The 288,358-nt window shown below is 38.6% G+C and overlaps 1 non-coding gene and 1 pseudogene across 1 annotated transcript; one reads left to right on the top strand and one right to left on the bottom strand.

Moving 5' to 3' along the window:
- Positions 1 to 99,331: 99,331 nt before the first annotated feature.
- Positions 99,332 to 99,436, top strand: LOC127206783 (U6 spliceosomal RNA). Its single transcript, XR_007832876.1, has one exon. It is a non-coding gene; the product is annotated as a U6 spliceosomal RNA (small nuclear RNA).
- Positions 99,437 to 127,414: 27,978 nt separating this feature from the next.
- LOC127206419 (60S ribosomal protein L7a-like) lies at positions 127,415 to 268,581 on the bottom strand (annotated as a pseudogene).
- Positions 268,582 to 288,358: the final 19,777 nt, after the last annotated feature.

Raw genomic sequence — 288,358 nt, 5'->3', positions numbered from 1 at the left:
AGTCTTTCTGCTTCTGGGTTAACTCACTCAGTATGATCATTTCTAGTTCCATCCATTTGTCCACAAATTTTGGGAATTGCTTGAGTAGTTTGAGTAGTATTCCATAGTGTAAATGTACCACAGTTTCTTTATCTGTTGTTCAACTGAGGGACATTTAGGCTGTTTCCAGGCTCTGGCTATTATGAATAAGGCTGCTATGAATGTGGTTGAACATATGTCCTTCTTGTGTGATAGAGCATTTTCTGGGTATATTCCAAGGAGTGGAGTAGCTTGGGTCTTGAGGTAGCCCTATTCCCAGTTTTCTGAGAAATCACCAGATAGATTTCCAAAGTGGTTGTACAAGTTTGCATTCCTACCAGCAATGAAGAAGTGTTCCTCTTTCTCCACATCCTCACCAGCATGTGGTGTCATTTGAATTTTTGATCTTAGCCATTCTGAATTGTAGATGTTGGGCTTCAGGCCTGGGACATGCAGCTAATGTGCCTTTTGAACCAAGACAGACCTGCCCTCCACATTCTCACAGCATCCCTTGGTTCCTGCCTGCTGCAGGGCAGTGGCTTACATACCCTGCCCTCTAACCTGAACTCTCCACCCTACAGGCAGGCATCCCCTCTTCCAGAAGCTTTTCATGATATAATCCAGTAATCACTATTTCCTGTGTTTCAACCATTAATTTTTTTTTTTCATTTTAAACACATATTCAAGCTCTGTTACCTGGATTTCTGGCTTTGTATAATTTAACTTTGTGTAACAACCTTACTCACAAGCCTTATCCATCATCCCCCAAAGTCTCGGTGGCTTAACAGCAAACATTTTATCTTTGTCTGTCAGCTCTCAGCTAGAACAGGCGTGGTTTATCATAATATGATGGCACGCCTTGTCTTTTTTCTCTGCTGCAGGAGAACACCTGCCTTTTACTTTTCTCTTAAGATATACTCCAAGGTCCTTGTCAGATGTGGCTGCCCAAAATTACACTTCCAGGATCCAAAAGCATGGACTAAAGAGACTTTTTCCTTATCAATTATCCATTCTCAGGAATTTTGTCTCAGCAACAGAAAGTGGACTAGAGTAAACGGCGAAAGATACATGCCATACAGTCAGCACAAACTGCAAACATGCATTCTAAGGCAGGGCTATCTAAAACACACTATTTTCAAACAACTCTTTTATGTTTTAAACAGACTTGATTGGTCAGAAGTTTAGACAGGATTCCATAGTCTATTCCTTAGGTCTTCATTTTCTTTAGGAAAACTTGAAGCCTAGGAACGGCTTGGTAGAATATGGGGTCACAATCATAAGAAAGTATTCCTGTGTGGAACTACTTGAAGTCTGTAGAGTCTATGGGAGGTGGAGCTTGGCCAACAGGAAGGTAACCAGATGCAGGCCTTAAATACCTGCGCTGTCTCTAGCCTGCTTTACCTTCTTCCCATCTCCTGTCACATGGACTGCTGCTGCCTCCAACACCCCAGCATGTTTCCACCCTGCCTTCCCTGCCAACCTGGACTAAAACTTCTCAAACCATGCCTTCTCTTTCTTAAATTGTGAAATATTTTGTCATGCAATGAAAAAGTTACTAGTAAAGACAATTCATCTGTTCACATTGGGAAGCAATGACTAAAAAGGATTCAAACACTACTGGTACTGAATGGAGGAGCCTACTCATGACTCCCCACAGGGTTTAGCTTATAAGGCACTTGGCAACCACAGAGTACTCAGACTCCTCAGGGTACTGACCCTAAGCTCAGAACTCCAAGACAAAGCTGCGTTATGTTTCATGTCAACATGGAAGGCATAGGACATCAATTTCTCCCTACTTAGTTAAGACAAACACAAGTCATCCCAGGTTCATGGAGAAAGTAGCTTCCTTTGCTTGAAAACAGAATGTTGAAGTCACCAGGCAGTGGGTAATATATTAAGGCAGCTGTCTTAGACCAATGAAATGTTACAAGATCTGTCAGGACCGGGCATTTTAGCCCTCATTGATTCACATTCCCCATCCATGCAAAATACACTCACCTTCCCCTCAAGCCTTTATCATGTTATCAGCCTGAAGCCCAATGACTCATTACCTCAATCAGATCCAGGTGTAGCTCCGGCTGCATGGTCTGATTCTCCGTGTTCTGCTCCTACGTGCTAATCTCATGATGAGTGAGCTAAAAGAGCTTCTTTGTCAGGCTGCTAGGGGGATGATGACTTCCAGAGTTTGGGTGGCACTCATTTTTGACAGAGGAGCTTTGGAGGGGATGATTGATTTCCTCAGAAAGGATTTCATTTGTTTTAAAGGGTCTATGAAGTATCAGTGTTCATTTCTCTGGTGTAGTAAGAGGCTAAGCATCGTGGTAGAGAGCTAAGTTCAGCTGCTTTGGAGGCTGAGACAGGAAGATAGTGGGTACATAGCAAGATCCCATGCCAACCATAAAGGGTAAGGTCTCATCTCCACAAGGGTTACACTGAAACCTCCTTGGTTTTATCTTTATGGTACTGAGACAGTTATAAGCCTTCTCTGTTTCTTAGGAGAAACTGCTTCGACCAGTTGTAGAAAACACAACCAACCATAGGATAGATGCCAGGAGGCCCTTTACTGTGTAGGATGTCAAAGTAAATAATGCACCATGCCTCCCGACAAAGTTATCCACTTGCTTCTTGATCAGATATTTATAGAGGATCTTCTGCTTCCCAGGTCCAATTCTAGGCCCTAGATGTAAGGTGGTGGGCAAACAGATAAATATCTTCCCTTCGTTATACACTACATTTTCACCAGGGAGATAGACAAAAACTAAGCAGAGAGCATAGGATATCATGTGGTAGTAAGTGCAGGGGGGAGGGAAGCAGAGATCTGAAGGGAGAAAATATACGGGGTGAATTACAAGTTTGCGTAGCCTTACTAGACTTTATTGACAGGACCTGAGCAAAGGTCCCAATCAAGTTAAGATAAAGAACACCTCTGGGCATTGACACATTTGCTCAGTGAGAAATGGATATAGAAAAAGTATTTTAAAATTCCCGAGCTTTTCCCTAATAAACTATTTTCCTTATGCTGAAATCACCAAGTCAAAAGCCAGCCATATAAATGACATTTATAAAGACCTCATACCCAGTTGAACGTCCAAATAAAGCTGTTAGAAGTTCTTGAAGATAATTAAAGGCATACTTTCATCTTCAGTTGGTCTTTCTTTGGAATGTTGTAGTCATCCTCGTGAACAACCCCTGAGTTCTCTGAACACTGGTCCTAGAGATCAGTCCACTTGACTTTGCTGGCTGCAGTACGAATGCCCTTCCCACTGCCCTGCACATGACTGCCTCAAGGCTTCTTTCCTTAACTCTCCCCTCTAGGAAATAGTGTCTAGTCTCGCCAGCCCAGAATATTCTTTAGAATTGCCTTTGTTCCCAACTCATTTCACTAGGGGTGCTTCCTTCCTGATTAGACTATAGAGTCTGTTAAGGGCAGGATGTCTCACACTGAAAAGGAGTACATCACAGGTACCACCAAATGTGCAATTTGATAAAAGTAGCATTGCAGTTTTGAGTCAAAAATCATAGATTTAAATCAAGTATGAGCTTAGGTTTTCCCAGACATTATACAAGATTGAGCAAATACACAAGCTTTCCAAGTGTTACTTTAAGCATTTGTGATGAGTCAAATATGATCCAATTGCCAGAATCATGGGGAGGGCAGGATAAAGTGCTGCTGCCACTGTTATGTTCATGCCTCTGAGGATACAATTGAGCCATATGCTGGACCATTGTCCCCGACATCGGTAATACTGCTTACCTAGCATCACACCAAACGGGACAGCTCAGGGGTTGTCCAGGGACCTTTGTCTCATTCTAGCAGCTGCCAACAGCGTCCATGTAGCTAATGTGTCCATATCGGTCTCATTCTTCCAAATAGCTAGAGTTCTTAAGATGTAAAAAAAAAAAAAAAAAAAAGAAAGAAAGAAAACAAAAGCCTCTAAGGTGGAAATGCTGAAAGGGACTGTTCTTTTTTAATTGCAGTGATTACTCTTATCTGTCAGTCAGGCTGCTCCGAATCCCCCTGCAAAGGATAGCCAAGTGCACGCATCCTAGGCAAAAGCAGGCGTGGTGAAGAAGAGTGTTTTTGCTCACAACACTTTTTGTTAATTAGTGGTTTTACAATAGGGCTTCCCAGTATCATTTGTCATTTACAGTGATTGTCAACATACTTATTGAGCGCCTACCAAATGTTGTGTTTCAGTCGTGATTTAAAAGGCAGCCATTGCTCCCGGGCAAGTTTGCAGCTATCTCTCTTCAAGTTCTTACATTAGCTCAAAGTTCTTATGTGCACCTAGAAATGCTAATAAGTGAGAGAGAAATCAAAAGGCAAGATGAGACAAACAAGAGACAATCAAGGAGAGTCCCCAGCGTGTGCCTGAAGAGCATGTTTATCTAGAGACTTCTCCATGGAATTTTGATTTTACAAAAAGGGGTTTAGTTATGTGACTCAGTCCTACCAGTCACAGGATTCCTTCCTAAAAATGTATTGTTGCTTATATCTCCCTAGACAGATGACGCCTGTGGCATTTAGGATGCATAAGGATGCATGTAAGTGTTTTAAATTTTTATTGTTGTTGGTTTCCGTATGTGCGCGTGCAGATGATTGCAGCTGCCTAGAAAGGGCAGAAGCATCAAATCTACTTGGATCTGGAGGCACAGAGAGTTGTGAGTTCTCTGCTGCGGATCCTCTCAGAGAGCAGTGCAAGCTCTTAATCCCTGAGCCTTCTCTCCAGCTCCACACAAATGCATTTCTAAGAATAGAAACAGAAGCCTAGAGTCATGAGAGAAGTAGCAAGAAACAAATGCAAAATAGGCTGATGCCCATCCTAAAAATGCCCAGAGCTATGGAAGGAAGCTGGCACATGGCAGGTAAATATTTTCTGAAGTGATGAATGTATGGAGGGACGAATAAGTTAACTTAAGGCATTCGATACTACAATTATGAAAATTGGGCAAAACACAAATCTTCATTTTTTTTTTAATGTTTTTTTTTCCTTTTTTTTTTTATTAATTTATTCTTGTTACATCTCAATGTTTATCCCATCCCTTGTATCCTCCCATTCCTCCCCCCCCATTTTCCCATTATTCCCCTCCCCTATGACTGTTCTTGAGGGGGATTACGTCCCCCTATATATTCTCATAGGGTATCAAGTCTCTTCTTGGCTACTTGCTGTCCTTCCTCTGAGTGCCACCAGGTCTCCCCCTCCAGGGGACATGGTCAAATGTGAGGCACCAGAGTACGTGAGAAAGTCGTATCACACTCTCCACTCAACTGTGGAGAATATTCTGACCATTGGCTAGATCTGGGAAGGGGTTTAAAGTTTACCTCCTGTATTGTCCTTGGCTGGTGCCTTAGTTTGAGCGGGACCCCTGCCCGAAATTTGTGGATAAATGGATTGAGCTAGAAATGATCATAATGAGTGAGTTAACCCAGAAGCAGAAAGACTCAAATGGTATATACTCACTTATATCTGCATACTAGCCCAAGGGGCATGTCCCACGAAAGCCTTCACTTACCAGGAAACTGGGACAGAGGGGAAGGCATCCTATTGGGACTCTAAATGAGAGACACATGGGAGAACAGCAAAATAAAAGGATCCAGAGGGTCCTAGAAATCTACAAGTAGAACAAATCTTCATTTTTGCCCATGGAAATAAAGACTGTCCCTTTAGTTGCTTAGTGACAGTGTATAAATATTCCTCTCTGCTCAACTCTTGTTGATGACAGGACACGGGAGGTAGTTTCTAAGTCTAAAATAAGATGCTTCGATAATTATGGCTTCTAATTTTTTAATTATTTGCTTTACTTCTAACTATGACTATATTTGTGCATGTATGTTTGTGGGTATGTGCACACGTGTGAAGGTGCTCTAGGAGCCTAGTGGTTAGTGTCAGGTCGCCCAGAACTGTAAGTACACAATTGTGAGGCACCTGACATAGGTGTAAAACACCAAACTGGGATCCTCTACAGGAGCAATACTCACTCCTAACCATTTCGCGGTCTCTCTGCCTTGACTTTTAATTTTTTGTGAGTTCTTTTTATCAGTGATTCAATTCTGAACTATCAGGAATTTGTTTTTAATAAGGATTATGTTGGAACTCGTTTGTTTCATGCATTAATTAGTTAAATATTCACAACAATATTCCCATGAGTTTTCTTGTGTCCGTGTGTGTGTGTGTGTGTGTGTGTGTGTGTGTGTGTGTGTGTGAGTGTGTGTGTGTAGGAAACCTGGGCTCTGCATAGATTAGCAGCATGGCCGATAGCCTTGGTGGGCACAACAGAGTTCGTCCCAGCTCCTATGCCTGTGGCTGTCATCTGTTATTCTAGAAAGCCCATCTCCTTAGACAGCATCACTAAGAAAGAGGCACTAATTTACCTCCTTAGAGCTATGCTGGTCACCAATACTGTAGGGCTGGGCACAGGGTCAGAGTAGGTAATGCCACCAAGCATGAAACAAGACAAAGATAAATAGCATGTGTCAGTGTGCTCAAAAGTCAGCCATAGGCAAGAGCAAGAGCAAGGATAGCAGTGTAAAGGGAACAAAGAGCGCGGGGTTTTACGGGGTGGGAGAATGAGAGAAATGTGAAATTCTTGGACAGTGGCCAGGACTCGGGAAATATATAGAAATGGAAAGGGTCAGGACAATAGCGGGCTGGAGAGCAGAGCACATTATGGTGTCCGTCAACCTTAATCACTGAAGCAGATCCCCCCTCATGGGAGGTTTTTTTTTTTCCCACCACTGTATGTACCAGGAGCAACACTGCATCGCAGGCCTAGACACAGCATGAAGAGGCTGAATTGGCAGCTCCGAGCCCAGAAGGCAGAGAAACACTGCCAGCAGCTGGGGAGCAGCGCCTGACACCTTAGCATGCCTTCTGAGCTCTCAGGGCTTCCTCTATCTCTTCTGTCCCCTTTGCAAGAGGAAATTGGTTCTGCAACATATATCGCAGCTTCCCAGGTGGAAGAGTGCAATTATGCATTGCTGGAGTTCACCATAGATGACAGGTTCCCCTCCCCCCACCACACTCCCATCAGGAATATGTAACTTGTAACGACCATATACTGGTCTCATATGCAGGACTCTTCTCTGTGCCCTTCTCCCCTTCATCCCTTGTACCAACTCACTATTGCCACAGATCTACTTTTGAATGTTACATCACTAGGACATGCATGACAATGTGCTGGCTAGAGGAAATGAAAACATCCTGCCTCTGAGGAGCTCACAGTCTACATGGCACAGTAATCATAGCTGGCAGATATGGAATACTTGAGATAGGCAAATGTTATTCTATTTATTAACTCATTTAATTGTCACAACCATGTTACAAAGTAGGAGTCTTGCCCACAATTTAAAGAGGAGAAACTGGCATAAATGGGAGCTGAAGAAATCACTCAAAGCTACACAGCTAGTAAGTAAAAACTTAGAATTCAAAAGAAAGCTCTATGACTCCAAAACCTGATTCCCAAAGACAGCGATGCACTGGCTTAGTGTGAGTACACAAGCTACTGATCACAAATATAAGGGCAGTGCTCAGGAAATATAGATGGGATCAGACCGTCCTGTGAAAGAGTGAATGAGGGAAGCTCTGTCGACTGTCACAGGACTCTGACTATACTTTCCAGTTTATCTGGGCTTAAAGTTATTCACAGAAAAAACAAGGTCCACTTCCAGGAATTATTATAAAGAAAAATGCTGCACATAAAGTTCATGGTTTATTATCCAGAGAGAGCATAGGAGACACTTAAGAAAAGCTGGCTGTAAATCTTCATTCTGAGACTCTGGTATTGATACAAGAATATATAGAAGAAACAGCTCAAACATTGACATAGACTTTCTTATTTAGGACCACAGAACACAAGCAAACATAGAAAACAGGAATCTAGCAAAACTCAGAAGCTTCTGTAGAGCAAAATCAACAATCAACAGAATCAACAGGCAACTTCTAGACTAGAGAAACGTGTATTCAAATGACAAGTCCAGAGGTGACATCCAGAATCTATGAGGAATGGAAAAAATAAAAGACGTTACAAGAAGATAAAAATAAGAAGGGGTCTAAAGAACTAAACAGACATGTCTCAAAAGAGTACATCCATGAGACCAGCAAACTCATGAAAAAAACCCTCCAAAATAGATAGGCATCAGAAGAATGTAAATCAAAATTATAATAAGAGATCATGTAACCTGAATTGGAATGGTCACTATGAGAAAGTAAAAGTGGTAATAAATTCTGACAAGAAAGTAAAAAAATAGGTCTACTTAGACCTACCACTGTGAATTACTACAGCTAAAAGAGAAGGCAGGGTTTGCAAGGACTGTTTTATTCTGTTTTGTTTGAAAGACTTTATTATTTATGTATATGTGTGCTCTATCTGCATTTATACCTCCAGGCCAGAAGAGGGCATCAGATCCCAGTATAGATGCTTGTGAGCCATCATGTGGTGCTAGGAATTGAACTCAGGACCTCTGGAAAAGCAGACAGTGCTCTTAATGGCTGAGGGAGATGAAAGGACCCAGAGAGTTCAGGAACCCCACAAGGAGACCATCAAGCCTGGAGGATCTGGACCCAGAGGAGCCTGCACAAACTGTTGCACCAATCAAGGACAGTGCATGCAGTAAACCTAGAACCACCTGCCCCCCCCCCCGTTTAGATCTAACCAATGGACAGCTCTTTCTCCACAGTTGTGGGGAGAGTGAGGACTGCTTCTGACATGAGCTCTGGTGGCCTTGGTCATAGGGCTAGGGGAATAGGGCAGAAAAGGGAGGGCAGTTGGAAGATACAAGTGAGGTGATAACTAACAATGGGGATATAAAATCAATAAGTTATAATAAAGAAAATAAAGAAACCCCCTCCAAAAAAGAAAAGACAGTATGGAGAATATTTGAAAAACAAAACAGAACTCCCAAAGGCCCAATCAAAAGGAAACAGAGTTTGTTCCCTCCTCCCATCTCTCTCTCTCTCTCTCTCTCTCTCTCTCTCTCTCTCTCTCTCTCTCTCTCTCTCTCCTCTCTCTCTCTCTCTCTCTCTCTCTCTCTCTCTCTCTCCTCTCTAATTTGAAGTAAGGTCTCATTACAGAAACCAGTTAGATCTGGAAATCACTATAGCCCAGGCCTGACTAGAACTAATTATGTTGTTTCAGTCTCCCTAGTGCTAGGATTATAGGCATCCACTAACTCCAGATGTAGGAAGTGAAATATTTGGAGCAAAGAGAGTATTTTCACTCCCCTGTTTAGACTGTGCACAGTAGTCAAATATGGAATCATATGGAATCGTTTCCATTTCTTGTCAACAGTATGGGGATAATAGTGTGGAATATTTACACAGTGGACTCCTGTTATTTTCAGGAACCTTGATGGGACCAAAAATAACTTTTACTTTGAGAGAAATGCCTGACACAAAAGGACAAACATCACATATCTTGCTTAGCTGGTAAAAGTAAGTCACCCTTGTAAGAACATGGAATGGAAGAGGGTTTATTAGAGGCCAGCGAAAGAGAGGAGGTTTTTTTGTTTATTTGTTTGTTTGTTTTAATGTGAGATGAGTTTTTCAGGATTGGAACTGATGCTGGGGGAAGAAGACAAGGGCTGGATAGAGATGGGTAGAGCACATGATGAACGCACAGAAGAAAGGATCAAGAGAAACTTCACCTATTGTTATTTTTATATAATTAATAGCTATTTTTAAAAAGACAAAATAAGGATTCTTGGAAGTAGTAAGAACAATATTGTAAAGTTTGGCAGAGGAAGTGACATTTGAATTGTACCCAGAATAACCATCAAATACTTTCTAGATAGACTAATCAGGCAGCAAACTGTCTCTATCATTTTCTCATTTTGGAAGCTGCTAACCTGCACTTCCTGTCTATTCAGGTAATTAATTTTATTCCTTCTCAAGTCTCTGATAGGGTTGAAGACCAGATAGTTTATTTTTACAATGAAGCTTAGTTGTTTAGATATTAAGATATTTTTAGGGCTATATAGATGTTTCAGGTTGATAATGATGAAAATGATAGATATTGATTTACATTCAGAATTTTAGACTCACCAAAATAGTAAAGATGTTTTCTTCAAGGCTGCCAAATACAAACAGCCAGAACCTTATGAATGTAACATTTATATAATTCCTGATAGTTTTGTGGTTCTTCTTGCTGTGTGTAGTTTATTATATGTGTGTGTGTGTGTGTGTGTGTGTGTGCATGCATGTGTGTGTTTGTATGTAATAATATAAGTGTAGTGTAAAATTTTTTTTAAATGAAATTGCTATAAAATGGGGGGAAAGGAGAAACAGAATGTGTTTAACATGTTTGGAAAGTAAATGCTGTTTTTTTATAGAGTTGATTCACTGTGTGTGTATGTCTCTATGTCTCTCTCTCTCTCTGTCTCTCTCTCTGTCTCTCTCTCTCTGTCTCTCCCTGGCTCCTCTCTCTGTCTCTCTCTCTGTCCTCTCCTCTGTCTTTCTCTCGTCCTCGTCTCTGTCTCTCTCTCCTCTCTCTCTCTCTCTCTCTCTCTTCTCGTCTCTCTCTCTCTCTCTCTCTCTCTCGCTCCCTCCATCTCTCTCTCTCTCTCTCTCTCTCTCTCTCTCTCTCCCCCGTGTGCCGTCTGTGTGTGTTGGAAGAGAATGACCAGAGATGGCACAATAAATATCAGAAAAAATGGATCACAACATCCTTATAGAACATTAAACACTAAAGCAGTTCTCCTTATCCCAGTTTTGTGATTCGTGGTCTTTAGGGGAATATTGCCTTTGCTTACTTCCAAATACATTAAAGCACAAGAGCACTGCACTGCCATACAGCACAAAACGTTCTACTGCTGGTGAGCACTCTGTTTACCCTGTGCTGTATGTGAGCTCTCCTCTGTCTACAGCACGTGGGAGATGAAGAATGAATATGGTTCAAACACCCCTTGGGTAACTCATGGAAACCTCTGCCTTTACTGATGTCCCTATTTGGGGCCCAGATTATAATATTTTAAAAAGTGTCTTACCATCATTTGGGTAAGTACATGCTTTCAAGTTGTTAAAATCAGTTCTTCCTGTGAAGTAATTAGGAGCATACATATAAATACATATTTACAAATGTATATGACAAGATTCTTATTTCTACAACTATGAGACATACCAGTTTGAAATGTGCTTCTACTTCCCAAAGTTAAAAGTACACTAGTAAGTAAGTAAATCCTTTGTCAATAAATTCTTTCCTGGGAGTGGCGCTAAACATGCAATAAAGAAATAAAAACCTAGTGCTTTGCTTCCTCTGGTCTTTAACCAGAGAGATGACTTGACCCTCAGTGATTCTGTGCTTTTGCCTCTAACTGGATGAGAAACCACACCTACCTGTGCTGACAAATGTTTGCCATGATTCCTTCAGAATCATTATTTTATCACTCCTGTTTACTCACATGGCTTGGGACATACTAACTTATCACATATAAATAATTGCAGGCAACTGATTACTTAGCATTCCATCTGTAACACTGTGGTGATGACTTTAATGAAAATTTAAAAAATCATCTTACTCTCACTATTCAAAGGAATGTGAGGGGGTATAGTACCATTCTGTGGTGAAGAACATTACTCCATATGTCTTTCTTGGTCCTTTTGCCATGGTTTGCAAGCTACAAATTGATTATTTTAATTTTTTTCCTTAGAAACCTATCAGACTTACTCCTTAATCAACCTTACCTGCCATTTTACTTCAGACATAATTAGTACTAGTCTTATATTTGGGCATATTGGTAAACACCAACTAGTTCCCAATATTTAAATATTTATTTTGCCAGAATTACACAGAGAAATAATTTCCTCTTCTTGTTATAAAATGAAAATGTAACATTTCAAATGCTTTAGCTAACATCAATGCCTGTATGACTTGGTTGGATATTTATTCAAAGTAAAATAACATTTTTATCATCATGTTTAATTTTTATTTCCAACAGTTCTATTGGCTGATGGTTTGGGAAAATTATGTGCAACTTAACTTTAACTTTTAGGTGTCTATCTCAGATTACTAAAATCAAATGTGTTCTGCCTACTGCATTTCTCACATTCATCCATGGTTTCTGTTTTAAATTGTGGACAACCCATTGACCTGTAAAATTAATTGATAGATCCAAATTGTCTTTGAAACATGACACAATCATCCTGGAGAGGCTTAAATTTTTACAGAGTATTTTTGGGGAGTGCTTTAGAATATTGTTGGCCTTCTTAAAGTCAATCAAGAACCACCATTTGTTTTTCATTTGTAAAGCAACCATAGTATGCTTTTGAATTTTTTTATAATACCTCCATGGAATTCAGTTAGTTCTCCCATAATTTTACTTATACTCAAAGCATGAGTTTTTAATGATTTGTGTAATTAGAAAAAATAGAGATTTACTTAGACTGTTTTTTAAATTTTTTTTATTAATTTATTCTTGTTACATCTCAATGGTTATCCCATCCCTTGTATCCTCCCATTCTTCCCTCCCTCCCATTTTCCCCTTATTCCCCTCCCCTATGACTGTTCCTGAGGGGGATTACCTCCCCCTGTATATGCTCATAGGGTATCAAGTTTCTTCTTGGTAACCTGCTGTCCTTCCTCTGAGTGCCACCAGGCCTCCTCCTCCAGGGGACATGGTCAAATGTGAGGCACGTGAGAAAGTCATATCCCACTCTCCACTCAACTGTGGAGAATGTTCTGACCATTGGCTAGATCTGGACTATTTTTGTTTTAAACAATTAATAGATGTTTTTCCTATCTCTCTTCCCTAGTTAGGGACAGATAAAACACTGTGACCAAAAGGAACTCCAAGAAGAAAGGATTTACTTAATCTTAACAATTTTTAGGTAACCCTCCATCACTAGGGAAAGTCAGGGCAGGAACTCTAGGCAGGATCCTGGAGACAGGAAGTAAGGGAGAATCCCTGGAGAAGTGATGCTTATTAACTTGCTCCTTGTGGCTTGCCCAGCCTGCTTTCTTATACCGCCTGCCCAGGGATGGCCTAACCCACAGTGAGCTGGGTCCTCCAATGTCCATAATTATTAATAATGAAAATTCTCCACAGACTTACCTACAAGCAACCTGATAGATGTACTTACTTAGTTGGGGTTCTTCTTTCTAGATTTGTCTAGGCTTAAGATGTCCTCCTGCGATGTACACATTAAAATAGCTAATCACCAGTAGCATCTAAATGGTTGTTCATTTGGAAATGTCTTTTTCATTGTTACCAAGACATTCTCAAGACAGTGCTTGAGTCACATGCTTTTTGAAGTTATTTTTGTTACATATGAATTTTACTTAACTCAAACCTCTTATTTCTGAAGAAATTCTCCCCATTACAAATGTTGCAGTTTGGCATGGTGATTTTCCCACACCCCATTCTCCCTACAAATGGAGTAGGCTATTAATCATACCTCATTATCTGCTGTGTGAGTAAATATAAAAATATAGCTGTCAGTGGTAGAAAACTTATCACAAGGAAGAGAGCCTATAAAAAGCCTACACACAGGGAGTTCAGCAGACAGGAAGAACTTCCACCAAGTCCTTGTGGAGATTCTAGAGTAAAAAGTCTGTCCTGAGAAGCCCATCTCTAGGCTGAGTCATTTGAAAATACAGACATGTCCTTTTCTTTTTCTCTAAAATCATCCACAGTACAAAAAGCCAAAGCATTCCTGAGCAGTTGCTGAGCATACACTCTGCAAACTTAAGGATGAATATATCTGCTTAAGTGCTGTCATTATTTCAATTTAGAATTAAAGCTATTTATCTCCTTACCTTGTTATTTGTATGTATGTGTATGAACATGTGTGGAGGGCAGTGGCAGCTTCTGAGAGTTCATTCTCTCCTACCTTGGAGTCAGGAGACAGAACTACTCAAAGACTGGTCCTCAGACTTGTGTGGTGAAGATTTTTGCTTTCTAGGACATCTGTCTACTTTCAGTCTTAATGTATACAGCATAAGTCATAGAAGTCTATTACGGACAAGTCTGTAACTATGCCAATGACACAGAAGTATGGTGAGTCACATGCAAGCAATGGCTTTTGCCTTTAAGCATAGCTGCTACTACCCCTTGAGAGAATGAGGGAGAATGAGTACAGAGATTTTCACAAGGACACTTGAGATAGAATATCACTGAGAGTTGGAGGGAGAGTAGGGGATGGACATGACCAAAGCACACTGTACATGGATGAAAACCTCAAAAAAATTTTTTTAAAAACTAAAAGAGGAGAATGAAAAGCCAATAATTTTCAGAGAAATTAGTGAACAAAGTTTCACAAAGAATATGTTTTTATGGTTTTAAAGATTCACTGACAATGAGACAGGTTAACTCCTGGCAACACCTAACCTACTTCAAAGAGAATGATGAACATCAAACAACCTCCTTATGGAGATGGCTTCAAACATGCCAAACAAGCCACTGGGGAAAATGTCCTCATTTCTACAACAGACAGAATTCTGCCTAAAAAAGGACAAACTTGGACACAGGCAAAGTCGACAGCTAAACTCTGCCAAGACAGGGTAAGCAAGTCCTCAATAGTTCCTGCCTCACAAATATGTTTGTCAGATATAGTGGGCCAGAAGGTTGAAGAAGATGCTCCAACATTATAGAGAGTTTTGGGAGACTATTCAGGTAGCAAACTGTCTCTGTTATCTTCTCATTTGGAAAGCTACTAACCTGCACTCCTGGCATACTCAGGTAATCAATTGTATTCCTTCTCAAGTCTCTGATGGAGGTGAAGACCAGGTAGTTTGGTTTTACAATGAAGCTTAGTTGTTTAAGGGTTAAGATGCTTTTAGGTCTAGATAGATGTCTTAAACTGATAATGATAAGATGTGATGGAGATTTATCTACATTCAGAATTTTAGACACACCAAGATAGGAAAGATGATTTCTTCACTGCTGTCAAATACAAATAGCCAAAACACTAAGACTGTGACATTTATATAATTCCTAACTGTGCCATGGTTCTTCTTGCTATAGGTAGTTTATTGTTATATGTATAATAATATAAATGTATATGTAAAAAATAAAAATGTTTAATTAATAAAAAAAGAAAAGAATAGAATGGTCATCAATGTGATCAGCATCAAGAAAATTAAATGTGAAAATGCTAAAATTAAATATTCATATGCTCTACTTCTAGGCTTTGAATAGATACTCTGGTATACAATGGAGAATCAATCTAAGGTAGTTATTGAAGAAATGCATAAGATGAAATGTATATGTATCACATAAACCATTTCTGATACAACTAAACAAATCACCATTTCATCTACATCAAAGTCTTTGCCCAAGTGTCTTCAGTATGTGTTCTGAAAAACACGTTCTGTTAAAAATCTATCATCTACCTATCTATTTATCTGTCTGCCTGTCTTTCTGTCTGTGTGCCTATCTATCTATTGTGTACCTATCAATCTATTATCTACCTCTCTATCCATCAACCATCTACTTATGTATTATAAACCTGTTAGTCATATATCTACCTATCACATATGTATCATTTATCTATCATATATATATAATTTATCATCTATGTATCTACACTATAAGAATATAGATACTGGAAAAAATCTAATAATAGGTCCTGACTTCAATAAAAATTTTGCTTTACACAATATTCCAAACAAAATTTGCTTTCATAGAAGTAAAGTTGGCCTTACTAGTGGAGGATCATAGTGAATTTATTGTACCAATGAGTTTTTTTTATGCAACCATGTCATGGCATTTAAAAAACAAGACAGGTAGTAATCGTGCATTCAAGCAATCAGGAAACACAGAATAATGAGGTAGAATGAGCATAAGCACACAGCGTCTGAAGCTTACCAGGCCTGGGTTTATCACCGTACTTTCAGCTACTTTACCCTGGATACTTCCGTAACCTGCCTGTAACACAGGCTTCCCCTTAAAATTGAAGATCATTATACTAGTTTTGAAATGTGGTTGTTAAAATTTCCCACATAATGCAGAACCTACCACACAATGGGAGTTCAGTCAATGATAACCATACACGGGACTGATTTTTATCGTGACACATCTCCTGAGGTGATTTGTTAGAATGACATGTAAAAATTTCAGATTAAAGTGCATTGAAAAAAAAGTGAAATAGTGAATCCTCTTTGACAAGCCTAAGAGGTATACCCTTTGACCACAATCAAGGTCAAACTAACATACTATCCAATAGTATATAAAATATAAATAATTGAAGCACGTGTACAATCGGTTCTAGGTATGTTTGCTTTGACATACTGTATTTCTTCTCTTTCATCCCAGCCTTGGCTCTGATGATGTACACCACAGAAAGATCTACTTGTGCAGGTGCTTTCCCTAGGCCCTTGAGTCAGCTGTTCACATTGGAATATATCTAATGCCAGACTCTGGTAGGAGGCCCAAGGTGAGAGATGAGAAGAGATTTGGCAGAGCAAGGATAGAAGCTAAATTATTTCCTGAATCTATAATCCCTTTCTTTCTCTGTTTGACTGCTTTTTCAGCAATAGCCATATCTTTTCATAGTTCTAGCACCATAGCCTGAGGCTCCCCAGATGCTTTTCTGGTTTGAATATGAAATTTCTATGACAGCTCCTCTATTCAGTGGCTGGTCCTCAGCTGACTGTGCAATTTTACCAAATCCTAAACTAGAAAATGACCATAATTTGTCATAGTTTCCCAAGAAAAGTTTAGGAAACCTAACCCTAAGTGGTTTGGAGCCATTGAATATGTAGATCTGTAGTCAACAATGAGCCAATATTGAAAATGAGCTATCACTGAGCTCCTGGATTTATACATCTAATATCTTAAGAAACATTTTCAAAGTGCAACAATGGTGTTACTTACCAAAGTAAGCCCCCCAAAACGAGAAAAGTAGCTGATTAATTTAATTTAATGTCTACTTTGAGTACAAACATTACAAAATACCATCTTTATGGTGGCAATTCACAGTGACATATTCAGGTGTCATCCTATTTCTATTCTGAAAGCTGAAGCTTAAATACTGATGAATACCCTCGGGGTCACAGATGTGAGGAGATCCCAATGAAATCAATAGTAGATTGGATGGGCTTGCATAAATCTTCCTGGCACATAGACTATGTAAAATGCTATGATCAAATAAGTTATATGTTAGTAAGAGCAGAGCACAGTTATGAAGCAATGAAGACTATGCCAGAATGATGAGCATATTTTGACTGTCTACACATAGAAAGTAGTTGATCTTCTAGTTATCTTTCTTGGTCCTATGACAAGACTACTTTTTGCTGTTTGTCCAGTGCAGGTGCTCAGGGAAGCTGAACATTTTTTGTTGGTTTTTGTTTGTTTGTTTGTTTGTTTGTTTTGTTTTGTTTTGTCTCCTAGACACTGTTACCCTGTGTAGCCTTGGCTGACCTGGACTTGCTTTGTAGACCAGGCTGGCCTTGAACTCACAACAATCTGCCTGTCTCTGCCTCCCTGAGCTGTGCGGAAGCTGAACATTTTAGCTCATTTCTGTGTACCATGGTGAGGAAAGGACAGTAAGAATCATCTTTGATCTCTGGCAGTTAACATGGACTTGAAGGAGACAAAACTTGTATAATTCCTTTTCAGTGTGTGACAGGAACCGAATTAAGAACAACAACCAATCCCCTCTGCCCCCGCCCAGAAATCGAAAACATATTTGGAATCCAAAACCTATTTTAGCAAAACATTTTACAACCTCTTAACATTCACTTTTATCCTTAACATTCATTTTATCCTTTAAAAATATTCAATATTTCTAAGAGAAGAAATCACACAGTGAATTTAATTCCTATGTATTTCTGTATAGGAAACACACTTCCAAATGTTCTGCACATAATGCCTTGCTTAATATAATGAATGCTCCCTGTGGTCGCTGAATAAGAATAGTCCCCATAGCCTTATATATTTGAGTTTGAATGCTTAGTAATAAGCAAGTGGCATTACTTGGGATGCATTAGGAGGTGTGACCTTGTTGCTGAAGGTATGGCTTTGTTGGAGGAAGTATGCCTATGGGTGTGGGGTTTGGGGTCTACAGAAGCTCAAGTTAGGCCCAGTAGCTCTCAGTTTTCTTGCTGCTTGTGGATCCAGATGTCGAACTCTCAGCCACTTCTCCAGCAGCATGTCCACTTGCATGCTACCACCTCCCTGCCATGGTGACAATGGACTAAACCTCAGAAACTGTAAGCAAGTCCCTACTAAATACTTTCCCTAACAAAAAGTTGCCATGGTCATGATGTCTCTTCACAGCAATAGAACACTTACTCAGACACCCTCTGAGAAATAATAATTTGATGCCCTGTTTTGCAAGAAGGAAGCTGAGGAAAGGAAAGGCCAAATAAATAATTAATGTGACATCCCCCACATCATAAATGACAGAACTGTGATTCACACTGAGGCAGCACTCACAGTTGGTAGCACATGCCTATAACCCCAGCTACTCAGGAGCTAAGACTAGAAGAGAAATGTAGATTTGAAGGCTTTGACATAGTGAGAGACCCTATGTGAAAATAAAAAAGGATCTAGGACAGCAGCTTTTGGTAGGATGCTTAAATAGTATGAATGAAGCCCCAAATTCTGTAATATCAGACAAGAGCCACACACACAATATGAACACAGGCTTGAGGTCTCAGTTCAGAACCTTGAGGCCTCACTGTCTCTCTACAGACAACGTGAAGTGCTTGCCATGTACAAAGTAGGACAGGGGTGTGCCTCAATTTCCCCGAGTGGCTTGGAAGTTAAGCTAAGATGATAGGTTTGCTTTGGGAATAGGCAGCTTTCAATATGAAATTGAAAACATTTTTTTTTTTTTTGGTTTTAATGTATACCTAAGAATTTGAAACACATACATTACAGAAAATGCCTTGCTTCCAACAATCTGGGTCCTATCTTGTACAGTAGAATAAGACAGAGTCCTGAAATATGAAGGTTTTCTATTGGCCTTGAGGTCTGATTGGAAGAGTGACCTCTCTAAGTCAGACCCCCCATGCTCACTTTTTCTGTTTTGTTATTCCTTTCCACTGCTGTGTTATTATCCACCATGTCTTAACTTGCTAAAGTCTTATTTTACTTCCTACCGATATACTGTACATAGTTACAGAAATAGAACTATTGTTTATTGTTATTGTTTATTCTGAAATAAACTTAACCAAAGATGATGAAGAGAACAAGACAACAATGAACGCTTTAGAGAACATAATGACAATGCTTATAGATCTATTCATATGTAAATGCACAGTGTGTGTGTGTGTGTGTGTGTGTGTGTGTGTGTGTGTGTGTGTGTGCCCATAGTGTATCCGACATGAATATTTTAGCTTCTGGTGATTTTGTTTTTGTTTTTTGTTTCTTTGTTTTTTGTTTTTTTTTACAAAGAGAAGCATAAAGAAATTCTGCCTATTCCCAAGGACAGAGGTCATTATTTGACCTCAAGATAACAGAGCATTGTTTATAAACATTTCCATCTTTCTAAAGTAAGCAATCGTTTTATTCTACTTTTTCATTATGTAAGGAAGGAAAGTGTTAGGCACTATCAAGCAAAGTATGGATTTTTATGCTGAGATTTCTGTAAATTTACATTTCAGGAAACGCCCTTAGGAGGTTTCAACTACTTCTTTTGAAAAGTTCTGGGGGACCATTTCAGTGGTGTGCCTCCAGCCTCGTGCTCTGACCTGATTGCCACAGCTTCCATTCAGGCACGGGCATCTATGAAAAGACACATTGGAGCTCCTCCAGTGCTGAGAGTGGGTCTCTAAGGGATTTCACTGAATTATTAATAATGAATAACTTAAACATACAATTTCAAGTAGATGAATACTGCTAATGGTTTAATATCTGATGATTTTCAAACTTACAATGTTTCTAAAATGACATTGCTAACTTTCTAGACAAGGTATACATCTATGGTTAAAATGAAATTTGTCGCTAAAGTAAAAGAAAATCAACATGTGGTATCACAACTAAAAATATTAATTATCTATAAAATTTGATGTTTGCTATATAATTTTAGATAGGAATTTAAAATCAAATGTGCCTGATTTTTTGTGAAATGGGCATATATAGTAGAGTTTTTATACGTAAATGACAAGTTGAAATAACAGCTAGTAGTTAGTTGGTTATATCATGATAGTACATATGTGGATGCTGAGCCATCACAGTACATAAAAAAAGTGTCTTCTCTATACATTATTTCTAGTTGACTTGAGGGTAACTCATGATATAGACTATAAGTGTCCAGATATAATTGATAGCAAATATAATTGATAACAAGACAATATTATCTTAAACACTGAAACTAAAAGTTAGATTTTTACATTAAAAAGACACTGTATGGTATTGATAACTTGAGACCAGGATTATAGATTATAGAATCAACATGACTTCTATGTATTATAAAGCAAAACAGCTTTTCTTCGTTGTTTGTTTTAATCTAGATTCCTCATATTACCTTACGGTTCTTTAGTTATTGTCTGACCATTAGTTTAGAAGCTGTTTACTGATTGTCTTGTATATAACAGATACTTGCTTGGGTGGAAGGACTTAAAATCAGTCACAGAGCAAGTAAGACCTCACTCCATGGGGAAAGATGGAACTGAAGTCCCTTGGAAGTCCTAGTCATACCTGAGACACCTGGTACCACTTGGGGACTGGAAACCTTGTAACTCCTGTTACAAGCTCTTTAAAAGCTTCTGGGTTACTACACTGATGCACTGGGCCAGAAAATGAAGCCATCCTATATGCCTTCCTCACTTAAGCTTTTTTTTCTGTGGCATAACGTCAGCATGCAGCCCCAACTACCTGAATCCTGTGGAGAAGCTGAGCAAATTTCTCCAACCTATTGGACTAGTCAGGAGATGCTCCCAGTTTTTCCATTGTTTCAGGAAGCAACTGGACAGCCATATACACCTAACATCTGTCCCAGATACTAGCCAGGCAGTCTGCACAGAGCCACTTGGCCCTGAGGATTCAGAGGAAGAAAATGAGTAAAAGTGCGCATGCATTTACAACTACAGGGAATAACTGAACAGCCTTTTCTAAGTGCCTCAGTGGTCTACTCTTTAGGGAGCAACCAGGCAGCCATACCTATTCTTCTGTGATCTCAAGAAGCAGCTAAGCACCCTGCTTTGAGAAGGTTAGTTTACTGAGGTCCACAGAAACAGAAACTCAGACCACCACCCTACATTTGGCCCCCCAAAGCAGCTAAACAGCCAAAGTTTGGCTCTTATAAGCTCCATAAAGCCATCTATGTAAGCCCTAAAGAATGTCATGTACTCTACTGAAGACTTCTTATGTGTCTCAGCTTCTTTGTGGACAAGGGCACTGCTCCATTATTAGACATGGCATGTTACACTAACCTGGCCCAGTGGATGGTGCTGCAATCACACAATCCAGGGAAATTTGAAGGTAAGCCCCACCCATAGCTGGACATAACATACCTTGAGCTCTAATGATTTTGCTTTCAGTTGGGAGCTACATCCCAGGCACTGATGTAATTCCAGAGAGGCAGAGCCTAAGCAATCATAACACTTGTATAGACACAACCAATATTGAGCATAAATAAAGCTACATAGATGCTATGCTGAAATGCTTACTTGGATCCAAAGGCAGTCACACATCCACCAAGCATTACAAGATGTGTATCCAGGTTCTTTCACTGAGAAAAAAAAAAAACAAACAAACAAACAGAAACTTTTGACAAAACTCAGAGAGAAACTTTATCTATCAGGTACAAAAATACAAATATAAAAACATTAGAATAGTGAAAAGAAAAAGAATGCAATAACTCCTTAGCAGTAAGACACAAAGAAAATTAAATAAATGAGTTGACTGACAAGAACTCAAAAGAGTTATTTTAAGAATACAAAACAATTCAGTGGAATTGGGGAGACAATTTGAAGTATGAATGAAAATTCAGCAAAGAGATAAAAATCTTTAAAGGGGCCAATCATAAATTGTAGAGCTTAAGAACTCAACAGTAATATACAATATGCCACATATACAATATATATAATCTAGAACCTTGAAAACAAAATTATTTAATAGAAGAAATAATTTCAAAACTTGAAGATAAATGCTTTTAGGTAATCAAATGAAAGTTCAATAAAGAGAGAGAAGACAGGATAAGATGAAGAGAAGCAAAACGAGAGGAGGAGTATGGATAGGAGGAGGAAAAGGGAGGAGAAAAGGAAAATCTAAATTCAAGAAGTAAACAAACATTTTCACGGCTTATGGGGGACCATTACATAAGCAAATGTTTGCATTATAGACAGTTCAGAAGGAGAAAAGCAGGGGAAAGAAATAGAAAACCCATTCAAGACAATAATTCCTAAAATGTTTCACATCTTGGAACATATTTGGAGACAACAAGGCATTAATACATTCAACTAACAAGATTCCCATCTGAATCATATCCAACTCAAATTGTCAAGATCATCAGGCAAAGCATATTCAAAAAACAGCAAGGAACAAGTGTGAAGTCTCCTTACTGGCTTATTAACAAACTTCTCTAAAGAAACTACATAGCTCCAAGGAGAATGAAATGATATAGTCAAAATCATGAGAAAAAGGATAACTAAAATATTATATCCAGTGTGGCTATCCTCCAAAAATTAAGGTTAAGTATTTTTCCAAAACAAACAAAAAGCAGGCAATTCACTAGTGTCAGATTTCTCCTGAAAGAGGGGCATATAAGAGATTCATGTATCAAGAGTCAGGAAAACAATGAAAGCACAAAAAGGAAATAAAGAGGGAAAAAGAGAAAGAAACAATATTACTTTTGTGACCTTAAACAAGAGTAGCTTACGCGCTGTGATTTTTAAAAACATACTATTTTCAAGTATTCTCTGAGAATGTCATGCATACATTGCATACAATGTATCTTGTTCATATTCACCCCATTTTTCTCTCTAACTCACTAACTCCTTTAAGGTCGACTTCTATAATTCCAAACCCCTTTCCAATTGTACGTCCTTTTTAAAATAACCCACTGGGTCTGTTTGTGCTGCCCCTATTCATGAGGGAGGCCATTCACTGGAGGTCTATCAACCTACCAGATTGCCCCACTCTTAAAAGAAACTGTTCTCCTTGCCCCAGGAACAACTAACCTGTAGTAGCTCTTCAACTATGGGAAGAACTTCCTGAATCCTTCTGGACTACAAGCTGGAATGCTGACTGTTTCTGCAGGCAGTCACAGCTGTTACAAGTTGGTGACTACTGTGGTTCTGGTCCTACACGGTCACCCCAATTGTTGCCTGACCTCTGGGTTTTAACAATCTTTCACCTACTCTTTTGCCGTGGTCCCTGAGAACGGGGAGAGGGGGGAAACATGGCATACAGAAAATAGAAACCATAAAGATGTGCAACAAAAGAATAATACAGGAACAAAGAATATATCTAAAAAGCAGGAAAACGAAAAAGAAAAGAAAGCATTCCCCAGTTAAAAGCAACAGAATGGCTGAGTAGAGTAAAAACCTAAGTCCAATAAGATAACATCTACAAAAACAAACAAACAAAACAAAACAAACAAAAACCACCTGACCAGAAAGTAAAGGGATGGAAAAGCTATGATACACAGATGGAACTTCAAAGTGAAAGCAACAACAAAGATGAATTTTAAAGCAAAATATACAAAAAGATACAAAGGATTCCTATGACATGAGAGAGATCAAATTAACATCAGAAACTGATAATTATAGTTTTACACTAATTACATAAAGATAATAAATTACCTCTAAGATAACAGAGCCTCATACAAAAACACTTAGAAATGTCAACATCCCACTCTTATCAATGAACAAGTATTCCAGGCAAAAATCAATCAGGAAGTAATACTAGAGAGAACAGGTAGATTTAGCATGCATTTAAAGAACCTTTCATTCAGAATCTAAAGAATAAACCGTCTCAGTGCATCGCAATACTACCCAGAATGGACCACAGGTTCACCTACAAAAGAAGTCTCACCAGATTAAAAATAAATGGAAATCAAGCATATATCTTCTTTGAACACAGAATAGTAAAATTAGAAATGAAAAAAGAAATATTAAAATCATATACATAGTTAGAAATCAAACATTAATCATTTTTAATAACTAGTAGATCAATGAAAAAGACAAATGAAGAGTTAAAAAAAAAAAAAAAAAAAAAAAAAAAAGCTCTGAAGCCAATGGAAATGAAATCACAACAGTCTAACTTGAGGCATATAATATTATCAGTAAAATTTATTGCAATGAGTACTTACATAAAAATCTGAAATACCTTATGAAAATGGAAAAATATAATTCAAGAACCAGGGAAAGCAAGAAATAAAACCCAAAATTAATAGAAGGAAATATATAACATAGACAAAGCAGAAATAAATGAAATTAGTATGTGGGTGTATGTGTGTTACCAGTGAAACAATGAGTTATTGTTTCTTTATGAATAAAGGTAAGTAAAATTAACAAAGTACAGGCTAAATCAACTAATAAAAGAAGAGAGAACAAAATTAACAAAATTAGAGCATAAGAGAAGAAATCAAAACTAATAGTAGAGACCTACTACAGATTATTAAGGACCATTATAGAAGATTGTAATAAACTTGGGGAGCATAGAAGAGATGTACACATTTCTGCACACAGACAAGCTACCAAAATTGAATAATGAGGATGTCAAAATGTGAATGAACCAATAGCAACTTATGCGAGACAATCACTAATGGAACATTTCTCCAGAAATAGTAGCCAAAAAGTAGATAGCTCCACTGATAATTTTTACAAAACTTTAAAAAGCCTAATATGAATTCTTGGTGAACAACTATAAAGTGTTGACAGTATGTCATGCTCTGAGGTCAGCATTCACTCACACCTAAACCAGAGAAGGACACAAAACAACAGATAGACAACTAAAAATCAATATCACTGATGAACAAGATGCAAAAATTCTCAACAAAATCTAGGAAAGTGATCATAATAACAAATAGGAATACATGCCAAGGTCCAATGTGTCTTATCTCAGAAATGCAATGACGGTTCAACACCCACACATCAATTAATATGAAACATTGCATCAGTAGAATAGAAAATAACAATTTTGATTATCTTATATATGCAAAAAAGATAGTCTATTTATAGCTACATAGTAAATACCTATCGTTATACCCACAAATAAGTGTAGTCCTCACCCCACATCAAGAAAATTTCTCTTTGCAACAGATGGAGACAATTACAGAAAATGGCAACCAATCAAAATGCAGAGTTATGGCACCCAGTCCCAATGACTACATCTACACTTCAATCCCCACACCTAAGACACACGGAAGATGTCTCTTCATTGCAGAAGAAATAGTAAAAAGATTGTAAGAGCCAAAAGATTGGGTGTTTGCTATGAGATTGTGTCTCCTAGGAATGTCAGAAGAGTTAGACCCATAAATACCTCTCATGGTTAAAAAAAAATACTATAAAAGTAGAGTATGGGAAAAAAATAGAGTGTGGAAGAAATTTACCCCAACACACTAATGGATATGTATGACAACCTCATAGCTTCTACATTATAAACTAAGGAAAACCAAATTTTTTGCTTTAAGACAGTTGGTTCTCAAACTGTGGGTCAAGACTACTTTGAGGGGTGGAATGACTCTTTCACAGGGTCACTTAAGACCATGGAAAACACAGATATTTACATTATGATTCATAGCAATAACAAAATTACAGTTATGAAGCAGCAACAAAACAATTTTATGGTTAGGGCTCACGCAGGAGTAGGAAGGTTGAGCCCCACTGTCCTAAGAAGTCGCAGCTCATATTTAATATAGTATTGGGAGTTCAGACCAAGAAATAAAATAAGAAAAAGAAATGAAAGACATCTAAATATAAAAGGAATGAGCCAAATTATTTCTGTTTAAGAAATTATGACTTTACATATAGAAAATCTATCTCCACCCCCTATAAAAATGTTGAAAGTGATAAATTCAATGAAGTTACAGGCTACAAACCATCATAAAATAAGGAGCAGTTTGTACTTCTTTAATAACTTGCTAAGAAAGAAATCAGTAACAGCTGTAAAAATATGCATGATAAAAATTTTAGCCAAGGAAGTTAATGACCTCTGCAAAGAAAATAACAAAAACACTGATAAGATCAGTTGAAAAAGATACACCCAAAAATGGATAGAAATCTTATGTTATGCTTTTGGACTTGAAAATTTTATATGAAGACATTAAAAATAGCAAAAAGAGTTCTGAACAAAATGAACAACACTGGAGACATTACAATGACAGACACTAAAATATACATAGCATTACCAAAGAAAGTAGAGAGCTGGGCTGGAGAATGGTTCAGCCGTTAAAAGCGGGGCTCACAATAAAAAATATGGGAAAGTTGAGTGATAGAAGCCAAAACATAGGTGAATTAGCTGAATTGACTTTTCCCCCAATAGAATATATGAATTAACAAGAATATGAACAAAATGTTTATCATTGGAGAAATGCAAATCAAACTCCCTCAAGATATTATATTACCCCTATTAGAATGGATGTTACAAGAAAAAAATGTAAAGGCCAGCAAGGATGATTAAAAAAAACAAAACAAAAAACCCAAAACCTCTCATATACTGTTGATGGGAATGAACATAAATTAGAACATAAGGGAAAACATTAGAAACATTGTGGAATATAATAGATTATCCTTATTAAGCTATAATAAAAAGCTATATGATCTACCAATCCCACTACTGGGTATAGAGTCAAAGGGGATGGCATTGTCAGGCAAGCTGTATTTGCATGCTGGCTGCAGAATATTTAAAATAACCAATATATCTAATCAACCTATATGTAAATGAATGGATGAGTAAATGTAGAATAAATACATAATGGAGTGAAAACAATGCAAAGAATGGAGGTCTGTGACTTGTAGCATTACTGAAGACATTAAAAAGTTATAACTCAGGCACAAAAGGACAAATGTCACATGTTCTCTCCTACGCGTGGGTACTAAGGCTGATTTCATAGAGACTAAAATAATACTTACCAGCAGCTGGTAAGTATGGTAAAGGGAGAGAGGGTGTTGTTAGTTCATTTTCAGTTAGCAGGTCGATATGGGGAATGCTTTCTCATACTTTATATCACATTATAATTACTATGTTTCTTAGCAGTTAACTGAAAATTTCAAAATAGGTAGTAGAGGAAAAATTGAAGGTTCTCAATGCTAGAAAAGAGTTATCCTTATGTCAGTTATGTCCCCATGACATAGACAGGCATGAGCTGAGCTGTGCTTGCTTCTGTCATGCCTCTGTTACTAAAACTGTTTCCAGAAGTAACTTGAGAAGGGATTCATTTTAGCTTGAGGTTTCAGAGGCTTGTCGTTGACGATGGCGAGGAGAGGCGCAGTGGCAATATTGAAGGGGAATCATTCTCTTCAGCAGTGCAGCCATTGATAAGCTGCTTCCATCTCATACAAACAACCCCAAATTAAACTAACAGGGATATTTATATATAACAAATAAATATATTACTACAAATGTATTATAAATTATATACTATAAATATATAAGTGTAACATACATAGAGATACTACTTAGTTTCAGAAAGAGATCATTACATCATTCTTGACTACATCAATAATATCATACTTAGCACACTGACAGCTGTTGGATGAGAGTAGGTTGTAATTTAATATTTAACGTTTCCCTTTCTTCATAACTAATATGTATATTTGTACATACAATTTTTACTAATTCATTTTCAGATTCTTTCTTATGTTGGCTGCAGATATAAGTGCCCTGTGATTGAAGAGTTAGGCACCAACTATGAAAGAATAGTTTATCTTTTCTGTACTGTCACAAAGAATATATTCAAATTTATTGGAACAACGCAGAGACTTTGATTTGCAATCAGCTACTAATAATTAGCTTAATGTTCTGTGTTGCTAACTATTGCAGTCAGGTTTTGTGAATTAATCATGCACAGATTGTATAGCCATCAGGGCCTCCAAGACTGTTCTATGTCATTTTCTTCACCCCTTTAGTTTTCACCTGCCAGTGTACATGTAAACACTAAACCAAGTATCCACACCACACACTCTACAGATGCTGCTTAGTGTTTCCTTCCTTGTCGTAAAGCTTTCTGAGAATTTTCCTGGAACTACGTTAAGTTTTAACAAGATCTACAACACTAGCTTCCACTTAATTATTTTTTTTTCACTATTCAGTCTGGTAATACAAAAATCAGATGCAAACTTTCTCTGCAAAAATGATAAATACCATTTTATAAATACAAAGATCCTACAAGGTTCAGAATAATCACAAGGAAAATCAGTCTTCCAAGTCCATAATGGAAACAATTTCAACTTCTTTCAATTATTTTAACCATACTTTTTGGCATTTTTATTCATCTACCTACATACACCTATTTCTTTTTTTTTTTTTCTTTTAAATCATCTATGGAGTTGCTACTCCAGAGGAGAAAAACATGTCTTCATGTTAACTCTAGATGTCCCCTTATGTATACCATGCACATGAATATGTGCACACAAATGCACATACACATTTTCTCTCATCCTAACCTCTCGTTATATATGAAACAACTTAGTAAGATGAACACTTTTCACAGCAAATAGACACAGAAGTCACAATAGTTTATTTGTATAGTACTGGTCGTGTTATTTTCATTTCCTTCCTATTGCTTCTGTATTAAAGACTGTTGTAGTCTAGACTTTTCTTCCTGTTGGTTTGCCCCCATGCTTGTGTAAAGACAATTTGTAGTAATGTAGAAAAAGAAATCAAAACTGCAGATTTCTAAAGATCCTGCATGCCTAATACTGTCCCTATAACACACACAGTGTGACTGGCTCATCAGGACGCTGTGCCTTGTCTCGCAGAGTCACCTCAGAACTTCGTTTATCCACGTTATGCTTTGTTTTAATTTGTGCTTTCTAAGGCCACATAGCAGTTGAAACCAAGGCTGACCTGACAAGTCACTCTGTCCTCCTGTATCATCTCCAGTGCTGGGATTACAGGCCTCAGCTTCAGCCCCCACAAGTTTCTTTGTTTTCAGGATGAGCTTTGGAAAATCTTGTGTGTTTTTTGGTCTCTAGGTTTGTTTTATATTCTTTAAAAAGCTGTGGTCTTTGGGGGGACCCCTAAGGAGGCTGAGCTGTGCTTGACAGTACTATTCAGCCTCAAACCCGCTCTTTAAATTATGGGAAGTATTTACAAATAACTTGTTCAATCATTTTATATATTTGAGTTTTCTTTCCTATCCTTTCTCTTAAGTCTACATTTTAAAGTATAAACTTTTCACAGAGCTCTCCTAATTTCATTATCATTCTGTCTATTGTATCTTTCCTTAATTTAATCTCCTAGAGAAATGCTTTGTCCCTGACATTATTTCCCACAACATTACTGTGTTCATTTTTTTTTCAGCCTCAATTCTTATTTAAAATTTGGAGATGCTTCACCAATTATATGAAGACATAACTTTGAATTGTTTAAAGGATTTCTTTTTTTTTTTCTGACTTCTTCAGTGTTTCGTCAAAGCCCTTTTACTGTGTGTTTATTTGGCTGTACAATCATATGTACAGGATATTGCTTGATTGCTTTGTGCATGGACTTATTTACTGTGGATCATGTTAGCAGAGGATCTGCTGTGTTTAATGGCTCTGGGATTCTTTCTTCTCAAAAGAAACCTACATTTTCTGATCTGAGAGATATGGGCCTAGACACCAGGATTATAAGATTCAAATGGGTTTTGAGAGTCTCACCCAATTTTTATCAAAGATTTTTTTTCATCCAAATGAACTATTTTCACCATGGCATTCTCCGTCTTCACTTCTGTCTTTGTTTGTTTGTTTGTTTGTTTGTTTGCTTTGGATTCACAAGAATTTGAGAGAATGTGATATAGCCCAGCTTCCTGAAATGGGAATGTAAAATGTATCTCAGCCTTCATGGCAGGGACAAGAGATCCACAAAGGAGCACAGTATCTGTGAGAAGAGCCAGGACTGACTTATCTACCAGTGGTGGAGATATTGTCCCAAGGCAGTCAGCACCTCTAGCTTTTAGAGCAGTGTGCTTGAAGGTCGAAGCATCAACATTGGAAGGTCTCTACCAGCAGCAAGGCCAGGCTGACTACCCTGCCCTCTACCCTGAACTCTCCTGGCCAGAGGTGGGGCTTCCCCTCTCCCTGAGTCTCTTCACTATATAATCCAGAAGTCTGGATTGCCCTCTCTTCTCTCCTTCCTCTCCTCTATCCCTTCCTCCTTCCTCTTCTTCCTCTCCTTTCTCTCTCTGCATGCCTGCCCCTCTCTCTCTGTGTCCCAGTCCCCAGCTGCTCCCAATAAACCTGCGTTTGTATATTATAACTTCATTTCGCCATTAGCTCATTTTGCTATAACCTGCCAAACATCAGATCATAACAGCTCATTTTAGAGCTTCATGGTGAAAATGTGGAGGTCAGATGACAACTGGCAGGAACTGCTTTTCTCCTTCTACCGTGTGGGTTCCAGGAGTAGGACTGGGGTGGTCACTTTCTGTGGGAAGCTGAGCCCTCTTGCTTGCTGAGCCATCTTACAGGCACCAATGCCTATGTTTGAGGTTATTTAAAAAAAAAATAATTAGGTTGAATTCTCTTCTCATTTTGATAGTATGAAGAATGCCTAGTCCAATCACATTTAATTCTCACTAATTTTGCAATTCATGATGATAACTATAATGATGACTATAAACAGCAAAAAGCAGGTCAAAAAGATTAGCTGCTAATTCCTTCCTTGAATCCATCCAAAAACTTATTAGTTACAATAGCTAACATTTCTCAAATGCTTGCTATATTATAGGCTAGGCTTTAAGTGATTTATACATACCACTATATTAATTCATTGAAACTATTAAAACTAAGCAATGAAGTGGTTTTAGAACCCAGACATCAAACTCCAGATTCCAGTTTCTTTATCAAGAACCTATTATATCTCTGAATTTGACTGGTACAGTTGAAAGAGTTCGAAGATGAGCGCTTCCGGCTCTCCCACCGTGGGAACACTGAGGCCCATCTTCAACATCCATCCCTGGACAGTTCTCGCTCAGCTTCGGTGAGCTGTCACTTTGGAAATTCAGCCTGCTGTTCTCCGTGGTCAGGCTGAGCCAGCATCAGCTCAGAGTGGGATCAAAGCAAGGTGCAAGGGGGTTTCCAGGCAACTGCAGCAGTAGCCTTGACCCAAAAGCCTCAAGGCTCCTCTTCTTTCCCTGGTTTCCTCGTACAAATCCTTCCTGTCCCTCTCAAACGTCTTCTTACTTCACAAGATAAAAGAAGAATTAAAGCCTGTTTTCCCAAGGCCAGAAATAAGCTACCTTTACACTGTTGATATTCTCTTATTGTTTCCTTAAATTCCCACCCCTCCAGTTCTTACGGAGATGAAGGCTGTACGCTTTCAGAAAGTAAATTAAAATCGTGTTCTCTTCTGTGTACTTGTCATTCTGGAAAAACGTGAGCGTCCCTTGGAGAGAAAAATAAATAAATAAAACAAAACAAAAACTATTTTTTGAGAAGCCAGGGTCAAGAGTTCCTTTCTTACTTCTCCTCTCACTCCCCCTTCACTGGGTGCCCCCTGCAGCTGCAGCAGCAGCAGCAGCAGCAGCAGCAGCAGCAGGCGACTGTCGCCTAAGTCAAGTACCAAAGACAAGGAGTTCCTCATTCCCTCGTGCTGTTTTCCGTGCAGGTAGAATGAAAAATCAAATCCTTTCCTGTCTCTGCATCACCTTACTTTCTGAACGTGGCATTAACTTCCACAAAAGAGCCTGGTGGCAAAGGGGGAGATTAGCTAGATAGGCTCTAACAGCTGGGCTCCAGGAGACTGAAGTGAAATGGAGGAGGGGCCCTCTCAGGTCCTGAGTCTGGTAGTTCTATCAACACAGCAGCGCGGCAGCAGATGAAAAGCTTCCAGAGGTGGGGGCAGGGGAGAGCGCAGATTGTGACCGTCTCCTGCCTGTTGCCTAGAAGCGGTGGTTGCTGCAAACAATCTAAAGACTGCACCTAGATTTTCAAATTTGCCTTTCTATTGCAGAGCTCCGCTTCTTTTAAAAATATGCGGCCATTTTACGAGGTCATCATCATCGCACACGCAGTGTGTGCGTATGTCACAGTACCTTCACTCCACCACATGTAATTGCTTAAAGTGGTCAACTATTGTTTAACAAAACCTTGTTAATGTTAGGACATTAATCCTGGGGCTTAAAAAACAAAACAAAACAAACACCTTATCATGGATAGTCTATAGGAGGCACTCATTTTTGTGAGAACCTACAGAAAATTTAAATGTTTATTGTTTGTTTATGGTGCAATTTTGATGATTTTTTTAACATTAGGTTTCTCAGGTACGCTGTGATGGACAACAATTATTTGGTATTATAAGTTAGTGGAATAAGTGGTAGGGGCAATGTTACAGATTTTTTGGGGGGTTGAAATGAACTACTAAATACTACGTGTATGCAAGTTGGTCTCACACACACATTCACAAAAGGAGGAAGGGAGGAAAAGGGGGAGGGGAAAGAAAGGAGAGGAACATGTAAGAAAAGGGCACATTGGTAATAGTGGAAGATTTTAATTACCTCAATATAGAACAGGATTACATCAAGTGGAGGAAATAAGGCTGGGTCTGATGCCAAGCTGATTTCCAATTTAATGTGTACATCACCAGAAAAGGAAGGAAAGAATGCTAGGTTTAAGATTAAATAATACTTGGAACTAAAAAGAAAGAGGATATAGGAAGCAGTGATTAAATCCCATTAAGCATATGATTTAATCTCAAATAGAAGCTGGAGGTACTTAGAGTCAACATGGAAATTTGGGAAAACAGGAAAGTAAACTATAGCATATAATCATTAATTCAGAAAAAAAGACAAACCAGAGAATTAAGGTTGGGGTAAATAGCAGGGAAGTGTTTTTGTTTTGTTTTGTTTTGTTTTATAACCCAGCATCAGTCCTAATGCCAGTCTTACCAATAAGTGGTAAATGTGTTTAGCATTTTACATCAAAGTAGAAAATGAACGCTTCTAGAATGACGCAGCAAAGAAAAGGCTCTTTTTCCCTTCTCATGATTCAAATTTCTTAAAGGACTAGATAATAAAATCTTCTCTACTTGGAAGGGGACTCTAAAACTAACTGGGTGTAGAAAGGGAAGCAAAGAAGCGAGGAGATTTGAGGGCAAACTTATGTATGACATTAAAAGCCCACAATCCAGCAAGGCAGCGATGGGGCCATTAAGGGGATGAGGGGAAGTCAGTGACAGATGAGTCTGCCTCGCTGAAAGCCTGAATGAATCCTCTGCCCGTGTATTTACAGAAGCAACTGAAGGTCACATCCTGAAGACTGGGATACATCTTCTTGAGGGGAAAGTGAAATGTTAAAAGGATTTTATGATGGGGGAAAAAGCAGGTAGTTGGGCAATTAGAACTATTAGACGTTGACAGGGCACAAGACCCAGGTTAAGTAAGTCAGAGAAATGAGAGGGAAGTGCAAAGGAAACAGGAAATGTCTTCTGCAGCATTTCTTTATAGCTTGCTCAAGGGGCTGCAGAATCAGTGTTAGTTGTTAGTAGCTGCTTCAGCACAGGGTATTGAAAAGGAATCCCAAGAACCTTTCGAAATCTGCTTAGCAATAATCTGAATCATGCAGGGGAAGCAAATAGCACTGGCCCTTGTTTGCCACCTAGACTCATGCACAATCTTGGTAACAGTTAACTTTAGCTTTAGAATTAAAAACGATTGAGCATGTACGAGCAAAGCTACAGCAGTGAGCATGGAAGTTGGTGAGTATTGCTAAAGTTCTTATTACAGACTGCTCCTCAAACACTTGCTGTATTAAATGAGGCAGGAAAATAAACAAGAGTAAACCAGAACTGCTCGTAGACTAAAATATATACATAATATATACAGACTAATATAAATAATATGATTATATTGCATATAAAATATATATATGCAAGTGAAATTAAAAGGAACATCGTTCCAGATCATGGTCTGATTTTTATTCTCATTATAGTCATCACCATCGCCACCATCACCACCATCACCACCACCACCACCATCATCACCATCATCTTCATTATTACCATCGCCACCATCGCCACCATCACCACCATCATCACCATCATCACCATCACCACCATCATCACCATCACCACCATTGCCACCATCACCACCATTACCACCATTACCACCATCACCACCATCATCACCATCGCCACCATCACCACCATCACCACCATTATCACCATCACCACCATTATCACCATCACCACCATTACCACCATCATCACCATCACCACCATCACTACCATCACCACCATCATCACCATTGCCACCATCATCACCATTGCCACCATCGCCATTATCACCACCATCATCACCATCGCCACCATCACCACCATCACCACCATCACCACCATCACCACCATCACCATCACCACCATCACTACCATCACCACCATCATCACCATTGCCACCATCATCACCATTGCCACCATCGCCATTATCACCACCATCACCACCATCGCCACCATCACCACCATCACCACCATCGCCACCATCGCCACCATCACCATCACCACCATCGCCACCATCGCCACCATCACCACCATCGCCACCATCGCCACCATCGCCACCATCATCACCATCATCACCATCACCACTATCGCCACCATTGCCACCATTGCCACCATCGCCACCATCACCACCATCGCCACATCAGCAGCAGCATCTTCACCACCCCTACCAGACTGCATGTACTAAACATGCACAATGATGAAACTATAGGCTGAGAGGGGGGTGAGAACATCTGCTCTTGTCTCCAGGTCTAGATTTCACACTGACTCACCTTAATGGCTTTTTCATTGTTCTCTGAAAACCTATCATGGAGCCAAATCACTATTTTTTTTTAAATTTTTTAATTTATTCTTATTACATCTCAATGGTTATCCCATCCCTTGTATCCTCCCATTCCTCCCTCCCTCCCATTTTCCCCCTACTCCCCTCCCCTATGACTGTGACTGAGGGGGACTTCCTCCTCTTTTATATGCTCATAGGGTATCAAGTCTCTTCTTGGTAACCTGCTATCCTTCCTCTGAGTGCCACCAGGTCTCCCCCTCCAGGGGACGTGGTCAAATATGAGGCACTAGAGTACGTGTGAAAGTCAGACCCCACTCTCCACTCAACTATGGAGAATGTCCTGTCCATTGGCTAGATCTGGTTAGGGGTTCGAAGTTTATGGCCTATATTGTCCTTGGCTGGTGCCATAGTTTGAGCGGGACCCCTGGGCCCAAATCTGCTTATCATAATGTTCTTCTTGTAGGTTTCTAGGACACTCTGGATCCTTTTACTTTGCTATTCTCCCATGCTACTCTCATCTAGAGTCCCATTATTTTTACATTGACTGACTGGTTTTTGTTGTGGCTGTCTGTAGGTGCACCTGTGCACATGGTCTGGCCATGTGTATGAAGATCAAAGTACAATTTGCAGGAGTCAGTTCTCCTTCTACCTTGTGAGTTCCAGGGATCAAACTCACGTCACCAGGCTTGGCTGCAAGCATCTTTACCCATAAAGTTGTCTCGCTGTAGGCTTAGATTTTTAAACCCTGCTTTATTTAGGGCTCTTAAACACTTCAGCCTCACTTCTAACCCACTGACCAGAGGAAGAGTAGAAAGAATGTTAATAGGAAAAAGAAGTGTGGACCTGTTTAGATGCAGTTCCTTTGGCCAATACCACCCTGCATTGTCAGGATACCAGCAGCCCAGTCCAATGGCCAACACCAAACAGCAACAGGAATCCATAGTGGTGGCCAGATCGCACAGAAACAGCAAGGCTCCACGGAATCCGCAGGAGTCAGAAGAAGTGGCTAGAATTAGCCTGAGTACCAGGAGAAGGTCTCTGTGATGTTTCTTTCAGTAAAGTGAAGAGCAGTGAAGAGTTGCACAGTGTAGCAGCGTTGCAATGCAAAAAGTGTTGTTCCACCGTCCATGGGATTCTATTTATACCTTCCAAACAGCACATGCCCATTCACAAGACATCTTCCTGAAAAACATCATGTGACACAACTGAGTCTTCAAAGAAATCGAAACTTCCAGTTCATTTCACTAGCTTTATTGTTATTATTATTTTTTAATTTTTATTTATTTTATTAATTAAAAAATAACCATTATTAAATGATTACTTAGAATAAGTAACTACTTCAACTTCCAAGCTCCAGCTATGTTTCTCTAAAAGAAAAAAAATGTAAGTACTAACTAAGCTGTGGAGCTAATCCTTGAAGAATATACCACATTATTTGGTGATTTCTAGTCACTTAAGAATTGCTCATTTTCCTTGCCCTGCTCCTTCTTGTCTCCTACAAATGTGCCCTGAATTTCCTAGAACAGATTATAAGGTTTAATGTTAGAACATGTAAACATGCCATGACTGGCTTCAAGAAATCTTGATTCATTTGGTCCCCATATATAGTGTGGCAGAAGCTAAAGTGCCCAGAAGTCCACGTGATATAGGAAGCCCCATGGAGGAACATCACAGCCATGGGCAAGTCAAGGAGAAGGTGATCTATAGAAAGCAGTGAAGATTTCCAGGTGAAGGAGAAATGAGAAAGATATTTAAACATAAGAAATCTATCTCCAAAAGCAGAGAAGAGAGGCCAGGTAGTGAACTGCAAAACAACATGACCGGGTCATTTTCGTCAGTGTGGATTTTCATGTCTCTTTTCTACCAACCTTAGCACGGTTACTGCATTTATAGATGGATTTGTTTCTAAGACCTTGTTGAGAATTAAAGAACAAAGCAGGACATAGAAGCAAGTGAGCAAAAAGCTGGCAATTTAGAAAAAGGATGTAATTAGATTGTTCTACATTTATTTAGCTTTTGAATAATTACCAGAACTAATATGATTCAAAGAATGGAAATTTTGTTGCTTGTGAAAAAATAAGATATAAAATAAAATTAAACAGGGGAGTAAGAGGAAAGCAGGAGGGAGGGAGGAATGGGAGGATACAAGGGATGGGATAACTATTGAGATGTAATATGAATGAATTAATAAAAAAATACAAAATAAAAATAAAACAAAGAGAGTGGTCAACCGTGACCTTATTTGATCCATTTAGCTCAGTGAACACAAAAGGGAAAACACGTAGTTCATGCAAGAAAGTGGAAAGTCCTGTGACAAGTACATCCTGTAACCCCGTGGAATGAAAAAGAACACAATGGAAAATACAGACGGGGACACCCCAGAAGGCAATTACAGGAAGGCCACTCAAAATTCAGTAATTTAAAGCCAAGGCATCACAAAAGAAATCATGACAGATTTTGCAAATGTCCTAAAAAAAAAAAAAAAAAAAAAAAAAAAACTACTCAGTTCTAATTCTACAGCCACAAGGAGATTCAGTGGAGCTCTAGTTGGCTGCTCTGTCCCCATGCTTATTGAAGAGCCCTGTCCTGGAAACTGCCCTGGCTGGTTCACCTTTGAGTTGCTTTCTTATTTACTAATAACTCTGAACATACCAAGCAGGATTCTTCCCACAAAGGAATGCTTTTCAAGTATCTCAAAATCTATTCTTTTATTATCTTCTCCACAGTTCTTGCTAGTTTTTTCTCAGTTTTATTTATTTATTTTTAAATGAAGCATCAAACCCCTCTGAACTTTTTTGGAAGAAATTTCTCTAATAATTATTTATTCATAGGAGACGATATGCCAGCTTTATCTGGATTGTCTCCTATTACGTCATCACTAATTAGAGCAGAAAAGTCTGTATTCCTAAAAGAGAGGACTCTTAAAATCTCCCAGAGAGAAGGAGGGTGTTTGCCCAGGAAATGTGATAGGGACATGGAAAGAGACGGCCGAGGCCTTGAAGAGGCTCTGTAAACTAGTAATATGAATGAGCATCTTATGTTTTATTGGCCATGGTACTAGACGAGGACTTGGGCACAATAAAGAGGTTTTCAGCCTTGAGCTTCAGCTGATGAGATATTTATGTTTGTAACTCAGCATATGGAAAAAAATGAATCCATCTACTTAATTCTGAAAGCAGGCCCTCTACTGAAATGAAATTTTATTTTTGCATGCTACCTACTGTTTCTACTATTTATGTGAATAATTTTAAGTCCAGAGTGGATTATACCAAAATCACTAAATTTTGTTAAGGTATCTATTCATTACGAACTTGTCATTTGCAATTAGATATATAATCTATGAGTCACTTTAACCCTCAAAGAAGTAATGAAAAATTTGTAAGTATATATGTATGCATATATGTATGAATATATATATATATGCATATATATAAAAGTAACTTCAGCAAATCAGACTACTGGGCCAAGAAATGGCTTTGAATTGCCTAAAGATGTTTGACAAATCAATAAAAATTCAGTTCTACTTATTTCCAATATAGAATTAACAATAAAATCTCTACTCTCAATCAGTTGATTTATAATCTTAATGTAAGTACCAATAAATAGTATTAAAGTAATCATCTATATATAGCAGGGCCATATTCTCTAGCTGGGGGCTGGAGATATTGTTTTGCCTTTTTATGTAACCTCTAATCACATTCCAATGAACAAGTAGATGCTCATAAAAGAAATAGAAATTTTATGTTCAGAAATAAATATTTGGGGCTAGAGAGTTGGTTCATCAGAGTGCCTCCTGCTCATCCAGAGGACCCAAGTTCAGTTCCCAGCACTCAGGTTGGCTTGCTCACAATCACCAGTAACTCGAGTTACAGGGAATCCAGCACCCAATTCTGACCATTGTGGACATCTTCCCACATGTGACACACTCAAACACAGACACAGATGCATGAATGAAAATAAAAACTTATAAATGAGGAGTTTTCATTGAGTGCTAACCCTAAGAACATATTACTTAGCTTTGAAAGCTAACAGGGCAGTGTAAGCTAATGGTCCCTAATAGTTTCTCCACTGACATGTATGGAGTCTTAAACACATGAAGTTCTTTGTTTCAAAGAGATTATTCATTTACTTCACGGCAGTTAGCATTAGGACCACATCTTCCAATGTCAAGCCTAATGACGTTAAGGTCTGAGGATCTAGATAGAGTTTACTTGTTTGTTTCATAGTATTTGAAAGTTTCTGTAGCTGTAACAAATGTCAGAACCAAAAGCAACTTGGGGAAGGAGGGATTTATTTGCCTTAGGCCCCCAGGTTCCTGTTTGTCATTAAAGGCAGTTAAAGCTCTAGGAGGAAGGCTGCTCTTAGTCTTGTTCCCTGGCTCATCCTCAGATAACTTTCTTACATAGCCTAGGACCAACTTGCCTACTTTGGAGCCACCAATAGTGGGATGGGCCCTCCCACATCAATTACCAATCACGACAGTTTCTAACAGACGTGACCACAGGCCAGTCTGTTGTGGGGCAACTCCTTAGTTTAGGATCCTAAGTTCCACATGACTTTAGGCTTTGTGTCAAGTTGACAACAAAACTAACCATTGCAGCTGTCTTCTTTTAAAGAGGAATTGCTGTGTTTATCTCTTTTTTATTATATTTCTTTTTTAAATATACATTTATATTATTACACATAAATAAAATAAACTATGTACAGGAAGAACCACGAAACAGTCAGGAATTATATAAATGATACATGCTTAGTGTTTTGGCTATTTGTATCTGGCAAACTTGAAGAAAACATCTGTCCTTTCTTGGTGAGTATAAAATTCTGAATATAAATCAATATCCATCATCTCTCATCTTTATCAACTTAAAACATCTATATAGACCTAGAAACATCTTAAAAACTAAACAACTAAGCTTAATTGTAAGACTAAACTATCTGGTCTTCAACTCCATCAGAGACTTGAGAAGGAATAAAACTTAATTACCTGAGTAAACCAGAAATGCAGGTTAGCAGCTTCCAAAATGAAACAATGAGAGAGACAGTTTGCTACTTGAATAGTCACCCAAAACTCTCTATAATGTTGGAGATCATCTTCAGCCTTCTGGCCCAGTATATCTGACAGACATATTTGTGGGGCAGGAACTATTGAGGACTTGCTTACCCTATCTTGGCAGAGTTTGGCTGTCGACTCTGCCTGCATCCAAGCGAGCTCACTTTTAGGCAAAATTCTTTCTATGGCAAAAAACAAGGACATTTTTCCCAGTGGCTTGTTTGCCATGTTTGAAGTCATCTCCATAAGGAGGTTCTTCGATGCTCATCATCTTCTTTGAGGTAGGCTGAGTGTTGCCAGGAATTAACCTGTCATGTTGTCAAAGAATCTTTAAAATAATAAAAACATCTTTCAGTGCCATATTCTACATGTCCCTGAGGCTTTTGAAGACCTATTTGAAGATCTAACTATTTTACCTTATATATCTACAGAATGATATCTATCTGTTAAACCTAGAACATATATTCTTGTGATAAAAATAGACTAATTATTGATATGGCCATGATTTGATCAACTAACATTGAGTTTTTATAACTTACTTATCGTAAACAGCCTGCATTAGCTTATCTCTTTAAAGTCTTATTTTCCCACTTTCACCTAGCTACCTGCAGATTTCATCATCTAACTTTTCCTTACAGTGGAATAAAATAAAAGTCCACTGTACATATTTACCACATGAATAAGGAAACCTCCACACAGAAAGATAAATGCTGCAAATTGCTCTTCATATGTGTATCCCATCTTTAAATCCTCTAATTCTGTGTGTTCAACTTGAAGCACCTGTAGAAGCCAGAAAACTAGAACTAGACCATGGTGGAGGCGACTTAAAAGAAGAGAGATGGGAGAACATGAGAAATAGGAAAGTCAAGAAGGGAAATATTGAGAATAGAAAGACTTAAGCAAAGAAGCTGCAGGGAGATGAGGGAAATGATGCGTTGTAAGTGAGGATGGTTGACAAACATGAAGGGCATGTAAGTAAGCCCCATGGAAACGTGGTGATTTGCATTAAAATGTACCTCATAGCTGGGTGCACTACTTGAGGAGACAGAGGCAGGTGGATCGCTGTGAGTTCAAGCAATCTACAAAGAGAGTACAGGACAGCCAAGGGTATTCACAAAGAAACCCTGTTTATAAAAACAAAACAAAACCAAAACAAAAAGTACCTCATAGTCTCTGGCATTTGAAATCTTGGTCTTCAGTTGGTGATGCTGTTTGGGGATGCCCTTAAAAAGAAGTTTGCCACTGAAGGTGGGCTTTGAGATATTAAGGACTCAAGCTACTTCTAGTTCACTATTTTCGTGTAGCAGGCTTGCCCTGACATGCCACAATAGGCAAGGAGAGGGTTCCTGGATGCAGGCACCAAACTGAAATCTGACTAAACTACATAGCAACAGCACAATAGACCAGCCAATCAGACGGGACCTAACCAGAGAGACACATAGACACAGGGCTGAAACAGGAAAAACTTCAACCTATGGGATGCTGAGAGGAGGGTTTATCAATGGCATCCCCTTTCTGAAATACAGGGATGCTTTGCATCAGAACTCCCAGGGTTTGTGATCTACCCATTCCCTGCCCCTGGGTCCCATGGAGTACATAGAGGGGTGAGGCAACATTTATGCTTTGTGCTTATGGTTCAACATGTGTGCCATCGTTTTCTGGCTCCTGCTACTATGTTTTCACTCTGCCACCATGACCTCTAACTCTCTGGTCCATATGCCGAAATAAATTATTTTCTAATATTTACCTTGGTCATGGTATTTAACCACAGCAGCAAAAAGTAAACAGTGCCTGGTACTAGAACTTCACGGCATTGCTGTGAAGAATATATGGTATGGTTGCTCTTTTTCTTATGTTTGTTTGTTTGTTTGTTTGTTTGTGAAGAATATAAACGACTTTGGAACTTCGGACTAGAAAAGTAGCTGAACGCAGTTGGCAGAGCTTAATGTTCTATTCTAATAGTGGCCTGGAAGACGATCCAGAGAACATGGACCATGAAGGCCCACCCACCTCAAGAGGTCGCGGAGAAAACTACATTAGTGACTGGGCTAGAAACCATTCCCACAAAATTTGGGCCAAGAACACAACTGCTTTCTGCCTATGTACTAAGAACTTGCTTGAGGCTAAGTGGAAAGTAATGAACTAATTTACTGTCTTCCTTGTAATTACTGCTTACTCTGCCTCTTCTTTAGCTATTCATACCTGTCCTGGCACCACTATGATGCTAAGGGACTATTTCATCATGCATGTAGCCCAGCACATACATGGTTATGTGACACATGATCATTTTCTTTCTGTTTATAAAATTGCCTACTTTCAAATTACCTGTATTCAAGTTGACAGTTTCTTTGATGCTGAAATTCTCAGTGAATTTTCTAGGTACACAACTATACTATTTTAAGTCCAGGCTTTCTGTTTTGTTGTCTCAGTGGTTTCTATATATTTTTTTTTAGCTTTACATTATGTATCCATTCATTTCCTAATTTTATTTTGTCTCTATCTGTGTTTTTATATCTCATCCCATTTCTTGCTTCTTTAAGGTGATAGTTTTAATTTTTTTTGCCAATCAATAGATCTCCATTTCTTTGGATTAGGTGCCTTTTGTTGATGACTCTTTGCCCCCACTTTTAACTTTAATGTAGCCTGGGTGAGGTATATATGTTAAAGTAGCAGACACCTCTCTCCTCTCATTCTTTATAGAAGAGTTTCATGAAGTACAAAATTTCCCCATTGAATATGATTGTCTCTGGGTTTTAAGTCAGCAGGGGTTAAAGTCAGGTTACTTGCCTGCTGTGGGGCTGCAGCGGTGTTCTTTGCCCAAATGACCTTCAAGTTCTTAACCTCTGCCAAGGCTTTATAACCTTCCTGTATGCCAAAAGTTGAAGTGCTGTGGCAGATGCAGTGGCTGCTGCCAAGCAATAGAAATGGACTTGGGCTAACTTAAACAAAAAGGCATATCATAAAAATCACTGCTAAAGCCATGGTAGTAAACTTGTAAAATAGGTCAGGGAAAAGAAAGGTTACTAGTGTTCAAAATCCCATCCGCAACCATCTCAGAAAGCTAGTCTAATGAGCACACTGTTGCCACACCACTGGTGTCTAACCTCCTAGCATGTGCTGTCTTCATCTCTGCAAAGAAGCTTTGGCGTTATTGTTTCTCCACTAGGTTTCTGTCCCTGGAAACACATGCTTGTTCCCTGATGCTCACTGATTCTGCTTTGCTGCTAAGATACCCACTTGGGTTACCAGCACCGTATTTCAGGCTCAGGGTTTCTATGTGAGATTGATTGAGGAAATGTAGAGAGGAACGAACATCTCTGTCTCTGCCATTCCTTCCCCCTCCTTTAAGATTCACAGCTCAGAGGAGTTCAAATGTGTGACAGCCAAAGAAATATACCAAATATAATAAGTAAAGGAAAAAGCAGAAGTTATCTGAGTTGCTACCACAGAAAGCAAGATGCTAGAAAACAAAATGAAAGAAGGTTTAGTTCTAGATCTGGGTAAGACAAGTTACTTTCCTCAAAATAAAATTAGGATGAAATGAAATTGTTGATGAAGAAACTGGAAATTCTCTACCCTTGCTAGAATGTAAGTGAATGCAACACAGACATTAGAAAAGAGTTCTATAGCTGGATTTTCAGTTTAACCAATTCCTTTATAATTGTAGTCAGTTGGCATCAAGCATCTGCCTCACACTGCGTTTTCTTTGTGCCCACTGAATTCTAGGCTGTGCTCAGGTTGCAAATGTTTTTAGCGTTTCAGGACAGCCTGAGTGCATCACATTCATAAACATACTCTGTCAGCTTAGTAAACCCCCATAGGAACACAGAGCTGAAAAAATAGCACGATTGGATGTCTGCCATGAAATAGAAATGATTGCAAAGCTGATGCAAAGAATAAAAATCTTAAAAATGTAATCATATATATTTCTGTTCTATGTATACTTGCATATAAAATTGATCTAAATAGATACCATGACATGAGATTTATATTGCATGTGATATATATCGGTGTGTGTGTGTGTGTGTGTGTGTGTGTGTGTGTGTGTGTGTGTGTGTTTGTGCTCTTGGACATGTATATATGCACTTTGAAGAGGAAAGGTGCTAGAATGACAAATCTTTAAACAGGTAGTATTGATTACAAATGATAATATTTATTTTATAATAGAGCATACTTCAGACTTTTAGATAAAATTGAAACTTGCTAACATAATTACTTATGCCTCTGAATTTATTAGAAATAATGGTGGTCTATTATACAATCATGCTGCTATTTGATATTGTGTTAACTGTTAAAATGTAAGATCTAATTTATCCTTTGTGAACTATTACTTGGTTGTGGCTTTTTGAGTCAGTCTCATGTAGACCAAGCTGGCTACAAGCTCACTATGCAGCCAAGAATAACTTTGAACTTTAAAATATTTTACTTTACTTATTTTTAATTTCCTATCATTTTGTTTTAAAGTTTTATTATTTATGTGTATGCGTGTTTTTCCTGCATGTATGTCTGTATAGCCTATGTGTACATGGCATCCAGCAAGGCCAGGAAGAGGGCATTGGGTCTCCTGGAAATGGAGTTGTAGATAGTTGTGAGCCACCATGTGGGAACTAGGAATCGAGCCTGGGTCCCCTGCAAGAGCTGGCAGTGCTCTTAACATCTGAGCCAACTCTCCAGTCCCAGCTTGGGACTTCTGACCCTCTTGCTTCAACCTCCCAATGATGAGATTACAGAAGTATGGAATGATGCTCACTGTGTTGCAGACTTAATCATGGTAGACCGTCTACGCTGGTTATTCCTGTGCTGCAGCATGAATGCTGTCCAATGTTGTGAAAGCGTGTGGGAAGAGCATACAGAATATAACAGAAACCTATCTGATTCCAGCACCCCCTGTTTTTGGTCATTTCGCACTATGATGACTTTGCCTTGGCCTTTTTTGCTATTGATTGCAGCCACCAATCGTTGCTCTGCTTCTTAAAGTGTAATTTTAGTACGTGCTTGGGGCATTTATGCTGTCTAACTGCTTGCATGCAATAGTCAGTAAACATTCAGTTTTACAATCTTGGATACCTTTCCTACAGAGAACAGTGCAGCAAGCTTCCCTTTAGTGCTGAAGGAGCATCTGGGCTCCAGATCCTTGTGGTCAGAAATCCCTCATGCTCAGTATCATCATCTGACCATGCAGATGCCACACCTCAGGAGGCTGTTCGAGTACGAGCGTGGGTGTCAAGACTCCACAGCAACATCCCAAGCTTTAGCAACACCACATGAGTTTCCACAGACAAGTAGCAATTGTCTTTGGTTTACAGTGAGTCAGGTCTAAGGCTGTAGACCAACTGTAAGGCAGAGTACACATACAGTGCATGCTCTCCCCTACCCAATGTGAAAAAGGCTCTGTTGGACCCATGGCAAGTGGCTCTTCGCCACACAAATGCCTCTGGAAGAGCGCTCTGTTCTACCTTACCCTGACTGAAGAGCTTCCTGCCACTGGTGGTGCTAAAGTTTTCATGCCTAGAAATATGTATTTATTCATGGAGGAGCTTCAGCACTTGAAACCATGTGCCAGCTATTCTGAGCACTGCTTTCTTTATCGAGGTAACTAGAAGCTAAATGAATAATCAGGAAGGTATGTTCTAAATTTGGAATAATGGCAAATATAATTACATATTATTATGGAAATTTCCACTCAAGTCATGGAAAAGACCCATGAATTATCCCTGTCCACTACAGAGAGCCTTCCTTATAACTGTAATATACAAAATCCTTCTTCTTCTTTATAGAGATGCTAGATACTGCCAATCCAGTCACAAAACTGTTCTCATATTCATCAGAAGATTTGCCCAGGAAATGAAGGGTGTAATGGTGAAAGGGGAGTCAGAACATTGAACACTTGACAGAGGCTGCCTGGTGGCCAGGACCACCAGGAGATGCTGTGCAAAATACCCATGCACATACACATGTGTGAACATGCAATGCTCACACACATGCACATGCATGCACACATATACACATACACATGAACACACACAAATGCACATATACACATATATATGAAAGAAATTATGGTCAGTGAGTTAGGAATCACTACAGACAGACTCAGAATGAATGGTTTTACAAGGACTTGAATTTTTCTTCAATGCCCATTCATGTTCAATCTTCTTAGCAATACTTCTTTTTTTTTAATTTAGTATTTTATTTTATTTTTTATTTTTTTATTATTATTAATTTATTCTTGTTACATCTCAAGGTTTATCCCATCCCTTGTATCCTCCCATTCTTCCCTCCCTCCCATTTTCCCCTTATTCCCCTCCCCTATGACTGTTCCTGAGGGGGATTACCTCCCCCTGTATATGCTCCTAGGGTATCAAGTCTCTTCTTGGTAACCCTCTGAGTGCCACCAGGTCTCCCCCTCCAGGAGAGATTATAGTTAATACACAATGGGGCAAAAATGCTCCCAAATATATCTCACAACAGTGGGGTGGCAATGATATTATTAATGTAGTTCCCCTGTCATCTAGTCATCTGGAAAACAAAAATATTATATGGAATTTTCCTTTAACAGGTAAAAATGTTACTGTCTGCCAAAATAGGAAACTTTTATTCAGTCTATACTCTTCATAAATAAAAAATTGAGTTATTTAAGTAGAATATCTTAACTTATGGTAGTAATAAGGTGGTGAGAGCTGGAATCTTATGAGTTGATGACAGCATTTAATTTCAGGAGCCAGGTGAATATAATTGCTTTAAATTCAGTAAGGTCGAGGGGCAGAAGAGAGAATAAGGAGGGCCAGGATAGCACTGGCCTTTAGCATCTACTAAAATTACTCTAGAACATGTTTATAGAAAAAAAAAGAGCCTCTGAACATATTGCTTACTATGTAATAACTTGTTTCTATATTAATGAATGAGTAGAAGCTGAGGATCAGTTCTGCCAGAGGAAGTCACAATCCCTCTATAAGTTTGCGGGCCTATACTAGTACTATAGGACTAACATGCCAACTAAATGGAAGGCAAGACCTCTCTGAGGAAGAACTCTGAGACACTTCATACAATCAGAACGTTTCTTCTTTTTTATCTTAAAAGGACCTGTGATCATTGACTCAAATTTCCACAAACAGGGGAAGAGCCAAACTTAGTCCATGCATTTCAGAATGACTCATGGGTGAGAGCAGAAAGTTGACACAGTTATTCCATGTCGCCTTGTCAAGAATATCAGTCTGTGATGGCTGTGAGAAACTATACCTCTAAACAGTGGCTTCTTTCATGTCTGTTCATTGACTTTGAGTGGAAAGAAAGCTGGACTGAAGTCAGTTTCATGAGTAATTTAGCTTTCTGATCAGGATAAAATGAACCCGAGTCTAAGGCATTAGACCTGAGGAAAAGGCATTAAAAGAATGAAGTAAATTTCAGGTCAGGTAAAGAACACCAAGTATTATCATGACTCTTCATGATAGGTACCCACTGAAGAAGTGGCAGCAATGAACTGACCCTAACTAGCAACTGTGATCAATTTAAGAAAACAAGACTGATGCTACATGCCAGGAATGGGAGAGTATATATCTGACGCCAGAGCCTTTGATTGCAGCCTTTGTAAATACATTCATGTCCCATTATGATGTGAGAAGGTAACCAAAACGCTAACTCTTTATATATGAGGGGCTGAGTTTTACCACCAGGCCAGCAGGTAGACCAGGGTGATGAAGATGGTGAGGGTCTGTTGTAGACCTAAGGTAAACCTTGAAGTGAAAAACGTAGCTATTCTTTTAACTTTTCATGTGTGATTTTTGAGAAAATCATTCCTGGACAGATGACCTGCATAAGACCCCTCACTTGCATAAATTTAACTGAAGCAACCTGAGTGATTTAGAGAATGGATGATGCAAAGGTCTGGTGACACATCCTCTACTAGCAACCACTTCCGTTCCAGAGCTGCTGTGAGAATTGGACTTTAACAACTCTCAGAAGTTCCTTTAGTCAAAGAAAAGCTGCCATCTCCTATATCCATGTTTCTCACTGGTGAGGGCAGAACTAAGCTAACGAGAACCTTGTATTATTTAATTTAAAAGCAAGACCTTCAACAAGTCAGTTTGACCTAAATTCAGTCATATGTAAGGGCACTGTTGCATATGACTGGCATGGTTATTAGAATATATATATATATATATATATATATATATATATATATATATATATATATATATATATATATATATATATATATACACCAGAGAAACACAGGCACTCTGGAAAGGCCCTATAAGGGGACAGAGAGCACCTACAAGGAAAAGCCCTTTGAAGAATACAGCCATTGGTAAGGTGAGGAGGAACTATTCAGAGGAACCCAAGCCATCCACACATTGATGTTACTCCCAGCCTCTAGAACTTTGAGAAAATAAATGTAGTTGCTTGAACATCAAAGTACATGGTACTCTCTTATAGCACCCCTGAGAACTAGTAATTTTTTTTAATGTTTACCACATTAAGACTGATTATTATGAGTACAGATCTGTTTAACAAATATTTTCATTGAATGTCGTCACCATGCTGAAGGTTGAAGATACAGAGATAAATAAGAAATGGCACTTACCTGGGATCCTTATAGTCATCTTAGGGAACACGTACCCTGACTGCCCCAGTGGAGGGCCATGCTTGGAAAATAGCTGTAACCCTTGACTCATGAAACATTCTCTAAGAGGAGACTAGGAAGAGAATCAAAAATAGAATAATTGAATTTCACTTTTAGTAATAAAAAAAAAAAAAGTAAGAAGAGTCCTTGTTAGATACAGTATGCAGGTTCCTTTTGATGAAGAAAGCACAACATGGGAGTGGCATAGGACAGGCAGGATGCATGAGTTACACAGCAAATAGAGCAGCAGCTGACACTTCATTGTTCAGTCCCCCATGGTGTGTTGGTGTCATTTGTGAGGTGTTATGTCAATTCTTACTAATACTATTTGCATGAGATGATTTGTGAATGATTCTCCCACTGACATAAATTCCAGAGTAAAGAAGCCATAGCTTTCTCCCTGAACCAATGTCTTTTGTGTTACAAGACTGTGGCTTTGCTTGAAGAGGTCTGGCCTTTGTCATTGACTCTTGCAAAGTATGCTCTAAATGCCTGAGACTTTCTGATAGTTGGTGGTGTATTTATTACTCACGATGGGATCTTCTGACACACTTGAAAATTGATGCAAACAGCCACACTTTATGGATTATACCATGAGGTGACTTGAGGTAGACTCCAGGATCCCATATTTGCCCAGCCTCCAAGAAGTGAGGATGAACTCTCAGTAATGTTGCAACCTTGTGTCTGTGTTATGAAATGGTAATAAAATTCTGGATGTGAAAGCTATGGGAGCTTGTGAAGTCAGTAATGTTCTCAGAATGCTTTCACGGGCATAGACACGAAAAGCAAAGCATCCTAAGAGCAACAAAAAGTTGAGATTGTCTCCCTCCAGATCCTATGCTATGCTTTTCTGCCTTTGAGCCGTTCTATTTGTACCCTGTAATAGCCCTTAATGGAATGCAGTAGATCTCTGGGTGTCCTATGCATTCTGTAAGAAGTTTTCAACTTGAGGGTGACTGAGAAAGGGGGTTCCTAAATCCTCAGCTATAGTCACAGGTGAGGGTGGCCTTGTGCAGAATCTTTCTTCTAACTGTGTGCTTGGTCTTAACTTCTGGACTATGATTCCATCTTCACAGTTGGCAAAACTGTGGGTTTTTTCTTGTTTGGAAAAGAAGAAGACAAGTATTATAGTATGCCAAAATAGTCCTGAGTCGTGTCTCAGCATGTCAATCATCCTGTGTGTCCTGTTGAAGAAAGACATGTGAGGACAGATGTAGTAGGTGAAGTTATCAAGTTAGGTACTGAGCACCACAGTAGTGCTTGTTTTATACATTACTTGAAGTAGACAACCTCATATTCTGTCAAAAATATACAACCTGGAAAAATCCTTATCGTTTTCTCTATGAACAGTTTTGAAAAGAACCACAACTATCTTAGTTAAATGAGGTTCACCTCCTTACTTAGTCTCTTATTCTCATTTTTTAAATGTAAGGATGAAAGTATAATAAAGCACAATTCAAAGAATTATTAACTCAGTAGAAAATGTGTGAAGGTGACTTATAGACTGTAAAATATTAACATTAATAAATAGGAAAGGCGGTCTTTCTTTTCTTCCATAAAATTATTCAGCTCACTATCAGTGTATTCTGGAGAAGCAGAATCCATAGGGCATACAGACACACAGATAAAAGATTAAGCAATGAGTTACTGTAAGGAGCTGACTTACATGGTTATGGGAGTGGAGATATTTCATGATGTCCAATGCAAGCCAGCGATTCCAGAAATGGATATGACAGATCCAAGGCCAAGACCACAGCCTGAGAATCAACAAAGCCAATGATGTGACACCAGTCTAAGTGACATAATTAAATGACTGGGAACCTCAACATCCTAGGGCTGGGGATACAGATGTCCCAGCTCAAACAGAACAGATTCACCCATTCTCTGTTCTGCTGTCACATATAGCTCCCAAATGGATAATGTTTCAAATACAGATGAGTATTAATAATGAGCATTGATCATTAGGTTTATTCGCCAAGTCAAACATCATAGTTTTGGTCAAAACATGCTCTACAGTGACAGATCTATACATCCATATATATCTGTCTGTCTGTCTGTCTGTCTGTCTACATACCTATCATCTTCTATTCATATATCTATCCATACGTCATAATTTCCTATAACCTAAGGGAGTGAAATTTTATGCCTCTGGTATGCATATGTGTCTTATACGTATATGTGTATGTGGTATATATATGTTTGTGTGTGTGAATTTGTGTATGTGTATAAGTGGTTATATGCATGTCTATGTATGTGCTTGTGTTTAGTGTAGCCTAAAGGAGCAAAAGAAATATAAAAAAATTTCAATCAAGTATTTTCCAATTACTTTTTATTAAAAATATTAATAAACTACATTCACATAATAATTACATAACATCACACATCATTGGTTGACTTTTAAATTAATGTAAAGAACGAAATTGATAAAATCTGTTTCTTGTTTTTTATTTCACTCATAAAAACAAAACAGTTGCATTTTGAAGGAAATACAGGCTGTGGTGGAGTCTGTAAATGATGATAATTGATTCTAAGTAGAAAATAAGTTTCTTTTTTTACTTAGAAATTCTTACATTCATATGCTCTCTTGAGATACATTTTTCCTACTGTGTTCACTTCTTTTTCTCTCAATTCAAACAGCTGAGACACTGATTATTGCTGTGGGGAATGTACATGGCAGAGAAGAAAGCAGAGAAAGCAGATTCCTGAAAAATATTTCTTGGCTTTTATTTCCCAAACCTAGGTCTGCAAGGGCAGGAAAGGGGGTGGCAGGAGGGTCACGGGCACAGGCAAATGTCTTTCAGAACTTCAAAGAGAAACATTTCTTTCAAACTAAAAAGAGATCCTATGAAAGGAGGGGGGGTGACAAGGGAGGTGACTGCCCTGGGATGTCTAGGGCTGGGGGGATCCTTCACGGTGCAGTCTCATAAGCAGCCAGGCCAGGAAGGGGAACACTCGCAGGTGGCCTGGGTCTTTGTTACACTCTCCTGAGGTTCCTCTTCTTCAGTCATCATTCAGAAACAGCAGGAGTGAGAGCTGAATAGAAAGAGCCAACTGGGGAGAGTGGGAATCTGTATGGTAACATGTAAAAACTGACACTGGATATGGATCCCATCCACATCCCCAGCCACATCCCCAGGGCTCTGTGGTACAGCACCCAGGTATGAACTTGCATGTTTGGCACAACCGTAGTGAAGCTTCACAACTACTATGAAACAGGATGAAGGATTAAGATTTTAAGCATTTTTAATTGCTTTGAAATGCAGTATTTTATTATAGTATATCTGGGTTATGTTACTATAACAATTAAAAGGCTCAACATAAAAAAGAGTCAAAAGTGAATGATATGGTAACAATTTAATGTATAGCTATCATCAGAAAGACTATGAAGCCATGAATATCAAAACTAACATATTTAGAACTCCAAGTATTTTCCAGACCAAATTCTTAAAAGCAAAGTCATTGATTAACTTCAAATTTTCCTAATTTTTTTCTGCCATGAATTCTTCACTAATATATAATACATACATACATACATACATACATACATGATATCAAATAAGGGAAGCAATAAGAAAAGGTGAAACAGCCAAAGACACAAAGAACACACAATGTAGATGCCACTTGACTTAGGAAATATCAGACAACAGCTTAAATGCTGAATCAAGGAGAGATTATTATTTTGTGCTTATATGTGCAATTGTGCATAGACATATTTTACAACAGATTTTTTCATTCAGTTAGTTGAAATCATCTTCCCATGACTTTTCAACACTAAAAAAAGAAGACAAATTCCTCCTCTTTTCCAGAAAACATCGGAAAAGTCATAGTCAGGCTGTTAATCCTATGACCTAGAATTTTGTTTCTTTTTTAACTAAAAATTCAAAAGAAAAAGAAAGATTATAATAGAAGGCAATTTTTCAAACTGCTTTGAATACTAATCTTAGATGAGCTATCTCTTGTTCACTTCTGTTGATGGACTATTCTGCAGCCATCTTTACTTTATTGAACCCCAGATAATTTCCATGTCTTATATTATGGTCTGGGAATAGAAAACTTTAAAAAAAAAAAAATCAGAATGTCTTTTATCAAACTCAAGTTTAGGTAATCAGCATTATTATGCAAACAATTAATTGTATAGACTTGGAATCATCTGGCAAATGATGTAGCAGAAATATGTTCAGAGTTCTGAGGGACTAAAGGGGACAGTGTGTCTGTTCAGGAGGCAGGAAGGCAAAGGAACATCAGACGTGTTTTCATAAATATCTTAATGTCTGGGTTGTTTCCTTGATAGACACATCATTGGTGTTCAGTTGTGCTTGGAGGAGAAAATGTCCCAGTCTTGAAAATCTACATAAGCAAAGAGACAAAGTGATAAAGCTAAAGTATTCCTCTTTGGGAATGTCAAAGACATGGCATTTATGTGGGACAGCGAACACAAGTAGGCAAGGTGGATGGAGCGACACAAAAGAAGCTAGCAATGGCACGGAAGTGGTTCCTAACTAAAGGGTTTTTTTAAAAAAAAAAATATTTTCATTGTGTTTCTCTATGTTGAGAGTGAATAAGTCAACTTTCAAGTAAGAATGTTGTATTAGGTAAAAAGCAAACAGTCCCTGTTGAATTGACACTTTAAGACGTCTGGGAACATAGATACAAATTTTTCTTTTATCTTTAACTTTAATGCAGAAAAATCACAAACCTGAAGCTTTGCCGACCAGAGTATTAGCCTGAGCTTCAAACTCTTCAACTAGTAAAATAGAAACCAAATGATGTGGGCCGGTCAGACATGTCCAGTGGCAAGAAAAAACTGCAAGACAATGCGTGTGTTTAGTGTGATTCAGTCATTAACCTGCATGCATCAAGTTTAATAAAAGGAGATGAGACTGAGAACCTAGGGCAGGTGAACTGCTGCCTGTCCATTGCCAGTCCATCCCCCCTCCCACCGCGTGTGTAGTGTATGTGTCAGTGTACTCACCTGTTCTGGCAAGTTGGGACTCAGAACCATGGATGAGAAGGATGCAGTGTTTCTTACTCCCTCCACTACTTTTTTTGTTATCTTTAGCTATTTTTTAAGTAGCCAAAACTATAATTCATAAATAAATAACTAATTCATAAAATTATAATTTTAGAAAATTTTAAAGAAATTTTGTATCACCCATGTGCTATGTCACCACCCGAACTGTCATTGCTTCAGACACCGTTATTGAAAGCGTTTTCAGAAGACCATCTTGAATGTCTGCCTTTCCCTTTCATCTTACGTTACTATAGTGGTTTTATTCACAGATACACTCATAAACATGGATGTCCATGTGCACCTATATATACCAAACCATGTCTCTGTATATCTTCGTTTCATCACACATGTATCCCCTCTGTCCATACTGCTGTGCAACTTCGGTGAAAACAAAGGTCTTGCCTTTTTATGTATATATGATTTTAGAGATCCAGTCTTCCTACACATCCCTGACTGACCTGGGCTGACCTGTACATCTCAGGTTAGCTCAAACTCACTCAATACTTAGGCACCAGGGTACCATGCGTTGCCATCGTGTCCGGTGAAGTGTTGGGTCTTGTACTTGTGTCTGCTCACGGGCCTTCTGAAACCACAATAAATGCACTTAACATTCAGACTATGCGCCATGACTTATAATTGGATTCTTCTGCCCTTTCCTTTTCATCTCTTTTAACAAGTACAGTTAACGATAAGTAGACGTACAACACAACTCCTGAAGCTTGGACTCAGGGATCACTGCAGAAAAGGATGTGAAGAAATATGCAAGAGCCAGAGGAGCAGGAACTTTGCTGGGAGACTGCATCTTCTAGAAGTGTTGAAGAATCTCATTGACATGGCTGCCTAAACAAGATCTGCATAGAGATGACACCAATAGACATGCTAGCATGGAAGGGCAAATCTTATGGACCTCAACCCTGGACAATGAACTACAGGCAAATAAGAAATGCTGAGAGCAGGAGAGGTAGTCTTCCTTAGTAAGGAGCCCCTCTGGGTGGTTATGGAATCTTGAATGTCAGCCCTGAGATCATATACATACAGTGGCATTATGAGGATTCACTTAGTTGTTTTACACACACACACACACACACACACACACACACACACACACACATACACACACACGCATACACACACACACATACACACACATACACACACACACATACACACACACACACACACACACACACACACACACACACACACACACACACACACACACACACACACATACACACACACACACACACACACACACACACACACACACACACACACACAAAATCTCTCTCTCTCTCTCTCTTTCTCTCTCGGAGAAGAGGCAATGAGTTTGAAAGGGGATGTCCTTGGAAGGAGTTGCAAGAGGTACAGGAAGAGAAAAATCGTGCTATATTTTAATTTCAAAAATAAAAAATAGCTAAAAAGTTGATGTAGTATATGTCTGTCTGGGAAACGTTGCTTTCTAATGCTTTTGTTATTTCTTCCCCTGAATAAATACTGGAATTTAGAGGCTGAGAGAGATACTCGGTTAAGAATACAAAAAGTATATACAGGTACATTGTTTACTTTCTCTCCCTTACCTGAAACGGCATTACTTCACTTATTTATGCACATGTCAACTGGAAGTTCACATAACAGGAAAAGGGTCTCATTGAAACTTGCAAACCTGCAGAAATTCCCACGATACCCAGCACGTGTGCTGTGCCTGGTCTGGTTTAGCATGTTATTAACTGGCTTTACCATTTCAAAGTGCTGTGAAATAGTTTATAAGTCACTTTTCACAAAAATCTTCAGGTGAAATGAAGAGAGCTACTTTTTGGCTACTTTAAAAAAAAATAGCTAAAGATAACAAAAAAAGCAGTGGAGGGAGTAAGAAAGACTGCATCCTTCTCTTCCGTGGTTCTGAGTCCCAACTTGCCAGAACAGATGTGCACATTGACACATACACTACACACAGGGGAAAAAATGGACAGGCAATGGGCAGGCAGCAGTTCACCTGCCCTAGGTTCTCAGTCTCATCTCCTTTTACTAAACTTCATGCATGCAGATTAATGACTGAATCACACTAAACACACGCATTGTCTTGCAGTTTTTTCTTGCCACTGGACATGTCTGACCGGCCCACACCATTTGGTTTCTATTTGACTAGTCAATGACAGTTGAAGAGTTTGAAGCTCAGGCTAATACTCTGGTCTGATCTTTTTCTACTTAGTGAACTCTGTCACTGCTGAGTCACTTGAGGGAAGCGTATTCATGCCTTACATTCACCAGCAAGCGCTGTGGCAGGTTGACATAGTGGGTTTTATGCTTTGCTTCTTGTAATGCATGGTACTTTATTCTTTTATAACTTCAGGTTGAGAAGAGTTCACTTTTGATGCCCTTGTCTTCAGATGTGCAATGTGTCTTACTCTGAACAATGCGACATAGTTCTTTCAACTTAAGGAGGGTCTTGAATTGTCACGACAAGAATAGCTCCTTTCCCACCATGCACTGGGCCTCAGCTTATGACACACCTGTTTATATGTTCCATTCAACCCAGAGATATGCAGGTATAAGCTGGATTCTCCAAAGAGATGATCAAATGTATGAATTAAAATTTCACTGGTTGTTACAGACATTAAGGTTTATATTGACTTATGATACTGAGAAAAGTGTTTGCAACAATGGCTGAATAATATAGATACCAAGTAATAATATAGATACCAAATAGGCATCATGAGACTTAAAGCCAAACAGAATTTTAAGTTGATAAGGAAGATCATCTGATAGATATATTTATTATATATAAACTTATCTATATGAATCATAAAAGTATTCAGAGTATTTGAAAGACTGCTAAGTCATTTGGAAACCAAGTATTCCCAGTCTTTGTCTGGCCTTGGCTCTGGAGACAATTTAACTTAAATTTGCCCAAGGGACAATGAAGGCTGAGAACACCAAATTTTTGTTGAAAACCAAACCTGAAAATAGCCATAGCCCATGTCTTATTGATCAATCCTGACCTTTTTCAATTACACAGTACTTACTCCTTTAGCTCTGCCATGATGCAGAAAAGGATGAAACCTGTGTATATTAAGAGATCCATGTTGAATGTGCATCACAATCCTGATAAGTTACTAAGTGAAAGGGAAAAGCAGAGCTTCAAAGAGTCACCCACCACAGCATGTACTCCTCTACAGGAGTGTGGGAAGTTTAGATAGAACATTATAGGACACTTCTGCACAAGGCTAGCTTTGGTTTGGAGAGAGGGTTTTATGTCACAGAGAAAAGGAGTTTGTCCAAGGATAGATAGGAGGGCCAAGAAGAAGTTAAAATTATCCTAACCATGGTCCCTCATTCTAAGAGAACATGAGACCACAACTAGATACATACAAGTAAGAAAACTGAACCAAGTAAATTAATACAACTCGGCAATGAATCTTCTGGAATTTTCCAGAAGATGCAAATGAGCTGTTATGCTTTCTTCCTTTGGGCCTTTAAGTGCCTTCCCAACCATGCTGTAATTTTGACTGGCTTTGTTTTGTGCAGGTCTTATGCAGGCAGCCCTAGTTGCTGTGAGTTCATGAGTACACAGTGGTCCTACAATGTCCAGGAGATGCAGCTTCATTCCATTCTCCCCTACCTCTGCATCTTACCATCTTTCTGCCTGCTCATCTGTGATGTTCTCTGAGCCTTGGAAGGAGGCTATGTAATGTAGATGTACTCATATTTACTCTCTGTGTTTCAAGCACTTATGAGTTTCTGCATTGATGGCTACCCACTGCACAAAGAAGTTTCTCTGGTGAAGACTGACAGCTGCACTAATCTATGGGTATAAGAACATGTATGTAGAAGGTAGCTTGGCACTATGTATCTTGAGCAATGTAATAGTGCTAGGTTCACGCCTGGAGCCTATGAGCTTCCTACTCATGGGTTCTTGGCCCTATTAACAATGCCATTCATGAGTGTCCTCCTATGGAGTGGGCCTTAAGTTTAATCAGGAATCACTTGGCTACTCTGGTAACATGCATCCTACTATTACACCGTTGTCATATGCTTGGCTTGTCACTGTGGCTTGCAGGGTTCATAGATGGGTGAGATTATTGATTATTCCCCCCACCCACTGACCTATATAGCACCACCTTCCAGTATTATGACAACAGGGAGGCTGGTTTCTCATGAAAACCAGCTTCAGTTTTCTGTGTCCTGGAACCAAAGTGTATAGTGTCTTCAGCAATAGGGTCTTAGGTCAACGTCCCCATGAGCAAGCGAGAGCAGTAGTAATCCCCTGAATTGTTTTGAAGGTTTCTGGAATACCTCTAACTACCCAGATTCTAACACAACCACTTAATACTTTGGAATATAACATTTTAAAGTATTTTTTTTTCTTTCTTCTTCTATTTAATCTCATTCTCTATATCCAAGTTTGAAAACTTCCTACGAGAAGTCTTCCTTTAAATCGACTCATTTAACGTATGGCTCACATACCTCTGAACAGTCCTTTGTTACCCATATTTTCTTTGCATGTGCCAGGTTCCTTTACATTTCTCATATTCAAGCCACAAAAGGCTCTACGATTTTACCCCTAGTCTTATTTCACATTAATGCTTTATGAGTCATAATTAGACTAAAGTTAGTCACTGAATTCATTCTTCCTCATTTTTCTTGGTGTGTGTGATGTATCTATGTGGGTGTGCTCATGTGTGTGAGTGCAAGTATGCATGTGCCAGGTGCACATGTGAAGGTCAAAGGACAACTTTCATTGCTGGTCCTTGTTTGGGACAGGGTTTCTTTGTTGTTTCTGTGTTTACTAGGATGTCTGGACTGATATTCTGAGGGCTCTGCTGTCTCTACCTCCTATCTTCCCATAGGAGCCCACACTGTCATACCTAGCATTCCATAGATTATGGACAAATTCAGGTCCTCATTCTTACATGGCAAGCACTACCCACTGGACCATTTCTCCAGCCCTTTCCAGCCATCCTAATATACATAATACCAGCAATTTGGCAGGACTTAGCTCATTCCCTTTCCCCTTTATTAGTTTTTCCCACAACTAGAAATAATTCCCGTTACAGAATTCAATTGTACTTTGAGGTGCCTCTGTGGATTGAATATTTTGACTAATTAAGTGTATCTCCCCTATGAGATACTAAGTCCCTAAGGGTAGGCCTTTGTCTAATTAACATTCAATATCTCAGAGAAAATATTCCAGTGCCACTAGGGTAGAATGATTCAGTAAATATATCTTTAACCTTCATATTTACCAGCTTATTGGAGGGATAAGTGCTCATGCTGCATGAAAAGCGGTGCTGGTTGGTTCTTGTTTTGTAGGTGGCGCTGGAGACTGAGCATAGGTCTTGCACATGTGAGGCATTGACCTTTATTTTCTTAGTTAAAAAAAAAAATGAAGACACAGTGGTTAAACATCATATGTAAAGTCAGTGAATTCCAGGCTGAACTTTGACGTTTATACTGAAAAAGACCTCTGCCTGACCTCCAGTCCTATACATCTAATTACTTCCTGTACATTTTTAATTCAGTATTTAGAGCACATGCCTCATGACATATATTACATTACTGTCCCGTGTGATCATTCTCTTTAGTTGTATACATTATGCCTTTGTATCAAGAGTACTAGATGTGTTTAGTGACTGATCTCTTACCCCAACATTAACTCATTCTGTTTGTTCTAGATCATTATTTCTAACTCACATTCTAGGACACTGGAGCCATTCTACTCCTTTAAAATTGTCAGCACCACCCTACTGATTACAAATAAGCCACATTTTCATCATTAACAGGTAAACAATCTATATGGTGGCTTCAATCCTTCTGCCAAATAGCTTTCTCCTAATACTTACTGACTTACAGCCTCTAAGCCCCAGCTAAGGGATCTCCTTATCACATTTGAATACTCTATGCATATTTTTCTGATTTTCAGAAACTCTACACTAGGGTCTGCTTCAGTAAAACACATTGTCTGTTCCTATCAATGGCTAAAGTAGCCATTACAGTAAACTAAGCATAATTATAACTCACTAGCCAGCAGCTTTTACTGTATTGTCCATATTTTATTTCCCCAGAAATTTCAAATTTCTCAGACCACCCCATCTTTGTTTAAACAAGACTAATTTTTCATATCCTCTACCTGAAAAAAACACATATATGTTCATCCATATACTCTGATGTAGCATCTAGAGGGATTTCTATACTGAGGTTGGTTTTTAACAGAGACTTTCACCTGGGAGTCACGTTTTCTCATCATGCTGTTGTCTTTTTTCTCATTCCTCTGAATAGATTTCTTATTTTTATGTAGCTTATGTCTAATCAAACTTCAGATTTCTATGAGAAATGTTTCCTGTGGAGAAGGGCCCAGACTCCCAGTGTCTAGGCATGCTTCTCCCTTAGAAAGATTTCCTAAAGTCACAACAAAGGCCACTCAAACAAGGGGGTCAAAATGGCTCCTTACCTGGCAGTTTCTCAAGGACATAGACTGCCCATCACTTTTCAGCAGGACCTAGACAGTCTGGCACATACTAAGTATTTAAAGATGTTGGATAAGCCAAAAGATGGAGAGAAGGAGATAATGAGGAAGAGGGAAAGAAAAAGGAAGATTATTTTTCTTTCTTCCCCAAAGAGAATGTTGAAAGAGTATAATAGTTCTTGTGACATGAACACTCCTTTTCTATCCCAAATTTGTATTGTACTTGAAATCATATCAATGAGCTATTTTCCTCTTGTCAGAGCAATAATCTATTTAAAAAGCCAAATCATCATAAAATCTATTTGAGGAAAAATTGATGGAACAAATCCAGGAAGTAAATTTACTCAAATTCCCATTCTGTTTCTTTTTGTTCTTCTTTAATTAGGAAAATAACTTTATTTCAGCTGGGGAGCTCCAATGGGACTCAGGGAGCAGGTAGTGGTGGGAGGACGCGCATTTGATTTTCAAATGGCCATTTGAACCACTTGCTTATGCTTCACATGCTTGAACTGAAATCGGAGATGAAAAAAAAAATCCAAATCTCAGTCTAAAACAATGAAAACAGCAGACCATAGATGAAAAGAACAGACAAGAGACAGGAGAGAAGAAACAGAAGAGGCTAAACTCTGTATGTTGCCCGTGGGCATGATGGGAGAAAAAAGACTATTGGGTCTAAGCATCGTCCTGTGCTGAGAAGGACAGAGAGGCTTCCTGCTGTAAATTCATGAGCTCTAAATGAAAGCATTGCATCCTTACCAAAACAACTATTCACCCTCTGCCTAAAGGAGTCAAAGATCAGGTGCTAGTGGACAGCATAAAGCAACAGGCACTGCAAATAACTCTTACATAATGCCTCTTTCTGTTTTTTGTTTGTTTGTTTTGTTTTGTTTTTGTTTTTGTTTTATTTTTTAGAGCATATTTTAAAAAACATGTTTTAAAGGTTGAGGGGATTGCTTGGGGCTAAGAGTGCTTGCTCTGCCCATGAAGGCCTGAGTTCAAGTCCACCCACACTTACATTAAAAAGCTGGCTAAGATTGTGTGTGCCTGTAACCCCAACTTTTAGGGATGGAGACAAGCAGATCCTTCGAGTTCACTGTCCCGCTGGTCTAGCCAAAACTGAAAACATCTGGCTCAGTGAGATACCCTATCCAAAGACAACAGACTTAGCATACAGCTCTATGGGAAGACATCCGACACAATGCTGTGGCCTCTGAATGCATGCACATAAGTGTTCACACTAGCACATCCGCACGCATGTAACACATGTGCACACAAACACAAACACATTTTTTACATTTAAAATTAATTTTAAAGCACGCTCAAACTTTAAAGAAAGGGGAATAAAAGCAACTGAAAAACAAACAAAAAGAGGGAGAGGGGATGACTGGTCTGCACCCACATCTTTAAGGACAGGGCTCTTGGTGTGTTCTCACTTCCTACTGCTGCCTTCCGTGAAATGGGTAAATGTCAATGAATAAAGCCTCGAGACAAGATCAGCCAATCCCTGTCCACTAGGCTTCTTGTTCAAACCAATTCTGTAGGAACAAGTGTCCAGTGCATGAGGAAGATAGACAGATGACTGCCTGAATGTATTGCCGGCCTGGATAGCCCAACGGGCCTGCTGCTACATTTATTGCTGACAATGTAATTAACTGGCTCACTCCTTGTTTTTAAATTGTTCACCATCAATGGACAGTTGGACTAGGGGATTGCACTATTCATGCCTTTGACAGGAGCCAGCTCTATAGGTCCCACACAGCTGCAGGGGCCTTTGCGACATGATCCTGTTGCCGTTACACAGACATCCATGCTTTGCTTTCTCTCTCCTGAGGTCATTTAACAGGCTTCCTTGTTCCCAGGAAATACATAGCATTCTGGTTTTTTTTTTTTTTTTTTTTTTTTTATTGCTTCTTTGGCTAAAGGATAATACAATAGGTAAGAATTATTTTCAGTGTCCTTTTCCAGTGACACTTTCTTAAATATAGTCTAAATTTTAATGACTATTGTGAAAAAAATATTTCAATAACTCAAGCAGAACTGCCCAACTTGAAAATAAGAAGGGATTCATGGAAAGCTGTTTGAACTCACTTCTGGGCCTAGAGATGTGAATAATTTTAATTCTATGGGCTGGACCATGATTTTTCACTTTCTCTACAACATAAGCATAAGTTGACTAAACTTGCAAAATATTTTACACCATAGAAGGCTTTGTAATGGTTAGTATGTTCGCCAGGCGTCCACACAAAGCTGTGTTCATAAGCCACATGCTTATTTCCGGCCTCAAGCCCCTCCTGACCTACACAGCAGAGTCACTGTTTCCAGCCTGTACTTCTACTTGACTTAGTAATGTAGGGAAAGTGACAAAACTTTTTCTCTTTAGGGTTTAACCTCCCAAATCAGAAGAAATAAACACATTAGATGTCTCAAGTTGTAGAATGTGTCACAAATGAAAATCTGATGTATTTCTCAAATGACTAAAACTCTCAAAATTAAATATAAGGGACATGCAGTAAAACTTAGAATGCAAGTAATTCCTGACCTTCTTACTGTCATAAGTATCAGTGGCCATGACAGCTAACTTATGAAAAATTCCCTTGCATTTTCCATCTTCTGCTCTGTTCATTCTCCATTCTGTATTCCCAGGCAGACATACAGATCACAGGAAACTGGGTTAAATATTGATCTTCCCCCTGACACTGAATGAACTTTTGTAATAAACACCCTCACTGTGTCAGCCAGCAGCCTGTTTACACGCTGAGGCCAGTAGCAATACTCCACCTTCTAGATGCTTTTGTATCCAGAAGAAAAACTACCTGGAAGACCAGAATCAGGCATGAGACCTCTGCCATGCCTTTCAACTTGGTGTTTCAGACTAGCTTTTCCCTTTTCTCCACATCCTCAAAGCATTTGATGAAATAAAATTTCCTTTTTCAGTTCACTTGTTAATCAGCTCTTCCTTCTTGCTGAAATATAATGAATCCATGCCTGTGAAACCCTGGAGTCAGGACTCTGAGCTATGACCTCCAAACCCTCCAACATCTGAACATGAGGGCAAATTCTTCAGTGTGATAAAGAATAAGTGCAGAAAAAACTAGCATTGCTTGTGTTCTGTGACTACAGGAAAGTGGTCTGTGTTCATGAGAAAGTGATTTGAAGATCTACACCTTTGGGGAGAAGAAAAAAAATCAACCTATCTGTTGTTTATTCATGACACAATTAACTACATAGGATATCTCAAAGAGCATGCATACAATTTTGTAATTAGTATGGTATCTTTGTAATTAGTAATAAGGAGAAGATAAGTTCACAAGATAATTGCATGGCCAATGGAAAAAAGTCATTTGCTTTCCCTTAGCAACAGTGAATGAATGTCTGGAAAACCATATATGCAGATAGACAGATAGATGGATAGATGGATAAATCAATATGTACACACAAACATGTATACATATGTGCACATATTATTATGAACATAGATACATAAAAAGTATGAATATAGGAAGATCAACAATGCTTCTTTACTTATAGGGGAATGACTGATGCTTATATTTCTTAACTGTGATATTTTAGATCCAAAGAACCCTGTTTGTAAACTTAAAGCTACATATGCTCTTATTGAGCTATTATAAATAAAGAGAGAATCGATAACATGTATATGACTTATCAGGCAAAGTAAGTTCCATTGTGAACAGGAAGTGGCATGTTCTCAAGACTAACTTTTGGTGTTGCCTGGCAACCACATTCACAATCAGCTGTGATGCTTTTTGTGCACTTAGGAAATGCAGCAATTAGCTCTCAGTGCTGGTGCCACAAATCGATATCATATACAACTTTTAGTTCTGCCCTACAGAAAAATGACTTGGTTGAGGCGGAATTTCAAGGCACAAGTCCAGGGGGCAGCTTAGGTCTGACATTATCTTCTAATGTGACTGTATTTAATATGCTTTCATCCGGAATGAACAAGTCATTTGCACAGTAGAAGTTTGCATGACTTCAGGGCTTAAGCAATAGACTTCAGCCTATTTTATCATATAATTTCAGAATTATGTGACTCCCACCCCAAAATAATAACCCTCGTTCTATTTAAATACCATCCAGCTGGACTAATTATTACCTGCTTCTCAAATCTGAGCTCTTGAACCTTATTGCTGTCCTAGTGATTCCAGCCAATTTAAATAATTATCATCATAAGCGCCTGCTTTCTCAATGCTTTTCTTTAGCCATTTTACTTTTTAAAACTTAAAATTACATAGAAAATGATAACTTCATGGTATGAAACAAGAACTATCTACAATTGTCATAAAACACACATATGTGCACACACACAAACATGTATGTACATATATATCAAGTCAGGCTAGGTTTTCAAAACACATGACTAATAATCAAATATCTTCCTGGTTTTAATGCTTATGTACACATCAGGAACTTTGTCTCAAAACTAGTTTCACCTAAATGTTCACACTGAGTCAATGTGCTTGCTCCAGGACAACTATCTTTTGATGCCTGGTTTAACTTTCTATAACAGCAAGCAATCAAACTTTTGATTCCATCAATAATGTTTGTACAGTTCTAATGTATTGTGCAAAATAGTCATGTGATCCAGAAATGTAAGTTGTGATTTCTTCTGTGTACCCCTCACACCGTGTGTTTGCTGGCAATGACATCTAATGTGCATTGTCTTATCTTATCTACTCTGGTGAAATGCATGTGTTCACAAAAGCACCAGGGGTTTCGCAGTGTGGAGATACCAGAGTAACAAAACAGCACATGAAAATAGTTTCCTTATAAAAAGATGTTATACCTATGATGTTTTTCATAGAAATCTGTCAAAAACAACAAAAATCCAGTTCACATTTTTTAGCATAAATTCTAACATGTAATGAACATTATAATGATTAAACTTTTGTGCTTGTATGATTAGATCCCACATACACATAAGAGGTCCTATTATTGATTAATGGTAAAGCAGTTAAACGCCATTTATCACTAGAAAAAAATAAAGTTAACCATGATGTGTAATGTATAAAGAGGCTCAAGTTGGAAGAAGCAAACTAGGTGAGTTATAAGCCAACTCGATCATTCTGCGTAAGAAATGTGCATTATAGATGTTAAAAATATCAGCAAATCTGTGACTCATATCATCCTTGCATAGATCTGCCTTTGGACTTCAAATCTCCTTCCTGACTGCTCATGCACATCCGAATGTCACTGAGAAACAATGGTATTTTTATGAGCTTATGGACAGCAAAAGGAACATGTTTATTGTGTTTTATGAAAAGAAAGGAAATGAAGTCGCCTAACACTTCCAATTCCTTCATATTCTCCAGAGATAATTATTCACTTTTATTACTCTTATCAGTCGACCCAATTGTGTTTCTGTTTAGCCCAGTTTTTTCACTTGATTTTACATTCTTGATCTTATCTTTACTTATTTATTTCAAACTTTTATAGATCCTTCATTGCTCTGCACTTAAAAGATTGTAAGAACTTATGGAAAGTCAAAACCAAGTGTGTCTAGTTGTTAGACAATTTAATGTAATACAGTTTTTAGCTGTTATCTGTATTATTAAATCTTAACTAATCCTTTAGGATTAAAGTTCTCTGAAAAATGCAAATGTCCAAACTTAACTTTTTTTTTCTGTGATTCTTCTTTTGGGGAATACATATTTTATACTTGTGTGGTAATTTGCTATGAAGCAAAACATTCTATTGTGAAGGAAATCTCATTAAGGAACAGGATGTCCTAAGGGAGTTGCAGCATTCCACCCTCCAGGGAAGTTCATTAAAACTCAAGAAGTAAACAACTCAGTAACTTTAAGAAGTTCCTAAAACTGATCAAATTCACTAGGTCTTTTCCCTTCCAAGTATATATAAACAACCAGGACTGCTAAAAGACACCTTCAGACTATCCAAGCAGTCCCAAAGGGGGCAAATAACCTGAACACCTTAAAAGACACTTGGACTACCTGAGCTGCCTTAGATACACCCCAACATTTTTATCTGTCTGTAAGCTGTGCAATAACCTCCTGGTTTCTAGCCTTGGTGAGCCATCACCCATACTAGGGTGGGATTTTGGTGTTGCAGTTGCCTTTGAGTAATTTCTGCACCTGAAGATAGCCACTAGCTCATATTTTTGTAAGTGACTTTAGGAAAATTCATTGGTTCACTCAGTTGGACTTTGGTAGAATTCTTATTTTGGTCTATCATCAGATAGAAATCCCCAGAAAGAGAGGCATGGTGTTATACAAAACATACAGCATGGACATACCTCACAATAAAAGGAGAAAGTGGATAATCCTTTTAAATAAGGATACAAGACTTCTCTCTTGTCTCCTCAGATAGAAGGCACTGGCTGTTCCATAAAACTTAATCCACAGCTATCCTCCTACTCTGAACACAAAATACTAAGATCATAATATGCCCATATTTTGCTTTCAAGTTGCAAGTTTTTCTATTTTATAGTTTCAGAGATATTCAGCATAACTGTGTAGAACTTCTGGAACTTTGGCATAAAGCTTCTTTAAAAATGACTCTCTAGCCTATTATAAGTTTTAGGAGAATATCCATGGAAAAATAGGAAGTATCTGTTAGAAATCACTTGTGAAAAGGGGTAAACAGCATTCTCAGGATGTTCAAAAATCGCCAGTTTCTAACCAAACAACAATAATCTTCACAGTAATTACAATTTCCACACTATGACTTTTTTTTTTAATATTTAAGATTTTATCATTAAGGGGAGATTGTTATTTTATTATAATTTTCTGTCTACCCTATAAGAAAGAACAAGAGTTGCCTGAATCTAAGGTGTCTCTGTTTTGGGCCAACCTTGTTTGAATAAATCTGGAATTAGTAACTGACAGGTGGGCTTCTCTTTTTTACCAGAGGCCTGCACATGGGCAGATTAAGTGTTGCCCATATCTGTCCCAACAACCTCTGATTAGGCTAAGGAGTGTAAGCTAAGCCAGATATTACACAAAGATGTACATTAACCTGAAAATAGGCTTGAAAGTTTGAGAGCCAAAGCCCTAGACCTTGTGGAACATGGCCGAATAAGTAGTGTATTTATACTAGGTGACTTATTTCCTTGGTTTATGACTCTTGACCTAAGAGCAGAGGTTTTCTTAACAGAGAGTCAGCCCAAGATACTTTAAGAGCTGGCACACAGCTTTTCAGGTCAAAGAGTTACTGTGGAAAGTCTACTTGATTCACACAATAGGATAAAATGAATAAAAAATATCATTATCCCCACTAATTAAGACTCACACCAGATAGTCCATATAGAAGTAGAAAAACTGTGCTGAAAAAACAAGATAAAGAAAATAACATTAGCAAGTCAGAGAAGGAAAACTATCATTCTATGTCCTGAAAAAATGTTTCAAGAATTCTAGGCTATAGATGTCTATCAACCAATGAGGAGATAATGAAATTATTGTGTGTGTATAAGATGGAACTTTATCCAGTTGTAAAAAAAAAAAAAAAACCTGAAATTATGTGTAGAAAAATGGGTGGGACTGGTAAAAGTCATATTGAGTGAGATAACCCAAGCACAGGTAAAGAAATAACTACATGTTCTCTCTCATATATACATCCTGACTTTGAATTCTTAGATTACTGTTTGATATGAGTGTTTATAAAGAACAGAAAGCCAGAGAGAAGCCATAAGAAGTGAGAGGTGGTATAAAAACAGGGCTTGAATAAATGGAGATAGCTGGGCATGGTGCCAGGTGCCTGTAATCCCAGAACTCAGAGAGGCAGAGGCAGGTGGATCTCTGAGTTTGAGGCCAGCTGAGTCTACAAAGTGAGTCCAAAACACCCAGAGCTACTCAGAGAAACTCTGTCTCGAAAACAAAACAAACAACAACAAAAGAAGTGGGGAGGCCATGCGTGGTGGCGCACGCCTTTAATCCCAGCACTCGGGAGGCAGAGGCAGGTGGATCGCTGTGAGTTCGAGGCCAGCCTGGTCTACAAAGTGAGTCCAGGACAGCCAAGACTACACAGAGAGACCCTGTCTCGAAAAACCAAAAAAAAACAAAAAAACAAAAAACAAAAAACAAAAAAAACAAAAAGAAGTGGGGATGACATAACATAAACAATACGAAAGTAAAGTGGGTAAAATAATCGGGGTACGAAGGCTTGAGAGAGGATGTAGATGAGGGGACAGGGGAGAAGGTCAGTCAAAGATATGTGAAAAATACCTATGAAAACCTATGCTGTAATTCTATTAAAATCATAGTTTAGAATTTAAAAAAAAAAAAAAAAACAAAAAACAAAACAAAACAAAAAAAAAAAACCAGCTTTAGACGGAGGCAGTGTGCATGGGAGGTGATTTTTCTTTCCCAAAAGCCCAAAGTTATTTAACAAAAATTCAAGTGGCAGAAGCGAGATACTGTCCTGTGAGTTGTTACCTAGGGTGGCCAAAGAGGCCCTCAAACATTATAGGTTATTGCCAGTGCTTCTGGCTACTCAACAAAAATAGATTGTAACACTCTGTTGCTGAAAACATTACACACTTGGATTGCAGTACATTGAGAAACCAAGCTGCTGTAAGATCCCTCCCTGCTTGCCAGCTTTCATGGCATTGAACAAACTATGTAAGCAGATGGAGAAGAAAGGTCATCAACAGTCCTACCTACCTGTAGACTCCATTAAATACTGAACAGTCTCTGGTAAAATATGCCCACTAGTACTCGTTACTATTAAGGGGACAACAAATTGTATTTTGGTTGCATTTGAGGCCAATTCCATAGAAAGGAACTCATGTCTGCTACTGTAAACTTGGTCAAAAGCCCTTAGCTGGGCAGGCCAGAGACCCCAGGGGAGAATTTGCTACTATTGTCTTATTAAATAGACATGCCGAACTGCCTTCTAAATGCTTATGTATATACCCATAGATTAGTCCGTCTCCACCAAGAAGATTATTTTTGCAGCAGGCAATGGTTAGTGCAGACGCTCAATAAATGACTTCTGAAACTTGACCCTAAATGGAACTTCTGTATCACCCTCTCCAAGGCTGAGGAACCATTGTGGGGAAGAGGGTAGAATTAATATAAGAGCCTGAATTTGGGGAGGAATTCTATAAAAACAATGTGCTCTTTATATAGTACAGCTGTTAAACCACGAATTCACTGTAGCTGTGCTTACCTGCACATGATTACAGTTTCATCAAGTGTGGGCGATGAGCTCATGAGGCCTCACCCTTCCCTGAGAGCAAAGAACAAAGGGAAGTAGAGTCCCAAGCTGAAACGTCTTAGAAAAGTGAAGTGAGCTGGTTTGCTGGCGAGCTGGGCTGGAAGACACCAGGAATATGGTAGATTTGGGGCAAGATGGTAGGATGATGGGTAAAAGCAGATGGTGAGGGTTCAGGCATGCCAGGAGAGTAAGGGATTTTGGAGTCAAAACCAGTCCTCCTAAAACAACAGATTTACTAAGCATCCCATTTTTCTGATTTGGCCTAGCAGTTTATTTGGGTGAAACCTGTATCAATGGGCAATCATTTCCTCTGTGGTTGAGGGTGAGATTCTGGAAACCCTTACCTCACAGGCTTAGCTAAAGCCCACTAAATACACCTACCCTACCAATTTACTGCCAGCTTATTCCTTGGTTTGAACAGCATTATTTGTTAAATTGTGTATGCAGTCAAGGGAAAGTGACAAGAAAGGGGAACACTGCAAACTTCTCCATTTTTTGCCATTTTCTCAGAGCTTTCTAAATCCCCAAAACTGCCACCTTCAACCAAGTATGGTGTAATATGTATAAACATATGGAACTATAGCAGCTACCCGAGAGGGTAACAGTAAAGAAATGTACAATTTCTAAGTTGCTGAGAAAACAGTAACTTTTACAGCATTGTCATTGTTGACTGAGTCATGCATGTACTATGGAAAATGTGTCAGTAAGTAGTCTAGTGCCTACTTCTATCCCTAACACGGCCTCATTAATTCCAGGAGGTCCTATAAAGAACCGAAGCACTTTCTTCGGAGCCTTGTTTTCCCACTCATTAACCACAGTTACCTGACCAGAAGACGGCCTTTTTTTTTTTTTTTTTTATGTTTAATCACATGATGTCACTGCCTTTCCTAAGCATAGCTCAGAGTATGACAAGAACCCAGTCTAAACTGTCTACAAACTAAGCAAGTCTTGCCTGTGTAAACAGGGAGTTTTGATATAAATGGGGCTGAGACCTGGTGGCACTCAGAGGAAGGATAGCAGGCTACCAAGAAGAGACTTGATACCCTATGAGCATATACTGGGGGAGGAAGTCCCCCTCAGTCACAGTCATAGGGGAGGGGAGTAAGGGGAAAATGGGAGGGAGGGAAGAATGGGAGGATACAAGGGATGGGATAACCATTGAGATGTAACAAGAATAAATTAATAAAAAAATTAAAAAAAAATAAACGGGGCTGAAAATGTACCTGCAGGAAGTAACCACTGACAAATTCCTATAGCTTAAAGCCATCTCTTTGTTCACTGAATTAAACTATGACAAAAAGGGACCCCATGAACTCTAATAGTCTAAGCATATTATACTAGAATGTCAATATTTCAAAGCTGATGCATTCCATAGTCCAAGTACCAATCCCCCCAACTGGGAAGAAGAGTAAAGATGCCCATGGCAGCTGTGAACTTGAACTTTTGTAGTCCCTGAACTGCACTTTTAAAAACACAATCTTGATTCATCCTGATAAGCAGGCACAGGGGTGGCCCGCACAGAGAGCAAAGCTTTGAAGTCAGATATGATCATTGCCAATAAATCTACTCTGGCAACTTAACTTCTAATATAACCCCCAAAGGCAGGTGATATATTTAGATGTAAATAGAACCAGATTCATAGATAGATCTAGAGATACAGTCACTACTGCATTAGTAAGAAAGTGTACATCCTGCTCATTTGAGTGGGGCAAGTAAATTAATATGAAAATATACAATAAGATCACAAAGTATTAGGACATATTTCTTGGGCTAGAAATAAAGGTGCTTTGAAAAATGTATTATATTTTAACAATCAGCTTGCAGCTGTGGAGTGGCTGTTAGGATTCAGTTTTGGCACTAAACAGTTACTTCATAGCAATTTCTTGGTTGGTTTCTGGCATCTGACTGCGCCATGGTTCCTTGGGCTCCCTTATGGCCACAGCAAAGATATAGTATCTGATATCTACATTCATTTTTTAAAAAGATTTATTTATGTATATGAGCGTTCTACTTGCGTATGTGCTTACATGAGAGAAGAGGACATGAGATTCTGTTACAGATGGTTGTGAGGCACTATGTGGTTGCTTGGAATTGAACTCAGGACCTCTGGAGGAGCAGCCAGTGCTCCTAACCACTGAGCCACCTCTCTAGCCCCATACATCCACCTTTTGAAAAACTACATGAGAACAACCAGAGAAGAGAAATAACCAGGATCCACATCTTTATCCCTCTTATCATTACTTACCTGACTTGGCAGGACCAGCTTGAATTCCTATTTGTCTATCACAATGCCACCATTTAACTCTGCACTGTGTACAAAACCACTGAGTATGACTCGGACTGTCTCTCTTCCCTGGATTCTTGTAGTCTCCAGGCCCCCCTAACCTGCTAATAACCAGTGCTCTTGTTAGCATTTTCTCAGAGCTTTCTGACTACCTAATACTGAGTTTGATCTTCTCCTAGGTAACATCTTTTTATGAAACTCCCTCAAATGGTAGGTAGCTGTTTTATCTTCAACATTTCATAAATTGAGAGAGGATAGGTAATCTATCCGGTGAAAATAAAGGCTTCTAGTATCTAAATTTATATATAATTGCTTGGCACTAGGGACTTCTCTGGATCAATTTTCACATCACTATAATGTACATATGTCCTGTGCCTATTTTCCTGCTGTATTTGTGGTTCTGGGAAGATAAGTGCTCACAAACAATGCCACAGCCTAGTTTTTAACCATAGTCCATTGTGATTCATCATTTATTGAATGGACCATTCATTAGATTGTTGCCTTTTCTTCATTCCTGGTCCTTTTGCCACTCTTAGTAACTTTATATGGTGGCATAGAAAATGTGCCAATATCAAATGTTCTCATTTCCTTGATGTCATCTCTTCCCACCATCTGCTTTCCTAAACACACAGCAGAGTTTGTCATTTGCAGTAATGGCTTCATTACCCAACTCTCACTTTCAAATACCACTCCCCCAGTTTGGTCACAAGCACCTATCTGGCCTTTAAAAATACTTCTACTCTTCTAATTAATTGTTCTACCACAGCATGGCATTTCATTCTTCAAGGAGCATTGTGTCTCACTGCTACCCACTCCCTTATATACACTGCAGCTCCTTTCCCTTTATTCCCCAGTCTTTCTTTCCTCGTAGAATTCCAGTCCCTGTTTAGTTCTGAACCCCATTTCCCAACTGGGTCCTTTGGTTTGGTGATGTTTAATTTCTTGAGTTCTTTATATATTTGGATATTAGACCTTTGTCAGATGCAGGGTTGGTGAAGATCTTTTCCCAGTCTGTAGGCTATTGCTTTGTTCTGTTGACAGTGTCCCCTGCCTTACAGAAGCTTCTCAGCCTCATGAGGTCCCATTTATTAATTGTTGACCTTAAGGCCTAGGCTGTTGGTGTTCTATTCAGGAAGTTGTCTCCTGTGCCAATGTGTTCCAGGCTCTTCCCCACTTTTTCATCTAACCAATTTAGTGTCTCTGATTTTATGTTGAGGTCTTTAATCCACTTGCACTTGAGTTTTGTTCATGGTGACAAATATGGGTCCAATTGCATTTTTCTACATGTAGACATCCAGTTAGACCAGCACCATTTGTTGAAGATGCTATCCTTTTTCCATTGAATAGAGTTGGCTTCTTTGTCAAAAATCAATAGACCATATATGTGTGGATTCATTTCTGGGTATTTGATTAGATTCCATTGATCAACCAGCCTGTTGCTGTGCTAGTACCATGCTGTTTTAATTACTGTTGCTCTACAGTACAGCTTGAGATCGGGTATGAAAATTCCTCCAGAGGATCTTTTATTGTATAGGATTGTTTTTTGAATGTCTGAGAAACACTTAAAGAAAAGCTCAAGGTCTTTAGTCATCAGAGAAATGCAAATCAAAACGACTGACTTTGGCATGAGCTCTGGTGCTCCATATTTGACCACCTCCCCTTGGTGGTGAGGCCTGGTGGCACTCAAAGAAAGAATAAGCTGACTACCAAGATAAGACTTGATAGCCTACGACCACATAGAGGGGGAGGAGGTCACCCTTAGTCATAGATGTAGGGGAGGGGAGTAGGGTGAAAGCAGGGGGGTGGAAGAATGGGAGGATACAAGTGATGGGATAACAATTGAGTTTTAATCTGAATAAATTAATAAAATTAAAAATTAAAAAAATAATTCCAGTCCCAAGTGAATCTAGCTCTTTACCTAAAGTTTCAACTTTGTGCAAGCATCCCGGAGAAAATATGTAGCTACAGTCATTAAATTTATGAAAGCTATTTTCTGTGCCCCTTACAACTCTATTTTAGTGGTCAGTTAACTCTTCTGCATGTCCAAAAAGACCATTTCAATTTCTTGTCTCTCAACAGACATGAAGAATCCCTTATTTTCCATCACCTATTTAATTCTACATAGGTGACAATTCTTGTCTCTTATTGACTGAGTACACAGACCCCATGAAAAGAAGCCATCCCCACTCAAAAAAAGAGTAAACACGTTACCAAGATGAAACTTGATAGCCTATGACCATATAGTCGGAGAGGAGGTCCTCCTTCATCTTAGACCTAGGGGAGGGGAATAGGGTGAAAACGGGAGGAAGGGAGGAAAGGGAGGATACAAATGATGGGATAACAATTTAGTTGTAATCTGAATAAATCAATTAAATAAAAAATAAAAATTAAAAAAAGAAAAAAGAAAAGAAGCCATGCCCATTTCCCAACTTTAAAGCTCAAAACTAACTACAGTTATGCTCATGTATTCTGCTTTTTTTTTTTTTTTTCCTGCAGCAAAGATCAGTTTATCTCACTGCCAGATGTTTTATTGTGTTATGTATTACACAATATGATTACTCCTGAGGACCATTTAGAGGTCCAATTATATATGACAAAATTTTTACAAATTCATCTACACCCAAAGTTTTCAAGTATCCCAATGCCACTTGTATCACTTTTCCATCCAATGGTATATTTTAGTAGTATTTTCTCCAAAGGTAGTTGTTCCCTCATCAACATGATTGATTGCAAAAATAAGTAATAGATAGTAGCATCTTTACTTTCTTATTGGATTTGCAAAATGAATTCAACATTTTGCAGCATATTGAACATTTAAATTATTAAGCACATGCATAGTCCAAATGCACAGGCAAAGTAGGCCATGTATAATACAGAGGGCAAACTACATGCCAATGTCTGATGTCTCTAATGACATTCCAATAGGATGAGAAGAAAGCTATTTACACAAACCACCCAAGACAAAAAGGAAAAAAAGCAGTTAAACTAATATCCCTTTACACTTCAAGATGTAAAGGGTTATTAAACAAAATTCTATTATTTTGTCTTATGGACAGTTTGATATCACTTTTGATAATTTCTTTCAAATTCTCACCCTATTCTTAAAACGAACTCATTTGTTGAGTTCTAGCTAGGGTGTTGATGGGTATTTAATTTTCACATCAGCTTTACAGTTTACCATGCAAGACTAGCCCTTGCCAAAAGTCAATCATCCTCACCGGTGAGTGTGCCCAAAAGGCTGACACTTTGGTCAGCTTGGCTGGAAATCTTCATGTTAAATATTTCCTCTTTTCTCCTTTCTACTTCTCATTTCCAAAAAGTGGGACTGGAGACTCAGAGCTTGCTGTTCACAGGAAGAACACATGAATGCCACAATTCACTAGGAGAGAGGGGATATTCACATAGCACAAATATGCACACACGCAAAATGAATCTCAGATGACAATTTGACACAGTTGGTACTAGGTGCTGAATGAATACATACCAAACAAGCAAACAAAACTGTGCAAATTACTTGTATCTGATGAACTAACAAACTTCTTTTTTTTTTAACACATTTTTATTGAAAAATAAAATAATTCATATTACATCTCATTTTCTATCCCATCCCCTACATCCTCCCATTCCTCCCTCCCTCCCACTTTCACCCCAATCCTCTTCCCTATGACTGTGACTGAGGGGGACCTCCTGCCCCTGAATATGGTGCTAGGGTATCAAGTCTCCTCTTGGTAGTCCACTATCCTTTCTCTGAGTGCCATTGGGCCTCCCCCACAAAGGGTCATGGCCAAATATGGGGCACCAGAGATCCTGTGAAAGTCAGTCCCCAGTCTCCACTTAACTGTGGAGAATGTTCTGTCCCTTGGCTAGATCTGGGTAGGGGTTTGATGATGACTGCACGTTTTGTCCTTGGTTGGTGCCTTTGATCACGCAGAACCCCTGGGCTCAGATCCACCCATCATAATGTTCCTCTTGTAGATTTCTAGGGCCTTCTGGATCCACCTACTTCCCTATCCCCTATATTTTTCTCACCTAGAGTCTCAATAGGATGTTCTCACCTCTATCCCACTTTCCTGGTAGGTGCAGACGTTCATGGGACCTGCCACTTGGGCTAGTGTCCAGTTATAAGTAAGTATATACCATTTGAGTCTCTCTGCTTCTGGGTTAGCTCACTCATTATGATCATTTCTAGTTCAATCCATTTGTCCACAAATTTCGGGAATTCCTTGTTTTTAATAGCTGAGTAGTATTCCATAGTGTATATGTACCACAGTTTCTTTATCCATTCTACTACTGAGGGACACTTAGGCTGTTTCCATGTTCCGGAGATTATGAATAAGGCTTTTATGAACATGGTTGAGCAAATTTTCTTGTTGTGTGCTGGAGCATCTTCTGGGTATATTCCAAGGAGTGGAATAGCTGGGTCTTGAGGAAGCCCTATTCCCATATTTCTGTGATAGTACCAGATAGCTTTCCAAAGTGGCTGTACTAGTTTGCATTCCCACCAGCAATGAAGGAGTGTTCCTCTCTCTCCACATCCTCGCCAGCATGTGTTGCCACGTGAATGTTTGATTTTAGCCATTCTGATGGGTGTAAGATGGAATCTCAGAGTACTAACAAACTTCTTTATTCTTCAAAATGTCTCGCACACAATTTTAAATCTTCCATTAATCTTTTAACCTACATCTTGACACCATCATTCTCGTGGGGATTTCTATAATGCATTCTTGGCAAGACTCTGATACTCCAGTTCTTGTTGTAGTTCACTGGTAAAATCTACCTCCCCAGGCATTACTTCTGTTACCTTCTGCTCAAAAAACAGTGTAAATCTGCTCACTTCAAACCTTGCACAATAGTAAACTACTCCCTTGGCTTTAAGATATGTCAAATTCTAGGCATACCCTGAAAACCTGCCATTCTTTCCCATGAAATTCTGACTCCTTTATCCAAAACAATCACTGTCCTTACAGACATCTGGATTCCTGTTGCCTCTGAACCTCCCAAACACTGTTTTTGTCTCACTAAAGAAAAATTCTTCTGAACATACTAAATTTCAATCTCTCCTTCAAGGCTAAGAGCCATTTTCTTCATTTTAACTTCCCTATCCCTTCCTCTTTGTTTCTCCCACCCCCTCTATGCTCCCAAGGCATGCCACAGGTAGAGCAGCTCAAAAGTTTACCCACGAATTTTGGGTCCTGCATTGACAAAGCCCCAGTAACAAAAGATGTTTTCTATATCCTATGTTTTCTGTGTATATGTACAGTGATGAGAAGCAACAGGAATTTATTAAACATCCAGAAGATTGTAAGTTATATTTTGATAACTTATATTTTCTTTTAGAACAGTATTCTTCTTAATTCTTTGAGAATTCCCTGTACGCAACTTCTTCCATTACCCTCTACTTCCTTCCTGCCTCCCTTCCCACCTTCTACTCCCTAACCATTCAACTTTGAGTTTTCTTTCTTCTCTCCAACTCCATAGTGCCTAGTTTGTATTGCCTAATTATTAGTCTTCAGAGTGGAGCACATTTAGATAAGTTAAAATAAAAAATATGTGCCTATTTTAAAAATAGTACTATAGAACACTACATAAGGGCATAGAGCAAAATAGGTTTACAGCTTTAATTTAAAGGATCTTTCTGGGTTTCTCAAAAGAATCCAATGGGCACTCAAAATGACCGCTTACCCCTTCCCATCATATTTCTCCTATATTGAGAATCTTGGCCATAGCCTAGATTCAGCATTAAGAGCAAAGCGAAGAAAAGGGTTATGAAACCTGAAAAGCAGAGAATGCCCTGTGCGAAATCTCTTGATTTACTCTGTGCGTTAGACAAAGCCAGACAGGTCAGGTTTCTGCCATCACCATGCTGAGCACAGGCTCTGGAACGTAAGTACTCAATAAATTCTTGTTGAGTCACTGAGGTTTTGATGATAACTCGCGGAAGATTCCATGTCTGAAATATGCACACAGCATCTCCAGCATTAGATCTGAGTGTTTTCCAAGGAGATTCCTCAGGGTAATGGTGATAATAACAGTACGGGAGGCTGGTGTCTGAATTACCAATTTTTTAGATTTTATTGTTATGAAGAGCAGCAGGCCATGAGCCTGGTGAAGGCAGTTCTGGTGATTTCTTTTGTGTGGCAAAAAATGAAAAGACAAAACAAAATATTTTCAGAGATAGAAGCAGTTTGAGAAGCCATTAAATCTGTCCCATTCACCCTTCAGATGGAAGCACAGGCCCATGCAAACATCACTCAGGACACACAGAGAAAGCAAGGTTGGTGCCCCTCTCTCTTTAGGAAGTAGCTACCTTGCCTACATGTAAATGCTAAGAGATGACAAAACCTGGGGCTGCACAGAACTTTCAGATACGACTCATGATTCTTTGCTTCAGCACTCCCACTAGTTGCTAAACAGATGCCTGTAACACAATGCCTTAAAAAATTAGAGTGTTTCTTGGTGTTTTGCATCAAATCACAATTTGCCTTGTCACAGATCCACAGCATTAATCTTGGCCTTGAATTACCAAGCAGTAAACACTGCACAATTCCCTCTTCCCTGGGACAGGCATCCTAAACAACTCACATGGTCCTTAGAGGCTTTCCATTAGCTGCTTCCTTCTGTGGCGTAGTGCCCCCTTGTTTTGACAAGACTCTTTGGATTAGAAGTTTGCCCTTGAATCTCTTAAAAGGCTTTCAGCTGAAGGTAAGAGGAAAGCAGCCTCAAGTTGGCTTAAAGTTGGGCTGGAAACTCCTCAGAGCCATTTAGACAGTTCAGTCGGGGTTCTGGCTGTGGTTTGCTCTTCTCTGCCTCTACCTCTATGTTAACTTTCCCTCCAGACTGACTCCCCTCCTAGTCCTTGGATGGCTGCCAGCAGCAATTAGTGCTGCCTGATGCCTCATTCAGCAAGAGAGGCAGGTTGCCTCCCATTAACTGCTGGGGGGAAAAACAGTGAGATTTACATCAATTGGCTACGTCTGAACCAATCCCTAAAACCAGAGGCATGCCATACACTGATAAGCTTAGGTCTGGGCTAATTGAACCAATTAGAGTCCAAAGGAAGATGGATTTTTTTCCTGTTTCCTTGGCCTTTGCTGCTCACAGTTTCCACTTGAAGTTAAGGTCAAATGAGGTCCATGTATGAATTATTTATTGCCCATATTAAGGTAGATGGTATGGCGTTGGGGAAAGAGTTCGTATGGAGCAGTAGGGAGTCTTACCAATGGTCAATCCCTGTGATGTATTAGAAATCATTCATTCTTATTAGCATTTTATTCATATTGGCCATGGTCCTCTATTGAGGCATTTACTATGTGCTGACTTTTGGAGAGAGAGAGAGAGAGAGAGAGAGAGAGAGAGAGAGAGAGAGAGAGAGAGAGAGAGAGAGAGAGAGAGAGAGAGAGTACACTTTGAGTTTGTACTTAACTCTGTTTCCAATTCTGCTTTTATTTCTTTCATATTAACTTTTGAAACCCAAACATATTATTATATAACAGATTATAAAAGTAGATCATATCTGCTGTTTAATCTCAATGGTCTATTTTTCATGCTTTGGTCTAGCTACTAAAATTCTTCTGAATTCTGTTTCTATCAGTGTAACTGTTTACTCTTTCCAGACTGATGTCTCCTCGCCCATATTAGATTATAAAATGTAACTGAAACAAGGCTGAGGACAAAGCCATGAGACACACTAGAAGAAGTGTCCCTGTCAGCAAACATCAAATTAGTAATTGCAAGCCCAGCTGTACTCTGCCAGCCTCTATCAGCCGGTCCCGTTTCTACCCTTCTCCACAAGGACACGTGAGTAATTTCATAAAAATCCTTACCTAGACACAAATATTACCTCTCAACCTTCTGAAATTTCCCAGGCTACTCAACCTACAGAAAATTAAATAAGGCTAATTTAGTAGCAATGCTTTTAGTGCACTTAGACTGGATCCGGGAGGTAGACCCATTATTTCCTAAGCGCTCTCAATTTCTTGTTAGAGTAATCTATTCTAGAATGTATTAAAGATCAACATTGCTGATCTAATAGTTTCCAGAACTTAACCATTTTACCCTCTGAGAGAAGCGGGGATTATTCACTCAGATCACAACTCCTGACAAAACTGTGCTCCTCTGTGATTCTGCAGTTACTGCCAATCATTCATGATAACATCTGTAAGTCCATTGGACCCCTCTGAATGTAAGTCAGGTATGGCTGTAAACTTGAATGCATTTAAGATGCATAGATGGCGTCTTATGTCTTCTTTTTATTTTTTTATTTTTTCGTGGACTTCACATCTGATTATGTCCTCCGTTTCATTCTGTCTTGATGATAACTTTGCCATAGTGGCAAGGACAGATGTAAAATAGAAGTGACTGATTCTTCTTTCTACCTGTGATGGTTACTATTGGTTGTCAACAGGATCTTCAGTTACCTAGGAGACCAACCTTTGAGTATTTCTGCAAAGTCAGACTGGGTTAATTGGAGTGGGAAATGGCCTGGGACCCTAACTGAGTAAGAGTGAAGGCTGGCTGAGCGTGAGCATCTATTGCTCTCTGTTTCATGAGTATGTGGACCACAAGATCAGCTGCCTCAGGCTTCACTACATGCCCTCCTCACCATGTTGCACTGCACCCTCAAGCCATTAGCCAAATAAACCACTCTTTTCTTTAGCAACTTTTGTAAGGTATGTTGTCATGGCAACGAGAAACGTAACTGACACTCTTCCTCCATGTGGCCTTCCATTATCTTTACTGAGCAGCGGGGTGATCCACTGCATTGACATTTATCCTGTATGGTAGCAATTGTGCTTCTACACCTTTGTACGAGTCTTTCTGTACATTGGGAACACTTTCACCCTTTTTGTATTCAATGTTTATTCATATATCAAACCTTAGAGATAGACTCTAAGAAGCCTTCATTAGCACTTTGGTTTTTCCATTAATTAATTAATGTACTTTATATCCCAATCACTGCTTCCTCTCCCTCCTATCCTCCTGTCCCTCCCTCTCACATCACCTCCCCATTCCCCTTTTCTTTCTCCTCAAAGAAGGGAAGACTTCCTATTGATATCAACCCCCCCCCTTGGCATATCATGTTGCATTAAAACTAGGTGTAACTTCTTCTATTAAGGCTAGGCAAAGCACCAGTTAAGGTAAAGAGATCTCAGGTAGGCAACAGAGTCAGAGACAGACCCTACTCTAACTGCTAGGGGTCCCACATGAAGACCAAGCTGCACATCTGTTACATATGTGTAGGGGTCTATCCCATGCGTGCTCTTAGGTTGATGGCTCAGTCTCTATGAGCCCCTATGAGGTCTGCAGATTTTCTTGTAGTGGTCTTTACCTCTCTGGCTTCTTCAATCCTTCTTCCCCCCTCTTCTACAAGATTCCTTGAGCTCCATCTAATGTTTCACTGTAGGTCTCTGCATCTGTTGCCATTAGCTCCTTGGTGAACCTCTCAGATGTTTATAAAAGTATCTTTTATTACCTGAGGTAATAATTGTTCTTCCAGAGGCTTACTGCCTCCATCTGCTAACATAGGCCCTATCCTGGAAGCTTCTAGCCTCCATATAATCTAATCTAGGCCTAGATGTTTTCAGCCTCTGAGATTTACTGCTGAAAGTCTCACCATGTCCACTTCTTTCTGGTCTCTGGCTGGCTGGTTCAACTCAGCTAGGAGTCTTAGCTATGGTCACCCTCATAGATTCCTAGAAGTTTCCATTGTCCTAGGTTTCTAGATTCTCCCAGAGATGCCCCCCCCCTGTTCTTTCTGCTAGTTCTCTCCCTCTGTCTCCCTACACTTAATCTCTCCTGCTCCTTTCTCTATCCCCTCTCTCACTCAGTTCCCTCCATCTATCCACCCACAATGTCTATTTTATTGTCCTTTCTCAGTAAGATTCAAGCATCCCCCCTTGGGCCTTCCTTGTTAGTTATCTTCTTTGAGTCTGTGGATTGTAGCATGGTTATCCTGTACTTTATGACTAATATTCACTTATAAGTGAGTAGTACAGACTATTTTTGTCTTTTTGGGTCTGGGTTCCCTCACTCAGGATAATGTTGCAGCTATACCACTCCTGGGTATATAACCAAAAGATGCTCCACCACACCACAAGGACTCTTGGTCTACTATGTTCATAGCAGCGTTATTCATAATAGTCAGAAACTAGAAACAACCTCAACCAGAGAATGGATAAAGAAAATACAATACATTTACACAATGGAATATTACTCTGCTATTAACAACAATGACATCATGAACTTTGCAGGCAAATGGATGGAACTAGAAAAGTACTCTTAAGTTCTTATCTTACTCTTCCTGATAGCCTTTAATGGGGGGTTTAGCATTGTGTTGTGTCTGCCTGGTTAGCATTCTGCATGCCCCATTTGGCTGCTAGCAGCTGGAGGGTAGATATGTTTTCTTATGCTTCTCTGCAGAGATATTCATGGTGGTTGACACCACACAGTAGCTTAATTGATATTAATAATCCTTGAGTGATTTGAATGTACACATAAATTTAGAATGTTTCCAGCTCATATATACACTTAATCCAAAGATTCTTTTACTAATGCCAGAGAACATGTTTCCCTAGGGATCAAACCTTAATCTGTAGTAATGAGTTCTCTGTAACTTTTCCCAGTAAAAAATGATCCAAGATGTTCACTTTTAGTGGAGCTCATGTGTCTGTCTCTTTCCTGTTGTCTCAGAGCAGAGCACTGAATTGCTCTGTAATGAAAATAATCTCTTTCATGATTACAACTGCTTTCAAAACTGTCTTGTCTGGAACTTAAAACTCACTCAAATTCCTGTCCTTGCCGCTCTGGATATTTTTTCATCACTTTCTGCACACTTTTTCATCACTTTGCTCTCTCTTAATGTAGTCTTGGATGATAGCAGTAAGCGGTATCAATGTTGTGTCCCGAATGCTGTCCTGTCCTGAGATAGCCTCTGCCAGAGCAGCCAATTATTCTTTTTTATTATTTTTTTAAATTTTTTACATATGCCTTTATATTATTACACACATATACAATAAACTACCGGCAGCGAGAAGAACCATGACATAATCAAGGGTTATATAAATAATACATTCTCAGTGTTTTGGTTATTTGTATTTGACAGCCTTGAAGAAAACATCTTCCCTATCTTGGTGCATCTAAATTTCTGAATGTAAATCAATCCCCATCACATCTTGTCGTTATCAACTTAAAATATCTATCTAGACCTAAAAACATCTTAACCCCTAAACAACTAAGCCTCATTGTAAAACTAAACTATCGGATCTTCAACTCCATCAGAGACTTGAGAAGGAATAAAATTGATTATCTGAGTACACTGAGAGCGCATGTTAGTAGCTTCCCAAAAAGAAGATGACAGAGACAGTTTGCTACCCAAACTCTATAACATTGTAGCATCATCTTCAGCCCTCAATGGTTCTTGACTCATGAAGATGATGCCAATTATTTCTTAATTCTGGCTCTTAAGTTGCTTTTGTTCATGGTCCTTTATCATTTCAATAGAAAAGTAACTGATACAGTTCCCATCCCTGTTCCTGATGTCCTTGACACTCTTTGAAACTAAATTGTCACTGTCTACATTTCTCTCTACATTCTTGTTTTCTCATCTCCCAGAATGCCTTGCAAAACTATGCTTACAGAATTCTAGAGCTTTCTAGCCAGAATTTCCAAAGTTACCCGCATTCTTCCCACAATCTAATTGCAAAAGCCAACCATGTGCTCAGGTACATCACAGCATGGACCCTACCTCTCCATACCAACTCTGTCTATGGGTTCATTTCTTTGTCACTGGTCAAAATACCTGATAGAAGCAACTTAGGAAAAAAGAGGCTACTTTGGGTCAGTGCAGTCCATTTTGGCTGGGAAGTTACAAGACAGAAGCTTGAGGCAGCTGGTTGTGTTGTACTCACAGACAGCAAACACAGAGCAAAGAAAGTTGATGCTCAGTTCACTGTCCCCTTCTATTTGGTCAGTCTAGTAGTGATGCTATGCAGATTTAGGGTGTGTCTTCTTATCTCCAAGGCCAATGCCTCTCAGACGGGCACAGAGGTCTATTTCCATTCTGATTCTAAAGCTTACCAAGCTGACAAACACCACAGCTCAAAATAATATTTATTTTGAAGCATAAAAAAACTAATAATATACATATGTATTTGATCAGAAAACACACTTGTTATAATTCTTTTTCAAGGGATGGGTAGTATATTACTATACATGAAAACCAAAGTGACATCAATTTTGCAAAGGAAAAATTTTAAACAAATTTACTCATTTGGGATGTGCTTAATGAATTCATTTCAAGCATTAAGACTAGTATTAAAAACCCGAAGCATGCTTAACTCAAATGCACTTGGTAAATTGTACATATTCTTTAGTTTTCCTGCTAAACTAAGGGCTTTTCCCACTGATATACTTTTCTTCAACAGTGAGCATCCTTAATGTATTCTCTTTGCCACCTGTTCGGTTGTTTATTAAAATTTTAAAACTAGTGGTAGCTTTAAAATTAAACAAAGCCACATAATGATATTTCAGATTTGTAAGTGTGCTTTGGAATGAATAAATCATGGAAATATTTTCAGGATACTAAAAGAATAGAGTCTTAAGTTTTTCATCTACACAGGGATGAGATGACCCTGGTCTCCTCTAATGTTAAAACCTTGAATTGCTCCCAGATGATTTTTAAACAGGTGATCACTTAAAAGTGCCACTGTTTCCTTCTCTTCTGCACTGGCTATGTGGTAATTGTCTTGATTACTGCCCAGATTAAATGCACTGTGCTATGGCAATTTTTCCCAACTATTTTGGGCTATGTTGACATAATTGATGACAAACTTTCCTGGCCACAGTTTGAAATTGAACTAATCAGTCAAAGAGCATTTTATAAGTAACTGCAGCTGACTAGGGTACAGGGATATCTGTTCTCCTGATTAGGAATTATTAGGAGAAAATTTGTTGCTGATTGATACAGCCGAAAGCTGCAGCACGAATAATTCTGTAGCATTCTGTAATCAAATGTAATGACAGATTCTATGACAGAAGACTTCAAAAACAAATCATCTTTAATTTTTAAATGTATTATTAATATGTTTATATTTTAATTTGTATGCATAATACAAAGAAACAATTTGGGCATTATAATGCAACAGTAGCATAGTACTAGGTGGTGATGAGGTGGCTCAGTATTTAGGAGTGCTTGCAGAGGACATGGGGTTGGTTCTCATCACCCATGTGGAACAGATTCTAACTGCCAATAAGTCTGACTTCAGGATCATGCAATGCCTCTGAAATCTGAGGCCACCTCCAGGCATCTGGTGCATATGCATACTCAGGCACATGCACACAAAACACTATAAATAAATAATATTTTAAAATTATAAAATCTATTGTTTGATACCATATTCTCAAAATAAATATATGTCATACTTACAATGAATTATATGCTTATATGCTATAGTAATTTTTATGTTATTTGAGTAGAACTAATAAATTCTTCCTTCAAGTGTTAAGGCACCATGGATTATTTGTACAAACTGAAGTAAATCACCAAATCTCTAGGTTGAAATTTTTTCTTTAAGAATTCAGACACACACGCAGAGCACAATAGTGTACATACCTGTAATCGCAACACTTGTAAGACTGAAACAGAAAGTCAGCAAGTTGTAGGCCAGCAGAACCACACAGAAAGTTCTAGATCAGAATGGAGTACCTAGCAAGACTGTCACAAAATAACAGCAAAAAATGAAGACTCACAAAAATTGTAATTTACAAAGATTTTAATAAATAGTCATTGAATTATTTTCAATACATCAGTAAACTAGGTTAAACTTTGTACTGAACAACAATAAAAACTCATTAGGTAAATGTAGCTTCTTATACATGAAAACAATTCAATAGTGAATGAATCAGGGAACGGGAAAATCACTGAAAAATGAATGAAAGAGCAAAGAAACTACTAGTTAAGTCAGAATATTTGGTCTGCACTAACATATTGTAAAGTCTGGTTTTCTTGCTAATATTTTTATCCATTTCGATGACAGCCTTTAACTATGTAAGAGAAAATTAACAGTTACTTCTTAAGTGCAATTTCAAACTACAGTATTTTTATTCCTTGAAGTAGGTCACAGGTACTAACAAAAATGATCCTTAGAAGCTGCTATGATTTGAATGTGAGATGTACCTCATAGGCTTGTGTGTCTTAACATTTGGTCTCCAGCTCTTTATGTTGCTGGAGTTTGTGGAACTGTGGGAATTAAGGCCTAGCTGGAGGAAGTAGGTTTATTGAGAACAACAGGCTTTAAGGCAATATTCAAAGAACTGTAGAACATACCTGCAGACAGCTCCTACATGGAAACTTTGGAATAAATTAACAGTTGGGAGTTTTGCAGGGCAAGGAAACAGAACAATTGTAGTCTTGCATCTGTTGGCATTGGTCAAGGGTTACTCAAAGAGGGAGTACATTCCCAGGGTACTTTCGATTCCTGCATAAGTGGTCCAAAGATCTCTATAGACAATGTAGCATTCCACAAAAGGGGTCAGTGCCAACTTTAGAGTTTTCAGTTAAAATTGCTCTTCAAATTCTATTACACTTGTATCTCATTCCTTCTTTTGCCTGGCCGTACCAACATTTCCATTGTACTCTCAAATGTTTAAGGAAATATCTTTAAGGTTTAGAAGTTTGGGGTAATTGTGTCTTCAACATTCCCGGATGTTTTCCTAAAGCTTTCTGGAAAGGTTTCAATATAAAGGATGATTGTTGCATGATCTTCCATGTCTCCCAATTTTTGGTTTTTCTCATCCCCTTTGCTTCAAAGATTGTGATGACTGTTTTTCTGAATTCTGTTCCCTATTTCTCAAATTCTGTTACCTAATTGCGCTTACACGCTATTTAAAGCCATCCATTGAACTGCTTGTTTTAGTCTTTCTTTCAAATATTTTTTCCCACTTATGTTTTCTAACACTTTTTTGGTCATGCTGAAGATCAAAGCCAGGACCCTGTATGTGTTTAATATGTTCTACCATCATGCTTTGTCTCATTCTTTCTACAGCGGATCCTTTAAGAATAGCAATACTTCCTGTCTTTGTTTAAGCATTTAGTTATAATTATATTAAGTATCTCTATGTTATCTGATGTAAAGTAAACAAACACCCTTCAAGTTTTAGATTTTCTGACTTTATAGTGTGAAATAAACCCCTTTCTTTTTTTTCACCTTTTATTTATTTTTAATTATATTGTACCCATTACATTCCAATTGTACTCCTCTCACTTTTATCTTTCTGTTCCCACCCTTCCTCCTTCTTCTGCCCTAAATCACCTCCCCTAGATCTGACAGGTGGGGTCTTCCTCCCATGCCTTCTGACCACACACAACCTATCAGGTCTCATCTGGGTAGCCAGCATCCTGCTTCTGCTGTGTTCCCACAGGACCTCACCACCAAGAATCAGTGTTCAAGTCTCAGGCACCAGAGTTCATTGCAGAGGCACTCCCCCACTCTCCTGGCCCCCTTCTCCATCTGGAGAATGAGCTGTCCATCAGCTATAACTGAACAGGAGGTCTAGGTTCTCTGCTTGCAATGTCCTTGGTTGGTATATCAGTTTGTACCAGCCCCCCTGTGTCCAGATCTACCAACCTTGATAGTCTCCTTGTGGAGCTCTTAACTCTTTTTTGTGCTTACCTTTCCATGATAAGCACCTCTGCCTTGATCCTTTGGGCCTCTTTTTTTTATCTCCTTACTTCTAGGGAAAATGAGGATGATGACATGGGAAGTTCTGGGATATCAGACAAAATGTGTGGAAGCTCATTTTGCTCAACTACCTGTGTTGGAGTGACATTCTGCTTTTTTCCACCATTGTCACTGATACTGGGCTGGCTCCACATTTTTATTTCTTCCCAGCCATAAGTAAGAGTCCATATGAAATAATGTGAAGAAAATCAAGAATTTCAATTTGTAATATCTTTTCCAACCTCGCATGCCCTTACTTCTACTTCTTTTCATTCATGAGTGCCGGCTAGGTTAGATTTCCCCCAACGTTGTCAGCATTTAATATTCATTTCTTGGAATCAACCATACCAATACTTTTATCTAACCTCCAGAATCATATCCATTAAAGACACAGGGCAAACCCATTAATTTGTCAAAAGATGGAAAGCAGTTTTCCACTCCTCTCCTCTTACCTTTCTTGCAATCATATTGCTGTTGGACCTCCCATGAACTACTTGTGTTACACAAGGCCATAAACACTTCCACAGTGCCATCGGCAAATGTATATTCCTTGGTCCCTGGCTTTTGAGAAGTGTGGTTATTTACATAGATCTCCAAGGAACACTAAAGGTATCAAGTTACGACTAAAAAAATAGTTCTAAGCTTAATAATAAAATTCAGTGATCACTCAGGAGGAAGTAGGAAAGAAGTATGCCAGGACTCACCCAACACATCCCAAACAGGAGTAACTCTATGCAGAGAGGGATGTTCAACAGGGCCCTTGATTCTACAGTATCATGACCAGGAAAGGACAACCCTAGAAGTCCCCATGATCATTTCTAGTTGTCTAGAGTGTATTTGTGACACTCGCTTCAGTGGTTTAAAATGGCTTCTACCTCAGGTACCATTCTTTTAACTACAAATGAAGCATCCTTGTACAGGGACAAATCCTTTGTACCAGGTGTTGCTTCATATATCCACTAACACCCATTTAAGATCACCCCTGAAACATTTACCTTTGTAGTCCCAAGGTGATGGCAGTGTGGAGTGCGATGCCAATAGTCATTAACACCAAGAACTGTTGTAACTTATCTCACACATTCAGATGCCTACCAGTTTACAATGAGTTCCTTCTCCTTTATCCTTGTGACAGTGCTTCTTCTAGCTCTTCAGTACTCCCATACCATCTGTTTGACCACTGCAAAAAGAAATTCTTTGAGGATTAAATGAACACTTTGGTGAAGACTTCTGGGGAATTTTCAGAGAAGATACATCATAATAGGTGGCTACATCAAGCAGAGGAGGTCTGAAGGAAAGTCTTTTTAACAAAATTGAGAGGCAGAGTTTCCCATAGGATTTGCAAATAACAGCCTCCCTCCCCCTCGCCTTCCCCAAAACTAAAGGCATGGCTGTAGGTACACAGAGGTCAGCCCAGGTGATGGCCTCCACACAAGGCCAACCTGAAAGGAAATTGTCAAGTAAATGAAGTGCCCCTGGCTGGAGCAAGGCCTTTCCTTCACCTGTCTTCCTTGAATTCCTTCTCAGCCTTTCAATATTTTGAAGCTTTCTCCTCTGCCAACACAAATTCATTTAATCGGGGTAGCCAATCAATAAATAATTTGTAAGACTGAAGTGCCAGATGCTAGAGTTATCAAGACTCATAATTCAGAAGGTGTGCTCTTGCAACTCAGCATCTAATGGGGAGAAAGATATAAACTAAACGCAACCCAACATGAAGAATACAAAATCTGGAGTTAGAAACGATGTCATCTTAATCAACGAGGACTGTTAGCACTCTGTCTTAGCTCAGGCAAAGTTTGAATTAGAAAAAGCATGGAACCAAGCCTTGAACCATTAGGTGTGAGAGATGAGATCACAGGGAGGGAGTTTAATGAGAGTAAACTAAAAATGCACAAAAGCAGGAAATAAATATATTCATATCAATGTGTGAAACTTCTATGACAAAGGATATGCACTTCGACCCCAGGAATATTTAGGGCCAGATAAATAGATATATTATTTGATTTTGTAGGGAGAACAAGTAGAAACATAGGCAATATTATTCAACTTTTATTTAAATATAGACTCCTGTCCTGTTTTCATGTCAAGATTTACAACCCAAATCTCTATAGCTAGCCATCACCTATTTATCTTTCACATACACACAGGTACACATATCACAAATGTCACCTAAAACAGACTATGTGGCATATGTCATTCTTAATGCATAAAGAATGTCTACCCAGGATATTTCTGTAATGTTTCTTTGAGCAAAACATCCTAAACTGTTTGTCTACCTTGGGTCCTAGCCAGATATTTTAGAGTTAGATAAAAGCCACAAGGAGTTTGTGGGGGAGGAGACATGCTTCTGTCACAGACCTAGGGGAGGGGAATAGGGTAAAAGAGGGAGGAAGGGAAGAATGGAGGATACAAGTGAGGGACAACAATTGAGATGTAATCTAAATAAATTCATTTTTAAAAAGTCATAAGGAGTTAGAGTAAAAATTTACTGAGCAGCCTTTAAATAGCAGGTCTGAGTGAACACCCAGAGTAAACCCAAAGGATTCTCAGAGTTAAGGTCTATGTCACTTTCTCATTTTGGCTCAGTCCTATAGCCACACTCTTGACATCCAGCAATCCATAAATACTTTCTCTTAAGAGTCCTATTCTAGTTTAAATGTTTACCAATTAATAGCAGACATACCACTTCATTCATTTACATTTTTTTCTGTCAGACACACAGGGCTTATAGTATATTCCATGGGTTTTTTTCCCCCTTTAGCTCCATTTATGTTTCACCATCTCTTCAGAGTACCACAAATTTCATGAAGATTCTGTTAAAGCATCATTACTGACTGGATCATTATTGAGCCTGTGAGGTCTGAACTCTGATGTCAAAACTAAAGAGAATCACTGGAGGCTGAGAAGTTGAAGATGCTGTGAGGAGCCATGGGCAGAGAAGACACATTTTATTCACCAGCACACAGGCCACTAGGCATACAAATACCTGCAGGCACCCAGACATACCTTGGTACATAGGAGCTGCACACAGGTAGACACCACACACATGTAGACCAGCACACAAAGTGCATGCAAGTTCTCACAGAGGCCTACAGGCAATTAGTCATCAGGGAAATGCAAATCAAACAACTCTGAGATTCCATCTTACACCCATCAGAATGGCTAAGATCAAAAATTCAAGCGACACCACATGCTGGCGAGGATGTGGGAGAGAGGAACACTCCTTCATTGCTGGTGGGACTGCAAACTAGTACAGCCACTTTGGAAATCTATCTGGTGCTATCTCAGAAAAATGGGAATAGGGCTTCCTGAAGACCCAGCTATTCCACTCCTTGGAATATACCCAGAAGATGCTCCAGCACACAACAAGAAAATTTGCTCAACCATTTCATAGCAGCCTTATTCATAATAGCCAGAACATGGAAACAGCCTAAGTGTCCCTCAGTAGAAGAGTGGATAAAGAAACTGTGGTACATATACACTATGGAATACTACTCAGCTATTAAAAACAAGGAATTCCCGAAATTTGTGGATAAATGGATTGAGCTAGAAATGATCATAATGAGTGAGTTAACCCAGAAGCAGAAAGAATCAAATGGTATACTCACTTATATCGCATACTAGCCCAAGGGGCATGTCCCACGAAAGCCTTCACTTACCAGGAAACTGGGACAGAGGGGAAGGCATCCTATTGGGACTCTAAATGAGAGACGCATGGGAGAACAGCAAAATAAAAGGATCCAGAGGGTCCTAGAAATCTACAAGTAGAACAATATGATAGGCAGATTTGGGCCCAGGGGTCCCGCGCAAACTAAGGCACCGCCAAGGACAATACAGGAGGTAAACTTTAAACCCCTTCCCAGATCTAGCCAATGGTCTGAATATTCTCCACAGTTGAGTGGAGAATGTGATACGACTTTCTCACATACTCTGGTGCCTCACATTTGACCATGTCCCTGGAGGGGGAGACCTGGTGGCACTCAGAGGAAGGACAGCAAGTAGCCAAGAAGAGACTTGATACCCTATGAGAATATATAGGGGGACGTAATCCCCCTCAGGAACAGTCATAGGGGAGGGGATAATGGAAAATGGGGGGGGGAAAAGTAAAGGTACTTGCCTCTGAGGTCAAGACTATATTTGTACAAAATCCACACAAAAGAGGCAGTCTGCCAAAATACTTAGAAGCAGATTATATCACTGTTTACTTTCGGTTTCTAAGTCTTTTTTTCCCCCACCCCCACTCCACCCTCTTTCTTTTTTCCTGATTCTTAGCACTCAGGATGTCTAGGGTTAGTCATCTTGGTCCACATCAGATATCTGTACCAGTACTACATGGTCTAAACATAAACTGTATAGATAGCCTTACATTTCCTGCATTCCCCTTATCCCTGGCCAATAATGAGAGAAAGAAAGAAAGAAAGAAAGAAAGAAAGAAAGAAAGAAAGAAAGAAAGAAAGAAGAAAAAAGGTGCAGTTGTAAAGGATTTAGTGTCAACCTGGAATGGTAAGTTCTCCTGCAACCCAGCCAGTTGTATTCACCATCTCATGCTGACAGAAATTTTGTCAACTCACGCATTGGAGACAAAACAAGATAAAGACAGCTCATTAGCAACTATGAAGAATTTATTTTCCCTAATGAGTAAGTTTACATCATATCATTGGACAGAGCAACACAGTATTTAAAAGTTCACACAAATCAAATTTGATTTATAGTTTGCCAAACTACCAAAAAGTGAATTCCATTTTATTACATTACTAGAATTCAAAGTAGTATGAATTCTGGGCTAGATTTTGGACAAATTAGAGCATAGGTGGGTGGACTTAGACTCTGAGTCTTGTTATCATCTACATTGGCTTTCTTTGATGTCAGAACTGTCATGATTAATACTCTTTTCCACACAGGTCATTTAAAGTTACAGTTTTAGCAGGACCCCTGGGCCCAAATCTGCCTATCATATTGTTCTACTTGTAGGTTTCTAGGACCCTCTGCATCCTTTTATTTTGTTGTTCTCCCATGCGTCTCTCATTTAGAGTCCCAATAGGATGCCTTCCCCTCTGTCCCAGTTTTCTGGTAAATGAAGGCTTTTGTGGGACATGCCCCTTGGGCTAGTATGCAGATATAAGTGAGTATATACCATTTGATTCTTTCTGCTTCTGGGTTAACTCACTCATTATGATCATTTCTAGCTCAATCCATTTATCCACAAATTTCGGGAATTCCTTGTTTTTAATAGCTGAGTAGTATTCCATAGTGTATATGTACCACAGTTTCTTTATCCACTCTTCTACTGAGGGACACTTAGGCTGTTTCCATGTTCTGGCTATTATGAATAAGGCTGCTATGAACATCAGGAGGTAAACTTTAAACCCTTCCCAGATCTAGCCAATGGTCAGAATATTCTCCACAGTTGAGTGGAGAGTGTGATATGACTTTCTCACGTACTCTGGTGCCTCACATTTGACCATGTCCCCTGGAGGGGGAGACCTTGTGGCACTCAGAGGAAGGACAGCAAGTAGCCAAGAAGAGACTTGATACCCTATGAGAATATATAGGGGGAGGTAATCCCCCTCAGAAACAGTCATAGGGGAGGGGAATAATGGGAAATGGGGGGGGGGAGGAATGGGAGGATACAAGGGATGGGATAAACATTGAGATGTAACAAGAATTAATTAATAATAAAAAAAAGATATAAAAAAATAAAATAAAAAATAATAAAGTTACAGTTTTAAACAAATAAATCTCATGCATTAAGACATGAATTAGGGTGTTCTCCTCAGTCTCCAGGACCCTAAACTATAAATCTAAGCTGTAATCACCCCCATACCTTCACAGATGCCTACTCTGCCCTATGTCTCCAGATCATCACAGAAATGTCCCTACCCAAAGTTTATCTTTTCTCTGTAGGTCCTCTGCAGAGAGAAGAGACCTACAGACACCAAATAGAGTAGACCAGAAAAAAAAAATCATCCTGTCACATAATAATCAAAACACAAAATGTACAGAACAAAGGAAAAATATTAGAAGCAGCAATGGAAAAGGGCCAAATAACATACAATAGCAAACCTATCAGAATCACACCTGACTTTTCAGCAGAGATGATAAAATCCAGAAGGACTTTGCAGAGGTCTTGCAAACCCAAAGAGACCACAGATGCCTGCCCTGACTACTATACCCAGCAAAATCCAACATCTGTTCGTGTTTAAAGTCTTGGAGAGATCATGGATACAAGGCACATAGCTAAACATAATAAAGGCTATATACAGCAAGCCGATAGCAAACATCTAACTAAATTGAGAGAAACTCAAAGAAATTCCACTACAATCAGGGCTAGACAATGCTACCCACTCTTGCCATGTTTCTTGAACATAGTACTTGAAGTTCTAGCTAGAGCAATAAAATAACAAAAGGAGATCAAGGGGATACACACTGGAAAGGAAGACGTCAGATTATTGCTATTTGTAGATGATATGATAGTATACAGAAATGACCCCCAAAATTCGACCAGAGAACTCCTATAGCTGATAAACACATTCAGAAAAGTAGCTGGATACAAGATTAAATTCTAAAAATTCAGTACTCCTCTCACACAAAACTAAAGTCAAAGTGGATTAAAGACCTCAACATAAAACTAGACAAACTAAATCTATTAGAAGAAAAAGCGGGGAAGAGCCTTGAACTCATTGGCACAGGAGACTAGTTCCTGAAAAGAACACCAATAGCTCAGGCTCTAAGATCAACAGTTAATAATTGGGACCTCATGAAACTGAAAAGCTTCTGTAAGGAAAAGGTCATTGTCAACAGAACAGAATAACAGTCTAGAGACTGGGAAAAGCTCTCCACCAACCCTACGTCTGTCAAAGGGCTAACATCCAAAATATATTTTTAAAAACTCTAGAAATTAAACACCGCCAAACCAAGTAACTCAATTAGAAAATGGGATGCAGAGCTAAACAGAGAATTCTCAAGAGAAACATTGAATGGCTGAGAAATACTTAAAGATATGCTTATTTGAAAAATGATGAATATCCAAAATATATAAAGAACTTAAGAAGTTGAACACCACCAAACCAAATAACCCAATTTAAAAAATGAGGTTCAGAGCTAAACACAGAATTCTCAACACAGGAATATCGAATGGCTGAGAAATACTTAAAGAAATGTTCAGCATCTTTAGTCATCTGAAAAAATCAAAACAAATCTTCAACACAAAATTTACCCTGCCTACAACATCTGTAGGGATAAAGATAGAGCAGATAGAGCAGAGATTGAGGGAATGCCCAACCAATGCCTGCCAAACCTGAGACCTACCCCATGGGAGAGAGCCAATACCTGACAGTATTAACAATACTCTACTATGCTCATAGACCAGAGTCTAGCATAGCTGTCCTCTGAAGGACTACACGCCACAGCAGATCCAAACAGATGTGGAGACTGAAAGCTAAAACTTGGGTGAAGTGTAGGTACTCCTGTAGAAAAGTTGGGGCATACATAGATGGATCTGGAGGTAATAGGATGTCCACAAGAAAGCCAACTAACCAGGGCCCACAGGGGCTTGCAGAGACTGAAGCATCAAGCAAGGACTATGCATAGACTGGACCTAGGCCTCCTGCACAGATGTAGCAGGTGGGCAGGTCAGGCATCATGGGGGACCCCTAGTAAAGAGAGCAGAGGCTGTCTCTGACATGGACTCTGAAGCCTGCTATTTGATTACTCCCTCTGGTGGGGCTACCTCTCCAGGACACAGGAGAAGACAATATCCTTAGTTGTGATGGGACTTGATAAAATTGGGGGGGGGGGGAAGGTTGCTCCCCTTTTTGAAGGAATAGAAGATGGGGAAGAGGGGAGAAGGGAGGGAAGGTTGGACTGGGAGAAGCGGAGGGAGGGGGCTATGTTCAGGATGTAAAGTGAATAAGTAAGTATTAAAAAAATGAACTAGGGTGTGGTAATGGAGGTAAGATGATATAGCAATATCTCTTGCTGTTCTGTGAAAATTAATTTTCTTTATTAAGGCTTAAAAGTTCTCTACTCTTTCACCAAAAGAACACACCTTTATGGCAGTATTCCTCAGGAGAGGTGAACAAATATCTACTAACCCCAAATACAGAACTGACAACAGAACAAATTCAGCATATCCCAAAGTGCAACTTTGCAAGCCAATGAGTTTATTAGGGTTTCTCATAGGAGTATGGGTACAGGTTTACTTAGAGGAGCAGCAATGACTCACCAAAACTATACCCCAATATAGGTGACAGCTCATTAAAGCTGAAAATCAGGAGTGCACTGCACAACCTACAGGCAGTTCAGTTGTTTGAAGGCTCTTTTCCATGCAGCTCGGTTGGTCTGAGAATATCATCAGTCCTTACTATTTATAGATGCTTGAGAAGACCGTCTAATACATCTGGTTAGTTTTAGGAACTTGTTGAAGCTAATGAGTTGTTTAGTTTCTGAGTTTTAGTGAGCTTTTTCTACAGGATGGAATGTTTCACCTCCTTTTAGAACAGTGGTTCTCAACCTGTAGGTTGCAACCTCTTTCGAGGTAGTATGTCAGATATTTACATTATGAGTCATAACAATGGCAAATTTATAGTTATGAAGTAACAACAAAATAATTATATAGTTGGGGGTCACCACCACATGAAGAACTATATTAAGACTCATGTGTTTCTACTCTGAGTTACTGTACCCATATAACTCAATTATGACACAAGGTTTACTTCCAACGCTTTGAAAGTTCTATCAAGCTGTTTAGGAGAAATAAGTTGTACAAATTAAGTGTTAGTAGATTAAATCATGGTCATGTCAATTGCTAGTCTACTTTTATCACAAAAATATACATCTTAGATACAGCAGATAGATATGACTCTATAGAAAGACAAAGTCTTCAAAAACCCCAGAGACATGCAGAATATGGCATTTTAAAAAGTTTTTTTTAATTACTTTAGAGATTCATTGACAATGAGATAGGTTAACTCCTGGCAAGACTCAGCCTACCTCAAAGAAGATATGAGCATCAAAGAACCTCCTTATGGAGATGGCTTCAAATGTGGCAAACCACCCACTGGGTAAAAGGTCCTAATTTCTACCACAGACAGAATTCTGCCAAAAAAAAAAAAAAAAAAAAAAAAAAAAAAAAAAAGCAAGGGGCAAGCTTGGATGCAGGTAGAGTTGACGGCCAAACTCTGCCAAGACAGGGTAAGCAAGTCCTCAATAGTTCCTGCCTCACAAATATGTCTGTCAGATATATTGGGCCAGAAGGCTGAAGAAGATGCTTCAATGTTATAGAGAGTGTTGGGTGACTATTCAGGTAGAAAAGTGTCTGTCATCTTTTCGTTTAGAAAGCTACTAACCTGCACTCCTGGCATACTCAGATAAGCAAGCTTACTCCTTCTCAACTCTCTGAGGGAGTTGAAGACAAAGTAGCTTAGTTTTACAATGAAGCTTAGTTGTTTAGGAGTTAAGATGTTTTTAGGACTAGATAGGTGTTCTACGTTGATAATGACAATATGTGATGGAGATTGATTTATGTTCAGAAATTTAGATGCACCAAGATAGGAAAGATGTCGTCTTCAAGGCTGTCAAATACAAATAGCCAAAACACTAAGAATGTAACATTTATATAATTCCTGATTGTGTCATGGTTCTTCTTGCCATAGGTAATATATTGTATATATGTGTAATAATATAAATGTATCTGTACAAAAATAAAATAATTTAAAAAAAGAGTCACAGCATTAGGAAGATTGAAACCACTGTTTTTGAATATCCTTGTTTTAATGAGCTGCCCTTCATAATGAAATGCTTTATCTCAGAGTAAATTGCTAAACAACACAGTCACCATCCCTTTATTTATTGCCCCTGCCTGTCTGTGGCCATTGAATAATCAATGGTATTATTGCCCTGAGTACCACAAAGTGGACAACAATAGATACTTCTGCTCTAGTGTCTGCACCAACCCAAGTTATAATATATTCCAGAGCAAACCAAGGGTTCAGAGCTTCTTGTACTAAAAATGTAAAGACTCTGGAACTGTCTATTTCAGGGAAGATAAATGCATATACAAATGAAGGCTTTTCACCATTAACAACAAATGTTTAAAATGGTGACATTTCTGAGCTTCCTTTGTCTCTTTTCTTCATAATACAAAAATTTTAAAAATTGCCATTGGTCTATTTTTCTAATTCCCCAGTTGAATCTTTTCTTCTAGTTCTGATACATTTCAGATTTTCCCTGATGACATTTAAAGGAAGACAAGATCTTTCATTTCAATTGTACCCTTCAAAACATTCTGCAATTACAGGAAACTGGCCTCTCAGATAACAAACAAATATATACCACTTCTAGACATTATACAAAGACTTAAGAACAATTAAGAGACTTCATGAAACTAGGGAATGTATCAGTGCATCCCAGAGACTGAAACAGCAACTACTTAGTAGATTATCTTCCTGAATAGGTCAGTAGCTCCAGAGCTTTATAATGTCTACTATTTAACCCATGTCTTTTCAAGGACTACATAGGACTTTCTTCCTTATGTATCATACCTGTTTACTTACAAATATGTTATGTGATTAAAACAGAAACCATGAGAATGTAGAAAACAAGTCACAGAAAAAAATCACATAGAATACCACCAGCAGAACTAATTATTATAAACATTACATGTATCCTTCCAATTTTTGAAGCATATTTTTTTAATTATACATTTTACACATTAACTTAAACCTGGCTGCTTTTCACTTAAGAACATATGGTGTATACGTCCCACATTAGCAAGTATCAGTCTGTAAAATCATTTAATGGATAATTAGAATTTTATCATATGCCCATCCTTAATTATTTGTACACATTATACAAATAGAGTAGGCACATGTGTCTTACTGGTATGGTCTTCCTATGTACAAGATAAGCAATGCTTTGCATTTAGTAGATGGTTAACTATTGTATGACTGTTGTAAATAATGAACACATTCATTATTTAAACAAAGAAGGAAAAACTAGTAACTTGCTGACTGATATAAAACTTTACTAATTTAACATTGATGTTTTCTGTCATCAAAAGTTCATTCCAAAATTATTTCTTTAGGATGTGCTATCTGATTATCTGACTATAATATCTAGAATTGTGCCACTCATGTTAATGCAAATTTCAAAATATTTCCCCCTAATAAGGTCTTAATTGAGTTAAAAGTTGATAAATATGGATGTGTAATCCCATAGGGATGCAGCATTCCACAGTGTAGGGTACTTACCAGTATCCATAACAACCATGATTCCTTAAATATATTTTAATTTCAACATTCTTTGGAGTTGTTGGTGGTTTATTATGACAAAATGAAGACAACTTAAAGGAAGACTATTGATAAACCATATTTATAACTAAGCTGGTGGAAAAACTGGCTTTCTGCTCTTCTTCTATAACATGCTTGTGTGTTTTTTTTTTTTTTTAATTGTTGTGTAAACTGACAAAGAGGTGCAAGATGCTGTTTCTGTGCTTTCCAATGGAGGAAAAGTCTTTGTCAAGCATTTGAAGCCAAGGAACATTACCTGCCTGCTCAAAACTACTGACATTAGAAAAGCCAAGGAATTTGAATGAAATCAGTCAGCCAGAAACCAAGACTATAAAAATCAGAATAATTTCTAATCAGTAGAATTTTAGCAATATTTTCCTTCCTTTGTTAACACAACACAGCAGGATATATCTGAATGTATTCAGAATCACTCCTGTATTCAATGCAGCAATACTATTTTTACGTGCACAGACGAAGCTGGATCTTCTAATCAGGACTAATGAATATTCCAAGTTACTGCATAACTGCTAGTAAAGTCAAAATATCAGAAACAAGGATAGCCTAAACTGTAAGAATCAGCTGGTGAAATTACATTCTCTATTGTGAGAGTTAACACGATTATAAAAAAAAAAGATTTAAAAAATAGAAATGATCACAATAGGCTTAAGAAATTAAGAACATGTTCACAGAGGGAAAAGTAATCAATTACACTTGAAACTATTTCAGATGATGGCAAAAACCATATATTCACTAGGATGAAATAAACAATATAGCATAGAAATTAGAAAAAATAGTGAAAACAAATTCTATTCTTTTGAAAAATCAATAATATTTAAAAACTTCTAACCAAAGTGGCAAAGAAAGGAGAGAAAGAGATCATCGTGCATGCTTAGGCACACATACTAAAGTTAGAATGATACAGAGAAGATTAACATGGCCCTTGTGCAAGGAAGAGAGACCATCAAATTGCAATTATAAGAAATGAAAGGGAAAAGTCAGTGGAAATGCTGAAGACCTCAACATTGTAAGAGAAAGAGAAATACTAGGTCCGTACACTCAAAACGCTGCTGAGGATGTCGGGGTGCAGCTCAGTCAGTAAAGGGCTTGCTACACAAGCAAGCACAAGAACTAAGTTCAGCTCCCTAGCACTCCTGTGTGAAGCTTGGTGTGGTGGCATGCGGCTGGAACCCAAGTCCCGTGGAAGCAGAGGCAGAAGGGGCCTCTAGGCCTCACTAGCCACTAATCTTCCCAATCAGTGAGCCCCAGGCTCAGTGAGAGACAGTGTCTCACAAATTAATGCATACTCAAACAGCAAGGTTCCCTAGGTGGTGCAAGAGTGGCTTCTTCTCTTAAGAAAAGGCGGACTAAAACAAAGGGAAGGGAAAGAGGATTCTATTGTGGATAGGAGTGAATGAAAAAGAGAAAGACAGCCTTGTGAATCAGTTAAAACATTTTAAGTGGTGATTTTAATGAAACCGGAAGATAAAACAAGTAGCATTTCTTTTAGTTTTCCTATGTGAAATTAGAGGTAATTAGCACCTGCATTCACAATAAAGCTAAGTGTGGTGGTATGTACATGTAACTCAGGAGGCCTAGGCAGAGGGGTGGTGAGTTAGATAACCTCTGCTAAATAGACCTTATGTTAAATGTTCTGCTACCAACAACAACAAAATACACATGAAGTAATATTATGTAGAAATTATGAATGATCTTCTGAGTCATTGGTAAACATTTATTTCCCCTGAAGTTGAAAATTTAGCTGTAAAGATTTTATGAAAAATTGGCTTTGAGAGAAAAAAATAATCACCCAAATTTACTGCTAAATGCAGTCATTTGTTGTTGTAAACTTTATTAATACTTTGTCTATATTAATAAGAAAATTTCAAAACTACCTTGGTTTTGTTTTTATATGAAAATTTATTTTTAGCTACTAGGAAACAAGACTGTTGTTGACAATGGCATTATTACCATTAGAGTCTTAAGATAGAAACTTCCCTTTGTATAAGCTCTTGCCTGCCCCTCCTGCCGCCGTAGTTAACGGTGAGTAATTTGCAAGACTACATCTCACAGTCTCTCCTGGGATCATGGTAGGTCCAAATGGGCTCTGACAAAGGATGAGAAAGGACTATCCTGTGCCCCTTCTTTCTGCTGTACTTCTGGCCAGCTAAAAGCCGAGGAGCCAGTGCACAAGAGGGAAGAAGGCACGATAGCACTGTCTGCAGATGCTAGAAACCAGGATTCATCACTCATAATCATGCCTGGCCACAGCTCAGGTTTCCATCCTGTAGTACAATCCAGAAATAAACAACTATGCTTCGAAGTTACTAAGATTTGGGGACGGCTTTTCAGCCAGCTAGCATTAATTACTGCCCCCACCCCCAAATAACAGATGAATCATTGAACAGTTTTCTGCTGATGTTAATGATTTTTAACTGTTGGGTTTGGTAGTTTGAGGGGCATTTTGTGCAGTTTGCTCTCTTCGGGATTTTAGCAAGATTTAGCATTAGTTTGTTTTTATATTAAAATGACAAATTTCCTTTTCCTCACCATCATTAACTACCTTCTAACCAAGGACTATGTGTGCTGCATATTTGATCTTATGGATCAGTCCTTTTAAACTCCATCAGCACTCATGTTGGAAATGTGTTGCTTCCTTCAATTCACAGATAAGTATAACAGTATTCCTGTGTGCTCATCAAGGTCACATTTACAAAGCAGAAGGGACATTTTACTTTTGTAAAGCATTCAAAGATTGCATAAAAAGAATTAGAGCTACTCTGGTATTTGAGTGTATTTTTATGTAGTGTGTGTGTGTGTGTGTGTGTGTGTGTGTGTGTGTGTGTAAATACCATGACATGTACATGAAGGTCAGAGTTCAACTTACAATATCTATTTCTCTCTTCCAGGTCTAGGCTCCAGGCATTGAACTCAGGTCATCAGTGTTGTATGATAAGCATTTTTGCCCACTGAGCCATCTCACAGATTTTTTTAAATTATAAAACACATTGTAGATGATCCAACTTTGATTTAATAAATGTTAAGACATTTAGGTAAGGATATAGAGCTGGCAGGCAGTAGAACATGTTAGCACCATGATGTACTGAATTATCCACTGCATTTTTATAGACAACAGTGTTTTATAGTGATGTTCATCACAGGGCTTCCAATACCCATGCACAGTCCATTCTCAAAGGCAGCATTCAGCCTACCACCAGCATCAACTGGCATTGCTATCACCTCTTCCCTATTTGATCTAGCTTACTAGTCAAAGGGGAGCCCCTAGAAGAAGTACTGAAAATCCGTACATATATTGGCTATGAATCCATACTGAGACTTGTTATGTACAGGTAACAAAGTTATGCTCTGAAATCTGAACAACGAATCATGGAGAACTGTAACTGATTAGCAGAGGCATCTAAAATTAAGCACATGCAAAGAAAGAGGAAGATTATAGTTAGGACTGTAAAGGAAACAGAGAAACCAAAACTATAGAAGAGTCTGGTGCCCACAAATAAACAAGATTGCACAAAAGGAAGATGCTAAAAGAAGCAGGTTGCTAGTCTCCTGAGATCCTAATAACTATCTAGACTCAGTCTAGAACTGAGTCCATCAATAAACCCTACATCCTACTAACTTACAAGGGAGTTCCCTTTATCTTATAACGGCCTCTCTGAGCACAGTGGTTTTATAACTGAAAAAAAAGTGAATATGATAGCTAATTACAAAAGTAGATCCTTCAACCTAATGTTGGTAAAATAATATAAAATTCTAAGTGTGGATACATCACAAAATTAAATATTAAATTAACTATTAAAATTTTATAAAGGATGTAAAAATACAAACAAAATTGAAGGACATACAAATTGAGAGTGAATACTTACTAAATTATATCACAAAAGGTAAATAACCTTACAGTATAAAAAGACTATACATATTGATAAGAACAATAACAACCCTTCAGTAAGAGAATATGCAAGGGAAAGAGATATTCACAAAAGTTCCCAAAAGAAAAGAAGAGAAAAATCTGATTAACATGAAAACATGTTTAACCAACAGTAATCAAGGACATGAGAAATGAATTATGAGATATACTTTTTGCCTATCAAATAGGCAAACACTTATACAACATGAATAATATTCTGATAGTGGTAAGAAGTTTAACAATGATACATTGCCAGTGTATTTATAAATTGATAGGCTCAACCTAGAAATCTGTCAGGCAATACTATCTATAGGCTTCAGAATGCCTTTGAATATTGGCCAAGAAGTCCTATGTAATATAACCTTAACTAACAGAAGTGAAAACACAGATTTACACCGATATGTGTAAGACTTTATCACAATTATTTTTTTTATGTGCTGTCTTTCATATGTATTCCAAGGCTCAACATAGTTATTAACCTAGGAGCCTAACAAAGGAAAAGGCTTTTGAGAGCTGCCTGATGTGGGTCAGTGGGTAAAGCACTTGTCATACAAGCATGAGGTTGAATGCCCACAACGTATGTAAAAACTAAATGCTGTAGTGAATCTCGAACTCCAAGCACCCTAGAAGAGACAGGAAATGCCTAGGCCAGCTAGCCAGTCACATAGCAGCAACCATCAAAGTGACCAGGTTCAAACAAGGTGGAAATTGAGGACCAGTACCTAAGGTTGCCCTCTGAGCTCTACAACCGTACTGTGGCACATCTTTACTCACACTTACATGTAACAACATACACACACACACACACACACACACACACACACACACACACACGATTGTTTTAAAGACTTCAATAAAAATTATTTCTGAATGAACAAAGGGACAAAGGAAAATGTTATCAAGCATTATCTAAAGTAAAAATTAGAAAAAATATGATGAATAATTTAGCTATAGTTCACTAATAAAATTAGATATGTTTAAAAAAACATTTAAGCAATGTCTATTCCTTGTTTCTTCAGGGCTTTTTATCATGATGAGCATTGTCAAGAGCTTTTCCTGCTACTGAAACAGTCATTTGATAGCTGCCTTTAGATCTGTTTATTGCTATATTTTACTTACTGATTTGTATATTGAACCAATCTTGTATCCCTGTGATCTACCATTGTGTTTTAATGAGTTTTTTGAGTTTTGTTTGTTTTGAGAGCCATGGTCTCACTATACAGCCTAGGCTGCCCAAGAACTCAAAATGTGGCTGAGTCTGGCCATCCCACTGAAAGGTTTGAAAGAAGACATGAACATTTTCCTTGAAAACATAAATGCCATAAAATTAAATGTATTTTTTTTTCTGATCAGCAAAGCCTTCTATCACCGAGTTACATTCTGAACTCCAGTTATGTAAATTTTTTGTGTGTACTTAATCTATTTTGCTGAATTCCAGCTTCACAGAATTAGTTTAGTAATTCTCTTTCTGTTTTCAGAATGGTTCTCAGAGCACTGGTGTTAGCTCTTCCTTAAAGGTCTGGAAGAATTTTGAATTGGCTTGTTCTTGTCCTTCTGTCTTGAGGTATACCATAATGTTACCTATTTGATGTCTCCTTATGGCTTTACTATTAAGCACTCATAGCTCTAAACTCTCCTTTTAGAGTTATCTTTGATAAACACCAAGGGTTCTTGTAAGTTGTGGTTTCATTTTCATTTGATTCTGGGAATTTTAAATTTTCCTCTCTAATTTCTTTAATAACTTATTAGAATGTACTCATCATTCAATCTCTATGTATTTGTATGATTTCTATTGCTATGATTTGTATTGATTTTCAGTTTTGTTCCACTGTAGTCTGATAAGCTACTGAGCTTATTTTGACTCACTGTTTCAGTTCAAGTTCCTTTGGGAATTTCTTTCTTCAGAATTCCAGTGCTTTTGCTGATGTTCTCACCACATTAACTTTTTCATCTTTGCAGCTGACTTTCTTTTCTGGGTCTTTGAATCCTTGGTTCATTTATCTGTTATTATTATTATTATTATTATTATTATTATCATCATCATCATCATCATCATCATCATCATCATCATCATCTGTGAAATTTTTACATACAAAGCTTTAAGTTCTTTATTTAGCATTTAACCATTTCAGAATCTTTGTGGTCAGCAATTGAGGAGTTATGATTTTTTTAGGTTTGCCATTGTATTGCCTTGCTTTGTCTTGCTTCTGTGTAACAAATGATACATGTGAACCCAGTATGGTGGCATACACACACTTTTAATCTCAGCTCTTGGGAGCAAAGGAAGGCAGAGCTCTATGAGTTCAAGGCCAGCCTGGTCTACAAAGTGAGTTCCAAGACAGCCAAGGCTATGTAGAGAGACTTTATTTCAAAAAGGCAAAACAAAACCAAAAAAATGATACATGTTTGTTGTGGTGTCTTCTGGTTTTATTCTAATGTTCATCCCATGCTTCTGGGTTTGTTTCCTAGTGCAGTGAAAAGGGAACATCAGTGTCTGTAACAGCAGCACCATACTGAACAAAATATAGGAGTTCACTTCAAAGTGATTAAAAACCACTATTATCTACCAGGGTCCATAGTAGAAAATATGGCAAGATAGTTTTAAATATGCTACAAAACCAATTGGAAATGGTTTAAGACATAAGTGTAAATAGAAAACAAGTGAAATATCAGAAGGGGAAACAAAAAGGGGGATACACAAGGGAAGGTAAGTTAAACAAAAGCTATGGGAAATGTTACAAAGAAGAGAGTAATGCTTAAATGCCCTCTTCCATCCTCTGCGGGCACCAGACACACTCATAGTGCACATACATACATGCAGACAAAATACACAATGCATAAATATATAAGTTAATCTCTTTAAAAAACATCTCTTAGAAGCATCTTTAAGAGGAAGAATGGGGAACTGTTGGGAATAAAGAGAAGTTTTAGGCCACTGTTTTTCTTGATCCTCTAAAGTTGAGTCTGTCAGTTGGATGGGAGATGAGTGAAATGAATTTATAGATTATTTTCTTTCCCTTCCTTTCTCTGAGGCTGAGCCTGTATTAGATAAGTGTCAGGTGTCTGTCAGAACAGCCTGAACTTCTGTAGCTTCATTCATGTACCATAGCCTTTTCTAGAAACACACAGCTTTCAGCCTGCAGCCTGGGAAGACACTCTTATAGTCTGGAGGCTTCCATGTTTGTACTGCCTGAGGTTTTTGCCAGAGGTCCATCCCACATATGATGTGGGTAAGGTGTGTTAACAAACTTTGCCCATCTATCATTCTATTCTATACTCCTGCAACGCGCTGCATTTTAAATATCCTGATGGAGGAATGAGGCTGCAAATGCTGGGTCATCAGCTGCAATAACAGAACTCTCTAGCAGTGAACTCGACAATGCATACAGGACTTCAAAGGTTGATCCACCTGCTAACACCAGACTTGGGGCCATCAGACTTCCAAAGTTATTCTCATTTACCATCACCTCCTAACCATTGAAAGTGGGGGCTACCTCACCTCACTGTGTACAAACGTCCTGACACTTAAACTTTCCAGGGGATCACTGTGTGCCCTCCTACACCATGGTTACCTCTCAGTGTTGGTGCTCAAGAGACTGTGGACTCGCCACTATTCCTTGTGCTCAGATCCTCATGCTAGCTAGATTTTTAGCAACAGGCTCCCTGTAAGATGCCATCTGTCTTCGAGACATGGTAATGAACAAATGGCTCCATCACTCCAGACAAGGCACTATCTCCCCAATCCCTGAACTGGAGTTGGGCTTTTAAGAATGGTGGTTTATCCTGTTGGGATTGGCGATCTTTTTCCTACCAGGTTCACCCATATTTCTGTTGAAACTTTTTCTCCTCCTGGCTCTAGGGAGCTGTGCAACTGGAGCCCTGACTACTTACTGCCCAGTTGTCCTGTTTCTCCGCTGTGACTTCCAATGTCCTTCCTCTTGGTAAAGTATCTATTTTTGTTACCCTCACTTCTCTGTATCACATGGAAGCAGCTTCTAATCCACATCTTACCCAGAAGTAAGGATGATTTTCTTAATCATAAAAGTAGATTATGCAAATGGAGATTATAATTATCAGTAGACATTTTTGCCTGAAGTATCTGACACACACAGTGCATTCAGCTAACTAAATCTTCTAAGTAGATGCATCTGCATAAAGTTTGCTACCCTGAAAACACAGTCACTTATAAAGCATGCAGAGTCAAAACAGCCAAATGTGGTGTGGAGAACATGTGGAATGGTACTATCATACCCACACAACCAGAGGCAGGAGAGAGAAAGAGAGGAAGAAAGGGAAAGAGGAAGGTGATTAACCTTCATTGTCAACCTGACAATGGAATTGTGTAGCATTAAAAACTTTTGCCCAAGAAAGTAAATAATCAGAACAAAAAGACAGTCTACAAAGGGGAAATATCTATACCATCGATATATCTATATCAGGATTAATATTTACAATCTATAAAGAACTTCAAAACTAACCAAAAAATCACTGAATGAGTTAGTTAGTAGGAAAATAAGTTAACCAGAATTTCCAAAAAAAAAAAAAAAAAAACTACAAATAGTCAATAAATATTGTGAAAAACTGTTAGTATATTTATCCTTTAAAATGCAAATCAAAACTATACTGGGGTTCTATTTTACCTGAGTCAAGAAGCCTATCAGAAGAAGAAGAAGAAGAAGAAGAAGAAGAAGAAGAAGAAGAAGAAGAAGAAGAAGAAGAAGAAGAAGAAGAAAAAGAAGAAGAAAAAGAAGAAGAAGAAGAAGAAGAAGAAGAAGAAGGAGAAGGAGAAGAAGAAGAAGATTTGCTGGTAAAGATATGAGCAAAGAGGAATATTTATATACTCTGTTTATGTAACTCTTTCAGCTACTATGCAAATAAGTAAGAACTTTTAAAAAGCTAAAAAAGTACTTTCAAATGATTAAACAATATCTTGAGAATATGCACAAAAGACTCTAAGTCATCTTTTCACAGCAATAGTTTCATATTCAAAACCTGCTGCTGGAGTCATGGCAAGTCATAGAAAGCATTTAGAAATCCATCAACAAATTATTGTATAAAGAAATTATAGCATATACACACACACAATGGAACTTTGTTCATCAATAAATAAATAAATAAATAAATAAATAAATAAGCAGAGAGATGGATGCACAGGTTAAAAGCACATGCTGCTTCTGTGAAAGGACAGAGTTCAAAGTTCAGTTTCTAGCATCCATGTCAGGCAGCTTAAAGCCTTCTGGTGAAACTCCATCGCCAATGAAATTTGAAGCCCCTAGCCTTCATGTGTGCCTGCACTTGGGTGTATATACACAGACACACACACACACACACACACACACACACACACGCACACACACACACACACACACACAGAGAGAGAGAGAGAGAGAGAGCACAAATTAAAAATAAAACATTAATTTTATTTATATAAAAAAATCAATGCATCTGCACATCATGTTTAAAACATTAAGCCAGATTTTTAGAAAGATAAATATCCAATATTTCATCTTCTGTGCAGAATCAAGAAAGTAGGGAGGATGGTCACCAAAATGAGGAAGCATAATCTGATTTTAGGAAAAATAAAATATCACAGGATTTCTGCTGTGCACAGATTTTGGACTACATTGCTTCGACACAGAGAGGAGTGCACTGAGAGGAGGGAGAGACTACGGGAAGGAGATTATATGGAAGGTGGGGGCTCTATGAGCAAACCTTAGGATGTGTATGTTTGAATGAAGATGTTGCAATGAAGTCCACTATTTTATAGCTAATTAAAAAATAATAAAAATTTAAAAAGAAATCATGTCATCATTTCTCCTTAGGTATTGGTGGAAAAAGGACCAGTCACGACTCAAGTACCCTAAAGACTGATTGAATCAATGGTTCTGAACTTTACTTTTGTCCATTTACCTAATTCAAACCACAGGTGTAGGACCAGTGGTCTTCCCTGGTATGATGGTGAGCTCTACTTGTCAACTTGATGCAGCCTAGAATGGCCTAGGAAGAGAATACAAACGGAGCATTGTCCACGTGGGGTTGACCTGTGGGTATGTCTATAGGGGGTTGTCCTTTAAGTTTATGTGTGACTAACAAGCCTATGGCCGGTGTTACCATTTTCTAGAAAGATGGTCCTGCCCTATACTACAATGGAGAAATTAAGCTGAAAGTCAGCAAGCCAACTGTATTTCTTCCTCTCTTGACCGTGGATGTGAGTGGCTAGCTCTTTGATATTTCTTCCTGAACTTCCCCTACAATGATCAGCTGTAGCCTGGACTTGTACGTTGAAATAAGCTCCCCTTTCACTTGAGTATTTAATCAAGGAATTTCATCACAGCAACAGAAATGAAATAAATACCCTGGCTTTATCGTTCTAGGTGGTGCCTTTAGCAGTGTGGCAAGAAATAATGAGCAAAGCATGTGGCTCTAGAGCTCTTTCTCAAATATACAGAAGGCACCAGAACTTCAAGATTCAGGAGTCAATTAGCAAGACATACTAAATTGGTCATAAGTTTTTATATAACTCAAGAATGGATTTTTCTGAAAAAGTAGAAGATGCAACTATTTGCCAATATATTAAACAAAACCTAATAAACATCTTAATACTGTTCATTATAAGTAGCGGTGCTAATGTATTTCTTCCACCTAGCTCTTCTTTTACCACCTTCTCAATCTCCATGAACTTAGATGTCTGTGTTAGTGCTTGAACACCTTTGCTTGACTTAGAATATAGATTTCTTTCCTTCAGACATGGTACATTGTTTTACTTTTAAATCTTAAGAAAAACTGAAATTTTTCCTCTTAGGCTTTGTATCTAGCGTGTTCCCTGTGTGCCTACATTTCTTGCTCCACTTCACACCATCTTCCCTGCATTCCTACATCTTCTATATCCGCATACTTGAATATCACAGCTATGTCATCCAGAGTTTCCTGTCTGTCGAAGTGCCAAAAACCTCACTTAAAATGAAGCTTCCACATATAGTTTTTATCATCACATACTTAACATCTGCTACAGAAACACACTTCTCCAGCAGGGTAAGGATAGGGTCAATTAGTGGCTTTATTTGAAAAAAAAAAAAAAACATGGCTTGTGAGTTTGTTAGACTGTTACAATCACAAATACCCTAAAAAAAAAAAAAGTCAACTTAGGAAGGCTGTCTTTTATGACATAACTTCAGAGGTTGGAGTGAATGGCCAGATGAATCCATTGTTTCTGAGAGAGGAGTGAGGCAAAGTATGATGGCGGAAGGGCTTGAAGAAACATCAAGAGCTTATCTAGTGGCAACCAGGAAGCAGAGAGAGAAGGTTTGAGGGGCCAGATGCAAGCAAAGCCTTCTAGATAGAGCATGAACCCTGTGACCTGCTTCCTTCGACTAGACCACTCCTGCTTTATTACACATCCAGATGATGCCATCAGATCATAGATCTGTCAGAGGTTCGACCCGTCCATCAGTCAGATGATGGCCTTCATGACTCAGTTCAGTCTTAATGGTTGAATCTACCAGCAGAGTATCAGGAACTTAACACTCAAACGCTTCTCATCCACACCACAACGATAAATGTCATTGACAGGAAATGGCTACTTGGTGAAGCCTCAAGTTGTACAACAATTGTGTGCATCTTCTGCTCTTCTTGAAGTATTTCTCAATTATTATTTTTAGTTCTCAAAACATGATAATTATTTCTCCTTGTTTGTGTTTTGAAAAAGCAATGTATCTGCTGCTTTATTGTGGTTAGTGATTTATATTCGAATGGTTACCTGTTTAAAATGTCAGTTTGGTCTTTATCCAGAAATTCCATCTCTTTATTAAATTCCATTTTCATACCTTGAATTATTTTCATTCAGCTGTGTTTTGACTGTCTTCATTCATGCATGTATTCATACCCTATCTTAATTACTTGTCCATATTTATAATTGCTGTTTTGAAATCATTGTCTTGTGTATTATGTAAGCTGTTTTTCTCATGAACAATACTAAGGGAGTGCTAATATTTAGAGAAAGCATGTTGTCTTGGTTATTTATGGTTTAGGAATAGGACCTAGGCATCTGGAGCTAGGTCATTGGTAGTGTTTTTGGAATGATAATCTGGCCTCATGATTGTTGAGTGGGTGTTTGAGTCTCTGTTTTCTGTTACACCCAGCTTATCAAGTTATAAGCAAGCCAAGTTTACTGTTCAGTCATGGAGCGATTTGGTACTGATGCCAAAATGGAATATCAGAAACTGTCCTAGCTCAACTAAGGTAATATACAGCTTCTGAGCTCATGAGCACACTTGACTTAAGCATCAGTAAAAGAGTCAGTTACCCTGTATTTGATTTGTGCTAGTAGAGTATATCAGATATACCAAATAAATGGATTCTCTATAGATTAATCAATAAGGAATAGGCAGACAAATTAGGATATTAGGAAAACAGTCTGAAAATCATTTCATTTGACTAACAGAACACTTATTTAAATTCTGATGAGCACATTTCCCTGTTTTCATTGAAAATAATTCAGTTGATTCCTATTGTTTTTCTCTCAAATCAGAAAATTTATCAAGCTAAGAACCCAAATGCCCACACTAAAGAAATACAATATGTAGGAAAGAATATTTTGAGGAGTCACCTGTTCTTGACAGTAAGGAGTTTTTCAACCTAGAAAACAAGCCAATGTGCTTTCCAACAAAGTATTTTATTTGTTGTACAGAAACTACAGGAAGCCAAAGATTTTGTAAAAGAAACTTTTAGTCACCTGATGCAATTGTCATCTCATAAGCTTACTGCCTCAGTCTGCTAACCTAGGCCTAGTCCTGGAAGCATCTAGCCTCCACACAATCTAATCTAGGCCTAGAATGCTTTCAGCCCCTGAGACTTACTCCTGAATAAACTCGCCCTTTCTAGCTTTTTCTGAACTCTGGCTGGTTCAACTCAGCTGTTCTGGCTCAAACTCCTCTCCAAGCTGACGGGTATAAACTGGCTTTTTTTTTTTCAGCTTCTAACTGAATTGCTCTGCACGGCCTCAAATTAACTACCAATCTGTTGTAATCTTCTTCCTTCTTCTTGTTCTCTGATTGGTCTGTCTTCACCTGTGTCTAGCTTCTCCCTACAAGCTGCCTTTGTAAAACTCTCCCAGTAAAACTGCCTCCTCCTCACTCCCTCTGTGTTTCTCTCTCTTTAGTCCCCTCTCTTTCCTCTCCGTTCTCAGGACAGTTGGGTGTATTCTATCTCTGGCTCATTCTGTCAAACGTTCTCTGATTTGCCACTTTGTCTGCCTTTCAATTAGACATCACTTTCAAACATGGGTGTTTCCTTCTACAAACTAACTTTACTTTCATTTTGGGGGGATGTGTGTACTAAGGGCATGTCTACATTCTAGCCACATCTTACAGACCTAGAAGGTCTTTGGGTGAGATCAGAGCAGTCATATTGCTGGATTAAAATTCTTCTATAATTTTCATGCTGCTGTCTTGACAAAACTTAAAGTTTGCTATTCTTTAACAATAGTAAGGGATAATCTTGAGATGCAAGCTATCAGTATTATATTTTAATATGTCATAAACAAAAAACAGGAAATGGTCTCATGTAATCAAGACAGAAAAACCTATCAAGGATATTTAGCCTTAGAAATAGACTAGTTCTCAGAAGGCTTTTTAAAAAAAACATAAGCAAAGCCAGTTTCAATTATTCATATGAGTGGAGAAGGAGCAATACTTAAGGTGAATGTTAATGTTTGGCATATATGCAAAATTATAACTTTTCTGTTGACTTCTTAATTCCCTTGTGAATGCAAACAAAACCTGGGTAGTTTTTTTTTTCTGATAAATAATGTTGATTACAACACTACTAGTAATTTTGAAATGTCTGTTTTACTTCGATGTTCAACATCATTGGTTTTTTCTTATATATTTACATCCATATACTATATAGGTATCTTCACTGAAATTTGATATTTTCTTAGAATAATTTTTTTCTGACTTGTATAAGGGCTTAAAAATGGAAATATTCTTTTATTTGAGTCTCTCTTCTCACTTTCTTTCTTTTTTTGTTTTGTTTTGCTTTTTTGTTTTTGTTTTTGTTTTTTTGAGACAAGACTTCTCTGTGTAGCCTAGGCTGTCCTGGACTCGCTTAGTAGACAAGGCTGGCTTCAAACTCAGAGAGATCGCCTGCCTCTGCCTCCCTGAGTATTGGGATTACAGATGTGTGTCACTGCTCTGGCTTGTTCTTTGTCCTTGAAATAATCAAAAAGTTCATTATTTGTTGCAACAAATATGGAATGAGGGGAAAGTAGCATTGAAAAAAGTAGCACTTCTTTCTTTTTCTTTTTCTTTTTATTCTGAGCAAACTTTAACAACACAGTTCAAGTTTGGGTTGTTATGTAATCCATGTAGCTATTGGCTTATTCCCATATGAAATGAAAAGCCTGATGGATTCATATAAAAACATTAGCTACTGCTATTATTACTAATAACTAACACAAGGGCATTGTTTTAAGCTCTCTACATATTCTAATTGTCCAAATAGTGAGGAGCAGTGTAATCCTCAATTTTCATGTGAAACATTTCAAAATATTAAAGTGCAGGGAGATTCATAACTAGCACATTGCTTAGCACAATGTGGCTAGTGATTCATGCAAACTAGGGGACTCATGTGTCATGCTTTTAATCTTGGGGGCATCACGTGTAAATAAAATACACTGTAGACACAATGTTTCCATTTAAATAAGCATTCACTTATGGAAACCACCTCTTGGCACTTTCTTTTGGACAGAGTGACAGCTAGGTTCATAGAATCATCTAGCGAGGCAACGCCATCTAAGAAGTCTCTCCTGTCCTCTTCAACGGTCATTGTCCTTGCTACTGTAGGTACAGTGATGACCAAAGGGAAGGTTTGGGCTCATGACTCTGAAATTGCAGTTCTAAAAGGAAAAAGTACAATGAGTAATTTTTGGAAATATTAAGAGCTAGGAAGAGAAACAAAATATCATGGCAGCAAGGGAGGAACTGCTTGGTATAAGTAGCTAGTGATGCTAAGGCCCTCTCCAAAGGCAGCACTTGGGTGATTGTTAAATGACAAGGTGGCAGCAGTAGGAGCCTGTCAGATCCAAGGATGTGAACAAGGACAGGAACAACAGCAAAAGCACTGATCAATATTCTGTTTCTGGAAAAAGTCACTGGCTAATGTGGCCAGAATAGAAGCAGTAGTTTGAGTAGATTACTTAGAAGGCTGCAGGCAAGAAAATAAATTTGCTTTTGATAATTTATCCTAAGTAGAATGCTAAGATAGGTTTAGGCTGATACTACATGGTCTGTTTTGGGTTTAGAAAAATAATGTCCCTGCCTGCCTTTTCTAGGATGAGTTGGAGAAGAAAAAAAAAGAATGGAGGAAGAGAGGCTGGAGGGAAGATCATCAAAATAGTTACCATGGGTGATGATTGTTGTTGGGCCTACAATGAATGTAAAGTGAAAGCCAAAATGCACTGTAGAAGTAGTGTCAAAGAGAATTTGCTTCTTTTTCCTGCCTTACAACAATTTCCATGTAATTTTTACCCACTGACCTGTCTGCTTCTCTGTAGAATTACAGAATGGATTTAATTACTTTCAGGTATTAAAAATAAACACAAGTGATAGTCCACCTAGCTATCCTCTAATGATTGCTGCCAGTTCTGAATATCCTGGTCAGTGTTCACTGCCTTCTATCTTTTTGGCCACATCTGTATTTAAAAAAAAAAAAAAAATGGTTTCCAGAAGTGAATGGAGCACTCCAGGTAGTCCCTGTAACCATAAAGTGTATGAGATTATTTTCTCAAGGCAATCCTTTCTCCTCACGGTTCTCTCAATGCAGCCTAGTGCATTCAAATTTCACATAATGTGAAGGAAGGTTGGAAGACACAGGGTGATGGGTCAGGATCCAGATTATTACCTGCCTGTTGTTTCAGAATATCTGTGGAAGTAATTCACCTATATAAGCAGACCTGGGGAGAACATAGTTTTCTTCACAGATGATCACTGTAAAATCAGGTGCTAAACTGATGAAAAAAAAAAAAAAGATGCTAAAATATAATCAGCTGAGGTTAAGGTCGAGGCCAAGAGAACAGACTGGGAAATAAGACAAGTTAATAATGACAGAAAATTCCTTATAGCATTGTGTTCATAAAATTTGACAAGGGAGGAAGGATGGCAGGCTACCAAGAAGAGACCTGATACCCTATGAGCATATACAGGGTGAGGGGGTCCCCCTCAGTCACAGTCATAAGGGAGGGGAATAAGGGGAAATGGGAGGGAGGGAGAAATGGAAGGACACAAGGGATGGGATAACAATTAAGATGTAATATGAATAAATTAATAAAATATATTTTAGAAAATTTGACAAGGGAAGTGGAAAATTCAGGTGGACTGAGAACAGTTCTTTTACGTGGAAAACAATGGTCAACATGACTTTGAAGTACAGTTCTCTCAAATCTTCTAGAACCTTACCTGGTTGGACACCTTGTTTTGTATCAATAGCAAATGCTACTCTGTGGGCCAAAAATTCATCAGCCACTACAGAGGGGGAGGTCCTGACTGTGTTTTAGCTAATTTGTTTCCTTATCAGTTATTTCTGTTCTACAGCTTCACAGGGCATACTATAAGTCTATTAACTCTGCTGCAGCCCTAAGGATGCGAGGATTTGTGGCATATTAAAACTGTCTCCTAAATGCCAGGTCTGATTTTCTATCTTGGTTCTATTTCGTTTTTATTACTCCATGCAGAATATTGCCTTATTCTGTGAATGAGCCTCTGAAATTAGGAGAAAGGCATGAGATAGCATAGGAGGATTTTTTTTTGAAGAGGAAATTAACTTAATTCTTACGATGAAATATGCCATATCCAGCAGATGAAAATATATCGTTCAATTTACTCTCCTCGTTTAAGAATGGGGCAGTATCCACACTTGCATCTTCTCAGTGAGAGGGAAGAAAAAGAAAAAAGAATAATAATTAATGTTTAACTTTCACATTTCTTATGATTCGTATGCTAAATATTGTTAGACAAAGAAACAAATAACCCAGACATGACTTCCAAAATAATTATTTGAGAGACAAAATAAATAGTCATGATTTAGGAAATAGAATATAATGCAGAAATTAAAAGCAATGCATCATTAATATCAATCAAAATAATTTAGCAACCATGGAAATGCAAGAAGAACTATATTGATACTCTGTAGCATCCCGGGTAGAATGGCTACTATTCACCAAATCAAACCCAGCTAATGTTGATGAGGCTCTGGAGAGAAAAAATTGATACACTGTTTATAAGAATACATAGGAGTACCTTAAAATTCTAAAAATAGAACTTCTTTATGCTTCAACTCTACCACTCTTGAAAATATTTTCTAAGGAAATAACGCAGTAGAGAAAGCTTCATGTCCATGCTTGCTGTGGAACTATTCACAAGGCTGAGCCATGGAATCAACCTGTATGGCTACCAACGACGAACGCAAAGAGAGAATGCACAATCGAGAATTAGTAAACCATTAAAAACATAATCATGCCATTTTCAAGAGAATGAATGACACTAAAATTATGCATTAAACAAAACGAGCCAGACTCAGACAGACTCATATCTTAACAAATAAGATATGGACAAGTTGGTGAGAGAAGAAAATATAAGTATGAATAACATGGTAGACAAAAGTTATCAAAGTACCTTCATAATAAAACTTAATACATTGCACAGTTAATATGCACTAGTGGGCCAAACAAAACAACACTTCAATGCTCTCTGTCAGCAGTGATATGTTACAGAAATCTAGACATTCATTGTAATAGCTTTCAGAAGGAATGGTTTGTAAAGGATGAGGTTAAAAAACATTACATTCTAACCCCCAGGTCTAGAGAAATACCCTGAAATATTACAAACCAACCAGGAAACACTTCCTTGTACTTTCTGGGTAACCTGTGGCATCTACATGTTAGATTATACAACTCCACCACATTATTATTACTCAGTGTGTAAAGAGAGTTTTGTGGGGTTTTGTATGTTTGTTCGTTTGATAGGTTTGTTTTTTATTTGTTTCGGTTTGGCTTTTTGGTTTTGGTTTTAGTATTTGTTTGTTTGTTGTTTGTTTGTTTTTAGGGCCAGCGTTTCTCTGTGTAGCTTTGGCTGTTCTGGACTCACTTTGTAGACCAGGCTGGCTTCGAATACACAGTGATCTGCCTGCCTCTGCCTCCCGAGGGCTGAGACTTTTGTTATGATTAATTTGTTAAAGCTGTCTGAGGGAAGCTGGAGACTAGGAATATGGTGCAATGGGTAAAGTGTTTGCTGAGACAAGTATAAGAACCTAAATTTAACTCCCCCCCACACTATGTCAGTACCAAGCACTACAAGATACATCTATAATCCCAGGACTCCTACAGGAAGACAGAAGACCGACACAAGAGATTTTTCTTGAACTATCTAAGACCAACTAGCCTTATAGGTGCATTTGTGAGCAAAGAGAGAACTTGGAATGTGGCAGAGGACATGTGGCTTCTGTCTACGGTTGGATCTTTAGGTTAGTGCATTTAATTAGGAATTCCTATAGAAGCCAAGAAACTGGAAAGGAGGCACTGGGGTGGGGAGGATGACTTAGAAGACAGAAGTACTAGAATGTAGAAGATATGAAAGTAGAAATGGGGGTACTGTGTGCAGAGAGATTTAATCAGGGGAAAAGTGGGGGGTGGTGAGACAGAAAGGGAGTGAAGATGGGATGGTAACCAAAAAAAGAGTACATGAAGATAAACATAAGCAAATCCACCTCTTTCTAAGCCATTTTTAAAATATAAGTTAAAAGTCATGAAGAAGGAATTAAACAAGAGATAGTCTTCATGACTAGATAGTTTTCTTCCTAGGTGCCAGGAATTTTTTTTTTTAATCCCCAGAGCCAGGTGTGTGATATCTTCTTATCAGCTACTGTTCAGTGAGGCCCCAGAGACCTCCAAAATCACATAGATTTTTCCTATTCCTCTTGGTGCCTACAAGAGCTAGATGATAAGACCCTGTTGCTGAAGACAGAACACTTTCCCCGCCCCCCATGTGATGTAGAGAAGGCAAGCAGGAACTGAAAGGGAAGCTCCTCCCATCCTGGCAAGCTTCCATGGTGACAGAAAGGGCTTTGCAGGCATAAAAACCATCCATTTGTAGTCTCATCCAGCTTTGAACTCTACAGCCTAGTATAACAATCTGCTGGCCAAGACATGCTCACTGTGCAATAATAGTGGCATGACTGTTACAGCAGTAGCCAAATAAGCCCCCTCTCCATTGGAGAGAATTCATGTCTAGTACTCTAAGTCTATTAAAAGTCCATGGCCAAGGAAATCTTAGGGAATAGGAGGCAGCTTACTACTATTGCTTAGTAGCTAAATTGACATGGAGCCAAACTGGCTTATACATGTTTATGTTTATACCACGGACAAATGCTACCCTTAGTCTAAATGGGGGAAGCTTCTCTTTGCAATGAACAGAAGTGAATGCAGAGGCTCTTACTTGCTCAAGATGCCAAGAATAAATGATAGTTTTGTACCCAGCCCTAACATTATAATGCCCTTTTAAAGGCCTAGGGAATTTGGAGGAAGAGTCAAAAGAAGAGGGGCCAGAAGATAGAGGAAGAGGCTATCTTCATGGCAGAGCCCAGCCATTGCAATCATCTCCTTACAGCAGCTGCAGCTGTCTGTACTGGGGCCTTCACAAGACTGGGCCTACCAACAGCCAATCACGGATCAGGATAGGCTAACGGAGCACTATTCATCTCCACTGAACCACTGGCTATTCTGAGAGTGGAGGGGAGTCATTGTCTTCCAGTGTGGACCCAGTGGTGAGCCCCCTAGGCAGGCACCTAGTGGATTGTTCTAAACCCATGATCACACAAGAGGCCCTGGCTAAACTCAGGGGATCAGAAACGTAAACTGAGTGGTTCTAAAAATAATAAGTATATGTATATGTATTTATGCATATATACATTGTATATACAAGTAAATATTATGTATATATGTATGTTATGTGTATATATGTATATACATGTTATGTGTATGTATTTAAATTATGTGTAAGTGTATTTATGCACATATATATTGCATGTGTTTAGATGTATATGTACATATATGTGTATATGTATAACATACATATATATTTATCATAGAACACATTTAATTGTTCTTGAAAAGGAAAAATGAGATCCTGTTTCAAATGAATGGAAAGCTGGGACTGATTGGCACCTGAGATTGTCCTCTGTCCTCCATGTGTACTGTGCATGCCTGTGTCCAGAGATACACACATGAACATGTACACATACATATATACCCATCACATATACACATACACATAAGATTATGAGAAAGATGTTATGTGGACAGATAGGTTTATATATGAGAAAGAAACATTGAATTCATTGTAATTCAGTATTTGTGATGATTTTAGCAAAACTCACATCAAAGGTTAAGGCCACTTTTTCAAAGATCAGAAACGAGTTCACATTCACAAAACAAAGAATAGAAATGAGCTTATTTTCAAAAACTGCTGTTTTTTGATTCTTTGTAAAGAAATTTCTAAGTAAATTTCTATACATTAACAAGGTACTTTCTAAGCCCCAGAAGACACAAACGCCTTATGGTTATGAAGAGCGCATCTGATGGAAGTGTCTTGGCAAGATTACAAGATGCCATGAGATAGCACAAAAGCGACAGATGTGTTCCTGGGCATGCGAGTAGAAACCAGCACATTTATGTATCAGTTATATCCTTTAAAGGGCTGGAGTGAGAGTCTTTGTGGAATAGTCATTCCAAACATTGCTCTACTTGCTTCTGCAGCCATAAAGATTAAAAAAGTAAAATCAAAGAACAAACATTACCCATTTATGAAGGAAGACCTGCCCTTTACTTAAATGGCACCTGGGCAGTAACTAATATTCTACTAAAAATAGAATAAATGCATTAGTCAAAAGTAGAAAATGGGGTTTCCAGACTTAGCTCAACTGCTTATTCTTTCACCCAATAAATCATTCATTTAGTCATTCTATTAAAGCAAGAATTATTAAGTATTTATTATGATTCAGATACAAGACAGGAACAGAAAGCTATGATTGTGTTATATTCTCTATTCTGAAAGACTTCACACAATAGTAAGGAATATTAAAAATAGCAAACAATTATAATATAATGTGTTAAGGCATTAAACAGGTTTACAGAGGAAAAAGTAATCAATTACACTTGAAACCATTTCAGTGAGGGTAAGAAACATACATTCACCAGAAGAAAATAAACAATAAAACACAAAAATTAAAGAAATTATAAGTGAAAACAAATATGATTGCTTTCAAAAATCAGTTTTTACAAACTTGACAAGAAAAGAAAAAGACAGAGAGACCACCAACTATAATTATAAAAAATGGAAAGGGGAATATCAGTGGAGGTTCTGCAGACCTCAGATGTGTAACAGAAATAAATACCATGTCCACAAACGCAGAGGACTGCCGAGGATCTGCGGAGGTGGCTCAGTTAGTAAAGGACTTGCTGTGCAAGCACGAGGACCTGAGTTCGGATGCCTAGCACGTATGTATGAAGCTGGGCGTGCTGGCATATGACTGTAACCCAAGACCTAGGGAAGCAGGGGGTGTGCGGGGGCGGGAGGGACAGACCTCGCTAGCTACTAATCTTGCCAAGTCAGTGATTCCCAACCTCAGAGAGAGAAACTAAAAAAAAAAAAAAAATAGTAATAATAATAAGACATACTGAAACAGCAAGATCTCCTAGATGGTGCAATAGTGACTTTTGTCTTTAGGTAACAAACAGTGTCTTAATGGCACTTAGGGCTCTCTAAACAAGAGACAGTTCATGGCTGGGACTCTAAACTTAGCCAACTCTTCACAGCTATAGGCTGTAAAGCCCATCGATACTAGAGGATAATCTATTCCTCAGCACCCCGTCTCCCAGCCCACTTTTTTAAAAATTAATTTATTCTTGTTACATCTCAATGGTTATCCCATCCCTTGTGTCCTCTCATTCTTCCCTCCCTCCCCTTTTTCCCTTATTCCCCTCCCCTATGACTGTTCCTGAGGGGGATTTCCTCCCCCTGTATATGCTCATAGGGTATCAAGTCTCTTCTTGGCAACCTGCTGTCCTTCCTCTGAGTGCCACCAGGTCTCCCCCTCCAGGGGACATGGTCAAATGTGAGGCACCAGAGTACGTGAGAAAGTCATATCCCATACTCCACTCAACTGTGCAGAGTGTTCTGACCATTGGCTAGATCTGGGTAGGGGTTTAAAGTTTACCGCCTGTATTGTCCTTGGCTGGTGCCTTAGTTTGAGCCAGACCCCTGGACCCAAATGTGCCTATCATAATGTTCTACTTGTAGGTTTCTAGGACCCTCTGGATCCTTCTACTTTGCTATTCTCCCATGCTTCTCTCATCTAGAGTCCCAATAGGATGTCCTCCCCTCTGTCCCAGCCCACTTTTAAGTAGGGTTTTCATTGTCATATTATTTAGTTTCTTTGGGTCTTTGTGTAAATCTTCTGTCAGATGTGTAGTTATCCAATATTTTCTTTCTTACTATTCTTCTTACTATTTCTTTTGCTGCACAGGAGCATTTTAATTTCAAGGGGTTCTCATTGTCAATTGTTTGCCTTGTTTCCTGAGCAACAGAATGCTATTTACAAAGTCTTAACTATTTCCTACCTTTTCCCCTATCAATGTCTGTGTTTCCGGCTTTACCTTGTGGTCTTTGATACATTTGGAATTTTTGTGTGTGTGTGTGCAGGATGAGAGATAAGGATCTAGTTTCATTGTTCAACGTGTAAGCGTCCAGTTTTACCAGCACCATTTGTTGAAGCTGCTGTCTTTTCCAAGTCCATTCAACCCCAGCTCTTCTGGCTGGTGTGTTTGTCATTGGTGTATAGGGCTGGTATTCGCTTTTCTATGTTAGGTTCAATCCTGCCTTATTTCTGAGTATGTTTACCAGTTCTAGGAGGGTTTTTTTTTTTGGTAGAATCTTTAGGGTATGTGACTTGTTATTTTCCTGTTTATGTCCTTTTATTCCCCCTTTCTTGTCTTAATGCTTTAGCTAAGGCTTTGAATACTTTAAATCAGAATAGAAAGAGTGGAAAGTCTTGTCTTGTTCCTGATTTTAATGGAACTACTCTGAGTTTCAATCCATTTTGCAGTATGCTGGCTATAGGTTTCTCACATATTGCTTTTGTTTTCCTATTTTTGTTGAACTTTGATTTATGTGCCAATATGTGGGATATTTTAGATAAATGTTCATGGACTGCTTAGAGAAATGTTTTGTCGTGCTCAGATGAAATATGTCATAGATATCTATTTAGTCTAATTGATCTATGATATTATATTCCTATCTCTTTATTTTTTCTGGCCATCCTTCCATTGTTGAAAGTGAAGTATAGAAATCACTTTTTTGTTATTACTGTATTGAGGTTATTCTGTAGATTAAGGCTTAGTAGTGTTTCTGTTATTTTTTTAATTTTTTTTTTTTTTTTTTAGATTTTTAATATGCCTTTAAACACTGAGGCTGGGCAGATTTTAACCCCCTAAACTACCTTGTTATCTCTCGGCTTCACATCCCATCCAAAATTCCCATAAATACTTGCACATGCTCCATTGGACTGTTTCTCTCCATCATGCTAATCTTCAGAGCCATGTGCTTCTTGTTCATGCTAACCCAAGGTGACCTGCTCCTTTCTCTTTCCTTCCTCCTCTCCTCATCTCTCTCTTCTGTGATCCTTCTGCTCTCCCAGCCCACAAACTTAGCTCCACCTACCTCTTTTTTGCCCAGACCAAGTATAGGCAATTTTATTGGCCAATCAGGGATAATTTAGGAGGCAAGGATACATAGTATCATTCAATGTATGTAAACATTTGCTCAGAAGACAAAAAAAAAAAAAAGGATATTGGTGGACAAGCAATTAACACTCAAATACAAAGTAGCTCCATATCAAACACAACATGGTTTGATTCCCATCATCACCCACATGGCTGCTCAAACCCATCTCCAGGTCTAGAGGATCTGTTATTCTCTTCTGGCCTCATCAAGCACCAGGCATGTATGTGGTACACAGATATACATGCAGGTAAAACACTTGAACACATGAAAAATTAAAAGATAAAATTTATAATAGGAAAACCCTAGTATGTTACAAAAGAGAGTTTATCAGCTTTATTTTCTGTCCATAAAGACTAAGTCAATGAACAAAGTTTGTTGATTTAAAAGGCAAATTGAAGCACACTGAATACAGGTACTGAGTACTTGAGCAAAGGTAAAAAGTGGCCAATTGAGGAGAGAACATAGGTCCAACCATTTCTGCACTTATTATAGTTATTAGCTGGTGTATAGGACATAAGTAACTAGTGACCAACTGATGCCTGGTGCTGTTCTTGTCAATCAATGCAATTATAGTAACTAGTTTGCTAAACCTCCACCTCAGTATTTTTCAGTCTGTTAAAACCATATGAAGAGTTTTAACTGGACTCAGTGGGCTAAATGATAAATATAAAAAGAAAATAAAATAAAATATACCATGACCCCAGAGTCATTTCTGAACAACAAATTCTAGACAATGAAAATCTATGTTCTCTCCTCAAGTAGTGTTTCTTTAAAAAACTAAATACACTGAATTTAGCTTGTATATATTCATAACTGCAATGTTCTCTTGGTGAGTTGTTATCTTGATCCAAATGATCACCTTCACCTTCTTTGTTTTCATTTAGTCTACTTTATCACTAACAGAATATGATTCCTGTTTGTTTCCTCATCTCATTTGCTGGAAATACTCCTTGATCCATCCATTCACTCCAAAATAGTGTCTATTCTTGAAGGCAATGTGTATTTCTTGTAGACAACAAGAAAATGAATACTAATCTCTAGTCCAATAAGCTAATGTGTGTCACTTCAAGGAGGAACTTTAATACTCAAGTTATTGACAGATGTATACTAATTGTTCCCATTTTCTTGATGCCATGGTGGTTTTTTGTTTGTTTGTTTGTTTGTTTAGTTCTCCTTTAAATAATAACCTTAGTACCATTCACTGTTTTTTTTTTTCCCCATAGCCTCTTTGCCATATTTAGTCTTCTGGTCTGTCTAAAGTATACCTTTCAGCATCTCTGTAAGGATGCCATAGGGGTCATAAAATATTCTCTAAATTGTTTTTAATTATAGCATTTTTTTGTCTTTCAATAGCATGAAAATTTTTTTAGGTGTAGTAATATAGGTTGGCTCCAAGTCATCCTGACTCGAAGTCAGATGGACCTGCGTTTATTTGTGACTTGGGCCTTCTTTCTTGTAGATTTTATTGGCTTTTCCTCATTCTGTATATTTAATGTTTTCATTATAATATTTCATGGTGTATTTATTTTTATGGCTTTTTATATTTAGTGTTCTACATGCTCCTTATATCTAGAAAAACATTCCTTTGCCTAGATTTGGAAATTTTCTTCTAAGATTTTTATTGAAAGGATACAAGTGATGGGATAACAATGGAGTTGTAATCTGAATAAATTAATTTAAAAAAAGAAAAAAGATTTTTTATTGAAAATATTTTAGACATTTTTATTTAAATTCTCTTTCTTATAAGTCTATAGTTCATAGATTTGATATTTTCAAGTATCCTCCATATTTTGTTGAAACAGTTCTTAAAAGGCCGTCATTTTCTTTGATCAACCGATCCACTTTCTCTATCTTGTCTTCAAGCCCTAATATTCTGTTTTCCACATGACCCATTCTGTTGGCTTTCTGCTGAGCATTTTATTAGATTCATTGAACTTTTTTTTTTATTTTCAGTTTCAATTTTTCTTCAATATTTCTATCTCTTTATTGAGTTCTATTTTTGTATTCCGAATTGCCCTTATTTCATTCAGCCGTTTGTTTTCTCTGATTACAGTCAGGATTTCCTTCCCAAGCACTTTAAAGTTATTTCAGGTAATTGTTCATGTTTTTTAAAATCTCAAATTTTTTGAACATGTTTAAAATTGTTCCTTAAATTCCTTGTCTTGAGTTTTATCTAAGCTATCCTCACTGGGTACAAACACTATGATGAGTATTTATTTATTTATTTACTTAGGAGACAAGTTGCCTTAAATTTTCATAGTGCTTGGATTTTGAGACAGATCTTGATATAGGACCTTAAATCATGGACTGTGTCTTCTGGCATGAGTTTCTGTTCACCCCTACCCCAGTTGAGTAGATTTGGGTCTGTATTCCCTATTACTTTGATGTGGCTGATTTGGGATCAGTTGGGAGATGCTTGAAGCTCAGTCTTGCACACAATTGGTGTTGATTCGTGAATGTCGTAGCTGAAGTAATTCCAGTTCAGCTAAGAAAATGCAAGGTCCCTGATTTCTCCAGCGAGTGTTTTACGTAAGTCTGCAGAGAGGAGGGTGTACACAAGATTGATGGCTTGTGACCTCTGATCTGTGGAACAGGAAAGACTTCTGAAGTGATTCTTGAGATGGCAGGTTTTGTATCAAATATCCACATTATATTGGCCTCTGACCTGAGGGCTGGGTGCTATTCCAGATAGGAGCCACGTCACAGGAAAAAAGAGTGGTTGGACAATGCAGATGCTGAATCTGATTAGAAGAGCTTGTAGAGGCACCACAAAACTTCTTATACACAAGGATTTGAGTGCCATTTGGCAAGGAGTTGCCTTTTGACACTGAGGGCAAATAGGTGATTTTGGATAGTCTTAATGTTCAGGGATCAAGTACCAGGAAAAAGATAAATGAGTGTACTTACTAGGGAGAAAGCAGATGTTCCCAAAAGGTTCTTGAGGTGGAGACAGAAGACCCAAGGGATGGAGAAAGTGATGGTTTTAGCTGTGGAGTGAACAAAAGTGTATATCATCTTAGCCAGGGTATAATTCCCAAGGCAAGGTAGATGTCGGTTCTATCTGCAGGCACTCCATGAAGGTCAGTGGATGATGGGCCTCAAGTAACTTTTCTATAGGCAGAAGTAGCAAACAGTCCGTGCAGGTCCTCATAAGATAGGATTAGATTCTTTAGGGAGGAGAAGAGAAAGAATGAACCTACAAAGGGAGAAGTGGGGTTCTGGGGAAAAAATATATACAAACAGGAGTCATGCGTTGGTAGGTTTGGGACATACACAAGAAGAAACAGTGAGGGAGTCTACATGGACAATAATAGGGTAAGTTCTTCAAAATGAGCCTGGGTCCCTCGGGAGGCAGGTGGTGTTAGGATGTCTGAAGGAGAAGAGAAGCTACTTTACTGGTAGCCTGGTAGTGGGGGGTACCGGGCCCTGGAGGGGGCAGGCAGAGATTGTGGCACCCATGAAAACTGACAGAAGAGTGCTCTACATTCCATCATAGGGGCCAGGTTTTGGGGGAGATAAATAATTTCCAGCTAAGCAAAAATAGAAAATTCTAATTGGAACTATGTGTCATAGTGACTCAGAACTTTATGGGCAATCCCCCCCCCCAACCTAAATACACTATAAGCATGAAGCTGGAAATAAAAGACAAATACCACCATTGTAAAAAAAAACAAAAAAAACAAAAAACAAAAACAAAAAAACAAAAAAATAGAACAAAACAAAACAAAAAGAGAACAGTATGAACCATTTTCTGGGCAGTTCTGAGCAGATATAAGTAGTAGAAAGGAAAAAGTGAATCCCAGAAAGCAAGATTTTAAGGCAGATATAGTAGTTGTGGCCCTAACCCTGGCAGCTGGGATGCTGGGATGGTAGAACTGCCACAGGTTGGACAGCAATCTTAAACACATCATGAATTCCAACCCAGTGTGCGCAAGAGAGTGAGGCCTTGACACAAAACAAAACAAAAACAAAAACAAAAAAGCCAAACAAAAAAAAAACAAGATAAAATAAAATTCTGCTAGATTTTTAAAATATAGAGTATTGAGTTAATTGAAAGCTACTAAAGAGAAGTTAAAAGACTGTCCCTGTCTTCCAAGATAATATACAAATCACAGGTGTAATAATGGAACTTAGGTGAATTTGCTGGTCCTACATTAGCTCTTATGGACTAAAGGAAGAATTGATGGCTTCTGCCGATGGGTACAGTGAAAGGTTCATGTAGTTAGGGACATTCAGGTATCTAATAAATAAGACAGTGACAGGAGCATTCTGAGGAGAGATGAAGTTGTAGGAAGCACTGTATGCCATAAGCTGAAGTCTTAGAGGAAGGAAAGAAAACTATGGGGAGTCAAAAATTGTAGAATGAGTCTGAGAAGAGGCATGGGGCAGTGTCAGAAGGAGTGCAGATGAGAGGAATGGGCACCCGAGATGTTTCCACAGGCTTTAAAGAGCAGGAAGCATGAGGTTAGTGTATATCCCTAATGTCCTAAGCCAGACTCTGGAGGGCTGGTAGCACAATGCTCCAAAGCCAAAGCTCCTGAAATGCTGTAAGCTTGTAATGGAATGGAAGGTATCCCAAAGTCCTACCGGTAAAAAGTGAAAAGCAGAGCACAGAACTCCAGTGGCTCTCATAATCAGCTGGGGCCTTGTTTGTTCACACATCAGAGAAAATCCACTCCCCTCAGGTGATGGTGGAAAATGTTGAGGGGGACCCTCTGGCAAGAGTGGATCTTGGTCTGAACTAAGTAGCCAACTTACATCGTTCCAACACTTTGCAGTTGCATGCAATATTTTGAGATATAATTTTTCTACCCCTTTATATATAAAATTGTAAAAATAATACAGAGTTCTCAATTTGTTTGGCAATATTGTCAACAACAAAGTGTAACTCATAATTACCATAACCATATTCTGTGGATTATCATGTCACACGTACACCTGCAATTTCCAAATACCACTGGCCACCTTTGCTTATCCAGAGTCTGCCAGATCAATGGGTGTGCTTGCTTAGTGGATCCTGTTGACCGGTGCCAGCTCTGATCCAAAACTACCTCCTGTTGTCCGTGCTGCTGCTGCTGCTGCTGTCTCCCCAGGGAAGTGAAGAGGAACAGCGGGGCAGTTGACAGCCTTTCATATGCTCGCTCTAATTCTTTTATGTTGTGCTCTGCTCTCCCACTTTTATCCTGATCTTGATTCATTCGTTTATCAAACATTTACTGGATGCCGAAGTACTGGGCGGGACAGTAGAGATACGAAGTTGACAAAGACACAGTCGGGCTGTTAAGGACATCATAGTCCAGGGTGAAGGACAAGTGTGAACTGATAACCACAGGGCAATTAGAGAAATGCAGATAAGAGGGTGCCATGTACTTTAAGGAGAAGCAGGAACTTCTAGGGTAGATGTAAAACAGTTCACAGAGGCACCTAAGCAACTCTTGAGGGAATCAGGGAGGGGCCATCCATCCATGGGGTGGAGGTGAGTATGGAGGAAAGACTAGAGATGGGTAGAAGGGCTCCTGGAGACTGAGGGGTAGAAAAGAATGTATGTGGATCCCAGCAAAGAAAAGCACACTCATTGATCTGGCAGACTCTGGATAAGCAAAGGTGGCCAGTAGTATTTGGAAATTGTAGGTGTACGTGTGACGTGATAATCCACAGAATATAGGGTTTAAAAGGTAAGTTTTAAAAGAAAAATTAAAAAAGAAAAGAATGATATTCAGAAATAAATAAAAAATTATTTCACAAAGATATTTTACTTAAATTAAAGGAAGGTCTTCTACAAATGCCAATGTAACCCAAGGCAAAAAGTAGGTACGTTCACTTTAATTTCTACTGAAGAGATGAAATCGTTGCTTCTTGTGTCACTTTACAGGGATAGTAGGGTGAACAGCAACGGTTAAGGCATCCTCAGGTGTCATCCAGGTAAAGGCTCAGTTTAACTTGAGCTGGACTGGCTCTTTCTACCTTCTTGTGATGCAGCAAGTGGACTTGTCTGTGCTCTTCTCTTTTATAAGAGACATCTTCCCTGGTTGGGTTGGAGGGTGACTGATGGTGACTGTGACAGTCCACTGCACATCCAACATCCTTGTATCCTGTCTACCACTGAAACAGAACAAGAAAAGTTTTCTCGTCTCTTTGGCATCTTCTGAACTGTTAAAGCGAGTGAAATTCCACTTGAGGAAAGCAGCCAGTACAAACGCGTAGTCTCTGCTCTTTCAGCAACCCTCACTATCAGAAGACTGGAGGGTCTCCCGGGAGGCACCTGAGGAAAACTGTCCTCCCGGAGCCACCAGGCAGGAACTTCCATACTCCAGAGCCTGAAATATTACAAAATCACATAGAAGTAAGAATTACAGGAGTATTAGGAGCAGAAGGAATTAACTGCAGCTTATAATGACGAAAACCAATTCTCTGCCCCACTCCATCCTTACCTGTCTACTTTCTAGGATGTGTTTCTACTCTTCATTCTGGAAATAACGGAGTCCCTGGAAGGCTAAAGATAAACTACAGAGCAGGAAAATAAGAGAAACGGCAGAGCATTTCTGTTTAAATTTTTATATAAATATTTACAGGTCAGATTTTTTTATTATGTTGGAGGAGTTAATGCAGGTTTTGGTTTTTTGTTGTTTGTTTGTTTTGTTTTGTTTTCATCTTAGTTAGGAACCTGGATTCAGTATTTCTTCTGAATATAAGAGACATGTCTATTCTGTCCTTCGGATGTGATTTGGACCTTGCTCATGCCACATCACAGCTGCATCTTCTCATGACGTTTCACCCTAACATTTCTATTAACACAGTCACCAAAAAGACCATAGTTAGCTTCTAAGCCATTAAGAGAGTGATCTAGAAGTGACACAATGAAACTTCTCATTTGTATGTGGAAATTAAAACCATGACACTGATTGGCTGGTCACTTTAACTTGGTATTTATCAGCAAACAGAAGCAACTCTCCTAATTTTAATGTTTACTGCAAGCTTTCAGTACATTTAAGAGGAAGGGGGTGTATTTTAATTACTATGAAAATACTCATAATCACAGAACAAATATTTTCTTACCATTTTGTAAGTAATGCTGAGCCCCCTTTATCTCCATCAGTCCCAACCATGTGATATCATTTTGCATGCGGACCACTCAGGCTGAAGAGCATTAAATTTAATTTGTGCAGAAGTTGAAGGTGGAAAAGCGTGAAATTAACTTGATACATTTTTATGCCATTTTCTCTCTCCTACTTTCTCGGAGCTATTCCAGTTCACAATGATTTGATTGGCTGTCAGAATCTCCCTCTCTCCTTGGGACTTCCTCTTCTGACCACATGGAACCCACTCTTAGGTAGCCCACAGGCAGCCCAGCATAAGGAAGTATCGAGTTACAATTTACTGTTTATTTGGCTGAGCTACAGTCTGAGCACAAGGTTCACTCTTCTTGGTGATTCATCTCTTTCTGGAGTGTGTGTGTGGGGCGGGTGGGCAGGAAACGATGAGTCACCTCATTCAAGAAATCACTCAGCCTGGTCCAAATGGTTTGCAAAGATTTTTGAGGGAAAGCTAAAACTTTTATAGGACTGTAGATTAAAGAGCAATTTTGAAACATCTAGTTGCTAGGACAGTGCTTCTAAACCTGCTAGGTTATTAAGGATACGCCTTAGTATCTGAGGATTAAGCTGAAATAGCTCATGTCTTATCAGCCAGGAAACACTTCAATGTATTTTTTGAAACCCACAGAACAAGAGCTTTTGTAGGGCAACTGTGCGTAGTAAGAGAAAGCAGATGGAAATGAGTCTCTGATCAGTCATTAACTGCTATTAGGAAAGCCTGAGACCAGCATGCAAGCACTCTGGTCATTATTAAAGATCTACCAAGACACTAATATCAATTCTGTTCATCTTCTGATGCACTCATTCAAATAATTATTCAAATCACATGGTTGTGCACAGATTTGGGGCTTGTCAGGATAATTTGTAGAATTATTTGATGTGCAAAAGTATTATTTAAGTATGTATTTAATTATGTCTACTATTATTTAAAGGCAAATGTCAATGAGTATTTTGTATATTTTCATTTAACTAAACATAAAGATTCCAAGATATTTACTTAAATTTTTCCTGCTCATTACTACATATGCTTTCACCACTTTTCCTTACAAGGAAACTTTATCACATGAGAAAATTTAACATGTCTTTCTCTTCATACCACATGGACTGCATTTCACATTTTATTTATTTGATGAATGAACACAAAAGGTGCTTTGTGCCTAGATTCTATCAGTCACAAAGGCTTTCCTGTTTCCCAAGTCAGTATACAGGGAATAGTTAAATGATTCCTGTGTATGATAGGAACACTCAAGAATAGCTTAAGGAGGCCAATAGTGAGTGTGTCATTTGGAAGCAGCAGTGACTGCTGTGATTTGGGTGTGGATCCCCCTGACTTGGCTGCAAGGGCCATATGTTGGGAGCATGCTCTTCAATGAGATGAGTCTGAGAAGCAGTAAATCTTTAAGAGACACAGCGTTGCTTCATACGGTTGAGGTCTTCGGAATGCAGGGTGAGATGCTGTGTCTCCACTCTTCCTTGCTGTGAAATATGGGTATGCTTTCTTCTCATCACGTGAGTGCCAGCAGATGGTGCAGCTGGGTGAGATCTCAGGGAGTCTGCATAACGCTGTTTGGACTTGCAGCCTCCAAAAGTGACAAACTAAATAAACCTCTAATTTTTGTAAATTTAACCTGACTCAGTTGCTATGTTATAGCAATGGGATACAAGCTAATATTATGTCTATTTATTAATACTGAAGCACAAAAATATTGAAATAGGGAGGAAAAGTAGAAATGACAACACTTTTGTATATTGGGAGGAAGTAGTTTATTCATCAGTAACTTTAATTTTTAAGTAATTAAAACGCATACAAAATAGATATTTCCCCCCCTTATCATACAAGTAAGACAACTGGAGGTTTAAGAAAATTTCACTTTCCATAGTTATATAAGTGGAATACAGTGTAACTAAGATTAAATTCTGTTCCAAGAAATTCAGAACTTCGTTCTTAAACGTCGAAAGAGAATGTCTCGAAGAAGGTTATATCTGTGCTAAATTTAAAATGTTTAAAACTCTTTTACTTGTATAGATGTTTTCTCTATGTGTATGTCTGTGCACTGCAGGAGTATCTGCTGTCTACAGAGTCCAGAAGACGGAATCTGCTTCTCTAGGACTGGAGTAGTTACCCACAGTTGTGAGTCACCATGTGGGAACTGAGAATGGAACCTGGATCGTCTCTCTGGAAGTACAGCCAGGCTCCTAACCATGAAGCCATCTCTCTAGCTCCCTTTGCTCACTTTTAAAGAAAGAATTGGTCTATTTTATGTACATCTAGGTAAATATTAGAGAAAATATTCCAGGTAGCAAGGAATTATAATAGCAAACATCTAGTTTGCTATGTTAAAGGTCAATATACAGGTTGCTAACTACTAAGCTGACACACATCTCCTATTTGATCCTCATGAAAGTCAAATAAATGTAGTGATTCTGTATCCTCCTTAGGAATATGAAATGGGGCCCAAGCCAAGTCTGATGGCCTGGGGGAGTAAAGAAGTTTGGAAGATGAATGAAAAAGCAACATGCATTGGAAATGACAGCTATAATAAATTTTGCATTTGGAAAAATTTGTTTTCATATTTAATTTTATCTTCTCTGTCCTGAAAATGGATAGGGGCCTTGCAATTTGTCAGCACTCAAAACCCAGCACAGAGTAAGAACTCAGTAAATATTTGTGGTGTAGATGACTGTCCACTACCTGTGACTAACATCTTGGTCACAGCAGCCTTCATAATTTATATCATCATCAGTCACGTGTGCATGGGATGCATCTCTTTTCTGCACTGACAAATGAATGACATTGGAATCATTTATATCATTCTGAGCAGACATGAATAAGACATGTAGTGACAACTCTTCCTGAACTCTTATTCTACATTTTCCAAATAGTGTATACAAAATATATCTTCATATTGGATAGTCTTCAAGTCTCTCCTAAATTAATCATACAAATGTAAAGACCCTGGTTGGATTATTAACTTAACAAAAATATTCCTTTAAGTTTTGTGAAAAGAGATTGTTTCTTCAAAAAACCCAGAATAGCTAAAACAATATTGTACAATAAAAGGTGCTGGGGAGGAATCTCCATACCTGATCTCAAACTGTACTATAAAGCAATAGTAATTAAAACAGCACGGTACTGGCACAGCAACAGGCTGGTTGATCAGTGGAATTGAATCGAAGACCCAGATATGAATCCACACACATATGGTCACTTGATTTTTGACAAAGAAGCCAAATCCATTCAATGGAAGAAGGATAGCATCTTCAACAAATGGTGTTGGTCTAACTGGAGGTCTATGTGTACAAAAATGCAACTGGACCCATATTTGTCACCTTGCACAAAACTCAAATCCAAGTGGATTAAAGACCTCAACATAAAACCAGAGGCACTAAGCCACTTAGAAGAAAAAGTGGGAAAGAGCCTGGAACATATTGGCACAGGAGACAACTTCCTGAACAGAACACCAACGGCCCAGGCCTTAATGTCAACCATTAATAAATGGGACCTCATGAGGCTGAGAAGCTTCTGTAAGGCAGAAGACACTGTCAAGAGAACAAAGCGACAGCCTACAGACTGGGAAAAAATCTTCACCAACCCTACATCTGACAAAGGTCTAATATCCAAAATATATAAAGAACTCAAGAAATTAAACACCACCAAACCAAATAATCCAATTGAGAAATGGGGCTTGGAACTAAACACAGAATTCTCAACAGAGGAATATCAAATGGCTGAGAAACACTTAAAGAAATGCTCAACCTCCTTAGTCATCAGGGAAATGCAAATCAAAACAACTCTGAGATTCCATCTTACACCCATCAGAATGGCTAAGATCAAAAATTCAAGTGACACCACATGCTGGCGATGATGTGGGGAAAGAGGAACACTCCTTCATTGCTGGTGGGAATGCAAACTAGTACAGCCACTTTGGAAATCTATCTGGTGCTATCTCAGAAAACTGGGAATAGGGCTTCCTCAAGACCCAGCTATTCCACTCCTTGGAATATACCCAGAAGATGCTCCAGCACACAACAAGAAAATTTGCTCAGCCATGTTCATAGCAGCCTTATTCATAATAGCCAGAACATGGAAACAGCTTAAGTGTCCAGCAGTAGAAGAATGGATAAAGAAACTGTGGTACATATACACTATGGAATACTACTTAGCTATTAAAAACAAGGAATTCCCAAAATTTGTGGATAAATGGATTGAGCTAGAAATTATCATAATGAGTGAGTTAACCCAGAAGCAGAAAGAATCAAATGGTATATACTCACTTATATCTGCATACTAGCCCAAGGGGCATGTCCCACGAAAGCCTTCACTTACCAGGAAACTGGGACAGAGAGGAGGATATCCTATTGGGACCCTAAATGAGAGAAGCATGGGAGAATAGCAAAGTAGAAGGATCCAGAGGGTCCTAGAAACCTACAAGTAGAACATTATGATAGGCAGATTTGGGCCCATGGGTCCCGCTCAAACTAAGGCACCAGCCAAGGACAATACAGGCGGTAAACTTTAAACCCCTACCCAGATCTAGCCAATGGTCAGAACATTCTCCACAGTTGAGTGGAGAGTGGGATATGACTTTCTCACATACTCTGGTGCCTCACATTTGACCATGTCCCCTGGAGGGGGAGACCTGGTGGCACTCAGAGAAAGGACAGCAAGTTGCCAAGAAGAGACTTGATATCCTATGAGCATATACAAGGGGAGGTAATCCCCCTCAGGAACAGTCATAGGGGAGGGGAATAATGGGAAAATGGGAGGGAGGGAAGAATGGGAGGATACAAGGGATGGGATAACCATTGAGATGTAACAAGAATAAATTAATAAAAATTTAAAAATTGTAAAAAAAGTTTCAAACTCAGGAAAAAAAAGAGATTGTTTCTTTAAGGATGATAATGATGGGCCTACAAGATGGCTCAGTAGGTAAAAGCACTTACAACATGAGTTTGGTTCCTAATGGTGATACTGAACTTGTAAAAATAGCCAACCAATATCTGATTTAAGGCCCACTCCACAAGTGTGGGTAAAAACCAAACACAACTGGCCTAAAAACAAAATCAATAAAATGATTGCTAATTATATTCAGCTATGATCACAGATCATGGCATTATCCAGTCATCCTCAGAGAGGCTTCTTCCAGCAGCAGTTGAGAGCAGATGCAGAGACGCACAGCCTGAAGTTGTGCAGAGAGAATCTAACTTGGAGGTCCCCATTAAATTCCTGTCCACAGAGCTCAGCGTACCTTGCAGAAAATAAGACAGATCATAAGAGCCAGAGGAAATGGAGGACACCAGGAGAACAAGAATCTCTTTAAGTCAACAAAGCAAGACAGATATGAGCTCATAGAGGCTGAAGCACCAAGCACAGGACCTACATATGTCTATGCTAGGTCCTCTGTGTATGTATCATAGCTATTAGCTTAGTATTTTTTAAAATAAATGTCATTTATATATGGTGTTAGAACAATGAGCTAAGACATAAAGATCTATATAAACCATTTTATATGTACTAAACTAAATGCCAGGCAACTCAGTTAACATTAAGAGTGGAAAATATTAAAGAAAATACAAGCGATAATGTACATATAGCTAGGTTTTGCTTTTAAAGAAATAAAAGTGATTTTTTTGTTAATTTCACATTATACATCCTAATCCTATTCATTCCCCAGTCCTTCCATATGCTCCCTCCATCCTTGAAACTAACCTTCCCCCAAAAAGAAAATTTAAATTTTTTTTAAAAATCTCACTATGGAAGCTGTGTTGTCACACAATACATCAATTTGTCTGCACAGCCTTACTTGCAAATGATCATTGCAATGAGTCATTGGTCCAGCCCTTTGCAACACCATCAGTATTGGACCCCCACTGGGACTCTTCTGAAATATCCTGTTGTTTCCCTGAGTCATGAAGATCTTGCAGCTTTCATTTTGCAAAGCAGGTCCCTTCTCAACTCCAGCAGCCCACAGGTGCGGTAGATGTTGAGGCAGGCCAGCTCAAAATCCAGGATCTGGGCTTGGGTGGTAGCTGAGTTGGTTAGCCTGCCAGCTCTCCTGTGCCCTCAGCAACAGAACCAGCTCTCCTGGCCTGCCCAGGTGAGGGGCCAGCTCTCCTGCAAACATGCCATCAGAGCTAGCTCTCCCAGGCTGCCCAGGATTGGTGAGGGGCCAGCTCTCCTAATTGCTGTAGTTTAATAGGAGTGGGGATAGCTCTCCTGAACCCAGTGCCATCAGGTTCTGGCCAGGTGGGGGTGGGGCCAGCTGTCTTGAGTACCCAGGCAGCAAAGGGACTCCTGACTGTGAGAATGGGTGGATATCTCAGATTCTTGTGCCTGCTTTTAAGACGGTTTTCCTCCTGTTGGGCTGCTGTGTCCAACTTCAATATGATAGTTTTTGCTCCTTTTTTTTTTTTTTTTTTGTACTTTATTTTTTCATGTTTGGTTGTTAACTCTTAGAAGTCTATTCTCTTCGAAAGAAGGGGGGAGGAACTGCGAGGAGTCAGCAGAGGGGAGACTATAATCAGGATATATCATATAAGACAAGAATCTATTCTTAATAAAGGAAAACAGAAACAAAGAGAAAAGAAGAGAGATGGACAGCACACATTTACAACCCTAGTGTTCCTTTGATTAAAAAGTAGGTGAAGACAGGAGGTCCTCCCAGAAGCTGAAGGGCAAATGGTCTGGAGGGCACAAAGTGGCAGCCAAGAGACCTACCTCACTTCAGCAAATGGAAAGACAGACGCCGCTCTTCAAAGTTGTCTTCTGACTACATGTGTACAATGGCACTTGCTTACACACTTACAATACATATCACACACACACACACACACACACACACATGCACACACGCACACATGAATTTTTTTTTAATTTTATAAGAATAATAATGACTACCAACTGTATGACTCTTTTTCCTCATCTTTATTCTGGCTGCTGAGGACCAATGGACATGGCAAGAGAAAACCCCAAATTTTGAAGCTCTATCAACTCTCATGGGATAAAGAAAGACCAGAACTAGTGGCTTCAGATTGTGGTTGTAAAGAACCAAGTTAACAAGTAGGGACATGCGCAGAGATGCAGAGATACAGAGATTCCAGACAAGGCTATTAACCCATGTGAACCACAATTGAGAGAAGTCAGGAGCCAATACACAAACAAAACGTGCAGTGGAGAGGCAGCTCAAGGAAGGACAGTAGGCCCCTGATTCTTATCCTCCCCGCATCTAGTCTTTCTCAGCTGGGACATTCTGGAAATCTCTCTGCCCTCTCTTCTTTTTTTCACTTTGTCTCTGTACTTTCTTTATTCTGTGCCTTAATCTGTCACGTTCCTCCATATTTTTGGTCTCATCTGTCTGCACCACACCCATCAAAAAATCTATTATTATACTTTCAATTACCTTCATAATGATAATTATAACAAAGGATCTTTTTCTCTATATTGATTCAGGATTCCTTGTTTCATGTCACTGACTGTACAAGGCATTTCTACTTAGATACACTATTACAATTTCAGCTTACACAGCTTCTCCAGGCACTTTTTTTTTTTTTTTTACAAACTACCATTATTATTACCAACATTTCATTCCTCCTCACCTTGTGTTTGGACTATTTTAATGCATTCCCATCTGGTAATGCTCCATTAAATCTGTTACACCTCAAATCCAACTTTTGCTTAAAGAGAACCAAAATTCCTTTTTTAATTATACTATTTAGTCTTCTGATTTGAAAGGAAAAAAACTATGAATTTTTCATTACAATAGTTTCTTAATATATCTCATGTAGGAGCTCTGGTGGGTTTTGAAGTTATAAAATTTCTGAGTATGCCGCAGTCAACCATTAGACCAAGCCAGCAAGAAACACAACAACCCTCTCCTGAGCTAAACCTCCAAACATAGTAAAACAGTTTCTCCAGCAGCACTAGGAAAGACCATAAATTTAGCAACTTACAAGAGCATCCATTTATGATTGCCTTACAGTATTGGAGATCAGAGGTCCTAAGTGTGTAGATGAGTTCTTGCGAGCCCAAAGCTGAAGTGTTGCCTGGACTAGGCTCTTACAGGGAAAATAAAAGGAACCTATCTCCAGGGTCACTCAGGCTACTGGCAGAATTCAGTTCCCTGTCGGTGCGAGGCTCACGAGTCTGTCCCTTCTAACTCTCATCCAGACACTCTGTCACAGGCTCTTTAGACACCATGCATTCGTTCATTACAGCAACAGTTCACTACTGCTGAATGGTTACATGGAGTACACCAACAAAATCCAAAATCATATTGCTAAATTGAAGGCCAGCTGTGCAGAACTGCATAACCCAGTAAGCTCACTATACTGCATGTATTTGTCATGTTTACGGGTCCCTGATATGAGGAAAGACACTCAGAGGGTACATCAGTTTGTTAGGAGTGCAATAATGAAACACCACATACTGGGTGAGTTAAACAGGAAAGATTTATTTTCTTTCAGTTCTGAGGACTAGAAAAAGGTAAGCTCAAGATGTTAGCAAAACTTGTTTCTTTTGAGTCTACTCTCTCTGTGCCTTAAAAGGGGATCGATTTCCGTATGGCCTCGTGTTCTTTTCCTACTGTATCAGCCTCTGCCCAAACTTCCTCTTCTTTTAATGGTAAAACTACACTGGATTAGGTTTGCCTTTAGTGAGCTCATCTGACGCCTTGTTTAAAAGACCTATTCCATAGTCTGTCCTGTGATACCCTGCCCATATTACAGGTTCATACTTTAAAGGCTCAGTCCCAAGGATGGCACTACTGGGAAGAAATAGGATCTTAAGAAATGGAACCTACTGGGAAATTTTAGGTCAGTGGATGTGTGTCACAGGAGGAGATAATGGGAATCTGTCCCATTCTAGGTAGTTTTGTTCCCTGGTCCATGAAGTAAGTCTTTTGGCTTTGCCATGTGAACATACAACAGGTTACTACTTTCCCACACATTCAAAGTGTGGGATCTATAGTGATCATGGACTAAAATGTCCATAACTATCTTGTTATAGTAGCAGGAAGCTGACTAGCACACTTTGTCCCCAGTTAAATGACTTTTTGAGGAACATAAGGGGAATAGGATTTTACAATATGAATTTGAAGGGTATACAATCCAGACCATAACATTGTCTACAATTAGAGTTCTACCTGTTCTGAAATTGAATCTGGCCATAGAGGTTACTATAAAGGTATATTTATCAATGAGGAAGATGCCACACATGTAATAATTTCATGAGATGCATTGATATATAAGCTGTATAGATTCCTCCAACCCTCTAAATTGAGTACATGGCATTGAGCAGGAGGGAAACCTATGTTAGGTAAGAACTGAGTAGAGTCTACAGCTCCCTTTCAGGGTTAAGCAACTATGTTGTTGGCAGATGCATCAGAATCTATGGGGTCATCAGTTAACACAGATAGGATAAATGACTCTGGAATGTGGTCCATAGTCCTTAATCATTCATTGCTCAGCCTAGATGCAGTTAGTCAGGCTTTTTTTTTTTTTTTTTTTTTTTTTTTTTTTGTCATCCTCATGCAGTGGAAGACCAGTCTCTCCCACGTTGTCTCCTACTCTCCATCCCTAAGCATAGACTCTTGGGCTTGTATATATGGATTTGACATCCCTACTATTACTGTATAAACTTGCCGCCAATTGGCATAGTAGCTTCCTAAAGATTTAGAGTTCCTTCAAAGTAAATATCAAAAAAAAAAAAAAAAAAAAAAAAGGAAAATCTCCCTTGAGGAGGATGGGGTCAGACACTGGGACACTCAGCTGGACTCTAGACAAAGAGCTGCAAGTTGTATGGAAGAGTTGGGGGATGGAAGGAAGGGGGAGGGTTGTCAGGAGCTCCATAAGGAGACTATTAAGGCTGGTGGATCTGGACCCAGGGGGGCCTGCACAAGCAAGAACATAGCAAGCAGAGAACCTAGATCCCATGCTCAGATGTAGCCAATGGACAGCTCATTCTCCATGTGGGGAAGAGGAAGGGGAGAGCAGGAGACTACCTCTGACACAAACTCTGGTGAAATTTGATCGTTGCCCCTTGGTAGAGAGGCCCTGTGGGAACAGAGAAGAAAAAGATGCAGGCTACTGAGAGAAGACATGATGGGCAGTGGTCAGACAGTGAGGGAGGAAGACCCCACCTGTCAAAGTATGAGAAGTGGAGGAAGGCTGGGAACAAAAAGATAAAAGCAAGTGGATTACAATCAAGATGTATGAACATAGTTGAGCATATCTCCTTGTTGTGTGGTGGAGCATCTTCTGGGTATATTCTAAGGAGTGGAATAGCTGGGTCTTGAGGAAGCTCTATTCCCAGTTTTCTGAGAAAGTGCCAGATTGATTTCCAAAGTGATTGTACAAGTTTGCATTCTCACTAGCAACGAAGGAGTGTTCCCCTTTCTCCATATCCTTGCCAGCATGTGCTCTCACTTGAGCTTTTTATCTTAGCCATTCTGATGAGTGTATGATAGAATTTCAGAATTGTTTTGATTTTGATTGCATTTCTCTGATGGCTAAGGAGGTTGAGCATTTCTTTAAGTGTTTCTCAGCCATTCAACATTCCTTTGTTGAGAATTCTCTGTTTAATTCTGAGCCCTATTTCTTAATTGGGTTATTTGGTTTGGTGGTGTTTAATTTCTTGAGCTCTTTATATATTTTGAATATTAGACCTTTGTCTCAACCATATTCATAGCAGCCTTATTCATAATAGCCAGAACCTGGAAACAGCCTAAATGTCCCTCAGTTGAAGAATGGATTAAAAAAAAAAAAAAAAAAAAACCTCTGGTATATTTACACTATGGAATACTACTCAGCTATTAAAAACAAGGGAATCTCAAAATTTGCAGACAAATGGATGGAACTAGATACTGCATACTGAGTGAGTTAACTCAAATGCAGAAAGACTCACATGGCATATATTCACTTATAATTGGGCACTAGCCCAAAAGGCATGTTCCATGAAAGTCTTCACTTACCAGGAGATGGGATAGATGCAAGGACTTTTTATTAGGACTCTAGATGAGAGAAGTATGAGAGAATGGGGAAATAGAAGGATCCAGAGGGTCCTAGAAGCCTACAAGAAGAACATCATGACAAGCAGATCTGGACCCAGGATCGTCTGCTCAAACTATTGCACCAACCAAGGACAATACATGTAGTAGATATTGAACCTCTACGTAGATCTAGCCAATGGTCAAGACATTCTCCACAGCTGTGTGGAGAAAGCACACTGACTCTGACACAAATTCTGGTGCCCCATATATAACCACTTCCCCTTGGTGGGGAGGCCTGCTGGTACTCAGAGAAAGGATAAGCAGTCTACCAAGATGAGACTTGATAGGCTGTGACCATATGGTGGGGAGGAGGTTCCCTTATGTCACAGACCTAGGGGAGGGGAATAAAGTGAGAGAGAGAGAGAGAGAGAGAGAGAGAGAAAGAGAGAGAGAGAGAGAGAAATGGGAGGATACAAGTGAGGGGAAAACAATTGAGTTGTAATATGAATAAATTAATTAAATAATAAAAATAAAATTAAATTAAAAACAATCAGGATGTAATGTGAATAAATTATAATAAAAAAGAAAGAAATTTCATGAAAAACTAATAGCATGTTAGAACTGAAAAGTATTTTAAGCTCCTTTGAGAAAGACTTATAAACTCTAAGGAACTTTAAGCTAATGTTGCCTTGGCCTAAGTACACAGTATTTACATACTAGGTGATCTTGTGATTCATGGTCCTGAAGTCCTAAGTTTTGTTTGATGGAGACAGCTAGAGTGTATATAAACATTAAGAGGACACTTCGGACAAGTCCAGTGCACAAATTCTTGACTTTGTATGCCTATTTTTCTTTCTTTCTCATATCCCTACCTTTCAGTATCTACAAATTCAATGGAAGCTAAGTATAAGCTGTCACCTCCAGAGTCATTAGCTATGAGAACAGAAAGTCTTAGCTAATCTCAGGTTACTGAGTTGAGGAAAACTATATTTAATTTATAATATATATTTAATTTATGATATATAATAGTACCATAATGGGACAAAATTTTCCATTAGTACTCTCACCTGCTGCAGAATATTTTCCTCAAATACTTTCATCATTTTTTAATAATTGGATTTCTCACTTTTGAAGCCAGAGTTTCTTTTATCAATACTGTTATTAGCATCTGCATTCCTATTTTTAACTCCCATTTGAAGGCATGCATTGGGAAAAAGTGGTGCTGAAAGCAGTTATTTGCCATGTTTAGTGTGTTGTAGTTTGGCAAAATTGAAAAATACTTCTACTGCATTAGTAATGTAAGAACAAAAAATGTATTTTATCACTTCAAATATGTCAAATAGAGAAAACAGAAAATCAAATAACAGAAATAAAAGGAGATATAATCTAATAGTCTCAGCAGAGAGTAGAAAGCCAAAAATAGCTGAGTTTCAACCTTGCTCCCACACAGGGCTCTCTGTCCTTGGGGCTATTCCTTTCTCTTTATGAAAAAAAAAATGAGGAAAAAATACTCATTGTGATAAGAGTGAAGGTGTTTAGAAGAAGCACAAGCATTCCCGTGTAATATAAAGCAAGATTTTCACCTTAGCCATGACTCATATCTATTCATTCCTGTCAGACATTTCACTGTATTCATGTTTCTGTAATCCCATTGTTCTATCTCCACAATATTTGAACTTGAAGTGCTTCCTGGACACAAACACATCATTTGAAACCCCTAGGTCAAACTTAGTCTTCTACTTCACTCATTTCCACAATGACACACAGTTATGTATTCTTCAAAGAGACAGCTGGTTCCAGAGCCAGAAACATTCACTCGCATGCCCTGTAGTGTCAAGTTTCTCAAAGGGCCTAACCAGGTTGAATGTATTCTATTACATACACATAGTCACTGTCTCTAACATTTAAACAGGAAATAGCATACATGATACCCCACCCCCCAGAAACTAGTATAAATGTATGATTTTCATGAGTCAGCAATCATTTGCAAGAATATTTACACATCATCTAATAAAAGAAAAATGTTTCCTCTTCACATTGAAAAAAATATTTCAGACACAAGTTAACAGCCGGACCCATAAGCTTCTCCTCTGTATTTCAAGCATCCAACAAAGCACATGTTAACTGGTATGTTGACTGAATGAGAGCCAGCATCTGTGCAGAACAGTGCAAGCTATATTATGTCCCCAGGAATTAATTAAGGAGAAACAAATAGGTAGAGAGTTGGAATGGTCAATTGCATGTGTGCTATTGTGACTCCTACCTTAGCCACACCCAATCATCTCTGTCACCAGACACTGGCATGGACTAACCACAGTCAGGGCTCTGTTACAAGGGAACCTATCTACAGGTGTTGTCTCTTGACACTCATGACAAGGTACACGATGTAGATACGTTGCTTTCTCGCTTCATTTTCTCCACTTACTTTAAGGGTCTGACAAACAGGAAGTATTCTTTCCACTTGCCACACCATTGAACTGCCCAGAATTCGCTTCATCCTGCAGTATTTCTTTGCCTCTCTATACTGCTGACATTATCATGGAGTGCGAAGAGGTCCTCCACCCAGTGTGACCACCTGCGGAGGAGAGTTTCTCTGCAGTACAAAGGATAGCATTTCAGTACATAGTTACTTTCCTTAAAAGTATCCTTTTATTTGGGTTTTGCATAAAGACTCTACCATATCTCTGGAAGATAAAATATGTACGTACTTCCAAATTAAATCATATTTAAAATTCATGAGCTTCCTGGGGTTCTATATATAAACTGCAACTATTAGGGAATAGACTTCTTTCCCAGAATATTCCTTTGTTGGGCCTCTTCCCTTGTCTGTCTCACTGCAGTGAGACAAAGCCAAAATGCTACTGTCTCCCAAGGAATTTGGTTTTTCCAAATGCACGAATGGAAAGCCCCACATGAATCTTTATTTCCCAGACATAAAGAGGACTGGAATACACACTGCTTCCAGCAGGAAGTATGTCTGGTTAGGAGTTAAGCACCGTGCTTGGGCAACGAGAATACAGAGGTCCTATAACAGAGCACAGTCCTTCTTCTGCTCTCATTTGCATAAAGTTTGTTGCCTCCAAAACTCATGCTGAATGGTAAGCCCCATTATAAGATGGAAGAAATGTGACCAGATGGAAAGCCATCTCAAGTGGGGCTGCCATGAAAGCCAGCTTGCCTGCTCTGTGTCTCTTGCCAATTGATGCCCTGACTCATCTCAGGACTTGGCCATCAAGAAGGCCCTCACCAGGTGGCCAGATGTCAAATAGTCTGGTCAGTAAACGTCATCATCATGAGCCAATAAAATCCTGTCTTCCTATGACTTATTCACTCTGTGGTATTATGCTATTAGCAACGGGAAATAGACTAAAGCATTTCAGCTTCCATCAAATCTAATTTTCTCAATATATGGAATAGAACTCAGAGACTCCCCAATGGTGCCGAATGGCAGCTGTGTTTTGGCTTTGCTGACCGTAAGTTAGGGGCAGAGGGAACAAGGTTAGACAGGGTTTTAAATGCAGTGGGTGAAGGGGGAAAGATTAAAATGGATAAGTATTTCACTTTGGAAAAATCTTGACACAAGTCTCCAACAATATCTTCTGCTTTGAAGAGCTTTGGTATTCTTTTTTTTTTTTTCTTCTTCACACTTTTTTGAGTGAATTCTTCTTTTATTTTCAGGCTTGGACCTAAGATAGAGATGCAGCTATTTCAGAGAGAAACAAATCGACTGCATATGGTGTAAGCTTTTCACTGAGCAAGTGATTGCCAGTTTCCCATCATTGTGACAAGACACCTGAGATAACTCATTAAAAGGAAGAAGACCTGGCTTTGGGGACTGTGGTGAGGCACCATGGCATGATGGGCAATCTATGAGTGAGCAAGTTGCGTACCTCATTGGAAACAAACAAAGAAATCAGCACCTCCCAATCTCCCTGGAGACTATGCCTTTAATGGCATGACACTGTCTAATAGGCTCTGCATTCAACTGGACCATTAAAATGTGAGCCCCAAACTTTAGACATACAGTACAGCTGACTGATCGATAGAAAAATGAATCTATGAAAGATGTTGGATATGAATTCAGCATCAGACATCATCAGCATCGCTAAAGGACTAAATACACGTAAAGAGTCAGAGCACCTGATTACAGGAAAAATATCACAGGGAAAGGGACAGGAATGGCTATAAATGGCAAATGGCATCAATGTTTACAACTGTGAAGAGCAGGGAGAAAAATTAGATTTTTGTTCATTATAAAGGGACATGTTAGAAGGCATAATTATTGAGGTGGCTAACACTCTGATGACTGTTGAGAAGGGAGGGACAGGAAGTGGGCTCAAAAGCAAAAGAGGCCACGAGCAGAAAGGAACAAAGGATTGCATTAGAGGGGATTCAGAAGCAACACATTCACAGAGAGCAATTACCACGGCTGGCAGCAAAGCTACTGATATCAAATGGGCAATATCCAAGCCCTGGGGGTATTTTTACAATGAGTCAGATGAGTGCTTTTTAGGGGGGGGGAGGGATTAGGGAGGGGAGAAGGATGAAATATAAAGCACAGAGGGATCCGTGAATTCATCAGGACAAGGGGGCTGCTTTCCTTCCTGAATCAGGAAATGCTCTGTCTCATTAAGTTAACACATTGATCTGGCAGAGCTGCATCCTGGAATCCTGAAAACATCAGCTTCCATCTAAACTTTTCAGCTCTTGTATGCTTGAATTAGTCAGCCTGATGGCACATTTGCCATATTATAAATATGCATATGGCCGGGTATCTGCCACCCATCTGATCCTTACTTGCCTACTGGAAGAAAAAAAAAAACATAAGCCAGATAGGATATGCACCGGGCACAGTTTCAGGTTCGGAGTCCAGGCTTGCCCTTGATAGGCATCAGAAACACAGGACATTTCATCTTAACTGTCCAGACCCATGGGTCTTTGGCCTCTCTCCACCACCTGACTAAGTCTCATCCTCCAAGATAAGGGTACAAATATAAAGGACAAAATCACAAAAATCTCATCTTTATTGAACTTTAAACAATTGTTGTTACAAGGTATTTTAACATTCAAATGGCTCAGTGTCTAGGGAAAACCAATGCTTGCTCTACTGTGTGAGGTATATGCCTTGGGCTATATCTTTCCTGATCAGAGAAATATATAGTAACCATACCGCATGTTATGGTTCAAAGCTGAAGTTTCCCCCTCACTTTAATGTTTGAGCATTGGTTCTTCAGCTGAGGTACTCTTTGTGGAGTGCTGTGACATCGAGTCTGTGGAAACAGATCTCTAGGAACAGATCCCTGAGGGCTGACTCCAGCCAGCACTTCCTCCAGCCCTTTCTGCTCCCTGGTCTTTCATGATATAAACAGGTCCAACACCTTCCTACCACTGCCAACTGAGCTGAGTGGCCACACTTTTCCTACCATCACATCCTGGAAGCCCCCAAAACCGTGAATCAAAATGAATCCTCTATAAGATGTTTGGGGCAGGTATTTTTGTCACTGGGACACAAACAGGACTAACATGCCACATGTGTGCCTCAGCCACCCGAGTGCAACTGCAGAATGTTCAGTTTCACAGGAAAAGCTAGTCTTCTTCCAATCAAGCCTTTGACACCCACAATATTCTGCTTTGTTAAACATTTCTCTCCTTCAAAAACATCAGTGCCCCAGCTTCTTAAACCCATGAATACACTCAAACAGTGTCCCCCAAAGTCTCCCCTAGAACTATTTAGTCTTCAAGTTTGAGCATTGTCAACACTCTAGGAAAGGATAATGGCTTGAGAAAGATAATTACTGCTCAGTATCACTGGGCATTTTCAATGTGGGACATTCTTATATCACTTAAACACTGTCTTCTAACTCTTGCTTTTTGTATCTAAGATATCAAAGCCTTTTCCTATTGTCTCACTTCTCTTTGCCTTAGTTTGTTCCATGGATTTGTTTGGCTCTGTTATTGGTTCTCCTTGGTTTTCAAAGGCTTTCTTGTCATTCTTTGGTTTTCTGTTTCTCTTTTATGTGTACGTTCCCCTGTTTTTTTTTTTTTTTAATCTGTATCTGATTGGTGGTCCGTATTACAAGCATGCACTTGTCCTAACACTAGGTCACTAATTCAGTTGTCCTAACTCCCCTCATACCCCTGAAGCTTGCTGTGCCCACAGCTATGGTACCTTGGGCCTCATTTTTCTTGTCTACAACCAATGCCTTCTTTATATCTACTTCTTTCCCAAAGACTACTTTTTGCTGGGCGTGGTGGCACACACTTTTAGTCCCAGCACTTGGGAGGCAGAGGCAGGTGGATTGCTGTGAATTTGAGGCCAGCTTGGTCTACAAAAGGAGTCCAGGACACCCAAGGCTACACAGAGACACCCTGTCTCAAAAAAAGAAAACAAAACAAAAACAAGAAGAAGAAGAAAAAGAAGAAGAAGAAGAAGAAGAAGAAGAAGAAGAAGAAGTAGTAGTCAAAGATATTTTCTCTTTTTTTTTTTCTAAATCAAATTTTGATTTGTCCTATACATTCTACTTGATTTTTTTTAATATTCAGCCTCCAGGTCTTTATTTAATGACCTAGGTTCCTATCTTGACCATATTTCCTCAGACCTCTTCAAATTGTACCCTTGCTGCTCCTCTCCAAGCCCTTAACAAAGGTGTGCATAACCCAAGTGAACCCTCTTACTGCCTTCGTTAAACCATCTACTGCAGCAGCCACCACACAAGCTTTCTGAATTCTGCTTCCACATTCAGCTGTCTCCCACAGAACATTCTATTTGTCAGCATTTTAAATACACTACAAGTCACCCTCCCCTGCTATAATAATCCTCCCTCCATCCCAGTTCTTCACCTTGACAGCATTTCCCCTAACTCACAGTTCAGATGAAATATCATTGGTCCAATTCCATGCACACACCAGCCAGACTTAGGCACACTTTGAACCACACTTCCATTGTGTCTTTGGGGGGCCACTGTTTGAGTGTATTCATGGGTTTAAGAAGCTGGGGCACTGATGTTTTCAAGGGAGAGAAATGTTTAACAAAACAGCACATTGTGCGTGTCAAAGGCTTGATTGGAAGAAGACTAGCTTTTCCTGTAAAGCTGGACATTCTGCAGATGCACTTGGGTGGCTGAGGCACACATGTGGCATGTTAGTCATGTTTGTGTCCCAGTGACAAAAGTATCTACCAGAAACATCTTATAGAGGATTTACTTTGACTCACAGTTTCGGGGGCTTCCAGGATGTGAGCCCCTGGACACTTCCAAAGTCCTTATTGTAGCCAGGAGGAGAGGTACATGCCTGTAATCCCAGCACTCAGGGAGACAGAGGCAGGTGAATGGATCTCTGTGAATTTGAGGCCAGCCTGGTCTACAAAGCAAGTCCATGATAGCCAAGGCTACACAAGGAAAACCTGTCTTGAAAAAACAAAAACAGACAAACAAGCAAACAAACAAACAAAGTCCTTATTGCGACTTCTAACAGTACAATTTCAGAATAGTTTGAAAAACTGTCTTCTTTCACTGGCTTCTGGGTTCCAAGAAATTTAGAATGATACGTTCTTGTCCTATCCTAAAGGAATAAATAAATGTTCATTGAACAAACAGTTTAAACTGTTACCCATGGCAATGACCACTGGTAGTAGAGAAATCCAGAGACCAATGCCAATTTCTGCATCCCTATTAAATTCAGACATTGTAACCTAATCGCTAGTATGCAGGTACTTAAGAATGTGGCCTTTGGCAAGGTGTTTCACCCAGGAGAACCCTGTGAACAAAATTAGGGACAGTATAAAAAGAAGCCTGAAGAGGCTCATGGGCCTCTCTACCACCCGAGGACACTTCAGATGGAAAACACCAGCTTCCCTCAAACTCTGTGGCTCAGGATGGCGGAGTTCACAACATACAAGTTTGTTGTCACATTGGCCTTGAATTTTTGGCTTCCAGAACTATGAGAAGTAGGTTTTGGCTATATGTAAGTCACCTAATCTACAGTGTTTTGTTATAGGAACTGGGAAAGAATAAGACACGGGAGGTTTCTTCAATCCCGAAAAGCCAAGGGGAAAAGAAGGCTTGGACACATTTTTATAAGCAATGTAAAAAAAACTTTCATGAATTTAAGCCAATAGGAAAAAAGTTTAGTCCACACTCACCCTTCCCTTAGAAAATAAAATAATTTAAGTTTTTGATCAACTGCTTAGTAACGAACCCCAGAAGGTATGTTAGAGGTGTCTAGATCTAAATTTTCTTAGAGACGTTTAATAGTAGCAACACATGTGGTATATGTAGCATTTCCCCTAAGTGTTTCCATCTTTATCTTGGCATATAGTTTAAAAAATCTAGCCAGCAGATATGAGAATATACTGAGATTTCATTTAGCAGATGAAGAAACTAAAGATTCAAGATGTTAGGCAGCTTTCTCAGAATTATCCAATGTGTCAACAACTGATTGGTATCGTCTCCTAAATGTATGCTTTATGTTCTAGCAGCCCAAATTTGTCTCCTTTCTAGAGGAGTCTCCTTTCTCATGTCATTTCTTCCATTTATTAGTGTGCATGCTAATTAGATATATGGAGGCTTTATTAGGAGGTTTTGATGAAACAGAAAGAATAATTTTGACTTAGGAAGCTTATCTTAATCTCTTCTTAGACCTATGCAAATATCCAAATGCACCTGCAGCTAATCCCAATAAAAAGAGCAGCTAGAATGAGGCCCTCTGGGCTCCACAGCTTCACCTCATTGCGCGGATAAATGATCTTGAACCAGTCACCTTACTTCTCTGAACTTTTACAAAATGAAAATATCAATACACAATTTACTTCCTAGAGGTCTTGTGAAAGGAAACATCTAAAAACCATTTTGTCAAGCATAAATGTCATATAGTCATATACAAAATCTTAATGCTGAGTGGTCACTGCAAAGATGGTGGTGCCTTGGGAATTTTACAATCTCATTATAATGGTCATAGTAATTCTGCGATGCACAGACTCTTTTTACTCATGCTTTAAAGATGAGCAGTTCAAGGAATGAATCACACAAGTAAGAAATGGAGCTACAATGCCTAAACTGACTTCCAAGCCATGTATGGATGCTGGATCCTAGGGTAGCATGTTGAGGATCTTAGGGTGTGTCGAATTGTTATGGCTTGAGTCCGAAATCCCCCCCCCCCCCCCCCCGCCCACAGGATCATGGAATGAAGATGTGGTTCCCAGATGGTGACACTTTTTGGAGAGATCACGGAAACTTTAGGAGGCAGGACCTAGCTGGAAGGCTCCCAAAGGGCATGACTTGAAGGTTATATGTGGCCTCCAGTCTCTTCCTCTCTCTTATCTGCCCCTTATGACACAAAGAGTCTTGCTTGCCATGTGTTCTTCACACCATGATGTCTTACCCTTGTACACAGATCCACACAGCCATAGACTGAACCTCGTGGGATCAGAAACCAAAGTAATTCTCTCTAAATTGTTTTCACCTACTTTGATGTCCCTACCCAAAAGTAGCCAACATAGTAACTCCATATGCATTATCTCACTCAATATTATACAAAACTCTTCAAGTTTGTCCACAGGTAGTTAATGAAAATTAACTGTTTGGTGCTTGCTCCTCTGCTTTCTCTGAACACAGTAGATGGGGCATGCCATCTTTTCTCTGATGCTATGCATTTTATTTGAAGAAAAGTATACAGTGTTTTAGCCATAGCATGGAAGAATATATTAGCTTTGTATTTTTGTGACAAAAAGCTATGATAACAAGAAAAAGATTAAGGGGCTGGAAGATGTCTCAGTGGTTAAGAATACTTGCTGCCCTTTCAGAAGACTTGGATCCAGGTCCCAGAATACACATGATGGCACACAACTATCTGTAACTCCAGTACCATTGGTCCAACACCATCTTCTGTCCTCCAATGATACCAGACATGCATATGATCCATATATGTGCATTCGGGCAAAACATTCATCCCCATAAGATTACTATAAAATACCTCTAAATAAATTAAGGTTTTATGTTGGCTCATAGTTTTAGAAGTTTCACACCAATGTTGCCTAGCTCTGACTTTTGGAACTGCGTCAAAGCAGAAGGGTGTGGCAGGAGTGTTTATAAAGGAAACCATTTGCCTCACAGTAGCTGGAAATCAAAGAGAAAGAGAGGATCCTACTAACACTGCCTGTTTTAGGTTTGGTGGATAGCAGAATAAGTAAAGCAAATATTCTGGTTTACACAGGTAGTCCTTTGTGTATGTGTGCATATGTGTGAAGTGAAAAGCTGTTGATGTCTGTGGAGCAGAACTTCCTTCTAGTATGTTCTGATCATAAGCAAGGAGTGCTTGTGACTGAGCTTCTACTACAAAGGTCTTCTGGTAACACTGAAAATGCCAACCATACCAAAGGCCCTACACCATCTAACCTCTTGCTGCTAACTCTACCAGTCACCACACTCTTAGCTTCAAGCTACTCTGCCTCCGTGTTATTTCTGCAAGTGCTAGACATGGCTGTTTTCCTTCTGTCCCACACATTTCAACAGTTTCTCACACCGTACACACATACACACACACATACACACACACACACGCTGGTACTTGAAACAGGGCCTAACATGAAAGCAAAAGCCTAAAGATTGGCCAGTTCTAGCAATGAATTATTCTGTGCCCTTGCACAGTTGAAAACAGGTAAGAAAGAAAGGAAGCCTACTAAAGATTCCTTAGAAACAGCTGCTGATGAAAGAATCTAGAAGGCACATTAGCGACTCTTTCTTGTGAACTTTTCATGCTTCCTGAGTATGGCCCTCTATCGTAGGATAAAGTGAATTTTCTTTTTTTCTGATGAGAATACTGACAGAGAGGAATCCTCAGTCACTATTGATGGGGGTGGGAACTAGTACAGCCACTACGAAAATCAGTGTGAAAGTTTTCAAAAGACTAAAGTAGTTTGGATGGTAGCTCAGGTAGTAAACACTTGCCTTGCCTTTCTTTGAGGATATTTATGTGCATTTCTATTTCAATACATTGTGTAGAAAAAGAAGTAGAGAAGAAGGTGTCCCAATAAGAAAAATGCTAACTCAGAGCCAAGGGGGAACCGTCTCAAGGAGTCTCTGTGGGAGGGTCAGGAAGTGTTGTCATTAGGGGACAGGTAGAGACGCTGAATTTCACACTAACCCTAGTTTAAAATTTACCTAGAGAATTTGACAGCCCCAAACTGTAATATGAGGCACATTTGGAGTTTCATAGAAAACTTGTTCAGAAACAGGGACTAGATTATAAATCTTCACTGTTTGCTGGCTAGGTCAGTACCGCAATATTCCTCTCTTTCTATGAGGTGGTAGAGGCACAGTGAATGCCAGAGCTTTGAAATTAGACAAGATGACTTTAAATTATGGACTTATTGTGTACCAGATATATATTTCAATTTATCATTTAGCCCTTCTGGACCTATTCCTGCTTGTCTCGAATTGCATTCCAAAGACATAGCCCTTCGGATTCTTTTGGTGGCACAATTAAATTACAAGATGAAGTGGCCCCATGATCTCAGGATATGGTCACATTCCCTGCTTTATCACATTCTGCTCTACTAGAAGACAAACAAAAACAAAACAAAACAAAAAACAAATGCATTCAGCTAACTCGATGAAGATCACAATTATGTAAGTATCATTATTCTCTCTCTCTCTTTCTCTCTCTCTCTCTCTCTCTCTCTCTCTCTCTCTCTCTCTCTCTCAATGAACCTTTCAAACATTTTCTACAAATGTCTAGGAAACTGGTATCTGGAGCTCTAATTAAAAGGCCCACACATTACACAGATTATCAGATGTTAAGGAAGACCCCCCCCCCGCATTTACCTTCTATCCATGAGAACACATTTAAGGTTGAGCGGACTGTTCCTGTCCTTACATTATCTATCCCTTAAATTTGGTAAGAAGAGGACTGCTCACATCTTAGCTTGTAGAAGGAGATGGAAGATAAAATGCAAGAAAACCTTTGCTGTAAAGAGAAGCGCAGACCACGATTCGCCCCTAGGGAACATCAGTTCTCCTCTGTCTGACTCTCTTTTCACTCACACACACACACACACACACACAGACACACAAAAAATAGACAGAAATTTCAAAGTCACTGGGTTAAAAGCAAACTTTAAAACAGCCAGGGAGCCTACAAAGCATTCCCTATTCTGCCCCGAGTTATGTAGAGAGCACCTTGGATCTTTACGTATCTAAAACAGTGTCAGAGCCAAGCCAGTCCCAGGATTGTCATGAATCTTATATGATGGCTGAGTATGGCTTCTGTCGGCCACCATTTGAGGGGTAGGGATTGGAACCCCAGGTTTATCCTTTGTCCTCTTCATGCGGCGTGGGGGTGGGAACCCACTAATGAACCATTTCAATTTCCCAGTTTGATATCCCAGACATCCAGTAGTGAAGCCTGTACCAGGACCGAGCCCAAAATAGAAGCTACAATTCAATTCCAAGAGGGGAAAAAAATAAAACGAATGCAATTATCCAAGGCAGGAGAAAACACCAATCACAATAAACTTGAAGCTGTCTAAGGTAGACATTTTCTTAAAACCAAGTCAGGGAAGGAAACAGAACGAAGTTCTGGTGGGATGCTTTAATTTTTGTAGGGCTCATTTTGTTTAAAATACATCTGAAGACACCAATGTGAATTTTAAGCTCTAATCTTAAAGAAATCCACTTAAAATTTTTCTACTTTGGATGGTTATTTCCCCACAGAGCTTCCCTATTGAAATGCAAGGGCTTGGTTTCTGGGAGGAAAACAAAACAAAAACACTTGCTGTACCAGCACCCCAAAGGCTTAATGACATCAAGGAGTGGCCCAGACACTGGAGACTGACTAGGGCTGGAAGAATACCAATGCACCCTGAAAGATTTGCAAGAGCATAGTTTCTGTCTCGGTGCAGGATGTAATTACACACTGTATGAAAAAGAGAATGAGAAATGAATAATAATTATCATATCGATATTGTATAGTATCCCACAGATCATTTTTCACACACTGTGTACTTTTTTTTTTTTTTTTTTTACCAACCATTACAATAAACCTATGGGAAAAAAAACTTTGTTATTTAACAGGTTAAAAAAATAGAGGATCAGAGAATTGAAGACTATCAAAAAAATGTTATTGAAGGAAAGTAAGCTAGAACCAGAAGCCAATTCCTTAACTTTCTGGGCTGTGGCCAAGCTAGTCGGCAGCAAGAGCAAGCAGAACCAGTTCCTAGCTAACTTCCGGATTTTTGAAACTATTTTGACCCATCCCCTTGCATCTTTTATTTGAGGAGTTTCCTTTCTTGCTATATACCATAAAAGTGACATCCTACTCATATTTGTGATATTATCATCAGGGACAACAGTGACACTATTTACTGAAAAGACATTTGACAGGACTGATTTCAAGTCATCATACAAACATTTATGGCTTGCAATTTGTTTTAAGTTTTGTGGGACTTCTATAATTTAAATAGCAACTGTTTTCAGGCAATATCTTCAAAGTCATGTTTGGTAAATTTTTGTACAGAAGCTGGTAAGTTTCTGATTTTTGAAAGTTATATCTGTCCAGGATTTTAAGAGCATGAATTTTTCCCAATGAGTTGCTGTACTCAAAACTACACTTGGAGCTTTCACTTGGTTCCCAGTAGATATATTGACAACCATACAAAGGATGTCACTGTCAGGTTATTTGAAGAAGTGGTCCAGTGCTTCTAACACCCAATATATGTCCTCAGAATTTAAAACTTTATATGAAATTTATCAAAACTCAAGCTACGTAGAAAAATATAAGTAGTTATAGCCTAACAGGAAACCAAATACTCTATGAAAAAAAATTTAATGAAATCTACAGTTCCAGATTATTTTCTATTTTTTCTTCTACTGACTTTCATTTAAATAGGCAGTATGATATTTGACTATAGCATTTTGTTTCTACTGTTTGATGTGTTCAGGACTAGAAAGGGAACTCTAGCTTAGCTTACACCCAAGATCCACACTGATGGCCTGCACAACTCTTAATCCTTTCTCCTCTCTCCTCTCCTTTCCTAGAGCCTAGATGAAGCCAGGGATGCCAGGTCAGAGCTCTTGGGTTGATACCAAAAGGAACTTCTATGAGGAATGAGAAGAAAGAGAGCAATGTATAAGGACCTGAAATGTTCATGGTGATAATCAGAACTAGAATAAGGAGGAATTATCCCAGGACCAACAGTCAAGCTCTTTCTAATAAACGCTATGTTGGCTGCCTTGACAACTGATGTATATCCTAGGTGTGCATGCCCTAGTTAAGCGGCTACTATGAGTCCAACCCTGCGCCTGGTGCTGAATACGTGTAACAAGAGAGATAGCTCATTGTTTTTCTTTGAGAATCTCACAGCCCACAGTAGAATATTGTGAGGTAAGTGCTGTAATAAAGACTTGGTGGAGAAAGGGGGCTCTTAATCCAACTTCAGGGCAAAATTGAGTTTATAAGTGGGTTCCTAGTGCCACATAAGCAAAGACCACATCGCCATCACTTCTCCAGCCTCACTAGGCAGCATTATATTTGATCCCTCATGAACTTGCAAGGCTGTTGTAATAATGCTGAGTTCTCTAGAATGAGCAGGAGTCACGTGGGTGACAAGATCAGAAAATAGCTTTGGGGGCATTCCTTAGAGTAGAAGGTGATGTATAAAGGATGGCTGTTTTCTAAGAATTTGAAAGCAAGTTGTAGATAGGGCTGAAGGGCTGTGTGCCAGCAGAAAAATCATAAACCCTGAAGCCAGAAAGACATACCTTGAAGATCCTGTAGGCTAACATCAAGGAATATACCCATTTTAGAGAAATGTTAAAGTTTTTTCCTAGATTAAACAGCCCAACATGTATGTCTAGGCACGGTTATGAGAAGACAAAGGAGAGGCTGGCTCATTATACTGCCCGGAGGCCTCAGAGAAACTGTGATTCTTAAGTTTTTCAAATGAGCAAAGAAAATCATACTCTAACATAAGGAAAAAATACAGGTCTAGAGGCAGAGTTTCATGAAGCACCTTGGTGCTTAAAAAGACCAGCATACCCAAGGCCATAGGTAATAAAACTAGAGGAAGGCTAGTGACCAAGACTAAAGACGTCCCAAGTGCTAGTGATTTGATGTTACCTTGAAAGGGGTGGGGAAATACAAAAAGTCTTGGAGCAGCAGACTTGTCTGTGAGTATTTCCATTTTGGAAATGTCTACATATGATGTGGACCAGTAAGCCAATATAAATGGTTACCAGAGGATCAGTAAGTTCTAATCTTGAAGACATTCCGAAAATTTTAGAAAATTTTGTCATTCTAATGATGGGGAATCATTGTGGGTGTTTAGTAGGCAGGACTCTAGCAATGCTAGAAATCATACAATAGTGGCCCAGGATAAGAAAAATTATTTCTGCATCCACACTACTTTTGCCCATAGACATTTGGATATGTGGGTCAGGTTTGTTCTCATATTTATGCCAGGCGAGGTGGCGCACGCCTTTCATCCCAGCACTCGGGAGGCAGACACAGGTGGATTCCTGTGAATTTGAGGCCAGTCAAGCCTACAAAGTGAGTCTAGGGCAGCCAAGGCTACACAGAGACACCCTGTCTCAAAAAAATCAAAACCACCCGAACAAACAAACAAAAAACAAACAAACCCAAAGCTTTGTGTGTTAGGTGTTTCCTAACAGCAGGTATACTATAAAATGACTTTAAATTGTATTGTTTAATTTGGAACTTTGCTCAGAGTAGTTCATGATTTCAGGTGGGAAAGTACAGAACAGAAGCACTGCTGATGGCCAACAGTACAGTTGTATTAGCTTCTCCAGCTTTTGTGTTCACAGTGGTTTCACAGAAATAAACATCCACACTTCCCTCTCTATCTTTTTTTCCCTACAACACAGCTCAGTTACAATCTCAGGGCCAGCCAATGGTAATTTTCCTGTTTTCTATAGAAGGAGGTTATAAGTGTGCAAGATTCAGGGGATGTATGAAACATTATAGTGGATGTTTTGGGAAGAAAATTATGTTTGAACTAACATTGGTTCTCTAACTGGAGTATGCAACAGGATTAGAATTTCTTGGGAGTTAAATCACAAAGGTAGAGTCTCAATTTCTAGTTTCTGAGAATCAGAGTCAAATGGTTTTGCTAAACCAACATTTGGTAACTTCTCACAGGCACTCAGAGACTTGTAAACCTCAGAGCATGTTTGAACAGCGGTCCTCAACCTGTGGGTTGCGACCATAGAAAAACATATTCCCAATGGTCTTAAGAACCCCCAAGCATAAATTTGCATTAATTGCCATTTCATAGCTGCAATTTTGCTTTTGAGTGGTTTTCTTTTCATTACTCAGATCATCTGAAATATGTGTTTTGTGATGGTCGTGGCCCACAGGTTGAGAACCAATGTGTTAAAGAACCACAACTGCGTCCAAGGTTTCCTCATACCCTTGTACACTGTTCTCTGTGGTGACCATTATTATGGGCATGGCATCCTCCCATTGCCAGATCCACCATCACAACCCCAGGCTCCATCACACTGGCCTTGAATCCAAACACAACACAGATGAGTCACCACTTGCTAGTGATCATATCTTATGTATTCACAATGACTCACAAGCCCCCAACCCTGGCGTGTTCTTGTGTGTTGTTATGTATACAAAGTACCAGCTCTGGCATTCATAGATACCAGTAAGAGGGGAAATGGTCCAAAAAGATCCTAAGTGTGCAATGCACATTATAGCAGGTGTATAAGAAATAAACTTTTTGGCCAAGCTGCCCTAAAATTTACTCCGTGACAGGAGCAGTCCATTTTCTCCATGGCTGTCATAGATTTCATGGATCCTGAGGAATCCAGCCATTTTTAGAAATCCCATGAAATTTACCTTTTCACTCGAATCCACATGAAATCAAAATTTTTCCCTACGAGTCCCCATAAAATTGGCACATTTCCTCAGAAGACCCCATGAAATTATAAAGAATATTGCAGATTCTTTGCTCCTCATCCTTGTTACACATCTTAAAGAGACAGGTCAAAGATTGTAGAAATATTCCTTTTTTTGTGTGTGTGATATTCCCCTAAAAATCACTACAAATCTCAAAGACAGCAGCTGTTTAATAGACTATTTTGAAGTTAAAAAAACTTGAATCTACTTTGCATAATCTAAAAATTAGAAAGAAAATGGGTAATAATGCAGAGAACTGATAAAAAAATATGGCGTTTACCCAGTTTCACCCTAAATACTTCTTTTATTCCTCATTTTCTACTTACTCTTTAAAAATTGGGAAATATTATATAAGTTTTGATATTATTAAAATGTCTGGAAATGCATTTGAAGTTAGAATGTTGGAATAAAAGACCACTCCAGCTATTTTCACACTAGCAGGCTGTGCAATAAATCAAAATAAAATTTCTCTCAAAGCAAAAAGTTGCATTCTCATCACTGAGTTCACAATGGAAAATGATGTCTCCTAAATTCTACTTTGCAGGATATTGTAAGAATCAGACGCAATAGCAAATTCAAAAATGTAGACTGTAAAGTGCTTTTAAATGTAAAGGGAGGAAAGTGGTGCCCTTTACAGTTAGTGAAGAAACGGACGTTGTAACAAATGGAGAATACAGACACTTCTGTTAAGTGTATTGTGTGCGCTCCAATTAACACAACATTAATCATCAGCTTTATATGCACACAAATGAAAAGATGAATATGGAAAAGTTAAAGGATATCATGGCAAAATAAAACAATTTTGTAATTGATAAATAGCTTTAAATTGAGAATGTTAGAAAAAGGAAAAGAGCACATGTATTTCATATTCCTATAGTAAAAAACAAAACAAAAACCTCCCCTCCCTAGTTCTTACCTATAGCCTTTACTTCCTCAGGATTAAGTAAAACAAGTTCTCAATTCAAGTCATCAAGGCCACGCTTAAAATGCCATTTCCTGAATGTGAGCCAGCATTCCACTCAGAGGGAAAATTCTTGCCAGCAGATTTACCCTCCTGAATGGTAAATGACCTCCAGAGTTTCTTCTAGACTGCCTTTGCGTTTGCATTAGCACTTTCATTTTGAGTCATGCGAATATTTACTCTTTTATTAGATTTATCACCTACCACTGAACATCCAGAGAGGTGCTGGGACTGCCCACAAAAAGCAGAACAATAAAGAGATTTACTCCAAGCTGCCAGCTAAAAATGTTAGCAGCATATATAACCACCCCCAAAAGACAGATGCAACGACAGAAAGGAGAGAGCAATTTAGCTTGTTCTGGTATTTGGAATGCTGATTCTGATCCAGATGGGAGATATTGTGCTGTCCTGGAAAAAAACATCAGTGTAGAAAGAAAAGTGCTTCTCCCAGCTATCCACTAGCGCTGATTGGTTTCCCCCTTGGGTTAATCAATCTGTAGCTGAATTATCATTCTCTGTATTGTGATAACCTTTCAGGCTCTCCAGCAACACACAGTGGAGAGAATATGGGCTTGAAAACTCAGCGGAGTGGGGTTCTAATCCAAATATTTCTGTTTAAATATAATGTGACCTCTAGTGCCTCATTTAACCTCTTTGAGATTCATTTTCCTTATCTGTAAAATGGGGGCAGTAATCTCCTTTCTAGACACTTTTCAGTTTTATAAAACTCATGACATGTTTTACCCTGAAAAAAATACTTGCACCTGCCAAGGCTTTTCCCAGTAGGACGTTAAGTAGGGAGAGACTCCAGGGAGTATCCTACAAAGGCAGATCAAGGGCTCAGGAGTGATTTCTAAGATCAGACTTGGAGCCTTGACCCAATCAGTAGAGAGGGGATAACAATGGGGGATGCAATCTGAATAAATTATAACAAAATTTGTAAAAGCTATATATTTTTTAAAAAGAGAAAGAACGTTCTTCAGGCTGGGCATGGTGGCACTTGAGAGGCAGAGGCAGGCAGATCTCTGTGAGTTTGAGGCCAGCCTGGTCTACAAAGTGAGTTCAGGACAGCTGAGTCTACACAGAGAAACCATTCAGACCTGATTTTGTGATGGTTAAACTTCCCTGTCATCACTGAGTTTTGAATCACGCAGGAGACCGCTAAGGCACAGCTCTGGATGTTAGCCAGATGATGATGAAATGAGGAAAGAAGACCCACCCTGAATGTGAACATCATCTTCCATGTTCTGAGAACCTGGACGGAGCAAAAGGTCAAAGGGAGAAAGCAAGCAGAGGGTCTGAAATGCCCATTCCTCTACTCCCTGTCCATCTCGACGTGAGCTACTCTGCTTTGCTATAGCACTCCTGCCATGGAGGGAGAACCTCTGAAACCATGTGCCAAAACAAATTATTCCTCCTTTAAAGTCTCCCTGCTGAGTCAACTATCACAATGATGAGAAAAGTAGTAAGTATGTCATTCTATTTTGAAATAAATATTTCATACTGACATTACAAGAGGTTTGAAAGCCTCAGTGTCTTGAAGAACACATGTTTTGAGAAGCTTACACAATTCATGGTCTATGACCTGCTGATAAATTATCTTAATCCTTAACTTTATTTATTGGACCTATTGGCAAATAATATTGGCCTCCTTATTTTATTGATGAGAAAAATAACTTATAAAAACTGCCCTAGGGTCACCCAGACAGAAAATGAGGAACACTTGACACCACATGGTCTTAACTGGCTGAGCTTAAATGGGCATACTTGTGTCACACATCCAAAAACAAAAAACAAAAAAGGCTACCAATTGAGCAGATGCTGTGAGATGAGGATTCATCAAAAAGCAACTGAGTGAGGACCAAGTAAAATTGAGCAAGAGTAGAACCCATGTTAAGAAGCTGTGTGATAAGAAGGCTCCTTTGGGATACAAAAATGTATCCCAAAGAAGTTAAATCATTTGCCCATTGCCATAGAAATTGTTTCTGTGATCTGATGAATATTTCTATGGAATATCAATGATGAACATAAACTATAGCAGCATCACTTAAAGAAAACAGAAATAGTGTATTCTCTTGGTCATCCTCCCTGCCTGTTTCAAATAGCAACAGAAGAGGTGGTAAATGAGGGGTGAGCCCTGTTAGAGCATGGGCCTGATCCCTGAAAGACAGTGGTTACATATAAAAAGCCAAATACCACAGCCTAGAAAGATTAAGTTGCTCCTTGTTCCATCACTCTCTGGGATAGAGAGTAAAGAAGCTGTCTATGTTATGGCCTAAAAGCCACTCTGATTCTTGGTCCCCACCAGCTCCTGCTTCCTTCATACTATTTCTCACACAAGTTCTGTGTAATTGAATCAAGTGATGTGAAATGTCCACCCATATCTAGAAGGTTATATATATGTGTATATATATATATATGTATGTATATATATATATATTTCCCTATATTCTATGAATTGGTTGAGATCTCTCTCTCTTTCTCCTTCTCTCCCCCTCCCTCCCCTCCCCTCTCTCTCTCTCTCCTCTCCCTCCCTCCTTCCCTCTCTCTCCCTCTCCTCCCTCTCTCTCTTTTATTTATTAATTTAATGAATCTCTTTAAATAAGATTGGCCCCAAAGGCTCATATATTTGAATGCTTAGGGAGTGGCATTAGGACGTGTGGCCTTGTTTGAGGAAGTATGTAAACCGAGGACCAGTTTTTTATTCTTTCTGCTATCTGTGGCTCCAAATGTAGAACTCTCAGCTCTTTCTCCAGGATGATGTCTTCCTGCATTTTGCCATGCTTCCCATCCTGAAAATAATGGACAAAACTTATGAAACTGCAAGCCAGCTCCATTTAAATGCTTTCCTTTATAAAAGTTATAATGTATGTTTTCTGCCCTCATTCAAAAAATCTGCCTGAGACCATCCTGAGCTATGAGAGACTCCACATCAAAGAAAGAAAGAAAGAGAAAAAGAGAGAGAGAATGGGAGGGAGGGAGGAAGGAAGGAAGGAAGGAAGGAAGGAAGGAAGGAAGGAAGGATGGAGAAAAGGAAAAACCTCATCTTACATGTTGGACTCTTCTGGTAAGGTCAAAGTCTGGCATTACCAGATAGCCCCTGAGCTCAGTCAAAATGACAGGTTCCTTCCTCTCTCACTGATCTGGGAAACCACAGATCCTCTAAAGAACATCACATAGTCTTCATGGAACATCATAGAACCGAGCCTTTCCTGATAAGAAGTCCATTCAATGTGCACCTGTGGATACACCTTGAAATGCCTTGCCCAATGCTAATGAGACCTTAAACCATACCTGGAGGCCACTCACAGGATAATTAAGTACTGTGTTCCCCTTCTTATGATAGGACTGTGCTATTCCATGTAAATGAAGTATCCCTGGCACCACTAGCTCCAGCAAATTAAGCACATTCACCCTCCCTCAAAGCTCCTCCCACTGTCCAAGGTTCATAATGTCCCTGATTCATGAAATAAATGCTCCCTCTGTCACTCCATTCCTCCACCATGACCTCTTGAGACTCATCATTTATTCTGAGGAAAGACAGGCTCCCCTCCTACCTGAAGAATTTGTGGTTGGACCCTCTGGGCGTGGCTGCTGGCTAGGCAGCCATAGCTGCCTCTGTCACAGCTGAAAAGGAGACAAGATGCTGATTGCCAACAAAGTAGCTGAAGTAGTCAAATGTCAACCTACAAGGCATGGGCCCCTGCCCGCATCCTCTGCCATTAGCATGTCAGCTTAACCAAAGGGCTGTAATTCTACAGTATCATCATAGGCTTTGGAATGTCCAGGTTTCCAGTATGGTCTGGTAGAGAAATCTCATTTACAAAGAGCTAATTGTAACACCCTTTTGTGCCTGTCTAGTGCTCTATTCCTTACCTCTAGAAGGCTCATACATGAACTTGAGTCCTTCCATCCTAATAAACTCCATTCTTGTCTATGATTCATACCACCTGAATGCACCTGGTCTCATAATGATTCTTGATTATGAATTATTTGTCTGCATCTTTTCTGAATCAGCCACCTCCGTTATTTTATTACATTTAACACACATGATCCCAACTCTTCACACATATCATTGGTCAAAGCCTAGATGAATGAGATGTGACCACTTACTGGCTAAGTAGTTGTAATTTTAAAATTGTTTAGACTATTTTTTTTTTCTTAAGTAACCTAAAGTGATTTGGCAGCCACAAAATTTACCTGAGATGTAGATACTATGTTTCACAGTGATTGGATCTGTCTTTCCTGTGGCCCTAGAGACTTTAGACATTTGAAAACAGTTGATGTCAATGTTCTACATACAGTAGAGGTGTGAACCAAGAGACACTTAGAAACAACTAATATAATACCTAACTGTCCAAGAAGTCTTGGGGATGTTTATAGTTAGGGGTAAACTAGCATGTTTTTAAGCTGTTATTTTCACTTTTGTATAGTTAAATAGTCTTTGCATCATGTTAATTTTGACATAGATCCATAACTTTATAAATAGAAAAAGCTTTGTTTTACAGAATACATATTGTAGTCCATTTTCCTCCTACATAAAAGAGTTCTACTTTAGGCAATGGTGGGTGACTCCCTTTTTCCCACTGGCTGACTCACCTTAAGGTATTTTGAAGATGAAGGGCATTGCTCCCAACTTGTTAAGGAGAAATTTGTGTGCCTATGAAAATGTGCCCTCTAGAAGCTTTCTCATTTACGTCCTTTCTATTTCTCAGAGAGGGAATGGAAGATAAACACAACAACAACAACAAAACCAAGCACACCTTCTAAAGAAAAGCAGCATGCGAGAGATGAGCATCTTTGGATAGGAGCTGCTATGGAGATCTCAAATGTCACCCTCAGTTTGGATTGACTAGCTCATACCTTGACTCTCAGCAGCCTCTCCTTGCCTGCTCTAGATGGGTTCTCTAAATGAGAACAGCGGGCAAGCGTGAAAATGCCCACAACTAGCCAAAGTGCAGAGCAGAAGTGTCTGTGGGATGCTCCGCTATAAATGGCTCATCTATATCACACCTCTTCTCCCCACCCCCACCACAAGGCTCAGGGAACATCACAGAAGAGGGGCCAGAAAGATTTTCTAGGCCAGTGGAGAAGGATGACTGAAGCCAAACCACGTCTTCCAGGTATAGCAGGCCGTTGGTATTCATGACCTCTTGGCCGCTGGGGCTGCCTGCACAAGGCCCGAACACGATCAAGCATGGATGGAGATGGGTATTAGCAGTTGCTAGTTCCTAGTGGGAAATGATAGATTTTTAGGATATGGCCGTTGGTATGTTGCCTGCTCCAGTGGATGGCCCATAATGCCCAAGGGCAGCACTAATCAGACATGATGTTTTCAATTTTATTAATTTAAAAAAAAAAGATGTGGAAGGGGATCAGGGAGGAATTGGAATAAGGGTAGCAGATAAGTATATTGTATATATGTAAGAGAACGTTGTATATGTGTAAGAAATGCCCCCAAAATAAATTAAAATGGTATACTGTAAAAGGTCCTACAGGAGCTAGAGAGCTGGTTGAAAGCACATGCAGCTTTTACAGAGGACCTGAGTTGGGCTCCCAGCTCCCACAAGGTGGCCCACAACTGTAACTTCAGTTCCAAGGCATCTGACACCCTATTCCAGGCTCTGTGGGTATCAGGCAAACGTTAGGTATACATGCAAATAAAACACTCACACACAAAAGGTAAGGAAGTCTTTTAAAATAAATTTTAAAAAAGTTGTTGGAGCACAACTACCAAGTTCTTTTGTTTCGTGGGCTTAGTTTTAAAATCTTCAGCCTTCTATCCACTACTGCACATCTGGAGTATGGAATTCAGGAACCAATTCTCAAAGCAAAGGGAAGCCTTTAACTTGCTTGGGCCTGACATTGTGTTTATTTTCTTGTCACTAAGACATTCCCAAGCCTGGAAAATAGACACTGTCCTTGCAGAGATGGATGCAAGCTTCATAGCAAGCTATGAGCCACCAAACCATATTTCCTATGAGTTTAAAAGTTGATCATTTTCACCTTGTTACAAATCTAGACTAAGTTGTGTACTGAATGTTCAAAAGAAACTTCATTGGATGGTTATTTAAGTTGAAGGAAAGACTTCTTAGGTGGAAATAAAGGTATGATCATAAAATTTCAAAGCGGACTTTTTTTGAGTAATAAAACATTTCAGTCCTGCACGTAAATTAGCACGTGTAATTGATAAAACTGTTGTAGCTATATATTTAGCTATATAAAGGAGTAATGATGAGTCTTCGCCATAAAAAAATAAAACCTAATATAATTCGACTTGCCACCATGTTTATTGTCTTCTTGCTGTGAACAAATGCTTGATAACTTATGGGATAAGGAGGAGCTTATGATTGGTCATGATATCATTGTGCATCTGTCCAGATCAACAAAGAGTACATGGTCATCATGGACACTCTGTCTGTGATAGAAAAGACATGGTAGTCAAAGACACTATCTGGAGTGAGAGGAAATAACCACATGGCTTATTTATACATTAGTATATGAGGAAGCCCAAAGCTTGGGCTGGCTCTTGAGTAAACACCAACTTCACAATTTTATGAAGGGTCCCTTACCACACTGATCTGCTAGCTAAGCCCATGTCTAGAAGGATCCAGAACCTCCCAACACAAAGAGACTCCTGCTGGTGACCATATGCTCTAACACACAAGCTGATAGGGTATATTTTACTTTCCAACGAAAACATTATTGGTTAAAATTATTTAGAAGCCATAGCATGGTTCAAATGCCAGTCAACAACAGAAGTAGAATGAGGCATGGGTGTGTGTAACACAAACCCTCTGAAACATTGCAGCCCCCCAAACAAAAATCTAGGAACAAAAGTCTGAAGTATTGCCCAGGGATTCCCCAAGGCCAGCTCAGGAAACAGCAAAGAGGAGAGAAGAGAGCTGAATCTGCAATAGAGAGAATTGAGCAGATGGTGAATGGCTGGTTAAGGGAAACCAACCATTGGTTGAACAACTAGCTAGAGGAACTAGTTGTTGAGGAGAGGTTGGGGAACAGAGAAAAAAAGAAATACTAGGAGACTCAGGGATATGTAGTACAAGCTGAAGGTCTTAAAGCCCAGGAGAACTTTTCTGTGGCAAAGTATTATGGTTAAATTTTAATGGTGATTTTACAACAAATTATATGCACACAAAGCTTTTTTTTTTTTTTTTAACTCTAAGATGGTTCTGTCCTGATGCTACAACTTCATGTACTTCTTTGACTTTTATTCGTGATCAGTTGAGAACACTTTTCATTCTGTGATATTCTACTGAAACGTAACCCAAGTATAGCATCTCTTTATATCTTCTTCCTTCTGTCTGCCTGGCTTGCTCATTCAGTTCCTCAACAAAACTAGACCAAGCATCTACCAAGGATCAAACCCTGTGCTAGATGCTGAAAATGAACGAGTCATCTGCTGATGCTCCTCTCTTCTTGCTGTCAGATGTCTTCATTTGGAGGCACATACACCCTCTCTCTCCTGCTTCCTGCTTCCTGACACAGGACAGGAATTTTGTTAATTGCCTTAATACTCTGCACATTCTACTTTGGAGTGCCAATCTTTTGTGCATTAATGGATTCATCTAATAAAAACTCTAAATAGCACAGGTATGCAGGGTGAGGAAATAAAACCTACAAATGGTATTGTAATGTGTAGTATGGCTCAGGGAGTCACTGGAGAAAAACAAACATCCATTTCTCCAAGAGTTGAATGATGAACAAACACATAGTCCAGAAAAATGAACCTCATGGTAATATCCATTGACTGAAAATTTTAAGTAAATGGGTAACATGAAGACCTGGCTGACACTATAGAAGAAAAAGTTAATGACTAGAGAAGAAAAAGGATCCAGAGTTGCCTCTCCATTTCCATACTTTTTGCATAAATGATAATAATACAGTTGATAAGAGGTCATTCTGGAGCCTGGTACTCTAGGAAAATAACCATCCCACAGATTTTTATTAAACAATGCCCAGGGTGCTGCCTAGCCTTACATTTGACCCAAGCTAGCTTTCCAGGGGAAAGGAAAGAGCATCTCAATTGAGAAGATGCAGCTTTATGACATTTTCTTAATTAGTGATTGATGGTGGAAGGACCCTACCCATTGTGGGTGGTGCCACCCATGGGCTGGTGGTCCTAGGTTCTATAAGAAAGCATGCTGAATGAGCCATGGAGAGCAGGCCAGTAAGCAGAACCATTCCATGGACTCTGCATTAGCTCCTGTTTTTAGGTTCCTGCATTGAGTTCCTGTCCTGACTTCCTTCAGTGATGAGCAGCAATGTGGAAATGTAACTCTGTTGGTGTACCTTTTAATCTATTTTATTGTGGTTTCTTATACCTCTTCCTTTCTTCGTTCTCCACTCCTTATCCCTCCTAATACTTTCCTACCCCCAACACTAGATAGGAGAGAAAGAAGGTTAGTGGGGATATGGGAAGAGTTTTCTTGAGCTACTTCCAGTTGAAGATGACCATTAGGTTCATTGAGACAATACCAATCTCTATTGTCAGGATATCCAGCAATCCAGCTAACCATGAAATAGCAACCAAACCAGTAGCCTTCTGCTTCCCCCTACCATCTCCTCAATGCCTTCTCAAAGCATTCCCCTGTCTCTGGGCTCTGATATTTATGACCTCTCAGAGTCCTCAGAGTTCTGCTATCTCAACTGGCAAAGACAATGCCTCTCTTTCTAAGTGGGCATGAGACACTTATCAGCTGTGGACAAACTAAAAGCAGCCCCATATTCCACACTTGTGATTAAAACAAAAACATAACATAACTGGGTTTGAGAAACCAAAACTTCCACTACATAAGCCGAATAAACTATTTCCTTCCCAAATTGCTTTTTGGTCATGATGTTTCACTGCGGCAATAGAAACCCTGTCTAAGATACCCAGAAACCACTAATAAAATATTGTTATCCTGGAGGTCAGAGTCTAAATTGCTCATTTAAATACATTTCTAGGCATATTTTGTTTTTTATTTGTACAAAAGAAAGAAAGCTATTTTTCAGTCTTCCGTGTTTTTAAAAGGTCTCTCTCTCTCTCTCTCTCTCTCTCTCTCTCTCTCTCTCTCTCTCTCTCTCTCTCTCTCTCTCACACACACATTCTCTCTCTCTCTCTCTCTCTCTCTCTCTCTCTCTCTCTCTCTCTGTTTTTTGTTTTTGTTTTTGAGACAAGGTTTCTCTCTGTAGCCTTGGCTGTCCTGGACTCACTTTGTACACCAGGCTGGTCTCGAACTCACAGTGATCCGCCTGCCTCTGCCTCCTGAGTGCTGGGATTAAAGGTGTACGTCACCACATGGGGCTTAAAAGGTATTTTTAAATTTTATTTTACAGTGTGTGTGTGTGTGTGTCTGTGTGTGTGTCTGTGTGTGTGCCTGTGTGTGTGTGTGTGTGTATTTGTAAACCTTATGTATGCTTGGTACCCACAGAAGTTAAAAGAAGGAATTGGATCCCCTGGAAGTGGAGTTACAAACAGTTATTAGTCACCATACAGTGCTGAGAACTGAGCCTGTGCTTCTGCAAAAGAGACAAATCCTCATAACCCCTGAGCCACTGTTTCAGACCTTCCTCCTATGTACTTAGGAGCTGGACAGCTCTGATAATCCAATGGTGGTACTTGCCATAACTATAAACACAATGATTATATAAATGACACTAGTGAGGATAATGTTGTACAGAATTTTAATGTTTTTTCCATACTCTGGATGTTTTTTTAATAAAAAAAATGAACATTGCTAAATATGGAGCTTTATTACTTTAAAAATCATCTTTTTTTGAAAAATGGATATATGTGTCTTAAAATCTCAATTTGGATTCGTCTCCAATATCTCTACCCTTTTGAAGAATGAGAAAGAAATCTATACATAGATGAACATTTAATGCAAACAATTAGCAAATCAGATAAAGTTATCTTTGGGGCTGCACTTTTCTTTGCATGTAAATATGAGGCTTTCTCTGGTCCAGTTGCTATACTTGCTTTTACCTTACTGTCCATTCATAAATTAGAGATTGCATTGATTTTATAAATAACACAATATCCCCATGGATGCTTTTGGAGTCCTTCACTATAAACGTTTCACCTTCCTGCTGTTCAAAGACTTTTTTATGAAGCTGCTTCTACCTCCTTTTCTAGTGTTTTTCTTTGTAGTATGCAGCTTGACTTCCAATAGAACACAGACACTGTAAAACTATCCATGCACACACTGATGTTTTCATTTCACACAGTGTACAGCCCTTTGACCCCTGTCTTCAAACCTACTCTGAATCATGGATGTTGACCAGTAGAGGGATTCTCACTCAGGGTCATTCATCAAAGTAGAATTCTTATATAAATCAAGCCAACATGAGAAAAACAAAAGAGACTGTGAAATGTGGTGTCATCTGTGAAAATTGTATGTTTGGTTTGAATTTGTTTGGAAATGCCTCAAATTCAGGTTCAAGGATGATGATTAAAGCATCTGAAGGTGAGGACTCTGGAAACGATTTCATTAATGAAAAAAAAAAAGTCAGGATCTGCTGCTGCGACCAAACACCACATTTAAAATGGAGTCTGGCATCCCATGTTCATAAGCAATGTGAATGTAAGAAGCAAAATTGTGATCGCCCAAAGAGCTAAGACTTAAAGCTGGGAGTGGAATAAACCAAATGATTCAAGTCAGGGCACCTAAAAGTATGTGCGAAATACTGCATTGGAATCGGATTTTCTATGTGGCACTAATTAATAGCTCCTAGCAAGGGAAACTAAAGAAGAGCCGTGGTGGGAAATAGGAGAATTACAGAATGAGGATTTCTCTTGATTAGCAGGAACAGTGAGAGGATAGACATCTTTTAAGTGGAGTTAAGGCTAGCGCAAGTCTGATAACTTGTGAAGAGGGGCGGAGAGAGGGATGCTTTGTCTCTGTTTTTCTGTTCTGAGATGGAGCTGTGCAGGGTAAGACTAGAGCGATGTAGAAACACAGCAGGCATACTGAAACCTTGAGATACGCTGCCCTTTCACAGGTTCTAAATGGATAATAGGTCCAAGTAAGAGGTCAGCGTCTTTTCTCTAATAAGGAGCTGAAAGGAGTATCGAGGGGATGCCTGAAACAAAACCTTCAGGAACCAGGCTCTGAGTGTCACAGAAATATTAGCATTTATGGCATAGCAGCAGATGGGGTCAGTGTAACACAGAAAGACAATAGATGACCATTTCAGGTTTGACCGGCACAGAAACTAAAAATAAATTAAAAACATACTTGTGCTTAGGTATTGGTATGTCGTTCAATCCTGCCTTCAAAAACTAAGGGGGGAAAAACCCTAACATATCATTTTAAGAGTACAAATTATGTTTTTGCATTGTGAGCCAAAGTGAAATATTAGTAAAAGGTGACATGTAAATACATATGTCCCATGGATCCTCATTTTTAAAAGTCACATTCCAGTATAGAGGTTCTGGTTCTCTCAGTCTCAAATTCAATTTAGATGATCTCCTTATAATCTTGTCTACTTGAGTGACTCTACATTGCAGCATTTGTGCCTGAAAGCAACTCAGGCAACAGTGCTGAAAACATACCACATTTTCTAGTATCTATGAAGGTATTATTATTTAAGTTGTTGTATGTATACACATATATTTATTTTTAAAAAGACACAGAGCTGTGAGAGTGTGGTACAGAGTCTCTGTAACCAGAGGAAAAAATAACCTGATACATATTTTTCATGTCATGGTCACACTGGAAAGTACGTCCTGACACATAGCACACAGAGGCACATGACCCTTCATACTGACGTTCCCAGTGATGACTAGATTTGCTCAGAAGACTGTCTTAATCTACACTGAACTATGAGGATCAAATCTGATCCAGGAATGTTTGAACATGTACAGTAGTAAGTATACTAATATGCCATACAAGGTAAATTACGTACCTCTGCATCATGAAAGCTTTTGACACAATATTTTTGGGCTAAAAGTATAAAACACTGCAGGATACTCTTTGTCTTTTATAAGACTCCCCCTTTCTACATTAATTGTTAAAATGGCTCTTGATATTCTCAGAGAAACAGAGTCTATGGGAGTATTTCTTAATCTGTGGGTTGTGACCCCTTTGAGGTCATGCTACCCTTTATTAGGGGTTGTATATAAGATATCCTGCATATCAGCTATTTACATTATGATTTATAACAGTAGGAAAATTACAATTATTAAGTATCAACAAAAGTAATTTTATGATCAGGTGGTCATTACGACGTAAGGAACTGTATTAAAGGTTCACAGCATTTGGAAGATTGAGAACCACTGGCCTATGGCATGGGTGTGTAATCCTTGTGCTAGTAATGCATGCCAGAGGAGTGGGGGAATTGGTGGCCCACAAGGCATCCTTTGAACAGAAAACAAAAGGTAATAACACTGGCAATAAATCCTTCCTCTTCCCTCCCATTCGCAGACATGGGTTCCAAAGATTCAACACACCAGCATTGGACTGCCCTCAAAGTTGGAGTCATTTCAATAATACATCACATAATCCCCCTTTCTCTATCCCTTCCTTAAGTCTCCTTTCCCTTCATCTTTTTGTTATTCTTGGATGTAAATAAGAATATTATGCTTTTTAACACTAGGACAGGCTATCTGCCTATTTTCATTTATTTGATGGAATGGCACTTACAGCTCCAAGGACATACCCAACCAAAAGGCTTCAAGTCATTTAAATAAAGACGGCATGTTTATTGCTGTTCTCTTCTCAGAGATGCCACAGACACGAGGACAAGTCGTAGAGGCTTTGCTTGACAAAGTTCCAGAGACCTCAGACTCTGGAAGCATGAAAAAAATGGTTTGAGCGGGGAATTTACTCATGTAGCCGATGTTACACTAACTATCTTTTGGAAAGAACAAAATTTTGACACATCTTGAATCATAAAAAATAGTCATTGCTTATTAATTTCATGTGTTCACATGAAATGGGAAAATTATTACAGTGAAGACCCAGAAGTATTAGGCCCCACAGTAGGTTTTCCCAGACGTCTTCTTTATCCTCTTACACAAAAATTCTGTATATGGCAAAGCTGTCCAAAGACACCAGAGGCTCTCAGACTCCTTTATCTTTGCATATGCTTCTCACTCCACTTGAATGCTCCCCATCACACACAGATACACACACACACAGAGAGAGAGAGAGAGAGAGAGAGAGAGAGAGAGAGAGAGAGAGAGAGAGAGAGAGAGAGAGAGAGAGAGAGAGAGAAATACTTGCCGTAAATCATCATCAGATTATTATTTTCCTTTTTGTGACCTACCCAGTGGTTCTTCCTAGTTGCAAGTTAAAATTAAGTGATCTTGCCTCAACATTCATAATTTCTATTCACGTATTTATGTTTGTACTTCAATGTCTTTCTCTTAATTTCCTAGTTGTTTATTATCATTGTAATGTGAACTCTCTATATAAATTTTGTCCTTTTTATTTTTAACACCCGCCCCAAATATATTATGGATTCTGAAACATAGTAAGATATGATATATGGGGGAGAGGTATAAAGAAATAGCCAAAAAAGAAGAAAAGGGAGATTGGAATGTTCAGGTTGCCTTCCATTCATCTCCATGTTTTGGATTTGAAGCTTGACAATTAAATACGTACGTACGTACATACATACATACATACATACATACATACATACATACATACATTTGTGTGTATATATTACACACAAATATATGTGTGTACATAAATAGTTTGGACATATATATATATATATATGTGTGTGTGTACATAAATAGTTTGGACATATATATATATATGTGTACATAAATAGTTTGGACATATATATATATATACATATATATATATATATATATATATAATTTGAAAGTCCTAAAAATACATTTCAGCATTTCAATCCAATACACTATAAAATATTTTCAATCATTCCTCTGGCATCTTTACTTTTCTAATTGAAACACGGTTTTGAGAGATAATAGAAATCAATAAAGAAAGATTAGCTTTCCAAAATTTGTTTGGCACAAAAATGTTCAGAAATATCTTAAATGAATATTAGATATTGCATTTTCCAAAGTTTGCTGTGGAAAAAAAATTGCCACCATGAATTAGAACAAATCATCTTGCCTATAATAATAAACCCACCAATCCCAAAAAACGTATCAAAACTTGTAAACGCTGTTTGCATGGTGAATGTGGCTGAACCTTAGCAGACAAACCTCTTCTTCCTGCTGCTGCTGTGTTGAACCTCTTGGGCGCAGAGCTCAGATGCACTGAAATTCTTTCTAAGAGAAAGAGGTGAGCCATACCTGCATCTCAAACATCGAGAGACATGCAATCATTTCCAGAATGAGATGGCAGTGCCCTCGCATGATTTAGAGACTGAGGAGGAGGCAACTGCTATTTTTGATTGTGTTAACCTGTACATAATTATGTAATTACCCACTAAAATTTAGTCAGAGTGTTGCATATCTGAATCATTAACTTTAACAATTGACGAGCTACTTTGATTAGTATTTTCATAGAGTAGGAATAACATACTTTTGTCAGCTTTCATATGATTAGCTGTGATTGGGAATTTGTTTATGCAAAATGTTTTCATTGCCAGTTTAGAGAAAAGGGTGAGGGAGAGGGAGGGCAGGGGAGTCATGTGTCGCCCCTCAGCAGACTGTCTTGTGGCTCAACTCAGGAAATGCCAACAATGAGAAAATACATAAAAGATGCACACCGTCACTCCCCCAAATGGCACATAATTTTGGTGTCAGATTAAAATAATATCTAGCAAATTCAAGTTGGGAGAAATAAGCTCTTCTATTTAAAAAAAATTAGACTAACAAGGTCATCAATCTATGTGACATCAATACAGACTGTCACATTCAACTTCTGGCTTGGCCAGGCAGCCCTTCTACACCGTTGATCAGGACAGCCGATCTTCTGGGTAAAGGCGTGTTGATTATTCGTTATTCATTTTCGAGCAGAAACACAGCAGCTGCAGCAATTTCTGAAAGACTTCTCTGGCACCAGTTTGCTATCAGTCTTAGGTAATATTGACTGTACACACATTCCTATTAGGCTGACATCTCCAAATGCAGCTAGCTATTCAAATAGAAAATCCTTTAATTTCTTGGCCATGATGGGGCTGCGTGATGCCAAATTTCAACTCTCTGTGGAAGACAGAAAGTCCTCAGGACATGAAGCGTTTCTTGTCTCCTCTGGCAAATTGGCTGGGCTCGTTTGTTTTAAGTAAGCAATTACAAAAAAAGCAGCTTACGGAAATCTTAAAGTAAAATTAAAAGCAAAATTATTTCACTGGTTGCTATGCATGTGCTGCCTTCCATTCTTGAGAGAATGTGTTTTAGATGGACACGGATGTAATCAAAAGGCTTTAACATAGGTGGTGCAGCCTAGCTTGGAAATGGGGGAAATGTGTGATTTGCCACTGAGGAGGCAAGATTATCTTTCCAGGGGAATTTTCAATGCAAAATCAACCTTATCTTCTATTGTTCTCTTTCTTCCTCTTGGAGTTTTCACTACATTTTCTAAAGAAAATACCTAGAAAGTTTTGTTGTATGATAGTCCTTTTGGACACCTCCCTGTATGAAAGAGATACTGTACTAAGTTCAGTTTATTTTCCAAGAGAAACAGAGAGCACCCTACCATGTAAGAGAGTTTTTCCATACCAAATTAAAAATGTCAAACTTCATAATCATGAAGTATTGATCTCTCAAAATCAGACATTGCCGTGTCTCACCAGCGCGAACATCTGCTCCATCTTTCACAATAAGATTTTCCCCGACAATCAGACACTGCTGTCTTCGAGATCCAAGCTTAATTATACTGTTTTAAAGTCTTCATGATTGAACACACATGCACAAACATCTCCCTCACTTTGGCTTTAATCTTGCCTTTCCATTTCTCTGAACATAATTTAAATGCAAAACTTTTCTTACATTTTCAAGTCATCATCCAGCCCTGTAACTCTTCTACTGTGTGTTAATTCGACCTTTCTAACTATAATTCTCTGGTTGTTCTTATTGATTAAAGAAATATCCACCTCTCAGAAAATTTAGAGAAGAAACCCTGGCCTGTTTTTCTTTGAGACATAACACATTATCTATTCAATTATGTCAAAACTAAGTTAACTGATAGTGTACTGTGTTCATTTGCTTTTTTGGATGATCGCTCATTTACATTACTATTTTCAGCAATTCCTTTGTGTGGACTATGCCAGTATTTTTTTCAGCCAATTTCTGAACACCATTATGTATCCCTGTGAAGGGGGACTCCCAGCCTATACTATGAAGGACTGCGAATAAGAAAGCCAGAAATCACCTGGACACTGTGAGGAAAATATATCAAGGAATCCTCTGCTCAGACAGATCCATAGCTTGGTCATATGACATTATTTGATAGTATTTTAGCAGCCTAAAGACTCAACTGGATTTCAGCATTTTTTTCATTATAATATATTTGAATTGGGTCCATCAAAGGAAGCTACGATGCAAGATAATGTTCAGAGATCATGTCAAGAATTAGATATAATGGGATGGGATAGGGAGACATGTGGGGATATTATGAAGAATGAAGTAGAGCTCGGTAAGGAACAGGAATAGGCTACACCCCAGTATGATGCACAGTAAGAAGTGTCATTGCTCATAGCCAATACAATAACTGTCTGTTATATGTAACAATAGCGATTGTGACATGAAAACAGTGGCTAAATAAGACCCCAGTCTCTAGCTAGCCCAAAGTCCTGTTGTTTTGGTATGAAGGTCTGTGCGGTCAGTTGTGCCAACAAAAACTTAACTCAGACCCTGCCCAATGGTCACTGGATGATAAAAGTACTTCCAGTTGAAGCTGTTGCTCTTGAACTATTTCACTGTTGGTTTGACATCATAAAATCCCCTATTTTTACTTGCCACATGACTCTTAATACAAAGATAAGAGTCCATAGACCTTTAAGTATACCCATTGATGATCCATCAGGATCACGTCTATAAAGAGTTAGCCACAGCTCTGTTTTCACCAGCAACCACCACAGGTCCAGCATCCTTCCCTCATGTGTTTGAGAGGGCTTCTCACAAGTAGGTGGTACTAATTGTCTATAGGACCATTTCTTTCACACTTAAATTCCTATTAACATAAAACATAAGGAATGCTTGAAGCTACACTTTGGAAGAAGGAAAACAGTATTTTGAAATATTCTCTTAGAGCCTTCTAGGTCCTTTCACAGGAGAGCAGAGTAGCCTTGCATCTGAATAAATACACTATTTCTCTTCCAGTAAATTCAATGGTTTATGATGTGTCTGCATAGCCATAAGTTCCTTAAAGTTAGCCTTTATTTGGGATTCAACAATGTGTATATTATATAGTGTGTATCTATCTACTCAGTATTTATTTCAAGCTTTGTATGCAGTGAATTTTTCAGATCTGGTTTATAGAAACAATAATTTTACATTTTATATTGCTTAGAACATCCTAACCTTTCTCAGTCTGATCAGCTAAGCCTTGCTAAATTTCTTAGGAAATGAAAGATTCTAAAAATCATAAAAGTTTCCATTATTTCCTAAACAGCATGCAAAGCTGTTGCATAATCTTAGAAAAAGATAGACAGGACAGACCTTACAAATATATTTAAATCTCTGAAATGTAGACAAGAATATGTAAATTGAAAGTAAATTTATTTTAGTGAACTGGCAAGAAAGGAAAAAATATAGGGCCATATGTTACCATTGGTTTTGCATATTTGGGGAGGGGGAAGCTCCTTAAGTCAGGCATTTTCAGGCCATGAAATGTCTCCCATAGGTAACCACAGGCAGGCAAAAATAGCCAGCAAGTGTTGGAAGTTAGAAATGAGGACGATGCTTTTATTAGTGGCTGAACAAAGTGGGAAGTTGGTATAAGAGGAATGAAGATGAGAATGGGAGAGGTTTGCTTCAGTGGAAGTAGTGTCAGCAAGGAAGGCAACTGCCCTGAAAACACGTTCTTTGTCTCACCTTCATCCTTCCTGTGTGCATCCCTCCATCACAGAGAAACAATTGTGAAGGCAACCTAAAATGGAAAGGTTACTCCCTTCACTCACCTACTGTTGTGGGAGCTAAAGGCATCTATCTCTTCATCATGGCTTGCTTCCGTGTAAATGTTACAACACACAAGAACTCAGCCTGTGTGCTAGCCAGGATACGGATAATAAGTAACTTTAACCTTAATATAAATATACTAAGCTACTTGAAAGCATCTAATGATAACTCACATTGCTAACAACAATGGCGTCTTATCAATAAACACACAAGAAAAACTTTAAGTGAGCAAATCTGTGGTAAACAATAGCTGTAGTGCAAATGTTCATTGCATTTTTATGTGTTTCTATAAACTTCTCTGTGTGTATGAATATAATTGAACACTGTCTATGTCCCATGAAAGATTGAAGATTTCTCAATAGTTACACAATTTTATATGTTTGTGCTCCTTTAGCATTGATAAAACATCTTTGCATGGCTTACAGTACATGAATTTCGAAGTCAGAACTCCAACTGTTTCACAAGACAGAATTCTGCTTTTTAAGTTGGGAGACTATGTGTAGATAACCCAAATGAATGTCAAAACCTCTGTTTTTAAATCTATAAAATGATAAAAAGAAAATTGCAGGTCTCATTGGGTTCCAGGGATGGCAAAATGACTTGGTATAGACAAAGTTGCTTTACAAAACAGACAGTACTAGATAAACATAACTAGTTATTAGCAAAGTTATTCCTGGAGAACAAAGAGCAGAGGTGGATATTTAGATGGCTCCCATGCTAATAGTTTCATGGCCTTCCAACTTCAAAGTCAGAAGTTGTAAAGCACCAAATTCAAGCAAGCCATATTACTTTACATGGGTCCTGTTTCCACATCCAGAATTATCATTGATCTTCTGTGAGACTCCCCAACATTCCCAAGCCTTTTTTTCAGTCAGTCTCATCAGCACATGAATTCAGATTTCAGAATGTAGTAGCCCTTTTAAGCTCCAGGCAGGTCCCTTCTGTTAAACTTTTATGGTTCTAAAACAGAAAAAAAAATGAACTAGGTCCCTTGAGCAGAATCCAAACATTCAAGACTAGTGTGGCAATTAATATGGCCAACTTGACAGAGTCTAGAAACATGTGGGGGAAAGGCCACTGAGCATGAATGTGGGGGTGGAAATGCGGACTGTGTAAGCAAACACCATCTTTATTTCTGTGTGTTTCCAAAAGAAATCATCAATCGTATTAGCAGTAAATATAAACACTAACTTCTGAATAATTTATGTGGAAAATACAACTTTTTAATCATAGTTTTATTTGCTCATTGTATGGAGTCAATACAGTGTACAGATAAACATTGTAGAATTATTAAATCAAGATCTTTAATATAGTCATATAATATGTCAAGAACATTATGTTATCATTGATGATAAATACCATTCTGTACAATTTACCTTCATTATTTATTCCTTATGTATAACTGAATTATGGGCCTTTTGCCAACATTCCCCTAACACTCACCCACCCACCCTTCTAGGTCCTTGGTTATCATCACTCTGTACTCTACATCTAAGTTTGGTCCTTCTCCTCCTCCCCATTCTCCTCCTCTTTCTCCCCTTCCTACCTTTGCTTCTCATCTTCTTCAATATTGACATGTGGGGGTGGGGCCATGAGCTACTCAAATTTATTTTTTATTTTTGCTTGCCTTATTTTACTCAGCATTGTAAGAATCCTTTCCCCTTTAAGATAGAAAGGACTGTATTCCACCATGTACTTGTAGTGCTGTTTACTAATCCATCGGTTGATGATACATAGGTTGACTCCACATTTTGGCTGTTGTGAAGAATGTCATGTAACATGTCTAACCAGTACTGATCACAGATTATTAGATATGTATCTAGAAGTGGGATTGCTACATCACATAATTTAGCGGTGTTTTTGTAGTGTGTTTTGTTTTGTGTTGTGTTGTGTCTGTATGTGTAGGTAGGACTATTCTCTGGGCAGGGGACCCTGAATGTGTAAGAGTCAAAGACAAAACTGAATACTAGCACACACACATTTCATTACTCTCTCTCTCTCTCTCTCTCTCTCTCTCTCTCTCTCTCTCTCTCTCTCTCTCTCTCACACACACACACACACACACACACACACACACACACACACACACACACATGTGGAGATACTGTGACCAGTTCTCACAGGCTCTTCTGCTGTGACTTCACTGCTGTTCTGTATGGTAACCTAGAACTGTGAGCCAAATATAATTTTTCTCCCTTAAATGGTTTCATTACATTGTAACTATCATAACGGCAATACAGAAGCTAAGACAATCACTTTGTGAGGAATTTCGTGAAAAATAAGAGAGTACACATCTGATAAAGAACTTACAACATTCAGCCCACTAGTCATTGATGTCTTGACTATGGCAAAAAGTACTGTACTCTAACTCCATTATGTGGTCTCCTCAAAAAACCCAGCCTGCCAGGTGTGAAACCATCATAAAGGATTCCCCCAGGAAGACCTGGCCCAGTAATTCACAGTGGAGACCAATTTGAGGCTCACTCTCCTATTGATTTTTCTTCATCCTTATTCCACTCTTTCTACTACCATGGTTCCTAGGGATCGGTTCTCAAGACAAAATATCTAAGCATAGAGCTTTGTGTGCTTTGTTATTGGATCATAAAAACAGGCCATCAGGATGAAATTTTGGACTTAGATCATCCACCACATACACATAAATAAAAATCCCACCTTTGTGAGAGTGGGTGAGAAGCCAATAAACTCTAGCATGCCAGGCCATCAAAATTCCTGTGTATGCTATCAGGATTTAGCAATGAAAGTCTCAAGACTCCCCAGTTAAAGCATTTAGAGAAGCCTTTTGCTGACATTTGCCATGCAGATTTTGCTAGCACTAGATCCTGGGCTTAATTAAAAAGGCAGACTTACATAAGAAGCATAATGTATACATTAAATTAGTTTTATATGCTAGTGTCAACGATCTGATAGAAAAATCAATGGCATTCCAAGAATGGAGGGGTCATTTCATACCACAGTTTTAGACCATTGAGCTGCATCAGTGAAAAATTGTGAACATAAAAACATTAAAACTTTCAGAAACTAATAATGTAGGAAAGAAGCCCAGGGACTGATGTTAATATGCTTCCATGATAGCAACTTAAAACTTGGTTTACAAAAAACAAGAGATGGAGCCAGTGAGAGGGCTCAACAGGTAAAAAGTGCCTGTCATACCTGCCTAGTGATCTAAGTTCAATCCTTAGAACATATTTAGAAGTGGATGCAGGGAACTGAATGAACATGGGTGTCTTCTGACCTCTAAACTCTTTGTGCCCATACCATGCATATACATAATTATAAAATAATAATAATAATAATTGCAAAGGTGTGGATGGACTCAAAGCCTCAGAAAAATGAAGTTCTAGGAGCAATTTTTTTTCTGAGGCTAAATATATACCCTAGCTATGAGCTTCTCATCTCCATAAAATCTAGAATTCAAGTATCTGAAACAAGCCAGGGTATTCCTTACCCAATCCTATAATCTAAGTAAGAGATAAGTTGTAAGTGATAACATTCCTACTGAAGTAGAGGCATATCATGTAGTGAGAATTTTTTAGCATGGAAATGTTATGTGACTACGTTTTTGTTTCAATCTAGGTGTTGGATATGGGCTGTTTCAGATTGTCCACAGCAGCTGACTAGGATTTGCCTCATGCTCTGGTAGGAGTATGATTTTGCCACTTGAAGTTAGTTTATGTTGGGAATTCTGGGGACTCTTGAGAGGGTATAAATGTGAGAGCCCTAAGAGGGGCTGAGGTGGCTGCTGTTCCCCTTACTGCTCCCCGTACTGCTTCCACTGCTGTTGCTGCTGCTGCTGCTGCTGCTGATAATGATGATGATGATGTTTGTTTCTGTTGCCAGTAGCTGATCATTGCTGTTTACTTGATTGTTGGTTGCTCTTGGAGATATCCTGATGATGAAGATCAAATTTTCCCAAAAGAACTTAATACCCCTAATCATAAGGGAGTAGTCTAATGATATCCATGCCATCTTTGCCCATCTAAACTTCTATATTTCCTAACTTCTGTTGGGAGGTTAGAAAGGATAAGGATGGAGAAGGGTGGTAGATAAAAGAACCCAATAAATAGTCAAAAGTCCTGTTACAATATCATATAAGAGCCTGTAATTATTTCAGTGGACATGTACTTGGGAATCCTCCTTAAACACATTTATCCAATGACACAGTGAGTAGTAGTTCACAGTAGGTCTCAAAGCAAGGAAGAGAATACAATAATTTCTGATTTTGGTCCAAGGTGCCATTACATATGGGCCATAGGCTATGGCATCTATTGGCTGCGGATGTATTTGTGGTAGGTTCTGGTGCAACTGTGGAGAATTGATCTTGATCCAGATGACAGTTTATATCTTAAAAATCAGAGTTCTCTTGCCTATTAATCCCTAATTGAAGAATAACACCATTACCATGGGACATGGGGAAATATGCCTTAAGGTCTCCCTCATCTGATTATTATACCAAATGCCATATCATAAATCTGAGTGGACTATGTAGTGATTTACTGGATGATGAATGAATTTCATGCACACAAGTCAGGACGTAAAGGGAAATCCTGGAAGTGTGTAGCCAAAATTCTATTTCCTCTGCCTGTTGCATATCCTCTTCCAATACACAAAGATTCAGTGCTTTCACTGACCCAACTAACAGGAAAAAAAATTATGTTGACATGATTCACTCCTGGATAATCTTAAATATTGGTACAGTCACATAGGCCAATGAAACAATGATAAAGTGCATTTCTCAAAAGATGGCTTCTGCTCTGATGCACCATGTCTTTGTGACATAAAAGGACTGTGGAAACACTTCCAGCAGCATCTGAAATGGAGTGCTCTATTTATGAATCATTATCAAGGAGAGTATATTATATTTATTTTGGCCTACCTATTCCACTAGTTCTTATTGCAATAACTACAACAGAAAGAAGAATTCTGATACCTCATCTAAACTATTCCACATTTTCTTTGCTTTGGGCTCAGTGCCTTTTCTGACTCCAGAGTCTTGGGCAGTTTCCGGAAATACTAAACACACATACAAGACAAGAAAGATCAATGTCATATATAGATCTTACACTAAAGTTTTAGATTTCTGTGTTCAAGTTGAAATAAGTCTCCATATAGAGAGTCCAGGAAGAAGGATAGGAGCCATGTGATGAAGTCTGGTTTTGGAAGAAGGAGGACAAAAGGAAACAAGTGATATAAAGTAGAGGAGTAGTATTAGGGAAATGAAGGTTTAAAGGTGTATGGAGGTGGGGAGATGGGCTAAAGGTGGGGGGGGGGCTGCAATTGTTAACAAAACTTGGGATACATGAAGCAAAAACGTACTATTTTATAAATTAACTGAAAATAGAATTTAAGAGTTCGAGCAAAAATACCCTATATTGGTGGATAACAATCCATTCAGAAGCCATAGATTTTTTTAAATTAAAATTTCAGTGCCATATCAAAAGCTTATAGATGGGAAGGATACGGGATCTGACAGGTTTTCAACACTGATATTTTGCTAAGTGGATGTTAATGAAATTGCCTTCAAAATAAACGTGTTTATACTTACCAACTACTACTGCTCCTTCACTTGGTCAAAGAGTTTTCTTTCTAAAGATGGAAATGGTTAATGTAGATTTGGTTAATGTGTTGAGAATAAGGGACTCGCAAGTCCTAGGCCTAAATGAGACATCTACAATACCCCACCTAACCAAAATATGAACCATGAAGCTTTCAAAAGACAAGTGATGAGAGGAGTGCGGCAAAATACCATCTTTTCAGTATGGCACAGCCATTGCAATCATAAACACACCCCAGTGATGTCTATCTGCACAAGACTGTGAACACATGCTGTATACACACACACACACACACACACACACACACACACACACACACACATACATACACACACACACACTTCATAAAGATGGGACTGAGACTTGTTAGGAAGTGGAAGAGGTAGAAGGTGGTTAATAGGAATAGGATTGGGCACAAGATAAGGTAAAGGGGGCGGATATGATCACAAAGTATCATATGCATGTATGAAACCAACAACAATACAACTATAAATAAATTTAAAATAAAGAAAAGAAGAGGGAAAGAAAGAAGGAAAAGATGAAGTGAAATAATGAAGAAATAAGACAGACAGATGAAAGTAAAAAAGAAAAGAAAGGAATGGAGAGAGAGAGAGAGAGAAGGAGGGAGCCAGGGAAGGAGCTAAGGAAGGGAGGAAGGAAAGAAGGGAAAAGTGAAAGATAATGTGCTATTGTCCACCCTATTGCTAACTTCTTAAGAACCTTAGGGAGAGAGAAGCTTAGATTAGTAATTTAGAAAGCCATGCTATGTTGGTCAAAAGGAGTTCAGAGTAGACTTTAAAGATACCCACTAAATATTACTGTAAGCACAGCTTGGAAGTACAAAAAAAAAAAAAAAAAAAAAAAAAAAGCCACACTCTGTCCATTTATGAAGCCAGTTCCATAGCTTCATGCCTATACCTGGAAGTAACTGTCATTATTTTTTTCTGTATTAAAATATATGAGAACATCTCATTATTCAACTTGACAAAGCACACACATCAGCAGAGGAAGAGTTAAAACAAAGTCATTATACTCACAGTGGCCCTGCCTTAGTTTTCTTTCAGTTGCTATGACAAAATACCATGACCAAAAGCAACCTGGGGAGGAAAGGGTTTATTTCACTTGTGCATTAACATTCCGTCTTGAAAATAAGTCAGAGCACGAACTCAAGGCAGAAATCTGGAGGCAGGTACTGAAGCAGAGACCAAGGAAGAATACTGCTTACTGGCTTGTTCAGTTTGCTTTCTCATGTAACCTAAGACCATCTGTACAGAAATGGTGTGGACCACAGTAGCCTGGCCCTTCTGCAATAATCATCAGTCTAGAAAATACTCCACACAAAAAAAAAGAAAGAAAAAAAAAAAAAAGAAAAAGGAAAATGCTCCCCAGACTTGCCGTCAGGACAATCTGAAAAGGAATTTTTTTTAGGCTGAGTTTCCCTCTTATCAGATGATTCTAGCTTCTGTCGAGTTGACAAAAACAAAACAAAACAACTAGTCAGCACACTTTGTGAGACTATTCTTTGAAGTTAGACATTGCTCAGGTATGGGGAGCTGAGAAAGAAATCTAACTCAACTGAGGTCACTAAACACTTATTTTCTAGTAGGAAGCTACGCTATTAATCACTTAGTTTCTTATTCAAAATTATTTATCTAATGCTCCATTGTGCACAAAACTTTGTCTAGATGTTGAAGATACAGAATTAATTAGACAAAAGTTTTTACAACCAAAATACATGCTAAATGCACATTTACTGAAACGGTTAGTTTGTCAGGAAGTGTTGTACCCCAGGCCACAACTGAACGCAATGCAGAAATCAATGGTTCATTGGGAGCGCAGTGACAATGGATTTATAAAATATTTGTTTGGTATATATACACACTTAAATAATTATCATAATGAAATTAACAGAGTACATCACATCATTTTTATGTTTTAGACTATATTTACATTATAATTTCTTAGTATATTAAAATATACGCTATTAAAGCCTATTGCTAGAATACTATACAATAAACCTCTACAACTCATTCATCTTATCTGGAAAATATATTTTTGTAATAGAGATAGATACATAGATAGATAGATAGATAGATAGATAGATAGATAGATAGATAGATAGACAGACAGCTGATAGATAGATAGAAAATAGATAAGCTTATTTATTCATTATGCTCATGCTAGCTACTATTCTGGCCACATGCATCATTAAGATCTCTACTTTGTTCAACTCATATATAAAAAGGAAATCCTTAAGAGAAATAATGGCAATCAATGTACTGAGATGAGAAATTCTGTACCAAGATTATTGTCTAAAGCTTGTTTAATTATGTATATATACCATAATTCAATAGATTCTAACAGCTACAGTGAGTTATTTAAAAGTATTGTCTAACTTTTGAATGCAAGTGTCTACATGCACAGCTTTGGGTATCTAAGATGCTCTGAGATTTTTATCTTTGTTGTTAGCTTGGTTGAACTGAGAGATAGGCAGATTGTTAAGGCATCCCTTGGGAGTTGGTGGAGGGGCAGTTCTTCCAGAGAGATGACTACATCATGAAGAGTCTGACCAAATCAATGGTTTGCTTCATTTTCAATCCCATGTAAAGTGGTGTGGAAGGAGGGGAGAGATTTTTATATGGAAAGAATTTACTTTAGTACTGCACAAAGACAGTATCACAGCAGCATGTCATGCAGAATTCCCTCTGAAGTGTTCATTTATCTGTTGATCTCTGCCTGGTTTCTGCTGATGTTCTTTGTGTTCTCCAGATATTAATATTTTGTGATATTTTACATTGTAGACATCTTCTTCCATTTGTCCACCTCAATTAATTTTGCCTATCCTGCCTTGAGTGAAAAATATTCAGTTATATTGAAGTTGAATGTCTCATTTGGTGTTGAAAATGACTTGTTATTTTATTTGAGTATTTTGTACTATTTAATAGAATTGACTTTTTTTTATCCATAAAGTTCTCAGGTTTTCTTTATTAATTCCTACACATTCTTGAGATTTATTGTTGTTGTTGTGACTGATCTCATATTTCCCACATCATGGTCTAGTAAGTTGCTGTGAGACACCAAAAGATATTTAGTTTTCATAAATTTATTTTATATATGATAACTTTTTTCACCTTTGTGGAATTTTGTAATAAAATTCAAGCGATCTTTGGTTTTGTTATGTTCCCTTTCTGCTTTAGCAGAAATTATTTTCCTTTGAGTAAAACTATCCTGATAGAAATTCTGATGTTTGCCTCTCCTTATGCTTCGGGGACAGACTCATCTTGATCACTTTTTAAAATACACATTTGACTCCTGTGAATAGGTACTTTCTTTGTACTTTGGCAGCAACGCTCATAATCAAAGGTTTTCCACCTTCCTTTTCCTTTATTCCATCCAACTGGGGAATCAAGTCTATGCTTGCTTTATGGTATCAGTTATTTAGATTTGGCTCTTTTTCCATTTCACAGAAAAACTTCTTTTTAAAGACGAGCAATGTATGCCACAAAATTTTGGTAGAACTTTCTGAACTTTATACTTGATGGGTCTGACTGAGATTCAGTTTGATACAGTTTTACCATCGTTCACATTTTCTTCGTCTCCACAGTCATCCAAACCTACAGGACCTGCACCTACTTAATTCTCACCTGTTTTAAAGTATGCTTACAACTGTTCAGTTTTCCTTATTAGTTTGATAAATTATGACATCTTTATTTCTTTTTAAAATTATGTTTCTTTTTAACCTCATTTTATTTTCTAGCTTGGTTTTACCAGAGATTGCTTACTACTGGTTTTTTTTTTCTTTCTTTCTTTCTTTCTTTCTTTTTGGAAACTCAAGATTTTGTTTTCTTCATTGTGGTTTAGGTTTACATTGCACCTAAATATGTTTATCTTTTCTTAGGTTTCAGTTGCTTGCACTGTCCTTGTAAGTATATTGAAGCCATCATTGTTTCTCTAGCTGTACCTATGCTGGCTCGATAAATTTGATAAGTTAAATTTCAAGGTCTTTTATCTCCTAAATATCTCCTGCATAATACTGTTTAATCTCAAAGTTAGTTAATGGTATATTTATTAGTATCCCCATATGTAGAAAAGATCCAAGCTACCATCTACACTACTTTAAATTTATGCAATCACAGAAAGTTGTGTGGACCTGTATAATGTGGCACTGCTGGAAATCCCTGAGTTTTTGTAGCTAAGTATTAAGCTACAAAAGCTAAATAGTTTAAGACTAATTTATTTTTTCCTTGTTTGGTTATATTTACTCTGACTGTATTTAGACCCTCCTCCATATTGGCTTCAGGTGATGAAACTATGCGGTATAAGATTTATTGATCACATAATAGGAGCAAGGAAAAGAGACTTGTTTAATTTGTGCACTGGCTATAGGGTGCGGGGAGCTTTCACAAGGACTTCCTCTGAGGAAGGGGGCCAATGCTTGGGTACCATGAACCTTCCACTAGCTGCCAGAAGAGAAGGGAGCACCCAAACATCCTCTCTGGTTCCTTGAATGTGCACAGAAGGAAACAGGGAAGTAGCACAAGTTTGAACTATACCAAGAGTCAAGTATCAAAAACTAATTAAGGCTCTGTCCTGATTACACACTGATTTTAGGTGTTCAGTTCTGTTATTTTTATCTCCTAAATATTGGCTTAATTTGTGTTTGTTTGGCCTACCAATTTTTATTAGTGTTGTGTAAAAACTGCCAGTGACAGATGATGAGGGGCCAGCATAAGAGCACAATCAACTACAGAAAGGACAACATGTCACCACCAGAACCCAACTATCCTGCTACAGTATGCTTTGGATAGTCCAACAGAACTGAAGCATAAGAAAATTACTTGAGATCCATCTTATAAAGATGATAGAGGCCTTAAAGAGAAAATGAATAAATCCCTTAAAGAAATACAGGAAAATACAAACAAATGGGAGAAAGAAATTAATAAAACTTTCCAGACCTGAAAATTGAAATAGAAACCATAAAGAAAACACAAATTGAGGATCCAAGATGGTGACACTGACCATGCAAGGTATCTGATCAGCAGGGCAAAACCTAGGGACCAGGCTGGGAGCTATAGAACACAAGACCTGCAGAGTCCTAGTTCAGAGGGGTCTACACAGTGCAGAGCACAGGTGGGTCTGGCCTTGGCCACCCAACTGGTCTACAGAGGATGGGTGCTCAGTCCTCAGAGACTGACCACATAGCAGCCTGTGAGCTGCATCCGTGTTGGAGGATGATCTGATGTATTCCGATGCTAATTAATAAGAAGCCATCCCACCTAGGCAGGGCATAAGTGTGGCTAAGCTTCCCGGGCTTGAGAGACAGGGAGACTCCTGGGAAGAAGAGGAAAGACCTGAGGGTCCCAAGAGAAGAAAAGAGGAAGGCCACCAAGGGTTAGATGGAAGAGAAACATGTGGTAGGCATGGATGGAGATTTGGCCCAGATGAACAGCATTAGCAAATACTTGGGATTATGGACGAGAGGTAGCTTGATAGATATTTATTAGAAACAGATGGCATGGGATTGGGGCAACATGCCCCACTATGAGAAGTAGTTTAGAGGATTGATATCTGCCCTACCCCAGATTATCTAAGGCTATTTTAAAATATAACAAGTGGCTATGTCTTGATTGACTGCTAACGGGTTTTACTAAAGTAATAATAATAGGTATAAGCCTGATAATAAAAATTATTAGGCCCTATTGATCATTAAAAATAATAATCAGTGCTTTATATCTCAGACTCTGTATCTGGTACTGAACTGTGGGCAGTAAAGCACCAGCATCTTGTTCTGCTTGCCCAGAGAAGAACCCAGGAAAACGGATGGATCTGACCTCAGACTGCCCCACTGGGGTCTCTAAAGCCCAGTGCAGCCTATCAGGCTGTACCTGCACTCTCTGACTGAATTGTGGGTTACAGCACATCAATTCAAGTCTGCTGGCCCAGAGGGGAGGCCAGAGTGTGGATCTGGGATAGGTCTGACTTCAGATCACCCCACCAGTCCACAGAGGGACCCAGGGCCCACATGTGTGGAGGGATGGGCAGGTAGCTATGGACATGTTCTCTGGCTATGGCGTGGTATACACACTCTCTGGTGGACAGAATCAAGGTGCCACAGCCTGAGCATGATCAGGAGGAAGCCTAGGATAGCAGGTGCCTCCCATGCTCTCTGGAGAAATGAACTGATGTGCCACAGCCTAAACAAGAACAAGCAGAACCCTAACCAATCACTACAACCAAGCTGGCAGTGTCCACACTCTCTGGTGGACTACACCAAGGCATCATGGCCTAAGCAGGAGCAGGCTGAGGCCTAGCCAACCTCCACAAAACAGCAGTCAGAATCTGCACTTTCTGGCATACAGATCTGAGGCCCCAGTGCCCTGGTGGCCAAGAGCAGAGTCTCCAAATCCCAGCCAAAAGCAGAGACTGAACCTTGGGCTGCAGAGCACAAGAACCAGCCACTGCTGGCCCAGTGAGGAGCCTAGGGTGTGGAGCAATGTCCTCTGTAGCTAAAACCAGGTAACTTGCCTGATCAGGGAAGAGTTCCCTGATTCTCACAAGTGAGGGACTTCAGCCTATAGACACTCACCAACAAACTGCTCTCAATGACCAGTGAAGGACACCAGAAACTACCTCCCAATGTCAAAAACAGCAAGCTGACTAAAGTATAAAAACACAAACAACAACAGACAAATAACATGGCATCTCCAGAACCCAGTTATCCCAAAGAATTCAACCCTGGCAACTCAAACACAACTGAAGCACAAGAAAATGACATCAAATCCTTAGTATTGAAGATGATAAATGAGAAAATGAATAAAATCCATAAACAAATATAGGAAGATGCAGCCAAACAGATTGAGGACCTTGGAGAGGCCATAACAGAAGCCTAAAGAGAGGAAATGAAGAAATCACTGGAAGAAATTCAGGAAAATACAAACAATCAAATGAAGGAAATCAGCAAAACAGTCCAATATCTGAAGATTGAAATGGAGACAATGAAAAAAAGCATAGACAGATGATACCTGGACACAAGAGAACTTAGAAAAGAAGACAGGAAATGCACAGGTAGGCTTCAATAACAGAATTGAATAGATGGAAGAAAGAATCTTGGGTATAGAAGATACAATAGAAGAATTTGATGTGACCATGAAAGAAAATGTTAAATCTGAAAAATTCTTGACATAAAACATTCAAGAAATCAAGGACACCATGAAAAGACAAAACCTAAGGATAATAGAAATTGAGGAAAGAGAACACATCTGGCTCCAAGGCCCAGAAATTATTTTCAACAAAATCATAGAAGAAAATTTCCCCAATTTAAAGAAAAAGATGCATATAAACATATAATAGGCCTACAGAACACCAAATAGAATAGACCAGAAAAGAAAATCCTCCCACTACACTATAATCAAAACACAAAATATACAGAACAAAGAAAAATATTAAAAGCATCAAGGGAAAAAGGCAAAGTAACGTATAGTGGCAAACATATCAGAATTACACCTAATGTCTGCAGCGACCATAAAAGCCAGAAGGGTCCAGGCAGAAATCTTGCAAACCCTAAGAGAGAACAGATACCAGCACAGACTACTATACCCAGCTAAACTTTCAATAACCCTAGATGGAATAAACAAGATATTCCATGACAAAAACAAGTTCAAACAGTACCTAGCCACAAATCAAGCCCTACAGAAATTACTGTAGGGAAAACTACAACCCAAAGTGACAAAACACACCCAGGATAACACAGGTAATAGATAATTTCATTGTAGCAAAATATAACCAAACAGACACTCTACGGCAACCAACATCAAAATCAAGGGACTTAACAGTCACTGATTATTATTCTCTCAACATTAATGGCCTTAACTCTCCAATAAAAAAGGCACAGACTAACAGAATGGATGCATAATCAAGACCCGATATTCTTCCGCATTCAAGAAGCATATCTCAGCCACAATGATAAACATCACCTCATGGTAAAAGGCTGGAAAAAGGTATTCAAAGCAAATGTACACTAGAAGAAAGCTGGTGTAGCCATTCTAATATCTAATAAAACAGATGTTCAACCAAAATTAATCAAAAGAGGTGAGGAAGGACATTTTATACTCATCAAAGGACTAAAGCTGGACTTTACTAACAACAGAAATAACAAAAAGTCTACAAACAAATGGAAACTGACAACTATCTACTTAATGGCAGCTAGGTCAGGGAAGAAATAAAGAAAGAAATTGGGACTTCCTAAAATTCAATGAAAATGAAGGTACAACATACCCAAATTTATAGGACACATTGAAAGCAATGCTAAGAGGAAAGCTCATAGAACTAAGTGCCTTCATAAAGAGATTGGAAACATCTCACACTTAATGACATATCTGGAAGCCCTAGAGGGGGAAAAGAAGAAGCAGAAACACCCAAGATGGCTGGAAATAAACCAACTCCGAGCTGAAATAAATAAATTAGAAATAAGCTGGGCATGGTGGCACACACTTTTAATCCCAGCACTCGGGATGTAGAGGCCAGCAAATAACTGTGAGTTTGAGGCCAGCCTGGTCTACAAAGCAAGTCCAGGATACCCAAGATAACATAGAGAAACTTTGTCTCAAAAAACTGAAAAAAAAAAAAAAGAAACAAAGAAAACAACTCAAAGAATCAATAAAACCAAGAGCTGGTTCTTTGAGAAAATCAACAAGATAGACAAAGTTTTAGCCATATTAACTAAAAGGCAGAGAGACACTATCCACATCAAGAAAGTCAGAAATGAAAAAGGAGAAATAACAACAGACACTGAAGAAATACAAAGAATCATTAGGTCCTACTTCAAAAGCCTATATGCCACAAAATTTGAAGATCTAAAGGAAATGAACAATTTTCTTGATGGATTCCACATGTCCAAGTTAAATAAAGATCAGATAAACAAATTAAATAGTCCTATTTTTTCCTACAGAAATAAAACCCATCATCAAAAGTCTCCCAACCAAGAAAAGTCCAGGGCCAGATGGTTTCAGTGCAGAATTTTACCAAAACTTCAAAGAAGAGCTAATACCAGTATTCTTCAAACTACTCCACAAAATCAAAATGGATGGAACATTACCAAACTCATTCTATGAGGCCACAGTCACCTTGATACATAAATCTCACAAAGACCCAACAAAGAAAGAGAATTTCAGGCCAATTTCTCTTATGAACATTGATGCAAAAATACTCCATAAAATACTCTCAAACTGAATCCAAGAACCCATCAAAAATATTCACCAGGACCAAGTAGGCTTCATCCCAGGCATGCAGGGATAGTTCAATATACAGAAATCCTTCGATGTGATCCACCATATAAACAAACTGAAAGAAAAAACCCATAAGATCATCTCCTTAATGCAGAAAAAGCATTTGACAAAATCCAACACCAATTTATGTTTAAAAGCTTGGAGAGATCAGGGATTCAAGGCACATACCTCAACATAATAAAGGCTATATAAAGCAAACCAATTGCACCATCAAATTAAATGGAGAGAAACTCAAGGAAATTCCACTAAAATCAAGGATGAAGCAAGGCTGCCCACTATCTCTATATCTCTTCAATTTAGTTCTTCCAGTTATAGGTAGAGCAATAAGACATCAAAAGGAGATCAAGGGGATCCAATGGGAAAGGAAGAAGTCAAATTATTCCTATTTGCAGATGATAAGATAGTATACATAAGTGATCCCCAACTTTCTACCAGAGGACTCCTACAGCTGATAACACCTTCAGCAACTCAAAAATGTCAGTAGCCCTACTGTATACAAGTGACAATCATGCTGAGAAAGACAATAGGGAAATTACACCCTTCATTTTAGCCACAAGTAATATAAAGTGTCTAGGTATAAGTCTAACCAAGCAAGTGAAAGACTTGTATGAAAAAAACTTCAAGTCTATGAAGAAGGAAACTGAAGATGATGTCAGAAGGTGGAAAGATCTTCTTTGTTCATGGATCAGGAAAATTAACATGGTAAAAATGGTCATCTTATCAATTTATGAATTCAGTGCAATTCCTATCAAAATACATACACAATTTTTAGATACATTGAAAGAGCAATTCTCAATTTCATATGGAAAAATGAAAACTCAGAATAGCTAAAACAATCCTATACAATAAAAGATCCTCCAGAGAATTCTCCATCCCTGATCTCAAGCTGTACTATAGAGAAACAGTAATTAAAACAGAATGGTACTGGCATAGCAATAGGCTGGTTGATCAATGGAATCAAATCAAAGACCCAGAAATATATTCACTTGATTTTTTACCAAAAAAAAAAAAAAGCCAAATCTATTCAATGGAAAAATGATAGCATCTTCAACAAATGGTGCTTGCCTAACTGGATGTCTACATGTAGAAAAATGCAAGTAGATCCGTATTTATCACCATGCACAAAACTCTAGTACAAGTGGATTAAAGACCTCAACATACAACCAGCCACACTAAATCTGTTAGAAGAAAAAGTGGAAAAGACCCTTGAACTCATTTGCACAGGAGACAACTTCCATAACAGAACACCAACAGCCCAGGCTTTAAGGTCAGCAGTTAATAAATGGGACCTCATAAGGCTAAGAAGCTCCTGGAAGACAGAAGACACTATCAACAGAACAAAACGACAGCCTACAGACTGGGAAAAGATCTTCACCAAACCTAAATCTGACAAAGGTCTAATATCCAAAATATTTTTAAAAACTCGAGAAATTAAACACCACCAAACTAAATAACCCAATTAGGAAATGGGGTTCAGAGCAAAACAGAATTCTCAACAGAGAAATATCAAAGGGCTGAGAAACACTTAAAGAAATGTTCAACACCCTTAAGCATCAGAGAAATGCAAATCAAAATGACTCTGACATCTTACACTCATCAGAATGGCTAAGATAAAAAAAAATCAAGTGACAGCACATACTGGTGAGAATGTGGAGAAAGGGGTACACTACTTCACTGTTAGTGGGAATGCAAACTTGTACAACCACTTTGGAAATCAATCTGGTGCTTACTCAGAAATTTGGGAATAGGGCTTCCTCAAGACCCAGGTATTGCACTCCTTGCAATAGACCCGAATGATGCTCCATACCCAACAAGGACATTTGCTCAACCATGTTCATAGCAGCCTTATTCATAATAGCCAGAATCTGGAAAAAAGCTAGATGTCCCTCAGTCAAAGAATAGATACTGAAACTGTGGTACATTTACACTATGGAATACAACTCAGCTTTTAAAAACAAGGAAAACTTGAAATTTGCAGGCAAATAGATATAACTTGAAATGACCATCCTGAGTGAGTTAACTCAGACCCAGAAAGATACACATGTTATATAGTCACTTACAACTGGAGACTAGCCCAACATGAGAGTCTTCACTCAGTGAAGAATTGGGACAGATGCTGGGACTTGCTATTGGGACTCCAGGTAAGAGAGGTATGGGAGAATGGGGAGATAGAAGGACACAGAGAGTCCAAGAACCCTACAAGAAGACCATCAAGGCTGGTGGATCTGGACCCATGGCGGGGGGAAGTCTGCACAAACTGTTGTACCAACCAAAGTCAATGCATGCAGTAAACCTAGACACCCTATTCAGAGCTAGCCAATCAACAGCACATTCTCAACAGTTGTGTAGAGATTAACTGGCATGAACTCTGCTGCCCCTGATATGACCACTTCCCCTTGGTGGGGAGGCCTCTTGGTACTCAGAGGAAAGGGAAGCAAGTTATCTTGATGATACCAGATAGGTTGTGATCATATGGTAGGGAAGGGGGACCTCTTCTGTTATAGGTCAAGGGTAGAGGAACAGAGTAAAAGAGGGAGGGAGGGGGAATGGGAAGATACAAGTGAGGGGATAACAATCAGGGTGTAATCTGAATAAATTATTTAAATAAAATACATTTAAAAGAAGAAAACACAAATTGTGAGAATACTGGAGGTAGCAAACCTAGCTAAGAGAATAGGAACTACAGATGCAAGCATCACCAACAGAATACAAAAGATGGCTGAGAGAATATCAGACATAGGAGATAGGATAGAAGAAATTGATATATCAATCAAAGAAAATGTTAAATCTAAAACGTTCCTGACATAAAACATTCAGGAAATCTGAGAAACTAGAAAAAGACCAAACCTAAGAATAATAAAAAATACAAGGAGAAGATTCAGAGCTCAGAGTTCCAGAATATATTTTCAACAAAATCATAGAAGAAAATTTCCCTAACCTAAAGAAATAGATGCCTATAAGTATACAAGAAGCTTACAGAACACCAAATAGATTGGATGAGATATAAAATCTTCCACTACATAATAGTCAAAACATTAAATTTACCCTCCCCAAAAGGCAACAAGGTAGAAAAGCCAAATAACATATAAAGGTAGATATTAGAATTATACCCAACTTCTCAATAAAGACTCTAAAAGCCAGAGAAGCCTGGACATATGTCTTGCAGACTCTAAGAGACCACAGATGGCAGTCCAGACTACTCTACATAGCAAAATTTTTAACAACTATAGATTGAAAAAACAAGATATTCTTTTAGTGGCTGATCTTGTGCATTGTATATTCATATGCTGATTTCTGTGCCCTGAGATCTGGTTGCAGTCCTGACATGGACATTGTAATTTCTATGAAGAATCTCCTGTCTCGGTGTTGTATTAAAATTGCTCCCCAGGCAGAAGAGCAGGCCCTGCCCTGATGACATAGCAGCAGGAGAGCAGGCCCTGCCCTGAGGACATGGGAGCATGTAAGCTGCTGCTGCTGCTATTACTACTACTATTAGAAATACAAATATGGTATGTATGCACTTATAAGTGGATATGAGCCATAAAGTAAAAGATAACCATGCTATAATCCACAGACCCAAAGAAGCTAAGTAACAAGGGAAGGACTGTTACATCTCACTAAGTGGGAAATAGAATAGACATCGTTGGGAGTGGACAGAGTGTTGGGGGTTGGTCTGATGTATTTTGATGCTAATTAATAAAAAGCCATAGCACCTGGGCAGGGTAAATGAGATAGGTGTGGCTTAGGTTCCCCAGGTTAGAGAGACAGAGAGAATCCTGGGAAGAAGAAAGAGCTGAGGTGACAGGAGAGGGGGAGAAGAGAAAAAGGAGAAGGTTGCCATGGGTTAGATGGGAAAAAAAAAAGCATGTGGATAGAGATTTGGCCCAGATGAAGAACATTAGCAATTATGGGATTATGGATGGGAGGTAGCTTGATAGAAATTACTAGAGCCAGATGGCTTGGGAGTGGGGCAGGGATCCTATACCTGCCCCTCTATGGGAAGTAGTTTAGGGGATTGATAACTGCCCTGCCCCAAGTTAACTAAGGCTATTTTAAAATATAACAGGTATCTGTGTCTTGATGGTTGCTAGTAGGTTATACTGCCGTAATAATAATAATAGGCCTGATAATAAACAATTATTAGACTGTACCGATAATTCAAAAGCAACAACAGTAAGAGGGTAAGGGCTTGGGTAGGAAACAGGAGGGATCATGTACATCGAGGAGAGAGGGAGAGATTACTGGGAAAAACAACTAAAATCAAAGAAGGGAGCATCTCTGGGATGAACTGGAAACAGGACAGTGGAAACTCCCAGGAATCTATGAGGGTGACCCTAGCTAAGACTTCTATCAGTGGAAATATGGAGCCTGAAACAGACATCTTTTGTAACCAGGCAAGATTTCCAATGAAGAAATTTGGATACCAACCCAACCACAAAACATTCAACCAATAAGTTTTTCTGCCTTTAAGATGTACAGGGGTAAAGATAGAACAGAAATTGCTGGATAACAATAAGTATTCCATCTTGAGATCCATGCCACAAGAGGGAGTCCACCCCTGACACTATTAATGATAGTATGGAAGACTATTCTATCTATACTATACAATACTATACTGTACTGTACTGTATTATAGTAGATCAGAGCCTAGCATAACCCAGTAGCTGATGGAAACAAATGCAGAGACCCACAACCAAACATTTAGTAGAATTTGAGAAATCCTGTGAAGAGGAGAAGGAAGGACTGAAGGGCCCAGAGGCATCAAGGACACCACAAGAAAGCCTACAGTATTAACTAACCTGGGCCCATAGGAGCTTATAGAGAGTGAACCACCAACTAGAGGACATGAATGGGATGGACCTAGGCTTTCTGCACATATGTAGCATTTGTGCAGCTTGATTTTCATGTGGAACTCCTAAGAGCAGGGCCAGGGGCTGTTTCTGACTCTGTTACCTGCCTTTGGATCCCTTTTCCCTAACTCTCAGCCTTGCCTGGCCTCAATAGAAGATGTGCCTAGTCTTATTGCTTCTTGATATGCCAAGGCTCATTGATGTTCATGGAAGGCCTCCCCTTTTCTGGGGAGAAAGAAAGAAAGGGTAGATGGGGGAAGGGAGGGAGAAGGAAGAACTGAGAGAAGAGAAAGGAGATAAAACTTCAATTAGAATATAAAGTAAATAGATAACTAAAAGCATTGTTCTCATTCATTCTGAGTGTTTTCTTAGTATTTAAATTTTCTTCATAATTTTATGTTTTATAAATGTTTTTATTTTGGTTATATTTTTAATGAATATGGGAACTTTTTATCTGTTAAGTGCTTTTTATTTATTATAGCTGCAGAATATTGAAATTATACAGCCATTCCATGATTTCTGTTTGCTGTATGCCTTTAATTTTTTCTCTTATATGTTGTAAAGTTTATTTTATCACAAAATTATTTCTCTCAATTTTAATCTTCAACTAATCATAAATTGTTTAAGTCTTTTGTGCATAAGTTACATTACTTTTACTAATAGCTTAATATCACTTATTAAGGCAGTTATGAATCTATATTTTCTCTGAGTATTTAGTCATATTCTGCTTTTCTTTCGTAGAAAAAGTAAGTCACAAGAATTTGCCTCTGACAAGTATAGCTTGTGTCTGACCTTTTTCTGTGTATCTTTCTGCTTCACGAGATGAGTTTCCATCACCCATGGCCTCCCATTATGACCTCTGGCCTCACTATGTACAATACCTGAAGCAAGAAAACCAAGTTATTATGGACTGAATCCTCTGAAAATATGAACCAAGGTAAATGCTCTCCTTTTGAGTTGATTGTATTTGATTTGGAGTACATGATTGTATGTCCTATGTTTTCCATAGTAACAAAAGATCAACACAGGAAAGTGGTGTGAGAAGTAAGGACATTGCTGACTATAGACTGTATATGCAAGCAATGAGATTCAGAAGCCCTTGGAGTTAGTGTGTAGGGGGAATTTGAAATGATTTGGAAATGCAGGCCATAGAAAGCCTAGATTTCTACAAGAAGAGCCCAGTAAACAATTTCTGTGGCAGCACAGATGACATGATGCTGACAGGCACATGTGCAGTACTGACTGTGCTCATGAGGTTTCAGATGGAAGGAAGGGCTATTGGGAACTGGATTAGAAGCCTATCATATTACATCATGGTAAATGACTGGCTCATGTTCTGTCTATGCTCTAAGACTCTGGGGGATGAGTAAGTAATGGAGGATAAATTCTAATATAATAGATAAAATTTTAAGACAGAGCAGAATTAAGGCTACAGTATTGGAGATGCTGTCTTCTCTGGGCCATATTTACAGTGAGAATGAATATACAGCAAAAAATGGTAAAGAAAAATCTGAAAATTTTCTAATTTGACCAAAAAAAAAAAAAAAAGGTCGTATTTAAATTAAGACCAAAGCAAGGCATAGTTGCTAAAGAGATAAGCAAAAAGTTGCAAGTATTATTCTTCAAATAATAGGAAATTTGTCTTCAAGGCCCTTCGGGAGTTCACCAAATGCAGGCTAGGATATAAGGGAGCAAACTCATTAGAAAGACTTTTCTTGGAGACGAGAGCTCAGGGGAGGCCTGTTTATACATGGCCTTCTGGGAATGTGGTTTTTCATGTTCACCTATCAAGGCTCAGAGGCCACATTGGGACCCAGGTGTTGTGAGATCTGACAGTAGACTTTTTTGTCATCTACATGACACTGGTTTTGTAGGAATGCAGATTTCAAGAATTGTGTTATTAGGGAAACTTCCCTGTGGGTTTCAAAAGGCTGGGAGTATAGACAATGAATAGGGGGCTCACAATCCTGCTGGCTGCCTTTGTGATGGCTGAAGGTGTAAGGTGGTTCAGATACAGCAGAGACCCAAAGGAGTGAATTTCTACTTATCAGTGCTACCAATGGGAAAAGCCAGCCCAGGGTAGAAGGGCGGTATAGATATAGATGGTTAGATCTCCAAGACAAGGCTGTGCAAAACCTCCATATAATCATGTACCCCAGAAGATAAGCACAGAGCTACAATTTAGTATTTGACATAAGAGATTTTGGTACTACTTTGATCTAGTTAGTTGGTATGTTCCCATTCCTTCCTTTTGGAATGGGTTTGTTGATCCACCATGTTGAAAACACTTATCTAGTTTCTATTGTTTATATGAACTCAGAGCTAAAATCTCTGAGACAATATCAGATTTGGACTTTTGAGAATTATAGTGTCAGTTTATGGAACCTCTTGGAGGTAGACTATATGTGTTTTGAATTGCCAGAGAAGCCATATTGCTCGATTAAAATTCCTCTAGGCTTGCTAAAGAAGTTGTGTCATTGGAGGTAGGCATTGACAGATATTTTTCTTGCCATTGGCCCTTTTCTGTATGTCTGTGTGATTCCCATGAAGCAAGCACCTGTCCTCCATCATGCCTTCCAATATGATGTTTGGCCTCACCAAATAGGTCAAGAGTTAACAGGTCCAAAAACTTATAAAATAGTGAGCCAAAATAAATTTTTTTCTCATTTTAAGCTGTTTATTTCAGGAATTTTTTATGACAACCAAAAACACTGACTAAATAATTTATTTTATATTACAAATAAACATTCATTTTTTATCAATAAAGGACAAATATCTATGCAGTAGAACCAGCTCCCCCAAATCAAGCACCTCTCACTACTACTTTGTGAAAAATGAAACCAAACAGAATAGGGTGTATTTAACACTTAAGATTTAATAGGGTGAAAGTATCTTTAAAATCCTCAATGTGAAGAAAATAATGTTAAATGCATCCAATAAGCTACAAAAAGGAAAAGAATCATGTTTTTTAAAGTTTTCATGTTACATTGTTACAGGACTACAGACGGGCCGTGGGGGTAGAGGATGGGGGTGGGGAGCTTCAGCTATCTTCTTGTTATTTATTATCCAAAGGTGTTGGCTGGTTTGCCAACCTCTAAATGATACAAGCTGAAGTATAAACAAAGCAGCATTGTATCCCCAAGAACTAGGCATGATGGGACCAGTCCATCATGGTGAAATACCCGAAAAGGCAGCTCAATTTCAAAATAAACAGTGAGGATGTTTGCTCCAGATAACAGCCTCGTATGAAGTTACACTGAGACATCTCCAGCGAGACCTAAAGCCTGGAAGGTTTCTGTGAGTTACACCTATGAAAACCAGTATCTTAAAACAACACAAGAATCAAGTATCTGTCTGAACCTTAAAGGCACTTCAAATACACATCAGAAATGTACTATTTAAGGTCTGCTTTTTTATCCTAAAATCCCCCATTATCTAGAATAAATATTTCTAATACCTAATCATCCATTGTCATTTTACTAATGACATTAAAATATCAGTCTGTGTCAGTAAACAACAAACACAGAATTTTAATCTGTAGGCTTTGACTTTTTTTTAAAACCTACTTTATTTGGGGTTCCTTAATGCTTCCACCTCCTTTCCAACCCACAAGCACTAGGTAGGAGCAAAAGGTTAGTAGGGACAGGGGATGTAGACCTTTCCTTGAGCTGCCTGACTCTTCCTCAGGATTCCAGGAGTCCAGCAAACCAACAGCAAACACAACAGCAGGAAACCAGCAGCAAACACAACAGTAGGAAACCAGCAGCAGCAGGAGCAGCAGCAGGGACCGGAAGCAGCTTCATCAGGTGTTCTCAAAAATGTTCTTCGAAACATTTCTTTCTAGGAGCATCTCGAATAGGAAGTGCCCCCAACCCCTGGGCTCTTACCTATATCCTCTCATAGTCCACACAGGATGTTTTTAGCTGGCAAAGACCATACCCATGCGCCTCCACCCCCCCCCCCACGAGGCAGTTCCCAGCTGATGACGATAAGGAGCCCTCTCTTGAGGCTGTTATCAGTGTGAATAGGCCAAATGCATTTTCACATCCCATACTTGGTATCAAAACAAAAACATATTTACATAACATAACCAAAACTTCCCCTAAATTAATCAATCTTAGATTATGCTCCAAATAATTATCAGTTTTTTTGTTTTGTTTTGGTTTGGTTTTTGTTTTTTTGTTTTGTTTTGTTTTGTTTTGTTGTTGTTGTTGTTGTTGTTTTGCAATTTCTTGTTCCTTATCTGGGATCCATTCCCCTTTCTTGCTGCTTTATTGAGTGCCTCATCTCTTTATCACATTTCTTTTCAGCTTAACAGTCATCACCCATCCTGTACTGCTAATAGATGCAAATATCTCCCCATTTTCCTTTAGCGAGAACAGCTCAGTTGAATCCATCCTTCCACCTTTCCAAAGTCTATGGCAAGATGGCAGAGTGCTATTCATGAATTGTGCCTTTGTTAAAGCTGTCATTAATGCAAGCCTGTGGTTTCCAGCCTCAGCTGAGTCCCTGGGGCCAGACTCCCACTTATAGTCACCAGTCCTCCATCCTGACTGCCCATTCCATCTTAGGAATTTTCAAAAGTCCTGATACCTGGTTCTCATCCAAGGCCAATAAAATCAGATCTTTTCCTGCTAAGGACCACCTATCAGTAACTTTGAAAGCTCTCCCAAATTATTTTAATAGTAAGTCAGGATTTACATCAGGTTTCTCAGCTTTATTGGTTCATAGTAATCATGTGAGAAGTTTTCAAAAGTACTTGCACATGGGTTCTGCTCTTAGAGATGGTAACCACTTTGCTTGACGAACATCTGGAGATTCTTAACAGTTACCAGTTTCAGTAAATACTCAACTGAAAGCAGCTACTGGCTAGGAGGATCATTGCTCCACAGGCCTCCAATCTTCTACCAGCTCTGGCTAACCATAAGTTGATAGTGTTTCAATGTTTAAATAGAGCAAGGGAAGTTCTCAGGCAGGTTTGCTCATAGATAAAACAAGAAACAAGCATTGCCTATTTCAAACGTCTTTGGCAACTTTAAGTCTATCCAATGCCGCAAGCATAACTTCGCAAAGTTACCCTCAAACTTACGATAGAGGCATTACTTACAATAATTACTCTCTTCCAAGTAATCTCAGATGAATTTCCTTGCCTTCCTACCAGAGCTAGCTGGGTGTCATGTCTAGTGTCCATAATTCCAGAACTTAAAAGGCAGGAATAAAAGGATCTCTGTGTGTTTTAGGCCAGCCTGATCTACATTCTGAATTTTAGGGCAGCCAAGGCTACAGAGTCAGACACTGTCTCACAAAAAGAGAAATTTTAAATTTGTTTTGTACTTGTGCTTATGAGATTCATACATTTATATTGTGATAATGATGAGTTTTAACATCTATATTCATCAAAGAGCCAGCTCCTATGTTTTTCTTCACTATTATTTCTCCGGTTTGGGCTCCATAAACCATCCATACATGTAATATTAGATGATACGTATGTCGCACATAGCAAACTCATAATTATATACACATATGTGCTCCTAAAATGAAGTGGTGTCTTGCCGTTTTCTACTTTGAATTTTTCTCTATGTATTTGGGTGATCATGTATTTGAATCTTGAGCATTTGGCAGAACTCATGTAAAAATCACTTGGACTCGGTATTTTCTTGGTGAGAAGATTTTAAAATACTGGCTTGCTTTCGAGACACATTAGGGCTCTTCTTGAGTCAATTTTGATATGTTTTCTGGTATTTTATTCATTTCATCTATGTGTTTCATGTTTGTTATCATTTGCATCACGCATCTTAGCCCTTGATAATACATCTAAGTGCACAATGAGATGTCAGTGAGTTTACTCCTTTCCCATGGTCTTTACTTTGCTGACATTTTCCTTATGTAATCAGTCCATAGAAAGCAGAAACACCCTTTAGGGGATAAGTAAAAACAACTTTTAAAATGCTATGCAGTCCACAAGGTCCATCAGTCTCACTTACCACCTTCAAGTGACTAGGAAGAAAGATGGCAAAGTATTGTTGCAACTCTGGCTAGAGTTCAGCAAAAACAGCAGGATGTGGCTGTGCTCCACTGTCTGAGCCCACAGTCACCCCTCTCAACTTCTTCAAGTCAACCTAGTGCTCGCTGTTTCACACCTGTATTTCCCAAAAGGTGCTTCATTTCATCTTTTTCTTCTCCTCTGTCCTCAAGCCTCTGACAGGAACTCTTCAATTCTTTCAAAAACAGGTCCCAACTTCAGTTTTACCCTGAAGGTCATTGTTCATCATCTCTATAAAATTAATCCATGTTTTTCTGGTTATATTGGTGCCCATGCATAAATCCAACTCCTGGAACTCTGAGGAGGGAAGATTGCAAATTTAAGACCAGCTAGTGCTACATAATGAGACTCTGTCTCAAAAACAGAAAAAGGGGGTGGGGGGGGACAGTTAGGAGGCAGGAGTTAGGAAGGATGAATATAAAAAGAAAGAGAAGAAAAACAATTCCTATGCATCATTTAGTTTGTACCTTTTAATGTTACTATGCCTAATTAATCTTGGCTAAACAAATGAACAAAAATTCCAACCCACTGGGTTCAGAGATCTACAAAGCAGGAATTAATCCATGCTCATTTTCATTCACTGCAGAAATATTGTTTTTCATGTAATAAACAGTCAACATGATATTAAGTGAGTTAGATTGAAAGTGAGATGGGCTGAAGAGAAAACAGTCACAAAACAGTGAGAAAGTAACCAAAACATTAATAATATCTCACGTTGCCTCTACTTGCATTGTTAGCTGAAAATAGTATTAAATGAATCTGGAGAGAAGTAAAGATATTATGGGAACACAGCTAGTGACCATTGAGAGCCATTTTCTGAATGTATAGAAATGTTAACTCACTTCCTATAGGCTTTGCTGTAACCTTCAGGTGGACTGTCTTCCTCCCAGCAGAAAATAAGAAACTCAGATGTACTTTGTAACCACTTAGATTTCTTCCTTTGGCCTGTGGTTTCCACTAGCTATGGTTGACTTTTTTTCATTGAGTATATATGAGATAAAGTAGGTTCTAATGGCTGCTAAAATAGGAAAAGAATAGAGGAATTAGACATTGGTTAGATGCATTTCTGTTTTCCTTGTTTACATTCTATCTTGTGATATTTTATGAAAATTTTATTTAAAGTACAATCTCAAATGTTTTTCTCAGAAGTGGTATTTAGTATTAAGTTCTTTGGTCTTCTTATATGGTGATTTCTTTTATGTGTGTGTCTTGGTCAGTGTTCCATTGCGTGAAGAGACACCATGACCACAGCTACTCTGATAAAGGAGAACATTTCATTTCATTAGGGCTAGCTTAGAGTTTCAGGGCTTTAGTCCATTATGAACATGGCAGGAAGCATGGCGGCATGCAGGCAGACATAGCACTCCAGAAGGAGCTGAGAGTTCCACATCTGGGTCAGCAGGCAACAGGAAGAGAGAGACAGTACACCTTGTTTGAGCTTCTAGAACCCCAAAGCCTAACCCAGTGACAAACTGCCTCCACATGGCCACACCTACTCCCATAAAGCCACATGTCCTAATCCTTTCAAATAGTGCCATTCTCTATGAGTGTGGGGGCCATTTACATTAAAACCGTCACAACCCAAAGGGCTCTTGCAAAAAGTTCTCTAAGCGTTAATTACAGTAGCCAGGAGAAACGGAGTGTCAGGCGTAATGCACGCAATGTCTGCACTTATTCCTTACTACATTTGGTTTCTGAAGGGCTTGAAGCTCGCTTACTATGATGTCCTTTGTAACCAAATTAAATTCTACTGCAAATTGATAACATCTCTCTGTAGCTGCAACAAATGAAACGAAAACAAATTCCATACCCCTACCACCATGCACCAAACGAGTCTGCTAGAGATCTAATCCTTCTGTCCCTTGATCAGTAAACATGCTAGAAACATTAGTGGATCAATTTAGTCTGTTATAAATAAGAAGACACGGGGCACATTTGACCAAACCTATATTTAGGATTCACAGTATTCTTTTAAAAGTACCTTAATAATGCAAAGTGCAATCTTTTAAGAAATTTGAAGTTCAACTTATTATAAGAAATATCCTGTTCTTCTGGCATTATTTTAATATTTTAAATCATCATTATAACTATAATTTTATACTTAATATTTTATTCTTTGTTTCATAATTAATTTGCCAATAGTTCCTATACCACACAAAATTTTTCAACAAATTACTTTTACTATGAGTCTTTGTGCTTTATAAGACATCAATGTTTGCTATTATCTTCATTATTTTCTTTCTCATATTTTCTTTGTGTTGGTTCTACTCACTCTTACTAGGTTGTTATAGTGAACACAAAATTTACCATCACAGATTTTAAATATTTATTATCATATATTTCCCAAAAAGCAGTACTGAGTCCTACTCTACAAATGCTGCAGTGTATGTGCTCTGTTGGGGCCACAATGGTTTGCTTGTGATACAAATAGACTCGTAATTGACATGACCATGATTTGATAAACTGACAACTAGCTTGTGTTGCTTAAGTATCCTAAACAGCCTTCAATACCGCCTTCAAGCTATTGAAAGTAAACCTTGTATTATAATTGAGTTGGATGAATACAATACCTCATATAAGAGTGGATATATATATATGTATATATATATATATATACATATATATATATATATTGTGTGTGACGAATAATCTTAAGTTTGAATTCTATACCAATGTATCAAAACTAAACTTATTTTGCATCAATATATAAAATTCTATACCAGTAAATTAAAAATAACCTTATTTGTGAAAAACAATTAAGGCCTTAAGTTGAGGAGTAGATTCAATAAACTATTTTTTGTTCTACCATCTCTATATATTTCTATATCCCTCTTTCTTTCTTTTCAATTTCTATTTCCTTACCTATGAAAGGAAGATAAAGGAAAAGAGAGACATCCCTGAGATATGATTCTATAGATTGATAAGGTAAAATAGTTAGATAAGGTCTTCAAAAACCTCAGAGTCCTACAGAATATGCATTTAAAAATGTTTTTATTGTCTTAAAGATTCTTTGACAATAGACAGTTTAACTCTTGGCAACACCCAGCCTACCTCAAAGAAGATGATGAACATCAAAGAACCTCCTTATGGAATTGGCTTCAAATGTGACAAACAAGCCACTGGGCAAAATGTCCTCTTTTCTGCCACAGACAGAATTTTGCCTAAAAATTGGGCAAGCCTGGATGCAGGCAGTTTATGGCCAAACTCTGACAAGACAGTCCTCACTTGCTTCTGCCTCACAAATATGTCTGACAGATATGTTGGGACAGAAGGCTAAAGATGAGGCTCCAACTTTATAGAGAGTTTTGGTTGACTGTTCAGGCAGTAAACTGTCTCTGCCATGTTTTTCATTTTGGAAGCTGATAACCTGCACTCAGGTATTTAAGTTTTATTCCTTCTCAAGTCTCTGATGGGGTTGAAGACCAGAAAGTTTAGTCTTACAATTAAGCTTAGTTGGCTAGGAGTTAAGATGTTTTTAGGTCTAGATAGATGTTTTAAGTTAATAGAGATGAGATATGATAGATATTGATTTTCACTCAGAATTTAAACTCACCAAGATAGGAAGAATGTTTTCTTCAAGGTCACCAAATACAAATAGCCAAAACACTATGAATATAACATTTATATAACTCCTGATTGTTTTGTGATTCTTTCTGCTTTGTGTAGTTTATTTTATGTATGTGTAATAATATAAATGTACATATTTTAAAAATATATAATAATTATAATAAGTATCCATGCGCAGACAAACACCTCACAAATGGAGTCAATTTTTCTAGTCCAATTACCCCTGAGCTTGAAGTCTACCCTGGAGTGTTGTTGATACAACCAGTGTCACTCCATTGAAGGAAACTAATGCCCCACCCCAATCAGTTATCAATTGTTGCAAACAGTTTCTTGCCTAGAAGTGGGACTTTATGCCCCTTTCCCTTCTCAGTATTGGAATTTTGTCTGCCTTGAACTTGTGTAATTTTTATGCATGCTGTCACAGTCTATGTGAGTTAATATGTGCATCACCACTGCTGTGTCTGGAAAACACAGTTTCCTTTAAGACATCTACCACTTCTGGCTCTCATAAACTTTCTTGCCTCCTCTTTAGTTCAGATCCCTAAGCCTTGAGCGGAGTAGTGTGATACAGATAGTCCATTTAAGGCTGAGTGCTTCAAAGTCTCTCGCTCTTTGTACGTTATGTAGTTGTGAGCATATACTAGTTACCATGTGTTGTAAGAAGTTCCCCCTGATGAATATTGAGCCATGCACAGATTTATGGATAAAGCAATATGTCTTTTAGGAGTTGTTTTATTGCAGAATGTAGTAGGAAGTTTTCCTCTATGGAAAATGGCCTATCTAATCTCAAGTTCTTGTCCTCGGTAACAGTGTCAGATACTGAATCCATTTCAAGAAATGGGCCTTAAATACAAACAAAAAGTTATTGGTTATTCCTATAATATCGAGGCCACTATTGCACCAGTATGTATATCTTGAAGGCAGGTAAATATTGTAGCACATAGATTTTGTAGGTGGGTGAGGTTAGTGATTACTTTTGACTTTCAGTAATGTGTAGTAATGAATGCTAGTCAATAGGGGTGAAGTTTCTAGATTGATCTAGCACCAGATCAATTTCTCCATGTTCAATGATATAAGTGTGTGGAGACTTTAGATTATCTTCATTTTTTTATACCTTACTTTTTATTGTTTTAGGGAAGAATGTGAACACAAATGATGCAGTTGACTTTCCCACATTTAGAGAGAATGCAGGAGTCAGCACATCCAGAGAAAAATGAAAAACCACCTTCAGTATTATGGTATCTCTCCTGCCAGTAAGAATTTGATACTTATTTTTACCTAAATGTTAAAGTTATTCTTACTACATACAATCTCCCTCACACACATTGTTCTTTTAAATGTGGTCTCACTATGAAAATTAGTCAAGTCTTAAACTTAAGTCCTAGCTGCTTCTGCCTCCCAAGTGCTGGTATTTCTGTTATAAATCACCACATTCAACTTATATCACATTTATGAGGTTAGAATGTGCCTAGTATATTATTCCCCATGCATTATACCCATCATTTGCTTACCTGTATGTTTAGCTAAGTCTTTGGCAAACAACTCTAGTTGAATATTTAACTTTATTGAGAGAATTCTTGAAGATTTTTTTCTTTATTATCTTGTTAGCTCACCAATACATTAAAAAAATTCAGCTAACAATGTAAACATGCTTGCAGTAAAAGACTAAGGTTAATTTAATTGCTATGATTTGGCAATCAGAAGACTATTACTTTACCTAAGTGCATAGATATGCTCATCAGCATTTATTATATTTATTGATAAATATTCCATCATTTATACTATGTATCCTAAAGTCACAAGTTATTTCTGGAACATGTGATTCTGACAAAAGAAACAGATCTGTCCAACTCAGAGAGGGAGGCCTGGAAGCATGCATTTGTTGTTTAACATGATGACGTACAGGCACAAATATCAGTTAAGTAGCCACTTGGATCATATTCTAAGGTTCCAATGAAATAAACTTCACAAAAACATTCCTTTTGATGCCATGGATTTTAATGAGAGCAAAAGAGGGGTAAGAGAGAGAAAGATGAAAGTGGGAAATTATATGTTATTATTTTATAATCTCAAAAAATATATTTTTAAAATGCATTCCTTTAGAAGAATTGTATATTGAAAAAAAACACAGTGATATAGACAAGGAAAACATAAAATAGCAGACCTGGCAATTACATTCCTGTGCAGAGGATATTTGCCGACTAGAAAGTAAAAATAATTACAGTCTAGACAGAGCTTTTGAGCAGTTAGCCCAGAGCTAGACCTTGCATACTACAAAGGCCCATGGCTGGAGAGGTCACAGGCTGAAGCATAGAACCTACTATTGCTATTTTGCTAAATGGCCAAGGCATCCATGTGCCTTCTACATATTTATGTTTATAGCAGTCCTAGGTTGCTCTAAAAGTTAAGAGGTTTTCCCCCCAATGGAACAGAAGTCAATGGAGGGATGCATAACTGGCCAAAGTCCTAGAAGAGGAGACTAGGTTCTCACACTCAAATGAGACCTTTAAAGCACACCCCATCCCAACCGAAGTTCAGGAAACATTGCTGAATAAGAAAGACACAGAAAGAATGGAAGAAAGGGAAGATGGAGAGATGTGCTGTGAAATATCTTCTGGGTATAATATGGCCATCACACTCATCATAAACTTATAATATCTGGCCTTACCTACACATAACCCACAAAAGATTAAGCCAGGAAAAAAAATCGGGCACAGATTGTTCTCCAGGCTCCACTCCTCATTCAACAGCTACAAGTGATCGATCATCCACTAGAGGGAAAAAAGTATTCTTTTCTGAGGATGTGATCATAAGCAGAGTTCTCATGCTGTAGTGACTGCCCCCACACTCATCTATATATGGGCAGCACTGTCTAGATTTAGTGAGGTATATAAAAAATTTGAAAGAAACATGAAGTTTGGGAAGGCATGTGTGGAGGGGGAAGTGGAGCCAAATAAGATCATAGTTCACTGTGTCCATGTACTAAATTCACAATTATAAAGAATAACATTTTACAACAATTATCATTAAATATAAAGCCGTTTCTAAACAGGTTCCATGGTTTTATCTAATAAGCTAATGGTAGATGAAGATGCCAAAATTAGCAACATTTTTTAAATAACATGTACTTAATTTTATTTCAATCTTTATAATTATTATATTTGTTTTATAACATACTTAATACAATATATGCTGCAATATCCTTTATTAGATTTGAGTGCAAAAATATTTTTCTCAATAGAGACATATGTGAAGCTCTTACCCCTCCTCAAATAATTTACTCTTTACAACAGACAGAGACTGCTACAAAGATCCACAATTTGTCACCATGTACAGAATAAGTGACTGTGGTGTGCCCAGCCTCAACTGACTCATCTGCTTCGCAACCATCCATCTAAGGCTCAGAAAAAAAAAATTGTGGAAAAAATGGTAGAAAGATTATAAGATCTTGAGACCCAGATACTTGCTAGCAGGTAGTAGTCCACGTGCTCATGAAATCCTAACCACACCGTTACCCAAACAAGATTGAAATAGTGACGACACCAGTTGACGTGCCAACATGGACAGGGAAAACTCCATGTGGTCTCACCCTGGATGAACATCACTGGGTGGGTTGAAGGATACTAGCTACTGGGAGGGAAAGCCACCTCTTCCAAGAATCAACTCCAGCATGGGTGGTCCAGTCCGAAATGGTTGTGAATATATGCACATAAGAGGAACACCAAATGAACTCAATAGCTTGTGTGTATGTATATATGTATATATGCATACTGTATGAGCATGTAACAATAATAAATATCATGAATTTTGGGAGTACACAGGAGGAGTTGAAGGGGGAAAGACAGAAGTATTGTAGATGTACTTCCTATGTATGAATTTCCCAAATAATAAGTAATGGAGATGCCAATTTCATAATGCATAAGTGACCTAGGTCTTAACATTTAGGATTTATCTTTATTTTCACCACAGGAAATGAATTTGCATTTCATATACTAGAAAACCAGCACATATTCACAGAATTGATATTCTGTGCTTCATATATTTTAAAAGCTACTGTTTTTAATTGAGCCTATCTTTCTTAGTTCATGGTAGGAATTCTGAGAAGTATTCCCTCTTGGATTATTTAATCTATTCTAAGAATGTTGGCAAGGTTGGTTTTTAATATTCTTCTCTTGTCCCTGATGGATGAGGTCAAGTGCTACTTTGAATATAATTACTAAAGGTAAATTCATGATTTCCATTGACAATTAAGACATTTATTTAATAGTTCTCATGGTCATTTTAAATTATATTTTTACTTAAGGTTTTCTTCCAGAATTTGAGCTCATTTCTTCTTGTTACACACTCACTGACTAATAAGGAATTGGTTTAGATGGAATCAGCTTTACTGACATGATATACTGTGAGCCAAGAGAAACAAAATGGTTGAGTGTCCACAATTAATTTGACGGCTCTCTTAAAGTATGTGGCTTCCTTGGAAAGTCTTCAGGACTCCTATGTCAGTAAAGATAGAATTAGTGTGAACAAGGTAAATTCTAATAAAAGCCATAAAACAGACTTTATGTGTTGATAGATGCTGTGCTACACTGGTGCTCTTCCAAAATTCACATGCCAAAAATTAGAAGGCGTGGACTCTAGGAGGTACTTAGGCCATTCTGGATGTGATTGACATCTTAATAAAGAATTAATTCATCCTGGCTAGAGAGATAGCTCTGAGTGTAGATGGGGCTTGCTGCACATACATGATGACTGAATTGCAATCTCTAAAACCCATGGAAAGGTGGAGAGAGCCAGTTCTACAAAGATGGCATCTATGCCATGTGTGCTACAGTACATACATGCATGCACATGCACACATGCACACACTAATAGCAATAATAGGATTTTAACTTAAATACAAGCACCAAAAATGTCTATTTCATGATCAGTCATGTGAGTGTTCAGCAGTAATGGAGCTGCTCAATGAAGAAAGCAGCCAATGCCAGACATCACTTTGTTCTTGCCCTCCACAGCCTCTAGCCCTGTGAGAAGTTATTGTTCTTTATAAATTACTCAGTCTTGAGAATTTTGTTATAACCAGAAAAATGGACTAAAACCATAGGAAACCTGGGCAAAATCAAATTTGCTAAGAGTCCAGAGGCATACAGATGGAAAATCAGTGTCGTTGCAAAGCAGTGGAGAAAGAAGTGATAACTAACTCTGTATTTCTAATCTCCTTGTAGGATTACTAGAAAGAAAATGATATTAAGACAAATTTACAGCTAAATTTACATGTCATTAACTAAATTATTAGTGGGTTGAATGTATTAAAAAGAAATCACTTTGACTTATCAATTATTTGCTTATTTAGAGCCAATGAATATGTATAACCTGTCTTGAGAGAAAAGAATGTAGACTGTGTAAACATTAGTAACTGAAGCACCCAAGAAGTAAGCAAGGTTGTTTCCTGGGAAACCAGATCACATGGGTAAAGCCAGAGACTCTCAATAACGGTGAAGGGAAGTTGAGGGAAAAGATTATTAAAGGATCAAGAAGATTCATGAAATATAGCAAAAAAGAAGGGAAGAAAGGGGGTTGATGGCTAGGACATTAAAGAGAGGCTAAGGATAGGGGGAAAAAGAAGTGCAGGGACCTACTCTTGTGTAAGATGACAGATTGGAAGCTTTCTTCATAGGATCTGGTGAAGAAGTCAAGATAGAAGTGGTGGTAGTGGTGGAGGTGGTAATGGAGTTAGTGGAGGTGGTGGTGTAAGTAGCAGTAACAACAGTAATGTAATAAACTCTATGCCAAAGAGATAAAGAGACTTGGGAGACACAGCCCAGCTGGATATTTCTTGTCATCCAGTTCTGGGAATAGGTTACATTTAATCGAGTTGTTTTCCAAAAGGGCCCTGTCAGAGCCCCCAAAGAACCCAGTAAACAATAGTTTACTCTCCATCAACTGAAAATAAGGTCTTATTGCTGAAGACAACACCTACAGAACTCAATGACCACAAGCCAACCTAGTGCCTACCTAGAACCTTCACCCTGAGAATTAGTGTTCATGGTACATAAAGAACTCTGAATGCTACATAAGGAGAAACATAAACACCAAACCAACTACAAGCTCTTGCATCTACAACAACGACACGCCTGCAAGATGAGCTAGTGCAATAGTGGCACAAAGTTTGTGGACCTAACCAACCAATACTCTGCTTCATGAGATGAAAGGCTTCCCCAACACCCCTTAGGTGGCCAGAAACCTGAGAGCTGATAGGCCAGAGACCTAAGGGAAAACCAAACTCTACTATTCGGATAAAGGAATGTAGCCATAAAATGACTCCAAATCACATTCTGCTATACTCATAGTTCAATGCCTTGCTCAGACATCATCAGAGAAGCTTCCTCCTGCAGCAAATGGAAACAAGGTATAGAGCCAGACAAGGTAGAGTGAGAGACCTTGGAACACTCAGTCCTAAATGCTGTATCTCCAGGAGTCCTTCCCCTCAAGGCTATATGAAAGGAAGCAGAGAAATTATAAGGACCAGAGAGGATGGAAGATACCAAGGAAACAAGGTCCTCTAAACACAGCAGGACCTTCTCACATATGAATTTATGGAGAGTAAGGCAGCATGGACAAGATCTACACAGGTCTGCCCCACATGGGTTCTTGGGGCTGCGGTGGAAATGGAACCAAGGCCTCATCCTTAATCCAGAAGCTATTTTCAATTGGTAACTATTTGCAAATGAGAAGTTAGTTCTCCCCAGCAGAGCCTCACTGGGGATGCATACCACTCTTAAGGGTAGACACTATGCCTAGCAGCAGACGATCAACACAAAACAAACTCAATGGAATCTTTGGAGGTTCTTTGACTCATGTTTTTCAGGGATTGTTTTAAGCTTACAGGTTCTTTATTATATATGGCTTTCATTTCGTTTTTTTTTTTTTTTTTTTTTTTTTTTTTATGGGATTCCTGTGTGTACACACATGTGTGTCTCTGTGTTGACATGTGTTTCTCATTTTTTTGGTGGGGGGAGGGCTTTTTTGTCTTCTGTTTGCTTGTTTGTTTTGTCCTATTCTGGTTTCTTTGGTTTTGTTTTAGCTCATTTTATTTTGTTATTATTCTCTAAATGCCTGTTTGTTTTCCAACTAGAAACGGAAAGGGTGTGACTCAGATGAGAAGTAGGGAAGATCTTGGAGGATCTGGAGGAGGGGAAAACTGTAATCTCAGAATATATTTCGTGAAAAAAATCCATTTTCCTTTTTTTAAATTATTAATTTATTCATATTATATCTCAATTGTTAGCCCATCCCTTGTATCCACCCTCCCGCTTCCCCCCTACTCCCCTCCCCTATGTCTGTGACTGAGGGGGACCTCCTCCCCCTATATATGCTCATAGGGTATCAAGTCTCTTCTTGGTGACCTGTTATCCTTCCTCTGAGTGCCACCAGGCCTCCCCATCAATGGGACGTGGTCAAATATGGGCCACCAGAGTTTGTATGAAAGTCAGTCCTCCCTCTCCACTCAACAGTGGAGAATGTCCTGTCCATCGGATAGGTCTGGGTAGGGGTTCGAAGTTTACTGCCTATATTTTCCTTGTCTGGTGCCATAGTTTGAGCAGGAAGGACCCCAGAACCCAAATGCTCTACCACACAACAGGGACATATGCTCAACCATGTTCATAGCAGCCTTATTCATAATAGCCAGAACCTGGAAACAGCCTAAGTGTCCCTCAGTAGAAGAATGGATAAAGAAACTGTGGTACATTTACACTATGAAATATTATTCAGCTACTAAAAACAAGGAATTTCTGAAATTTGTGGACAAATGGCTTGAACTAGAAATTATCATAATGAGTGAGTTCACCCAGAAGCAAAAAGAGACAAATGGTATATACTCACTTATATCAAGACACTAGCCCAAGGGGTATGTCCTATGAAAGACTTTACTTACCAGAAAAGTGGGTCAGAGGGGAGGACATTCTATTGGGACTTCAGGTGAGAGAAGCATGGGAGAATGGGGAAATAGAAGGATCCAGAGGGTCCGGGAAACCTGCAAGAAAAAAATCCATTCTCAATAACAGAAAAATAAAAGACATCATTGTAAATGCAGGAGATATTCATGTGAATTGTTTTTCAAATATTAAACAACAAACATATAAACAAACAAACAAAAAATCACCTCACCCCCACAGGATTCCCTATCTTCAGGAAATGTGAAGGAGTAACTTTAGTAGTTGAAACAAGAAATAACCAGGGTCTGCAGGAGCAGAGGGCCTGCGGCCTGGCAGCTCTCCGGGAATCAGAACATCACTCCTCAGGTCATAGTAAACTACAGTCTACAAAAAAAACATTCTCCAGTAAATGGCTATAGATCCTTTTGTGGGAGGAATGTGAGAATATTCTACCACACTGTCAAACACAGAATGCCTCTTTCTATAGAGTGAGCATCGACTTTAGTCAGTGGGTTCTGAATCTGAAAATTTGGTTTCCATTCAGAAGTTGAGGAAAGGCATAGTAAGATTTTCTTGGTTTGAACACCCTTTCCCTACTGCACCTTCATTCTCAGAGGTGGGTTACAGACATTAAGTAGCATGCTTGCTGGTTCCATCATTGTAATTTCCTGTGGGACAAATGCCTCTGGCTGCCCTCTGATCTTTCTGGTAATTAAAGTAATTGCACTCTCCTAATTTCCGATAATTAAAGGCCGTTTCCTGGTCTTCATTACTGTGTGATATCAATGTCTCTGTGGATCTAACAAGCAACTACCTTTCAAGTCTTCAATGGAATTTATTGGTGATGTTGGAGCCTCTCTCTCTCTTCCATGTACTCCTGGTGAAAAGGACACACTCTGAGCCTCATGTGGGAAGGACAGTGTGCAAGAAACTCTGCTTTCACACAGCTAGTAAAGTATGTGCCTCCCCGAGCATCTTACAGCCTTCTTATGAATTTGATGGAGCCATCAGACATTTATTCCTTACTTGTGTTAGTGAACCATCATTTTTTATAAAGTCAGTCCACCCAGAGAGTTTGCCTCTTCCCTCTGGGTCTTTTTCAGAGTGATAAATGCTGAAATGTTCTCAGTTATTACCTATTCTTGTTTCTGTGTTTGACTAAGTCCTCCTCAAGTGCTTAACAACATGTCAGGCAAATGAGAGAGATGTTGTTTCATAGGTGCTGGGAATTTGGTGTCTGGGGACCCCCTCTATGGAAAAGGAGAAGTTGAAAGGCTCTCTAGCTGGCCTGACCATTGCAAACATGGCTCCAGCAGGCTTTGCCCCTCCTGCCCCCATTCCCTATTCCTTGCTAAAACAAAAACAAAAACAAAAAACAAAAAACAAAAAAACCAAACAAACAAGAAGAAAACCTGTTAGATTGAACTGGAGAGATGGCTCAAGAGTTAAAGAGCACTGTCTGCTCTTCCAGATGTGATAAGTTCATGTCCCAGCAACCAGAGGGTGGCTCACAACCATCTATAATGGGATCTGATGCCCTCTTCTGGCATACAGGCTTATGTGCAGATAGGGCCTCTGTGTGTGTGTGTGTGTGTGTGTGTGTGTGTGTGTGTGTGTGTGTGTGTGTGTGTTCTTTAAAAAAATAGATTATATTCCTAAACTAGCCACCAATATCTATTGCTTTATTTAGCCACTGACTCATTCCAGAGACACAACACCAAAGTCCAACAGTCAAAACTCACTATTTGGCTAACATGTCCAATTAGGACTTACCAACTCACCCTAGCACATACTTCCCTTCTCCTTAAAACACATCCCTAGAAAAAACATACAAACAAAAAGTCTCCTGCAGCTGCTGTTGCTGCTGCTGCTTGCTGAGTGTCTTTGCCTGATGCAGAGGCAGCTGTGCCATCACTCTACTTGCCCCTTTAGACTAATAAATCTCCTTTCTGCTGAGAATTTGGTGTTGGAGTCTGTCCTGTACCAACTCCAGGCAGGCACCCCTCCCCTTACAGAAGTAGTGGATTCCAGAGAGAAGGAATTGAATTAAAGAAGGCAGAAATCAATGGGAAGATGGTGAGTTCTCATGAAATTGGAAAGCTTGATTTTGTTAAAATGTTTATAGTACCCTAAGAGATCTATAGACTCAATGCAATTCCTATCAAACTATCAATGCTATTCTTCATAGAAGTAGAAAAGCATTCTAAAATCCATGTGGAGCTATAAAAGAAGCTGAAACACTCAAGCAAGATGGAAAAAGTTGGAGACATAAAACCATATCAAAATATGGTTCAAGGCTGTAAGAACAGGACAGCATGTTAACTGTGGTACAAATAAATCAATGGGACAGAACCCAAAATGTGTGTTTTAATCAAGCTGATTTTTACCAAGTTGCTAAGAACACATAATAGCATCTCATTCCTTAACTGGCCATGTTGCATATCTACAGGCAAAAGAGTAAAAACCAGATCCCTGTCTTACCACAGACAAAGTCAACTCAAACTGGTGTAGGTGAAAAGGTAAGACTCCTAATGACTCAGCTTTTAGGGATGAAGTGGAGGTTTTCAAAGACACTGGGCAGACAGGGATTTTCTTTTTTCTTTTCTTTTCTTTTCTTTTCTTTTTTGGGGGTGTTGTTGTTGTTTTGATTTGTTTTTGTTATTTTGTTTTTTGGTTTCCTGTTTTTGGGGGGCTGGGGAGTCTCTAGACAGAGTTTGTCTGTGTAGCCTTGGCTGTCCTGGACTCGCTTTGTAAAACAGTCCGGCCTCGAACTCACAGAGATCCACCTGCCCCTGCCTCTCTGAGGCTGGGATTATAGGTGTGCACCACAATGCCTGGATCAGGCAGGAATTCTTTTAAAAACCCAGAAGTAAAAGCAACAAAAGCAAAACTAAACAACTTAATTACATAAAGCTAAAATGAGTCTACAGCATAGCATATCGTATATCACATCATACAGAAAATAATGAGTAAGAAGACGATTTCCAGAATGGTAGAAAATATTCACCAATTATGCATTTGGCAAAGCATAAATGTCTGGGAAATGTAACGACTTCTAACAGTTCAATAACTAAAGTAATTATATAATAAATATGATATTTAAATGAGCAAAAGTCTTAGGCCTTTCCTCAGACAAGATACACAAGTGGCCAACAAATACAGGAAAATAGTCTGAGCATCACTAATTAGGTAAATGTCAATCATAACCACAGTGACAGCCATAGTGAATCAGACATAGAGCAACACATTTCCATGTCCTTCATAACTAAATTCTCCCATTCTTATTGGTTGTCTAGTTTGTTCATTTGTAATGTCCGGTAAATTTTATCCGATGTCCAATACTGTGTCTATTACAATTTTAAGACAGAAATTTGCTTTACTCCTTTAAAGATTCCTGTGCCTCCACACTCAACAGTGAAGAACAATCGCTGTTCACACAAAGGATCCAGGTTCAAGTCACAGCACTCACTGACTGGGAAGCTCACGAGCATCTGTAATCCCAGTTCCTGAGTTCTTATATCCCTTTCTGGCCTCCTCAAGCACTGCATGAATATGCTATGCATACATATGTACATACACATATACATATATAATAAAACTAAATGTCTTTAAAATAAGAAAATAAATATAGACTCTAGTATTTTTCCTGGCCATGTAGTTAAGCTCCTTCTAAGTTCTTTTCCATGTAGTTCTCTAACCCTCAGGGCACTGACCCAGACATTCTTGTCAACTCAGCCTGCCTAAGTGTTACTCTGTCTCTTCAGGGTATCTTTGGAAAATTACTAGACAGCTTTTAGATTCTCAATTCTTAAAATAGTCTAGACATTTCTCCAGGAAAAAAACTCAAGCAGTGACATCATTCACTGCATTTGTGTTTTCTCAACCTGTTCTCTCTCTTGTGTGATACCTGAAATATTAGGCTCTAATATTTTGCTACTTTCCTCATTATTAATAGATTAACTCTCTGAGAGAAAGAAAAAGTGAGAGAACTGAGTTAACGCTTTGGTCAATATTTTCTTGATTTTGAAATATAGCACTGTGCTACCTCATGTTTTATTTGGCAATTCATTAACACTTTTGTTTCTGTGTTAACTGTGGAATTTTTCCTACTTTCATAAAGGATTAAACCACCAAAGAAAATATAGGAAAAAATTAACTAAAATATAGTTCCCTATTACATCTTTGGAGACTATAAAATAAAATAACAAACACCTGCTTTATCTAACAGAGTCACACAACTTTATGAAATAATTCACTCTGGGGTATATAACATATGCATTCAAAACCAGTGTATGCTTCACAGTCCAACGTGTATCGCAATGGAAAATACTTGCATGGAAACATTTCTAGAGTTATTCTGAAGTAATAATTTTCTGATTTTTTGAAACTTAAACCAAGCATGGGTTAAAAGAGTTAGCACCACTCACCTCCAAAAGCGTTTGCCCATGCTATAACAACGCTCATTGAAACCTTCCTGCCTTGGGGTTGACGTGATCACTCCACAGACACACCTGGGTTGTCCATATGTTCCCTATGTTTCCACTCCCCGAAAGAGCTACTCACAGCATTGTGTGAGAGGTGCCGTGTTGTCTTTTCTCTCATGGCTTCAGAGATCTCCTGTCTCCACAGTCTCTGTGCTGATGTCAGGGTTTGCATGGATGAGGTGGGCGGTGCACTTAGTTTACATGGCAGGCTCCTGCCCAATGCCAGGATTACATACATGTACAGAGTACTCCGAAGCTCTTCTCTTTTGACTTTTATGTCGTTTGTCTTGGCTGCTCCTTTTTGGAACTGGTTTTGACTTGTTGCTCACCACTCTAAATCTCTTGAGAGAAAGAGAGAGTCTTTAGATAGAACTTTTGTTTAGAACTCTTTCTTGCTTCCTTCTCATAGTTGCTTTCAACCCTTTATCTCTTCTCTTTACCCACTTTTATACTTATTTTAATCATATATTTTAACTAATGTAATCAATTACCATTCTTAATCATGTATTTCACTCTATTCTTCTATCTGGATATTTAGGGGGTTGTATCCTGATTTTTAGTGTGTGTGTGTGTGTGTGTGTGTGTGTGTGTGTGTGTGTGTGTGTGTATACAAAATCTGTTAACAACTTATGCTCAGTCATTCATATTCAACAAGTATTCTTCCCTCAACTACATATGTACATCAAAGTGTCCAGTGGAAATCTGGTTTTGAAAATGTTTCAATTTGAGGTATCTACTGTATGTGACCTAGGGTTCTCCCAGAATATTTAAAATACTCATTTTAAAGCTCCAGAGGCTTGGGCAGAGGGATAAAAGCCCCCAGTCAGTACATTTCCCATCTGATGTGTGAGGTCTGTATTGTTCAAATTCACCATAGAATGCCTGACGAGCTTGCTGTTTGCCTGTCTTCTTCCTAATCTGGAGTTTCTTTTTGTGATGTCTTGAGAGTCAGAATTGTATTCCAAACACTCTGATGTTTCCATGTTGATGGTGAAGGAGGAGAGTTCAACAATGGTTGTGTGTGTGACCAAATCTAAAAACCATGATGGTTGAACATAGGTGTTCCTCCACATGCTGCTTTTATTCCTAGAGATCAATACAAGGTCTCTCCCAAGAACTATCCTATTCTTCAAGGTCAAAGTATTATTTTCTGAATTTCCTATTCAGGTCTAATACCACTTTTATTTTGGATAACCAAATTTTACTGTATCTGAACCAGTGTACGCTGATTACTCATGTGTGTAGTATAAGTGTGTGTGTGTGTCTGTGTGTGTGTGTGTGTGTGTGTGTGTGTAAGAGAGTTTTCTTCATTTTTTCTACTGTGAATTCATTTAAAGTTTAACATCCATTCACGTATGTGTGACTTTTAAGAGTAATGTTAGGAACTTTTTACTGGAGAAATTTAAATTGCTGGAGAGTATGTGCATACTAATATTTATATACTAATTTATATACAATACTAAATAGTAATGTCAAAAAGATGGTAAAGTAGCACAGGAAAGATTTAACTATCTCATATGAGAAAACATTTTTTGTAAAGTATTGAATATTTCTACAGAAGAGAGAAAGAGGGTGTGGTATGTAACAATGATCTGGCATGGAAAATGAATGGTAAATAAACTTGTCTGCACAATTCAGTGGTCCATATGAAAATGTCTAGCTTAATCTTAGAAACCATATATCATTGAAAATGATAATTTCCTGAAAGTTCTGTGCCTATGATTATCCGCCAAACTCACATCACTCCCTACATCTCATTTTCAGTAGAATTTTAGAGAATTGAAAAAAAAAAGTAATGACTTGGTGATAATGAAAACATTTAAATTTTTCATAGGCGTGATATTACATCACATATAAATAATATATTATATATGCACATATACATGTCACGACGTCATCATATGGTGTGACAACAGAAGGGAGACTAATTGAGGGGATATGGAAACTGGTGAGGTGAGAGTAGGTAATAACATAATAGGGTAAATACTAATAAGGTACAATGATAAATAAGTCTAAAATGACATAATGAAACATATTTTTATTCTAACTAAAATGAAGCTAAAATTAATTTAACAAAATTACATTTAAGATGTTCTTTTTAGTTATTGCGCTATCAGTGTTTATTTATTAGTAGCAGCCAGTCATAATTCATACAATGACATAATTTTTTAAAACTGTATCTCTTGACTGCTATCCATTTTTTCTCTCCTATCATGCAGGTGACTAGTTCATTGTTTTGAAAGTTAGTAATGACATACCCTTACACAGGATGTTTGGGCGATTATTGAGATATTTCTATTAATCTTTCAGGAGTCCTCAGAGCAATGGTTCATATAAAGTGAAATAATAATACTAACATTATTATATACTACAATTTTAACAAATGATTCTGTACAATATAAATACAAAATGCAGTCTGCTTAATCAGGTGTTTCTCTGAAATAAATGCTATGAATATATCAGAATATTTTCATGGAACAAATTAGGAAAGCACTTGGTAAACTCAATTTAATTTCTTCATTTTTATACTTATAAAGAAAACATGCTTTGAAAATACTGACAATTACATCTAATACCAAGGAAAATGAGTTTTTTATTATTTGTTTAAGATCCAGGCAGAATTGTTAAGCCAACAACAGGAAGCTTCTAGTACCTTCTGCCCATCAATAAAAGCAGACCATGTCCTGTTCTCCAATATTCGCTGGACTCCCTTGAAACACCATGGTGACGTCTGTCTTCTAATTGGCTGTGACTAACAGGAAATGTGTTTGAACAACTAAAGCACCTTGATGCTCTTAGCCCCTCGCTCCTGCTGGTCTACTCCATCCTTAGAACCAATCTCTTTCTGTGGGTCAGAATGTCCTCCGAGCACAAGGTTCCCGCCCTATGTTCTACTAAACCTGTTTCTGAGTTCATGTCCTTTTCCTTCTACATATGAAACTGTAAGAAAGACATAGAGACACCTGCTAAGCTGTGTGTGAGAACAGCAGGGTGGTAAGAAGCACACTGAGTTGTGGAGCAGAGGGTAACATGCATATAGATTATGTGGGCTCAGGGGATGTTGCTGTCCAGGACCGTACTTTTTAGTCCTCTGGTGTCTTGGTTTCTTACTCATCCCATTAACAGCATCAGTAGCTTCTTCTTTTTCCTACCACCTGTATCTATTACATTCCTGAAATATCTTCATAATCTGCTCTTTTGACAACCTCTGCTGCTCTCCAGACTTTTGTTTTCTCTTTCCCTTGTTCTAAGTATCTTCTCCAATCTCTAAAGACTTACCGCTTCATTTCTATCCTTCAGTTACCTCCCAGCTATCACTTTCCTTCCTTCCAGCCAGATCTCCTTCTATCGATTCAGAAATAGTGCCACAGATGCTCCTGAGCTTCTGCGCTTTCATGGGCTCCACAGCCCACCAAACCTGGACAGACTCTCTCCACTTCTTTTCAATACACTTTAACTGCATGCCTCTTATAAGACTCGGGCACAAGAACTGCTTTTGACTTTGTCCAGGTGAATGCCCATGAGCAAAAGTAGCATAGACCTATTATTAAAACTATAGTGAAAAAGAACTCAAGTGAGCCACAGATTCATTTTAAAAAATGAAACTTTGGACAAGAAAAAACCAGCAGCCATGAATCTGTGGTGAATTCAGCACTCCGTTTTGCTGCCCGTGTTTCCATTCCCTTCAACATCACCCCAAACCTAACCACTCTTCAAAAAAAAAATAAATAAATAAATAAATAAATAAATAAATAAATAAATAAATAAAATCACCCATGACAGAGTCCTCTCAGCAGACACCAGTACTTCCTGCTTCCCAGAGAAAATTGAGGTCATCACCCATATGACCCATATGCTCCATCAATCCATCACTCTAAACTCTAAATAAACCTATTTTTGCACCATGCTGTTTTGTTTCAGTTTCAGATACAAGGGGTTCTTCCTTATTCAAGACTAAACTCTCCAGTCATGCTTGTTCTCTGCCTCTCTCAGTTCCTTCAGACATGGCCCCATTAACAATTCCATTTTATTCTTCATTAAAATCTGTGTTATGTTTTGGATGAGATACCCCTTACAGTCCCAGGTTCGTGAACACTCGGTTCCCAGTTGGTGAAGTTGTTTGGGGAGGCTTAGGAGTTGAAACCTGGCTGGAGAAAGTGCGTCACTTTGGGTGGGCTTTGAAAGCTTAAGGCCTTGTCTTCATTGTATTCTGTTCTTCCTGCTCCACGCTTGGGACTCAAAGTACAAGCTGGCATCTTCCTGCTCCTTTCATGCCTGTCACCTGCTGCCTTCACCATACCATATGGACTGTAACTCTCTCAGACCGTAATCCAAAATAAACTTTTTTCTTGTATAAGTTGCTTTGATCATAGTGTTTTATCACAGTAACAGAAAAAAATCTACGCCATTAATACCACTCTATAAGGAAGAAGTTAAGTCCTTTGTCTACCTCTAATATATCCCACCACTCTTCATTATTAGTCTTATTTTCTTTTCCCTTTCTTTATTTCTTTCTTCTTTTTATTTTTTTGTTTTTTAATGTTTATTTATTTATTTATTTATGTACATTTTTAAAGATTGTATTTTTTCCTGGCTAAAAAAACTTTTATTAGATTTTCTTTTTTTTAATATTTTTATTATGTTTCTTTTTTAACATATACCTTTATATTAATACACATAAGTGAAATAAACTACATACAGCAGGAAGAACCACAAGACAATCAGGAATTATATAAATGTTATATTCATAGTGATTTGGCCATTTGTATTTGGAAAACTTGAAGTAAACATCTTTCTTGTCTTGTTGGGTCTAAATTTCTGAATGGAGATTAATATCTATCATATCTCATCTCTATTAACTTAAAACATCTATCTTGATCTAAAAACATCTTAACCCCTAACCTACTAAGCTTAATTGAAAGACTAAACTATCTGGTTTTCAAAACCAGTAGAGATTTGAGAATGGAAAAAACTTAAATACCTGAGTGAACCTGGAGTGCGGTTAGCAGCTTCCAAAAATGACAAAATGACTGAGACAATTTACTACCTGAACAGTCACCCAACACTCTCTATAAAATTGGAGCATCATCTTCAGCCTTCTGGCCCAATATATTTGACAGACATATTTGTATGGCAGGAACTATTGAGGACTTGCTTAACTTGTCTTGGCAGAGTTTGGCTGTTGACTCTGCCTGCCTCTAAACCTGCCCATTTTTAGGCAGAATTCTGTCTGCTATCCCTGATTTACATAACCATTTTCTCCAATTTTCGGGGGGGGGGGGGAGGCTTCAAAGAAATTATTTGCCCTAAATCAGCCTGAAGAAACCTTAAGAGAATGTTGTCCCACTTCCTCTAAGGGGTGCTGGATAGGTTTCTGTTTACGCTTTTGGTCTACAGATGCTTATTTTTATTGGGAGTTGGTTCTAAGTATTATTGGTCGTTTACAGAGAGGAAACTAGGTTTGACTCAGGGACGTATCTCTTTTCCTTTATCTTTCTTTTGTAGGTAAGGAGATAGGAGCTGAAAAGAAGAAAAGGGGGATATAAAAATATAGAGGGAAGATAGAACGAAAGGTAGATTATTGAATCTACTCCTCATCTCAAGGCCCTAATTGTTACTCACAAATAAGGTTATTTTTTAATTAAATGGTATTGAATTTTGTATATTGATGCAAATCATGCTCATGTCAAAAACTAGTCTAATTTTGTCACAAGAATATATATTCTAGGTCTAATAGATAGATATAATTCTACAAGTATATGTGGTAAAATATATTTCAAATTAGATTTTGAAGATAAAATACAGCTTCAAAAACCTCAGAGACCTACAGAATATGGCATTTAAAGATGTTTTTATTATTCTAAAGATTCTCTGACAACAAGACAAGTTAACTCCTGTCAACACCCAGCCTGCCTCAAAGAAGATGAGCATCCAAGAACCTCCTTATGGAGTTGGCTTCAGATGTGGCAAACCAACCACTGAGCAAAATGTCTTCTTCTTCTTCTTCTTCTTCTTCTTCTTCTTCTTCTTCTTCTTCTTCTTCTTCTTCTTCTTCTTCTTCTTCTTCTTCTTCAATAGTATCTTATGTAACCCAGGCTTGTCTGTAACTTCATATGTAATAGAAGATGACCTTGAACTTTAGATTATTTTGAATCCCCCTCGCAAATTTTAAGGTTACACGTATTTGCCACCGCACCAGGTTTTTGGATACTAAAGGCTGAATGCAGAGATTAGTCTACGCTATGTAAATAGTCTGTCAACTGGACTTTCATGATGTCATGTTTTAAAAATGTCTGCTTCCTGGCCCAGTTTGCTTAAGCCTAGTACCCTGTGTTAGTCACATTCTTGTTCTGGACTATGTGCCATCAATTCAGTAGCACCAGTGTTCATCCAAGCTCCCGAAACTCACTCCCTAGAACAACATTCTGTATGGAGTGAGTTAGAACTTTTCAAAGTGAGAAACTTGGGGAGATGATTCAGAAATGGCATTCACCCAAAGCGGTTTTTTTTTTATCTCTGCTGGTTAAGACTATTGTCAACTTGACCAACTGCAGAACCAGGTTCCTTCTAGGCACCCCTGTGAGGGACCATCCAAACTAATACTGTTCTCTGAGAGAATGCCTTTGAAGGATTATCTTGATTATAGTAACTAGTATGAGAAAATCTATCTTGTCAGTCAGTGGGACCATATCCTGGGCTAGAATCCCAGGTTCTATAAGATAGAGGAACTGAAAAGAGCTCTAGCATGTATTTGTCCCTTGCTCTCTGCCCCAGGATGTCTTGTACAGTATGACCAGCTGCTGTGACATCCTGTCATGATGCACTGTACCCTGAACTGTGACCCAGAATAAAGCTTTCCTCCTTTAAGTTGCTTGATCTCCTTTAAGTTACTTATCATAACCAACATGAAAAGAAACTAAGTTAGCATATGAGAGATGTAGAAATGAGACCGGTGCATGGTTTTCAGGGAAGCTGTTTCCCCTCTTAGCTTGAGATAGTGGCTGGGGAGCTCCCTCAGGTTATGCAGACACTTGACAGTTCCACACAGCCAACAGATATTGAGAAATAGTTGCTTTAGTGATTCTCAGGTTAATTTCTCTGAATGGTAGCAGCCACCCTATTCTCAGTGGCAGCACTTTCTTCAATTTCCCAACAAATCTGGTCAGTCTTTAAATGTGTGTTAACCCTTTAATGCACAGATTATAAAGAGTGCCATGTTTTCCCCAAGTGCTGAAGGAATGCATTCAAAGCCCATCAGAATCTATTCCAGCAAAGACTAATAGTCTCCACATTCATTACTCAGATCATCTCTACCTATGACTAATCTGACACTGTTAGTAGTGTTGATAAACGCAAGGCTTGTGGGGCCGGCCTACTATGAAAAGAAATGCTTCTATAGATGATGATGTGAAATATAGTGTATCTTTCAGGGTAAATTATTATAAAAGATTTTCTCTTGTTTATAGCTCTGCTCCTTCTCTAAACACATTGAACTTTTCTGGGTCTGTACAGAAGTACACTGAGCAACAGAGACAGGTTGGTACATACAACAGCTTCTCCCCTTCTCGCCTCTCATTTTGCATTTTAAGGTAGAACACAACCATTTGCACAGATGTTCCATATTTTCTGTTATTAATATCTTTGTGTTTCTGACTGAATCCATAAATAAAGGGGAGACATTAGTTAAAATGCCCTTTATCTGAATAAAGAAATGCTATGCATGAATGGCTCTTCCAGAGTTCACAGGCTCAATAAACTAGATTAATCAAATAAATATCTATACCCAAACGTAATGATTTTTAATGTTTTCTGCCACTGGATAACATTTTAAAAATTACATCAATTATTATATACAGGCATACATTAAGAGTAGTAATTTACAAGTACAGCTTAAAGAAAAACAATGAAATCAGTATTTTGTGTTATGCCAAAAAAAAAAAAAAATTATCAGATTGGATACGTTGATGAGTGAGATTTGCTTTTAAAATATTTTGACAATGATGTTGCGTAGTTTGTTACCTGGTGTTGAAATATGCATCATATGATGCTCTCTATTTAATCCAACCAAATTGGTTGGCATGTTAACTCCAAAAGAAATATACTGTAAAACCGAACATGAATATCTGAAAGGGAAGTAATTAAAAAGACCTATATTTCCAAAATCAATTCCGATGTGAGAAATCCACATGGGGTACAACAGACAAGAAGACTTCTGCAGGTGAAGGAAACAGGAATTTGAGTGTGACAGTCATTTTAGTTGATTACACTGGAGTCTGAATTTAGAAAGTTGTGATGTTACCATAGAAACTCCTTTGGCTTAAATCTAGTTGTAGGTATTCTGTAAGTAAAAACTGCACTAATCAAACACAGAGATACAGTGTTAAAAACTTTTATATGGCTAAATACCAATGCAGTCTATTTACCTAGAAGAATTAAGGTAGGAAAGTAAATAACATTTAACTTAGTGTGGTAGGTGAAGAACCGTCATAAAATACGTTCCAACTGAATTTTGCGCCTTTGAACCCCAGTGAGAACAATATGAGCCCCAATTCCAACCCATCCACATCAACTAGAACAAACAGAACCATGAACCCCTAATGGTTCATTCTCAAAAATCAGGTAAAGTAGTCCCCCTGGAGACCGGTTGGCACACAGTAGATATTGGGTAAATATTTGTTCCCTAAATACAGGACTTAAAAATAACAGGATACAGCAGGGCTTGAGTGACAGTGTTCTGCAGGAGCCAGCACATAGCTTCTGCTGCTTCTGTTCCTAAGCCAGAGACAAATAAAAGAGGAAATATGATGAAAGATGGCAGCAATGTGCTCTTTCATACTAAAAGTCTGACCAACAAAAATGGCGCACAGCTGTCCAAAGGCTGACTTCAAACTCATTGACCCAGATCTCAACAGACAATACCCTGAAAACTGACGGACCAAGGCCACCACGGGCCTCCTCACGTGAAGCTTGTCTTTGTAGACTTTGACATAAAGACTCAGAGCAAACTATAATCTTTATAATCCGAGGTGTACTTAAAGAGGAAGACAAGAGAGAGCTGGAAACTGTAACTTGTTACTTCAAAAGCATCATTCACATAATCTGCTCCCCCATTAAGAAGCATGTAAGGATGAGGTAATAAGCCAAGGTTGTTCCATGAAGGGGATGAAGTGAACAGCAGCTCTGTAAAGGAATCAGGATTGCAATGCATAGATCTATGCCTGTGCCTGTACCTGTGTCTGTGTCTATGTGTGTGTGTGTGTGTGCATGCATGTGCATATATATGTACACATATATGTATATATGCATGTGTATATATACATGTGCTTATACATGTACATGTGTGTGCACATGTATATTGCACATATATACATGTGTGTGCCTATATATGCACATGCACACACATAGACACATATATATGTATATATACACACATATATGTATGTGCTTATATGTGTGTGCATGTACAAGCACACACACATATCCTATCCTAATATGGTTTATATTACACAAGTAAAATATCAATTGAATAAACAATTTTAATCTAGAATTATACAAGACTAGGTGAATCCTCTGAAAGCTTACATGTGAAATATATAACCTGGTGAAGCTGAAGAATTCTAAACAACAATCTCAGTGTTGAAGCAGAGAAGAAGAGCATTGGTAAAAATTAACAAAAGAATTGAGAAAGTGTTTCTCAGACAAACAAGAAATAACAGCTCTAGGCTACAGCAAAGACCAACAGTATGGACATTCATCAAACCAAAACAACTCCAGAAATGCTATAATATAATATAAAGAAGAGAGAAATTGAGATTCTATTAAAGAAGTTAAGAAAAATTAAAAACTTGTTATTTAGAAAAATAAATAAAGTTGACAAACACTGAGAAAAACTAACCAAAAGTAAGAGAAGCTAGGAATTCATAAAATTGGAGGGCATTAGAATCAGAGAAAGGGGTTATTACAATAGATAACTCTAAAATCCTGAGGAAAATAAAATGACTTTGAAAAAATATTTGAAAATCTAGAAGAAATGCATAACATGTATACACACAAACACACACATGCATATATACGTATGTACATATGTAAGTATGTGCATACATACCTACAAGGAAAATGAAATCAAGAAAGTATTTAAAAACCTAAACAGATAATAATAAGCAATGATATCAAATAAGTATAAAACCTCTATAGAAAAAAGCTGTGGATGAGATGATTTCCTGGCTGAATACTGTCAGGCCGTTAAAGAAGAACTAACACTCACATTTTTCAAACTATTTCATGAGATAAAAAGGAACGAATATTTATGAATTCAGTCAATAAAACCTACATTTTTCTGGTACCAAAACCAGGTAAGAAAATAACAGAAAAACAAACCATTGACCAATTCCTTTGATGAGCATAAAAGTAGAAGATTCAATAAAGTACCTGCAAACCACTTTAAACAAAACATTAAAAACATCAGGCTTATATTTGACAAAAGCATATTGAACTCAGAAAAGAGAAAGACTTCTAAATCCGAATGTGAGACTCTGCTTGAAATATCTAAATGGAAAGCATTGCAATACCTGGATGTTTCTCTTTGTTTATGTCCGTGCACATGTGCAGGGTATAGATATATGTGTACATAAAAGTGTATGTACAAATGTGTGAAAGTTGGTGTCTTTCTCTAGGCCAGTGGTTCTTAACCTTCCTAATGCTGTAACTATTAATACAGTTCCTCGGCTGGGCGTGGTGGCGCACGCCTTTAATCCCAGCACACGGGAGGCAGAGGCAGGTGGATCGCTGTGAGTTCGAGGCCAGCCTGGTCTACAAAGTGAGTCCAGGACAGGTGTGTCTCGAAACACACTTCCCCCCGCAAAAAAATACAGTTCCTCATGTTTTGGTGACCCACAACCATAAAATTTTTTCGTTCCTACTTCATAATTGTAATTTGGTCACTGTTATGACTCATTATGTAAATATTTGTGTTTTCCAACTTGACCCCCCCCCCCAAGAGGTCACAATGCACAGGCTGAGAACCGCTGCTCTAAGTTTTCACCATATTTTTTGAGGCAGGGTCTCTCAAAAGAACCTCGGACTCATTGATTTAGCTGGACTCACTGGCCAGTTGAGTTTCCATGATCTGCCTGTCTCTGCTTGTCAGTGATGGGGTTACAGACACCTGCCATTGTTCAAGCTTTTGTATGAGTGTGGAAGATGCAAACGTGTTCCTCATAACTATGCCTCGGTACTCTACCAGCTTAGCAGTCTCCCCAGCCTACTGTATTAATTTTGATAAAACTGATGGCTTGGATGAGAGGACTGAAGAAGAAACTTTTAAAACTATAATTAAGAAATCTTTTACAAATAGAAAAAAAAATCAAAATTTGGAAGCTACCCTACATAAGGTTAATAGAAATTAAGATTAATATATGCCTGCCTTGAATCCCTAAGTAGGTTCTAGTGTCCAGTTCAGGAGACGGTGGCTCAGAAATGTGATGGCAAAATATCAAGTTTATACTGACACCAATTTGGTATGGTTCTCTGTAGAATACCTAACTGTCTTAGTCAGTGTTCTATCGCTATGAAGAGACACCATGACCAGGGCGACTCTTACAAAAGAAAGCACTTAACTGGGGGATTGCTTGCAGTTTCAGAGATTCAGCCCATTATCATCATGGCAGGTGGGGAGCACGGCAGCCTGCAGGCAGAAGAAGAGGGCTTCTCAGCCTGGCATGGGCTCTTTGAAACCTCAAAGCCTACTCCAAGCAACAGACTTCCCCCAACAAGGCCACACCTCTTAACACTCCAATCCTTCTCAAATAGTGAAACTCCTGGAGACTAAAAATAGACCTGTGGCACCATTCCTATTCAGACCACCATACCAACATATGTGGGTCTCAAGTTCAGGAAAATAAGCTGGATCCTAAATTAATAGTAATATCAATGCCATGTAAGTCATTCCTAAAGCTTTAATTTTAAGGAATTAATCATGTACACTTAAGAAACAGCCATATTTCTTTAACCACAACTTTTTTCATGGCCTTGGATTTTCCTTCTTTTCCTTTACAACCCCTAATATCTTTTCTAGGGCTTCTGAATTTATAGTTTCACTGATGCATTCACTCATTTAAGGCACATGTATGAACTGTAAAGATATAAACATTTTTATAGTACCTTATATCTATATTGTATTATAGATAGAAATCTTACTCATGTCCTACCTACACTTTTTGAGAAAAAGAGACAACTATCACTGAAAAAGTAGTGAGGTCAATTATCAAAAGAAAACCAGCACCTGATGTTGGCATATGTGATTTAGCATATTCTTTAAATCACTATAGAAAAAGATTCAGATTACAGCATTAAAAAAATCAATATCTGTTACCTATATGGTTTAGATGTAATTATCTAAATAATAAGAACCTAATAAAATACTTCAAGATAAAAATAAATTTTGATGAGTAGCTGTCAATAATGTTTGAAACTGGATTCGTATGTTTAAATATCAGGATTTTCCCATAGAATGATTTAGGGTTCTTGAAATTAATGTAAAATGTTCATTCAAACAAGCATTCAATGCTAAGCTTGGGAACACTAGCAGGAAGAGAGGGGAAATGCACATTGCAAATATCCCCAGCTGTTCTCATGTCCGCAGTGTACTAGGTGTTAAACTTAACACATTCACACAGCGGTTCCCAGGATTTCCATTTTCCTAGGTATGTGAATCAAAAGTGCAGCTTCTACATAAATTGACTTTTAAAATCTTATGTGTTTCTGTCTTATTTCCAACTCCATTTCATTTGAAAAGTCAATAATGCTTAAGGCATTGCAACCTTAATTTTGCCCACTGTATCTTCTGGTTTCTTTTGAGGAATGTTAAGTAAGCACTTTTAGAAAGCCATGCTTACATCCGTACAGCCACCTGCGACATGCCACATTCAACCTGTCATCCTTGTCTATCAGGTACTATGAGACCATCAATGCAAACTACTGTCTCATTCCTAAATACATACATAATAAGATAGCTTAGAATCTGTAAAACATAAACTCACACATGAGGCAACTAAGCAGCTGATATCTGCAGAAATGAAACTGAAATATGGGAAGAGAATGAGGTAGTGAACACCAAACCTGGAATAAAACACATACAGAGAGAGGAGAGAGAGAGACAGAGACAGAGACAGGGAGACAGAGAGACAGAGACAGAGAGAGAGAGAGAGAGAGAGAGAGAGAGAGAGAGAGAGAGAGAGAGAGAGAGAGAGGAGAGAGAGAGACTACAAGGATCCTCAAGAATCAACACTGTGAAAAAAGCAAGAAGCTTATTTAGAATAGTCTGTGAGCGGTTTATGCCTGTATATGTTGGTTTTGGGTTTCAATGTATACAGAGTAGGAACAACTTTATGGAAACAGAAGCGTAGAAACAGACACAGAGCTGGGGAGTGCTAGGGAGCCATGGAGATGGCACAAGGGTAGGAAAGACATACAGGACCACTACAAACAGGGTCTCAATGTTGCAATGCCTGCAGACCTAAGCTAGTTATACTATGGTACTGAGACCTTACTTCTGTTGTTTGATTTCTCTTACCTGGCAACACAGCTTGTGCTTCATGCTTTTACAGAAGTGTCATGGTCAGGATGGAAGACATCCCCAACCTCCCTTTAGTGCTAAAGGAAGGTTCCTTTAGTTAGCCTAGAAAGGAGGCACTTTTGTGGGACTTAACCATCTAGTCCTTATCTCTTTTTTTATTATTTTTTTCTTTTTTACATATGCATTTATATTATTACACATATGCAAATAATCTGCCTACAGCAAGAAGGACCACAAACCAATCAGGAATTATATAAATGTTACAGTCATAGCATTTTGGCTGTTTGTATTTGGCAACCGAAAGGAATTGAACTAGTCCTTATCTTGTTCTGCATATCACGGCTCCACCCTAACCATCCCCGGGAAATGATAGGATAACCTCCCTTTGCAGACTGGCTCTATTTCCTGAAGCCAAAAGAAATCAACTTAAAGAGAATGTATTCAGTTTTTGCTCTAACTTGAATTTTTAAAAAAGCAGGTAGGGTGTGCTACGGTTCTTCACCTGTAAGGCTAAGCCACGGGCTAAAAAAATAAAAAGTGTCCAGAGCCAGGAATGGGGAATCGTCTTTGGAGTTGTTGGTCAGTGAGATCCCATAGACCCCCAAACCTTTTGCCAGCACCCTTAATTACCCTCCAGAATTTGATAAAGTGCTGTGCACTCTCCATGGTACCAGTAATTATCAGTCTTGCCCAGATTTGAACAGTGCGAGCTACAATAATAACCAGACTGGTAAAACATGGGCACTGGTGCAATGGTGGCATGAATGTCATGAGGATACCAACTACTTTCTGATAGGATTTAAAGCCAGATACATTAGAAAAAAACTCATTCCTGGCACTCTTTACAGGATCAAGAACCCATTGGTAGGTAGGTCATAGGCCCCAGAGGATAAGATTTTGCCATTAATCTACTGAAAAGGCACAGTGTTGATTAACTAGATTCTAAATATTTACCCATGAAGACAATTCCAAATCTCAACTTGCATCAGAGAAGCTTCATCTTGAATCATAGCAATTAACACCGGGACCTACAATTGGTCCACCATGCAGATAATCAAATAATGTGGAGTACTCATCCCTAAGTAGGGAATCTATGCTGCAACCCTCTTCTCAAGTCTCAAGGATCAGCATTAAACACACAGTAGAGAGAAAAGATGTAAGCTAGAGGCAATGAATGGCAGTGCTTTCTGGATAACAGGGAAGTTGCGTGTGTAAACTGACAGTGGCCCTAATTAGAAGCAAAAGACCTGCAAAAGATAGAGCCAGACTAAATCCCATCCTGAGTAGGGGCTCATGAAAACCCACCATGAGCTGAGAAGATTTGGGAAGCTGATGGCTCCTGAGAGATGGAAATTCAGTTTCCTTCAGGTATCTGGCTGATGGGAGGCTATCCATACTCCAGTACAAAATACACTTCAAGGTACAGGTATAGGCCAGGATTTTCTGAGCAAAGCCTCAATAACACAATTAGCAGCCAATATTGTCAAATCAGATTGCAAGAAAATAAAATCCTTTTGCACAACAAAGAAAATCATCAACAAAGTAAAGAGACCACCTACAAAACTGGAGAAAAACTTTGTCAGCTATAATTCAGACAAGGGTTAGTGTACAGAACATACAAAGAATTACAAAAAATTAAACATCATACACTTCCATCAATTAATAGATGGGCTAACGAACTAAACATGTTTCTCAGAAGGAGAAATACAAACGATCAATAAATAATTTAAATGTGTTAAGCGTCTTTAGCCATCAGGAAAGAATACAAATTAAAATTACTTTGAGATTCCAGCTTACCACACGCATAATAGCTACCATTAGGAAAACAAATGACAAGTGCTAAGAAGAGCAAATGAAAGTGAGACTTTTATTTACTATTGGCAGGAGTAGAAAATGGTAGAGCCACTCTTGAAATCAAGATGAAGATTTCTCAAGACCTAAACATACAGCTATCAAATAGCCCAGCTATAGCATTTCTGGGCATTTACCCAAAGGACACCATAGCCCAACCACAAAGCTGCTGGGGTAGCAATGTTTCCTGCTACTCTATTCTCAATATCAAAGAAATGCAATCAGCCTAGACCATGACTTCATCTCTGGATAATGAAAACATGGTAATATAAACAATATGAATTATTTCAGCTGTAAAGAACAACGAAATTAGTAGTAAGATGAATGGAAATGAAAAACATTAAGTGTGGTCATTTGGGATCAGAAAGATAAATAATGCGCGCTCTCTCTCATATGCAGACCTAGCACCTAATTTTCATATATGTGTGTTTATGTATGTATGTATGACTGTAATTAGAGATCAGGACAATAGAAAGGAATCCTAAAAAGGGGGAAAGAAGCTTTAAGAAAAGAGGTGCAGAAAAGAACAGAGCACATGTGATAGTAAAGAGGAAAGAGGAACAGTGGGAGCAGAGGGGTTCACATTAGGAGGAGGGCAGGGCGATGGCAGAGAAAAGTAGGGATACAGAACACTATATATTAAGTTGCAAGGAAATTTGCTATTTTATATAGTAACTAAAAGGGGGGAGGGGTCCCCTGGATGGGGAGACCTGGTGGCACTCAGAGGAAGGACAGCAGGCTACCAAGAAGAGACGTGATACCCTATGAGCATATACAGGGGGAGGAAGTCCCCCTCAGGCACAGTCATAGGGGAGGGGAGTAAGGGGAAAATGGGAGGGAGGGAGGAATGGGAGGATACAAGGGATGGGATAACCACTGAGATGTAATAAGAATAAATTAAAAAAATAAAATTTAAGAAAAAATAAAAAAATAAAATAAAGGGGGGGAGGGAGATTGAGATGTAGGTCAGTAGCTAAGAGGACTTGCTGCTCTTGCAAAAGACCTGGGTTTAGCTCTCAGCCACCACATGGCAGTTCAAACTATCCATCACTCCAGTTTCAGGGGCTTCTCACACTCTCTTCTCACCTGGATGGGTGCTAGGCACTCACATAGTGCACATACAGATACATAGGCAAAACAAACACTTGTTCACACAAAGCAAAATACATAAATATCTTTACAGTTTAAAATATATATTTAAAATATATATTTAAAATAAATGTAAAAACAAAAGAAAGAAGCCTCCTCAGAAACATAAGTGAGGCAGGAAACAAGAGAAGGGCAGTTCTAACCTTATGACAAGCCTACAATACTCACAAATCTCAAATTCAGCTGCAGGTATTGGTGGGACGCGTACATGGGGTAAGAAGTGCAGAGAAATCCCATTTTATCACTCTGTATACCTCCGAGGGCAGTGGCCAGGAGCCCTCCTGAAAGACAATCTGTCAATGAAAACTGAGCTACCCTGGACCAGAAAATGGAACAATCTTAGGTCAGGGAGCGTCAGTTTGGTTTCCCACAGCTCTAGTGCGAGGGAAGGCTCAGAGAGACAGGTGACTAAAGGAAGAGAGAAAACTAAGGCAACAGAGGATTAGCTCAGAGACTTGCAGAGGGCAGGGCAGCCCTTCCAAGACCTAGGAGTAGATCTCATCAACTGAGAATATGCTTGCAGCTTGACAGCTCTGAGTCTGGGATCAGCTAGTGTAGAGCACGCCCTGGAGACAGCTGTTTATCATCACTGCTGTAGAGCCTAAGGCTCCAGAAGAAGACCCACAGCTGTGTCCCTTGGGTAAATTTCAGGAGATTATGAAACTGCAAAGGTTCTTTCATCTGTACCAATTTCAATGTTGTGATTGCTTCCTTCAATCCCATGGCAGGTGGGCCCTGGCTAGAGAATTATCAACCAGGGATTTAGGAGTCTCTGTAGGATTAAGAACCCACCCAGCCCATTGGCGACATAGCTCAATATGCCCAGCAGAGGCCCCTGGACTGTAAAGGAGAGCTATAAAAGGGAAGATCTCTCATGACAATACTGGATGCAGGTCTAAAACAGACTCAGCTATAACATAAACCTCATAAAACAGTCTGCATGGTTAACTGATGCACCTGACCCACAGGCATCCATTGGTAGCCCTCACCATTTTAAATCCAAAATGAAGCCTCATTGCTTCCTTATTTTTCATCCTTGTAATTCCTTTTTTTTTTTTAACGGCATTTAAACAACATAGAGTTTTAATTGTTTTTGTTATATTCCACTTCATTAACTATATTCATGCATTTTTTTACGTTATTGAGACATGTTTTTGTTTACTTGCTTATTTTTCTCCTTGGTCCCTATATTTGCTCTTTCTCTTTCCTCTGTACTTTTATCACTACTGGGTTTCTAAATACTTTGTGTTTTGTTTTCTATTTCCCTTCTTACATTATCTGACAATATGTTTTCACTATTTCAATGATAAGAAATTATTTTTTTCTAACGGAACACTTTTTAATTCTTTTAAAATAATCTCTTTTTTCTTGTCTCTTCCCTCAACAGCATTTTTCTCAAGTCCTCATCTTCTTCTCGCATTATTTCATTTAAGATAACTTTCTATTTCTCACTTTTCTGTGTCACTTCCATTAAAACACTACTTACACACACACACACACACACACACACACACACACACACACTGGTATTCATAATGTAATTAAACAGCAAAAAAGTGAAGTTCTGACCAGCCTTTATACAGTAACTGTTGGTGACTACAATATTCTGGTGTCACCTGTAGGTAGATCACCAGAACAGAAGATCATCAGGGAAAACTTACAGGTAGATTATATCTTGTATCAAAAAAAAAAAAAAACTTAATGATATATATAGAGAGAGTATTCATTGCCAAAGACACAAATAGCCTTTCTTCTCGGTAGTCCATGGAACTTCCTCTAAAAGAGATCACATTCAAGATACAAATCATGTCTAATAAATGTAGAAGAATGAAAATAATGTATTGTATTTTATAAGCTCAAAATGAAATAAAACTAAAAATCAATAACAAGAAAAACCCCAGGAACCACACAATTACATGAAGACTTAACCATACACTCTTCAGTGACTAGTGGATCGTTGAAAAATCAGTAAAACTTACAAAATCAGCATCAAATGAGAAGGAAAGCATAATTATCAGAAACTTTGTTACAGAAATAAGGAAGTTCTAAGAGGAACATTTACAGTCATGAGTATGCATATTAAAAAATCCAGGAAGATCTCAAAGGTGTAATGTAATGATACCTCTTAATGTCTTAGGAAGAAAGAACCCCAAAGCACTAGGTATCAAGAAATAATTTTAAAATGAGGCAGAAATTATTGAAGTGGATATTAAAAGAACAATACCACAAGATCAAACAAAAGGTGGTTCTTTGGAAAATACAAATGCAATTGACAAATCTTGAGGCAGACTAACCAAAGGAAAGGAAGAAAGGCCAAAATTCATAAAATTGAAGATGTAAAAATATCAATCCCCACACAATAATAGTGGGGGACTTCAACACCCCACTCTCACTGAAGGATAAGTCATTGAAACAGAAACTAAACCAAGAAATAACATCATTAACCAATGCCATGGGTCAAATGGATCTAACAGATATCTATAGAACCTTTCACCCAAACAAGAAAGAATAAACCTTCTTCTCTGCACCCCATGGAACCTTCTCCAAAATTGATCACATCGTAGGTCACAAAGCAAACCTCAACAGATACAAGGGGATTGAAATAATACCTTGTATCCTATCAGATCGCCATGCTCTTAGGCTGCAATTCAACAACAACAGAAGTAACAAAAAGCCTACACGTGGAAACTAAGCAACTCTCTGCTAAATGACACCTGGGTCAGGGAAGAAATAAAGAAAGAAATCAAGGAGTTTCTGAAATTCAATGAAAATGAAGGAACAATGTACCCAAATTTGTGGGATACATTGAAAGCAGTGCTAAGAGAAAATTCATAGTACTAAGTGCCTTTAAAAAGAAATTGGAAACATTGCACATAAGCATCTTAACGACACAACTGGAAGCCCTAGAAAAAAAGGAAGCAGAAACACCCAAAAGGAGTCTGGAAATAATCAAACTCAGAGGTGAAATTAACAAATTAGAAACTAAGAAAACAGTACAAAGCATCAACAAAACCAAGAGCTGGTTCTTTGAGAAAATCAACAAGATAGACAGACCATTAGCCAAACTAACTAAAAGGCAGAGACACAGTACTGAAATCAAAAAAATCAGAAACGAAAAGGGAGACATAACAACAGACACTGAAGAAATTCAAAGAATCATAAGATCCTACTTTGAAGGCATATATGCCACAAAATTTGAAAATCTAAGGGAAATGGATGATTTTCTTGATCAATTTCAATTGCCAAAGTTGAGTAAAGAACAAATAAACAAGCTAAATAGTCCCATTTCCTCTACAGAAATAGAAGCAATCATGGATAGTCTCCCAACCAAAAAAAGCCCAGGGCCAGATGTTTCAGTGCAGAATTCTACCAGACCTTCAAGGGTGAGCTAATACCGATACTCTTCAAGCTACTCCAAAAGATAGAAATGGATGGAATATTACCAAATTCATTCTATGAGGCCATAGTCACATTGATACCTAAACCTCACAAAGACTCAACAAAGAAAGAGAATTTCAGACCAATTTCTCTCATGAACATCGATGCAAAAATACTAAATAAAATACTTGCAAAACGAATACAGGAACACATTAAAGATATCATTCATCATGACTTGGTAGGCTTCATTCCAGGCATGCAAGGATGTTTTAATATACGAAAATCCATCAATGTAATCCACCATATAAACAAACTGAAAATTAAAAAGCCACATGATCATCTCTTTAGATGCAGAGAAAGCATTTGATAAAACCCAACACCCATTCATGTTTAAAGTTTTAGAGACATCGGGGATACAAGGCACTTTCCTCAACATAATAAAGGCTATATACAGCAACCCAATAGCCAATATCATATTAAATGGTGAGATACTCAAGGAAATTCCTCTAAAATCAGGAACAAGGCAAGGCTGCCCACTCTCTCCATATCTCTTCAATATAGTACTCGAACTTCTAGCCAGGGCAATAAGACAACAAAAGGAGGTCAAGGGTATCCAAATGGGAGAAGAAGAAGCCAAATTATCCCTGTTTGCAGATGATATGATAGTGTACATAAGTGACCCTCAAAATTCCACCAGAGAACTCCTATAGCTGATAAACACCTTCAGCAAATTAGCTGGATACAAAATTAACTCAAAAAAGTCTGTAGCCTTCCTATACACAAATGACAAGCTTGCAGAGGAAGAAATTAGGAAAGCCACACCCTTCACATTAGCCACAAGCAATATAAAATATCTAGGAGTCACTCTAACTAAGCAAGTGAAGGACTTGTTTGAAAAAAATTTCAAAACTCTGAAGAAAGAGATTGAAGATGACCTGAGAAGATGGAATGATCTTCCTTGCTCATGGATCAAGAGAATTAACATAGTAAAAATGGCCATCCTACCAAAAGCAATCTACAGATTCAAAGCAATCCCTATCAAAATACCTACACAATTTTTTAAAGACATTGAAAGTTCAATTGAGAACTTCATATGGAAAACAAAAAACCCAGAATAGCTAAAACAATCTTGTACAATAAAAGGTGCTCCGGAGGAATCTCCATACCTGATCTCAAATTGTACTATAAAGCAATAGTAATTAAAACAGCATGGTACTGGCACAGCAACAGGCTGGTTGATCAGTGGAATCGAATCGAAGACCCAGATATGAATCCACACACATATGGTCACTTGATTTTTGACAAAGAAGCCAAATCCATTCAATGGAAAAAGGATAGCACCTTCAACAAATGGTGCTGGTCTAACTGGAGGTCTACGTGTAAAAAAATGCAACTGGACCCATATTTGTCACCTTGCACAAAACCCAAATCCAAGTGGATTAAAGACCTCAACATAAAATCAGAGACACTAAGTCACTTAGAAGAAAAAGTGGGTAAGAGCCTGGAATGCATTGGTACAGGAGACAACTTCCTGAACAGAACACCAACGGCCCAGGCCTTAATGTCAACCATTAATAAATGGGGCCTCATGAGGCTGAGAAGCTTCTGTAAGGCAGGAGACACTGTCAAGAGAACAAAGTGACAGCCTACAGACTGGGAAAAGATCTTCACCAACCCTACATCTGACAAAGGTCTAATATCCAAAATATATAAAGAACTCAGGAAGCTAAACACCACCACACCAAATAACCCAGTTGAGAAATGGGGCTTGGAACTAAACAGAGAATTCTCAACAGAGGAATATCAAATGGCTGAGAAACACTTAAAGAAATGCTCAACCTCCTTAGTCATCAGGGAAATGCAAATCAAAACAACTCTGAGATTCCATCTTACACACAACAGAATGGCTAAGATCAAAAACTCAAGTGACACCACATGCTGGCGAGGATGTGGAGAGAGAGGAACACTTCTTCATTGCTGGTGGGAATGCAAACTAGTACAGCCACTTTGGAAATCTATCTGGTGCTATCTCAGAAAAATGGGAATAGGGCTTCCTCAAGACCCAGCTATTCCACTCCTTGGAATATACCCAGAAGATGCTCCAGCACACAACAAGAAACTTTGCTCAACCATGTTCATAGCAGCCTTATTCATAATAGCCAGAACATGGAAACAGCCTAAGTGTCCATCAGCTATTAAAAACAAGGAATTCCTGAAATTTGTGGATAAATGGATTGAGCTAGAAATGATCATAATGAGTGAGTTAACCCAGAAGCAGAACGACTTAAATGGTATATACTCACTTATATCTGCATACTGGCCCAAGGGGCATGTCCCACCAAACCCTTCGCTTACTAGGAAACTGGGACAGAGGGGAGGACATCCTATTGGGACTCTAAATGAGAGAAACATGGGAGAATAGCAAAGTAGAAGGATCCAGAGAGTCCTAGAAACCTACAAGTAGAACATTATGATAGGCAGATTTGGGTCCAGGGATCCCACTCAAACTAAGGCACCAGCCAAGGACAATACAGGCGGTAAACTTCAAACCCCTACCCAGATCTAGCCAATGGTCAGAACAGTCTCCACACTTGAGTGGAGAGTGGGATATGACTTTCTCACGTGCTCTAGTGCCTCACATTTGACCATGTCCCCTGGAGGGGGAGACCTGGTGGCACTCAGAGGAAGGACAGCAGGTTACCAAGAAGAGACTTGATACCCTATGAGCAAACACAGGGGGAGGTAATCCCCCTCAGGAACAGTTATAGGGGAGGGGAGTAAGGGGGAAAGGGGAGGGAGGGAAGAATGGGAGGACACAAGGGATGGGATAACCATTGAGATGTAACAAGAATAAATTAATAATAAAAAATTAAGAAAAAAAAGGAAAAAAATAAAAAAAAATTAAAACTCTAAAAAATAAAAAATGGAGATTACTGCATATTCCAGTGAAACACAGAGAATGTTTATGGAGTATTTTTTAAACTTTAAGTATTTGTATATTTTTTATTATATTTTTTGACAAATTCTGCTTCAGGATTTGAAAATTGCATTTATTCTTCCCAAAAAACCACCCTTTTGTTTCACATTATGTACTGTCTTTAGTATCCATTCCAGTGAGTTCTGCCTCACTTTTTTACTACTGAGAAACTTATATGTATAACTGGAAAACAGACTGAATGATTAATTCCTAGACACATATTTTCCATAGAAGACAAGAAAAAATAATTTTAGGCGTCTAAGGGAAAAAAACAGAATGACTTTTAATTTGGGCTGCAGCTGATGAGGTAGAGACTGTTGAATCCTGGAACCCTTTGATACCCTTCTTACAATCACTGGCTTAATGTTAACGTTAACGGGTGCAAAGTGCACTAAGAAATAACAGTGGGTACAAATGTGATGCTAGCGTGAAGCTGGGTTGTAGGAGTGCAATGCTTACTTGTAGAAGCTGCAGTGTTCAAACTCTGAAAGCACCTAGTCATTTGCGAATAGCACAATTTGTTGACGTCCCAAAACATATTTGCCCACCTCAAAACCATAATTAGCATAAGTTACTTCATATTTGAATGTTATAAAACATTAAATATTTTTATATGTCTATCCACATGTTATGCTTCCATCTTCTAACAAAGGCTTCTTGATTTTAAAGATGATGCTTGGAAGTTTGTGAAAAAGGAGACTTATAGATTGGAACTTTCTCAAACTAGCTTTTACATGATGTTAGATATAACATTTTTTTTTAAAAACCAGCATGTTTTAAATTTGAATGTGCAATTATATTATAGATTTTGCAGGAAAATAGATTTGCTATCTTCTCTGCAACTATAAAAATCTGTGAGCTTAGTTTGTTCTATGTCAAGTTGTCCTGGGATGCCCCTGGTATATTAATTAGATGGGAAGCTTCTGTAAGACAACATCAATCCAAAGTCTAGTTTATCACAGCACTGCAGCCCCATGTCACCTAAGAGCCATCTCAACACACACACACACACACACACACACACACACACACACACACACACACACACACCTGTTAAGAAATAGACTGATGTTCAGTTCTCTAGTGCTCTACAAACTTTTTGAATTGCAGGTATAGACCATCATAAAGTTTTAAGGATATATCACCAAGATGTTTGAATTTCTTTTGTTTCTGAACACACGAAACATGTACCTTGCCTTCCACATGTCATCTTTCCATACAGCACCCACCAATGTTGTTTAAAACACCTTAGATCAGAGTCCAGACTTTGTGTGGAATAAATTGTAGTGTTCTGCTGTGCGTACAAAGTTTTCTGATCCTTTAGAAAGTAACAGTTTAATAAGGAAACAACAGAGACTGAACCTGCGAGCTCCTCCATTTTGAGGTTTTTGGTCTCAGTATATTTAAGACTTACAGAGTAACTTTTGCCAGGTCTCTCTGTTTAGATATGTCTACGCTTTCCTCACTTCTAGATGAAGACAACACACCTGTCCACAGGAACATCACAAGTGTGAATCTAGATGCTAGATCAACAGACCCCTGGAATCGGCCACCCCAGAAACAGTAGTGTTCACTGTGCTTCCTCTGTTTGCTTTCTTCTAGGCTCTGTAGCTGAAAAGCTAATAATTCTCCCAGTGTGGTTAATTGGTAATTAGTGAGCTGATCTTTTATAGTGTATGAATTCCCTATACCTCATTTAACTTTCACTCACTAGTTTTTGAAACCACCGGTAAAACAATATTCCACTCTAGCAATAGTCTAATGCCATAGTCCCTTCTACCTTTACTGGTTGATATTTGCTATAAGGAAAAGTTATCTTTCTACACTGGGGTATTTTTATAAAATGGTAGAAGTCATTCATTTTATACAATGAATTACAATTGATGGATTGTATATATTGGCATAATGTTTTCATGATGCTCAGTCGGAGCTGGGGCCTTGCACACACCATGTTTTACTACTGAGCTATATGTACCCACACATCCCTCCATTACAGTATATTTCAGTAATACATTTCCATGAACCTCTGTAGCATGCTTAATGTTTTAAAAAATAATTATTTAGAGTAGCCACAGAACCAGATATAAAATATATAACTTCCCCTACTGCCATATGTTAATGTGCACAAGATTTGAAAAATTAATTGAATGCCTTACTTTCTTGAGAGAGTCTTAGTTTTCTTTCAACATTCTTTAATATCTCCATTTAGAATAACATAAGACATTTAGTCTCCTTATCCCTTATCTCCTCAAGCTGTAGCAATTTTTCACTTTTAAATTTCTGATGACCTTGACAATTTTCAGTACTGATCTGGCACTTTGTATGACATTCACTCATTGAGGTTTGTCTGATCTTTTTGTCCTAATCATTTTGGGGTTATAGATTTTTAGAAGGACATCAATGTGATTTATCACTATTGATGGTAACTTTAACCACCTGGCCAATGTAGGCGAACGAAGCATTTGTTAGGTTTCTTCCCTCTACAAGTGACTTTGCCCTTTTTACACTATATTCCTGCAATGGAGGGGGGGGGGGAATCTCAAGGTTCAACTCATATGTAAAGAATGGGAGTGATAATATGCATTTCCATAAAAGCTAGAATATAACACAGTACATGAAATTGTTTATACAGTAGATTTATCTGTTTGTTCCAGGTATGTATTCAGTCATTTAGACCTTCATAAATTATAGATACACATATATTTGACTATATATCAAATACATATGTTCACATTCAGAAAACACATGTAGTCCAGATATCTCAAGCAGTCCCAATTTCTTTCTCCTGCCACTTATTACTGTCTTTGATTTCAGCTCTCCATGTTCATGTTTTAAATTCTGCTATTACCCAATGTATTCATTTTTGCATATGGACTTTATTTATTTATAATAACTACATACAATAAGAACAGTTATGAAACAGTCAGGAAGGCCATATGTAAAGTTACATTCAAAATATTTAGCTCATTTGTATTTGGCAACTTTGAAGAAAATGCTATCCATCCTATCTAGGCAAGTGTAAATTTTTGTACTTAAATCATTCTCTGTCATATTTATCAACTTAAAAACATTTTCTAGACCTTATAACATTTTGTTAATCCCAACGTATTTTTCAAGAAGGGTGTTGTAACATTTAGATCTGCTTTCCTTTCTCCTGTGGCTTCATTGAGTATCACATCGCTACATTTGGCTTTCTATAGTTTGGATGTAATATAGCTGAGTTATTTGGGATGTTCTTGTTTTGGCTCTTCTTGTAATTTTATTATCTGTATTTTGTTGTTGTTGTTGTTGCTGCTGCTGCTGCTGCTGCTCTTAGGTTACTAGACTCTGTACTTTGGCATTTGTCATTATCATCTAAGCACTTCTAGTCATAAGTTATTTCCTCTGCCCAATTGTCTCCTTCCTGGTTAGTATTCTAATTTCATACCTTTAAAACATTGTAATAGGCTCCCCCCACCCCATGTCTGCATTTTTGTTGTTTTTCTTTTGTGTGTTGCTTATAAGTTTGCAATGTTTTGATTGGACTGTTGTCTTGATTAGTAATCTTATCTTCCTTTTGTTCAAATTAACTTCTTTTTAATTTTTTATTTATTCACTTTACATCCCAATTGTAGCCGTCACCCTCATCTCCTACCAGTGCCCCCTACCTTCCTCATCCCCCCTCCCCTCCTCCCCTAGTCCTCAGAAAGGGAGGGGCCTCCTCCCCATCATCTGTCCTTGTGTTTCCCTTTTCATTTCTGATTTTGTTTATTTGAAACCTTTCCCTCTGCCTTTTAGTTAGTTTTGCTAAGGTTTGTCTATCTTGATGATTTTCTCAAAGATCCAGCTCTTGATTTTGTTGATTCTTTGAATTGTTTTCTTTGTTTCTAATTTATTGATTTTTAGTCCTGAGTTTGATGATTTCCTCCTGTCTTCTACTCTTCTTTCGGTGTGTTTACTTGATCTTATTTTCTTAGCCATCTCAAAGGTATTGACACATCTGTGAAAGAGACTTTTTATTTATGTTAATTCTTTTATATTTTCTTTTTTTTTGTTTGTTTGTTTGTTTTAAATTTCTCTTCTCATGTAGACCATGGTTTCTTGCAAGATGTCTACTTTTTTTTTCTTTATGTATTTGGCATACTAGTCACAGTCATTTCCAGTTTTCAGTCTGAGAGTTCCAACATCTGTGTCACATGAGTGCTGTTGGGAAGATCATTCTATGTAGTTCTTTCTGTTAACCTATTTCTCTGGCCGCTGGGCTGTACTTATCATATACTCTACCTACCAGTCTCAGACATTTCAGACACTCACGTTTTTGTGTCCTCTTCAAGCAATGGCTTTTTAATATTTGTCCCCTTTTAGTCAATATTATTTCAAAGGAAAAAACCTCAAAATAGTATTGTATTTATGCCCCACAAAACATGGACAAAACATTTAAATATATGACCTAAAATTAAAAAGCTGCTAAAAAAAACATGGGAAAGAAACTTCCACTTCTTTTTCTAGGCAAGCATCTACCGCCATTTTTTTTCTGTCCCACTGAATTCAAGACTTTCGTAGGTGCCCTTCCTCAGTAAAAGATTCCCTCTCAGCTCTTTTAACTCTAGTCTAGTTTATTATGCTTAGCTATTTGATACAGTGCAAGCTATTGGGGAGGGGGCAGAACATTTATAACAGCCTAGTTAAATGTCAGTCTTGTGGTGGGCCTGTGACTTAGGGATGTGAGCATCACAAGAGTCCCTCCAGTGGTAAGTTGATTTCTGCTGCACTGGACTCCTTGGGTTACAGTTATCAGTCTGTCTCTTTTAAAGTGTGGCTCCTATGGGTTGCTTATAGTTTTACTTTCTCTTTGGTGAAATAAGGCAGCACGGGAATAAGGGCACATTCCATATGGGAAAGTTTCAGATTTACACACTAGTCAAGTCCTGCCCCACGGACACTTACGTTGTTAATATCCTTTGCTTCGTATTGCATTGCTCTTGACAGAGGCATGAGAGAATCTTTGCCTGATAAGCCCTCAAGAGAAGCTGGCAATGTTCTCTAGAAGTTCAGAGAGCTGTTTGGCCCTAGACCCTCCTCATTGTCACAATCATCTTTTGGTGCTCCATTTTTTTCCAGGGTCCCAGCACATCTGTTTTCACTAAACAGATCACAGTTGCTGCGTCTCTCTGGACCATCACTTTCCCAAGCTTTCAGGGTGGTTATTTTGTTCTCTGTATTCAATTCTTTGATGGGTCCCAAACACCTAATTATCACATGGTTGGGCGTTGTGTTGTTGGTGTTGTTACAAGGGTGAAGATGACAAGCCTCCAAGGTCTTGCTTCAGAGCTGAATTTGTCCCTGGGCTCCTCCCAGGTCATCTGCATTCTTTGAGCATTTTCTTCCTTTCTGGGGCTTAGAGCTTCGTCTTGTTCTTACCTTGACTATGATTAAGGTGAGACTAAGATTAAGGACCATCAGTTTCTCTCAGTGGAAAAAGAATATTTACATTGTGTCTTTGTGCCAAACTGTGTAAGCTTATAAATAAAAGTGTGTATATCAAATGTGTGCATATGTGCATCTGTGTATTTACAAGGATTTTTTTAATACCTTGCATCATAAGTCAATAACACAGGACTTTTTAGGTCTTTCTCACTGAATGCTTTAATTCCTTTAATAGTAAGAAAACAAGTTCCTATAATTTTGAACATATTTATTCATTTGTACAAGCTGAACTTATCCAGGAAGTAGTTTCATAACTGATTATCAGACCATCATAAACAACAAAATATGCATTGCAGTGTTTCCTCCTTGGCATTAAGATATGCAAACTTCAAGTATACAACTTTAATAAGATTTGACAAATATCAGCATCATAGAAACCCACAGGCCTGACATACTTATTCCCCCTGAGAAATTTCTCTCTTGATTCCTTCCCAATTCATCCTGCATCTGTCCCAGAAGCAATCACAACCAAACTTTTTCCCATAAGTTAAATTAGTTCCATCTCTTCCAGGACGTCACATAAACAGAATCACACAGTGTATGATTGTCTATCCCTGGATTTCTTTTATTTAACATAGCATCTGTAAAATTCACCAAGTTCTTAAATATGATTGCTGTAAAGAGCAATTACACAGTCTGTTTTAAAGCAATTACTATTTTTACAAAAATGGAAACACTTTTCTTTAAGAGATACAAATCTTGTTCTTCCCCCACACTCAAAAAAAAAAAAAATCAACCAACTGCTTTACACCTCTACCAGCAGTTATGAATATCCGAGATACACTGTCACCTGTCTAATATTTGACAGTCTTGTCACCTTCAACCATCTATTTGTAGTTCTTTTAAGAGCTATCTATTCAGTTCATTGGCTCATTTATTGACTGGGGGATTTGTTTTGTTTTTTAACTTCCCAATGTCTTTTTTTTTTTTTATGTTTCTTTCTTAACGTATATATTTAGCTTATTACACATGATAGTATGAGAATTGTACACATGGATTTCCTGTGTTTTTATCAAAGCACCCACCATTCCCACCTCTCTACCACTGTTTTTCTCTCCCAACAACTTGTGTTATTTGCTTAGCCCTACTTACTACTGCCAGTGAGCATGGCTGTAGAGCTTTCACTGGGCATTTATATCCTCTCCGCAGTGCATCTCTGAAGCAGACTGTCTCCCTCCCTTGGAAGCTGTCGACTGTGGATAGCTCCTATCTAGGAATGGGAATTCCTGACACAACCCCCCTCCCCAATCCATGATGGATATTGGCTGGTTGGATCTTTTTCAAGTTTTATGCATGCAGCCATGGGTCCCATGAGTTCATGTGTGCAATGGCCCTAGTATGTCCAAAACCATTGCTCTGCTGTAATGACTTACTTGGTTTTTCAGTTTTGCAGTTCCTTATACAGTCTGGATATTAATCCCCGTTTGCAGTGGAGGTGGCAACAACTTTTTCCCCACCTGTAGGCTGTCTCTTTGTTCTGATAATGTTTTCTTTGGTATGAAGAAGCTTTTTTAATTTTATGTAATCATACTAAAAAATTATTTCCTGTGGGGTTGGAGTCTTTTTCAGAAATTCCTTGCCTATATCTTGAGGGGTGTTTGCCTGCTTTCCCCTAGAAATTTCTGACCTTCAGGCTTATGAGAATGCCTTGAACCCATTTGAATTGTTTTGTGTGGAGGGTGAGACTACAGGTCCATGTCATTCCCCTTCAGGTGTAAAGAGACTCTTCTCAGTACATTTTACAAAAGAGGTTATTTTTCTCCATATAATTTTTGATACTTTTGTCTTTAAAATACATAGATATATGTATCTGTGCAAGTTTATTTCTGGGTTCTCTGTTCTATTCGATAGGCCTGTTCCATAGGCCAGTTTTTGCACTAGTACTATGTGGTTTTCGTTATTACAGTTCCACAGCGTAATGTGAAATCAGATATTGTTGTGGTTCAAACATCTCTCTCTTTCCAGTAAAGATTCTCCTAACCATTCTTGTGTTTCTGTGTGAACCTGGGAATTTTCTTTAGTTCTATGAAGAATTTACTGGGTTTTATATGTAGCTTGCAGTGAATCTGCTGATTGCTTTCAGCTACATAAACATTTTCACAATAGTCATTCTGCTTATCCATGGTCACAGAAGGTTTTGATGCTTTCTTCAATTTCTTTCCTCAGTGCTGTAAAAGGTTTCATCGCTGAGGCCTTTCACCTCTTCGGTTATGTCTGCTTTTCAGCAAGCTTCAAACCTACAGTGAATAAGACTCTTTTCCCTGTGGGTACCGTATTGATCAAGTGGGAAGAGAGCAAGCAACCTTCCTCAATTCCTGTTCCCAGAAGGAATCCTGTGGTGGCTTGACTAGGAATAGCTGTATATATTTGAATCCTTGGTCATCAGGGAGTTGCACAACTCGAGAGGGATTAAGAGATATGGACTTATTGGAATAGGTGTGGGGTTACTGGAGGAAATATGTCACTGGGGGTGGACTTTGGGGAATTCAAAAGCCCAATGCAGTCCCAGTGTCTCTCCCCTCCTGCTGTCTGCAGATCCATATGTAGACAGTTGTCATAACAGTCTATCATGTTATGATATGCTCTTTCTATACCTAGTTCCTTTGGGGCTTTTATTATGAGGGAGTGGTAAACTTTATTGATGGCATTTTCTGTTAGCCTTGAGATACTCATGCAATTTCCATCCTTCAGTCAATTTGTATTTTGAATTACATGTATTAATTTATGCATTTTAGGTGAAATATCATTCATTCCTGAGATGAAAGAAAATTGGTATGGTAGTTAGCCCTTTTAATATGTCCATGAATTTAGCTTGTAGGAATTTTAAGGAAATAGTTTCTATGTCTATTCATCAGACAAATTGGCCTTTAGTTTTGTTTATTGTCTCATCAAATTTTAGAATTGGTATAAGGTTGACTCTATAAAACAAGTTTGGTAGCGTTCTTTCCCTGTTTTGTGTTCCACTTTGTGTAACTAACAATGTAGTATCTAAAAATGAATCAATTCCCTGGAATTTTCTTTGTTAGAAAACTTTTAATTATTCTTTCAATTATGTTGATAATCTGCTCATTGTTTTTATTTGGGTAGACTTTATTAAGTTGATTTTAATTGGTGAGTCTTATTCATTTTCATGGTCATACGTATCTAAGAATTTATTCATTTCTTATAAATTACCCAGTTTTATTGAAAGTTTTAAAGTACTGCTTAATAATCTTTTATATTTAATTATGTTTTCTAATAATTTCTCTTTTTACATCTCTAATTTTATCACTTTGGGTCTTTTCTTCCTTCTTTTGGTTAGTTTGGCTACAAAATTGTCAATCTTGGTTTTGTTTTGGCTGGGTTTGAATTTTTCCAAAAAATATAACCCTTTGATTAAATCTCTGTTGTTCTTTTAGTCTACATTTCATTACTTGTTGTCTGATATTTATTATTTCTTATCATATGTTGTTCTTGAGTTTAGATTGTTCTCATTTGATTAAGACTGTGTAGTACATCATGGTTGCTTATCTGGGATCTTGAGGAGAACTAACTCAGCTGTATCCCAGTGTTCTGGCAGGCCATTCTTCATTTTTACTTGGCTCTAGGAACTTTAAAAGTCCACCCCCTTGAATAAGTAGTTATTCAAGGATGTATCGCGTTGTTTCTGGAAATTTTCCTGCTGTTGGTTTCAAATTTTATTGCAGTATAAACTGATTGGATACAATAAATTATTGTGGTTCTCTTCTAGTTCGTAATACTTATTACATTACTTAGAATGTGGCCTTTTTTCAAGAAGAAGCTACTGGAACATGTGAGGAATTTTTATTCTGTATCTACTGCATGGAATAATGCTCTGTATATACCCGTTATATCAAGATAACCCATGAGTAATTTATTTCTGTGGGGGTGTTGTTGTTATTACTGTTCTTCACTTTTAGTTTTGATGACCTAGAGATGAAATTGAGTGTTGAAACCACTGGCTATTATCATACCAGGACCTACCAGCATTTGAAGTTTTCCGCCTATCAGTGTTCGTTTCATGATATTAAGAACATCAATGTCTTATGCATATATTTTTAGTTGGAATGTCCCTTGAACTAAGTGTTACCTTTAATAAAATGTAGTAACTTTTTTCATTCCTTGTGATTCAGTTGGATTAAATTATTTTTTATCAGATAAAGAATAGCTATGCAAGATACTGGCTCAGTTCCATTCGCTTGCTAGATCAACATATTGTTTTCTGTACTTTGACTCTCAGTCTATTGATGATTTACCAGCACATTGTAATTCTCCTAGATATGCACACAATATAGCAAACTACCCTCCAGGACTGATCTAAACCCCTCAAAGCCTACATTTTTACATTTCATGTTTTCTTATTATTTATTTATGTATTTATTTTTCATCTTCTGAGACAGGATGTTATCCCACAGCCCAAGTTGGTCCTGAACCCACATTTCATTATTTAATACTATATTTTTAGTTCATGTTAAATATTTTAGAATTTTGTCTGGGACTTCTTCTTTTATTTATATGATACTTGGATGTTTGTTGTTTAAAGTTCAGATTATTGGAACAATTAAGATATTATATTATTGATTTCTAATATATCTCCTCTTACAAACTTTATCCTAACCAGCATTAGATACTATCTTGAAGAGACCTGTGGGACCTCCGAGCAGCTTTGGGCTTGGATTTCTCTCCACCTGCCTGCTGCTTACCAGCTTGGCCCATCTGGGACACAGAAAGCTAACAGGCAAAGGTGAGTTGGTGCAGACCACAACCCACATCAGTGGGCATCCCTAAGAGGCCTGTGGGATACCCAAACAAGTGGCTCTGGGCTTGGATCGCACGGGCCACATCAGCCGCCATCTTGAGAAGGACCGTGGGACAGCCAAGCACCTTTGGGCTTGGCTCTCTCTCTGCCTTCCTGCTGCTTACCAGCCTGGTCCATCTGGGTCACAGAAAGTGATCAGCAGAGATGAGTCAGGCTCAGGCTACAACCCACATTATCCGTCTTACTAAGGAGGCCTGAAGGGCATCAGAGAAGCTTTCAGATTGAAGCTCTCTCAGACCTAAAATGAGAATTAGAAGCAACAAAGAAAATACAATATGAAGCAATCATGGTGTTAGAAAACCTGCAGACACAAGCAACACCAACAGAATACAAGATATGGAAGAGAGAATCTAAAGTGTAGAAGACATGGTGGAAGTTATCAACACATCAGTCAAAGGAAATGTTAAAAGTAAAAAGTTCCTGACACAAAACATCCAAGAAATCTGGGACATTATAAAAAAAAAGACCAAACCTAAGAATAATAGAAATAGAAGGTGAAAACTAAGCTCCACAGCCCCCCAAAAAAGTTTTAAATAAAATCATAGAAGAAAACATCTCCATAAACATGCCTATAAACATACAAGAAGCCTATAGAACTCCAAGTAGATTGTACCAGAAAAAAAAATTCTTCTGCCATATAATAATCAAAACATTAAACATACCGAACAAAGAATATTAAAAGCTGCAGAAGAAAGGGCCAAGTCACATATAAAGGCAAACCTATCAGAATTACACCTAACTTCTCAACAGAGACTATGAAAGCTAGAAAGTCCTGGATGGATGTCATGCAGGCACAAAAAGACCACAGATGCCAAGCCAGACTGATATATCCATCAAAATTTTCAATTACCATAATTGGAGAAAACAAAATATTCTATAATAAAACCAGGTTAATACATACCTAGACACAAATACAACTGTACAGAAGATACTAGAAGGAAACTCCAACCCAAAGAGGCTAATTATACACAGGAAAACACAGGAAGTAAATAATCTCACATCCATAAATCCAAAAGAAAAGAAGCACACACACACACACACACACACACACACACACACACACACATGCCTCCACTACTATCATCAAAAAACCAGAAACTAACAACCACTGTACATTAATATCTCTCAACATCAATGGCCTCAACTCCCCAATAAAAAGACATAGGGTAATAGAATGGATGTGAAAATTGATCCATCATTCTGCTGCATACAAGAAACACACCTTAGCAATAAAGACAGACATTACCTCAGAGTAAATGGCTAGAAAAAGGTATTCTAAGCAAACAGATCCAAGAAGAAAGCTGGAGTAGATATTTCAGTATCTAATAAAATAAACTTTCAACCAACACTAATCAAAAGAAATGGGGAAGGTCACTTCATACTCATCAAAGGAAAAATACACCAAGAAGATGCCTCAATCCTGAACATCTATGCTCCAAATGCAGGAGTACCCACATTCATAAAATAAACATTACTAAAGCTTAAATCACACATTAAACCTCACACTGATAATGGGAGACTTAAACACCCCACTTTTACCAATAGATAAATCATCAAGACAGAACCTTAATGGAGAAATAAAGAAACTAATACACATCATGAATGAAATGGACCTAATAGATATCTACAGAACATATTACCCAAACACAAAACAATATACCTTCTTCTCAGAACTACATGGAGCCTTCTCCTAAATTAATCATATACTTGGCCACAAAGCAAACCTCAACAGATACAAGAAGATGGAAATAACACCTTTGCATCTTATCAGAGCACCATGGAGTAAAACTGGAACTCAACAACAACGGAAACAACAGAAAGGCTACAAACTCATGGAAACTGAAGAACTCCCTATTCAATGACCTCTGAGTCAGGAATGAAATAAAAAAGAAATTAAAAACTACATAGAATTCATAGAAAATGAAGGCATAACTTACCAAAACTTATGCGACACAATGAAAGCAGTGCTAAGAGGAAAGTTAATAGCACCTTCATAAAGAAATGGGAGAGATCCCATACTAACAACTTAACAGCACACCTGAAAGCTCTAGAACAAAAAGAAGCAGATAAACCCAAAAGGAGTAGACAGTGGGAAATCATCAAACTCAGGGCTGAAATCAATAAATTAGAAACAAAGAGAACAATTCAAAGAATCAACACAACACAGAGCTAGTTCTTTGAGAAAATTAACAAAATAAACAAACCTTTAGCCAAACTAATTAAAAAGCAGAGGGAGAGCATTCAAATCAACAAAATCAGAAATGGAAAGGGAGATACAATGATACACAATGAGGAAATTCAAAGAATTATTAGGTCTTACTTCAAAAGCATGCTGCAAAATTTGAAAATCTAAATGAAATGGACAATTTTCTTGATAGCTGCTAATTACCAATTTGAATCAAGACCAGGTAAACAAAGTCCTACCAGTCATCAAAAGTCTCCCCCCTACAAAAACAAAGTCGGGGCCAGATGGATTCAGCACAAAATTCTACCAGACCCTCAAAGAAAAGCTAATACAAATTCTCTTCAAACTATTCCACAGAATGAATATTACCAAACTCATTCTATGAGACCACAGTCACCTTGATACCTAAACCACACAAAGATGCAACAAAGAAAGAGAATTTCAGACTAATTTCCCTTATAAAACATTGATGCAAACATACTCAGTAAAATACTTGCAAACAGAATCCAAGAACACATCAAAAGTGTCATTCACCATTCCTAGGTAGGCTTCTTTTCAGGCATTCAGGAATGGTTTAATATATGGAAATCCATCAATGTAATCTATCATATAAACAAACTGAGAGACAAAAACCACAGGTTCATCTCCTTACATCCTAAAAAAGCATTTGAAAAAATATAACACTGATTCATGTTAAAAGACTTGAACAGATTGGGGATACTGGACACATACCTAAAGATAGTAAAGGCAATATGTAGCAAGCCTATAGCCAACATCAGACTAAGTGGAGAAATCAATTCTACTGATTTCAGGGATTCTACTTAAATCAATTCTACTGATTTCAGGGACATGACAAAGCTGTCCTCTCTTTCTGTATCTCTTCAACATAGCACCTGAAGTCCTAGCTAGAACAATAAGACAACTAAAGGAAATCAAAGGGATACAAAATGGAAAGGAAGAAGTCAAAGTATCACTATTTGCAGATGATATGATAGTATATATAAGTCACCCCAAGAATACTACCAAGGAACCCTACAACTGATAAGCACCTTTAACAAAGTGGCTGAATACAAAATCAATTCAAAAATTTGGTACCCCCTCCTTTATACAAAAGACAAGCAAGCTGAGAAAGAAATTAGGGAAACAACACCATTCACAACAGCCAAAATAAATAAATAAATAGATAAAGAAATAAATAAAGAAATAAATAAATAAATAAAATATTTTGGTGTAACTCTAACTAAGCAAGTCAAAGACCTGTATAAAAAAAAGAAGACTTCAAGTTTCTGAAGAAAGAAATTGAAGAAGATATCAGATAATGGAAATATCACCTATGCTCAATGTCCCTAGTCATCAGGGAACTACAACAAAATGACTCTGAGATTCCATCTTACACACCTATCAGAATGGTTAAGATCAGAAGCTCAAGTGACAACACATGCCAGCAAGGATGTGGAGAAAAGGCAACGCTCCCCTATTGCTCGTGGGAGTGCAAATTTGTTCAACCTCTTTGGAAATCAATCTGGTACTTTCTCAGAAAATTGGGAATAGTGCTACTGCAAGACTCAGCTGTACCATTCCTAGACATATACCCAAAAGATGCTCCACCATACTATGAGGACATTTGCTCAACTATGTTCATAGCAGCTTTATTTGTAACAGCCAGGATCTGTAAACAACTTCAATGTCTATTAACATTGGAAGAATGGATAAAGAAACTGTGGTACAGCTATTAAAAGCAAGCTATTTTCAATAAAATATAAAAAGGAAGTCTAAAAGAGTTCTACAATTTGTAGCTTTATTCCAAAATCTCCAAATTTTCAGTCCAAAAAAAATGGACTGAACAAGTAGCTGCTAAAATAGCAGCATACACACACAAATACACGCACGCACGCACGCACGCACGCACGCACGCACGCACGCACGCACACACGCACAGCAGGGAAAGACATTCACCAAAGCAATTATATATGGTGAGAAGCTATAGTGGTCAGTTTTAGAATGAAGATGCATTGCGTGGCGGCAGAATGTAAGAGAAAATTCAAAACAGATTCAAATTTATTTTTCCCACGGAGTGTCTTACACAAGTAGTCAAGATGACTGAGTTAATCAGTAAATAGTGTTGCAACAACTGGGAAGCCAAGTAGGGACAAAATCCAGCAAGATCTCTACTTGGATACTAGCGATACAACTCTGTGGTTACAGAGCTTATTTACCATATGCAATGCCCTGGCTTCAGTTTACCGTAGGGAAGGAGGAGGAGCTTGAGGAGGGGGACTGACGAGGAGGGGGAGGAGGAGAAGGAGGAGGGGGATAGGGAGGGGGAGGAGGAAGAGGCTCCATAATGCACAGACTGACATAAAGCCTCCTGAAGGCTCCAACACAGTGTGAGTCCTGTGCTGATGTCTCTAAGTACATGGGGGCTTTGCTGTCTCTGTGATGCACATTACATTCCAATTCAGCCTTTCCTGGTCTTACCCATCTGTGTTCCAGTGATAAATGACTTGAAGGGGATGCTTGGTAGTCTATAATCTGTGTATGTTCTATTTGGTGGAATAAGAAATATGATGCCACAACTATTTTTGGGTTTCCATTTTTAATTACAGTGAACACTCTGTGCATGTATCACGGTGAGACTTTGCAAGTGTGGACAAAAGTACAATTTCTCACTGAATTGTTTGGTCAAAGAAGTTTTAAAAAAAACTTATTCCATAAGATCTCAGTCCATTGGAGTGTATTATGTACTCTGTGGACAATGCAGCCCTTATTTAGATGAGTTTTTCATATATATATATATGCAATAAATGTGCATTATGTTGGTATTCTGACTGTACAGAAATATAAAAATACTAAAAAAGTCTAGGTGTCTGACAATTCTGTCTGATCTTCTCTATACTCCCAAGACTGCTGTCTACTCGCTTCATAATTTATTGAGGAAAGGTGTGAAAATTCATCCCTTGAATCTTCTGCTCCTTGGCTGGAGCATAATCACCTAATAGCCTGTGGCAGCCTGTCTTGTCCACCACCTTCTCATAGGCTAAGCTTCCCACAAACTGCTTCCAGCCAATTCCTGGGCTCATTTTAATACTAAAACTTCCGACAAGACAGAGGACCCTACAAAAGACAACTTTATCTTAAGGACCTCCAAATCTGTCTAGCAGATCTTCCTAGGAGTGTGTCCTCACACTGTCCTGTACAGTCTCATCCATTTATCTCCCCATTTCTGTGGACTTACATTAATTTTCTTGCAACTTTCTTTGTTTTTCTGATCCCAATAAATTTTGCACATACACAGTCCTACACTGGGCTCTGCTTTTACCAATAGATGAGTTCAAACTCACCTCCAGCAAATGTCAAGATGCTTACATGGACAGTGACTTTTATCCTCTCTTTTTTATTGTCAGCTCACTCCTTGCTTCTTGATGCATATATCTTGTTAGATATATATCATTCTGCAATGGGTGGATAAAATACTTTATGCCTGCCATTGATGTATCATTTGTGATCTTTTTTAATTTTCTATAAATATGGACTATTATTTAGTGTTATTTACTTCAAACTCAAGAAAGTTTCTCATGTACTCTGGTGCCCCATATTTGACCACCTCCCCTGGATGAGGAGGCCTGGTGGCACTCAGAGGAAGGATAGCAGGCTACCAAGAAGAGACTTGATACCCTATGAGCATATACAGGGGGAGGAAGTCCCTCTCAGTCACAGTCATAGGGGAGGGGAGTAAGGGGGAAATGGGAGGGGGGAGGAATAGGGGGGTATAAGGGATGGGATAACAATTGAGATGTAATATGAATAAATTAATAAAATAAAATAAAAAAGAAAGTTTCTTAGTATTTTTAAAACAGATCTACTATAATTAATTATGAATTGTTATGTGAGATTTTTTTCCCATTTTGCTTTGTTCTGTGAATATTTTCATTGGAACTACAATTTTATATTCAATCTTCCTTCTCAATTTCTTCTCATAGGGTGTTAAACATTATTCTGTATTGTCTAAGTTTCATTGTTTGGAAACATTGACCGCCAACTATTATTTAGATCCTGTTTCTATATGTAATACTTAATTTTTCTCTAGTTGCTTGGGTATTTTCTCTTTACATTTGTTTTCATTCATTTAACTATGTAACACATTAATTTTTATATAGGTGAGCACTTGATGAATGCTTTGAAACTATAAAATTATATGTTGCTCAAATTTGAAACTTTTCAAATACAGAATTTGATAGCTTATGATTCTGGCTGGCTAGACAGTTGCTGTATAGGCCATGCTAGTCTCCAAGTTATGGTGATCTTTCTTCCTCTGCCTCCTCAGTGTGGAAACACAAATATGACACACTACACCTAACTCTAGAGATCTTTAAGAATTATTCACTCAAATATTATTTATCTTTTATTCTCCCTCCCCTCAACTTCTAGGAGGTACATATATATTACATATTAGCCTAATATTATATCATCCAAATCAGAGATTCTCAAATTGGGGATCTAATGACCCTTTCACAGGGGTCATCTGGGACCATCTACACATCAAATATTTATATTATGATTCATAACAGTAGCAAATTTACAGTTATGGAGTAGCCACAAAAGTAATTTTATGTTGGGGCATTGTATTAAAGGGCCACAGCACTAGGAAAATTAAAAACTGGTGACTTTAATCTGATTTTATTTATTTAATCCTGAGTTTATTACCCCTACACTCACAGTTTATGATCCATCTATGCTTACATATATGGTCTACCAATTATATACATCCAATTGTTCATTAAATTTTTCTGCCTGTACAATGGCATTTGTTATGTATTTGAATTTTTTTTTTAAAACACATACCCCTTTTCACATTCACTATGCAGCCACTTCTCCTTTGCCAGCCTTTGTTTCTTCTATCTAGAAAAGTTACATGACACAGTTCCGGCCAAGAGACATAAAGAGATTTCAGGAGAATCTGCTTCCTGATAAAAGCATCAAATCTGACAGGCATCCCATCCATTCTTTCCTTTGTAAGACGCCAACCATCATGTATGTTCCTGGTGACTGCAGTTGTCTTAAGTTCAGGGGGGAAACAAGAAAATCTCAGTTGATCTTGCTATGACTCCCATGGCCTTCCAAATCAATGCCAGAACTTTAAATGATGCTATGATAAATATCTGCATCTTTATTTAGGCTACGATCCACTAATTACTTATTTGCATATGAATAACTTTTTACTTTATTCACTTAAGACATGGGTGTGTTTTATGTACAATGTGTGATGTCTACCTAGGTATATCTAATATCTGTGAACAAATTTGTATTTGTTTTTAGTTATTGGAATGCTAATTTCCTTCTAAAAATCAAAGTAATTTCCTCCTAAAATCACTTCAGTTGAATTATATGAACATGTATATCCCAAGAGAAATGACAGAGTCATAAAGACAAATGTTTTCTAAGTAAGGTATAAACCAAGCATAGAGGAGCATTTCTATAATCCCAGTTTTTGGGAGTCTGAGGCAAGAGGATTGAAAGTTTGAAAACAGCCTGGGTTGTATAGTAAGTTTAGGCCTGCCTGGAGTGCTGTGTCTTTGCATGGCTTGGGTCCAGGAACCACTCTCTCTTCTAATATATTTAGTGTTTCTAGCTTTATGTTAAGGTCCTTAATCCTTTTAGACTTGTGTTTTGTTCAAGGTCTATTTGCATTTTTCTACACGCAGACCTCTAGTTAGACCAGCATCATTTCTTGAAGATGCTACCATTTTTCCATTGTATGGCTTTGGCTTCTTTGTCAAAAATCAAGTGTCCATAGGTTGGTAGATTTATTTCTGGGTTTTCAATTCTATTCCATTGATCAACCAATCTGTATCTATGCCAGCACCGTGCAGTTTTTATTACTCTTGCTCTGTGGTATAGCTTGAAATCAGGGATAGAGATACCTCCAGAAATTATTTTATTGTACAGGTGTGTTTTAACTATTTTGGGTTTTTTGTTTTTTCATGTGAAGTTGATAATTGCTCTTTCAAGGCTTCTACTAGTGGTGGTCATGGAGACTGAAGAGGCCATCCTCTAACCAGACAGGATTCCTAGCACAGGGAGAGAAACACCAACCCACCCACCAAAACTTGAACACAAAATTTACCCTGCCTACAAGGTGTGCAGGAATAAAAAAAGAGCAGAGATTGAGAAATGTCCAACTAATGCCTGGCCACACCATGCAAGAGAGCCAACCCCTGACACTATTAACAACACTCGGCAATACTTGCAGATAGAAGCCTAGCGTAGCTGTCCTCTGAGAGGCTCCACCAGTGGATTGAAACAGATGCTGAGACTCACAGGCCAAACTTTGCATGGAGTGCAGGAAGTCTTCTGGAAGAGTAGAGGGAAGGAAAAAAGGACCTGGAGGGAACAGTAGCTCCACAAGACCAACAGAATCAACGAACCTGGGCCCAGGGGGCTTGCAGAGACCAAACACTAACCAAGGACCATGTATTGACTGGACTCAGGCTCCCTATGCACATGTTCCTGATGGGCAGCTTGGCCTTCATGTGGGCCCCCTAGTAAGGGGAGTAGAGGCTGTTTGACTTTCTTGCATGCTCTTTGAGCACTTCCTTCTGGTGGAGCTCCCTGGCCAGGCCAACATGGTAGTGGATGTGCTCAGTACTGAGGTAACTTGACCTGCTGGGATGGGTAGGTGGGGGCCTTCCCTTTCTGAGGGGTAGGGGAGGGGGGAACATGGGGAAGATGTGGGGCAGGGGACAGGGAGGAGAGGAGGGAGGGGGCTACAATTAGAATGTAAAATGAATAAACACATTAATTTTAAAAATATAAAGTTCAGCTTTAAATTTTTTTAACAATTAAAAATAACCTTTCTATTTCAAGATTAAAACTGGAAACAAAAAAAAATCCTTAAGATCCATCTACCATAATAATACCCAACAAATTTTTGTTTTTTAAATATTTCTCTTGGCTTCTGAAAGTTTAACTTGAACAGTCCGAGAAAAGCCCTAACATAGTCAACTCTTTTTATTTCAAAATCTATTTATAACTGCTAATACTTTGGCAGCAGAAAATCAACAGCTATCTAAGGACAGAGAGCCATGCACTCCTAATGAGCACCAAAGCAGCAGATGATCTTTGAAAGACCAGGCAGTGGGAATCTCAACACAGGCAGCAGCATTTTCTCTCTTGATATTTCCCATCCATTGATTCATTGATTAACTGATTGATTGATTGGTTTGAAGTGTACCCGCAAACAGAAGTTAAAAGTTCAGAAGCAGAAAATGTGTATAGCAACACAGCAACTTCTTTTCTTTAAAGTGGAAAACTCAAAAGCAAAGGACTGCCTGGGTTTTTTGATAACCTTCCAGCAAAATGTCATATGAAATTTGAAGGCATTCCATTTCAGATACATTTCTTTTTTATTTATTCCTTCACAATTTTGTTACATACATACATAGAATGTACTTTGATCACGCTCCTCTCCGTTATCTTCTCTCATGCTCCCACCCCCCACGCAACTTCCTCTTCTTTCCAATGGGTTTCATGACCCTTTCCATATCTGCTCTGTTCTTTGTGGCCTATTGCATTTAACTAAGGCTGCCTACACGAGTGTAGATGGGTTGAGCTTTATTTGCCTGAACATGAGCAACTCACCTGTGACTGTACCCCCGTTAAAGATGCCCCTGCCTAGAGCTCATCAGGTGAGACTTCTGTGCCCCTCTCTGCTTCGTGATGGGATGTCACCAGGCCCAGTCTTGCCCAGGCAGCTGTTGCTGCTGTGGATCTATGGGAGCAGCAGACATGACATGTGCAAAAGACAGATTATCACAGCATTCTCACCCATCCTCAGGCTCCTACGTTATCCACCCCCCCACACACACACACACAGTTTTCCTGATGTTCCATAAGCTTTGGGGTCGGGTTTGAGACGCAGATGCTCCATTGAGGGCTGAACACTTGATAGTCACATGTTCTCAGCACTTACACAGCCTATGAGTCTTTGCTCAAACAGAAGCTTCTCTGACAAGGCTGAGAACCTCACTAGTCTATAGACACAAACATATTTCCAAGGCAGATTAACATCACGCCCATATACCGATGCACCAGGAAGTTCTCCCCTCAAGCCTATGACATCCACAATATAGGCTTTTCTTTCAGGCAGGAAGCCGTCAATGCAAAACACCTAATAGTTGGTTGTAGTTATTCACCAATCCAAGGTAAACATTACCAGAAAACATTGGATATCAATCACAGCTTCTGACGAAGAAAAAAGACATGGATCAATGGGGAAGGGAAATAAGTAGCTTGTAGTTTGGGTCCTACAGGGTGTTGTTGTTGTTGTTGTTGTTGTTGTTGTTGTTGTTGTTACTCCTATAAATGATGAAAAGTAAAAAAAAAAAAAAAAAATCAAAGTTGAGCTTTTAAAAGAGCACCCTAACCATTACTCAGAGACTAGGATAGATGTCCAGTCCAGATGTCTTGAAACCAGACCATCCTAGCAATAAGCAAAGAACCAGTACAGCTTCATGAATTAAGTTGTATTTATACTTTCTAAACTATGTCTTTTTAATCAAACGCAGATGGTCATTATTGAACTCTGAGATGAATTTGAATAACGAAATGAAAAAAATTTACTCTCATTTAAGGTTGCTTCCATAGTTAACAGTAAACTCAGTAAACAGAATTGAAATCCACACACGTCCTAAAAGGTCATTTGGAAGCCGCTTCCTCTCACTGCTCCTAATCCATGAGGTCAGGACTCCAAGGGCAGAGCCGGTTAAGTTCGGCTGAAGCCGTGCTGTGAGAACAGGATGCGGCCATGTTGAGTTATCACAGCCTCCTGCAGAGGGGGTAGGCAACCTTGAACTCTTGTGTCAATTGCTCCAGAGGCGTATTGCTCCATTTTATGAATGAATGAACTTCCTAAAAAGCATCCTAATCTGTTAATTATTTGTAAACCAGTTTATACCCATCCTGTTCCCAACTAAGACTGCAGCCATTCTGCAGTCACCAAAATTCTGTCACTCACTCTGCAGTTATATTTTTTTTTCACCTTCAAAGAATGCAAGGAGTATCTCAGCCTACATTTTAAATATGAAGAAGCAAATGTGTGAAGTGAGGAAATAAAAATATACTGGGGTTTTTTTTAGAACATACATACTTTCAAAGCATGTATATTTTAGCAAGCAGCATGTAACCTTCATGGGAATACAGCCTGTGTCTGTTTTGTTCATCAATACAGCCCCACATTGTTAGCAGAGTTTGGCGTTGTAGTAGGCCCTAAGGAAACAAATAAATAAATTCTTATTTTTAAGAGATATATTCTTGTGCAGTGAACTACTTTTGAATGTAAATAATACTCTTTTTTTAAAACATCAGGAAATTAATCCATCTTTGGCAACCACAAAGAATGAGCCCAAAATTCTCCCCAGCTTCTCCTAACTCCCGATAAAATGCAGAGGGCCTGTGAGGAGGCGGCCAGACCTCAGAGGAAATTAACACTGGCCTTCTTAGCAGTGTGTGCCATGCAAGCCCTGTACCTCTTATCTGAATTTGAGAATGGCTCTTACATTTTGTTGGTCTGTTTGCTTGCTTGCTTGCTTGCTTGCTTGCTTGTTTTTTACACAAATACGGAATTGAAGGACAGGAACTAGAGTGGCCTCATCAAGGTATTTTATCAAAGTACCTGCTTTGCTGAAGCATGGCAGCGGATTGGCAAACTCTGATGGTAAAAGAAACGACAGTTTTAGGTGTGTAAAATGCAACCACGTGTATAAAAGCATGTCCCCCCCTTTGGTATGTGACCAAAAAAAAATCTTTTTTGGAACCCATCAACCTCTGCATGAAGTGGAAATTTCCCCTGACTTTCTATAAACCTAGTGCAAACTCCAAATACCACTGGTCTGCTGTGTTCGCTGTAGCTTCCCAGCTTGTATTTCACCTTCCAAAAGGCATTCCCCAGCCCCCACCTAGGGAGTGCTGTGACGGCCTCAGGGTAAAAGCCTTGCTTTCACCAAGCCTGAAGGCGGGTGAGGTTCACTGCCAGGTGGGCAGCTCACCCTTCTCCCTTGCGCAGGTGCAGCACACAAGCAGTTAACCAGTTATTTTTCCCGGTGTCCTGGTAATATATTCTTGCTCAACACCCCTGGCTCTCCAGAATCAGATTTCTGCAAATGTCTCTACATGGAGACATTCACTCCCCCCCCCCCCGTCAGCTGAAAGGGCTGTATCCAGTGCCAAAGAGAGTAAAACCGGGGGGGGGGGGGGGGGTGTCAGGAAATTTTTCCTTTTCTTACAGTCTTCCGCTTGACAATTTGAGACTGAAGCAACCAAGAGTTTTTAAAATGCACACAAAAGGTGACAATTTGTCCCCTTAATACACACCACAGCTGACAGAGCCCCTAAACGAATTACCAGAAAGTGGATAGGCAAAGGAGATTCAGCTGTGATTACCAAACTGGTGGGCGATGTATTCACGCAACTCTAATCACGTGTACTCAGGATGTCTGTAATTGCTTCCAAGGACTGGCATGTAATGAGTTAAAGTCAAATGGCCCCAGCAATTAAGGTTATAAGTAAACCATTCCTAAGACACTTGACTGAAAGCATATGCTTCTCTTTGTGCTGAGTGGGAAGGGCACAAGGAGGCTGGGAAGAGGGAATGCTTTTTGGAGAGCACATTAAGCCAAAATAGCACACTGGTTCTGGCCATCCTGGGCACTGTGTCTCAATAATTAGGAGGAGGAATACCCTTCTGTGGCTTGGAAACGCCAGTCAGAGGGAGACTTAAGTTAAGCTAGCATACATCAAAAATAATTGACAATGGTTAGGCTTCATTGTGGAGAAGCCTCGCGCTGGCATTGCAGCCACCAGCCCACCACCCACCTAAGAATTATTATTTGAAAAGGATGTCAGAGGATTATAGAAGATCCTTGTGTCTGCTCCAATTAGGATCAACACTGCGGCTGCTTCCGGGGAGCGTTCCGTAGGTAATGATGAAAACATATTGACCCCTGCTGGAAATGTGGAGAACTGCAGCGTTTTCCCTCTTGCCAAACTTTACAGCAAAGGCGCCCCTTGCTTACACATCTATGCCTAAGGAGAGTGCTTTTAAAGTTTCTGAGTCACAACACCAATATCAAACTAATTTATTAATTAAAGACATTTCTTCAAAATATTTCATGAACGCAACACAAAGCTTCCAATGTTATAGCCTCATGGTTTGGTTTTTGTTTGGTTTTGTGTGTATGTTGCAGGGAGAGGGTTCTAATGGAGTCTCAGTTGGCTCAAATGATGGGCAGCCACCAACCAGGGTCAAGGTCTAATTTAAACCTTTCCTTTTATTTCATAGACCCCGCTGTAGATTGGTCTCCAAATCATCTTTTTTTTTTTTTCCAAAGAAATGTAATTTTGGAACCATCTTAAACCTTTAATTATTTGGTTGGTATGTTAGGTATCATACCAGGGTCTCTGTCCACCAGCTAGCTACTCTCCAAATGAACACAGCTCCCAGAGCAGCTTATATTGTTGCTACTTCACAACTATAATTTTGCCACTGTTATGACTCATAATGTAAATGTCTGATACTCAGAATATCTGATATGTGATCTTAGCAAAAAAAAAAAAAAAAAGTCTTTGACTGCCAGGGGCTTATGACCCACAGGTTGAGAATTGCTGAGGCTACCCTAGAATCTTAAAAGATCCTCCTGAGAATTCCTAGAAGAAGTATATTTGGCCAACGGACCAAGTGTATGAGTCACCCATTTTCCAGCCACGGGATTAAGGATGAAGACTATAGAAGGTTTGACCTCCTGCTTCAGGGGACCTGCATTAAAAGGGTACAGCCTCTAAAACGCTCGCTCTGTCTTGCTGCTGAGAGCTGCATCTGAAACACCAGGTAGCAGGACAAGATCACAGGGTAAGAGAATCAGCATAGATCCTCGGATCTCTGCGCATGCGTGAGGTCCAAAGCTTTTAACCGTGCTCCATTTGATGCTTCATATAGTGCTCCTGAGTTCATCCAATTGTTCTGAAAATGCACACTGTCAAGTACAAAAGGCTCAAGCTCCATTCCCACTCCATGTAAAGACAATGTGGACTGACAATATAAATTGGTGATAGTTTGGCAGTTTTTCCAATCTGACAGTATTTCCACTTTTCTAACAGAAGCACCAACCGTCTGATAAGTTAATGAGTGTCAATAACTGATGTGACAAGCAGGTTGTGTTGTCTCATTTCATATTTGTACTGAAATTTTTAACTCAAAATACCCAGTTGTCGAAAGGGAGCCGAAAGTTCTATCACCAAAGGCATTGCCAAAACAGTCCTTCACCCACAACAATTGCAATTTGTGGAATATGTGTTTAAAAAGTAATGTTGCCTAGTTGTGGGGAGGGGCTTTTCATTTTCTATAAATATTGCCATAGAAAAATTACATAATCTCTTGAAACCTTGATATCTTCAACTATAAAATGAGCTCAAGTATACTCACCAACTTAAGTTTGTAACTACTTTATTAAAAGGTAACAATGTAAATTTAATTTTATATGCTATTTAATATGCACAGGCTCAAAGAAATTTCTGACTTTCTAGAGTCAAGAAACATTCCACTGTAAAAGAACAGTTATCAAAAAGCATTTCTAAAGACGGTAGATTTTGTGCTCCATATTAATATGGGCTCAATGAAAGAAAAGGTGACTTTGTTAGTTTAAAACAATTCACATCTTGGATGGAAAATTAATATAGATTGTTGATCAGAAACAAGGATACATAAGGAATAGGAGAGGGGTATTAGTAACCCCTTCAACAGAGGGTGTAAGACAGAAATAAACTTGAGTTCTCAAAATTAATGCTGCTAGAAGAACAGAAAAGGCACTGCTAATAAAAAAAGAAAAGAAAAGAAAAATGGAGGAAAGCAATATATAAAAGGAAGCCAAAGCTAAAATGGCTGAACCACAGTGGCAGCCATTTTAACACTCCCTGCCCATAACATCTGCACTTCATGTTTGCTCAGTGACAGGAACTGAGCATTAAGAGCATCTTAGAGATGCTCCCAAGTAGAGGATGTCCCAAGCCAAATTAGTCTCTTGCAATACAAATTTCCAAACTGAAAGTGATTATTTGTCTTTTCAAGAAAAAGGGCTTAACGTTAAACCTAAATATTCCCCAGAGCTTCTCTAGATCACTGTATCATTTCCAGCAGTTCATGTTTGACAATGGACATATGATGAAGAAAAGGAAGATAAACTACTGCCAGAGAGCTGGGCATAGTGGCACACACCATTAATCCCAGCACTCAGTAGGCAGCGGCAGGAGGATCTCTGTGAGTTCAAGGCCTCGAGGCCAGCATGATCTACATACAGAGTGAGTACCAGAACAGCCAGAATGGCGCAATAAGACCCTGTCTCAAAACAAAACAAAAAATAGGCCGGAGAGAGAGAGAGAGAGAGAGAGAGAGAGAGAGAGAGAGAGAGAGAGATTGCTAAAGCCCATTGAATTTCATATTTTAAAATGGTTTCCTGCTATGGGTAGGCTACGGTAACAGTAATGTGCTGTACAATTGCTCAGTTTAGAGTCCTAGAAATATATTGCAGCAAAATCTCTGAAACACTAGTTGCTGCCAAGGTTGGGTCTTTGCACCAACCAGAGCCCCCTGAGTGAGCCCTTCCATGAAACCCCCATGCCGTGCAGCACTTAGTTGCAACTGAGCTCATCCATTAAAAGGAATACCATTTCTATTGCTCATTACTTTGAGAGGGAAATTTAATTTATATATAAATATTAATAGTAGGTAAAATATCTAAATGTTCTTGTTCCATATCAGCAACATCTGTCTTCCCCAAGTCAGTAATCAGTGGACCCTGCACTGTAGCAGAGTAAGACCCCAGCATCATACGGCAGGACCTTGCTATTAAACATATTTATGGGGTAATGATTTAGCTGCTACCGAGAGAGAGGGAGCGAGAGAGAGAGAGAGAGACAGAGAGAGAGAGACAGAGACAGAGACAGAGACAGAGACAGAGACAGAGAGAGAATATGTGAAAAAGGCATGAAGATTTTAATTACCGTTTACACTTCTTTTAACTACTCTAAGAAACCAGAATCATAAAAGTGGCAGAATTCGTCAAGAAGAATTGTACGAGTGAGGCAGGGAAAGAAAATCAATACAATAAAATAAAAATTCAGTACATAGAAGCCTGAGCCCAGTCACCCAGTCACTTTTTCCAATATCACTCTGCAGGCTGACCCTAAATCATTCATGCCCTACCTGGATGATGACGGTCACACGTTATTCACTATTTTTCACTTTTAATTCTCCTTTATTGTCACTTAAACTATAATACATTATTATAACCTAGTCATTACTGAAGTAACTCCTTAAATGAGTAGTTTGGAGGAAGCCTGGCAGAATCCACCTTAAATGATGTTAAAACGTGCAGTAGATTTTTTTTTTTTTTTTTTGTAATTATACTTATGTACAGAAAACTTAGCAGTGTACATATAACCCCGTTTAGTCGTGAGCTCTCTAGCCTTTGCCTTTTCCAGTTTGGCGTGCATGCCCCAGATTTAGGACCCAGGAGGTTGCATCCCCAATGGCGACAGATCTCATCATATCTATCATTGTAATAGGTCCTAATAACTTCCACCAGCTTAACCAGAGGACTCTTGTCTTTCGAGTTAACCTGTTGGAAGGCTACGGTGGTGCGAGTCTTCCTGTGGACCAGCTGCCCCAGCCTGACCTTTCCCTTGATGATGCAGTAGGGGACCTCCATCTTTCGACACAGGGCAGGGAGGAAGACCACCAGCTTAATGGGGTCTACGTCATGGGGCAATTACCACCAGCTGAGCCTTGTTGTTCTCCACCAAGGTGGTGACTCTTTTAACCCCTCCGTGTTCGAAGGAGAGGTGGTATCTTAGTTGGGATGTCTTCTTTCCCAGCACGAGCCGGTAGCCTTTGTTTCTGGCCTATACTTGAGGACAAGCTTAAGCAGCTGGGTAACTGTGTGTCGAGGGCCTGCGTGAGCTGCTTAATGGCAGGAGGTACTTTGAGGCGCTTATAGAGGATGGCCTTTTGCCTCTGCAGCCTGATGTAGCACGGCCATTTAACGAAGCGAGTGAGAGCTCTTTGGGGGCTGGATGTCTGCTCGATGCTGAAGTTCTTGGGCCTCTTCTCAAACAAAGGATTGACCACCTTGTTGGCCTCCTGTTTCTTCATGGCAGCGGTGGGGACCGGGGCCACCTTCTTCCCCTTGGGCATCTTGCTGGGCTAGAGGAGAAAGCGTGATAGAATTCTTTTTTTTTTTTTTTTAAGATTTATTTATTTAACATTTATGAGTGCTCTGTTTGCATGTACACCCACAGTCCAGATGAGGGCCTCAGATCCCTATACAGATGTTTGTGAGCCATTATGTGGTTGCTGGGAATTGAACTCAGAACCTTTGGAGGAGCAACAAGTACTCTTAACCTCTGAGCCATCTCTCCAGCCCTGCGTGATAGAATTCTTAAGCTTAAGAGTTATCCCAGCAATGAGAAAAGTTGCCCTTCCTTCTATCTTCATTTGGCCATTAAACTCACTTTTTGAGCATCAAAAATCCTGAGCATTGCTCTTTTTTAAAAATATATTTTATTAATTTATTCATATTACACCTCAATGGTTATCCCCTCCCTTGTATCCTCCCATTCCTCCTTCCCTCCCATTTTCCCCTTACTCCCCTCCCCTATGACTGTGACTGAGGGGGACCTCCTCCCCCTGTATATGCTCATAGGGTATCAAGTCTCTTCTTGGTAGCCTGCTATCCTTCCTCTGAGTGCCACCAGGCCTCCCCATCCAGGGGACGTGGTCAAATATGGGGCACCAGAGTTCGTGTGAAAGTCAGACCCCACTCTGCACTCAACTGTGGAGAATGTCCTGTCCATTGGCTAGATCTGGGTAGAGATTCGAAGTTTACTGCGTGTATTGTCCTTGGCTGGTGCCATAGTCTGAGCAGGACCTCTTAATTGGGGAAATAAGAGAAAGCAAAATCTGTTTTAAAGAGAGAAATTAACCATAAAGATTGTTCTCTTTAAGCATAATCTATAAAGCATTAATATGAAACAGCCTCATAATATACATTTGCATATATACATACATTTATATGTAAGAACAGAATATGTGAAATATACTAAATATTCACAAATGTATTTATATGGAAATAGGGGTGAAAAACGAGTCTGTATCCACTTCCTCACCTAGTCATGTCAGAGTATCTCCGTAGATCTTCTAAATACCTCCTTTCTTTGGATGCCTGCCGACTGCTGCTTTATGAGGTGCTGGCATGTCCCTAGAGTTTTCTACTCAGACAACCACCCACGTTATAGCCCAACCACTCCACACTGGTTACAACTAGTCCTCCAAAACAGCAGCTGTTCTTTCCAGATGCAATCCTGAATATCTGATTAAGTCACCTACTTGCTTCATACATTTTCATGGCTTAGGATAAAACACAATGTAGGACACAAAGGCTTTGTCCAACCTTCCCAGCGTGTGCTCCCTAGTCCAGTCCTTATGTTGGCTGCACCTGCAGCCCTGTTTCCACTGCCTATTTGCTGGCCTCAGTTAAGCATCTTCCTCAAGGAAGCTCTCCCTGACATTCCAACTATTTAACAACCTTTGTTACAGTCTGTATCTTCTCTTCTGCAGAGCATTTCCCATAGTTGTGATTGCCTCTGTGTTTGCTGATTAACACCAGTGTGTGTGTGTGTGTGTGTGTGTTTCTGTGTTTGCACGTATGTGTGTCTGTATGTATGTACTCTGTGTTTGCATGTTCATGTGTCTATGTGTGTATGTGTCTGTGTCTGTGTGTATGTGTGTGCATGTCTGTGTTTCTGTCATTGCATGTCACTTTGTGTGTCACTTTGTGTGTATGTGTTTGTGTGTGTGTGTCTGTCTGTCTGTCTGTGTCTATCTGTATGTGTGTCTCTGTGTTTGCATATCTGTGTGTCTGTGTGTGTATGTGTCTGTGTGTATGTATGTGTCTGTGTGTATGTATGTATTTGTGTGTATGTATGTGTCTGTGTGTATGTATGTGTCTGTGTGTATGTATGTGTCTGTGTGTGTATGTGTCTGTGTGTATGTATGTGTCTGTGTGTGTGTATATGCTGAACTCACTGCCTCATGTGTACTGTGCACATGATCTACCATAGAATAACACCCTCATCACCATTGTCTTTTTTCTTGCCATGAGAAGACCTGCTAAAGAGTTTGGCTTTATTGGCCACAGAATTTATATCTACAGGATTTGGAGGAAAAAAATCTGAAAAGCAGAAATTTTCATTAAATACCTTTTGAATGAATTAATTCAGATTTCTTGATTTCATACTTTAATCTATTCACCACGAACCTGTCTTAAGCTTTTAGTGTTGGAGCTGGACAATGACACTGGGGGCTGCACCTCATGCCTCACATACGGTGCCCAATCGCTCTGCCACTGCAGAGCTTCTCCACCCTGAGAACTCTCAGAGGTGGTGTCCTGCGTTTTGTTTTCATAGCAGTTAACAGTAACTAGATCTCTCTTTCAAACACAGAAATTCTGCTCCCAATTTCTCCATCTCTTTAAGATAGACAACAGTTAAGGTTTTGCTTAAAGAGCTTTGGCACACTTAATTTGTGTTTTCTGATTTTAGAAAAATATAAGTTCTTGTATCTGAAATCTTACTAATTTTAATTTCATTAGAGGAGAAATTCAGCATTTATTTTCCATGCTTCCTTTAGCCACTCAACTTTGAAATTTGTGTTTAGATAGCCAAGCACTCATCAACAAAAGAGGATGCCCAATTTGAAAACATCATATAAAAGGTTATAATAGTGAAATGTACTAAACAAGCCATGTAGCTGAGATTTTTTTAAATGAAATCTAATTTTAAAAGGGGACATCCTATCATTATGTTTAATTTTTTTAGCAGTCTCACTATATTTTTAAGAATTAAATATTATTGGATATACATGGTCTAGAAGTGTTTCTAAACCTTAAGTTTATCTTTGTCTCCTCCTCATGGAGGACCATAAACCATGAGCGTGCAAACGTACACTTCATTTTTAGTATTTATGAAAGCAATTAAAAGGCCTTACAAATGAATCTTCAACTAATCTAAACTGGTAGAGGAGGTATTGACTCAAAAATAGGATGATGGCATGAAAACCAGCCGTTTTCTAACATAAATTCTGTATGTCTCCTTTGACTTCATCCCTGCACTCCCTGCCCTTCCAGTCTGACGCTGCATTTTCCTCTCTCCTCTCCTCTGTCTCATGTGAGCTGTTTTGACAGACAGAATTATCCATTATTTATTGTACAGAGAGTGATTAGAATTCTTCTTTGTCATTTGGAAAATCTAGGGGATTAAAATAATCACATTTCTAAAATATATGCACATGTGAAAATATCAAAATGAAATTAATATATGCTAAGGATAATAAAAAAATATTCTCGAAACAAAAAACAAAAAGATCATATTTGTTTCCTTTACTATTTTATAAAATACACAGAAATAGTAAGATTTATTACACATTGGCACATGCTGTTCAACCAGCTCTACCAATCCCTGGATATTCTGAGTGGAACTCAATGGCATAGCAAAGGCAAGGCCCATCTCTCACTCCTCCTCTGCCACTATTTCTACCCTATCATCATGTTTTATAAAGGTTTCCAAAAGGGAGTTTCATTTCATTCTCTTCACCCAAAATATTGTAACATGTTTTGTTTCTCTGATTTTACTTGAGTTCAATCGTTTTAACATTCTTATTTTGGGAAAGGGGGTGGGTGGCGGTGGTGACGTAAGCAAAAAGATTCTCATGAATTGGACATTATTTTACAAACATTCATACTTCTGAAAGCAATAGCAATAAAATAGGCGTGTGATAATAAGGGAGAGAAATGGAGTTTCCATCTCTGACAAATTGCACACACACACACACACACACACACACACACACACACACACACCACACACACACCACACACACACCACACACACACGTTCTCAGTAGCAGAGACCAGACTGGAAGGCAAGGAGGTGAGACAAGGTCTCATCCAATGGATGCAGTTGAACAATCTAAACACTTTTGTCTGTGATTATTTTTTTTTAATCAAATCCATAGTGTGGAGTTCTGCACTGTGCAGCTGGATGGAAGGTGGTAAGGTGCGGTGCAGAAGGACAAGACTTGTAGGCAGAACCACAGCTTCATAACCAGTATATAAAAAGTTTATGGAAGACATTGTAGGTGTCCTGTGGACCCGCTGTCTGCCAGATTGTCTTTGTAAAGGCTTTGTCATGAAGATCCCTCTAGTTCTTTTTCACTTAAAGGGGAGCTTATGAAGACCTATGAATTTACACAAGACATAAAAATATTTTCTCAAACTCACACAAAAACAAGCAGTACCATGTTTCTTGCTGCTGTTACTATTGCCTAACCAACAGTCTAGCATTGTACATGTAAAGAGAGAAGCAGTCATAGTTTTAGCTGATGCACAATTTCACAGCTGCATGCACAGCTTCCATGCCATCTTCTCAAGGGAAGGCCTCCACTCTCTTTGATTGGGTGTGCCTTTCTAATGTTTCCACTTATCCATTTTGTAGTTACTGGATTGTCACGGATTGTCTCAAGAGTTCTACTGCATTTGTGTATACAGAAGCCTCTGATAACCTCTAGAGTTAAAAGAAAATAAAGGTCAATGGTCATGGGAGAAGTACAGACTATGACAAAAAATTTTCAAACTTAGATGCACCTAGTCTTGCCGCAATTTGATATGCCAAAACAAGCTGATATCCATGGGAGGCCTCCCCTTTGTGAAGAGAAAGGGAGGAGGGATGGCAGTGATGAGATAAGGTGAGAGGGAGGGACTGGCTGGCGAAAAGGGAGAGGAAGCTGAGATCAGAATATAAAGTAAATAAATAAATGTATAAATAAAATTCAAACTTTATTATTTCTTATTAATTTTACCAAGGACAATTTCTTCCCTGTAGATTTATAACTTGCTAAATGTGAGAAACAGTAGCATCTAAGTCTGTAGCACTGACTAAATAGTATAGTATATAGATTTGCTCAGTGGTGAGTATATACACTGACTGCTTGTCAGGTATCACTGTTGTTGTCGTTAAATATCTCAGAACTAAAACCCATTTCTCTGGAATTTTATATATTCCTTTGCAGAACCTTTTATGGTACTTAAAACTGAATAAGTCCCCACTAAACATAGTTTTGAGTTATAAGACCTAGAGATTTTCTAATTATTGTTGTTGATATTATTAACAGTATTTTATTGACAGTGTGGTTCATGTGACTATAGAATTTGTGTTAGAATCATCACTAGATCAAAAACAAATCATGCCTCTCTTATGTTTTAATATATATATCTAAAAAACATTTTTAATAATGGAATGTTCCTTGTATTTAAAAAGTTACTAAAAGGAATGAGATTTATTCCAGAGATTTTTTTTTAACTGAATCAGTGATGGAGGTATGAAGTAGTAAATTCTGGCCAAACCGTCCTAGAATCTGGTGTGAGAAGACATAGGGAATGCCCACTATTCCTATCTTAATACATTTTTAGTGAATATATTCCACGTGATGAGTATTTTTCTGGCCCCTGGGGACACATGTGCTTCCTGCACTCACAGAGTAAATGTCAACTCATGGCTCTTCCTAGTGAAAGGGCAATGAAGTGATGCTGCATTTCTTAGTTTTAGCACCAAAGTTTAGGTCCAAATATTGACAAGTCACCATGAAGCAATTATTCTGATACCATCAGGAACAAATGGGAAGTCTTATGCCATTGGGCTGACTTGAGATGTGGGATCCACTTGCTTCCATCCATTAATTTCCTTTGTATGGAATAAGAAAATTACATTTCAGATAACCATCTGTGTTTGGAAGGAGCCGCTAGAAACGAGGAATCAGGAGGGAGATTCTGAGAGCAGACTTCCCACAGCACACTTCCTGCTCAGATGTATCCCAGAGCGGCTGAAAATGCTAAAAGAACAGGTTTCCTATTATGCTCCTTCCAGCCTCCTGGACCGAGATCAGCTGGCTGGGAGACATGAGTGAGGCACCAAGCCTTTTCAAACCTGCAGTCTACAGGAGAGCTCATCAGAAGCTTTTTCAAACACTCTGTGTGTGAGTATGCTTCTGATAACATTTTGTGCGTATTTCAGATGCTTTTCTTAATTCACAGTCTCTGAAAATATGGGTAAGTCATATCAAATGTCAAATTCTAACACCTGCTGCAAATAAATAACCTTAGCAAATGCTTCCTTCCCTGGGCCGCTTGGTGGAAACACTCAGCCCACGGCTGAAGTTCATACAGCTCTTCAAAAGCAAAGTGATGAGAGAAAATCTACTCCACCCAACTCTTGTGCTTCTGAGAAAGGGGACAACTTCAAGGAGTGGAAGCTAAGCCAGCCCTTACTCTACTTTTCTCTCAGAACTTCTAGAGACTTCTATTGAAAATTTATTTTAAAAATATAAAAATTTTAACAAAATAAATTTAATCTACTCAAAGCTAAGAAAATACACTAATAGCCTCATTCAGAAACATAGCCATGACTCCACAGACTTCAGAACCCAGGCCAACCTTCCAACAGTGTCCAAAGTCAGGGACGCTCCCTAGGAAACATCCAGAAGTCATTGGAAATTGGTATTCATATTACAGTTTCTAGAACTGTTCAAGATGCCTTTGTAGTTTTGGCTTTTGCACACACAATGTTCTTCACCCATGGCTTATTCTTTGACATGTGCCTGACTCATAGCCTTGTTCCTACACCATGCCTTCTCCACTGACATCCTGTGTTAGTACACATTTTCATCCCACCCACTCACCACTGTCTACACCTTCCAAACAGTATCTTCCTGAGCTCCCAACGCCAACTTCATATCTGCCTTTCCAACCCACTGTGAAAAGACATGAGAGAAATCATGGTAGCGACAACAGTGAGATAACACTCCACCGTACCACAAACATGGGTTCTTCCAGGACTTCAGAGACATCTTCCAAATGAGATGGAGGTGTGCATCTTTGTTGAAGTAAGCCTTTGTTGTTGATAATCTTAACTTCTGCATAGACCATAACTGTTTATGGCATGTGACAATTTCCAGGTAAATTTGTTATCAACAAATGTGATAGATGGGATGTCATTCAAGTGACCACACTAACATAAACAATGGCTGAGAACTAGTTGTACCCTTAGCAAAGTATGTTGAAAAAGGCATTTCACTTATGTTGTCTTCCCTTAAGTACATATAATTCTAGTCTAGTCATAAACCATTAAGACAGATCATATGACTGTCTCTCAGCAAACTAGCCAATCAATATACCTCAAAACTGTCAGTCATTAAAAAGAAGAAATCCTAAGAAACTGTCTCAGCCAAGAAAAACCTGAGGAGACATGACAATTGAGTGTAATACACTCTCAAATATTAGATTCTAGAATGGAAATGGGACATGATAGAAACACCAGTGAAGTATGAATAAGGGTAGACACTCATAGCAGTACATCAGTACTGGCTGCTTCCCTGTGATGGATACCATAGGCATGTTAGACACTCACAGTGAGGAAAACTGTTCAGAAGATTGTCTTAGGGTTTCTATTGCTGTGAAGAGACACCATGACCACAGCAACCCTCATAAAGGAAAACATTTAGTTGGGGCTGGATTACAGTACCAGAAGTCTTGCCCATTATCATCATAACAGGAAATACAACAGCATGCAGGCAGACATGATGCTGGAAGATCCAAGAGTTTTATATCTTGATCCCAAAGCAGCAGAAGACTGTGCGCCACACTGAGCATACCTTGAGCATAGGAATCCTGAAAGCTGCTCACATAATGACACACTTTGGTGGGAAGCTGAAGCTCCTGGCAACCTGCCAGGCAAGATGACTTGCAATTCTGCTCCTGGCTGGTAAACAAGTCCTTATTTGGGTTGTGGGCCATGCTTTGCTCTGATGTATGCACCCCGCCTTGTCAGGAACCAATTGGAGCTACTGACGTAAGAGCTGATGATTGGGTGAGGCAGAGGATATAAGAGGGGTGCTGGGGTGCAGGGAAAGAAGCTTGCTGAAAAGGTTCCTGAATAAACTGCCTGGAGAAGAACGTTCGGGTTGTGTCCTTATTTTCTGCTGGTCAGAAGGGTCGCGACAAGTGGTGGCCCGTACAGGGACCCTTGTCATTTACGAGCGCTCAGAACTCCTGGTGGTCAGGGCAGTTGACTGGTAAGTTCCCTGGTAAGTGAGGGACAAGCTAAGTTCTCAGATACAGAGACTATAAGGTTCCAGGTAGGACTATAAAGACTCGGTACGAACAATAAGGCTCCCGGTAGAGGACGAAGTGAAACAGAAAGTAAAATGGGAAATTCACCATTCACACCTGTGTGCGTTTGGCCTCCCTTCCTTTTTATGGTTTATGGTGGTGGTCATTCGGGAGCCCGGATCCAGTGTTCCTCCAATGCCTGCTTTTGTGCCTTGTGTTGGGATGCTACCCAGTGCTCCTCTGCTGTGGTTGCCCGTGTGCCTGGATTTGTTCCCTGGCCTGTGGAGGCACCCTCAGCTGTGACATTATTTAGAGCCAAGAGAGATTTCGGTATCACTGCAGCTATTGTTGCCGCTATAGCTGTTTCTGCCACAACGGCCACCGCTGCTGCTGTGGCCCTTACTTCTACTGTGCAGACTGCTGCTACAGTGAATAATATGTCTGCTAGCATGGCCACTGCGCTACCCACTCAGCAGAATATCAACTCCCACCTGAGAGCAGGCATTACTTAATCAACGTGTGGACCTGCTGCAAGACCAGGTGGAGGTGCTTGCCGAGATAGCCCAGCTTGGATGTCAATGGAAGTATTCGGGTCTCTGTGTAACATCTATCCCCTTTAATAACATATCCCAATCTGCTAACTTGTCCAGACAATTGTCTAAGTATCTTACAGGTAATTGGACCGGAGAATTTGAAATCCTACCAAAAGAATTGAGGACTTCATATGTGTGTGGATTCATATCTGTGTCTTCGATTCGATTCCACTGATCAACCAACCTGTTGCTGTGCCAGTACCATGCTGTTTTAATTACTATTGCTTTATAGTACAGTTTGAGATCAGGTATGGAGATTCCTCCGGAGCACCTTTTATTGTACAAGATTGTTTTAGCTATTCTGGGTTTTTTGTTTTTCCATATGAAGTTCAGAATTGAACTTTCAATGTCTTTAAAAATTTGTGTAGGCATTTTGATAGGGATTGCATTAAATCTGTAGATTGCTTTTGGTAGGATGGCCATTTTTACTATGTTAATTCTCCCGATCCATGAGCAAGGAAGATCATGCCATCTTCTCAGGTTATCTTAAGGACAATACAGGAGGTAAACTTTAAACCCCTTCCCAGATCTAGCCAATGGTCAGAATATTCTCCACAGTTGAGTGGAGAGTGTGATATGACTTTCTCATGTACTCTGGTGCCTCACATTTGACCATGTCCCCTGGAGGGGGAGACCTGGTGGCACTCAGAGGAAGGACAGCAGGTAGCCAAGAAGAGACTTGATACCCTATGAGAATATATAGGGGGAGGTAATCCCCCTCAGGAACAGTCATAGGGGAGGGGAATAATGGGAAAATGGGGGGGAGGAATGGGAGGATACAAGGGATGGGATAAACATTGAGATGTAACAAGAATAAATAAATTTAAAAAAAAAAAAAAAGAATTGAGGACTTCAATTGTTCACATCAATTCCACACAAGTTGACCTCACCATGGCTACCGACCTTTCACATTGGATTGCTCAAGCCATGGGCCATCTCCGGGAATGGGCAGGCATGGGGGCATTGGGCCTGTGCCTCATTCTTATCGGCTGCTTAGCGTTCTGGTTTGTGTGCCGATTGCACATTCAACAACAAAGAGCAAATGCCATGGTTGTCCAAGCTTTGCAGCCCTAGAGGATGGCCAATCTCCACAGATTTGGCTTGGTTATATGAAGGATCTATGAGCAGTCCCCCAGATTGTCGCGCTCAGGATGCAAGGCTTAGCACTGCAGGGATGGCGCTGCATGAAGACCAGCGTCATCCTGAGGAGCATGTTTGATTGCATACAGGTTAGTGTCCCAGAGGAGCATGTTTGATTGCATACAGGTTAGTGTCCCAGACCTCATCTCCAGGAAAAAGGCACTGGATTGGGTGTGGCCAAGCCAGACTCCCTGAGTGGGGTTTGGCTGGGCCATTACAATCTCCCATTTTGACAACTGGAGATCAGACCTCTACTCCCGCCTGTTGAGTTTTAAAATAAAGAAGGGGGAACTGTGGGAAGCTGAAGCTTCTGGCAACCGGCCAGGCAAGATGACTTGCAATTCTGCTCCTGGCTGATAAACAAGTCCTTATTTGGGTTGTGGGCCATGCTTTGCTCTGATGTATGCACCCTACCTTATCGGGAACCAATTGGAGCTACCGACGTAAGAGCTGATGATTGGGTGAGGCAGAGGATATAAGAGGGGCGCTGGGGTGCAGGGAAAGAAGCTTGCTGAAAAGGTTCCTGAATAAACTGCCTGGAGAAGAATGTTCGGGTCGTGTCCTTATTTTCCGCTGGTGGGAAGGGTCGTGACACACTTTCTCCAACAAGGCCATACCTACTCCAACAAGGCCACACCTTCTACTAGTGCCACTCCCTATGGACCAAGCATTCAAACACATGAGTCTATGGGGGGCCATTACTTTTCAAACCACCACAAGGATACAGAGGAATTCTCTATACTACCTTTGTGGCTTCTATAAATCCAAAATAAAACTCTGCCCCACCCCATACATACTATTGTCCCATGAGCATCAAACATTTGGTTTGATTTGCAAACCAACAAATTAGTTTTATTTATTAAACCATAGTTTAACTAACTCCACAAGTTATATATAGATTAATTCTATCTGAAAAAATCAAAACTCTAATGAAGGAAATCTGAGGATACAGCTCAGTGGTAGGCTTCTTGACTAGAATGATTAAGACACTGGGTACACACACACACACACACACACACACACACACACACACACACACGCAAACACACTCTAAATTTTTTTCAATCTTTTTATCCTGGATAAGTGTTTTATAAATTAATTGTATCCTGAAGTTTTGAGGATAATTAATGAGTATTTGTTGCTGAACCAATATTTATAAATTGTCTACTAGGCCTCAAAATTGTATCTAATTGTGGGGAAATAGAGATGAATTACAAATAGTATTTTCCTTCAGAAAACTTACCATGTAGAAATTATTAGCACTAACCTGGCACATGGACCCAGCACCAAGTATATTACCTCTGTTAATTATTTACTACCTTTGGTAAATGTATGAAAGAGTGTTCCTTGCCATCAAGACTAAGAACAATTAAGTAGTTCACTCAAAAACGTTACATAGTGAGTAGTCACAGAACTAAAGTTTCAATACCTTCCCCCAAAAGAACTGACTCCAGAGCTTAAGAAAGTTCAAAGAAATGCAAAGATGTAAGTAACTCATAAAATATACTCGCTGTGATGTATAGGATGCCTCATACAGAGGAATGAACACTGAATGCCAACAGCATAATCTGAAATTTTGTCAGCCTCACCAATCTGGAGGATCTCAGTAGACCACATGTGTCTTGGGGAATGAGGAGAAAAAAGTTGTTGTGTAAGGAGCTGAAGGGGTCAAAAACACCACAATAAGAACTACAGAGTAATCTAACCTTGGTTCACAGGGGCTCTCAGAGACTAGACCAACAACCAAAGAGCATGCATAGGCTTTACCTAGACCCCCTATACATATGCAACAGATGTGCAGCTTGGTCATCATGTAGTTGTGTTCCCTAACAAGAAGAGTAGGAGCTGTCTCTGAATCTTTCATCTACTGCTGTGTCACTTTCTCCTAGCTGGGTTGGGAGGGGATGTACTTAGTCCTGCTGTGACTTGAGATATCAGGGTGGATTGGTACCAAATGGAGGCCTTACCCTCTCTGGGAGGAGGGACAGGGAGAATGGGAGGAGGGGCAGGGGCGGGATTGGGATGAGAGGAGGGAGAGGACTGGGATTGGGATGTAGTGATTAAATAAATAAATGGAGTGGGGAAAAGGTTGATACTGGTAATAATGGAAAAACAATCTGTAGTGATTTTGTCAGCAGAAACATGAAAACTTTGGCTCTATGCTTTTTACTTAGAAACAAGAAAACATGTGTATTCATTATCTTAGTGCTCTTGGCTCCCTCAGAACAGACCGCTTCTCTTGATATCAACATTGGCCTTACAACATCTTGTGTACATTTTCCCATAGAAATACCTGTGGAGATGAAAGTGCTCAATGAGTCTCTTTAAGGAGAAGGAGGATTCCTCCAGAAAGCCAAAATATGATGCTCTAGACATGGACTAATTCCAGAATCTTTAAAACATGAGCTACAAAGTGTGCTGAAGAGATGGGCAGGGACATGCCATGCAGAATCTCAAAAGCTTTGACTCAAGCCATTGTAAAATGTTAAGTAGAAGACTAAAAAGAACATATCTTTGATTTACAAACAAGGAAATAATATGCACTAGGTAGGAATTTACTGAAATAGTGGAAGTTTCCATGAGAAAAGTGAGAAACAATGAAGCAACACAAAGATGAAGGAACACATACTATCAAGGTCCAACTGACAGTCTTCAGTTACTAATTAGATCCTGATTCATCAATTCAAAGAATAACATTTCAGATGTAGCTCTATATACAAAAATAAAGACAGTCCTTGCCTTGTTTTTGGCACTTTCATTCCATCAGAGAATGGAAAATTTACAAATAAAGCTATAGCCAGATAGGCTTCGCTAGAGGTACAAGACCTATAGATACGTACATATTATGAAGGGGGATTTTTAGACTGGCTTACAAAGGGCAAGGTAGTCCACATGGCCATCTTCACATTAGAGAAGCAGAGTGTATAGTGGCTGTTCAGCCCATGAAGTCGTGTGTCTGAGTCACATCCCTATCCAGCTCTGAAGACTGGATTCCAGATTCTTTAAAACATGAGCTACGAAGTGTGTTGAAGAGATGGGCAGGGACATGCCATGCAGAATCTCAAGAGCTTTGACTTAAGCCATTGTAAAATGTTGCCAGTGTGGAGTCTATACTGGAAGACTAAAGAAGCTTCAGTCTGATGTCAACAGAGGTGGGCAGACATACTTGCTTAGAAGACAGAAGCACTTTATTCCTATTTGTGTCTAAAACGTACTATGGGAGATGCAGCCTAGACCTTCTTTCATCTAATCCTCTCTGAAGTCACCCACACCAATAGGACCACAGGTGTATTTCTTAGATAATTTGAAGTGTTGTCAGGTTGACAATCAGGATCACACATGGCAAGAGCGTAGATGGCAATAAATGCAACAGGGAAAAATAAAGCAGGAGGGGCTGGAGAGACAATTCAGAAGTTAAGAATGCTTATTCTTCTTGCAGAACACCCAGGTTTGGTTCCCAGAGCCCACAGTGCGTAGCCTGCAACCACCAGTAACTCCAGATCCAGAATATCTGATATCCTTTCCTGGGTTTTATGAGTACCAGGCATATACACGGTGCACATACCTACATGAATTCATTGACAAATACATGTAATTAAAAATAAAAGTTTGAATCTGAAATAGATAAAAATAAAATGGAATAGTACATGATGGAAGAGACAGGAAGTAACTGGATGACCACGAGATGGGAAGAAACATGATGGCTTCTCAAGGATAGTCACATCCAAGCCCTAGAATGAGCCACATAATGTCACATAACTTAAAGCAGAAACTGTAGATGGAAGGAAGGGAACTGACTAGGCAACTTTAAATGGGGAAGCCCAGTATAATCATTAGGTCCTGAAAAGTAGATGAGAAAATCAAATATAAACAGGAGAAAGGCCAACCAGAAAGGATTTGGTCAGATGTGCCTGAATTTGAAGTCAGAGGAAATACCGAAAACCAGAGGATCAGTAGAATCTCAAGTGTGGCAGACAACAAAGAAATGGATGTCCAGAAATGAACACAGCCTTGATGGTATTTAGAATGTGGTCCACTCTACATTTATTCACATTAAGGAGAATTTGGGGCAGCCATGGTATGCAGAGGAGTCTCCATCTCTATCTAAATACATCCTAATCTGCCTCAGACCTCACTGTCAAGTCCAGACATAAACTTATGGTGATGTATGAGACACGCCTAGTTGGAAATGAACATGAGCCCAGTGTTGTAGATTGAATGTTTGTATTCTCTAAATTTCTTATGTAAAAACCTTAATCCCCATGCAGTTCAGAAACCTGTGATGTGCTCCATTTCTTCTCACAGTTGTATCATGCAGGTCTGCTCCTCAGTTGTCTAGGCTCCCTACTAATAGCTAACAACTGGCTCTATTATTCTCTTTAAAAATAATAAAGTCAAAAATTTGAAAATGTAGTGAATTAATGAACTTTACATGTGTGTGTGTAAACTTTAAAGAAAACTGGGCACCAGATGAGCCAATCCAAGTAAATATAAACGCTAATTACTCATGGGTTATAATAGACATGTTAAAATTTAACATGGAAAATTTCATTTTTAACTGATTCTGGGTTAAAAAATCTTCTTGAAGTTCAACAAATGCTTCAGAAACCAGTTGCAAGTCCACTAATGGTCATAGCATTAAGCTCATTTCAATGGAAATGGTCTCATTAATATGCCAGCTGCTAAAAATGGATGAACCCAGCCATGGCCCTTGCCTGCCTCAAGGAAGAAATATCACTCATAGACTTTTGCTTTTAAAAATATTTTTTATTTAGACTGTTAACAGTTATTCCAGTGGTAGCCATTGGCAATAAGTTTATCTTCCTCTCTCCTCCTTTACTGTGATGTTTTACAAATTCTTTTGCTAGCTTTAGTATTTTCAATGAAAAATAACTGTTTCTACTTTTTAAAGCTATTTTAACTAGAATTATTTATGGATAGCCTCCTTGGTCATAGTTCCAAATCTATACTTTCAAGTCTTCTATAAACTCAAACAGATCAGGAACATGTGGGCAATTCAGGTCTTGAGAAACTAAGGCAAGAGGGTCATGAGCTTGAGTCCAACCTGACCTGAAGTGAGAGCCTGTCTCAAAGGACATTAATAGGTCAGGGAGATGGTTATTTAAGTGTTTGCCTTGCAAGCATAAAAACCTGAGTTCAAATTCCTACCACATGTCCATAAGAAAGCCAGGTGCAAGGGCCTGTGTCTGTAATATCAGCACTGGGAGACAGAGACACACATGTCCTCAGGACTTACTGGCCAACTGTGCTCACCTACTCAATGAGCTCCAGACCTGTGAGAGACCCTGTCTCATAATACATGGTGGCTTATCCCTTGTTCATCAAGTTGACTGCATTTGGAATCAACTCAAACCCAAACAGCAGAACATTCATGTGAAGACTTTCTTTAGTGGTTTTGTTGTTTAAAATTTTGGGACTTTTTTTTTTTTTGCTTTTTCCCCTTTTATTAATAGTTTTGAAGTAGAGATTTCTGATTTCTTTGAAGACTTAAGTGTGACATATGAGTCTGGTTTTTGTTTTGGTCCCAAGTATGGGTTATACGAGTGTTTTCCTCCACTGAAGACAGTCTTGTGACCCTTGAGAGGGCACATGATGTTTTGCTGGAAGCTGTCTTATGAAAGGGTGCATGATGTTGTCTCGTGTGAGGGATGTGGTTTTTGCCTGCTGCAAAACTCACCTTGTGTGGACTCTGAGAGGAGATAATATAGAAGCCCATGGATCATGAGACACCACTTTTGCATTGCTATGCCTTGCAATGGTTTTACATCACCTCACTGGTCTTCATTTTCAACACTTCGCTTTGCAGAGAAACCCTCTCTGAGAACTTCTAGTGGTACTCCAGGTGATTCTGACCACTTATGTAGGCTCATGCTAATTCAGTGGACTCTTGTTGTTTCTGTTGGATCATGCTGCCGCTACTGATTTGTGTTGCTGTTTAGTGTTTGCTATTTGACTGGGCTGCTGGTATACTGACAACAAAGAATGGAATAGCCTCAAGGTGCTACATCTAAAACAGTCCACATCCCCTGCCCCAATTAACTTTCATTCTCACCTACCACTGATTGGTGGGCTGGAAGCATTTAAGAACCCTAAATAGTAAGTTTTTTAAATGTAAGCCTATATTGATATTTTTTCTCATATACTATATCCTGAATATGGTCTCCCCTCCCAATTATTCCCCACTTTTTCTCATCTAGATCCAATATTTTTTATCTCTCATTAGAAAATAAATAAGATCTTGAGAGCTAATAATAAAAATAAGATAAAACAATAAAATAATACATTGAAATAGAACAAAACAAACAAAAGAAAAAGAGTGCAAGAAATGTCACCAGAAAAAGAAAAAGACACAAGAGACCTACTCATTCACACATTCAGGAATCCCATAAAAACACTATACTAAAAGCCATAATATATATCGAAAGGACAGATTATCTAAAAGAAGAAAACCCATGGTAAATGTGAATGGCACCTTCTAGTGGAACCCCAGAAAAAAGGACATGGAAGAAAGAAACTATGCCTTTTGCCTGCTTTCCCTTACCCTTGTCGGCAAGTTCATCTACTCTGTTGCTGCATCATCCCGTCACCAACAGTAGAGTCAACTTCTTCAAGATTCCAACATAGAATGAAGACTAGCAGCTCTCCAGGAATCCTCCATGCCTTCAGTGCCAGACTGGAAGGTTTACTATCACCAGCTCCACGGACTGAACAACCAATGAATTATCTTCTTTTGCATGTTTGACAGTCCTTGTTGAACTGCCCAGACTACATCCTATAAACAAACCTAGTAAGTCCTACAGGTAAATAGATTGGCTGTTGGTTCTTAGCAGTTTCATTCCTTCAGAAAACTGAAAAAAACAATGCCTGAATAATAGCATCCAAAGTTAACCTTGGCCTACACACAGACATGCACATGGATGTGTGCACTTACAAGAACATGTCAACACCTTTGACATGAACTCTGGTGCCCCATATTTGACTACCTCCCCTTGGTGGGGTGGCCTGGTGGCACTCAGAGAAAGAATAAGCAGGCTAACAAGATGAGACTTGATAGCCTATGATTATATAGTGGGAGAGGAGGTCCCCCTTGGTTATAGACCTAGGGGAGGGGAATAGGGTGAAAGCAGGAGGGAGGGAGGAATGGGAGGATACAAGTGATGGAGTAGCAATTGAGTTGTAATATGAATAAATTAATAAAATTTTTAAAAAGAACATGTCAACACACATACATATACATACACACAAAAAGAGAGTCCCACAGATATGAGCATCATCAGTAATAACATAGCAACTTCTCACTTATCTGGTTCTGAAAAAGTTGTATTGCATTAAATCAAATTTTTTCAAATAATTTTCTTTTCGGAGGAATAAGGTTTTGCTTTAAAGTAAGTGGCTTAAAGGCAAAATTTTGTTTCTATATTTGGTGACTTAACAGGCTAGTGTTTAAGAAACCATCATATAAAAATCTTCCTTGAATTAAAGCAATTTCAGCAATAGAGCTCAAAATAGAGTTCTGATTCATGACAAATATTTTTTAATTGCATCCAAATGGAACAGTGAAGCCTGAATTACTATAACTTCAATTTCAATTCCTCAGAATTGTTCAAGAATACCCTTCTTGATTGTTAGTTTGAGTCATTAGCTATAGTCCAGAAATGTTCTATGTAAATCATGGCGGGCAACACAAAATGAAAAAGCCTTCACTAATTACATTCTATGATTAAAATGCCAAGAAAGGTTTTCTCATTTCCCAGTTTTGTGCTACTGGTTAGCATCTCAAAGTATGACACAAAGGTACTTTGACTTTATCTGAGAAGACCTGACTATTTCTACATCTGCATCCTTGAGAATTCCTCCAACAGCAGTTAACAAGGCCCTACTTCTTAGTCAGAATGTCAAGTTTCACATAAAGTTTTCAAACATCATACTCCCTCCTTCCTCCAAATGGCAAGTAGCCTGACTGCACAGAGCCACTGAGGCCAGAAACTACAGATCTCTCCCTATATGAAAACCTGCTCAGCCACTTCTACTCCTGGCACCAAGGAATGACAAAAAAATAAAAGGAACAAAAAGGGGGAACTTATAATTGTGTTAACCAAAGATGGCTTAGGCTCTGCACCAAAAGTAGAATCTGTAAGATAGGAAACTGATTGGGTAGATCCCATCAAAGTCAAAATTCTTACTCAAAAAGACAATCCAGAGCCTTGTAAAATATTTACAAATCATATATATGTATTGAAGCATTCAAAGAATACATAAAGAAATCTCAACTTGAGAAGAAAAAAAAAGTTTAACAGCCAAAAGAAAAAAAAGAAGAAAGAAACAGAAGCTTGCCCAGAGAAGATATGTTGAGTACAAGCAAACAATTAAGAAGATTCTCAGGGCCTGGACAGAGGTCCTGCAAATCCTAAAAGACCACAGATGCCAGGCTAGACTACTATACCCAGAGAAACTATCAATAACCACTGATCGAGAAAACAAGATATCCCATGACAAAAATAAATTCAAACAGGACTTATCTACAAATACAGCTTCACAGAAGTTACTAGAAGGAAAACTCCACCCCAAAGAGTCAATCTACGATCAGAATTCAAAATTACACGGGAAATAGATAACTACACCATTGCAAAAACACAACCATACAAACACTGCAACCAACATCAAAATCAAGGAACTTAACAGTCACTGGTCATGAATATCTCTCAAGATCAATGTTCTCAAATCTCCAATAAAAAGACACAGACTAACTGAATGGATGCATAAGAAAGATCCAGCATTCTTCTGCATTCAAGAAACACATCTCAGCCAAAAGGATCGACATCACCTCAGGGTAAGAAGATGGGAAAAGATATTCCAAGCAAACAGACACAAGAAGCAAGCTGTTGTAGTCATTTTAATACCTAATAAAATAGACTTTCAACCAAAAGTAATAAAAAGGGATGAGGAAGGACACTTCATACTCATCAAAGATAAAGTCAGCCAAGATGACATCACAATTCTGAACATCTACACTCCCAATACAAGGGCAATCACATTTGTAAAAGAACTATTAACAAAGCTTAAACCACACATTGATCCCCCACACATTAATAGTGAGAGACTTCAACACTCCCACTTGCCCCAAAGGATAGGTCAATGAAACAGAAACTAAACTGAGAAGTAATGACACTAACCAACGTCATGAATCAAATGGATCCAACAGATATCTACAGAACTTTTCACCTAAACACAAAGGATTACACCTTCTTCTCAGCAACCGATGGAACCTTCTCCAAAATTGATCACATCGTAGGTCACAAAGCAAGCCTCAACAGATACAAGAAGATTGAAATAATACCTTGTATCATATCAGATCACCATGGTCTAAAGCTGGACTTCAACAACAACAGAAATAACAAAAAGCCTACACACACATGGAAACTAAACAAATCTCTACTTAATGACAACTGGGTCAAGGAAGAAATAAAGAAAGAAATTAAGTACTTCCTGAAATTCAATGAAAATGAAGGAACAAAATACCTAAATTTATGGGACATATTGAAAGCAGTGCTAAGAGGAAAATTTATAGTATTAAGTGCCTTTGTAAAGAAATTGTAAACATCCCATATAAGCAACTTACCAGCACATCTGGAAGCCCTAGAAAAAAGAAGCAAAACACCCAAGAGGAGTAGACATCTGGAAATAATCAAACTCAGGGCTGAAATCAATAAATTAGAAACAAAGAGAACAAATCAAAGAATCAACAAAACCAGGAGCTGGTTCTGTGAGAAAATTAACAAGATAGACAATCTATTAGCCAAACTAACTAAAAGCCAGAGAAACACTATCCAAATAAACAAAATCAGAAATGAAAAGGGAGACATAACAAGAGATACTTAAGAAATACAAAGAATGATAAGATCTGACTTCAAAGGCATATATGCCACAAAATTTGAAAATCTAAGGGAAATGGACGATTTTCTTGATCAATTCCACTTGCCAAAATTGAATCAAGATCAGA

Source organism: Acomys russatus, chromosome 23 (genome assembly GCF_903995435.1).
Source record: "Acomys russatus chromosome 23, mAcoRus1.1, whole genome shotgun sequence".
Lineage (NCBI taxonomy): Eukaryota > Metazoa > Chordata > Mammalia > Rodentia > Muridae > Acomys > Acomys russatus.
This window is presented reverse-complemented; position numbering and strand designations above follow the sequence as displayed.